The sequence below is a fragment of the Mesoplodon densirostris genome, chromosome 2, assembly GCF_025265405.1.
Source record: "Mesoplodon densirostris isolate mMesDen1 chromosome 2, mMesDen1 primary haplotype, whole genome shotgun sequence".
Taxonomy (NCBI): Eukaryota; Metazoa; Chordata; class Mammalia; order Artiodactyla; family Ziphiidae; genus Mesoplodon; species Mesoplodon densirostris.
Window position 1 is genome coordinate 20,933,086 of NC_082662.1, and position 210,672 is coordinate 21,143,757.

Genomic DNA, 210,672 nt, shown 5'->3' on the forward strand with positions numbered 1-210,672 from the left:
ATTTGGGATTCAGAAATAAATCAGAAAAACTTATTGCCCTTGAAGGACACAAAGTCTGGTGGAAGCAAATAGAGTAGAAATGGGCACCTGCAATACTGCTGAAAGCTCAGGCCTGTGGCATCCCACAAGGAGAAGCCTGACGGATGGTAGTCGGGAAAGCTTCCTGGAGGAGGCAAGTTTATAGGTGAGTTCTTCTTAAGGAGAAGACTCAGACTTTCCAGCTCATGTTATTTATTACAGACAGCCCTGTGGAATAGGTGTTGTTGCCCCTTATACAAATGAGGCTCAGAAAGGTGAATTCACAACCACCAAAAGGAGGAAAGCTGAGTTCAGACTCCTGGCATTCTACTCTAGCCTAAGGCACTGGGTTTGAGTTCCATCCTGGACTCTGACTTGCAGAGACCTGCAGTGAGTGCTTCTCTCCCAGGCCTTGGGCTCTTATCTGTAAAGTGGGTCTACTGATGGCTGCAGTGTTGCTGAAGCAAAGGACAGAATGGCCGAAAAAGCGCTTAGCTTATAGAGGAATGTCAGCCTCCCTGTCCCGCTGGTGACAGCACAGTCCTGTTTTTCCCCCAACATGGGAACAGGACTCCTGCCTTCTGAGCCAGAAGCAATCCCAGAGCTGGAAGGTCACCTTACTGATGCAACATGCCCACCCCCCAGCAGCCAGGCTGTGGCCTGGATATATGTGCTCTCCTTTTGACTCCCTTTGGTAAAGCCTGACAGGAAGGTACAGGATTCTAGAGAGAATTCTAAATCCTGGACTTAGAACATCCGTGCTTGAGGAATTCTAGAATCCAGACTCCTCTTGAAGTGCCTCCTATCAAGCAGGGCAGGCTCTGGGTCAAGGTCTGGTAGATTGGAAGGATCACTAGAGACAGGATCTCATCTCACTTTACAGATAAAGATTAAGACCCAGAGAGGGGAAGGATTTGCCTGAGGTCAGTCACACTGAAAGTCAGTGCTAGAGCTAAGACTCCTTTCCCCACCCCTCAGAGCATAACACCAAGGCCACACCACCTCTGAGGCTACTTGGGGAGTAGGGTGGGCAGGGGGCAGCCCAGAGTGCCCAGGTGGTGCCAGGGAGCAGGCTGAGTCTGTTGGGCGAGTAAAGTGCCCAACGGGTCTTGCTAAGGCAAACTTTATACTCCGGCCCTGTTCCCAGCAAAGTTCTACCACCGTCAGCTCTCTTTCCAAGCCTCCCACTGCAATGGGCATCACCTTCCTCTTGGACAAGCCCATTCTCTCCCACCCTCAGTCTCCCCATCTGTAAAATGGTCTCCAAGTAACTTTCAGCTGTCTAGAAATCCTAGGCCAGCGCCTCCCGCGGCGGGAGAAGCGGCTCTCGGACCCTCAGCCTCCTACCTGGTGGGAAATAAGGGGTTTGGGGAGATAGAGGGAAAGAGGGGGCGTCGACGGCTTTCGGCTCGCTGCCTCAGGGGTACCCTTTGTCTGGACAGCCTTGGGGAAATAGGGCAGAGACCGGGCGGGGCGGGGCCGGGGGCGGAGCCTGGCCGGCCCTCGCCCCGCCCCGGCGGACGTCGGCGCGGAGCTCGCGCCGGGGAGGGGAGGAGCGCGGAGCCCGTGAGCCGCCTGGCCCCGGCGGAAAGTTTTCCCTGACGGAGTTTTGGCGGCGGCGGCGGCGGCGGCCCGAGCGGCCATGGACGCACTTAAGTCCGCCGGGCGGGCGCTGATCAGGAGCCCCAGCCTCGCCAAGCAGAGCTGGGGGGGCGGCGGCCGGCACCGGAGTGAGTGCGTGCGCGACCACTGGGGCCCGGCGGGGGCCGGGCGGGTGTCGGGGCGCACGGACGCTCCTCCTCAGAGCCCCGCGGCGGGGAGAGGCAGGGCCTGAGTCGCGCCCTGCGGTCCGGAGCGACCTTACCCGGCCCTGCGGGATTCGGGGTCGCCGAGGGTCAAGCTGCGTTCCTACTCCCGTCCCCATTCTGTGCGGCTGGGGAGGAAGGGCAGAAGCTGGGGGAAGAAACCGGAGCTCGGTGTCCCCAGGTGCGGGCTGCAGTCGGAGGGAGGTTGCAGGTCAGAGGAAGAGACTTTCGCGACCCCAGCACGTCCCCTCTTTGGACAGCCAGGGGAGGCAGGAGCTCAGCGTCGGTACCCGGGGGAGGGAGCAGGGGCTTGGGAAGATACCCCCATCCCGCACCCCAGCACTCTGGCCCCGAGGTCAGCGGCCGGCGGGAGCCCCCTTGCCCCCTTCCCCTAGTCCAACCCACGAGGTTACCTTTTGACTCCCGGGCGCCCAGAAGCCGACTCAGTGTGAGCCCGGGTTTGCAGGTACCTACTTGAAGTTGGGGGCGAGGCTTAACCTGGCGTCTCGGGAGGTACCTACCACACACCGGCCCATCTAGACCCCGTTGTCCCCTCCTCTGGCTGGGTCCAGGTGCCACAGCCGGCCTCCTGGCTATTTTTGAAACCTGTTTCTTTCTCGCACCTCTCCGCTTGAACTTCCGATGTCCCTGGGCGCCTGGTCGAATGGCAGACTCTGCCGCCACCTCTCCCAGGGGCGTCTGGGAGCCTGGGAGGAACCTCACCCGGCTCCCCCTCCTCTCCCTGTCTCCAGTTACTCTCAGGGAACCCGTCACCTGGCACCCTCCCCTGAGGCCTGAGAAACCCAGCTCTTTTCACGAGGAGAAACGGAGGGGCTTGTCTGGGGTCACTCAAGCCTTCCTGGTAGATATGGAGCCAAAGCCAGGACTCCTGCACACGGCCCCCCATGCCCCAACCGCCTGGGACCCTGGCCTCTCCAGGCACCAGGAAGCCGCTGTCAGTACAATCACACCCCACCCCCTTCCCTCTTGGCCTTCCAGGGCTCCGCCAGGGGAGCCCTAGTTCGCTAGGCCCAGAAGAGGCCCAGGAGTGCCAGCGTGTCTGGGCCTAGGGAGCCTGCCCTGCCCCGCCTCTTGCCCGGCTCTGTGGTTCCAGCTGTGCCTGCCTCCTAAACCAAGACAAGACAGGCACTGGGAACGTGGGCTGGTGTCTACTGGTGGGGGTGGGGTCAGAGACCATTAGGACTGGACTAGGCCAGGGATGCACCCATCTCCCACATGTATTGACTCCCAAAATAGCTCCTTTAAATATTTGTGGGATTTGATCAGGACTGAGAATGACAGCCTGTTCCAGTGGGGGAACCCTGCAGTTTTCTCTAGGGATAAGGGAGGGGGGCGGAGCTCTGGGCAAGGGAAGGAAACTTAGGAGCCCCCCTTCCCTTGGTATCCCTCACTCAGTATGGGGAAGGGTGAGAGTTAGCTACCTTGGATGGTGGAAAAGAGTGTCTCCTGCCTGCTCTGATGTTGGACAAGTCACTTGTCCTTTCTGAACCTCAGTTTCCTCATCCGCAAAATGGGCATAACAATTCTAACCCGGTAGGGATGTTGAGAAGGTTGTTGACAATAACACTTCCTTCTGGCACCTAACTGGTGGTTTCCTTCTCCCTCATTCCCCTTCCCGCTGCCTGTCATGTGGACCTTCAGCATGATACTTAATGTGGTGGAAAGCGTTTTGGGGGATCAGAGCCTGTCTCCGTCTGTGGAGGAAAGAAGAGGAGAGCCCTCTTCCTATTAGTCAGACCCCAGTAAGCCCAGAGTGCCATCCTGGAGCCTTCTGGACCCAGAATAAGCGAGGGCGAATCCCCACCTGTCCCTGGTTATTAAGTCCGTTTTCTGATCTGTACATTGTTAATAACAGGAGTACCCACCACAGATTTTTTTTGGGGGGTGCAGGTTAACTGAAATCATGTTTTGCCTGGCATAGAGAAAGAGTTCAATAAATGGTAACTACTGCTTTGGGCCCTCTACCTTTTACATAGTGTTTTTGCTTCCATTACTGCATTTGCTCCTCCGAGGTGACAGAGCAGGGATTCTCATCAGATTCATTTCTCAGATAAAGGAGCCTGAGGCTCAGGGAAGTGGAGTCACTGGCCCAGACTTGGCCACAAGTAGAGAGGGAAGCCATGGGGTGTGTCTGGGGTGGAAGTGCTGGGGCAGCCTGGCCTGGGGTGGTGTCCCAGCCAGGCCTTGGACCCAACCCTCAAGAAGGTCTGAGCCCTGTGCTTGAGTTTTGGGGCCAGACTGAAGCCACTGGAGTTAAGGTTAGATTTTTTTTTTATGTTTATTATTATTATTATTATTTTTCTTATTAGTCATCCATTTTATACACACCAGTGTCTACAAGGTTAGATTTGACACCCGCTGGCGGCTGTGACTTGCCCCTCACCCCTCAAGGTCCTAAGCTGGGATTAGCGTGATCATTGTTTTATTTGCAGAGAAACTGGAGCCCAGAGAAGGACTTGCCTGAGGCCCCGGAGCAAAGGCAGCAGCAGACAGCTTTCTTTGCCCTGAACCTCATGGCCCCCTGTCTCCCGGTTAGTGCTGACTTTGAAGGAGGGCTCTCTCCTTCTCCCGCACATGGCTTTTCCCCCACCTCTTTGGGAGCCATAAACATTCTGTCTCAGTCCCTGGCCTGGGTTTTCCTTTCTTCCAGCTGCCTGGAAGGGTGGTTCACCCTGGCCCCTCAGTACCCTTATTTCCAAGAGGAGTCCCTCTGACCCTCGGGCTCCTCCACGGGTTGTCAGAGAACTCCATGAGAATGGGTAAAAAATCTGAGGTGCAGGTTTCAACAGAGCTGGTTCATGGTGGTAGGCGGGGGACAGAAGATCTATTCATCCTTATTTATAATGTTTATAATGGAAAATATAAATAAACCCCAAACCATAATATGTATTGAGCACTGACTGTATGTCGGGCACTGTTAGAGGTGCCGGCGAGGCTGGGGAATGCGTCCATCTGTCTTCGGATAGTGCCAGCCCTCTGGGGGAGGATGTAGACAGCATGACCCGGGTGCAGATGAGTGGGGTGCTTGTGGGTAGTGGTGACGCCAAGAGGAGAAAGATAAAGCGGGTGAGGAAATGATGGGTGGTGTCTTTGTTTGGGTTCTTCTAGAAGCAGATGCTGAGATAGGGATCTGAGTAAAGTCACTTATTTGGGAAGAGATCCCAGGAAATGTTCTTAGGAGAAGCAAGAAGGGAAAGGAGTCCAAAGAGTGGACAACATGAAGCCAGTTTCCATTGTGGGCGGCTGGGACGCCACCTGTGGGGAGCTCTGGAGCAGTTACTCCATTTGAGAGGCAGTTCCTGTCAGTGATGGGAGGGGGCTGCTGGGAACAGGAGCTCTTACTGCCCCAGCCCCCATGGGCAAATGAGTCTCTGGCAGCCAGAGAGTGGCGTGTCAGGTGGCGTGTGTGGAAATGGTTCCCACCGAGGAGATAAAGATGGGGCACTGAGAGTGTCAGTGCAGGGGGTCAAGGAAGGCCTCTCGGAGAAGGTGTGGAACACACATATGAATACAGTACAAGGAGGGAGGAATCTGGGAACAGCATTCCAGCCAGAGGGAACAGCAAGTGCAAGGGACATTTAACTGGAGGCTGGGACGCTGCTTCTCACAGGTCTGGTGGCTGAGGGAGGGGTGTGTGGCTTGAAGGAGTCAGGTCACCCACTGCCCACTGAAAGTGAGCCAGACGCTCCTTTCGGGCAGCCTCCAGGACAGGATACCCATTCTTCTTGGATGATCCCGAGCCTGGCCCTGCTCATGGGAAGGGGCTTGGCGGGCTGCAGGAGAGGGCAACGAGCACAGCTATGGATTCAAGGCCCAGCACTGTGGATTATGAGTCATGGCCAGACACCTCTGAGCATCTTCATCTGTGAAATGGGAGTCCTAATGTATCCTTGACTCTTCTCATAAAGTACTGCAAATGGCTATGTACACATTAAAGCTCTTTGCACTTGACCCTTGGTAGTGACACAACACTCACACTTGATATCTACCAGGTACCGTTCTAAGCCCACTTCATGTGTATACTAATTTCATCCTCACAGCAACCCCATAGGGTGGGTACAGTTGTTGTCCCCATTTTTAAATGAGGGAACCAAGGACCAGGGAGGTAGAGTGACTATGAACCCTACAGCCCGTCTCCAGACCTCATCATTTTAACCTTGACAGCATATTTTTTTCTTACAGTATAAGTAGGTACTTAGGAATGGTAGCTGTTGCTATTATCTTTTTTTTTTTTTTTTTTTTTTTGGCCTTGCCCCACAGCTTGCAGGATCTTATTTCCCCGACCAGGGATTGAACCCGGGCCCCTGCAGTGAAAGCGCCGAGTCCTAAACACTGGACCGCAGGGAATTACCTTTTTAAAATTATTATTTTCTTTTGATAGTCTTAACAGCTTCTCAAATTTGCCTAGCACTTTTCACATGCTGAACCTTTTTCTGATGACGCTCCTGCCGGCCTGAGCCCATTTGTCAGATAAGGAGACTGCCGCCTAGAGAAGCAGCCACACTCCAGGTCACAGCAGAGCTTGGGTCCTCTTTTGAGATGTCACTCTGTGGCTCCTGATGCCATCTCCCCACCAGGCTGGAGGAGGCTGGAGGCCAGGACCCCTGCTGGAGGTTCCCCCCTGGCCCATGGGTTTGGCTGCAGCTCTGATGTTCTAGGCACCAGCCAAGCTGGGTCTCCCAGGGCAGCAGAAGGGGCACAAGGGCACAAGAGCTCTGACTCCTGGGCAGGGGCTCGCTTAATAAGAAAAGAGTACATGTTTGCAGCTACAACTTAGACTGGGCATATGGTCCATCTATCCCCAGCTAATTCTGACTGCAGGTCATCTGTAAAATCATAAAGTTAAAATAGTGCAGTCATTACCCACTACAGGGCCAAAAATAACCAGGACCGGAACAGCGCTGTGGACTCGGGCCTGTATTTGCCTGGGGGCCTCCGGGAGTTCTTCCTGAAACCCTGGGCTCCTCCTGGGAAGGAGCATGTGGCCTCCAGCCTGAGGTGGCTGGATGGTGACCAGGCCAGTGTGGCAGTGAACCCTACCTCTGTCTTTATTGAGTGCTATTTGGTTCTGGTTTCTTCAGGGAGGGAGTGGGGTGTGAGAGACCTTAAACCTCACTGAAGAGATGAATCATGCCCAGAAGTATAGGCGCGGAGGCAGGGTTCCCTGGAGGGGCAGGAGGATCTCTGCTGGGCCTGGGAGGGGCAGGGAGGAGCAGAATGAGACAGAGCAGCAACAGGGAGCAGGGATGCCCCGTCTCCATACGAGCTCCTGGGGGAGGCAGACGTGCACGGCAGTCCTTCAAGAGGAAAACACGCAGCGGGCAGCTGCTTGGTGGTGGTGATATGGCTGTGGGAGGAAGAGAAGGAGATCCATACTGAGGAAGAGGGGCAGAGAAACCCCTGACAGGAGCGACAGGCCCCAGGAGGCAAAACCATGGGTGGGGCCCTGTGCTAAGCACATTACATTTTATTGTCTCATTATTACTGTGTGTTATTATCTCATCAAAGGCTCACCACAGCCCTGTGAGCTGGAGACTTTTGCTTCTCCCACTTTATAGAAGAGACAGCTGAGGCTCAGGGAAAGTAATTAACTTGCTCAGGCTCACTCCGTGGATTCTAGGATTAAGGCCCTTGCTCTTAACCACTAGGCTATACTGCCTCAAACAAGGCCTTCCTGGAGGAGGCTGGGTGCGAGGGGTTTCAATCAAGCAAAGGGAAGGGCATTTCTGGTAGAGGGAGCTCCTTGAGCAAAGGCAGAGAAGTGGGAAAGTACATGTAACGTCATGGGAGGAAGCTGTGTCTGATGGGAACCTCTGCTGTGTGCGTGCCTGCATGTGTGTGCATGTGCTCGCGTGCAGGGATATTGTGGGGGAGACGAGGCTGGGCAACCTATAACTTCGCAACAGTCCTTGTGGGAGTTGCCTGTAGTGCTTTGGGAGCTGGGGTCCCTCTGATTGCTGTGTGACCTTGCAGAAGTCCCATCCTTCTCTGGGCCTCAGTTTTATCATGTGTCAAGTGAGGAGGTTGGGCAGAGGGTCTCTGAGGCTGATGAGTGGCAGCCAGTCTACCAGGGCTCTCTTCCAGGAGGCCAGAGAAGAGGGGAAGGGTCAGGCCAGGGAAGGAGGATTGCAGAAAAATGCCGAGCATTTCAGAGGTCAGGGGGGACTGGGGAATGTTTTGACAGCAAAGAGGTCGTCTGTGACCTTGGCAAGCTTTGGCCCTTTTGGAATGGAGGGAGCGGAAGTGGCTTTGGAGAGGGGCCAGGAAAGGGCTGAGCTGGTGGAAATGGGAGAGAGAAGACATGAAAATGGGGAGAGGAAGGATGTTTGCTGTGGGGCAGGGATGGGTAATGAGATGAACAAGGCCACCCCTGATGGATTGGTAATGCCAGCCAGGAGCCTTTTATTGAGAAACAGTTCAAAGCCTTTAAATCAGAGAGAATAGGGCTGCAGTTGATTAGCAATGTCTGCCAAGGACACAGGCGACAGGCATTGGCAGCACATAGTCTGCCATCCTTGCTTAGATGAATATCGGGTTGAAAGTGGTGGTCTAGGCATCTCCCTACAGAGAGGAAGCCTCAGGAATTAAGAATTATGGGGGGAAATACCTCTGGCTCTAGGAACTTCTCCATGACCTTTTGCTAAACTGAGGGTAGTCTGCCTCATGGCAAGATAGCGTTTGCCTAATGGTTAGGAACTTGGGCTTTAAGTGTCAAATAGACAACTAATTTGGCAAATTACTTGTCCTTTGAGCCTCAGTTTCCTCCTCTGTGAAATGGGAATGAAAGAATGCCAGCTTGCAAGGTAGCTGTGAGTGTTAGACGTAATGGTAAGAGCTGCTGCTTTGTTGTTACTGTAGCTCTGTTTTGCCCTGATGGTGGCAATATGCTTGGTTTCTTTGAGAGCAAGGCCCATGTCTGAGTTGCTCCAGGGTTCCTGTCACCAAACCCAGGACTGGGACACCTCGGGGACTTCCTGATTTTCTTTGAAGGATCAAATGAAATAGACTCATGGTTGATGGGACAGAGGATGGGGTCACTTTGGGGTCTTCTCAGGGGGGGCTGGCTTCATGTGGGGTGGAGGCCTAAGGGCAGAGGCTGGAGGGCAGTGGTCCAGGGTCCAGAGCTGAGGATGGGGTTGGAGGCATTGCAGGCCTGAAAGCCTTGGGGTTGTCTGGGTTCCTTCACTCAGGAATGCCAGCTTCATGCCAGGCTCTGGATGACAGGTTAACAAATTCCTGCTCACCTGGGTCTCAGTTTAGGGGACGAGGTACTCCTGTGAATTCTTGTATGACCCCTCCCACAGTGAAGACCACACTTCCCCTCCTGTCCCTCTGCCTGCTCAGGGCCCTCTCTCACGTGGGTGGGGTGAAATGGAGGCCTCTTTCCAACTCTCCCTCCTGGTCTGTTTCACCACCCAGTGAGCCAGGCTCATCCCCTCATTTCCCAACCTTCCTGACCTCTGTCGTGATCAGAACTTTCAGAGGATCCTTCCCATGTGTCTTGCTGTGTGCCCTTGCTGTAGCCCGGGCATTGTTAGTCTCAAAGAGGAGAGGGGCCTTCCCCAAGACCATGCAGGTTGGGGGAAGCAGAGCTGGGATTTGAACCCAGGTCTTCCGGATTCAGTGGCCTTCATATGATGTTTTTTGAGCAGTCACCTCCCCCTTTCCCCACTAAGCCTTACCCCACGCCCACCCTCCATGGGCTGCTGTCTTGTTCCTGGTCCCCCTCCTCCCTACCTTTTGGTCTCTGTGGCTGTGCAGATGGAGGAAAGCAGGCCAGGCTGGGGCCATGGGAACCACCCAGTTTTGAATTCTGACTCCAACCCTTTACTCATTGTATGTGGCCTTTGTCTGACGACTTCACCTCTCTGAGCCTCAGTTTCCTAATCCGTAAAGTGGGAATAATACCCATCTCACCGGATTGCATTGAAGATTCAATAAGAAAATGGCATGGTTTGCCCTCAGCAAGTGTTAACGTTGAAGTTAAGAGTTTGGGCTTTGGACTTGAAAATAAGAGGTTGATTCTTGGCTATTGCACTCGCTGGCTCTGTGGACTTGGTCATGTGATTTCGCCTCCCTGGGCCTCAGTGTCTTTGTCTGTAAATGGGTATGATAAAAGTGTCTGCCTCATAGGTTCTCATGAGGGTCAATGAGAAGATTCTGTGTAACACTTCCTACCATGGTGCCTGGTACGTACTAGAAAATGTTATTCCTTTATTAAAGATAAAAGTAATGATAGATGGGGGGACCCCAGTGTCCCTGCTGGGTCTTCCTAGGAGACGGGGGCTGCAGACGTTGTCGCTGTGGTGGGCCCTGCTCAGCGGGGTCTGAGCGCCTATCCTCCTCTGCGCAGAGCTGCCCGAGAACTGGACAGACACTCGGGAGACACTGCTCGAGGGCATGCTCTTCAGCCTCAAGTACCTGGGCATGACGCTGGTGGAGCAGCCCAAGGGTGAGGAACTGTCGGCCGCCGCCGTCAAGAGGATCGTGGCCACGGTGAGCGCAGTCAGGGTGGGATGTGGGAGCACGAGGAAGGGGTAGCTCCTTCTGGGGCTTGGGGGGACAGCACTCATCGCCTGCACATCACCCTGACTGAATGTGTTGCAGCTGCCCTGCCCCTGCGTCCCCCTGCTTCCAGCTTAGATACTCGAGAGGGCAGCTGTTGGGCTGGCAGGGTCCGGTCAGTGTCCTCCTCTCCAGCTGCTGTGGCCGTGGCCTCTCTAAGCCTCCCCTCCCTCAGCTCAGGCCACCGGCCTAGGGTTGGTAACTTAGTGCCAGGGAGGGATAGTGGGAGGGTTGCTGGTGCCCAGCCACTTGCCCTGTGGCCTGAGGGACTGGATTTCCTCCCCAGCTCTGAGTGAGCATGTGCCCTGTGAGTCCACCTCTCTTGGTGGTCTCGGTCCCCTCTGCTCAGGCCCTGGCAGGTACAGTGGGTGGAGCGTGGAGTCCCCATCCTGCTGGGCTGTGATAGCGCGTTCAGCCCTCAGAGTCTGAGGTCCCTCCTAGCTGTGTGTCCTTGGGCAACTCCCTTAACCCCTCTGAGTCCGTTTTCTCCTGAGGCAAAGCCCTGCTGCCTGTGAAGATGACTCGAGGTCCCGTGCTTGGCAGACAGCAGGTGCTCAGTGAGTGACACTTGTCCCTATTTTTATTAGAAGAAGGTGTGGGCTGAATTGTCTTCCCCATCATGTCTGCCAGTCACCTAAGGTGAGGCCTCCTGTGGGCCTCGCGTCTGGGGCTCAGAGCAGCTGGGTGTAGCCCACGAGGGTGGGTGCCAAGTGAGGCAGGTAGGCTCCTCTGATCCACGTTTGCCCCAAGGCCAAGGCCAGTGGGAAGAAGCTGCAGAAGGTGACTCTCAAGGTGTCGCCACGGGGGATCATCCTGACCGACAACGTCACCAACCAGCTCATTGAGAACGTGTCCATTTACAGGTACGCTCGGCATTGTCCGCATTCAGTCTGCTGCTCGGGACAGTGGATGGAGTGCTTTGTCTGAATCCAGACTCTACCACTTCCTATCTGGGTGACCTTGGGGCCTCAGTTCCCTCATCTGTGTGTGGGGTTGGAAACAGATCCCGCCCGGTGTGCGGTTACGAAGCCCTGGATGCCCAGTGCCTGGCTCACAATGAACATGTGGCTAAATGGCAGTTGCTGCTGCCATTATCACTAGTTGCAGCTGGCCTGGGACACCCCTGCCCCCCACTCCACCCCTCAAGTGTGCTGCTGAGTCAGGCTTGGAACAGAGAGCTGCACAGTCACTGCCTTTTTCGCTGGGAATGCAGCAGCTCAGCTCTGGACATCTGGCTAGGCGTCCAGGGAGGCCTCAGGCAGAGTCTGAGGCCAGAGCGCTGTTCACAGGGCAACAGGCCCGGCCCTTGGAGCCTCAGGCTGTCCTCGCCTCTCTCGTAGCTGGTCAGTTGTAGAATTTCAGAGCTGGAAGAGACAGGCAGCTCAGGTCCATTTTCCAGGTTGGGTAGCTGAGACCCAGAGAGGGAATTGCCCAAGGCCACGTGGTGAGATAGAGGCCGAGCTTCGCCCAGGACACCGAGGCCAGAGTTCTGTCAAGCCTCTCGTCCCTGCAGTCTCTTGCCTTGTCTCCGAGCAGGTGGCTCAGCTGGAGCAAAGCCAGTACTGGGGTTGGGGGTGAGGGGGTGGGGGGATGTGTGTTGAGGACGTGGTTTTAGAGCTTCTAGCTGGTGTCCAAGTACCTGCTCTGCTGAGGCCTGTGCCGGGTGAGGAATCAGACCCAGCCCCTGCCTTCAAGGAGCTTCCAGTCGAGGAGGGGATGGAGCAGAGGACATGGGAGATAGAGTATAAGTGTCTCCCAAGAGGGCAGAGAAGGAGAGGCCTGCCTGGGGAAACTTGGGAGGGCCTCTCACGGGAGGTGGCGCCTTGCTGGGGCTTGAAAAATAGCAGGATCTCGTTGATTGATACCGAAGACCCAGGGCATTGAGGACAGGAGGCTGGATCCCCTGGGCTGGAGAAGAGGCAGCTGGGAACCTGGCACCCCCTCCCTCTGCCCACCTGGCGATTTTAAGTGGTGCTGATCCCTTTGTCAATGCCTGTGATCGAAACTGGGGCCGCATGAGGTGAGGAGTCTGCTGAGCTCCTGTCCCACCTCTGGGCTACCAGCTCCTCTTCTGATTGGGATTCCCAGGACGACTGGAGACAGTGGGAAGGGATCAGACGAGGCGGGAGAGGGTGTTTCAAGAGGAGGGAGCTGCTGTGTCTCCCTCCTAGGCCCCCGCCCTACCCCCAGCTCCTTTTCCCCTGGCCACAGCTCCCAGAGAAGCTGTCAGTAGTCTCAGTCACCCTGGGAGAGATGGGCCTGTAACTCATCTGACCTGTGCGCAGGGGTGTGATCAAAGGGAGGGCAGGTGGGGGACACTCAGGTGAAGGGCATTGTGAGCAGGGTAGTGTCCTGCCCCCTTTTCCAGCTGGTTAGCATAAACTCTTAAAGAGGCAGCATGGCAGTGGTTACGGCCTCCGGAAACTAGTAGCCTGGTGGTCTGAGACTCTTAGCCTTAGTTTTCTCACCTGAAAAGTGGGGATAGTACTAGAACCCATCTCAGAGGGCAGTTCTGAAAATTCAGTGAGGTGATGTCTAGAACGTTGCCTGGTGTACAGTAAGGTGTACTACTATTTGAGGATGTGGCTCAGTAGAGGGGGGATGTGCCCTTCCTCCAGTCTTTTTTTTTTTTTTTAATTTATTTATTTTTGGCTGTGTTGGGCCTTCATTGCTGCACGTGGGCTTTCTCTCGTTGCAGTGAGTGGGGGCTACTCTTCGTTGTGGTGCGCGGGCTTCCCATTGCGGTGGCTTCTCTTGTTGCGGAGCACAGGCTTCCCATTGCGGTGGCTTCTCTTGTTGCGAAGCACAGGCTCTAGGCACGCGGGCTCAGTAGTTGTGGCTCGTGGGCTCTAGAGCGCAGGCTCAGTTGTTTTGGCGCACGGGCTTCGTTGCTCCGTGGCATGTGGGATCTTCCCGGACCAGGGCTCGAACCTGTGTCCCCTGCATTGGCAGGCAGATTCTTAACCACTGTGCCACCAGGGAAGCCCTTCCTCCCATCTTTACCACCACTCCTTCTTGCCTAGCCTGGGTTTCCCCACTCTCCCGCACCCCATGGATGGCCCAGGATGCTAGGCCCAGAGTCCCACCCTGGTGGAGTGGGATGGCAGGCTTTCTGGAACTCAGGGGAGATGCTCTAAGGGGCTTTCGGGATGCGGTCAGGCCCCTGTGCCGGAGCCTGGTGGTGACACTTGCCACTTGCCTTTCAGAATCTCCTACTGCACAGCAGACAAGATGCATGACAAGGTGTTTGCGTACATCGCACAGAGCCAGCACAACGAGAATCTTGAGTGCCACGCTTTCCTCTGCACCAAGCGGAAGATGGTCAGTGGGGAGAGGCTGGGCTTGGGCAGGCTCTAGCCTCGCCTTGGCAGCCCTGCCTTGGGGGCCCTGACTGGGGGGAAGGCAGGACCCAAAGGTGACATCAGTTAAAGAAAGTCTGAAGTCCCTGGGAACCTCAGGTGGGTGCTGAGAGCTGAGGGCACTGTGTAGGGCTACAGTCAGGTGGGCCACCTGTCAGGATGGGCTGCCCTCGGCTGGCCTGTGGGCCGCGACAAGCCCTCATTCCCAGTGAGTGCCCTGAGCCGCTTCCTCTCTATAATGTGATTTGATGCATTTGCGATCTGGGGCGGGGCGGTCTCCTGTCACTATAAGGTGCAGGGCCTTATAGGGATTAGTCTATAGAGACTGGTGATCAGAGGTGCGCAGTGTGAAAGGCAAAGGTGAAGGCCCTCAGAGAACCTGGCTTGTTGTGGCCAGAGAAGGGAGGGAAATGGCCATATCTTGGTACCTACTCTGTGCCTGTTTCAGTGGTAATCTTTAAGGTACCGTCTCATTTACTTCTTGGAACAACTCTGCAAGGTGAGCGCTGTAACTGCGTTCATTGTTTTTATTTTTATTTTTAATGAGGAAACAGCCACACAGAGGTCAGCTCTCTTGCTGAAGATGATGTAGCTAGCTGTCATCTAGCAGAGGGTGCCGTTAGCTAGCAGAGGGTCTAAACCCACGTTTCTTCTCTCCCTGCATGGCTGTGAGGAGCCAGGAGTCCCTCACCCCATTTCCAGGCCGCCCTGACACATCTAGCTGGGACGAGCTGGACCTCAGTGGTCTCTGGGCTTTTGTCTTGAACTTCGTGGCAAGCAGCTGGAGGGAGTCAGCCTTTGGCATTGAAGTTTTTGTTTCTGAGGCCCCCGAGGTCTGAGCATCCGCCCTGTAAGGAGGTTCCCGACATTTATTTAGTATTGGCCTCTGTTAACCTCTGTGTACGAAGCCCAGAGCCCCAGTTCCTGTGCCCTATGGTCCTTGTAGCCAAGGAGACAGGATCTCTTCCCCTCCCCATGTCATCAAGGACATATCCAGGACATCACAGTCTTAAAGTGACCCCCGCCCCACCCAGGCTTTCTGCTACACCTCAGGGCCCTGTTCTCCAACTTCAGAGCCAGTAGTGGAGCATCTTCCAGTCTCCCTCTCTGCTCTGTCATCACATTGCTATTTCTGGCTCTCACCCTCCTGCCTCCCTCTCATAAGGCCCTTTGTGATTGGGCCCGCTGGGTAATCCAGGATAATCCCCCATCTCAAAGTCCTTAACTTAATCACATCTGCAAAGTTCCTTTTGACATGTATGGTAACCTTCACAGGTTCTAGGGATCAGAATGTGGACATCTCACCGGGGGTGGGCTGGGGTGGAGGGAATACCATGCAGCCTACCACAGGCCTTGTGGAAGGAACACTGTAGGAGGAGACAGACCAGGGGCCTGATCCTGTGTGATAAGACCCTGACCTTCTTTGGGCTGCATGCCATCAACAGAATGAGGAGGTCACCTCAGTGACCTCCAGGATTGTTCTGAAAGGTCTCAGTTTCTTTTGTGCACCTTGTTTCTTTCCTGTAGACTCGGTGTCGCCAGCCACTCACCCGGGGCCTCACGATGCCCTAGGTCCCTGAGCTGCGGTGGCTTCTCCCGTGACAGCCTTGTTCCCACAGAACAAGCTCATTATGTCCCCATTGTTTGTCTCTTCCTCCCCACTGACCAGAGAAGGCACTGGTCAGGGGCAGCTGGCCCTCAGCCACTGCTGCAGTGCAGGGGCTCCCAACATGTAGAGGCTTCCTCTGGGATGGGGAGGTCGGGGGTAAAAGAAAGTGGATGCTGGCCCAGCGGCTAAGGGAGCCTGGCCTTGGGCCAGAGGACTTTAGACAGGCTTGAACAAAACCAGTCTGCCCCAGGCCAAGAGGTCAGGTCCTGGGGAAAACAGCCAGCCACTGCTTGGTGCTGACAGCAGAGCCATCGGGCAGAGGGACGGGCTCCTGCTGGACACCCAGGGCCCAGACTCTTCGCTTTTCTTGGCCCATTCTCATCTGCATCAGGAGCGGCTGGATATTGGCTTGTCCATCTGCAGCCTTTCCCGCCTGGCCTCCCCATTTCAAGGAGCCCTGGGGAGGCCCCTTGGAGAGACAGCCCAGCCCAGGGCAGTGTCAGTAGACCACCTGATGCATGTGGTGTCCTTGTGGCTCCCAAGGCCTCAGCTGAGCCCAAGCTGCCAGTGTGTTACGGCCTCGTGGTCTGGCCACGTTGGAGACCCTGAGACTCTCAGGGCAGAGCGCACGTTTCTGAGGAGGAGGCAGGAGGTGAAGTGGGTGCCTCAGTCCGCATCCTGCCTGCTGGCAGGTCTCTCCACATGCTTGCTGCTGCCTGTCCCAGGCTGAGCTCTGCGTCGGGCACTGGGGACCCAGGGTGGCCGTGAAGATGCGAACGAGGCAATGGGAGAGAAGAGCTGGGATTCAGTAACGGGCATACAGGGAGCTTGGTTCTCAGGCAGAGGTTATTAAGTCACTCTGGAGGTGGCACATGAAGAGTTCTCAGAGAAGGAGACATTTTGAGGTGGGCTTTGAAGGATGAGTAGTAAGTAGGAGTTTGCCAGGCCAAGAAAAGTGGGGCAGGATGGTGAGAGGGTGGGTGCACTCCAGCACAGGAATCAGCACATGCAAAGACACAGAGGTGCAAAATGAAGTGGTATGATTGGGGATTGGGGATTCACATGTCACCAGAGCCTGGGTGGATGGCTAAGTAGAGTCAGCCTCAGGGGAGCCTTGAATTTGGACGCTGACGTAGCCCTCAGTCATTTTGGCCAAGGGCCCAGAGTCTCCACATCCTCACCCTTCCTTGCTGGGCTGCCTGAATGAGCAAGAAGCCTAGGACCCACCCAAATTGAGGGGCAAATGGGTCCCTTTCTGGGTCACCCACCAGTTCAGCTCAGCTTAGGCAGCCCAACCACCTGGCCTCTCTTTCCCTGTGGCTTCTATTGGGCATGGCCAGGATAAGGTTCTGTACAAAGAAATGTTTCCATCTGCCCACCTGGGAGGCCTCAGCCAGCACTTCAGCCTCTGGGCTCTGAAATGAAGGTGCCATTGCTGGCATCGGTGGGGAGCCCAGGGTTGCAGTACAGGTGGACTCCCTAATTCTACCTGGGGTCGGGTGCGGCAGGGCTGTTCTCCCTCCCAGGCCACTGGCATTCCTCAGGTCATCCTTTTGTGCAGTGATTTATGCTTCTGGGCAGCAGGGCTGTACAGGGCACCTGGCCCGACTTGGTTTGAGAACCTGGTTGGGGTCCTGGATTCCAGGGTCCTGGCCCAAGTCTGCAGCCCTAAGCTAGACCTGGTCCCCGTGAGAAGCTAACAGTCTGGTTACCCAGAACAAGACAGGGACGTCAAAAACTGGGCAAGGCAGTACCTGGTCAGGGTAATAAGACAGATCCACAGCCAGAGGCACTCAGGAGGGGCAGGCTCCTGGCCTGCGGAGTCAAGGAGGGCTTTTCAGTGGGCAGGCCTGAGCAGACCTTCCATCGCTAGTGCCCAGATTCCTGCAGTCGCCCAGGAAAACGGGGCCCACCCCCTCCCAGTCTCTGCCCAGCCTGGGCTTTCAGCCACCTGCATGCATCTGCATCTTGAGTTATATTTGGTTTAACTTGCAGCTCGGGACTTCAGGGTGAAAGGGCGGGGTGTATGCAAATGAACAAGCAGATTTATGCAAAAACAGTGTCAGGCTTGTGTCCTCAGATTTCCTGGAGGCAAAAATAATGGCGTTCCCATCTCCCTGCCACACTGGGTGACCAGCCCTTGCTTGGGTGTATAGTGATCTGACTCTGGCTGGTAATTAGCCCATATTTTTATTTCATGGGCAATTCTCAATGGTAACTGGGTCTATTAAACATGATCCAGACGTGACAGCTTAAATTGTAAACAGCTGTGAAGAGTTTCATACTTAATTACCATATTTAAGTTTTGCCATAAAGCGCCAGTACTTCCATCAAAAATGTAAATGACAGAGACATTCAAATGAGATTTTATACTTCGTGAAATTTAATTGGCATGGATCAGTCAGCTTGTTTAGGGATTTTAAATTTAAAAAAATTTTAAAGGCAGTAGCCACAGATTCATTTCTCAATTAAATTGAGTTGTCTGGCGGAGGCGAAGGGAGTGGGGCCGAGGCTGGTTAGGCCTGAACTTGTTGTACACTTGAAAGAGTCTGCGCTTTCTTCCCCAGGCCGAGCTTGCAGAGGAGGCTACATGTCGCTTCTGGCTACAGTTGTGAGCTCTGGGACTTCCACTCCCGGAAGCTGAGCTGAGTAACCCTGAACTGGAATCAGAGAGGAAAGGGCTGAGTTGAAGGTGGGCTAAGGGTAGGTCCTGGCTGGAGTGTAAGGCCTCAGGAGACCTGCCCCCGGGCAAATGCAATTCAGCCACCGTCCTAGACACCCCTGGAGGGCTCTGGGAATCAGGGGTGTTCATAGTCGATGCTTGCCTTCAGGGAGCACCCAGGTGGGGTGACACAGGCATGTGAGCTGGTGACACTTTCATATGCGTGACACCAGAGAGAGGTAGGCAGGGCTGTGGGAGCCCAGTGCCTGTGACGCGACGTGACGTGACGTGAGAGAGATGGTGACATTTGAGTTGGGTTTGAAGGAGTAGACGGGAGTCCCCCAGGGGTTGAGGGACAAGGTGTGGCCCTTCTTTACAGGTGGGTTATGGCACTGGATGGTTTTAGTCTTCTGCCCTGGGCCCTCATTGACATATTGCTCCTGCCAGGAAATGTAGAAGCCTCCTGCTACCTTTCTGGCATTCAGTTATACGCCCCTCTGACCCAGCATAGTAGTAACCAGAGTCTAACCTTTGCCTCTCCAGCTGTGGCTCGTTCAGGCAGTGGCGGGGCCCTTTCCAACTCTGGCTTTTCTGTTCTCTCATTTTAAGGACTAAGTTACTGTGTGCAGTCCTCAGGTAATTAGGGAGGACTTCTCAGAGGAAATAAGCCTCACAGTTAATTGCATTTAGGGGAACTCAAAGGTGAAGGAAAAAAGTAGAGGTGAATAACCATTGCCAAGGTGAGGATTGGAGTACCTGTGGGAATCTTGGCTGGGCTCCAGGTAGTGAAGATGGGGCCCAGCTGCCTGAGGAAGGTGTGGCCTCATTGCATCGGCTTTGGCGATGTGGGAGGGGCCAGGACTCTGCCTCCGCCCATCAGGCATTCCAGAGCCTGGGACAGCCAGGGTGGGCCTGGCCTGGAGTCCCTGGGCCTCCAGTTGAGACTTGCTTTTACCTGCTTAACACTGTATCCCTCCCCCGACCCCACTTCTGTTTTTCAGGCCCAGGCTGTCACCCTCACAGTAGCCCAGGCCTTCAAAGTCGCCTTTGAGTTTTGGCAGGTATCCAAGGAGGGTGAGTCTTGTTTGTGGACACAGTGGGTGGGGTGTACAGGGGCATTGAAGAAGACCAGCAGAGCAGTAGGGGCGGGGAGGATGGTAAAGGCTCTGGAGTCAGGCCTGGACTGATCGTCAACTTCATCGCCTATCTGGTTTGTGGCTTTGCACAGGCCCCTTCACCTCCGAGTCTCAGTTTCCCCATCTGAAGAATTGGGAGCAGTTGTCTCCCTCCCCCAGGGTCCTTGTGAGGCTTAAATGAAACATGCAAAGTTTCTTTTCTCGGTTCTGGAGACCTCACACCTGCCCCCTGAGATTGGCCACAACCTACCCCTGCCCAGTGATGGCTAGGGATGGAGTGCTGGGGTCGGGGGCTCCAACGCGCTGTGCCTTGGTCCCACAGAGAAAGAGAAGAGGGAGAAAACCAGCCAAGACGGAGGGGACATCCTGGGTGGGGGCCGCCGAGACAGCACCCCTTCGCTGAAGAGCCGTGAGTCTCGGGCGGGGGGTGGCGCTGCATGGCATGGGGCCCTTCATCCAGAGGGCCCCCCTCCCTGCTGGGCTGGGGTAAAGTCCTGGGTTTTTATCTTTGTTTTGTCGTTAAATAAATGATGCTTGTTTATTATAGAGAAATTAGCAAATGCAGGTAAAGGGGGAAAATGACTTGTTTTGGTGCATGTTCCTCCAGATATGTCCCTATACAGGTATATAAATCTGTGTATACATCTCTCCCTATACACTTGACATCTTGTTGTGTGATCTCTTTAAAAACTTAATACCTGTTGTGAATATGGGTTTCAGCCTAAACCATGAGTGGGAGAGAGCTTCCCACCCTGTGGGCAGCTGTCCAGCTGCTTCGGGAGGTGCAAGGGTGGGGCTCTGGGTGGTCTGGGTGATAGGCCTGGAAAGGCCATGTCCAAGGAGGGAGTCAGGACCAGGGTAGCCCAGGAGGCTCCAGGCTGGGGCCAAGAGATGGGGCTGGGAGGCAGGAACCTCCTCTCCTCCTGACGCACCTGACCCCTCATAGTGGTCGCCACTGGGAACCTGCTGGACTTGGAAGAGACAGCCAAGGCCCCGCTGTCCACGGTCAGCGCCAACACCACTAACGTGGACGAGGCACTGCGACCTCAAGCCTTAAACAGCAGCAGCGTTGTCTGGGTGAGTGGTCGTGTGGCCTGGGGACCCCCCAGGATCCAGTGAGCCTTGGCCTGATCCCTGGATGAGGCCTAAGGCAGCTCCAGGGTGCAGACCCTGTCGCCCGTGACTTGCAGGCCTCTAGGAGGGCCTGACCCAGCCCAGCAGCCAGACCCAGGGTAGGGGATGAACAATGTCCCCTTTGAACCTAGGGCTGCGTCCCCAACAGGCTTGGCTCCCGGCACAGCTGTCTCCTCACAATGCCTGGCCTCTTGGCCTGAGCATCCGTGGCTCTGCCCACTGCAGGACCAACCAAAGGCCCCCTTGTTCTCGGCATGGGCACTTCGCTCCTGAGGCCTCTCCCCCTCGGCCCCCTGAACGAGGAGCCTGAGACTCAGGCAGGCAGCCTGGCCCGCAACGCCCTCTGTGACCCGGGCCAGGCACCCTGACCTCTCTCCGTCTCAGCCTTTTCACTTCCTCAGTGACGATGATGGCCTCTGCCTGCAGAATCTCCCAGAGGAACATAATTTTTTTATTTAAAAAATTAGAAATGTTTTTCATTTGGAAATAATTTTAGACTGATAAAAAAATTACAGAAATGGTACAAAGAATTCCTGTTCCTCTTCACACAGATTCCTCAATTGTTAACATCTTACATAACCACGTTACAAAGATCAAAATTGTTAACATTTATGCAACACTTATATAATCTACAGACCTGATTCACATTTCTCCACCTGTCCCTCCAATGTCCTTTTTCTAGTCCGGGATCTATTGCAGAATGACATGTTACTTTACTTGTCATGTCTCTTTTTTTTTTTTTTTTACGTTTTTGCAAAATCTTTTTTTTTTTTTCTATATTGGAGTATAATTGCTTTACACTGTTGTGTTAGTTTCTGCTGTACAACAAAGTGAATCAGCCACATGTATACATATATCCCCATATCCCCTCTTGAGCCTCCCTCCCACCCTCCCTATCCCACCCCTCTAGGTTGTCACAAAGCATCAAGCTGATCTCCCTGTGCTACGCACGTCTCTTTAATTTTAAAAATCTGGAACACTGATGGACTTGAAAACCTATCAAATCCCATTGCCTGTTGGGGGCCACCCGGTGTCCCCCAAGCAGGCACTGTGAGCCCGTTCTCCAGCCTTGCCACCTGCCCGTCCTCCCGGAGGCTGTGGAGGGAGCCTTGCCCATTGTTTTCCCACCTAGGCTGTGGCATTCCTGCCATCAGCTATCCCTTGTGAGCTTGGAATTTGGGCTCAGCTTCTGAAAGTGGGTGAAAGCAAGAAAACCTTCTTCCCATCCTCCCTCTTGGAATTTGAAAGCTGTAGAGATCGACCGGTCCAACCCCTTAATTTTGTGGAAGGAAAAGCTGAGTCTCAAAGAGAAGCAGTGACTTGCCTAAGGTGTTGCTGAGTCATGGCAGAGCTGGGAATTGAACCCCCAGGTCTTTAGGCACCTAGGTGCCCTTTCTCCTGTCCCACATCCCAGGTTTGGGTCCCTGTGCTGAGATGCTGGTGGCAGTAGCCAGGTGGAAGGCCTGCCTGTGCCTGTTCCTCTAGGCGCCCACCAGACTCCTACGCTTGTGTGCCACATCCCTATAGCTTACCCAGGGCTGGGACAAGCCCCGGCTGTGAGCACGGGCTCCCCCTCTGAGGGTTCTTATCTCCTGCTTTGTTTTCCCCAAGGAGCTGGATGATGGCCTGGATGAAGCATTTTCAAGGTAACATTAGGTGGACTCCTGGTGCTGGGGGAGGAGGCCTGGCACTTGGGGGTTGGTCTCCAGGGCCCTTTGCCATGTCTGAGAATGTGAACTCTGACCTTCCCCAGAGCAAAAATCTCAACTCAGATACCTCCAGGAGTGGGGAGCTCACTATCTGGCTAGGTCTGCCAGAAAGTTCTTGCTGTTGAATCAAAAGCTATTCCTTGTGACCGCTCTACCACAGGTTGAGCTGAACTGAACACACTACAGCTCAGGTTGGCTTCCTCTTCCTACACCTGGTGTAGCCTTCAAAAATGGGCTTTTTTGCAGGCTTTGTTCCTTTCAGAGGTTTTGCATTTATGGAAAGGGGCAGGGAGAAGGCAGTGTTTAATTAAGCCCGTGGAGCATTACGTAGAGGAGGGATGTGTGGCCCATTAGGAGATATTTGGTCTAACCAGAGGCTGGTGGCACTTCCCCTTTTCCCAGGGGCCATCTCTGTCCATGGCTGCCTTCAGCTGGGGGACACGCTACCAAGAAGGCTGGCTGAGGAGAGGCCCGGGCAGCTCAGGCTTCCGAGCACTGGGCCCTGGTCAGCCAGGCCTTCCTTTCTCCCTTGGGACCCTCAGCAGCCCCCTACAGCCCTCCCCCGCTTCCCCATCCCCTTCCTGCCAGAGCCAGTGGAAACCTCTCGACGCAGCCCAGGTCGCGGGAGCGGCGTGGGTGGCCCCTTCATGATTCTTTTTACCATCTTCCCAGCTTCTCTGGCTGACTACAACCCCCTGGTTTGAAGGAAATCTTTCATTCACTTTTTCCAGATTACTAAAGTGTCTTGTGCCCGTAATGAACAACTTGGAAAATCAGCAAAGCGTTAAACAGGAAATAACACCATCCCATAATCCCACAGCCCTGACTTTGGGGCTTAATTCACGCTAATCCTATACATATACATTTTTTTGCATTGATCAGCTCGTCATATTTGCATTTGGGGATCCTGATTTTCACTTACTGCTGGTGTATCAGGAGCATTTCTCCAGGCTGTTAAAAACTCCTTGTAAACACCTCATTCACTGACTGCCTCGTGTTCTTTTAAGGACATGGGCCGTAATTTATTTAAGTCTCCCTATCCTTGGTGCGTTCCGCTGTGCCCCTTTCTGAGTTTACTTTGTGAGCAGCACTGTGTTGAACACAGTTAGGGCCGGTGGTCTTCCATGGTTGACCCAGGCGCTCTCCCACGCATGCCCCTCTCTGCGCCGGCAGCGCTGCCCTTTCTCCTCTTTCCTGGCATTTCCTGATGGAGCTGTGGACGGTGTGGGTGCCCCAGCCTCTCCGTGGTGGGAACGCCACTGCCTGCCCCACAGTTTTCTGAGCCCCTTGACCCTCAAGGGTAGGCTCTCTGGTGAGAGGCTCCACCTCTCCTGACATCCGGGTCTTGCTTCCTCGGCCATGTGTCCTGCCGTTTTCCCACCCACGTCCTCTCACTTCTGACCCTGGTGCTGGCCGGGCTGGACCGGCTCCTCGGGGCCCCACCAGCCCCTTGCCTGGGCCCCCGGCTCACACAGCTCTGCCTTCCAGGCTTGCCCAATCTCGGACGAACCCTCAGGTCCTGGACACTGGACTGACAGCGCAGGACATTCATTACGCCCAGTGCCTCTCGCCTGTCGACTGGGACAAGGCTGACAGCAGTGGCGCCGAGCCGGACGACCTCTTCACCTTCTGAGGCCTGGGGCTGGCAGGACATGTGACAAACCAAAGCCACCCACGTCGGGGGCGGGGGCCAGCTCCAGGACCCCCAGCCACTGTCCTTCAGTCGGCAGCGCCGTCTGCAGATCAGAGCTGCAGCCAGTCAAGCAGAGGGAAGGAGAGATTCTTTTTTAACCCCGTTCTTTCTCTAAGAACTGAAAGATGCCTTGAATATTTATTCAGTGACTCCTGGTTCAACTCAGAAGCGGGTTTGGGTTTTGCATCGGGCACGAGCGCAGTGTTACAACCAGCTTTCCGCGCTCTCCTGAGCGAGCTCTGCTCCACCGTGGGTGTCAGGATGGTGGCCAAAGCGTTTCTTGTCCCTTCTCTCAAGGGCCCAGATTTCCCCGGAGGCGCCTTCGCTCCTTACTGAAAGTAGTCGGATCGTTCATTTCTGTCATCCTCTGAGCACAGGAGGGCAACACGGCCGCGGGAGAAGACTGTGACATCCAGCCCGCCTTCCGTGGGGGGCCCAGCGGGCCGGGGCTTGGGTTCCTGGCCCTGGGGGCTCTCAGAGGCAGAGGGGCAGCCCCTGACCAAAGACAACACGTGGCAGGCACTTTAAAGCACACACAGCAGGTGTGGCCCCCAGCTCCTCGATGGTGCTTCGTCGCGTAGAGCTTTCTTTCTGCCCTTCTTCCGAGAGACGAGGCCCAAAGTCCCCGTCAGTGCTTGGAACCGGTGTAACTGGCTGCCCTGGACTCCCAGAGTCTGCCTGCGACCGTGGGGTCATCTGTGTGACCGCCTCCTGCAGAGCTCCCATCCTGCCCTTCCCCCTCCCGCTGCTGTTTGGTCTGAGCCCCACCTCCCCATACTCCCTGAGATCGTGCGTGAAACCTAACACCTAGATTTGTTTGCGGATGTTTGGTTGCCAGTTCCTAGATGAGGAAACTGAGACCACACGCGTGGACGGGGTAGAGTCAAGAGTAGAACCCAGATCTGGTGCCAAAGCTGCCTTCTCACCCACACCTCTCACAACTCACACCTCCTTTTTTCTAGCTCTGTTGTCCTCCCAGGAACCAAAAAGCCCCAGCTATTTTCTGACCAAAATGTGTTTCATAACAAACCATCTGGTGCCTTTACTCACATAACTGGCATGAGCCTGTGTGCCCTGCTAGCTGTCTCGCTGTTGATTTCCGTGGAAATGGAAGTGTTTGAAGTCTGCTAATTCAGAGGGTGAAACAGAACCAAACTTCATAAGCATCACGCTGTTCCTTCCTGATGCTCCGACCCCAGATCGGGGACATACCAGCAGCAGCCTGTCTTCAGAGTCTCCCTTCCTCCCCTTTCACCCCCATGGGGCTCCCAGCAAAGCCGCCAGCACATTCTTCATCTTCAGGTACCTCCCAGGCCTGGCTTTACCGAGCTTAAGTCTCTGGTGATAGTTGGAGCAGGTTTCACCAGCCCAGGAAACACACCGTTTCTTAGAATCTACGTATCTAACTAAGCATCTGAATCAACACACAGAGACGGGAGTGCCTGGGTGAGAGGTGGGGTGGGACTGCCTTTATCAAAATGTGAGGATACCTTCCTTTCCCTGGCCCAGCTCCTGCACCCCCACCGCCCACCCCAGATCTCCTTGGTATCAGCCCCTGTGTTTGTTGTGCGGCAGCAGGGCTTGGGCCTGACACGGGCCGCCCTTGGCACGAGGGTCCGGGAGCCCTGAGAAAGGCTGTGCTGTGTTTGTGGGAGTCTCCACGGGGCCTTCATCTGGTCTCTGGCCAACAGTGGTCAGTGTGCTCCCCTTGTGTCTACAGATAAGTTTTGTTGTGCTTTACTTTGTGTTGCTGTAAAGGAAGTTCTAATGAGGAAAAAAATAAGTAATAAATGTTCTCTTTTTGAAATACAAAGAGCACTTGCATGGAGTGTCGTGGTGGCCACGTAGCAGCGTGGCCTTGGGCAGCCCCTGCCCTGGGTGGTTGGAGCAGCGGTGGCCACAGACCCAGACATGGGGGATAATGGTCTGTGATCCCCTAGATGGAGCCCGAGGGCCCCCTTTCCACCAGGCCGATGGGTTGTGCGATGAGGTCATCTCTGGATAGCTTAGTGAGCTCAGCACTGGAGAGGCCTCTGAAAACCTAGGTCAAGGCCTCCTAACCAAGGTCTGTGACCCCTTGAAATGTACATTATGCGTGTGGCCACACATACATTTTTCTTGGGGTTGGTGTCTCTCATTTCCATCACATTCTCAAATGAGTCCGTGACGTTTATTCATTTGACAGACTTTGTGCTAAACACAAACCAGTCCTGGGATTCAGTGCTGGGGACAGCAGTCCAGACACCCTCCCTGTCCATGTGGACTCAAAACGTGTGGCTTGGGTGTGACTGGGGACTAGGGTGGGGGATGAAGGAAAGTGTGTTTTCGTGACTTGGGAGACCCAAGGTCTAGCTCTGGCTCTGCCACCTGGGGCTGTGACACTGGATCAGTCACTTCTTTCCTTGAGCCTCAGTTTCCCCATCTGGGAAAAGGGTACAACAATCACCACCCTTTCTGCCCCCCTGGGTTTTGTGAGATTTGGGTGACAATTATATTGTTGGTGATGTACTTAGATGGCTCAAAGCTTATCTCAGAGCAAAAGGCAATTTGGACCAAATACATTTAAGGCAGTCAAAGTAAAATTGATAATAATGGGGGCTACTGTTAACTGAGCTCTTCGTCTGTGCCCAGGGCCGTGCCGGGCTCTCAATTCCAGCTCATCGCGGCACTCCTGTCGAGCCCCATGGTACTAGCTCCCTTTCCTGCTGCAGGCACCGAGGCTGCAGGCGCTGCTGCCAGTGCTTGACAGACCACAGCCCAGACTCAGATCTCTGTGGCCCTTGACTCTGCCACGTTCTGATCCCCCGGGAGTCACATCTGCAGTCATGCTGCCTGTGGCCTCCTGTAGAGCCGCACAGAAGGGCCGCTCTCTTCAAGCTCTAGTGGGGGTCTTCTCGGACATTTATCTCTTTGTTCCTTTCAAACAGTGATCATAAAAATATCCGGAACCCAGGGTGGAGACCTCTGATATCAGCCGTTGGGCAGACTGGCTGTGAATTCTGAGTGGATGGTAGATGACTAAGAAATTCTCTCCTTTCTTCTTCTCCCATAATCTGAGAAGACACTCAACAAGTCCGTCTTTCGGTTTAAATTTGGCCAATGCCTTCAGTCTCCGGATGTCTCAAATTATGAATCCTGAGCACTCGCCATCTGCTCTTTCATGCATAACGGATGAAGCTGCAGAGAACAAAGTCGCCTTTCAGATTTGATGTGACCTTCAGCTTCACTGGGTGGATGTTGGGCTCTCCTCTCCCAGGGGGAGAGCCCATCCCAGTTTATCTCTCCAAGGACTTTCTGACAAGCCCGGAGAGCGAATCTGGGCGAATTCTGGGCCCTCGGTGCTTGTCTGGGGTCTGTTCTTCACCTGGCCTTCTTCCCTCTACCGCTCCCTGTGCACGGAGTACAGAGGTGGCCTCTTTGTTATCAGGGAGTGAGCTTTTCCCCAGGGCGTACATGCCAGGCCCTGTGAGTCCTTTACACCTAACATCAGAGACACTAGTCTAACAACCATGCCAGGAGGTGGGTGGTCCTAGTACCATTTTCAAGATGGGACAACTGAGGGTCAAGGAGGATAAGTGAATTGACCAAAATCTCACAGCCAGTAAGGAATGGACCTTGGATTTGAACCCCAGTCTGCCTGACGCCAGAGCTCGTGTATTTCCACGGCACTACCTACCCTGTAGAGTGAAGGGCAAACCCAAGCAGAGCTGCCCATGTCCTGTTCTGGGGAGCCTCTGCCATGGCACAGCATGGGAGCGGCAGGGCCCAGGCCAGGCTAGGTACCTGGGGCAGGGGCCGTCTTCACAGACTGGTGGAAACAGATCTTTCCCACTGCTAGGGGGTGCCCTTGGGGCTGCTTCTCTGGACATGACCAGTTGAGGACTCGGCAGGGCGTGTCTCATCACATCAGGGCCCTGTCTTGCCCCCAGCCAGCATTGCCCAGCCTATGTTTGTGTGGGGTGGGCGGAGGCCCAGAGTGAGCCTTGGTGTTCCTCCGAGGGGGAAGGTGTCCTCTGGGAGCAGACTCAGTGTGTCGGGGTGGTGAATGCCAGCCCCAGAGGGCCCGGGAAGGAGGGGAACACATCTCTGGAACACTGGCAGCATCTGAACCCGTTAACTAGTTTAAGCTGCCACACAGTGACTGTGCTAGGAGGCATTATTAGCCCATTTTAGAGGCGATGACACTGAGGCCCACAGAGTTTATGTGACCTGCCAGCCCCACACAGCTGGGAAGAGGCAGGCCTGGGATGCAGAGCCCCTGTGTTCTCCACGGTCACAAGGTGACCCTGCCCCTCTGCAGATTACTTGGAACATTTGGACAACACAATGTCCTCGCTTACTTAGGAGCTTCTGAGCCCAACACATGGGTGCTGGGTCAAATTGGTGCCTTTGCTTCCAGCCAGGACAGATGAGAGCTGTGTCATAAGTCCTTATTGCCAAGTGACAATTCTGACCACAACTCCTGAGCCCCAGCACGGGGTAGGGCTGCGGGGACCTGTCTTGACCTTTTCACAGTCCAGGGTTTGTGGGTCCTGGTGCCCTGGAAAGTTCCTGGGCGTGGGCTAGGTTTATACTACACCAGGGGGACATTAGAAGTCAGAGCTGGAAGCCAGGGAGAATTCCTGGAAGAGGGGTGTTCCAGCTGGGCCTTGAAGGAGGGGAGAAAGGTTGGGAGCTCTGAGATGCCAGGGCCTGGGTCCGATTCACCTGAACCTCAGTGCACAGCATAGCACCTGGCACAGAGTGACCATCAGTGACTCGAGTCAGCTCATCAATAGGGGGACAACGAGCCCAGCTTCCTGTGAGAACCTGCTGAGAGCAGGGGCAGCCTCAGATTGGCAGGCAAGGCTGGAGTCTCTGCAGCCCAAAGATCCACTTTGCAGGTTATCTGTTCTGAAGGCAAAGCCACTCGATGGTCAGCTTCCCCATGCACACTGGGCTTTGGTTCTCTGGGTCTCCATCACGCAGCCAGCAGCCAAGCACTCCCATCCCAGCCCGGTTTAGTAAAATGTGTGGTCCACTTCTCTGCCCTGACCAAAGATCTTGGTTTTCAAAATGTCTTCAAAGCAGGAGTCTAGAATTTCCAGAGCTAGAAGAGCCATAATGGTCCTCCAGCCCACCCTCTTTGCTTACAGTCGGGGACTGGCGCCCACGGAGGGACGGGCCATGTGGGCAGTTGAGAAGCAGAGCTGAGATGGGAGTGTTATTCTTTTCCAGGGACCCCATGCCCTGTCCCCCATCCACCCCATAGAGAAGAGAGAGAGGTCCCTTCCCCACGTGTGCTGGGAGGGCCAATGTGCTTGAGAGGTCTGCAGGGCTTGTGGGGAAGTGGAAATGATTATGATAAGAAGAGGCTGGAGAAAGGGCATTGGTGAATTCTCAAGCATGTAATAAGCATCAGCTCATCACCCGTCTCTTCACTGCGCCTCCTCAAGGACCCCAAGGTCTCATCTGCTGCTCGAGCTGCTGGCACAGACACCTGGAAGAGAGACCAGAGAGCTGTGATTATGAGCATGGCCCCTAGAGCCAGGCTGGGTTTGAATCTCAGGTTTGCCACTTATTAGGCATGTAAATGACTGAAGAGCAACTGACTTAATAGTCTGGGTCTCAGTTTACTCCTGTATAAAATAGGATGATAACAGCACCATCCACACAGGGACGTTTTGAGGAGCTAATGAATGAGTTGGTACTTGTGAGGTGCTGAGAACTCTGCCCACTGTGGCTGTAAGTTGCTGTGAGGGCTGCTGGGGGAGGGGGACATGCAGGACCAGTGTCACCGCAGGGCTGTGGCCCCACCCAAGATGGCAAAGGCGGGCACTTCTCTGGCAGTCCAGTGGTTAAGACTCACCTCCACTGCAGGGGACACGGGTTCGATCCCTGGTCGGGGAACTAAGGTCCCTCATGCTGCACGACACGACCCGAAAAATAAAAAAGATGGCAAAGGGGGAGGAGACATGTCCCACCAGCTTCCACCCTGATGCCACCCAAGTGCACGCTCTGGCTCTTCCCTACCATCAAAGTGTACCCCAGGAAAAACTCCAGAAACTTCAATATCCAGTCAGGATTCATGCAAGAATACCTTCCACTCTAGCTGTTTCAAGTAGGAAATAAATCTCTTAATAGATTCATCTCACGAAACCACTGGGAGGGCTGGGGGTGTGAAGGAGGCCTCGCAAGGGTTCAGGGAATCAGGAAAGGCTGGAGCCGAGGGAGCTGCAGCCAGTGGCCTGGTGGCTCTCTGCTCCTAAGGTTGGTTCTGTGAGATCTGATCTCACTGGCAGAAGCCGATGTGAAGCCTGCTGGCCAAGGGAGGTGCGAAAAGTGGTTCACAGGTGTCCAGCCTCCGAGAGGGCACGTAGAAAGGAAGGAAGAAGGCGCTGAGGCCACCGGGCACCCCATCCACCCCTGACACTCCTATGGGAGGTGGGGGACAGGGAAACCAGGGTGCTGGGCCAGAGGAAACCTCACCACCATGGGGACTGCAGGTGCTGTGTTGAGAGCTGACACATGTTATCTTCGATCCTCACGACAGCCGTGTGAGAGACAAGACTGACAGGTGAAGTGACAGGACCAGGGCTGGACCCCAGGTCTGTCTGCACATCAGCTTGGGCCCTGCCTCTGGATGCTCCCTGAGCCAGGCTGGCGGTCAGGAGTGATTCATTCAGCACCCATTGATTGAGCACCAACCCTACACACCAGGCTGGGTGCCGGGTGCTTGGAGCATGGCAACAAACAAAACAACAAAAATCCCATCCCACGGAGTTGCATTCCACTGGGGGAGGGGGATACTGACCCTCCCTGCTCCCCAAATATGTAGAAGTAATCTGTGTGGTGCTCAGTACTGGGAAGAAAAAAAAAGCCAGGGCTGGGGATAGAGGGGGAGGCGGGCAGTGCTGCTTTATACAGAGGTGGGAGGTCAGGGAGTTTTGAGCAAAGGACCTAACGGAAGTGGGAGGAACGAGCACTTGAGACAGAAGATACAGCAGTGTACCCCCTCCTCGGCCCCGCCCCAGGCAGCGGGGAGAGTGAGATGTGAGAGAACAGAAGGGGCGAGGAGGTCAGTGTGGCCGGAAGGAGAGAGCTGGGAGATGAGGTCAGAGAGCAGGTGGGCACCGGGGACCTGGGGCAGGGACGGGGGCTTCTGACTTGCTTGAGATGGAGTGGGAGGTCTGTGCAGAGAGAGACAAGGTCACAGAGGCTGCAGAGACCCCCGGGGGCTGGGGCAGTCGTCCAGGGTCAGGCCCAAGAGAAAGCGGGCTCAGGGCTAGCAAAGGGGCGGGTGGGAGCTTGACAACGGGATGCACTTCCTCCTCTGTTTCCGACAGAGGCCCGGGTTTGAGGTGTCCCCGAGTCTGTGGGTCTGTGTCCCGGGCTTGTGCATCCTTGTGTGATGTGGAGGGCTGGCGTCTCCAGGTCCCTGCCGGCGTCAGGCTGTGGTGCAAGTGTCCCCGGGCACGTGTGTCATTCCTCTGGGAGTGTGGAGTGAGCATGTGTCAGCTCTGTGGTCTGTGTTGTGCTGCAGGCGTGCGTATCTGAACGTGAGCATGTGGACGTCTGGTCTGGTGGGGAGCAGGCCTGTGTATTTCTTTGTGCATGTGTGGGTGCCTGCTTGTCTGTAGGGGGCAGCAATGGGGAATGTCTTTGATTTTGGCCCCTTCACTACTATCTAGTTCCCCTGCTTTCTTGACGTTCTGCAGAGCTCAGCTCTAATTTTTACAGCAAATCAGAACAGATGTCCCTGGGACCCAGGGGGGTTGGCATATGCTTCTTGGGGACTTGGCTTGAAGGTCTGTCCCGTGGGGTTATCCGACAGCTGAAGTAGGGAGGACGCCCAGCCCCTGGTTCCCGCACTGGCAGTGTTTTAAACCCAGAGGCCCCCTCCCTCCCCAGGGACCAAGTTGGACCAGGGCTTTCACCACCCAGTTAGGAAGACTGTCTGAAGTTTGGGCCCTGCCAGCCCTCAGTAAGAGTCAGATTCCTAAGCCTGGAGGCCTTCAGGAGAAACCAGGACTTCAGCACTGTGGAAAGAGCACAGAATTAGGAGTCAGAGGGACCTGGGTTCAAATCCCACTTCTGTCACTTACTAGACATAGTAACTAGTTCATAACCGTGGTCAAATGCTGGCTTGGTTTCCTCTCTGTAGAGTGTGGACCCACCTCATGATGTCATTATATGAGGATTAAATGAGAACTTGCTATGTGCCAGGCCCTGTGCTAAGGGCTTTGCATGAATCACCTCATTAAATCTCACCATGACCCTCTAGAGTGGATGCTGCCCCCATTTTACTGAAGAAGAAACTGAGGCCCAGAGAGGTGAAGTTACTGGCCCAGTGTCACTCAGGGGGAATGGGAGAGCCTGGGTTTGAAATAGGCAGTGTGACTTCAAAAGTAGCAGCGTGGGGCTTCCCTGGTGGTGCAGTGGTTGAGAGTCCGCCTGCCGATGCAGGGGACACAGGTTCATGCCCCGGTCCGGGAAGATCCCACGTGCTGCAGAGCGGCTGGGCCCGTGAGCCATGGCCGCTGAGCCTGCGTGTCCGGAGCCTGTGCTCTGCAAAGGGAGAGGCCACAACAGTGAGAGGCCCACGTACCGCAATAAATAAATAAATAAATAAATAGCAGCGTGACACAGTGAATATAAAGCTGAGTGCCTGACTTCTGGTAGGAGTTTGGTCAGTGGTGGTTGTTATTACTGATGCCACATGGCTATCAAATTCTTGACCCCCAAAGGATAGCTCTGGACTCTCTTTTCTCCTTTTAAATTTTAAAGAGGGCAGTGGAAAAGCACCAGACTCGGGAGACTGAAGTTCAGACTCTGTCTCTGTGACTCATTCACTGTGTGACCTTGTACTAGTCACCTCCCCTCCCGGAGCTCCATTTTTCCTCATCTGTACAGTGAGGACACTCATTTCTGGCCTGCCTGTAAGGATCAGGTGTGTGCAAAAGAGCCTGCAGCCTAAGTTGACTGTGTCCTCCCCAAAAGACTTGTCCAAACCCCCAGTACGTCAGAATGTGAACTTCTTTGGAAACAGGGCCTTTACAGAGGGGATCAATTAAAACAAGGTTATCAGGGTGGTGTCCTTATAAAAAGGGGAAATTTGGACACAGGGCCAGCCAGGCACAGAGCGAAGGCTGTGTGAAGAGACACAGGGAGAAGGCCATGTGAAGGCCAGGGTTATGCTGCCACAAGCCAAGGAACATCCGGGGCAATCAGAAGGTGGAAGAGGCGAAGCAGGATCTTCCCCTACAGGTGAAGGGAGGGACACGGCCCTGCTAGCACTTTGATTTTGGTCTTCTGGCCTCCAGAGCTGTGAGACAACACATTTCTGTTGTTCTAAGCCACCCACTTTGCGGTATAGGTTTCCCCGTTATCCCAAAGTTCCTATGAAACCTTTTGTAAGCTGAAATGGTATAAAGCGAAGAAGCAGTTACTTAGGACACATCTTGCTAACGGATGCAAGACCTAAATCCAGTTAAAGCACAGATGCTCTCAGAGACAGTTCAAAGCTAAAGTGGCTTGAGATGCTTTGATGCTGAGATGCCGAGGGTAGTTTCCCGGGAAGGAGCTTGGCGGTGCCACTCTCACCCCTCGGGGTGCACGCTGCCTCTATGACGGCTGCTGCAAAACAAACACTGAACGCTATTCTCGCTTTTTCGTAAATGCTAAAATCCTCTTTATTTATTTTATTCATCTTTTTTGGCCGCGTCAGGACTTAGTTGCGGCATGCAGGGTCTTCGTTGAAGCATGCGGGATCTTTCGTTGTGGCGCAGGCTCTTTGCTGTGGCGCAGGGGCTTCTCTCTTGTTGCGGTGCTCGGGCTTCTCTCTAGTTGTGGCGTGCGTGTATTCTCTCTCTAGTTGTGGCACGGGGACCCCAGGGCATGTGGGCTCTGTAGTTTGCAACACGCAGGCTCTCTGGTTGAGGCGCACAAGCTCAGTAGTTGTAGTGCACGGGCTTAGTTACCCTGTGGCATGTGGGATCTTAGTTCCCTGACCAGGGATCGAACCCCTGTCCCCTGCATTGGAAGGCGGATTCTTTACCACTGGACCACCAGAGAAGTCCCCCAAAATTCTCTTTGGATGTCTTTCAGTTAGGGAAAACAGGAACTAACATAGGTCTTTCGTAAACACGAAGTGGCATAAAGCATACTTTTGAAAAGCGGGGGATACATGTTCCTTGTTACAGCAGCCCCAGGAAACTAAAACAGGCCTGTGACATAAGATCCATAATGCCCACCATTTTTTTCTGGGGATACAAGCAAGCACCCCATTGACGCTGTGAAGGGACTGAGGCTTAGAGAGGTGAGGTCATCAGCCCATCATACAACAGGTGAACACAGTGCCAGGACCGAACCAGGGTCCTCCTGACCCCAAAGTCAGTGCTACTCTGCCAAGGAACAGAGCCTGAGGCTGGAGACCAGGTGACCAGGTAAGCCTGGGGCAGCCCAGGAACGGGGGCCCGGCTCTTCAGCTTTGCTCTGCAGCCTTTCCCCATCCTCCTCTGAACTCTGGGATAGTCGCCCTGCCCTGCCTGCCTCCAGGGCTATTGGGTCTCACGACCTGGGTCACTAGGACACACAGAGTATCCCCGGCCACCTGGCACTTGCACTGGGAGGTGGCAGTTAGTGGCTCCCTGGTGTCAGAGCCAGAGAGCCAGGTTCAAGTCCTGACTCCACCACTGCCTGATTGACTTGAGTTTGTCACCAACCCCCTCTCTGAGCCTCAGTTTCTCTGTCTGTGAAATGGGACCATGAACGAAAGTCTGCCTTCCCTGAAGGGTGGTCTAAAGGTACAGTGAGGTCAGGTGTGGGTAGAGGCTCAGAGACTGCTATGACGGTGCTGTTGCCTAGGCAGGGCCTGTGAATGGAGGATATAAAGTCCTGCCTGGGGTCCCCAGGGCACTGTGTCCCCAGTGCTGGCTGGTGGGTCTGGTTTAAGGCAGAGTGGGAAGGAAGGTGAGCCAGGTTTGGGAAGATTCTAAAAGTTCTGCCTCCCCCCTTCAGCTCCCATGACCTGGGTCCTCTCTCAGCCCCCTAGGGTTGCTGTGGCAAAGGGGAGATGGATTAGGATGATTCATGGTTATAATTTATCAAACACTTAGTCTGTGCCTAATTTTTGTTTTAAGGTAATTTTAAACAGCTCTCTGCAGAGTAGGTGATGTTGGTCCCATTTTACAGATGAGGAAACTGAGGCTCAGAGAGGCAACGTGACTTGCCTCAGGTAACACAGCCAAGAAGGGGCAGGGCCAGGATTTGAGGCCAGGCCTCACTCAACACACCCTGTCAGCCTGACATTTGGTGGAAAATGGGGTGGGGCCCAGAGAGGGGATGGACCTTGACTAAGGCCACATGGAAGGGCAGGGGTCGGACCTCAGGCCCAGGCCTTTCTTCCTCTTCAGAGAGCAGGGCTGAAGGGAGAGGCGGACACCCACGTGTTTAGCAAACCCCAGTTATAAGTCTGGAGCCTTTGCCTGCCCCTCCTGGTGTGGAGGAGGCCATGTGTTATCAGGCGGAGGCATCAGGCTGGCCTGAGGCACAGACCGGAAGAGGGCCAGTGTGGCCAGGCCAGTATTTGGGCTCTAAGGACAGACTGACTTCTGCCTAAAGCATGGCTGCAGGGTGCCTCAGTCAGGGGAGGCCTAAGCTGGGCCGTGGGTGTCCTGCCAGTGGCTCAGGCCCATGGCGATGTCCTGTGAGCATGGCATTCAGTCCCAGCCCTGCTGAGTCACCCCCAGGCAGAAAAGGCCCAACGTCATCTCAATTCCACTGCCCAGGAAAGATTGGGAGAGGATGTCTTGAATGCTGCAGCTTTATTGCAGTAAGTTTGTCGATTCAGCTCATTACATTTAATTAGAATTATTTAATTAGAATCTTAATAAAAGAGTAAAACAGGAAGGAGGCTGAGAAGCAGAGGTAAGCAAATCTGTGCTGAGTGTATGAAGTAGACCCAGCTGGGCAGTGGAGTGGCGGAGGGGCTGCCAGGACATTTGCCTGGAAGGTTGGGGATAGGGGTCTGCATGTTCTGGGACCACCAGGGCCCAGGGATCTGGCAGTGGGGAGAAGGGAGCTGAGGGCCTGGGGCCAGGCTCTCACCCACCCATTCCATGTGCCGGCTCCTGGCCTGAGGACACTGGGCCTGTGGAGATGAGTAGGACCTGTTTCTTGCCCTCAAGGGAAATAGACAAGAAGCCAGACAGTTACAGTGCCCAGTGCCCCCCAGGGGGGCAGAGTTCACTGCAGCAGCCGTAGACGGGTGTCTCACCTGGGCTGGGGGTGGAAATCTTTCTAGAACATTGATGCCTGCCTGTGGTGACACCTGAACATTGAATTGCAGTTACGATGAGGAAGAGAAGAGCTTCAAGCAGGCTTGGGGGGAGGCTCCTGTGGGGGGCAGGGGAGAGTGGAGGTTCAGAGTGAGGACCTGGATCCAGGGGGCTGGTTCCCCATCCCAGAGCCACCTCTGTGGGCTCTAGCAAGTTACCCCACCCCTCGGAGCCTCATTTTCCTCACCTGTGAATGAGATCCACAGCGGAACCTGTCTCCTAGGGCTCTTGTGTAGGTAGATGAGCTGATACACGGACAGCATTGGACCAGCAGCTGGTACATGGTCAATGCTATGTGCACGAGCTCTTAGGATTCTTCTTCTTCTCCTCCAAGGTGAGATGTTCAGGGGTGGTCAGTTACACATGTCTGGGCAGGGGTCTAGCTCTGATGGTCATCAGTGAAGCCACTGGTGTGGGTGGGCACCTCAAGAGAGAATGGCGGGCACTGCTGCCACCCATCACCCCCACTTCCTCTTTCCTCATTCCCTGAAGGACCCAGCTTGTTCAGAGATCTGCCCCCAACAGAGCCCTTGCTCTTCATGGCAGCTGATCCCATGCCCCAGCTCCAGAGGGGCTCTGGTGAGACTCAGCCAGGCATGGTCATGGCATTCCCCTGCTGCTGGTTCTCAGCGAGGCTGGAGAGCCGGCCTGGTTCCAGAGTCAGGGGAGATTCTCCCTCCCCCCACCTCCCTCCTCCTGCCTCTCCCATCTCCCCCCTCCCCCTCCCCTCTCCCTCCCTGTCTCCTCATACTCTCCCTCTTCCTCTCCCTCCTGGGAGCCTACACAAGCAGGTGGCTCCATTGCCACCCCTTAGGGAATGAGAGCTAGGATAAAGCCAGTGATGTGCTGGTGTTTTTTCCTCTCCAACTGAAGAAAAAAAAAAAAAAAAAAACCCTGATTTGTAGCGCTTGCTGATTTCCATGGTGTAAATATCTCCTCCGCAGCCAATTTCAAACTGCCAACATGATGCCACTGAACACAGAGTTAGGATACACACAATCACCCCTTGCAAGCCAGCATGAACCAGCTCCAGCACCGCTAGGTGTAGTCAACCGGGAGGATGGCAGAGCTGAGAGAGAAAAGCATGAGCACCTCTGACAGCCCTGGGAGCTGTGCATTCCAGGAGCCTGCTTTCCCCGGGCCTCCTCTGTCGCAGAGCTTTCTGTTGCTTGCAGCCAAATGCATCCCATGTGCTGTGGGGATGCAGGGTAAGAAGAGAAGAGGACGGGGCCTCCCTGGTGGCGCAGTGGTTGAGAGTCCGCCTGCCGATGCAGGGGACGCGGGTTCGTGCCCCGGTCTGGGAGGATCCCATATGCCGCGGAGCGGCTGGGCCCGTGAGCCATGGCCGTTGGGCCTGCGCGTCCGGAGCCTGTGCTCCGCAACGGGAGAGGCCACAACGGTGAGAGGCCCGCATACCACAAAAAAAAAAAAAAAAAAAAAGAAGAGAAGAGGACCCAGGCTCAGCCTCAAGGAACCACCGGCATGAAGGCAGCGGGCAGAGGAAGAAGAGGCTGTGAACTCAGCTGCCACTGTAGTCTGACAATGCAAAGGATCATGCTTTGCATCTGGTTTTCCACAGACTTAATCCTACTGCAGTAAAAGATAAGAGAATTTTTAGTCCAGTTATAGAAAGTTCCTAGGCTCCAGTTTATGCCTTGAGTCAAGAATTTAGGCATTGACGTTTGTTATTCTTTTTCTTTTAATTGTGTCACAGAATTATGAAATTTCTTTTCTAATGTCATAGAAGCAGCCACCCCATCTTTGAAATCGTGCCATTCTTGTGTTCAGTGGCCGTGGCCACTGAGGCCCTCACAGCTTTGCATTCAATGGCACTTTTTTCCAGATGGCCACAGGCCATAATTTAATTAATTAATTTAACTTAATTAGCTGTTTCACCACTACATACCACAGGCTGCTAGATTCTCATCCTGGATACTAACTGGATTTTCGCCACCTTCAGCCCCAACTAGAATAGATGAGTATTTCCTTCCTTTCCCTGAGGGTGTCTTGTCTGAAACCCGCCCCTTCAGAGCAATTTCCAAACCAGTCAAGTTTCTTGGTTGAAAACAATGGAAACTGACGCTCATTAATTTAAGCAGAACAGGAATTTATTGGAAGGACACCAAGGAGCTCACAGAATCGACTGCGAGCGAGGCTCAGGGAAAGGGCGGATGTGAAGGAGGCTGGCAGCTCGGGACACAGGCAAGGGGCCCGCGTAGGCAGCGTCTGGTTCTGGTGCTGCTGCCAGGGCCGCCTTCGCTGGGCATCACGGCCTGGGCACGGCCTCTGGTCCCCAGGAATGACCCCCGCCCCGACTGTCCTCTGTAGCACCGTAGTGGTCCCTGAATTCAGGGTGGGCTCCTGACTGACGGACGGAGTCTGGTCACGTGCCTGGTCCTACTGACCCGGGGGCATGTCAGCCTCTGAAATGGGAGGGCAGAGCTGCCTTCCTCTAAGACTCACCCCACAGGGGAGTCCCCCAGACAAGAAAGGAGTTTGAATGCTGAGCAGGAGAAAAAACACAATCATAAAACAGCAAATATTCACCTTGGCTAGGCACCGTGCTAACATTTTGCCTGAATTATCTCTTAATCTTCACAATTATTTTCTGAGCGGTATTACTTCTATCAACCTCACTTTACAGTTAGGGAAACAAGCTCTGAGCTTCTTTATCGGTAATAACCCCAGACTTTTGGGGTACTGTGAAGACCAGCCTGGATGCCTCAGAGCCAGGCTTCTGGAGGGGTTGCCCTAAATGGGGCATCACAGAGGTGGGAGGAACCTGTCCAGTCTGAGCACTGCCTAATTCTAGATGCTACTGCTGTTGGCCTGCCTGGAACAGGTCCTGGACCAAGGGGGCACCATCCTGGGGACGGTGGCAGACACAGCTGAGCCACCAAAAGCAAACGGTGTGTCAGGAACGTGTGTTTTCTGGGGGACCTCAGCACATGGGCCGTCTGTCACGAAGCTGGCTGCAGCCAACAGCCTGAGGTGGTGCCCACTGCTATGTAAACAGAGATGCTGGGTTCTGAGAAACAGAGGCGTGAGCCCCCTCGCCCCACGACTAGGAAGAGGAGCAGGCATCTGAAAGGGAGAGAGAAGCCAGCCAAAGCCCAAGCATTGACCCAGGAGCCTCCTGCTGGTGGCCCAGGTCTCCCCCATCAGACCAGGAGTTTCTGAACCTGAGTCGGGGCGGGGAGTCTCCCTCCTTAGACGAGGCTCCTGCGAGTGGAGTGTTATCTCTTCCAACATATCAGGAGGTCCTGTGTGCAGGGCTATGTCCCCCATCTCCGACTGGAGCTTCTAAGGGAGGAGTGTCTCTTCCTTCAGACTAGGGGCACCTGAAGGCAGGGCTGAGGGTTCTAAGAAGTCTGTGTCAGAGAGAGCCATGCAGTTTGGAGGAGCAGGACCAGCAGAGCTGGATGGAACCTGATTACACTGAAGGGGAATTGAGACCCAGAGAGGGGCAGGGGCCTGCGGAGTTCATCCCCCAGTGGGTAGCTGTCCAAGGCAATAGCCTAGGACTCTTGCCTCCCAGCCAGGAGGAATTGGGATGACAGGGGAAGTGTGGCCTTAGGAATGCAGCTCCCAGAGCCAGGCAGGAGGGGGCAGCTCTGTGGGGACCAAGGCTTGGCCCTGGGCTGCCGACCCCACCCCTTGGAAACGCCTCCGGTTGTTCTGTCCTGGATGTTTGCATCCTTGGCCAGGTTCCTGGGCAATTGCCTCATCCCATGGAGGCCGACAGATGTGCACAGCTGGAGGAGGGGCTCTGGGTGGAATCCAGTCCTGCCCGGTGCCGGCCTGGGCCAGGGAGCTGGGAATCTGGGTCCTGGTCCCCGCCTCCACCTCTACCTGGTTGTGTGGCCCTGGCTAGGGCCGTGGCCTCCCGGGGCCTCAGTTTCTTCTCTGTCTCACGGGGGAGACTCTTCCTTCTTTCATCAGATGTTGACTGAGGACCCGGGCACGATGTGCCCGGCTCTGTGTGGAGCCCCGAGCACAAACCAGACCCAGCGGTCCCCGGCCTTCAAGTAGTTTATGCTCCTTGGAGAGCTGACATCGAGCATCTGTAGCAGTTTGTGGAGCTCTCGGCATACAGGGGGCTTCACAGGAAGCGGTTCCATTTTTCTCCAATCTCTGGCCCCAGCTGTGCGGTGGCAGATCCCAGGGTGCTGTGGTCACTTTGTTATTACAAGGCCATCTGTTTGAAATCCCAGTCCCAGAGGCAATTCAAAGCTTTTCCTTCCTTTGTCCCCAGCCACCAGGCTTATGGGACTTGGAGAGTAGTGTGTATGTGTGTGGGTGTGCGTGCATGCACGCGCAAGTGTGTGTGTGTGTTACCCCGCATGGGGGGCTGGCAGCAGGGATGCTCGTTTTTTCCTGGTGTGCTGAGTCTAGTATCTTAGAGTATTTGGGGCTCCATGGTCTTCTTCTGGTATACTTCCCCCCCATCTTTTTAAAATGAAATTTTTTATTTTTAAGAAATTGTGGTAAAATATACATAACATAAAATCTACCATCTTACCCATTTTTAAGTGTACAGCTCAGTGGCATTAAGTACATTCACACGGTTGTGCAACCACCACTACTGTCCATCTCCAGAACTTCTTTATCATCCCAGGGTAAATCCCCCTCATTTTAAAATGATAGCTGTATTGAGACATGATTCACATAACATACAATTCACCCATTTAAAGTGTACACGTTAGTGGTTTTGAGTCCAGTCACAGGGTTGTACAACCAGTATTACAATCAAATTGAAAACATTCCATCATCCAAAAAGACATTCCCTTCCATGAAACACCTCAACCCCATCCTCCGCCACCAGCCCCGCACCTTAGCCAACTACTGATCTATGTTCTGTCTCCATGGATTTGCCTGTTCTGGACGTTCCCTACAAATGGAATCACACACCATGTGGCCTTCTGTGTCTGGCTTTTTTCACTTAGCATAATGGCTTCAATGTCCGTCTATGTGGTAGCAGGTGTCGGTGTTTCATTCCTCCCTCTCCATTCTTAAGGTGTAGCCTCTCTGGTGTAGGGGCTGAGGGAATCAGGGCTCAGCAGGCAACAGCTCCGTGTTACCACCCACGGCCGGGCTCCTCTCTGTGGATTGATGCTTCTGGCAGCCGGTGCCCTCAGCGTGGCAGGTGTCTGAATGCTGGCTCACCGCCTTGCATGTGTGTGCATTCTTAGTGGGTCCTGAGGGGTCAGCCCCTCCCCTCTCTGATTGTCAGTTTCCTCATTTGTCAAATACCTTTCTTAATTTATTTTATTCCCATTTTACAGATGGCCCAGAGAGGGGAGGCAAGGCAGTGGCGCCCGGGCCCCCAACACCCAGCCCAGGGCTCTTTCCTCTACCCCTGGCCATTGTCCTCTCAGGGGTCTGGGCTGGGCCAGTCCCAGGGGACTCACAGTGGGCAGTTGATGGGGAGGTCCAGCTTTCTGAAGATGAGTGGCACTGGGGTTCCCATGATAGTCATGCTGGAGGGACCGCAGCCTGAGCCACCTCCCCTCTCTGCACCCATCTCTGGGCCTGTCTGGGAGCTGACTCCGATTGCCCTGGGGCCGCACCCATGTGTGCAGACCGTTCCCCACAGACACCAGGCCCCAGCAGTGCCACAGCGTTCCCAAAGGCCTCATACCCAGATCGCTGCATCCCATACACCACGTGGTGGAATCTGGGGCCCAGCATGGCAGTGGCGTTGCAGTTTGGGCTGTGTCTGGGCTTGCTGGGCCTCTCGTGCCCACTCCTGGGCAGGGCTCTGCCTCCAGGCCTCAGGGGCTGGGAAGACAGAGACCTGACGGTCCTTAATCCAGTCTCAGATGCAGATTCACATCCCTGAGCCCCAGCCCAAGGCTTAACCTTGACTCAGGTTCCAGGCTAAGATCCCAAACTGTCCCTAGACTGAGACTTGCCCCCAGCTCCATTCCAAGCCCTGATCACAGTCCCAGACTGAGCCCTGCCCCTGGTTCCAGGTTGAGCACTTACCAAAGATTAAGCTCTAAACCTAGCCCCCAATCAACTTGACTCTGGTCAGAAATTCAATCATGAGCCAGCTCTAATTTCAGTCCTGACCTCAGTCCTTGACTGAACTGTGACCATGGCCACAGACTGATCTCTACTTTCCAAACAACAAACTAACCCTTGACCTGAAATGTAACCCAAGTGGGAGCCTGGGAGCCCTTCACAGGGCAGAATTAGTGCTGGACCTAGAAGGAACGTTAGTGCTTCACTGGGCAGAGCTGTGGGGACTATGTGCACGGAGGCTGGAGGGGGAGAGTGGAGAAGGAGGTGGCATCTTAAAGAGGAGAAGGGAGTGGCCAGGGGAGTACTGCTGTCCAAATGGGGAGAGGGTGGAAGGGCTCCGGACTCAGAATCCATAGCTGTGGATCTAAGCTAGGCTCCCTCATCTATTTTAACCTAATTTTGGAGGAAGCCGCTGGCCTCTCTGTTGTTGCTTCTTCATCTTAAAATGGATCCACCTGGGCTTCCCTGGTGGCGCAGTGGTTAAGAACCCGCCTGCCAATGCAGGGGACAGGGGTTCAAGCCCTGGTCCAGGAAGATCCCACATGCCACGGAGCAACTAAGCCTGTGTTCCACAACGACTGAGCCTGCGCTCTAGAGCCCGCAAGCCACAACTACTGAAGCCCGCGTGCCTAGAGCCCATGCTCCGCAACAAGAGAAGCCACCGCAATGAGAAGCCCACACACCGCAAAGAAGAGTAGGCCCTGCTCACCGCAACTAGAGAAAGCCCGCGCACAGCAACCGACCCAATGCAACCAAAAGTAAATAATAAATAAATTAATTAATTTTTTAAAAAATCATTAAAAAACAAATAAGGATCCACCTGCTTTCCTCTTGGGTCATGTAGTTCCCTGAGAGTGTAGTGTCTATCTTGCCTTTAGGTCTTCTTACATATACTGACCCTTTGCCTGGACCACTCTTCTTTCCTTGCTCACTCCTGCATCCCCACAGCGAAATGCCCCTTCCTCTAGGCAGCCTTCCTGAAGTGCTTTGTGGTGGACATAACATGAGCCCTGATCACCCTTCAGTGAAAGATCTGGTGCCCTGGGTCTGGAGCGCTGTCTGCAGGCAGCCTTCACATTTCAGCGGTCACCCGCTTCAGGGCTGCCCACATCCAGTGACTGATGCGGCACTGATGGCAGGAGGAGAACCAAAGACCTTGCGGCCCGTCTCCGACCAACTCCAGGCAACTCCCTTCCTGCCCCTCCCTTCCTGCCCCTCCCTTCCTGCCCCTCCCTTCCTCAGGTGTGGCTCTCAGCACACTCCCCGCTAAGCACCTACATGCTGACCTCCATCTCAGATGCTGCCTCCAGAGAACACAGCCTGTGACACCCCCAGGCCAAGTCCTAAATTACACCCATGGCACTTGGTCATCTCCTTTAGAACACCTATGAGAATGTAGAGTCCTTCCTTTTTCCCGTCTCCTTGTACTGGAATTGTCTGTCATGCAGAGGGCATGGACGCAGCGCTAGCAGCACACGGTGCATATGGAGATCGCAGGGGAAAACGCAGAGGCAGAGACGTAGTAGGGTCTGCAGTGCCCTGAGCTCTCATCATCCCCCTCATGGGTTCTCAGCATGGCAGGCATGTCCTCCACAGGGCCAGTGCTCCTGCAGAGGGGCCTGCCCCAGCCAGCCAGCTGGACATGCAACCGTCACCAAGAGAAAAGACCCACTCCGGACTGTTGGCCAAAGAGGTAAGAGGGAATGTGTAATTTCTCCAAGTAGCAAGAAATATAACAAGGGATGTCTGGGTGTTAGTGACAGTAGGGAGTATGCTTGCCAAGGCCCAGGGCTGCACCCCAAGGGCGCGGAAGAGTCTTGAAGAGTGTCAGCAGGCAGGAACACGGATACACACCAAAGCTGGGGTTGGCTGTTGCCTGCAGACTAGTCTGGTGCAGCCGAGCCAGCTCTCTGCTAAGCTACCAAAGGTGGGAAGAAAATGAGCCTCCAAGGCTCTTCAGACTTGTCTCTCATCAAAAATATATGCTTTGTGAGGGTAAGAGCTGAGTCTGTCTTGTTCCCTGCTCAATAAATTGGATGTGTGTTATGGATGAATAAATAAATAGATCAAGAGATAAGGGATGGAAAAGCAATTTACACTTCTGAAGCATTATGCGAGGCAGGGGATAACTGGGGAGAAAGGCTTCTTCTAGAAGTTATTCCTTAGGAGAGGCCAAAAAAAAAAAGTCTATTAATAGATTCAATTAATAAACATCAGCCAAGGTAAATGTTAACAGGAAACACCTCTGCAAATGTTGGCGGTCTCTCAGGCAGGGCTCCGGGTTGGCTGGCACGCAGGCAAAGAAGGCATCCTCCCTCCTGTTTGCTCAGAGCTCGGTCTCAGCCCTGGGGGAGCCTCATCCCTACATCCTGAGTGGGGGCCACAGCCCAGATGCTTCCTGGAAGCTCACCCCACTCCAGCCCCTCTGGCCCCTTCTGTGTTCCGTAAACACACCAAGCTACAAGCCTGTTTGTACCTCGGGGTCTTCCCCCTTGCTGTTCCTATTGTCCCTCTTCCCCTCACTTCCTTCAGGTTTCTGTGCAAACATCACCTCCTCAGAGAGGCACTTTCTGACCCCAATCTAAAAGAGCAGCCACTGCCCCCATCACTGCCCATCTTTAAAAACAAATTCCCTAACTCTGTTTTAATTTATTAAGAGGACTTGTTACAACCTGAAATTGTGTATAGAATATATATGCCTTTTAAAACATTATTTGTTTTGTATTTTTGTCCAACTCCCCCCTCTAGAATGAAGACAGGGAATTTTTCTGTCCTGTTTACTGCTATATCTCCTAGAACAGCACCTGGCCCTTAAGTAGGCACTCAGCAAACTGCTGAATGAATAAGTGGGGGGTGAACTGGACAGAGTCCCTGTCCTCAAGGGGCTCCCCTTCTAATAGGCAGCGCTGGCAGCTAACTGGGCAGTTTCTCTGTCACGCGCTGAGTGATGTGATGAAGGCATGGGGGATGCTGGGGGGGAGGGACAGCGAGGAAAGGCATAGAACCGTGCTGGGAGGATGAGGGATGGCTTCTTGGATGAGGCCACATCTAAACCAAGACCTGAGTACCGGGTCAGAATTCCCCAACTAGGAGGGAGGAGGAGAGCATTCTAGAAGAGGGAAGTAAAGGTTTAAAGGCAAGAGAGAGCCTGGAAAGTTGATAGAATGTAAACAAGTTTTGTGTGTCTGGATCAGAGTGGGGAGGGGGAAGAGGCACAGAAGAGACTGGATGGTGGGCGGGGGTCGGCTCTCAAAGCATCTAGAGCAGACGACAAGGCAGGAAGTAACACGACCAGATCATGTTTCTGCTTACCAGTGTTTTCTAAACATTCATAATCTTTGGGAACTTTGCCATGTCTGGCATCTCTTAACCCAATGATAAATACTATTCACTTAATACTTTACATGTAACCGACTCATTTTACTTAAATACATTCATTTAAAAGGGAAACCCTTTGTAAACTATCCTAACTTGTGTCATATACACAAACTAACAGTAAAACTAAGCCTAATGAAAATGAAATAATGTTCCATTTCACCACCTGCTAAGGTTCTGATTCCGAAGTCTACCTTCTCCTGTTAAAAAAAGAGATTAACATGTCGGCAACGTGCTAAAGATGAGATAGCACCATCGGGACTTCCTCCTTGACTAGATCATCAGAAAGATTCAAAGAGGAGTCAAAGGAATTACTAATATCTTTCTTATTGTGTGAGGCAGTGTTACTTCAGCTGTATCTGGGTTTCTTCTAAGATTATTTCATAATGACATAAAGTAATCTTATACACGACCAGTGGTACGATTTCCACAGAGACTCGCTGTAAACCTTTCAGATGTCTTTGACTGAACAGAAGTAGGGTATGGAAGACAAAATGGGGTAGATGGCCAAGAAAATGGAAAAAGCCCATCAATCAAATTGTATCCCCTCACTCCTCTTACATTGTAAAACCTATCCATCCACCCACCCACCACCTGGACATCCACCAGCCTGCCCATATGCCCACCCACCTTTTTGTTTATCTGCTTGCCCAACCACAAATCCATTTACTTACCCACTTGTTCACCTGTTTGCCCATATACCTGAGTATCTTCTCACCTGCCAAATACATGCACCCATTCCCTCCATACAACTGCTTTCCTGAACATTGCCCATCCACTCCCCTGTCTACCTATCTACTTATTATCCATCCATCCATCCATCCATCCATCCATCTATCCATCCATCCATCCTTCCATCCATCCCATACATTACATTCTACACTTAGCGTCTTGACCCCTAGTTCTCCTATTCCTTCTAAAATAGAAACTGTGGCTATGACCCCTTTAGCTGAGTTCTGATTTGGGTGTTCATTGCCTCTTACAAGCTTCAGTCCTCCCTGAGCTTCCCTTTGGGTTGTTCCCAAATGGAATCTCTGAAAATCACCTTATTCTTGCTGCCCTTGACCTCTTCCCCTCATACACTCCTCCTCACCAGGGGTCTTATTTTCCTATAACCTTACCAGGGCAGAGTCCTAGATTGTCAAAGATGAAAGGGACAGCAGAGACCACTGAGCCCAAAGCTTTCAGTTTCTAGATGGGAAAGCAGAGTGGGCAGGTCACCGGATGAGCCAGTCACAGTATTAGGAACCTTTTTATTTCTCAAGATAAATCCTCCGGTGCCCATAAACTACTCCTGCATTTCTAAAATGTCAGGGCTCAGGGGCTTCCCTGGTGGCACAGTGGTTGAGAGTCTGCCTGCCGATGCAGGGGACACGGGTTCGTGCCCCGGTCTGGGAAGATCCTACATGCCGTGGAGCGGCCGGGCCCGTGAGCCATGGCCGCTGAGCCTGCGCGTCCGGAGCCTGTGCTCCGCGGCGGGAGAGGCCACAACAGTGAGAGGCCCGCGTACTGCAAAAAAAAAAAAAAAAAAGGCTCAAAGCAACCTTAGACATCATCTCTGAGTGGTTTTCCAGATGGGCCTCGCAGGGTGGGTGTTGTGAGTGGTCTAGTCTCCGATTCCCTACAGCCCTACTTAACTAGAGGATGGGAGTATGTGGGGTTTTTTTGGTTTGTTTGTTTTTTTTTTTTGAGCAAAGGGTTTTGCTGCTAAGAGGAAAAAAATGTTTAAACCCTTTGTTCTCAACCAGTGCCCTCATTTTATGGACAAGGAAGTAGGTTCAGAGAGGAGAAGGTTCCTGCTCAAGGTCACACAGCAGGTAAGTTGCAGAGCAAGTGTGCTAACCCAGGTTTCCTGGCCTTGTCTTTTTCCTTTGCTGAGCATCTGCTGGCTTTAGAGGGACCTGAGTTGTGGCAGCCAGGGAAGAAGGAATACTATTCTTCTAGCCCAGGAATTCCTAGGGAGGGCAAATGATCCCAATCACTACTTATAGACTGAGGACATATTATATTTTAAAAATTAACTGTGGTCCTCTGGATTCCTTGGCTCCCTTCACTGGAAACTGGCTGCCAAGAGGAGGCGAGCAGGGGCACCAGTTTTACCCCCAACCTCTCTTTTATGATGACCCCCTCTCCTCAGCAGCATCTCTTTGCTCTACCAAATTCTGCCTGTTAAGCTTATGGGCACAGAGCACACTTTGTCCACCGTGACTGTGGACTTTGCCACTGAAACGGATAATCCCTCTTGGGAGAGACACGAGATGTTTTCCTCCCCTGACACACAGCGTGTGCTGCTCTCCGCTCCCTAGTGGATGGCGGCAGTGGCAGGGCTCTGTGGACTCCTCTAGCTCAGCCGTATTTGAAATGCCACCTATCGACGTTCTCTAGGGGCGGGGCCAAGCTCCACAGCGCCGACCTTGTCCTGAGACCCTCCACCTGCGCCTCCTGTCACTCTCAGAGTCTTCCGGGCTCGTCAACATTTGCTGAAGTGTCATCCTTGCTTATTTGCATGTCAGCTTTATGCCCTGCCCCTGGCCTTTTCACGCAGGTAAACTCTCTTTGCATAACAGAATCATCTGTTAAGAGCAGGCTCTGGAATCAGGCCACCTGAGTGCAAATTCCACCTGCATTTCTTACTGGTTATGGTGCTCTTTGGCAAATTATTTAATCTCTCTGGGCCTCAGCTTCCTCATCTGCAAAAATGGAGAGATAAAATAATAGGAAGCTCCTTGGGCTGGGCTCTGAGGAAGAGGGGGAGAAGGGGAGAGGGAAAAGAATTGTGGGCAGAAGGGAACAGCATGTACAAAGGCCCTGTGGCAAGAGGAAACAGTGCACTTTACCTGGGACTGAAAGAAGGCCCAGGACTGTGGAGACGCCCTAGCTTGGCTTACTCAGCATCTTTCGTAGTGTGCCTTCCTGTACTAGACAGACCTAGAAGCTAGACTTCTGAAGCCAAGCATGCAGATGCGGTTTAGGTTCTATCAACCATGGACGTTAACACTGGAAGGCTGAGGTCATACTTTTCTGATTTTCAGTCAAGCGGAGTACTGGGTTGTTTTTTTTCTGCAGCTGCTGTTGCAGAGGGTTCAGTGTCTAGCCCCTTGTTTGTGATTGCAGAAGAAGAGCTGGGGGCACCCCTCCTGCTGGCGGGGATCGGGGCAGAGTATAGTCCTGCAGCCAGCAGTGGTGGCAGCAGCATCCAGATTCCCGGCTTCCCAGTCATGACAGAGGCTGCAGTGTTACTCTGGGGATCATTTCTGGAAGCTCAGCCTAGGACCAACCTCTCCAGCCCTCCCAGTAGTGGGTGAGCACTGTTTCCCTGTATTACATTCCTTTCTGCTTAAATGAACTGCAGTGGTTTCTGTGATCTGAAGCTGAGCTGGACTGTGGTGGACAAAAGAAGGCCACACATTCTTCCCATCAAGAAATGGAGCTTGTTTACCCTCCCCTTCAGCGTGGGCTGGCTTGTGACTTCTTTACCAAAAGAAAGTGGTGGAAGTGATACTCTATCAATTCCAGGCCAAGCCTTGAAGATAAGAGGGGGAAGTTTTTGTTTTTTTCCCTGTGGAAAGTTCACTCTTGAGAGACTCTCTCCAAATCCAGCTGGCATGCAGTGAGAATCCCAGGCGACATGGAGAGGCCCTGTGTGGCCTCTATTGGACAGTTCTAGTTGAACTCCCAGGCAACAGCCAGCATCACCCACCAGACATGTGAATGATCACCTTGGAAGCCCAGCCCGGTCATGCCTCCAGATGGTTCCAGACCCAGAAGAACCACACAGCTGAGCCTAGTCAAACCCAAGAATCATGAGAAAACTAAGATGTGGGGTGATTTTTAGGGCACCCAAATACTGACGTGTACAGGCAGATGGAGTAAGAGGAAGTGGGATGAAGCTGGAGAAGATTATGTGGAGCCTGGTAAGCCATGGTTAGGAGTTTTGTTATTATTCTAAAAGCAGTGGGAAACTGTGGAAAGATTTTAGGTGGAAAGGTGACACTATGGCATTTACCTTTCATATGCATCACCTTGCCTGCTGTGTGGGGAACAGACTGGAGGGGGAGCCAGAGAGGTGATCCAGCCTGGAGATGAATGCAGGTGTTGAGGCAAGAGCTGAAGGTGGTTTGGACGGGGAAGTGGGGTGGGGCTGGGGGTTAATGATTGAAAGGGAGCAAAGTGGATGATCAGTGATATTTAGGAGATAAAATTATAATGACTCGGGGACTGCTGGTAATCTATGTGGGCTTTACCCAACTAGTTCCTTCTAGTCTCTGTGCCCCATACCTCTACAGAGTTGACAGTGGAGAGAGCAAGGACTCAGGTATCAGACACATTAATCCCAGTTTACTACTTAGCTGCTGTGTTACCTTGGGCAAGTCACCTAACTTCTCTGGACTGCAGTTTTCCTCTGCAATCAAACGGGGGCAATACGAGGCATGATCATAGTAGGTCCACTTGTTTACTGAACAGTGCCTGGCACATAGCAGGCACACAATAAATCTTTGTTGAATGAATGAATTTAGTGGGTTGGAATTAATGAGCTACAAAGAAGAAATGACCTTATTTTTCTCCTCCTCCTGAAAACTTCTGTCAAGGAGGGCTTTCCCTTCCTGCATGTCTCCGAGCAAAGGCTGAAAAGAAACCTCCTGGAGCAGGACCTGGAGGAGGCCACTGTCTGGCTGGGTGGAGAAAGGGGAGGCACAGAGAGAACGGGGGCCAGGAAGTTGACAGGAACAGGCTAAAGGGTATGGGTTTGGGGCCACGTCCTGTCCTCTCGGGCCTCAGAGCCCCCATCTTAGCCTGGGTGGTTGAAGCAAATGTTCTGCCCACCAGCCCTTCCTGCTCCAGGCCCCTTGCTCATTCTTTCTAACTCTCCATGGCAGCCTGGCCTTTCTGCTTCCCCTTGCAGAGTCCCCCTCCTGGGAGAGACCGCTTCTGCTGGGTTTCTGTGTCCACCACCCTCCCCCAACACAGACACCTGGGGCCTGGCACCAAGCGGGCTGTGCCTGCCCATGCGAGGGACGGCCTCTCTCCCCTCCCCCCATCCTCAGGCCCTCAGGAGCAGTAACTGGGTGCAGGGGAAGACAAGTCAGAGAAGGGGCCCACTCTCCTGTTTTGAGCCCCTCCTGCCCTTGGCCCCTGTAGGTAATCACTGAGCCTTTTGGGGGTTCTGTAGTATAAGTTGGGTTACCTCTAGCTTTCTCTGTTGGCAGTTTAGGGTTCAGGTTCTTGGTTGCCCTAAGTTACAACCCACTGATCTGCTTTTCTGCCTTCCAAATTCTGTTAATGTTATCTCCCCTTCTGGGCTGATTATCCTTGTGGTTTTACGCCTTAAAAAAAAAATCCCTTTTGCCTTCATGTTAGTGGAGGGTCAGGAGGGAGCGGAGTTATGTGTGTGTGCTCGATCTCTCTTATTTAGCCAGAATTCATAGTCAGTCTAATTTAATCTTCACAACAATACCAAGGGGCCGTATTATTATTCTCATCCTCAGAGGCTCGGAGAAGAGGTCCACAGAACTGATAAGTGGTGGAACCTGGTGCCACCCACAGCCCTTGGTCTCCAACACTCTTTTCACCTCACACAGCTCTCCTGGCAGTGCCCAGAGAAGGCTGTGTCCTCCTCACGTCCACAGAAGTTGGCACCGTATGTGGTAAAATCTCAGTTTGCCTGAAGGACACCGTGGGGTGATCATACCTTCCTCCATCTAAACGTGTCCTCTGACCATGCCTTCTGTAGGAGCCGAGGCATTGTAAGAGTGGTAAATGCAATTAAGAATGGGAATGACCCAGGGCTTCCCTGGTGGCGCAGTGGTTGAGAGTCCACCTGCCGATGCAGGGGACACGGGTTCGTGCCCCGGTCCGGGAAGATCCCACATGCCGTGGAGCGGCTGGGCCCGTGAGCCATGGCCACTGAGCCTGCGGGTCCGGAGCCTGTGCTCCGCAACGGGAGAGGCCAAAACAGTGGGAGGCCCGCATACCGAAAAAAAAACCACAAAGAATGGGAGTGACCTTAATGTCCAACAGCAGTGGATTGGGAAAACAAATTTTGGTCTACCCGTTTAAAATATTCTTTCTGGCTGTCAGAATGATGAGGCAGAAGAATATTTAACTTCATGGAAAAATGCTCCTGACGTATTGGGAAATTGAAGGACACTTTCTAAGCAGTGGGTGCTGTATAGCAACAATAACACATACATAATAACAAATTAATAAAAGAGGAACTAACATTTACCTGAAACCCTTGATCCTGAGTATAGCCAACATCCAAAGTCAAAAGGGATCCTGTCTACCCCAGGGTATGAAATCAAATTCACCCTCCTCCCACCCTTACCCCCTACTCTGCCCCCAGCACCCCATAATTCCTCATGACCTTGAAGTCTACAGTTCATATCCTGTGGAGGGAAAGTGCATCGGCTGTTCCCCTACCCTCACCTCCACCTGGGGTTTTGTGAATCTACTCCTGGAATACTGTGGGCATTGAGAACATTCTAAATAATCATAGCTTTTTTCTTTACTTGTAACCTGGGCCACTGGAAAGCCCCTCCCCCTTTTTTTTCTTGGAGGAAGAGTAGGGGTGAGTGAATTAGCTAAAGGGTGGGAAATGGCAGCCATTTGTTATCCTGGAAGAAGAAGTCCCCCCACTGCAGACGAAATGAGGAAAAATAGAACTAAAATCTAGCCACAACCTATGTTACAAGACACTGGACTTCCTTTTCTAAAGATCCTCTGAAATGGGATAAAGATTTATGTATTCAGCCACCTTACAATAGTGTGCTTCAAAATGAGGGTCATTAGCCATCATAGCTGTGCTGTCCAGTCCAGTAGCTACCAGCCACACGGGGCTTATGGCACACTTGAAATGTGGCTAGTCTGGATTGAGATGTGCTATAAATGTAAAATACACACTGGATCATGAAGACCTGGCATGTAAAAAAAAAAAATGTAGCCGATCTCATTACTGATTTTTAAAATAATAATCGAAATGATAATATTTTGGATATATTGGATTAAATAAAATATATTATTAAATTTAATTTAACCTTAAACATTTCCTTAAGTTAAAAACTTTTTTAAAGCCCCGTGGTCTCAGTGCCTCAACACAACACCTAATAATTTCTCATTTAAGCTCCGTGCCAGTGCAGCCAAAGCAGATGTGCAGAAGGTCCTGCCCGTCATAGTCACACAGGGACTCTGGCTGATGGAGCAGCTGCCATCTAGATCACTGTCAGTCACCTTGCTAGAGGGAAAGCCAGAGCTCTGGAGGATATGGCACTGGCAATTAAATGTTCTGGCCTAGAAGTGACACCCGTTGTTTCTGCTCACAGCTCATTGGCTGGAACTAGTCACATGGCTCTACTTAACCACAAGGGGGCAGGGCGATCCTACCCTGTGCCCCAAAGGCAGAGATCCAGAAATACTTGGTGGACATGACTAGCTTGGTTTCTAACGGCTTTTTTTAAAATTTCTTTAGAATATATAGAATTGAATAATAGTAAAAAGTAAAATGGAATAAAATAGGAAATATCCGAGGGCATCACAAAATTTTAAAGTTATGATTGAGGCTCAATAAATATTTGTGAGACGGGGAAAATTCTTTCTGAAAAGGGCTCATAGCCACAACGAACATGTCTTTTTTGCTTTATCGCTAACAAAGTGTTTGCCCACTGGTTACCTCATGTGGGGCATTATGGGCCCCCTTTATGGATGACGAAACTGGCTCAGAGAGGTGAGTGATCTGCCCAGGTCATGCAGTCAAATGGCAGAGCTGGGACTTGGGACTAGTAAGATAACTAATGGAACACTCCCTCATCAAACCCCAGTCTTTTTTCTCTTTCATTTATCAACCCCGATAACTTGCTATTCTTTACTTCTTTTAATAATACTAACATTTAACATATACTGAGTTTAGTACTATTATCATTGCTATTTTATAGCCAAGGAAACTGAGGCTCAAACAGATGAGATGACCACCCAAGGTTCCATAGCCCCTGGTAAGCTCGGCAGGACTTGGGTTCATATGCAGGTCTATGAGAGTCAAGGCTGTGGTTGTAATGCTCTTTTGCCACTCTGGCTTTTTGAGCTGGTTCTGGAAATCACTTGAATGGCATAATGGATAAGTTTTGAGGGAACTTCCCATGATTGTTTGGTTCATGTGTTCCCAGCAACTCCTGCCTATTACCTTGGGCCCTTCTTACATTCCTAATCCCAGAGAAGCAGATAGTTTGAGATCCTGCACAGAATCTGGAGCCTCAATAACCCATGGACGTTAAGAAACACACACACACACGCACACTAAACAAAAGATAAAGACTCCCTGATATTATGCCAGGGTTACATTTTAAAGATCCTGTTTCATTTCTAGCTTTATGGGGCTTGATGTAAGCTTTTGGAAATGTACTTTTATGAGATTCAAAGATATTTATTTTACATGTCCTTTAAAAGTGCCCGTACCATAAATAATAATAACTAACATTTTTTCCTGCTATATGCCAGGCACTGTGCTAAGACATTAACGTGGATGATTTCATTTAACCCTCAATGACATCAGTGAGGTAAATGTAACCCAGGGCTGTGAAAGTGAGAAGAACCCTTATGATACGTGTGGAAGTGGCCTTAGCTGGGATTCTCAAGTACTGATGAGATCCAGCCTCTGCTCTGCCTCTAACTGCAAATTACTTGCGGGCACTTTGATCCTTAGATTTCACATCTGCAACATTCTACCTTTGAGCTGGATGATCTAGAAACTCCTGGAGAGGAAGGGCTTATCTGAGCAGTGCTTAGCACAGTGCTTAGCACAAGAGGACTGCATAAACAGCACAAGTATTATAATCCAGATAGAGACCATATTTTCTGAAATGAAAATCGGTGTGTACAGTCTGGCAAATGAAAGCCCTCACAGGGACCATGAACAGAGTATTTGAAATTGGAACTTCCCTGGAAACCCTGAGTTACAAAGTTTCAGTTTGGTTGCTAGCTTGTTTGCCACTGGGAAATGAAGCAGCACTAATTCTTATCTTTTATAACATTGGTTCACACTTATCCACCGCTCACGATGCACCAGACTCTGTGCTAAGACATTTACAACGGTTAGCTCCTTTTGTCCTCACAACCACCCTATGTGATCATCTCCATTTCACAGATGAGGAAGCTAGGGCTTCAAGAGATGAGCAATTTTCCCAGGGTCTCGCTACTGGTAGGAGATGGAGTCCAGACTGGTGCTCTGACTCCAGGGTCCTCATTCTTACCATCCTACTTTCCCTTCTCCAGCACACTGAGGACTTAGCTGTGGGAGGTAGATCAAAAACAAGTCCAACCCAGGCTCTGCTCACATGGAGGGTGAGCAGAACATTTGCTTCGGGCTCTTTGTAGCCAGTTATCTCATGTATTCCTCACGTCATCTTTCTGAGGTATGCATTGCTATTGACCCCATTTGACAGATGGAGAACTTGAGGCTCAGAGAATCCAGACAAGTTGCCCAAGATGAAGTAGCCAATGTGTGGCAAAGCCAAGATTCAAACCCAGGCCTCTCTGACTTCAAAGCCTTGGCTTGAAGCCAGGGTTTCTCACCCTTGGCACAGCTGACATTTGGGGCTGGACAGTTGGGAAGGGGGGGCTATCCTGTTCATTGGAAAATGTCTGATAGCATCCTTGACTTCTATCCACTAGATGCCAGTAGAACACTCCTCCCCCAGTTGTGACAACCACAATTATCTCCAGACATTGTCAAATGTTCCCTGGGTGCAGAATTGCTCCCTGCTGAGAACTCTTGCTTCTGGCTGGCTGACTGGGCCACCTCAGGACTGGGGACTCAGGCAAAGTGTTGAAAAGAAACTTTCATGATCTTCTTTTAAGAGACTGAGAGCAGGTGTTCTGGCTCTGTGACCCTGAAATTGGCCACCCCCTGCACAGCAAGGTACCGACCGGGACCTGCAGCCTGCTGGAGAGAGTCAGGGACACCTGCGGGAACTTTTGTCTCGAGCCCAGCCTGGTGTGCTGTCACCCAGCAGGCCCCGTCATCAGTGCCTCTCTTGCCCAGGTTGAATTTGTCTGGAGGCCATTAAGGAAGCTGCCTGATGATTGTCTCTTGGCTCAGTTTAGCTTTATCTCTAGTTTTTTATTTTAGATGGGACTAATGACCATTTGAGATTCAGATTCCGCACCAGCTGCCCAGAACCTTCTCAATGAGCAGACTGGAAGCCCCGTACAGCCTAATTCACTGCTCCCACCTCAATACATGCCCCTGCCTCTGGCAAGTTAGACACCTGGAATCCTTGCAGGCATCTCCCTCTCTATCAACGTCAAATCTCAAGCCATCACCAAGTCCTCTCAGTTTGGGATTCTAAGTATGATTTGGATCCTGTGGTCTTGTGCATCTCCCATTTCCCCAATCCAAGCCACCATAGGCTACTGCAGTATCCTCTGAAAGACACCCACATCATTTACTCCTGCCTTCCATTCTGTTTTCACACTGTAGCTAGAGTAGCCTTTTAAAAATGTTAATCTGAATCCACCCACCCACCTACCCCTTCACACACATTCCTACTCCTGTCCTAACTAAATCATTCAGTGATGCTTCCTGTCTTTCCCCTTCACTCTCTCTACTCCACACATACCGGCTTGTCTGTTCTCAAAAGTATCATATTCTCTCCACTGCAGGATTTTTGCATATGCTGTCCCCTCAGCCTGGGTGTTCTCACAATTCCTCTTTGCTTAGGTAACTGCACTCATCCTTAGAGGACGTCTTCCCTGACCACTTCTCACTCAACCCGAGTCTAGGTCCATATCTGTCGTTACATGTTCTTAGAGCAGCATCTCTCTCTTTCTTCACTTTTATCTCAGCTTGCAGGGTTATTTGGGGGTTGTTTATTTGTTTAGACTCCTCTTCCCCATAAGACTGTAAGCTCCACAATGGGAACAATGTGTCTATTTTTGCTCATCATTGTATCACCAAAGCATAGTATGTTGCCTGGAATATAGCAGGTGCTCTTTACATACTTATTGAATGGCTGAATGAGCTCATATAATCCTCCCAACAAGCCTGTGAAAATTCTGCCCGAGTCCAGTGCTCTTTCCCTGCTCTGACTTCCTACAGCACCTGCTCTCTTGGCATTATATGATGGGGAGCAATAGACTCTGAAAGACATGAAGGGTTCTGGAGCCTGACCAACTGCATTCAAATCCCCCCTCTGCCACTTCCCAGCTGTGTGACATTGGGTAAGATCCTTAACATCTCTGTGCTTTAGTTTCCTCTTCTATAAAATGCCAGTAATAATAGTACCTGTCTCATGGGATGTTTGTAAGGATTAAATAAGTGAGCTTCTATAAAATTCTGTTACAAGGGTTTGGCACATAGTGTGTGCCCCATTAATCTTAGTTACTATTTGTATTATTAACAGAAAGAGCATTGATTCTGGGATTAGATGGGTCTGGTTTTCTCTCATATTTGCAAATTATTCCCTGGGTGGACGAGTCACATCACACCCCTGAGCCTGAGTTTCCCCATCTGTTAAGTTGGGATATCAAAGCCTACTTCAGAGAAGGCCACTGTGAGAGTAGATAGGATGAGAACAAAGCACTCAGCACAGTGCCCAGTGCAGGTAGTTCCCTTCCAGATGCGTTGAATTGGTCCCCGTTGCCTCTTAGACAAGAAGCTCCCTAAAGTTAGGCTTCAAATCTGCCTTATTCAGGGCTGTTTTCCCCAGCCCCTCTGTACCTGGCACATAGTAGGTGTTCAACAAGTAGTTCTTTACTGAGTGAATGAATCAATAATGACAGGGACCATGCTTTGCTCATCTTTGACCAACCCGAGACTAGTGCAATACCTAGTATCTAATTTCAATAAATGTTTGTTGACAGAATAGATTTTTAAAATGCTATTCATTTCTGTTCCCAGTCCCACTTAAGTGTCTGAACTGAACTGAGAAAGATACTTGTTAACTTATCCTGAATCTCTCTAGCCTTAGTATTTTTATCTGTAAAATGAGGCTATTAATAATATCTACCTCATAAGAGTGTTCTGAAAAGTAAATGAAGCAATATGTGTTCAGCACATTGAAAATGTTGATTCACTATTATTCCCTTCCCTGAGCCTTGGTTTCCTCATCTGTGAAATGGGCATCCACTCCCACATTTATTCATTCATTACTCAACAAACACAGCGCCCATATGTGAGGCATTGTAGTTAAGACCTAGGGCAGTTAGAAAAGTGAACGAGCCATGGTCCCTGCCGTGAGCATCTGAGTTTGCTGTGGGACAGTATATGAATAATAAAAATCCAGTGAGAGGGCTTCCCTGGAGGCACAGTGGTTGAGAGTCCGCCTGCCGATGCAGGGGACACAGGTTCATGCCCCGGTCCGGGAAGATCCCACGTGGCGGAGCGGCTGGGCCCGTGAGCCATGGCTGCTGAGCTTGCGCGTCCGGAGCCTGTGCTCCGCAACGGGAGAGGCCACAACAGTGAGAAGCCCGCATACTGCAAAAAAAAAAAAAAAAAAAAAAATCCAGTGAGAGAAGAGCCATAATGTGTGTGAAGCCTATGGGGGTTAGGGGTATGGGGGTGGGATGGGAGCTCCAGAGTTTCAGCGAGCTTGCTAGGGAGATTATAAAAGGTATGGTATCACCAGCTTGGTGTAATCACCAACATGACATCAGTTTGAAATGGAGTTGTCCCCTCTGGGCTCTGGTTTTTGTAGGCTGAATCTGTGGAATCCTGATGCAGTCTCACTTTCTACCCTGGCTCACCAGCAATCCAGAGACTGGTCTAGGTGTCACAATCACAGTGAGGATCCAGTTCAAACAGATACAGCCTTCTGAGACTCTGCCTTGCCTTCCTCCCCTTCTCCTGGCTCCTCCCTTCTCAGGGGACTGAACAGTGATTCCCCTACACTCTCCATGTGGAATGATGTGCGGTGCCTCCACTGCCTGCTGGGTTCCTGCCTAGTTCTCCAAAGACAAGCCTCCCCCTTCCCAAGGTGGGTTCCGGTAGGGAGATTCTTGGGCATTGGAGATTGGAAGAAGCCAGACCAGGTCTCTGGGCTCCTGCACCCAAGTGGACCACATGCTTGCCTCTGATGTTCACAGCTGGTTTCAGGGAACTGAGTGCTGCCAATCAAACTCGGGAGAGACTGAAACATGTAAATTAGAATTTTACATTTAAGCCAGGTGTGCTTGTGGGGTTGGAAGGGACTAGTCATCTCCAGTGACCAAAATATTTGCACCTGTTACCCAGAGCTATATTTTATTCTCAACTGAAAGAAATTTACTTGCCAAGGGTATTTAAACATCAGGGGAGGGTCTGCTGTCAGTGGCCTGGCCAGAGGCAGAAGGATGTCTGAGTCCCAACGGCCAAGGATAACAGGCCTCAGGGAATAAGCAAGATTTATGAGAGTCCGCCTGGGCCGCTTCTTCTGTCGGAAAGGCCTCCCTGCAGTATTTTCTGTCGCATCAACGCTGCATTTCATTTTAAATTGCAGCTGAAAGCAGATATTTTCCCTCTTGCCTATTACACCTCTTAATTTGTCTCCCCCTCTGCTGTTATTTGTCTCTATAAAGTGTTTTGCGTGAAAGACCCACACAGCACAATGTTTCTTTGCCTTGGGTTTAATAGGAGGGGTAGGCACAGAGAGACTTGGAGTCTGAGGAGGAAAGTGTGAGGGCCTTGAGGTCGAGACACATCTGTGTCTGGGAATATACGCCTGGCAGTGTGTACGTGTGTGTTTGGACCTATCTGTTGTGTGAGTGTCTGTGGGTATGTGTGTACATGTCAATATTTGTACTAATATGTATTACATGTGCTTTGGTATAATCACTTATACCTAAATTAAGTGCTTTGGTATAATCACATACCTAAATTAAGTGTATGTTTGTGTGCAGGTACACACCCACATGCAGTCTCTGAGTGCACCTGGAGCTACGCATAGAAGCACACATGTGCACATAAACACACAGGCATCTGGGTACGCATGTCACATGCTGTGTGTGGTCTTCTCCTTCCTTGCACTCGCACCGCTGTGCTTAGCATCCCTCCCTGCCCCACCCAGGGGCCCCGGCCTGGTTTGGGGCCCGTAGGCAAAGGAAGGCAGAGCTGTGGTCTGCGGGGGGGTGCAGCCAGGCCCAGCCCGTCCTCACAGCGTGCCACAGCAGCACCACCGCGGCTCCCGCGGAAGCTCTCGGGACCCCTGGGCAGGCCCCCGCCCCCTGCCAATCCTGGCCTGTTACTGAGGGGTAAGTGAGGTTACCGAACGACCGCCAGAGCCCTCCAGACCAGCTGGATCTCCTGCCCCCTCCAGGGGACCAACAACCGGAGCGGCGAGGGTTGGGGGTACAGGGAGCGTCTCGGGCGCTCCCAGTCCAGCGAATGCTGGGCACTAACCAATGGGCGACTGCGGCCCAACGGGGATCCCTCCGAGGCAGCCAATGACCTCGCTCCTCTCTCCACCCCCGCCAACCCCGCGCAGCTGGACCATTGGTGCTGGTGGGATGGGGGGGAGTGTGCGCGGCGCTGGCCCTTCGAAGGAGGGGGCGTGGCTTGGAGTCCCAGCTCCTCTCCCCACCCGGGCTTAGGCCCCCGCACTCCCTACCCGAGCCGCGAGGCCATTGGCCTGGCTACGGCGCCGCGGCGGAGGTGGACCGCGGGGCGCGCAGTGGGCGTGTCCCGAGGGCGTGGCCCGGCGGGAGGCGGGGCCGCGGGTGCTGTCTCAGTGAAAACCCGAGCTGCCGCGGCAGCGGTGGGGGCGTCCGGGTGGTGTGCGCGCCTGTGGGGCGCAGGCTCGGCAGCGGCGGCGGCGCGGCGGCTCAGTCTACGGCAGCAGCGGCCCGTCTGGAGCGGCCGCGGTGAGGACGCCAGCTGCGGCGGGGGAGGCGCAGTCGGGACTGCGCGCTCCGCGGAGCCGGCGGGGACCGGGAACAGGTGATCCCAGCAGGAACCCGGAGCCCTACCGAGTTGGCTGGGCGGGAGCCCGCACTCCCGGGCGCAGCTGCAACCGCCCCGCCGTTGCGGGTCGCGAAAGGCGCCGGGCTCCAGACAGGGGGCCCGTCATCCCTCCGCTCCCTGGGGCCCGGGAAGACCCTGCTCCGCAAGCTCAGAAGTACCTGCCCTCTCTCCCCGGCGCCCGCTCTGCGACGGAGCAAAGTTGTAGACGTGTCCCTATAGCCAAGCCCCGGCACTGTCGCGACCCGGCCGGGCCGGCGCGCTCTCGGAGCGCAGCTGACACGCCGGCCCCGCCGCCACCTCTCCCCCGGAGCCGACCCGCCTCTGGAAACTACTTCTGAGGCTAAAACTTTGGGCCGAGGGGCTGAGGGCGGCTCGGCGCGGGGACGAGGCCTGCGTGCGCCCCTCCCCGCCGACAGCCTGGGCGCCGCGGACGGCATGTGACAGCCCCGGCGGCCGCCGCAGCGCGGGAAAGCGCGGGCTCCGGCCGCTGCGAGGAGGGGCCGCGCGGCGGCCGGAGGGAAAGCTGCGGCGCGCGGTCGACCCTTGCGGGCCCGGGCCCCGAGCCGTGCCGCCTCGCTCGCCCGGGCCCCGCCGAGGCTGCTGCTCCCTCGTCCCGGCGCGGGAGGACTCGCTCCAAACTCCCTGAACTTCAGGAGCAGCTCCCGCAGGGCGAAACCCTCAGGGACCCCCACCCCGGGCGGCGCCCCTCGACGACCTCTCTTCGCCGAGCCCCCTGCTGACAAGTGCCTGGACTCCCAGGGCCTCAGGGGCCCGGCCGGATCTGACTGTCCCCAGCCCCGTGCCCTGCAACGATGCTCATGAGGAAAGTGCCTGGCTTCGTCCCGGCTTCCCCGTGGGGGCTGCGGCTGCCGCAGAAGTTCCTCTTCCTTCTCTTCCTCTCCGGCCTCGTCACCCTGTGCTTCGGGGCCCTGTTCCTGCTGCCAAACTCCTCTCGCCTCAAGCGCCTCTTCCTGGCCCCCCGGACCCAGCAGCCCGGCCTGGAGGCAGTGGCCCAAGTCGGCGGCCACCCCCTGACCCGCGAGCAGGAGTCGCCTCCGAACCCGGCCCCAGCGGCTCCAGCCCCAGGTGAGGACGACCCCAGGAGCCAAGCCAGTCCCCGCCGCAGGAAAGGGTGGCTGCGGCGCACCCGCCCCACCGGGCCGCGGGAGGAGGCCACAGCGGCCCGGGGCAGCGGCGCCACGGCCCTCAGACCGCAGGAGGGGAGCATCTCCTCTAGCTTTGACTTCAACGCCTTTCGGAGCCGCCTCCGCCACCCGGTCCTGGGCACTAGGGCCGACAAGAGTAAGGAGCCCCAGAGCCTAGTTCAAAGCCAGCGGGAGAAAATCAAGGAGGTAAGGACTCTTCTCCCCGCACAAAAGAAAAGACCCTCTTGTGCTTCCATCCATTTCCCCTGGGCCCAGTCACTCCCGGGCTCCCTGGTCTACTCTGGGTCCTCCAGGCACACTCTATACCCTCCTCCCTCCACCCAAACTTCCCACCTTCACTCCTGCGTGCACAATTTTCCACTACCAGGTTCAGTTAATCATCCCCAGCCCTGATGGTAGCTGAACCACTGGACCAACTTTCCCCCACCCCCAGACTCTGGTCTTTCCAGGCCAGTCCTCAGCCCAGGTGGGCCCTGCTCCCTCCCTTTGTGGAGATGTTAATAAGATTTTTGTGGGGTTGCTAATTAGGCTCATTAATGGACACCCTTTCTGTTTGAAGGGGCCAAGAGCCATGTTCTTTCTCACTGTGTGTCTTTAAATCGTGACATCTCCCAACCCCCTTTAGGATCTGCTACCTAGAAAGCCAGGATTTGGGGGGTATTTGGTGACCTGCAAGTATTTTGTAGTCTAGCCAGCAACCTACAAGCCAGAGGATGTTGTGCATTCTTGCTAACTGTTTCTGTTGAGCTTTGGAACAACTGTACGTAATTGCATGTGATGCAAGGAGCAATGATCACTAAGGCGGTGGTAGTGTTACAGAAGCTCTGAGGTTATTGGCTTAGCATACATAGCAGGTCTTGGATTTGTTCCCTGTAGGGATTGTACCAGAGAGGGGTTAGAAGGATCACTTTGAGTCTGAATCTTAGTCTTAATTTAAGAAACCAAAAGCAAACGCAGCCTCACCGTGGCTTGAAGACAGTTGCCAAGCCACCACTGATAACTAAGTGTTCTGCTCAACCCCTGTTAGAGCTGCCTACTGTTGGAGCCGCCTGCGCGAGGTTTTTGCCCAGCACTGCAGAGGGGGCTGCAGTGACACCCCCGGGCCACGAGGGGGCTGTGGGCAAGCAGTGGGCCAGGGTCTCCTCCCTAGAAAGGAAAGGATGCTCCCCCCATCCCCGTGGACCCAGAATGAAAGGACTGCTTCTGTCTGGACTTCTTGGTTTGCTGCAGAGCAGTCAGCAAGTCTGCCCTGATTTCCAGGGAGAGCAGGCAGCAAGAGTCAGGACTTGCCCTGTCAAAACCTGCTCAGAGCCAGTGGAGAGCTTAGCTGTCCTCCTCTCCTTGTCCAGTGTATCCTGTCTCCCAACGCCCACCTCTCTCTACTTATCTCTGCTGTTGTTACTCAGCCTTTTATGCTAAGCCCTGTGGAGACTCTATCTTAACTAGCAATCACTGGACATTTTGTGATGTCTGTATAGGAAACCACAAAGCCGAGTCCTTGTTTCCTGTGTGCAAGCGCACACTCTCAGTTTCCAAATTCTTATTGAAATCCCAAAGGTTAATTGAAACCTGGAACTTGCAGTGGCTAAGAAAGGGGCATCATTTCTCCCCCACTGGTTAAGGAGCTGTGTTGTTGAATACTCACCTGAACCACCCCAGATCCCTTTCCTAAAGCTGCCTCTGAAAACATTAACCCTTTCAGACTTCCTTGGAGGGCAGTAACCCGCAGTGAAATTACATATAAACTATATGCATGCAGTTTTTCACGGGGTGTAGAGCTGCCATCAGATATTTAAAAGGATGCCCCAAAGGATTAAGAGTTACCTACTGCCCTCTTCAAAAGGTGCTTTCTGCATTTGCATCTAGATATGGGACCCATTTCTGAGAGCCTGCGGTTGGGAGCCATGATGGGAAGGAGGGTGGGCTGGCTAGCGGGGGACCAGGTTCTGCCCCTCTATACAAAGAGAACCTCCCTTGTGGGCAGAGGCTGGGGGTGGTGGGAGGTGTGGAGACTCTGCTTTGCAGATGGATGTAAAGTAACACAATGAGTGGAGGTCTGTGTTGGTTGCCAGATGTCTGGATCTTTCTATCTGGCATCGCTGTACACCCCTGTCAGTAGCTGGAAGCCCGCTTGTCTATACCTGCAGTTGTTCAATGAACCCCCTCTTACTATCTTGAAGACCTTAAGCTCCTCAGAATGGAGGGGACGGGACTATGTACACTATTATATTTTGAAGCCCATTTTCTCTTCAGGCTTCTTGAGTTTGGACCTCCCCCGGTCCCCAAACAACCTGAAAAAATGTGGGGCAGAGTGTTTGTTTTAGCTGTTAACACAGAGTTAACTTCCCTGGTGTCCCACCTGATGAGGAATGCATTTGACAATTGCTGGAGGATGTCTTTATTTCCTTCTCATTTAAATTTCTATCTGTGTCATGCCCACGGGTAGATCATTTTAAAAAGGTGCCTGTTTTCATAAAAGGGGCTGTTGCTTTCCTCTCTGGCTTGTTTCTTTCCGGACATGGATTGATTAGACCCCAGGAGCAGAGGGACAGCTAGCATCAGATAAAAAGGGCTCTGTTCTTATAAGATGAGGTTTTTAAAGCAAAAGTAAACTTCAGGAGAGATTCAGAGAGGGTGATAAATGAGAGTGAATAAAGACTGGACACTTGGGCTCTAGATCAATGAAGTATACTTATGAACCTTCTAGTTTGAGAGATGGTCATGGGCTCAAGGTCTCTGCTGATAAGATGGGTTGAAGCTGCATGTTCTGGGTGTAGACACATCAGGAAACAATCTGTCACTAGAACCAACATTTTCTCCTCAGTTCGCAATTTTGGAACCTTGGAGGAGGCAGTGTGGTGGAAAGGGGAACCCAGAGGACATTGATTCGAGTCTCAGCTCAACTGTCTGACTTTGGACAAGCCGCCTCCTCTCCGTCCTGGACCTTATTTTTCCTTCTGTAAAATGGGATGAGAGAGGGGGGAAGAGGCTGGTCACAAAACTCTTGCTTCCAGACCTGGCCCCTAAGTAGACTGCCAGTCTGGCCAGGGACTCCTTAGCAGCTGGGCTTTTCCCAGCTCTGTTTTCGGCATGTCTTAGTTCCATGAAGTCAGGGAAAATGTTGTGTTGTTGTTGGTGATGGTGATGGTGTTCACTGTTGTATCCCTAGCACCTAGTCAAGAGTAGATATTTACATAGTTGATTAAGTTAAGTATTCCTCTCACCCATATTGAACTTTAGAGATGGGATTGAACAGTGACAGATCCTCCTCTTGGGATCATGGAGAGTAAAGGGGTTGGTGAGAATGAGAAACGGCTTGCTAGCAGCCTTTCCTTTCAGATCTGATGATAATATAGGAAATTATTGTTATAATTATTTTAGGGGACCTTGGTCATAGGTGGGTTTCTCTTCAAGTTCAATAGACTTTTCTCACACATGACAAGAGTTGGGAGTGAATAGCTTGTCAGGGTTACATCCCAGTGAAAGGTTTCAAACCATGTTGTGTCCTACTAATGATGGTTGGTTGCTGATCTGGAGCACCTCAGTTGTCCCTTCAATGAAGGGAGCTTTTGTTAAAGGGAATTGGGCGGAGTAGGGCTGTGAGAACATAACACTGGAGTGGGGCTGCCCCTAGCCCATAGGAAGAACGTGGATTGAATTTTACCCCCATCCCCGTCCCCTCTGCCCAGTGCCCTTATGCACCACTGTATGTGGCAGTCGCCCTGAGTGTCCAACCTGGGTTCAAGTCCTAGCCATGCCATCAACCTTGGCCTCAGGGGAAAATTTCTGTTTATCACTGGGCCTCAGTTTTCGTGGTAAAATGAAGAGACTGGCATTTAGGGGAGCCTTTTCTGTCCCTCGCTCCCACCAGTTTACTGTTTTGTTTATGGATCTGCCCAAGCACCTAGAATAGGATATGACACTTAGTTGGAGCCCAGAGTGGCTACAGGAAAGATCTATAAACTAACAGTTAAGGTTACTGGTGGCAGAAGCTGGGTCTTCTTCCTGAGGGTACAGGGAATTCTAAGAGTCATAGAGTAGGGGCCACAGCAAGGTTTGGGGGCTTGGCTCTGTGACCCGAGAAGCCTTTTAGAAGTTGCAGTCATTTTCCAAGTGCAAGTCTAACTTAAAGGGACTGGAGAGGTGGCAGCCGTGAGTAAAATCTTTCATGCCTGGACAGCAGGCATCTGGAGGATGCCCGAGTCGCCCCGGAGTCTCTGAGACTTGGCAGGGAGTGCCCCAGCTCTTGCCTTCCATGTCTGCTGTGTTAAGCCTCCAGGATATTGCTCGTTGTGATATGTGACTATGTCTGAATAAGTCATCTTGGCAAATGATCTTTGCTCCCCATTAATGGGCTGGTTCGTTAGTCATGTGTGGTTTCTCTGTATATCTGATTTATCACTGCTAGTCCCAGGGACAGGTAGAAAAATTAAAAGGCTTTGTGTTCTTTGTAGCATGTGAATCTGAGGCTGTGAGATGTTCAGGATAATTAATATTAGGAGCACCTCAGATTTAAATAGCTTTCCTTCGAAGAGCTCTGTTTCAGTTGAAAATCCTCTGAAGATTTTTCCTCCTTGTCCTTCAGTTTCTTTCTTGTCCTGCTCTATGATACATTTAATATAGACAGGAAGATTGCCCTATATTAACCGGACAGGTCCCTTGGGAGACCCTTACATCATAAACCCAGCTATTCACTTCATTCTTCTTCCTTAGAACTGAGCACTGCATGTAGACCAAAGCTTAGACCTTGTCCCCACCAGGTGTATGACTTAACACCCACAGGTTAGGTGGATCTCTGCTTTCATTGTGAGCTGCACCATTATTTTAGGGACTTGGTGCAGGCATTCCAAGAGCAATTGCTTCTCAGGCCTCACCTCCTTAGCTCTGTCTTTAGTGTTAGCTTTAGAAACAAATAGTACAATGACTTTTAAAAGTCAGCTGCTTATTTCACACTTAGCAAGGGGGTAAGAACATAGATTCCCCTGCAGTTTTCAGAGTGACTGATTTACATCTGAGCTCAAGAATTGCCTTTTCTCTAGCTTTTCCCGAAGACTGATCCATTACTCCACGAAAAAATAAATATTGTGATATATATCAGGCATACTTTGCTCAAAGGGACTTACATCTTTTCTCTTACTGAAGAAAATAAATCAGGCTCGCAGATTGGAAAGCCCCATGCAGGGAAGCTGTTTGGTAATCTAGGTGGGCAACCAGCCTGTGGGTACTGTCTCTGGCATGGGGAAGGTGCCTGAATCTGCATCCTAAATCAAGTCTGCACTAAGGGAGGTGGTGGGGACTTCAGGAAATTCTCTCGCTGCCTTGCTTTCTTTAGACAGGTCAGGAAAGACTTAACAAGGGTATTATGGACAGGATTCAGGAGAGCATAATGGGCATTTATTACATTAACTTTAAAAGAGGGGCCATACTTGGAGCAGGGATGAGTGTCATGAACCAAGGATTATTATTATTCCAGTTCTGTGCATCTGCAGTCCAAAAAGACCAGGCTCGTTCAAATAAGCTCTGGTTCTTGATTTCCCACTAACCTGGGGCCAAGGCCTTATGCACAAGTATTTGCATAATTTGGGGAAAACAACAGACTCCTTAAACTCTGTATTCTCATGCCAGATGATGGTAAGAAAAAAACTGGAGATTCCTTAAGGACTTCTGAGGACTCAGGGACCTCAATCCCACTCCCCTTCCCTCTTTCACCCCACCTAGGCTCTGGGGGCTAGTTAATAGCCAAGGCAGTGTGGTTTTGTTTCTCTTAAAGGCAGGGTGTGGCTGAGATCGCTGTCAGACCTGTTTTCTGGTGTCTCCATCCCCAAAGAGAACTGAAGCCACGGAGACCATAGCTGCAGTCTGTGGCCTCAGTGTGGTGGTCCAGTTGTAGGTATTTCTTCCCTTGAGAAGGCTGTTTTCTAAGATTTGGGTTGAGGGCTCTCCAAACTCAATAGGCAGGTGGTCAGAACAGCTGTTACTCACAAGGGGGTCTGAGTATGTCTCTTAACTCTGAATTTTCATTAATTAAAGGCTAAGACTAGGGCGGTTGTCCATCTGTTTTAGTGCAGTACCAGAGTGGTAACTTTTACAGAAGAAACTTGGGCGTACTGATTAGTGTCCTAAATAGATAAGCAATAATTATGCTTTCACCTGGCATGCTCTGGGAGTCAGCTGCTCTACAGACGAAACTTCTAGGCAAATACCTTTCACTAAATAACAACCATTTTCAGTGGCTGAATAATAGTAGATTCTTCTCCCTTCGTTCCACCTCTGCCATGACTTGGGGTCACTATAAAATCCACTGTGCAATACCACATGTCCCATAGGGCCTGATGAGTCATTTAGGTAAGACTGCCGGCCTCTCAATGCCTGTGTTTTGTGTTCTCATCTTATTTTTTTACAACAACCCTGTGATGCAGGTGCTACCTATTTATCTCAGGATAACTTACATATGGGGAAATGCACAGATCTTAAATACAAAGTTTGCTCAGTTTTAACAATTGCAGAAAACCATATAAACCACACCCCTATGAAGATACAGAACATTACCATCATCTGAGAAAGTTCCCTCTGCTTCTTCCCAAGCAGTCTCCCATCATCCACCCCCAACCACTGTTTTGATTTGTTGCCAGAGATTAGTTTCACCTGTTCTAGAACTTCAACTAAATGGAGTAGTACAATATATGCCATTCTGCGCAAGGCTTCTTTCACTGAGGCTAATGTTTTTGAAATTCATTCATGTTGTGTGTATCAGTGTTTCATTCCTTTTCATTGTTGAGATGTATTCTGTTGTATGAATATCCCACAATTTGTTTATCCATTCACCTGTGGTTGGACTTTTTGGTTGTTTCCAGTGTTTGGCTATCAAGCTGTTATGAACATTTTATGTACAATTCTTTAGGTATATTTTCATTTCTTTTGTGGCAATATCTAGGCATATAATTGCTGGTTCATAGAGTAAATGTATGTTTAACTTTATGAGAAACTGGAAACACTTTTCCCAAGTAGTTAGACCCACCAGCAAAGTGTTGAGAGTTCTGCATTTCCACCAACACTTGGTATTGTCCACCTTTTTAGGTTTAGCCATGATATTTGATGTGTAGTGATATTTAATTGTGGTGTTTTTTAAAACATATTTATTTATTTATACATTCATTCATTTATTTTGGCTGGGCTAGGTCTTAGCTGAGGCATGCCGGATCTTCGTTGTGGCGTGCAGGATCTTTAGTTGTGGCATGAGGACTTCTTAGGTGTGGCATGCAGACTCTTAGTTGCGACATGCATGCGGGATCTAGTTCCCTGACCAGGGATCAAACCCAGAACCCCTGCATTGGGAATGCAGAGTCTTACCCACTGGACCACCATGGAAGTCCCTTAATTGTGTGGGTTTTTTTTTTTAATTAATTAATTAATTTTTATATTTGGCTGTGTTGGGTCTTCATTGCTGCATGCAGGCTTTCTCTAGTTGTGGCAAGCAGGGGCTACTCTTCGTTGTGGTGCGTGGGCTTCTCTTGTTGCGGAGCATGGGCTCTAGGCGCGTGGGCTTCAGTAGTTGTGGCACACGGGCTCAGTAGTTGTGGCGTGCAGGCTCAGTAGTTGTGGTGCACAGGCTTAGTTGCTCTGCGGCATGTGGGATCTTCCTGGACCAGGGCTTGAACCCATGTCCCCTGCATTGGCAGGGAGCTTCTTAACCACTGTGCCACCAGAAAAGTCCCCTTAATTGTGGTTTTAATTTTTGTTTCCCTTTTAACTATTGATATTGAACATCTTTTCATATGTTTATCTGCCATTTCTTTATCTTCCTTTTAAGTCTGTATTCAGATCTTTTGCCCCCCCTTTTTAAATTAAAAAAAAATGAGTGTTTATTATCTTATTGAACTTTAGAAATCTTTTGCTCATTTTGGATATGTCCTTTGTCAGATGTATATACTCATACTCTATGGTTTGTCTTTTCATTTTCTTAATAGTGTCAGTCAAAGAGCAGAAGTTTTAAATTTTGATGAAGTCCAGTGTATCAATGTTTTCTTTTATGGTTAGTGCTTTTGTGTGTACTTAAAAAAAAAAATTCTTTGTCTACCCCAAGGTCATGAGATAGTCTCCTTTTAATTCCAGAAGTTTGATCATTTTAGTTTTTACATTTAGGTCTCTCATCTGCTTCAAATTATTTTTGTATATGGTGTGAGGTAGGGGTTGAGGTTCTTTATTTTCATTTAAATGTCCAGTTGTTTAGCACCATTTATTGAAAAAGCTTTCTTTTCCCCATTGAATTGCTTTGATGCCATGTTAGCTTAATTTACTATATGTATGTAGCTGTATTTCTGGACACTTCTGTTGTATTGATTTGTCTTTATGCCAATTCATACTATCTTTTTTTTAGTGTAATTATTAGTATGAGTGTGTTTAAGCTAACCATCTTTTTTTTTTAGAGTTCTTGTTCATTTTTTTCTATCATTAATTTTTTATTTTTGTATTTTTAATTAAAAAATTTTTTATTGGAGTATAGTTGATTTACAATGTTGTGTTACTTTCAGGTGTACAGCAAAGTGAATCAGTTATACATATACATATTTCCACTCTTTTTTTAGATTCTTTCCCATATAGGCCATTATAGAGTATTGAGTAGAGTTCCCTGTGCTATACAGTAGGTTCTTATTAGTTATCTATGTTGTATATAGTAGTGTGTATATGTCAATTCCAATCTCCCAGTTTATCCTCCGCCCCCCCCCCCCCCCCCCCCCCCGCCTAATCCCCTGATAAGCATAAGTTTGTTTTCTAGATCTGTGACTCTACTCCTGTTTTGTAAATAAGTTCATTTGTACCCTTTTTTCAGATTCCACATATAAGTGATATCATATGATATTTGTCTTTCTGTGTCTGACTTACTTCACTCAGTATGACAATCCCTAGGTCCATCCATGTTGCTGCAATTGGCATTATTTTGTTCTTTTTTATGGCTGAGTAATAAGCCAACCATCTTGCTATTTGTTTCCTGGGGTTTTTTGGGTTTTGTGGGGTTTTTTTAAGTTTTTTATTGAAGTATAGTTGATTTACAATGTTGTGTTAGTTTCAGGTGTACAGCAAAGTGATTCAGATATATATATAACCTTTTTCAGATTCTTTTCCATTATAGGTTATTATAAGATATTGAATATAGTTCCCTGTGCTATACAGTAGGTCCTTGTTTCAATTCATACTGTCTTGATGCTGGGGCTTTATAGTAAGTCTTAAAAACAGATAGCATGATTTCTCCATCTTTGAACTTCTTTTTCAAAATGGCTTTAGTTATTATAAGTCCTTTGCATTTCTGCCTACATTTGAGAACAAGCATGTCAGTTTCTATGAAAACTCCTGCTGGGATTCTGATTGGATTTGCCTTGAATCTATAAATTGAATTCCTCTGAACATTTATTTTAGTGTAGGTCTACTGGTGACAAATGCTTGCAGCTTTTGTTTTCTGAAAGTCTCTCTATTTTGCCCTCCTTTTAAAAGGATATTTTTGCTTGATATAGAATTTTAAGTTGACATTTCCTCCCTTTTTTTACATGAAAGACCCATTGTCTTGTAACTTGCATTGTTTCTGATAAGAGATTAGAGTATATTCCCCTGCATGTAATGTCTTTCCCTTCCCGTTGGATGCTATTAAGATTTTCTCTTTATTTTTAAGTCATTTGACTATGCTGTGCCTAAATGTGGATGTGATTGTTTGTCCTTCTTGGGGCTTGTTGAGCTTCTTGTGTCTATAGGTTGATATTTTTCTTCAAGTTTGGAAAATTTTTGGCCCATATTTTTTCAATATTTTTCCTACCCTAATCTGTCTTTCTTTTAGAACTCAAATTGCATAAAAGTTAATTTGCTTGATATTTTCCTAGAAGTCACTGAGTCCGTGTTCATTTTCTTTTCAGTCTTTATCTCTGTGCTTTGGTGTGGATAATTTATATTAACCCATCTTCAATTTCACTGAACTTTTCCTCTGTAGTATCTAATCTGTTGTTAAGCCCACCCAGTGAATTTTTAATTTTCAGTTATTTTTTTACTTCTAGAATTTCCATTTGGACCTTTTTCATTGTTTTGGGCTCTCCAATGTTTCACATCTGTTCACTCATTGTTTCCAGATTTTCTTTTAAGTCCTAAGGCATATTTGTAGTAGCTTTTCAAAAAGTCTTTTTTTGCCAACATCTTTGTCATCATTGGGTCTGTCCCTGTTGACTGTTTTCTCTCGTGGTTATGGGTCATATTTTCCTACATCTTCATGTAACACTAGTCATTTTAAAAAATGTTATGCCAAACATTGTGAATGCTCCTTTTTTGAGATTCTAGATTCATCTGCTTTTTTTTCTCTTTTGCGGTATGGGGGCCTCTCACTGTTGTGGCCTCTCCCGTTGCGGAGCACAGGCTCTGGACGCGCAGGCTCAGCAGCCATGGCTCACGGGCCCAGCCGCTCCGCGGCATGCGGGATCTTCCCGGATCGGGGCACGAACCCATGTCCCCTGCATCGGCAGGCGGACTCTCAACCACTGCGCCACCAGGGAAGCCCCCATCTGCTTTTAAGCAGTTTTTCTCCCCTCTTTCTGTTAGGCTGTCAGCTGTCACTTCTTTTGGCTGTCAGGATACCTGCCTCTGGCTGCTTTATTCGCTACTCTTCCTATTTTGCTATTTTCTAACTGCAGACGGCTAGGAAACCATTCAATCTAGCTTGTTAGCATTATATGTAAAGTACAAATAAGTAGAACTTGAGTAAGTCTCTGAAGACTCCTGAATCAAGTGCACAAACTTTAATGTGTATATTTTGGTATAGATTCGATATTTAAAGATTCCTATTTATTTTTGGTAATTGGTATTGGATGCATGAAATATAATTTTTTGTTGAAATTATATCCTGAATAGATACAGTAATTCTCAAAGGGTATCTAATTTCTGGTTGATGTCATCTTAAACTATTTGTGCATTTTTTGCTCATCTGCTTTTAGGTGTTAGAAGAAATATTTGCTGATACCTGTGATGTTCCAGCAGTCTCCATTAGTGCAGCTTTCCTCTCAGGATTTTTTAACCTGTCAAATATTTTCTCTGGTCTCCATACCTTAAGGGTAATGATTACTTTTTAAAACTTTGTTTGTAAATCCCCACATTAAAAAAAAAAAAACTATTTGTATAGTCCAAATTGCTGATTACTGGTCAGACAGAAGCTAAATATATATGGCTGAAGGATTTCCAAGGACTGTTCTGTGGGATCTGATCGCCTATCTTCCCTCACTCAGGAAAGTTCAATATGAAGTAAATGTAGTGTTTCATTGCAAAGGCTACCTTTAATTTCACTTGTCTCACTTGGGGTGGGTGGGAGTGTTGAATTAAAGTTACAAATCTCTTATTTAAGATCCCTCTCCCCCATTTTCATTCCTGGAATGAGCTTTTAAGAGGTTAAACCTAAACTTTGCCAAGTAAATGCTGATCTCCTGGGAAGACATTTTGGCACCTTTTTTGTTTTTCTGTACTTGTGTTCTTGACGAAAATCAGCAAATCTTCCTCCTTTCCAACTCTCCCAGAAGCCATTCTCCATGCCTGTCACATACTTTACACAGCTCTGGAGTAGCCTTGGTTTTTAATTCTTAGGATCAGTGGGAAAAGAAGACTAAGTTTCTTGCTTTCAGAACTGGACCTTTTAGAGAACAACCGATAAATATAATCAATTTTGCTACTTTAGAGTATAAGGAAACCCGTTATAGAGAAAGTATCATGTTTTGACAGAAAAATAGCAGCTCAGTTTAGAGACTTCTCGAGCAGTTTCAGATACAGGCCTTTTGGGATGTATAACTACGTAAAGGGCAGAGACTTCACACTGATGTAGTCTCAGAGGTGGTCTTGTATAATAGCCACCCTGTAATCATGGTAGGAGCTCTGTGTCTGATTACTGATCCTTGAGTAACTAAGAATGGTAGCAGAGTGGTGTCCATCCAGATGGGACTGAGGGAGACAAACAACATTAGACATTTTCTGTGATTAGGCACTGGATTAGATTAAGGCATAATTAGATTCTCTGTGCTCTGAGTAAAGGGCTCTTCAACTTGGCACCAGTGGGAGCAAAATTCTGGTTTGTCAGCCCTGGAATTAAAGTGTTCTTGCATGTTAGAAAAGAGGTTTCTGACTCTCTGGCCCCTGTACCATCCATTGTCTTTTAAATTCTCCCAGGGAGAATTTCCAGGGGGCCTGCTTGGAGGGGAGTGGGGCCTGGACTGGGCTAATACCTACCCGCTCGTGGACAGATCAGATCAGAGATTCCTTGTGTGTATTCTTAGTAGAGCCCTAGCATCCCGTTAAGAGTTTCGCTGATCCCCACAGCAGCCTTGTGGCATACACAGCATGGACCATAATCCCATTTTATAGCTCAGAGAATGCACACCCTGCAAAGGCAGTGACCAACTCCAGGCCCCGCCAATTTAAATTGTGATGCACTGACTCAGACCTCCCCTCCTGACTCTTTGGTTGACGTTCTTTCTATTATGTTATCTGAGGGCTCAAGGGTGACAATTTAGAAGAAGAGTTTTCACTTTGGGATGAAATAATGTAGAAATTGTCATAGTCTTGGTAGACATTCAAAAGAACTGGTCTCATGAATCTTTAGAACAGGGATTCCAACCTTGATTGCAGTCTGGAATCACCTGGGGGAACTTAGTAAACACTGATGCCTGAGTTCCTATCCCAGAGGTTCTGATTTAATTGGTCCAGAGTACAGCCTGAGCGTTGGGATTTTTTTTTGCGGTACGTGGGCCTCTCACTGCTGTGGCCTCTCCCGTTGCGGAGCACAGGCTCCAGACGCGCAGGCTCAGCGGCCACGGCTCACGGGCCCAGCCGCTCCGCGGCATGTGGGACCTTCCCAGACCGGGGCACGAACCCATGTCCCCTGCATCGGCAGGCGGACTCTCAACCACTGCGCCACCAGGGAAGCCCGAGCGTTGGGATTTTTAAACACTTCCCAGATGATTCTAATGTACAGCTATGCTTTAGAACTCGCCTATTGTAGTTTTGTCTTCAGCGAAGCTCTATCTCCTTTCTGGCTATATTTCCCTTTTACCCACTTATGGAAGAGGTTGGAAATTTTCTATATTTATTAAGACCTAAACCAGGATCAGGTAAGAAAAAAAAAAATGAGCTAGAGAAAAGACTCAATTAAAACAGTTTTCCAGTGTTAAGAACATATAACGTTAACATCAAGAGAAGTCATACGTTTATTAAAATTTTAAGAAAAAAGTCTTGGAAACACTATCTATTGAGCCTCAGTTATTCACTGAAAGCTATGTGAGCTAAAGGAAAAGTAGAGATGAGTCTCTGGCTTTAAGAAAGTTTATAGCTTGATAGTGTCATGCGTCAGAATCACTTCCCACTACATATGGATGCATAGAGGAAGGGAAGCATTGGTTAGCTGCATAAATATTTGCCTGTCCCACCTAGATTTTTGGGGGGGGAAGCAGGCAGAACATAAACATCTGGAATGAAAATATTTGCTTGTCCAGAAGTTGATTTCCCAAAAGGCCATCAACCTCCCTCCTATGGCTGCCTCTGCCCCTTTCCAGTTAACAGAGTAGCCTTTCACATGGCTGCTTGGGCCCTAAAATCAAGTAACAGATGCTCAGGCAACAGATATTGAAGAAGTGAAAGAACTGAACCCAGTCCCAGGTGTTCAGATGCAGGGCAGCAATGCTGCAGTTTCATAGCATCACTGCCTTGGCAGGTGCTGGATGTTACTGAACCTGAGAAGTGCTGTTCTGGGTGGATCAGATCAAATCTACCCAGGCCACCTCCGCGTGGAAGCTGCAGGAGGTGAGACTATGCCATAAATGAGTGTGAGCATCCTTCCCACGGCTTAGTGACGGTCGCCCCCGAGAGCTCTGTTTCCATGCAAGAAACCTCTGAATTCTCAACCTGTGTCAAGTTGCCCCAACTATTTCTAGCAAATTGTGTGTGGCTGACATGGCATATAGAACAAGTCCTATTCCTGCCAAACTTATTTCATTCCAGTTTCAAGCAGTGGGCATTTAGTGTAGGAGCATTAATGGAGAGGCAGACTTCAGAGAAGAAATTTCCTTCTGTTGCTAAATCTTATGTTAAACCATGCTTACTCAGAGGCCTCTGGCTGCAGGAAGCAGTGACGAGGGTGGAACTTGGCAGATGGCTGTAGCTGTGGCTTCCTGGAGGCCTGTGCGGGGAGACGATTGTTTGTATATTGGTTTTCATTTATGTATTGGTCTTATTTTCATCTTCCTGAGGTGCCCAGATGCCATGGTGATAGATTGGTTGGAAACGACTCATTTATCAGGGTTCCGTGGGGGACGTAGTTTTCTTTCTCGTGTGCAGTAGAGTCTAAAATGTTTAATTAGATGCTGAGGCATTTCTGCATGGGTCCCTCTCTTCTGGCCCTCCCAGGTGGATGCCATTCCTTAGTTTGGAGAGGGTCTGGGGCTTTCCTGGGCCCAATGTCCTCTCCCTTCATTTTCTCTTGATGCAATCCTCAGTCCTCCTCCTTTTAGCTGCTGTTTTTTTCCCCTGTCATTTTTGTTCTAGAAACCGCCTTCATGTGATTGCTGGAATTTGCAGAGCAGATTTGTGTTGGAAATCTAGTTGTCAAACAGGTCCAAACCAGACCTTATGAAAGAATGTAGTTGAGCTGATACACAGCGAGAGGAATATTAACTACTTGCTGCTTGTGTGTTTTATTCCAGCTCAACTTTTCCAGAGAACTCACCTTGTTCTTACCGCCTGCCAGGCAATGCCCTAGATGCTGAGGATGCAAAGATGAGGCTTCTGTCTCCTGAGTACCACATCTAGGCAGGGTGCGACAGGTGTGTGTGTGTACACAATTGTGACACCATGGAGGTGCCCAAATCAAGGGGTGAACAAAGGGCTGGGAGTCACATCAACTAGAGGTGAGCTTGGGGGAAAGGTTGGTGTTTCAGGCAAATGTGGAGAATACCAGGCGTAGTGGGCTCCTCAGAGAGCAAGAGGCTCCATGTGCTGGATCTGGGGGGGGTGTTCCAGGTGTGGATGTGGAAGGCGAAGTTTGGAATGGCCAAGGTTTCTACCTGGGGTCAATGGGGACATCAGGAAGTGGGGACAGTGAGAAATCCTGGGAGGGGGAGATGAGTTGAATTCCAGACAAAATAAAAATGATACGCCTGTGAAATCCAGGTGGTTGGAAATACTGGTTTGGGACTGGTTGGGGTGATGGCACAGGAGATGGGGATTTAGAAGGATGGAGTGCTGGGGGTGAAGACTTGAGCGCAAAGCCATTCGAGGAAAGCCTGGACAGAGAGGCACAAGGGTCAGAGCATCCAGGAGCATAAGTGTTTTAGAGAAGGAACAGAGATTTGGGGAGCAGATAGGGGCAGGTGGCCGAGGGACCAAGAGAGCTTCCTTTTTCCTTTCACCAATGGTTCTGCCACGCCTGGCTGCCCGCTGAGCCCTGTACGCAGCTCCTGGGCTGATGTGGGCTAGCAGCCCGGTGCCCTTTCCTGAGAGGCCTGCCTTTAGTTTCCTCTCTTCCTCAACCACCTCCTGGCTTCAGAGCACTGCCTTCACTGGTCACAGACCCCTCGGCTTTCCTTCCTTGCTGGCATCGAAGATTAGAGAGTCTGTCTCTCCCCTTTGTTTTCTGATTGTATATCAGGGCCTCTGCTAAAAAGAACCGGTGTTCTGAGCTATCTGCTCTTTGATTTCCAATTGAGAGCCCAAGAGCCAAGGTGAGGATGGTGTGTGACTCTTTCCCGGCCTGATGCCGAGTGAGCTCAGCCTTATAGCAGGACATGGGGAGCCGTTCCTTCATCTCCTTTCTAGAAATAGGGTGTGTGCATCCTCTGGCCTGACCACACACTAAAGATTCACAGGCCAGCTCCTTCCTCAGTGAAGGAGGAGGCCACGTGTTGGGGGAGGAGGCACGATTTAATCTTCACTGCTGTGGAGGAAAGGAAGACATTGTGGAGTGGTGACAATGCATTTTGTCTTTTCCCTGTGACCATAAGTGGTGACCAGATCCCACCACGTTCTTCTCAGCCTGTGGCCAGCATCTCTGCTCCAATGGGAGTGTTCTCTTGAAACGAAGCCCCTGACCACTAAAGGGAGGGTCATTTGCCAAAGTCCCTGCTGAAACTGCCATCTAAGGCATGTCTAAGTGGCATTCTCACCCAGGCCACCCTTCCAGACTTTCTCCTGAGAGCTGAGCCCCACCAGTGCTGTATAAGATGCCCTGTGTCCTGGCCTCAGCCTGGGATTGAAAATAGGCTGGACCGTACATCTAGAAGAAATCCTGAAAGCTCTGGTTCAAAGCAGTCCCTGTCTGGTTGCAACCTGGTAGTCCTGGCTTTTTCCGCCTTGGCCAAATCATTCTGACTTTTCCTGTGGTGGTTTGAGCATCTTACAGTCTGAATATTTAGGTCTGCTCATCCTCCTAGGATAACAGGTGCGATGCGGCCAGTGCTGGCTAATGCAGGTTTATAGTTATCGTCGCAGGACTGAAAGGTGTGTGATGTCTTTCTCCCTCGTGGTCACCGTGTTTTCAACAGCAGCCTGGGTTGGGTTGTTCAGCCTCCTCAGAGAGGCTCTGAAAGCTGAAGTGAGTTCCTGTTCCTTCGTCTGTGCCCGTCCTCATAGAGTGTTTATGTTGGTTGTAGCAGCCCCACCAGCTAAGGTGAAAGTGTCCAACTCCCTGACTCAGTGCACATTTGCAGTGCTGCCCCCTGGGGGGCCCAATCCAGCACCCCCTCTCCAGTCCTGGAGCTCCGGAGACCCCAAAGTCTTAGCAAGGCTGCAGAGGCTGCTGGGGGCACCAAGGAACTGCATGCACTGCTCTGTGAGGTGGTGACATTTTTTTTTAATTACAGGTAGAATACACATAACATTTATCATTTTAACCGTTTTAAAGCTTACAATTCCGAAGCATTACGTACATTCACAGTGTTGTGTGATCATCACCACTATCTCATTCTGGAACTTTTTCATCCCTCCAAGTGGAAACCCTATACCCACTGAGCAGCCACTTCCCATCTCCCACCCCCACCTCAGCCCCTGGCAACCACCAATCTGCTTTCTGTTTCTATGCATTTTTCTATTCTGGACCTTTTACATAAATGGAATCATACAATATGTGGCCTTTATGAGGTTTTCAAGGCTCATCCATGTTGTAGCATGTGTCAATTTTATTTCTTTTTCTGTCCGAATAATATTCCATTGAATGGATATACCGCATTTTGTTTATCCATTCACCTGTTGGTGGCCATTTGGGATACTTCTACCTCTTGGCGATTATGAATAACGCTGCTATGAACATTCATGTACTCTTTTTTGGGTGGACATGTGTTTTCAATCCTTTTAAGAGTGGAATACTGGGTATATGATAATTCTATGTTTAACTTATTGAGGAATCGCCAGTTTTCCACAGCAGAAAACTGTGGAAATGTTTATGTTCTCATCAGCAGTATGAGGGGAGGTGGTGACTTTTGGAGCCAAGTGTGCTAGCCCCTCTGGCATAAACCAAAGTAGTTATCTGGGGTGAGCCTCAGTGTAGGGGAGCTGGGACCAGGGGCGTCAGAAGTGAGCAGGGAGGGGCCGCAAGGCCTGGGAACTCAGACAGAGTTCACAAGTGCAGCTGGGCAGGCCAGGGCCTGGCCCTCACAGGTGGTTGCGCCTCTCCAGTGTGGTGGACGTGTGTGACGGGAAGTGTACGGGGCAGTGCCATGGGCAGTGGAAGGACCACGTGGTGGGCTCAGGAGGGCTGATCCGGGTGGTGTCTGTGAGTGGAAAGTGTTAGACCCTGAGCCTGGGATGGTGGCAGAGTGTGTCCTCACCTCAGGGAGGACAGGTTACAAGTAGAACAAGGAGGCAGGCCCAAGCCCGGCTCATAGATTAGGCTGATGGGAGGGAGGTGAGGGTGGCAGGAAAGGAGTGCTGTGATGGGGGAAAGGGGCACTTCATGGGGCTCCAGTATGGAGGTGCTATCTCTTACCCTGAAGCAATGCTGCTCTCCTAAGGCAGAGGCATCTGGGGTTGAGTTCTGAATCAAGCATGTGAAGTGAATCACATGCGGTCAAAACTATTCTTGAAAACTTCTCATTGCCAGGACCCATGCCCTTGGAAACTCAAAAGGCAAAATTTAGCTTCTCTTGTTTGCTTTCCAGTGGTGGCTTCTCTTTCCTTGAAACATGGAGGCCAAGGTCTAGTTTGAGTGGGAAGGAGTAATGGGGAGAATAAGGAGGTTGGGGGAGGGGTGGCAGGTAGGTAGAATTGAATATTTGAGGCCTTCTGACTGCTGTACTGACTGTCTTAGGACCTAGGGTAGGTGTGCAGCCAGGGAGGACCAGAAAGGCCAACATCAGAGCCTCTGGGGCTGGGGAGGTGTTGCGGGGCTGTACTCTCACCCTTGCTGTACCAGCTCCTGGAGAGACTTGGAGTCAGGCCACCATAAACCCACAGCAGCCCCAATGGGCACAAACAGAGTTGGGGTAGCCCCTTCTACATAACCACGCTCTGGGAGCCCAGGCTGCATCTGGCAGAGGTCCCCTTAGGGGTACATGGGCCAAGCCAGTGCCAACTATAAACAGTGTTATAGCTTATCAGCATTACAGTTTTATAGTGATGCTTCTACATCCGCTGCCTCCTTGAAGCATCTGGTAATCAGGAAGCATATTCCCCATTTACAAATTGAGGTTTAGAAAAAGAATGGTTTTCGAATTTCCATGATTAGGAAGACACAGAACTAGGACACCCACCTGGGACTTCTGGCTCTAGATTCAGCATTCTTTTTATTTTGTTCTTCTTAGGGAAGCTGTCTGATACTGGTGCTAATCTTTTCCTGTACTCTCTTTGGTAGAACAGATGATAGTCTAGGGGTCATGAGGTGCTGGGGAAGGATCAGGGTGGTGTCTGATTCTCATGCAGGTAGCTCTCCCTCTCTTCAGGCTCTCGTCAAAAGTGAGATGGGGGCTTCTCTGGTGGCGCAGTGGTTGAGAGTCCACCTGCCGATGCAGGGGACACGGGTTCGTGCCCCGGTCCGGGAAGATCCCACATGCCGCGGAGCAACTGGGCCCGTGAGCCATGGCCGCTGAGCCTGTGCGTCCGGAGCCTGTGCTCCGCAACGGGAGAGGCCACAACAGTGAGAGGCCCGCGTACCACAAAAAAAAAAAAAAAGTGAGATGGATCTGTTTTCCCTGCCTCTGCCAAGGCCATCCTGGCCCCCCAGCTCTGTGCCCCATCTGTCTAGGCCCCTTTCTGGGCAGCAGCCTCTCAGACAGCCCTCATCTAAAGCTGAGATTTTGGGGTCGAGCCTCCATTCTGACGAGGCAGAGTTAGCATCTCTGGCTGCAGCCTCAGCTTTCAGCAAATGGTAAACTCTACTTGAGGGCGACATTCAATTATGAAAATCTATTTCTCTTGCCACATTCAAAAAGTCTCCTAATGTGCCTTTGTGCACTCACAAATTTAGTGACACATCACTAAATGTGTATGTGGTTGCCATGGAAATATCTCTCTTCTAACATGGCATTCCAAGAGCAAAGAGAAGGGAAGTTTTCTTTGTAAAGACAAGCAGCGCAGAACTTGGCTAATTGTCATCATACGAATCCCCAAACTGTCATTCTTCCCTGACTACCAGTCTCCTGCTTCCTGTCAACGACATAATGGTGGAAACCAAATCAGCCTGCTGCGTTTCGTTAGGAATTTCACGAGCACTGTTCTTAACCTTTATGCCAAGCATGCACCAGGAAGGACCCCAGGACTCTTGATTTGAGTTTTCACCTAGCTTAGAAATGGTACCTTCCTGCACCACCTAGCACTCGCCGCTCGTAAGCACTTGAGTCTCAGAAGGACTCTTGGCACCAGTTTCTTTGCAGAACGTGCAGGCTGAGCAGGTCTTCTGAAGATGCTTTGTGTTTTCCACCAGAGACTCTGAGCTTCAGTTTTTGTCGTTGTGACCAATGCATCATACAATGACATATAGAGTACGCTAATACTAAGGCGCCTTTTGAATGTCAGAAATCCCAAATATTTTCCTAGCAGCAGTGTGAATCCACAGAGTGTGGGGAGAAATGGAGAAGGAGACCTAAGAGAGACCTAAGTCTGGCTGATGCCTTCCTGTCTCTCTGGCTCACCCTGACCCTGTTTTCACCTCTGTCCTGTAGACTTTATCTTGACCGAGCCTCTCTGCGGCCAAAGAAGTCCTCATATTTCTGGACTTTACCAGCAACTTCTGAGGGGATCCTTGGTCCATATTGGCTGAGCCTTTGATTGCACCTGCTTTCCCAGTCTTGGGGCTGGGTAGCTGTTCTTAATGGTTTTGAAGTTCAAGCTGTTGGCCTTTTTGCTGTTATGGTTTGCCAGTGGTGAGCTCTGAGATGGGAACCTCTGCCTCTTGCCCTGAATACCTGCCTAGGAACCTAGCTGTTCTTTCCATTCTCAGCTGCTCCGTATTTCTCTGCGGGACCCCTTGTCCTGTGAGGCTCTGCTGTCATTTCCCAAGCAGGAGGTGCTTTCAGGGCTTCAGAGGCCATCTGCCCATACACGTGTTTCTGTTCCTGGCATCAAGTACACATGCGGCTTCTGGGCTGGAGGGACCAAGAGTGCTGGACTCCCTGCCTCCAAGGGGACCTCAGGGTTCCTGGGGTTCTGAGAGCCTGCCTGATGCTCTTCTCCAGCTTCCCTGCCTCTGATGGAAGGATCTGGCTCCTGTCCAACGTCACAGGGTGAACCAAGAGGTTGAGCATATTCCAGCCTTGTTGCTTTTCATGTTGAAAATGCCAGGGTGCTCCATCTTGCCCATAGCTCTACTGGCTCCTAAGAAGACCTTTAGCCACTGGCCATGCTGAGTTGCCAAATTGATGGGACAGAACCAGCTTCTGACTCAAAAAGCAGAGGGTATAGATGCTGGCAGCCCCCGTGTACACAGATCTGCAATCCCCAATGCAGTCGGGGTCCTGTGGGTCTCCAATTACCCTGGGCATGAGGCAGGTCTTTCCTGCCACAAGACAGATTGTCCTTTTTGCTTTTATAAATTAGGTCCTCAGCGTTGTTTCTTACCCAACATTTATTTCTCCTACCCTCAAGGGATGGATGAGGAGGTATCTGGTTCATTGCTGGGCTGTGACCTTGGTAAACATGTGTAAGTTTGACCAAGAGCTGAAGAATCTAATGAGAAACTCTGTAGGAGTTTGGAGCCTTTTGTTGACAAATCAGTGCCTGGTGCTTACCATGCCAAGGGCTCTGAGAGACTGGTCAGCCTTTGCGGCAACCACGGCTCCAGGCTGCTTCCGTGTAGTTGCTTCTGAGCTTGTTTGGGGGCCTGTATTGGGAGTTCCTGAGAGAGACCGGGTCAGCCATTGTCCCCTTGACTCTGTGGCCTCTCTATGACTTAACTAAATCTCCCTTCCAGCAAGGGACAGGGGCTTCTAACCATAGGACACTCTCTTTGGGACAACACAGAACTTATCTCTGACATATCACATCCTGAGTTCTCTTCCTGCCATTTTAGACTCTGATAAATCTACCACATTTGGAAGTATAAATGGCTGTTAGGAGAGCTGGCTGCCCTTTTTTGCCTTTGGCTTGTGCAAGTAAATATCAATTTAGTCCTTACAGAATAAAAATAAAGGAGGCTTGGTTGTCTCCGTAATCCACAAACCCTGTAATTCTCACCTGGAAAACCTGGCTCTCCTATTTCAAATCAGTTTTAGGACAAAGGCTAAAGGAAGGCTTTATTGCTCTTATGTGAGCTTATTTTTTCATTTGTCCATTTAGAAAATAAGCACCCCTCCAAGGACAACTGGAGGGGATTGGCTTGGGAGAAAGGGAGTATATGACCACAGTAAGAGTCAGGGAGGGAAGCTTGGTTCTGGAGAGATTTCCACCTGCTGGACACTTGGAATGGGGTCCACCGACTAACAAGCAAACATTCTAGAAATCAATGGATGCTGAGACTCAGGGGCAGCCACCGCTGAGTTCTGGAGTGCCAACTGGAAACCCTCTCCCACCCTTTCTTCTGTCCCAGAGGGGATGTGCAGACCCACCCTTGCTGAGACTCCTGTTGTAACCAGGCCCAGCTGGGCAGAAAGACAAACTGTCCAGCTTGAGAGGTGAGTGGGTTCTTGGTTGTTCTGGCCCGGGACCCTGAGCTTGCTTGGCTCTTCAGCTGTACTTTAAGCCTCTGTCCCAGCTCACAGTCTTGTTCTGGGGCTGGGAGTGTTGCTCCTGGCTTCTTGTTGCCCTGCAAGTAGTTGGAGTGGGACAGATTCCCGTCCCCTCTCTGCCCTTGTCATCTGTGGGCAGCTTCCCAGCAGGTAGCAAGAGTACCCCACACCCAGCCCTGTGACCAGGACCCCTCAGCATCGGGCAGTGTCCATCTTTTCTATGTCTGCGGGGCCGTGACCCAAGTTGAGAGAAACACCATTTCTTCAAGGAAGATGCTCTCTGCAGGGAGAGGCTAATGTGTGTTCCTCTGACTCTTGTCACTGAGCAGGTCACACAGAATTAACCTGCTCATTCTTTAACCACAGACAGGTCCTTCTGGCCTGTTAGAGGGCATTCTAATTGCTACCCTGGCCGGGGCTGAGGTCAGCTGTCAGAAAGAAGGAAGGATATTCCCCCTGGGGAAAATCTGTACTTTGGGAGGAAGAGGAGGCTTATCTCAGGTGTCCTCCCGCTCCTGGGTTGTGGGATTTAGAAAAGCGATTAAGTCTTGTTCCATCTGAGGCATGTTAGCACCAGGACCCACGTCAGGGCTGCAGTGGGTCCCGAGGGGCAGGGCGACCCTGCTACCTGCCGGCGGTGGCAGAGGCTGGCCTGGGCAGGGATTGCTGAATGCTCTGGGGACCCAGAGGGCCTGTCCTACTTCCCAGCAATGACCACCCAAAGCCAAGTGCTTTATTCTTCCGATGAGCCCCTTCACAGCAGCTCCTGACCCCTAAGAGTCTGCCCGGCTGACCCTGAGGCCTCCAGTCCCTTCCCGAGGACACGGGAGACACTCTGCTCCCGGCTCAGCGCTGAGGAGCCTGCGCCCCGTGTGGGGGCTGGAAGGCCTGTGTGGTTCCCATCGAGGCCCCCCGACTCCTGCCTCACGACCGCTGCCACCTTCCGGGTTGCTGTTGGGAAACAAAGGGCTTCTCTGAGTGGCCCTGGGACTCTTGCGAGTCCTCCTTGCTGCCAAAGAAGTTTGCTCAGTGCAGCGGAGTGGCGTTCTCCTGGAAAGTGAGACTCTGCTAATGTGTTCTCAAGTTCTGTTCCAGCTGGCATCCGCCATTCCCGCTCCATGGGCTGGAAGGCCCCCAGCACCCCGCTCAGGCATGGGGCTGAGCCGCTGGCAGCACTTGGCACGAGGCTGTTTAGCAAACACCAAAGCCTGCTGCCGGCCTCAAGTCAGGCCATCTTTTCCTCTGGCTCGATGGGTCTTGCAAGCTGGGACCAGAGCCTCACAAGGCACTATCGTGAGGGTGCTTCGTCCCGAAGAGAGCTTGGGTGTCCTCCTACCAACATGCAAGATGAACAGGGGGCCTTAAACTTAACCACTGCCCCAGTTTCCTTTCCTGGACAATGGGACCATCCTCAGGGTTGGAGTCTGCATCAAGTGCTTGGCCGAGTTCCTGGCACAAAATAGGTGTTTAATCAATATTAGCTTCCATTGTAATGTCTCTGCTGAGACCCCTGAAAATTCCCCATCACTGCTGGTCATAAGCCTCAGCTCTGCAAGGGGCTTATAGGAAACCATCTTTTCGTGCCGTGATGTGGCTACTCTGCATGGCTCATTCAGATGCCTTCTTATTAGATGTCCTGTCACCCTGCCCTGGATGAGGGCCTCTGGCTTCTCAGGTGAGGAGCTCCACAGACTCCCTGATTTTCCTGAACCCTCTTGGATCCAGTAGGTGTCAATGTCCTGAGCTGAGGGGCCATGTCAGAGTGGGTATTGGTCTTCAGCTGCTTTCCCCAGAACTGGGCTGTTGTGGCTGCCCTCAGCTTCCCTCTAGTCTGGCTCCTGGGGGAAATTTGCTGAGTGGCCCAGCTCTTTTCTAGGGGACAAGGGGTGAGGCATGTTTGGGAGGACAGTACTGGGGGACTGCTCTGTCTCTGAAACTTGCTGTGTATCTATTCCAGTGCTTTTCAACTGGGGTAACATTTGGCGATGTCTGGAGACATTTTTAGATGTCACAACTGAGGATGCTGTTAGCATCCAGTGGGTAGAGGCCAGGGATGCTGATAAACATTGACATTGTACAAGACAACCTCCCACGACAAAGAATTATCCAGCCCCAAATGTCAGTAGTGCCAAGGTGGAAAAACTCTGATCTATTTCCGGCTGGACAGAGAGAGGACTTCGGCAACTCTGAGGATTGTAGAGCAGCAGCATCCAGATAGATCAGCCTGAGTCCTTCATCCCTTCCTATCCCCCAGTCCAAGAACCTAGAATCACTTTTCCCTTACTCATGTGCTGTGCAACTGTGGACAAATTGAACCCTGTGAGCCTTAGTTTTTATTCCTGAACGCAGGGATACTGGGGGTTGCCTTTCCAGATGAAGATCTGTCAAAGACTTCAGATCTGGAGTAGAGATTGTTGTCTTAGGGGACCCCAGGCTGCTATACTGATTCATGAGGCACCTGACTCCTTCCAGAGGGCAAGCCTTTGTAAAAGGAAAGCTGTTCTGACTTATATTTTGAGGGGACTGCTGAGCCAGATCCAGGCTCTGAGTTAAGGAAGCACCGTCCCAGGGGGTGGGTGGGTGCTCACCCCCGAGCTCTCCCAGGTCCCAGGACTGTGCTGTTGCCAAAGCAGTTTTTCTCTCCTCCAAATAATTGTCCCTTTTTTATGCTTAGCGAGCTTCTACTTTAATCTGTGTGGCTGCATTGGGAAGCCTGACTTGACGGCAGATGCCGTGGGATGTAATCTTCTCACGTTTAGGCTGTAAATTTTCCGTGGTTCCAGAGTGCTGTGGAGTTCACCCGAACATGTGCTGTCCTCTGATAATTGAAGTGGCTTAAAACAAAGCAAGGCCTATTGGTTTGAAATAAACCATCTTGTGAGCTAAGCTATTTTAAAGCGAAAAGAAAACTTAGAGCATGTCTCCGATTGAGGGCTCCAACCTGTTTCATCCCCAAAGGTCATGGATTAAGGAATTGATTTACTCTGTGATCTTGAGCAAGCCTTTTAACTTCTCCAGGTCCGAGTTTCATCTCTGAAAGGTGGGGCCCAAACTAGGTCTCTGAGTCTCCTTCCTGCCGCAGCCTCTCTCTCAGGTCCTGGATTTCCTGGCACTTAGGGCGGGAACGTGTGGTTGATTACTCCTCCTCCAGGGCTAAAATTGCCCCTTCTGAAAGGTGACGCCAGGCTGTAGAAATGACCCTCTCTCCTCGCCTCATAGTTACGATTCTCAGACACTCTCAAAATACCATATGACAGGGCTTCCCAGGTGGCGCAGTGGTTGAGAGTCCGCCTGCCGATGCAGGGGACACGGGTTCGTGCCCCGGTCCGGGAAGATCCCACATGCCACGGAGCGGCTGGGCCCGTGAGCCATGGTCGCTGAGCCTGCGCGTCCGGAGCCTGTGCTCCGCAACGGGAGAGGCCACAGCAGTGAGAGGCCTGCGTACCGCAAAAAATAAAAATAACCAGATGACAGGTTTAGTTACACAGAACTGGCCGACACTCGTAGTTTAAATCTCTCTTCTTGGCTCCAAGGGAGTGAGCGGAGTTTGGTGAATAACGAGTGGAAAACTCTTCTCTGGTCTGTCCCCGGCCCTTGGGCAGGAGACGATGGATGTGTGGGGCAGAGGGAGCCTGGTTAGAGGCAGCGGGCAGTGTTCCCCCAAGCATTGCTCTGCAACTCCTGGTTTCTCGCCTCGTCTCTGTTGTCAGCCTCAGATCAGGGGTACTGACTTCCATGTCTCTTGGTTGAAATCTCTTCCTTTTTAAAACCCTCTGGAAAATGCCAGTTGTCCCTCAGGGACTTGTGCCAGGAGTTACTAGGACAACATAAAGAAATTCACTCTTGCCAAAACCTCAGTTCTCCTGTTGCAGTTTGACCTAAAGAAAAACGTCTTATCCTTGAACCTCTTCCTCTTCCTCTTCCTCTTCTGGCGTCGGGAGGTGGGGTGGGGTGGGGTGTCTCCAGTAGGCTACAAAGCCTATGTGGGTCGTAGGTTGGAATGATTGTGTCCTTTTATTTTATTTGTTTTTGTTTGTTTGTTTGTTTGTTTGTTTTTTGCGGTACGCGGGCCTCTCACTGTTGTGGCCTCTCCTGTTGCGGAGCACAGGCTCCGGACACGCAGGCTCAGCGGCCATGGCTCATGGGCCTAGCCACTCCACGGCACGTGGGATCCTCCCAGACTGGGGCACGAACCAGTGTCCCCTGCATTGGCAGGCGGACTCTCAACCACTGCGCCACCAGGGAAGCCCCCTTATTTTTTAAAGATTTAATTTTATTTATTTTTGACTGCGCCAGGTCTTTGTTCCTGTGCGCAGGCGTTCTCTAGTTGCGGCGAACGGGGGCTACTCTTCATTGCAGTGCACAGGCTTCTCATGCAGGTGGCTTCTCTTGTTGCGGAGCATGGACTCTAAGCTCGCGGGCTTCAGTAGTTGTGGTACGCGGGCTCAGTAACTGTGGCTTGCGGGCTCTAGAGCACAGGCTCAGTAGTTGTGGTGCACAGGCTTAGTTGCTCCGCGGCATGTGGGATCTTCCCGGACCAGGGCTCGAACCCGTGTTCCCTGCATTGGCGGGCGGATCCTTATCCACCGCGCCACCAGGGAAGTGCCAATCATGTCCTTTTAAAAGACATCATTTCATGCTACAGCTACAGGTACATCTGGCACCTCCTCCAGGACAAGCTATTTGCAGGTTTTAGTAGTGCTTTGCCAAAGTGTTAGCTGAAACACTTTCCTCAGTTCTATAGGTCAACTTCATATTTGGAATAAATAAGCCATGTGTTAAATTCCTTCTGGGTCTCTACCTCATGCAGGTAATTCCATGTGTGTTTCTCTGCTGTATGTCAGGCTCTGCTTATGTTTGCTTAATTGCAGTGGTTCATTTGAAAAGTGCTGTTAGAAGTGGAAAATGAAAGAAGACCCTTGTTTGGTCATGACCACACTGGCATCTTGCTGTTTAGGTTCATTGATCAGGGAGAAGTCAAAGAGGAGAGAGACAGGGATGGATAGACCAACCTGGGTCATAACCAGGTAGAGGAAAGGTCTCGTGTGTGGGATCCAGTCAGTAAATGGGTCCCAGGGGCTTCAACCCTCAAAACACGAGTCTGTCATGGCCACGCTCACCATTACCCAGTGGACAGTTCTGTGTCCTGAAACCCTTTCCTAGGAGTGAAGGAACCTTCAGACCGAGAAAGCCGCTCTCAACCTGTGCCTTTTTCCAGAGGCTGGGGAGAAGGAGGGGCAAGGGTTATGAGGCAGGGGTGGAGGTGAGTGGGGTGCTTGAAGTGGAGGAACAAAGCCGTGAAGCAGGGCCCTGAGGCTTGAAGGGGTGGCACCTTTCTTTTTCAGTGGGAGATGCTTACCTTCTAGTGAAGCATCCTTATACACAGCAATTACGGTCTTCATTATTCTTTAGCGAGAAGGAATTTCCTGGTCATCTGTCACTTTAAGACTAAGGGCCTTCCACTCCCTCTGCTGAGCGTATAGTAGCTTGTTGTACATCAGTTCTATTTACGTCCCATTTGGGAGTTCGGAGGGCTGCCCTTTGACAAACACACAAAAAAGAGATTGATACAGCAAGAGCCATAGAGGAATGAGAAGGCAGGACTGGGGAGCTCGGTAACCTTGTGTTAAGCCCTGTTACCCACGGGGGCCTTGGCCTCAGTAAGTAATCAGCGGCTACCACTGCCTTCCTTTCATATGTCATCCTTACTATAGAATAAAAACACTCATGTAACTTGCACTGCGAGTCACCCATCCTGTAGTGTGGTTGGGGGACTTGAACTCGAGGCTGCGGCCTGCCTCTGGATGGAAGGGCCTGGCCTGCCACCTGGACACCTGCCCGCTTTGAGGGCTCACCCACTTAAGAAGCATTTACAGCCAGGCCCCTGTTGTGCTCCTCCCCGTTCCCCATGCCCACTTCCCTGCCCCCCAGGCCTTGAATGGTCTAAACAAGACCACATCTCCTGTTCTACAAGAACACCTGGTCTCGCTCTGGATGGCCTAGCAGATGTCAGTCATTCAAAGCCAAAACTCAGTAACCACTACCAGGGAGTAGGCCTTTCCCATAGGTTATTAATCTTCACCATGGTTCTAGCCAACAGAGGTGGCTCTCCTTGAGTTTCAGTTGAGGCAGCTGAGGCTCAGAGATGTTAAGCAGCCTGCACAGAGTCACACAGCTAGAAAGTGGCAGAGCCAGAGTGGGAGCCTTGGTTATCCCATTCCGCCCATGATCATAAGATGCACAAACTATAGACTCGAAGAGCTGGCATGAGTGCAGAGGGGGCTGGAGGCTTCCTGGGAACAAAGGGCAGTGGCCCAGAGATCAGAATGAGCCTGGTAAGGAGACAGCCTGCTCCTCCCCCAACCTGCCTCCTGATGTCCTTTATCTTCTCTGAGGTCCCTCCCATTTGCGTAGCCCATTACCTCTTACATCGCCTTTCTTCCTTCTCTCTTGTGGTCTTTAAAATAGTCCTCAAAAGTGACCTTTTCTTTCCAGATGAGGAAACTGAGGCTCATGGGGAGGGCCTTGTCCAAGATGGTGTAGCGAACCATAGTGTTAGCAGGACTTTGGGGTTCTGAGTCGTGTTTTCTCCATTTTCTGTTCCCCACCCCACCCCAGTCCCCCAACTCCACCCCCACCATTGCTGGTGTTTTCCTGTGTCTCCTAAATCTCAGCTTGACTGTTGTTTTTTTTTTTTTTTTTTTTTTTTTTAAGATGTTGGGGGTAGGAGTTTATTAATTTATTTATTTATTTTTGCTGTATTGGGTCTTTGCCTCTGTGCAAGGGCTTTCTCCAGTTGTGGCAAGTGGGGGCCACTCTTCATCGCGGTGCGCGGGCCTCTCACCATCGTGGCCTCTCCCGTTGCGGAGCACAGGCTCCAGATGCGCAGGCTCAGTAGTTGTGGCTCACGGGCCCAGTCGCTCCGTGGCATGTGGGATCTTCCCAGACCAGGGCTCGAACCCGTGTCCCCTGCATTAGCAGGCAGACTCTCAACCACTGCACCACCAGGGAAGCCCCAGCTTGACTGTTGTTTGAGAGGGACCCTGGGCTGGGTCCTGGGATAACCAAGACTCACTCAGCCCATTCCCTCCCCCCTCCCACCCACAGGCCCTCTGAGGCCCTCCCCGAAACACCTCTCATTTCCCTGGGTCTCCCCGATCCATCAAACTGAATCTGCACACACCGTGAAGATGCCAAGAGAGGTGGGCCTCTTCCTGGTGTTACCTGCACGTTCAGTCCTGGCCGCGGCGGCGGCAGCAGCAACGCTGGCCCTGCCTGCCTCTGCCCCAGGTGACCTCCCTCGTTCCTGAGCCCGTGGCTCAGGGGAGAGGCATTAGGAAGGGCGAGAGTCGTCACAGGGCTGAGGGCGCTCATTCATTCCCAGCACCTGACAGAAGACTTAGGTGTAGAGTCACTGCTTGCCTGGATGTTCCTGGTGTCACACGACTGCACCCAGCTGGGTCTCGGGAGTGACTTGATGAGCCTCTGAATCTGCAGGGTTTGGGGGTTTGTCTTGTTGCTGAGATGGCACCTGGGCAGCCTGCAGAGTCAGGGCCTCTTTGTTCTAGATCACTGTCTCCTGGGCCATTTTCCCACTCCCCACGCCCCATGGAGTCAACCCGGCTTGTGGTTCTACCTCTGTAGTTCCCCTGACTCTGTCCTCCCACCTCCGCCTCCGACCTCTTACCTGGCTGACTTGCGGAAGCTTCTGATATGGCCCCCAGGCCACAGTTTTCTACAACATGTGCTTCATGACCTAGAAAGCACAGTGCTGGCTGTGTCCTTCTCAAGCCCTCCAAGAGGCAGTGCCAGTCCCTCCCCTTCCTCCAGTGAACTGAGCAGGCCTGGGGGCGGGGGGTACTGGGGCACGGCTTTTAGAAACCCTAAATCCCAAAATGTAGTTCATAAGAAATCCTTTTCTTTAATCACAAAAGTTACATGTTGTACAAACACTGATATAGCAGCTTTCTAGCTTTTCTAATTGCACGGTCCTGGGTGAATCCATTGACGCTGCATCTCCTGTGATCCCAAAGCAGGGTTGGGTCTGCCTGTGGAATGCGCCCAGTGATGTGCTAGAGCTGAGTTGTGAGAGCCATTGTTAAATTTTCAGAAATTTGGTGAGCTGATTGTTAAAAACAGCCATATTTTTAAATTAATTATATAAATTTACAATTAAATAAATTATACTAAAAGCAATGGTAGAAAATACTCAAATCTCATTACTTCCTAAGTAATTTACTACACTTTATTATTTATCTATGCTCCTTTTTTGGGGGGGGGCAGTGTGGGGCATGCTGTGTGGCTTGTGGGATCTTAGTTCCCTGAACAGGGATCGAACCTGGGCCTTCAGCAGTAAAAGCACAGAGTCCTAACCACAGAACCACCAGGGAATTCCATACCTATGCTCTTGAGGTTACCTACGTCTACTGTATCTGTACTTAATGGTATGCTACTGTGTGTCTCTACCCAACATCATTTTGGTATGGGAATATTTACACCACGAGAAATTGGCCAACACTATAAATCAGGATTTTATTTATTGTTTTGATAATTATCTAGACTTAGGAAAGTGGTGGAGAAAATCTTAATTAATAGTGCAGTGTAAACTTTAAAATGTATCATTGTAAATAAAAAGCGCAAAAAATTGAAAATAACATTTTTCTGGTTTTCAAAAACTACCATCCAATTCAGCAAAGGTTCCACTCATATCACTGACAAACAAATGAAATCTGGTGTGTTTTCATTATTTCATTTTTGTCTTACTATTTAAGGTCAACAAAAATATTGACCAGTGCTTGTGTGGGAACTACACATCTGTCAGCACATCACAGGGTTTGCTGCAGGTCCCACGTATTTGACCACTTCCATGCCTTTGACTGGCGTGCCCAAGTCCCCTTTCATTCACTGACATTTATTTAACAAATACATATTGAGTGTATACTATGTGCCAGGCACCAGAGACACAGGAACGAACAAAACAGACAATAACAGAATAAACACGTCGACTCCATTTTCAGACCCTTCCCTCCTTAAAGGCACAAGTGCTCCCTCTCTGCATCTTGATCTCTCCACCCAGGGTGAGCTCTGCCTCCATCCTGGTCCCGTCTTTCAGCTTTTCACTGCTGGGGATGAGCCTCAGCTCGAGGAGGATAGAGTCTGAGCAGAGTCATGCGTGAAGGGCTTGGAACTTGAATGAAGGCCCAGGATTGCATATTGAAGCAGCTTTTGGGACAAAGCCAGTAAGAGAAATCAGTTTCTTTAGAGTTTGTGAAAATGGGATGCATCCTTCCAACCTAAAGAATGCTTAGCTGTTCTCTGTACTGCGGGGCGGAAGGAGATCTAAAATGAGACCTTTGCACTTGAAAGGGCTTCACAATATTTAATATAAGAAATATCACAGGATAGCCTACTGATTCACTCATCTGTTTGTTCAGCGAATACAAGTGCCTACCCAGCCAGGTGCTTGCAAGCTCTGTGAACTGCCAAGCCTGATGATCCGCGGTCTCTCCTTGAGGGATTTTCAAACTTGTGGGGCAGTTGATAATCCAGATTGCTGGCCAGTGAGCACAGCGGTCAGCATACCCCCAGCACCCCCGGAAGCCTTCCTCCTCTCTGTGGAATCAGGCCCCCATGGGCATCCAGTCTCCTCTTTCTCTCTTCTCCCTCTACTTAGCATCGATCTCAGTTTGTAGTAATTATATACCTGAGTGTGTGTTTGATGGATGTCTGTCTCTCTTACAAGAATGTCAGCTCCAGGAGGGCAGGCAGGGATCCATGTCTGTCTTGCTCACAGGGCCCGGCATCAGTAGGCAATCAGGAAAAACTTGTTAAATGAGTGAATGAAGGACAGAGCAAGTTTGGAGGAGGGAGATTGATGCGGGTGAGAAGCCCAGAGGGCATCTGGAGGGAGAAGCTTTTGAGCTGGAAGAATGAAGCCTTCATTCTTCCACTTACACGGCAGGTGAAGCCAAACTCTTGCATTTGTCAAGGTCCCGCCCAAACCTTACCTCCATTACATAGCTCTTTCTTACCCCTTCTCTCAGGAGAGGTATTTATGACAGAACACAGCACTTTGCATTATAGCTTTTATGTGATTCTTAACCTTTCTTAGGTCACAGAATCTATGCTAATCTGATAAAAACTATAAACCTTCCTCTCCAGAATAATGCTTACGGCATGCAAATGCACACGCACAAACACGCAGTTTTAAGTTCCGTTTCCAGGGGTTCACAGGCTCCCATTCCATCCATAAACCCCACATTAAGAACCCTGCTTTAAAAAATGTGATTCCCCACAGCAGGCACATCCTGTCCCTCTGTAGCCCCCATATCTAGCACAGTTCTTGGCATATAGACCTTAATGTGGAATATTGGGTGGATAAATAGAAGGATTGAATGGGTAGGTGGGCATGTTAAAAAGTGTCCTGATTTGCCACGACCTGTGTAGAGTCAAGCTAAAAATTCCATTGACATCATCGGGGAGAGGGTCAGCTTGAGCAGAGAATGGTAGCATTCCTTATACCACCAACCTGTCCTGGCCCTAGGAGTGTGGTTCTGCCCATACCTGGGAAGCCCACCAACTCCATAAGACCATTTTCCAAATAAAAACTTAGAACATGGTGTCTGACACGTTGTCTGATAATGGCATAGAATATTTGAAATTGGGCACGTCTCAGAAAATTAGGGGTTGTGTGATTTCAAGGGAACATAACTTAGTCCTGAGGCTGATCAGGTTGCTCTTAGAGTTTCTGTAAATCCCAGAAGGGGATGATCCGGGTCTAGGCTGCGCTCCCCATGGTGACTAGGTTAGTCCTCCCATCTTAGGTAGTGGGACCCAGCACAGTAGCCCATTTGTCCTCCACATTCTTCTCTATGGTCAGCTGTGTCGCTAATTCCTAGTGTGGTACCACTAAATGCTGCCCATCTTCTGCTCATTACCACCCCTTCCTCCACAAAAGGGTGGTGTATATGAATCCCTACCTTTTAAACTGTTCAACTCTAGAATCTTAAAAAAAAATTTTTTTTTTTGCTTCTATTTAAATCCCTATTTTTTACATTGGGGCGTTTGACAGTGTTGATTTTTAGACACCAGAATAGTTCAAAACCATGGGGGGAAAAACCCTACAGTACTAGCTTTTGCTTGGAAAACAGTTGTCAAGGAAATAGATTTTGCAAAACATTTCCTCCCAGGAGAGCTCTCTCTTTCCGTGTATCTCCACACTGAGCATTATTCTCCTGTGCGATGTGGTAGGCAAAGGTACCATTGGCAAGTAATTTGTCTAGCCAACATCTGATTATGAATTAAAGCCCTTGCTGGCACATTCTCAGGTCGGCAGCCGATGGTGGACCAAGTTCCAGTTCAGTTTATAGTGCATCTGAAACGTTCTTGGACTTACAGGAAGATTTTTTGGCCCTGGCTATAGACCGGGGAATAGAATTCTGTAAACTCTATTAGCAGACAGTGGAAGTGCCTGATATAGATGGAGCTGAAATTGCAGAACGTTGTTCGATTAAAAGAAAAGGTGAAGGCTCATGGGGCAGAGGCTGTGACTCAAGGCATTCACATAAGGAGATACTTATCTCATGATTAGAGTGCTGGCGGCCCAGACACCAGCCAGTGGTACTTGGAAAATCTGTCACTGTTAGACATGGCAACACATGTATGAACTGCTCAGTTGTGAGCAGACCTCATAAGTGAGGCTGGTGGATTTAATTATCACTTGCGAGAACTTAGTCAAGAAAGTGCTGGCCCGGTTAGAGTTGTGGCCAGTGACACTGGCAGGTGGTTAATTACAGACTTCTCCAGTCCATGGAAGTGCAGGTCCATGTGTAGACAGGAGGAGAGTTGGTGACAAAGAAGCAAAGAAATGATCGTGTCTCCATTATTCTCGTTTGTGTTGGGATCTGTTGTACTTGCGGTAATCTTTAATTATAAAAACTAATACTATGGGATGGTTATCAATGTTATCATTTTTTGTTATGTTGCCTGGTAATGTCCATTTGTGCCCAAGACATGCATGTTTCTATAGTTACAGGGTAAAGAAGTGAAACCTTCCTTGCTCTTAGCCATTTTGTCATCACAATATTCTAAAAGGCTATTTTGAGAGGTGGTCGAGCCCAGTCTGTGGGGTGAAAAATGGAGCCATTGTGACAAGAGCCTGAGTCTTTGAAAAGACTTCATTTTAACCAGAGTAGTTCACGATGTAGCGTTCCCCAGTAGCAAGACAGAAAAACGCTCCTAAACAGCTAACTGCATTCTCCTCTCCTCTTTCAGGTAACAATCTGTCCCATTACAGGGCAATCTCTAGTGCAGGACCCATTTCGCACGTCCCTATGGACTGCATGAGAAGCCAGAAGTTGTGAATCTTTAGGTTTTTGACAATTTCCATCCTAAGGAGTGATCACTAATGGAGAAAATGGTGCATTAGGTATTGCAGGTAGACTCTGTTTGCACCTCCGTGAAGTCAGGTTATCTCCATCACCCTGCTGCTTTTGAAAATGCCCCAGGGCTTCCCTGGTGGCACAGTGGTTAAGAATCCGCCTGCCAATGCAGGGGACAGGGGTTCAAGCCCTGGTCTGGGAAGATCCCACATACCACGGAGCAACTAAGCCCATGAGCCACAACTACTGAGTCTGCGCTCTAGAGCCCACAAGGCACAACTACTGAGGCCTGTGCGCTCCTAGAGCCCGTGCTCCGCAACAAGAGAAGCCACCGCAATGAGAAGCCTGTGCACCGCAACAAAGAGTAGCCCCCGCTCGCGGCAACTAAAGAAAGCCAACGCAGCCATAAATAAATAAATAATTTAAAAAGAAAATGCCCCATTAGTGGAAGAAATGGTGGCAGAATTATCATCAGAAGTACTCAAAATCATTCTATTTAAAGGTCACACTGGTAGAATTTTCAGATAACACTTGGCATTGCTTTTTTTTAAGTGGGAAAGCGGCTGCTCTGGGCATCGGGAGAGGACATCTTTTGGGTTTCAGATCTCTGGTTAAGGCTGTAACCCCACCAAGGTGGTGATCACTTAAAGATAATTACCTTCCACATTGTTCATGCTAAACTCTTGAGATGGACTGATTGGCATATTTAAATCTCATCTCCCAGGCATTTGCTAATTATCATAGCCTAGTTGGAGAAAAACCTAATCAAATAGCTGTTTGGAGATGCTTTGCATTTTAAAATTGCTCTGGGTTTATCCTAGAGAGGAAATGTGCCTCTGATTTTCCACTGGTTCTTTCCCTGCCCGGAAGAGGGTTTAAACTTTTAATGGCTTAAATAGCCACAGCTAATCACTCAGGAAACGTTGTGCATTTACATTTTCTCTTTTGCGTCATTTCCATCCTTGACCCCCTTTCATCACCTTGAATGAAGCTTTCTCACTTGGTGACTTCTCATCCATGAGGGGGGCCGTTGAATTCCAGCTAATGAGGCTCATCTCTTTTATTCATTTTAAGTGGTACCAGCCAGGCCTGGAGTCAGATCTGAGAGTGAATGGTTATCACATGTTTCTCAGGTCCATAAATGGAATACCAAGTCCATGGTGAAAGTAAGAAGAATTTCTTCCTCTTCTTGCTCAGAAAAAGAAAGACAAAAAGAGCAGCTTCTTGGGTCAGCAGGTTGAGTAGAAGCCACCCTCCTTAGAAAAGGCACCCAAGGGCTTCCCTGGTGGCGCAGTGGTTGAGAGTCCGCCTGCCGATGCAGGGGACACGGGTTCGTGCCCCGATCCCGGAAGATCCCACATGCTGCGGAGCGGCTGGGCCCGCGAGCCATGGCCGCGGAGCCTGTGTGTCCGGAGCCTGTGCTCCGCAACGGGAAAGGCCACAGCAGTGAGAGGCCCGCGTACAGCAAAAAAAAAAAAAAAGAAAAGGCACCCAAGACTGGGTGCTATTTTCTTAGCAGCAGCTGGAGAAGACCCTCACCCTGCCCCCACCCCTGCCAGCTGAACTGAGATCCTTTTATGCAATGTTTTTTTCCAGCCACTGTGCTCAAAATTGGGAAAACACGACGGTTTTCTCCTTTATACAGCATATACGGCTGTTGGTGACAGAAATCTCACCAAGGCCTTTCTTTTGTAGGCAGTGGCTAAAACGGCCTGTCTTTGAGATTTATGTCTTTCAAGACCCTGTGAGCCACTGTCACCCATAGTTGTACCTCAAAAGCAAATAAAGGGAAGAGGAATTTTGTGAAGGTTTTTCTCAAATCACTGTCACTGGCCGTCAGTCCATTTGTCTCCCTTCTGTGAAAGGGTCTGTTTTGCGGGCTTGGCAGGAGCGGCCACCTTCCTGCAGCAGGTTTACAGGCCCCAGCAGGAAGCCAGATCTGGAGGCAGCTGAGAAAGAGAAAACTCTGCTCTGTCTTATCAGAAGCCAGAGCTTCGGAGCTGGGGCAGGTGCATTCGGTTACTTGGGAGTGGGGAGTGGGGATTCGAGGAAGGTTCTGAGGTAGGAGCACCTCAGAATCAAGCCAGCCGAAGCCCTGTGTGAGCTTTGATTTTGATCATTCAAACGGTACAAAACTCTGTGAAACTTGAAGATCTGAGTTTTCTCTCTCTCTTTCCTAGTCTGTCCCATTAGCTCATCAAGATTAGAGCCTTTTGGTTTTCATAGTTAATTATTCTTTGGTATTCTATTTCAGGGTTTTGAAATCAAATTGCTTATGTTGGGCTTCCCTGGTGGTGCAGTGGTTGAGAGTCCGCCTGCCGATGCAGGGGACGCGGGTTCGTGCCCCGGTCCGGGAGGATCCCACATGCCGCGGAGCGGCTGGGCCCGTGAGCCATGGCCGCTGAGCCTGTGCGTCCGGAGCCTGTGCTCCGCAACGGGAGAGGCCACAACAGTGAGAGGCCCGCGTACCAAAATAAAAAAAAAGTTGCTTATGTTTTACCCTCTCCCGTGTGATTAGGTTATCTTTTATAATAAGACTGCAATAATCCTTTCAAGAACACAGCACTTTAGCTCGGCACTCTCAAGGAAGATGTCCTAAATGTCCCATGAAGTTTAGTCTTGTAGGAGTGAGAAAACACCACCGGTTCCCATTATTATGAATCCAGAAGTGCCACTGCACATCATCCATCATCACAGACCTAGAAAAATGAAAAGAAAACCTATGTTGAGCTGTCTGATTAATGCAAACTGAAGGAGTGCTTATGGGGTGGCAGCTCTTTGGCTTCGTAGGATGAATGAGCTCCAGGACCTGAGGAGTCTTTTATATGGTGTTTGTAAGGCTGAACAGGTCTGTTTACTGCTTTGAAATTCTTTCTCCTGGTGTGAACGGGTAACCTTATCAGTGGGTTGTACAAGGCTTTCTAGCCAAAAAAGAAAATATGTACTTTGGAATCTCCGCTGATGGGGCCCCAGGGGGAATAAAGAGAAAAGTCAAATGCATGTCTCAGGCTACACGTGGGAAACAGGAGGAGTTGTTTTTTTTTTTTCAGATACTCATTAAGATCTCAGCTCAGTTATCAACTTGGAGGCCTTCCTTGGCCACCTCCACCCACTCAGTCATCTTCTCCCCCTCTTGCTTGATTTTTCTTCAAAGTGCTTATCACTATTCAAAATTACCCTGCTTATTTCTTATTGTCCATCTCCCCACACTATACGAGCCATGAAGGCAGGAACCTTGCCTGTCTTGTTTACTGCTGCATGTACCAGAACATGGGGTACCTAGTAGATGCTCAACACACTTTTTAAAAATGGATGTCAGGTGAGGGGAAGTTGAGAAAAGAACAGGAAGAGGCAAAGGTTGGAATCAGACCTAGGTTTGAATCCAAATCCTTCACTTATTGGCTGTGTGCCTTTGGAATAATTATTGAACCTCTCTGAGTCTCAGTTTTCTTATCTATAAAATGGGCTACTTCCCAGAGGAGCAATGGAGGATTAAATGAGACAAAGTAACGGTAACATCTGGCACAGGGGCTGGTACATGGAGGTGCTCAATAAATACTAGCTCATTCTCCAATCCTTAACAGTAACAATTGTACAGGGCGAGAAACAGGGCCCTTCACTGCCCACACATGTCCAGAGGTTTTCAGGCCTCCTTCTTGGGTCCAGGAATGGTATCTCTGAGGAAAGTAGTACTAATCCTTTTTCGGCTCCAAGGAGAATATAGACAGTTTCACGTAGTTCTACATGCATGAGTTAAATATAGGGTCCCAAGGATTCTGTACCCAGAGCTGGCTCTTCAAGAGATGGCAACACTGGGCTTCCCTGGTGGCGCAGTGGTTGGGAGTCCACCTGCCAATGCAGGGGACACGGGTTCGTGCCCCAGTCTGGGAAGATCCCACATGCCGCGGAGCGGCTGGGCCCGTGAGCCATGGCCACTGAGCCTGCGCGTCCGGAGCCTGTGCTCCGCAACGGGAGAGGCCACAACAGTGAGAGGCCCGCATACCGCAAAAAAAAAAAAAAAAAAAAAGAGATGGTAACACTGCCTAGAAGACAAGACTCCTGCCCTTCTGAAGCCTTTTGTTCTCATCCTCAGCTGAGGGCCTCCATGAGAACCCCAAAGGCCTTGAGACAGGTCACCTAGGCCCCTTGCTCTCACAGATGCCACTAACACCCTTTAGAAAGTGTTTATCAAGGCTGATCTTCCAGATTTCCAATGGTGTTACCTCTCTAGGCAACCTGGCAACAGAGATTACTTCTCTCCATGGCCCAGTTAATGTCTCCCTGCCACTCACTTTGGTATTTTCCTTTTTTTCACGTAAACATGGTTTTTTTTTCCTTTCTTTTAAAAAAATTCTTAACATTCAGGCGAAAGAACTGGTTCTGCCTCTTTTGTGTTTCCAGAGACCCCAGCCTCTGCTGGGGCAGCTTTAAAGCAGGTCATCCCTCCCTTCTAGCGAACTGAGCCTTCGGGAACTGGAAATTTGGACGGTTCTCGTTTTCAAAAAGAAGCAGGCCTCAGGATGGGCCACATGGCAGTTGGCAGCAGCCAGTCCTCATTTTGATTCTGTGTGCCACGTGCCGTCCAGAGGTGCTGGGTTGATGTTTTGTTCATTCATTCAGTGGACAGTGGAGCGGCCTAGTGAGATGGAAGGGACACAGCCTTTTGAATCAGTCAGACCCCAGCTTCAAACACTGGCTCTGCCACTTGCCAGCTGCCTGGCCCCAAATGTTGGGAAAAGGAGACACTAATCTTACCTCGTAGGGTTGTGGAGTGGGAAACAGTGTGCTGTCATGGTTAAGCATTCAGACCCCCAAGTTGCCCTCTTGCATCCATTGCCTGGCTCTGCCACTATTTGTTCTGCATCTTTGGAAAAGTTACTTAACCCTCCAGGACTCAACTGCTTCATCCTGTAAGATAGGGTTAACAACGGTAACCCATCCTAACAGGGTTGTGGTGCAGGATGAAATGCTTCTGAAAGGCTTGGCCCAGTGCTCAGCACATGCTGGGTGTGCAGTACATGTCCACTACTGGATAATAGAGGTAACACATGTAGCCATTATTATTACTAATGTGCTATGTTAATTTCCTCTGTTGGGCCAGCCTCATGCCAGGGATTGGGGATGCATTGGGTCACAGAGCTCAAGGGCAGGAGAAGAGACATGAAAGAAATTATTATCCTGCAGAAGTCTTAAGTACTGTCATTGATGGATAGCAAGGGGCTGTGGAACAGTGAATTCCAGAATGCTGGTACCTCTGCTCCAGAGTATCAGAATTCCTTATGTAGAAAAAGGGCTACGGTGGAGTGAAAGTGCATTGGAAGTTTGGTGGGTTTTGTTCATTCAGTTTTTCACTGGGAAATGCTAAGGCCCTGAAGTAGTATATTAGTTTGCTATTGCTGTACTCACAAATCACACAAACTTAGTGACTTAAAACAACACAAATTTATTCTTTTACAAGTCTGGAGATCAGAAGTCTAAAATGAGTCTTCCTGGGCTAAAATCAAGATGTTAGCTAGGCTGCCTTCCTTTCTGGAGGCTCTAGGGGAAAATCCATTCCCTTGCCTTTTCCAGCTTCTTGAGTCCCCCTGGATTCCTTAGTTTATGGTCCCTTCCTCCATCTTCAAAGCCAACAATGGCCAGTGGAGTCTTTTTCACATCTCACCACTTTGACTCTCCTGCCTCTTCCCTCTCTCACTTCTAAGGACCCTTGTGATTACATTGGGCCCACCTGGATAATCCAGGCTAATCTCCCCACCTCAAGATCAGCTGATTAGTAATCTTAATTCCATCTGAAACCGTAATTCCATTTTACCACACATACTCACAAGTTCCAGGGATTAGGACATGGGCACCTTTGGGGGCCGTTATTCTGCCGACCCCAGGTGGGAAGGTGCTGTGTGAGTTTGAGGTATTGTCCAGAGGCCCCTGTGGCTAAAGCGTGGAGAGTGGGAAGGGGCCTGGGGAGAGGTCAGAGGCAGGCCTTTCAGGCATGGTGCCTTGGGGAGTTCTTGGATGCTCTTACACAGAGGAATGACATTTGATGGCTTGCATTTTTAAAGGGCTTAGTCTGTTGGTTGTATAGAGAAGGGATGTGGCGAGGGGTGCCTGAGAGGAAGCGGCGAGCCCATACTGAGGTCCAGGGACAGTGGTGGACTGGGAGGGGGATGGGAAAGGGGTGAATCAGAGATGTTGTCGACAGGATTGCTGGAGAGTGAACGTGAGGTGTGGAATAGAAGGAGACTCCAGAGGGCTCTGAGGTTTCAGGTGGATGGTGCTGATGTTTCTGGACATGGGAAGATGATGTGGATCTCAGGGCCACAGACCACAAGTGCTAATACTTACGACAGAGTTTTCTATGTGCCGGGAGCTGTGCCGAATGCCTTGCATTGTAATTACAAACAGCCCTCCGTATCCATGCGTTCTGCATCCACGGATTCAACCAACCGAAATTCAATCTGAGGTTGGTGGATCCACAGATGCAGAACCCAAGGATAAGGAGGACCAACGGTACCAAGCCATTTTACATAAGGGACTTGAGCATCCATGGTTTTTGATATCAGTGGGGGGTCCTGGATACCAAGGGATGACTGCAATCCTTGCAGCCCCATTGGAGGCAGGCATGGTAATTGCTCCATTCTATGAGAAGCATAGAGTATTCTGACAAGAGCATAGACTGCCCGGGTTCAAATCCTGGCTCTGCCACTTGCTTGCTGTGACACTTGGGCACGTGCCTCAGTTTCCTCATATGAGAATGGGAGCAATGATAGACTAATCTTATAAAATTAGTGTGACAATTAAAGAGTTAACATATATGGAACACACTGATGACTCATGGAAAACACTGGTTAAGCATAATATAACAGTATCCTTATCTTTAAACAAATGAGATAATCGAGGCACAGAGAGGTCAAGTATCTTGCCTAAGGACACACAGCTGTGGAAAGCTGGGATCCAAAGCCAGGCTCTTAACTACCATGCCTTACCTCCTCCTTGAGAGGACCTCTCAGAGCTGTGGTGAAAACTGCACGTGCTAATACATATAAAAGCCCTCTTCATGGTGTTTGTCACATGCTATACATTCCATAAGTGTATGTATGTGGAAGTGCAGTTTCTTTTTCTGTAAAATGGGAGTGATGATGACACCCACCCTGCCTCACTCACAGGACCATAAGGCTCAAATCAGGAAGGCAAAGCACTTTGGAAATAGTAGAGCTACCTACACATAGGCTATTTTTATACTCAGTTTCTTCAAAATGGCCTTGTTGAACCATTTCCCCTTGGAATTTCACTCACGGATGTGCTGAGGTCTTTCATACTGTTGTTCATCTTTGTCCACAACTCCCCATCTCCCCGCCTCCACCCTGATGCCCAGGCTTTGACAGAAGAGAGTGGGGAGGACCCTTCACTTTGCAGTCAGGGAACCAATCTCAGTGCAGTGGCAGAGCTCAATTTGCTTGTGACCTTCTCCATCAGCTCCCTTTGTTCATCTGCAGACTCTGCACCAAGGTCATAAAGTGTCCCATGGGAATGTGTCTCACCCGTTCTTGCTATCCCTGTGGCCTCACAGTTGGAGCTGTTCCCTTACTGGGCCTTCTAAGACCCTTGTTGAGGCAACTCCACCAGGCAGTAGGTGTTTCTGTCCCAGGCATCCCCCTTTCCCCTTGGTTCTCACAGCACTAGCAGCCCCAGGAAGCTCCCCCTCTGTTGTCACCATCCTCAGATATTTATTCAACATACTTTTATGGAGGACCTCTATGTGCTGGGCAATATGTTAGGTGCTGGGGAGCAATCGTGAGCAAATGGAGCCTGTGTTCTGGGTGTGGGAGGAATAGATACTAATTAACCAATCACGCAATGAATGTAAAATTCTGACTTTAATAATCCTCTATAATAGGAAGATTCAACGCAGTCCAGGAGGTCAGGCTTCTCTAGGACATGGAAACTAAGCCGAGATCTGAAAGATGAGTAGAATTTACCAGGAAAAATGTAGAGCGAGGAGTGGTCCAAGGAGAGGGACTATCGTGTGCAAAGGCCCCATGGCAGGAGGAGGCATTGCTCTTTGAGGAACTGAGAAAGAAAGCTAGTACGGCTGGGCAGAGATGGGGAGGAGAAGCTGACACTGGAAGCATGAATGGGTGGACTCTACAAGGCTTGATGGGCCTTACTGAGTTTGATCTTTATATCTGATGGAACTGTTTAAGTGTGTGTTGGGTGTGGGGTAAAGATATGAATAAATTTGTCCTTGGAATAATCACCATGGCTGCAGTGTGGTTGAACCATGTAGGAGGCCAGAGAGAACTCCTCTAGGCCAGTTAGGAGGCTGCTGCAGGAGTCCCATGAAGAGATGGGAGTGGTATGGATTAGAGTGGTGGTGCAGAGAGAAATGGATGAAGAGATACTTAGTAGATAAATTAATAGTGTAGCAGTCATCCTATGGCTGCTTTTTACTGAGCACATACTATGTTCCAGCTGCTGTGCTAAGCACTCGGCAAGTGTTATCTTATTTAATCTCAGGGTTATTATAAGGATTAAATATTCCTGTCCTTTTACAGATGAGGAAACTGAGACGCAGAGAGGTTAAGTCACTCACTCAAGGCTGCACAGCCAGTAGGTAGCAGAGCCCTAGAGCAGCTTCTCAAACTTTAATGTGCATTTGGATAACTTGAGGATCTTGTTAAAATGCTGGCTTTGATTCAGCAGGTCTGGGGTGGGGCCCAGGATGCTGCATTCCTAACATGTTCCCTGGGTATGCCCAGCTGCTGGTCCCTGGACCACACTGAATAGCAAGGGTCTGTCTGCCTCCAGGTCCCACACTCTCAGCCATGGTGCCTTAGAACAGCTGCAGATGGGGTGAGATTTCTGAGACTGCTCAAATCTGAATCCCATCCTGGGTAGGATGTGGGCGTGCTCTCTGGACCTCAGGTAGGTCAGAAGTCATATCACATTTGCACTTCCTACATTTGTCCTTCAGTAGCTCAAGCAAACCCAGAAGTGAAAGGGTTAGAGGCAGCACCTCCCTGTCTACTCCCCACCCACCCCTCCACCCCTCAGCACAACCAAACCCCATCCTGCATCCGCTTCTGAACTATAGGCCAGGGGTTATGTGCATTCACAGATGTCTCATCAGCAGTTGTCAGTCAGATCATTTTGTGGGGCACCCATAGAAGGGGGTGGACTGAGGAATCTAATGTGGATGGTTTTAGGTACCAAGCTGTCAGCTGTTTCCCTGGGCTGTGCTGAAAGTGAAGGAGAAAAAAATCACTGTAACATTCTAATCTCTTTATCTGTGTGGTCATTAGATCCTGGGATCATTAGAGACCAAGCCCTTTCCCACTCAGCCCCTGCAGACGGGCCAGGTGTCACTGCTGGGAGACACCAATAAGGCTGCAAGTCACTGTGTGAGCACTTGTCTTTAATGACTGGGAAAATCCATTTCCCTTCCTGGCAGCTTTGAGATGTTGCAACTGTGTTTCTGGGTCATTGCCGGACCTGATCCTGTCTGTGTGCATGTTTTATTTTTTATTTTTTTGGTTTATTTACCTATTTATTTATTTATTTATGGCTGCGTTGGGTCTTCATTGCTGCGCGCGGGCTTTCTCTAGTTGCAGCGGTGAGCGGGGGCTACTCTTCGTTGCGGAAGGCAGGCTTTTCATTGTGGTGGCTTCTCTTGTTGCGGAGCATGGGCTCTAGGCGCGCGGGCTTCAGTAGTTGTGGCACGTGGGCTCAGTAGTTGTGGCTCGCCGGCTCTAGAGCATAGGCTCAGTAGTTGTGGCACACGGGCTTAGGTGCTCCACGGCATGTGGGATCTTCCCAGGCCAGGGCTCAAACCTGTGTCCCCTGCATTGGCAGGCGAATTCTTAGCCACTGCGCCACCAGGGAAGTCCGCGTGTTTTATTTTTAAAAGGGGAGAATGTCTCACTCTTTCAATGATCGCTCCTTTCTCCCTAGCTGCTGCCAAAGAACTTTCCAATGCAAACTTTCTATTCAGTTTCCCACTCTCAAGGCGGTCCACCAGTATTCCTATTTCTTCCTCTTCTCAAACGCATCATTTCTTGGCTCCATCATTCTGAGGCTCCTCAGGCTGGGGTGGGTGTCTTTGTCCCCCTGGGGTGGGCAATGCAGTGGATTCTAGTCACTTTTCTGCAGGAGAGGGTTCTAGAGCTCTGAGACAGGTAGAAAGAACATCTTAAACAAAATAATGTCTGCCTCAAATTAGTAAATATTTTTCATTTTAAGAGTTCATGTCATTGCAATTTGTTCAGGTGGACAAGAACAGCTTTTGTTTGAGAAAGAACTGAAGAGGTGTCTTAGGCTTCTGCTCTGATTGCTCTGCCTCTCACTGGAGCTTTGTTTCCTGCCTCTGCAGAGCTCGGTGAAGGGAAGGCTTTGTGATCTATTGTTAGATATTCTTTGAATCTATAAAGCATAGACTGCTGGAAGGGAGGGGCTTCCAGCCCATCCAGAGCTCCTGTCTCTAGCATGGACACGCATGCATGCACACACACATGTGCACACACACAGAAAATGATGACTGCCTGGTGTGTATTTCTAGAACCCAGTGGGGGCAGAGGTGTTTAGTTCTCGTGTCTCTTGATTCTTAGAGCCACCTTCTTGATTTCTCTTTCTGTAGCTCAGGCTGCCCCAACCCCCATCAGCTGCTTCACTTCTCTTGCTGGTTGGCCCCCTTTCTGACTCCTGGCTGAAAAGGCCTTCTCCTCTATCAAAACTCCCTCCCTCCCATCCACCCCAAGGCCGACCACCTACACAATCCCTTCAGGCTTTAGAAGTAGCACTATAACATTTCTTCCTTATGTTTTTCATTTTAACAATCTTTCATTTTCACCTTACAAACATTTCTAGATATTCATTATAGAAAATCCAGAAAATATAAGTCAATAATAAGAAAAAAATAACCATTAAACCTCTCAGTATCTGACATAACCACTGTCAGCATTTTTGTGCATTTCCTTCCAGTTTTTTTTTTCCTTTAAAACACTCATACATAGTCCAGTGATCTTCATACCATATAACTTGGTATTCTGCTTTTCCAACTAATATTATATAATGAACATCTTTGTGTGTCTCTCCCTATATAGTGATATTTAGTTTATATCACTAAACGTTCGGAAACACAATTTTTAATACCCGTTTCATACTTTACATTTCATACTTTAGCCCTTGCATGATTATTTTTAATTGGGAACAATACCTATCCTGTCAAGCCCACTGAACTGCCTGATCAAATGAGAGAAAGTGTGCAGAGAGCTGCACAAATATGCACAATGATCATTCATGATGTTAGTTTTATCTTCCCAAGTGAACTACTTTATGTGTTGTCACGAAATTGTTATATGCTTTCCTATTCAAGTTTTGCACAGCAGTGGGCAAAACTAGCTGTCTGGGTTTAATCCTTAAAAGGGAACGTACTTATTAATAACTTTTAATTTTTTTCCTAGCAATTTCTTAGAGGCTCTGGCCTAAGGAACTTACCTGAAATATAGAAAAGGGAGTGTGCACAAAGATGTCCATTATGGCATTATTTACAATAGCCCCAAAATAGAAACCACTGACATGTACAATTATATGGGAGGAAGGTTGAGTAAATGATACTGAACCTACTTGCGAAGTTATTATATAGCTATCTAAAATGATGTTTACAAAGCCTTTGTAATAAAATGGAAGATGTTTATGTCATCATCACTGGAAGAAGCAAAGATAAATGAAAAAGAGTGGAAAGAAAGACACCAAAGTGGCAACAGTGGTTATAATACTTAAATGATAGATGATTATTTTCTTTCTCTCTGTTTTTCTGCAATGCGCTTGTATACCTTGGATGCATTAAACGATAGGTAGGTAGGTAGGTAGGTAGGTAGATGGATGGATAGATAGATAGATAGACAGATCAACCTTATTTTTTTAAACTATCGGAAAGGATGTAAGCAGAAGAGGCAAGTACAGGGCACAGAACTGAGTTCAAGTGAAAGCAGTGACCCAGAGGTGGGAGAAAAGGGCATGGGGGGCTGAGCCCAGACTGGGCTGGAACTTCTGGAAAATGCTTAGAACCACAAAAGGTGCCTTTTAGTTTATTTTTGGAGCAGGAAGAACAGAGTAAGGATGGGCACCTCATTTGAACATGGTAATATAATTATAAAAGGAGAAACCAAAATTGTTGGTTCCTCATTTGCTCCATCTTCTGACCAGCGTGGGCGGGACAGGCTTGGTGAGGGGAATGTGAAAGCCCAATAGGGCTTTTGAGGAACCGAGGGGTAAGAGGAGCCACAAAGAGACTGGCAACAAGCACATTCTATCATAATTTATACAAGTGGGGAAAACAGAATTCTGTCATGTATAAATCTGGGTGAAAATGACATCAACATCCTGTAACGTTCCCTAATATTTTTTTAAAAAGAATTCAGACTTTTAAAAAAGTTGCAAAAAATACTACAAAGATTCACATTTACCCTTCACCCAGATTCCTCAAATGTTAGTGTTTTACCCTGTTTGCTTTGTGTACACTCTTCTCTCTCTCTTTCTACACACACACACACACACACACACACACACACACACACACACACACACACACGAGGTTTCTGAACTATTTGGGAGTAAGTTGCAAGCATGATGCCTCTTACCCCTAAATACTTCATTGTGTGTTTCCAAAAGGTTGGTTCTACTTTTCTGCGTTACCATAGTAAAACCAGAAAATTAACATTGACACAATACTGCCTGATCCCTATACCCCATTCACATTTTGTCAATTATCTTGATGATTGTCCTTTATAGTAATAATAATAATAGTAGTTGTTATTATTTCTGCTCCAGGATCGCATCCAAGATCATGTATTACATTTAGTTCATGTCTCTTTAGTCTCCTTCAGGCTGAACAGTTCCTTAGTCTTTTCTTTCACGACCTTGATGTTTTTGAAAAGCAAAGGCCATTCATGTTGTAGGTTGTCTCTCAATTTGGGTTTGTCTGATCTTTCCTCATGATTCGGTTCAGGTTTGCATTTTTGGCAGGATTACCACTGAAACGACATGTGGTCTTCTTAGTGTGTCATATCAAATGGCATGTGCTATCTATTTGTCCCCATTAATAGTTTTTAAAAATATAAATTAATAACAGCTTTACTGAGTTATAATTCACATATGATAAAATTCACCATTTTAAAGTGTAAAATCCAGGGCTTCCCTGGTGGCGCGGTGGTTGAGGGTCCGCCTGCCGATGTAGGGGACACGGGTTCATGCCCCGGTCCGGGAGGATCCCACATGCCGCGGGGCGGCTGGGCCCCTGAGCTGTGGCCGCTGAGCCTGCGCCTCCAGAGCCTGTGCTCCGCAACAGGAGAGGCCACGGCGGTGAGAGGCCCGCGTACCGCCAAAAAAAAAGTGTAAAATCCAGTGGATTTTAGTATATTCCCAGAGTTGTACAGTCATTATCACAATCAATTTAGAACATTTTCATCATCCCCAAAGGCCCCATACCTATTAGCCGTCATTCTCCGTGTCTTTTTCCCTCACCCCTGGTGACTACTAACCTACTTTCTGTCTATAGGTGTGCCTATTCTGGACATTACATATACATGGAATCATATGCTGTATGGCCTTTAGTGTCTGGTTTCTTTCACTAAGCACAGTGTTTTCAAGGTTCATCCACATTGGAGCATGTATCAGCACTGCATTCCTTGCTATGGCCAAATAATATTCCATTGTATCTATATACACATTTTGTTGGTTCATTCATCAGTCAATGGACATTTGGGTTGCTTCCACTTTTGGGCTGTTACAAATAGTGCTGCTATGCACATCTGTGTACAACTTTCTGTATGGACATATGTTTTTAATCTTCTAGGGTGTATGTCAGGGTACCCAATACCACCGCTAGGTTCAGTGATTCACCAGGAGGGCCCATAGTCCTACTCCTGGCTGATTTACTGCAGTGAAAGGACACAAAGAAAAATCATCAAAGGGGAAATGTGCATACAGGGAAGCCCTGGGGAAACGAGACCCAGCATGCAAAAGTCCTCTCTGGGTGGAGTCCCCCAGAACACACTTCAGTCCTTCAGCACTGAGCTGTGATGACACGTGTGAGACGCCATCCACCAGGAAGTTCATTAGAGACTCAGTGCCCAAGGTTTTTACTGGGGGCTGGTCATGTAAGTACCCTTGGCCTAACATGTTCCAAAATTCCAGACTCCCAGAAGGAAGGCAGGTGTTCAGCATACACCACATTGTTTGTACAGTCTCGGTGCAGTAAACCACCCTTACCCATCAGAGAATGGTGGGAACACTCACTAAATCCAAGTTCCCAGGCACCAGCCAAGGGCCAAATTTGCAAGCAGAGCCTTTCTAGGGATAGAAGTCTCAGGCCTACTGTGTTAACTCCGTTCTGCACAGGTCTGCACCCAGGAGTGGAATTGCTGGGTCACATCGTAACTCCATATTTAACTTTTTATGCCAAACTGTTTTCCAAAGCAACTGCACCATTTTCATTTCCACCAGCAATTGATGAGGTTTCCACTTCTCCACAGCCTGGCCCACACTTGTTATTTTCCATCTTGTCGATTATAGCCATCCTAGTGTGACTGATAGGTTTTTGAGTTAGTGATTTGCAGGCATTTAGAACCAAAAATGAGGATCCATAGGAGCCAAAATGCGTTCTCTAAGAACAAATCATACCAGTCTAACCACTGATTTTTCTTAAAAGAAAAAAAAAAGCCATCTGTTTTCTCTGTACTAGCTGTACTGGGGCAGAGTGCTTTTGTATTTCAGTCCTGTCCTTCATAATATCTTCGTATACAAAAATGGAGACACAGGGCTTGGACTGATTATCTGGAAGATTCCTCACTTGTTGACAGATGACACTCAAAGAGCAGTGCTGGAGCCAGGTGAGGGGCCCCTGCTGCTGTTGCCCCAACTCTGTTCTCAGCCCAGCCATTTAATGTTTCTCTCTAAAACTTGGGGGAGACACAGATGGCGGTCCCATGAAAGCAGGCAGGATACCCAGAACACGCAGACACACACACTCGCTGAGTGGTAAGATCTGGGTCTGGAAAGATCCTGACAGCATGGAATGAGTACAGAGAGTCCAGTGAGATGCAGTTGTTAGGGACAAATGGCAAGTCCACACCCACAGGATCTGGTCCAGATATAACCAGGGAGAGTTTGCACTTCGGTTTCTGCTTGTTACCAAAACCCAACCATAACAAATGGGTGATGAAGTCTGGGCACCCTGGAAAAACGTTGTGATGTGTATCTGCAGTTTCAGGGGATTTAGAGCTCTGCCATCAGGCAATCTGTTGAAGGAGCTGGGCCGTTCAGCCGGCCAACAGGCAGCCTAAGGTGACTTGAGAGTTGGCTCCCCCTGGATGAAGATCTGTGCTGGGAGCATATGAGCTGTCTTCCCCAAGGCCCGCAGGGAAAAGCAGATTTAGATCGATTAAGAAGAAAGAACTTTGTGAAACTCTGCAATTGAATGAGCTGCCTGGTAAAGAGGTAAGCACCCTTTCACTGGGGGTGTTCAAAGAGAGATTACTTAGTCTTTTTAAGGAACTTGCATGGGGCAGGAGGTGGCCTGAGTTCTTTGAAGCCTTAGAACTGCCTAAACATGAAGCCAGGGACTGTCCGTCTCTAAAGCCAAGTCCAGGGGTTGCCCAAGGCACATATCACCAGTTCCAGAGTGAGATTAGCCTTTCTTTCTGTAGGTCATCCTCTTCTTGTGCCCCTCACAATCCTACTTGTCCATCGGACACTTGGGTGCCTGTGAAGCTCCCCTTGAGACACACGCTTGCCTTCTTCTGAGCACCTCTGTTACTTAGAAGCCCCCCCACCCCATCGCCCCGACCCATTACCTATTTTACCTGTGATGTGTGTGGTCCACACGTCAAGTCTCCCAGCCATGTGTTAAGCTCCAGAGCCAATTTTCTTGTTTGTTCTTACTTTCATTGAGCAAATATTTAATGAGCACCTATTATGTGTCAGTCCCTTGGTGAGTTGCCAGGCACGCAGCAGTGACTAGGGGATGGGGGCACTGACCAAATAGTTGCGGGTATAAAAGCTTAACTGCAGGCTGCTGTGGGACCTGACATCAGGAATGTGAGGAGGTCGTGGGGGCCTGGCTGGGGAGGAGGACTCCCTGCAAAAGTGTCCTTTCAGCTGAGAGTTGAAGGAAGATAAGCAGTTGGCAGGAAAGTGGAGGGAGGGGTCCGGGGGAGCACAGGCTAGGACAACTGGTAGGTTGGGGCGCATTAGGAAGAGAAGTGAGGACCACCTGGCTGGGGACTTTCTCCGTCATCCCCGCTTATCCAGCGCCTGGGCTTGCGACCCGAGGTGGGAGACACAAGGATTAGCGTTCGAGGGTCTGTGTGGCCTTGTGCACGTGTGTGTGTGAGAGCAGCTCTAATTGCCTCTGAATCCTGTCCCAAGTGACACAGGGATTATTTGTGCCTTCCTTCCTCTCCATTGATGTGGATGACTGCGAGAACGGGCCATGTTCCAACATCCCCACGTCCCTGCAGTGACAGCTCCTTTGAGAACATGTAGATACCCATGGTTCTCTTAATTACTCCTGCACACCCACTTCTCTCTCTCAAGCAGGTGGGGTTTGGGGGTAAGGTGCAGTCCTCGCCCTCCAGACCTCTGCTCCTGCTTTCCTGCTGTCATTTCTGTTTTAACAGCCTCCTGCTGCTCCCCTACCCATCCCCCATCCCTCCCTCCCCTCACACTGACTTAATCGAGCCCCCCCCCCCCCCCGCAGAATAAGAGAGACTGAGGGAGGAGGCCAGTCTCCCTTAAGCGCTCATACCCGGCAATTAGTTTCCCTTATTGCCAATTCAAGATAAGTAGAAAATAACCAAGGAATGGAACCAGGGCTCAAAGCCTGTGTCGAGTGCTTGGCATGCAGTACCGTGACATTTGCATGTGTGTCTCCTGGGAAGCCACACATCAGGCCAAGCATGGGGGTGGGGTCTGCTGGCCTGGGAGTTGAAAGAGCTGTATTCCAGCCCTGCTGGCTGTGCCACCCTGACCACCTTCCATCTCTGAGCCTCAGTTTTATCATCTATGGAGAGATGGTACTAGATTATTCTGCCATTTCGCAGAGAGCCCAGGCCACAGACCTGTCAGGTCTGCCCTCCTGGTCTGTGTGTTTTGGCCCCAGTGGTGAGCATGGCAATGGTTACTGTCCAGGTGTGCCTGGAAGAGATGGCTGCTAGACCTTGGCACCAGGAGTGGCAGAGCATGGAGAACGCAGGTGGCGATGTCCAGAAAGACAGTGCCGAGGCAGGAAGGTGGGCTGGGAGATGGAAGGAGAAAGCAGAAGGGTGCCAGACAGTGTCTGGAAGTGAGCTGAGAAATATAAATAAACACACATAGTAGACTGCTGGTTCTCAGATGTGGCCTATGGACCACGTGAGAATGTGTTAGAAAGACAGAGTCTCAGGCCCCACCCCAGACCTGCTGGATCAGACACTCAAGGATGGGGCCCAACAGCCTGTTTTAACAAGCTCTCCAGGTGATTCTGATGCACGCCAAAGTCTGAGAACTAATAAGGTGGATGAAAGGAGGGGTGGATGGATGAGGCTTGGAGAACCAGATGGGTATTTTAAAGGCCGAGCAGGAAAGAGGACTCGTGTTTGTTGATCACTTGCTATGTGAAGTCGAAAACTGGGCATTTCCAGCTACTTGCTTTCAGTTAAACCTTTCAGGATTGTGGCAAAGCAGCCCTTGTTATTCCCATCTCAAAGATGAGGCAGCTGAGGCTTGGAGACATTTAGTTGCTTGCCAAAGGCAAAGAGATAGTGGCAGAGGTAGGATTAGAACCCGGGGCCTCCCGGCCCCGAAGCCTGAGTTCTTTCCACAACACCAGGCTGCCTCCCACCTGCCTGTCCTTCAGCTGTGCCTCCGCCGCCTCGGCTGGCTCCCTTCTCAGCCCCATGGTCACCGCAGAGGCCTGCTCTGCTGTCCTTCTTCTGCAGCCTGCCATCGAAGGCAAAAGGGAGACCCTGGGGCGGGGCGGAGGAGCAGGGCTGGGGACAGATTGTCGCCTTGCGTTCCTCCAGCCTCCAGTGCTAAGTGCAGTTAGGGGACAAAGGTGCTTGTGTGCTTGTGATGCTGCCAAGGGGCTAACAAAGTTGCCTTAATGTAGTGAGAACTCATGCATGCACCGGGTGACAAAGCTGACAGATACTCATTGCCAAGCCCTGTGCAGGGTACTTTGGGGGAACTGAGGCAAAGAAAATGTAGTTCCTGGCTTCAAAGAGTTTGTGGTCCAGAACCAGTAAGACAAAAACTAACAGTGACCAGCCGGGGTGCTAGGAGGCCTGGGAGAGCCAGCCTGGGTCAAGCCAAGTGCAGGAGGAGTTCAAAGAGACTCAGGCAGTGACTTTAGGGGACAGACCTAAGGCTTCGGAGCCAGAGGGCATGGGTTCAATTCCCAGCATGCTCACTCACTCACTCACTCACTGGGTAATCCTGGGCGAGTTACCTCATGTCTTGACCTGTCTCCTTATCTACAAAATGGAGTTAACAACCCCTAGCTCAAGGAACGGTTCTATTAGATCCTAACAGGCATCCCTCGGTGAGTTTTGTTTCCTTCCCTTCAGAGGGCCACTTTATGTCCGGGAAGGCTTCATGGAAGAGGTGGCTTTTCACTTTGGCCCTGACGGATGGCTAGAGTGTATTTAGTGCCTTTTGTGCCTTCTCTGAGGCATCTATGGGTAGACGCAGGACATGTGGGGCTGTCGGAGGAGAACAGCCTTCCAGGCATAGCTATGAATAAAACAGTGGTGAGAGGAAGTCATCTTTCTCAATGTGGAAGATTGTTTTTATAATGTGGTTTCAAATCCTGTTGCAAAGGGCAAGGCCAGGTGGCCAGCCCACGCTGTTGGGAATCTCCACGCTCAGGGTCTGTTTCTGGTCCTTCTTAACAGATGATGCAGTTCGCCTGGCAGAGCTACAAGCGCTATGCAATGGGGAAAAACGAGCTCCGGCCCCTCACAAGAGACGGCTACGAGGGCAACATGTTCGGTGAGCTGACATCGAAAGACCCCCTGCCCCTGGGGGCCGAGCAGAATTTCATTTTTGACTTTTTGCCTCCTGAGCTATGTCCCTGTTTCTCCAGAGCTGGGGGCTCCCAAGTCTGACTTCCTGCAGGGTTGTCTAGGCTTGTGAGCCTTCTAGGTTTGGGGGAAACCCACATGCTTCTCCCTCACCTCACACACTTCTTTATATGCAGCTGTTGTTAATTTTCAGAGCAGACAAACTTGGAAATGTGAGTGGGGGCAGTGAGTGACGGACACTAGTTGCCATGGAGAAGGTGGGCAGATCTGAAGGACACAGAGGATTGGGTTTAAATTGGCTCCTCCAGGTGGCTGTAAAATGATCTTGGGTGTTTTCCTAGAGAAACCAAACATGTATCTGATAAGCTGGGCACACGCGCTGCCTTTAGGGTCTTGGGTGTGTGTCTCTCGCCGGGTGGCTTGGTGGACAAATAGTCACAGTTAGGGAGCAGCGTGGGTGCTGCTGTGTGTTGGCAGCTTGAGTTTGACCTGCAGCCACACTTGCCAACATCTCTGTCCTTTGCAGCCGTGAGATCCTCCTCACCCAGAGCCTCGAAAGCCCTTCTCACCTGGAGAGACTGCAAAGTGCCTCACTGTGGGCACGGCTTTAGATATCAAATGTAATTCCCGGACAAATCACCAGCGCCCCTCTCTGCAGGCCTTTCACGTGAAAAGATGCTGGAGGCACCTGGCTTCCTTCTTCCCTGCGAGACAGCAGCTATCTGGGGAGCTGGAAACAGAAATTCATCACCTGTATTCCCCACCCCTTAGAGACACAGGCTCCTGACATCAAGAACCAAAGAGCTAAGTCAGATGAAAATCCCCAGAAAAATTTCAAAAGCAGGTTTACAAGGCCCCCCATGCATATGGCAGAGTATTTGTGTTACGGGAAAAGGGACACAGGACCTACCTTCCTCCATGTCACCAGGCAGCATCCCAACCCTTCTGGCTGTTCAGACAGTTCACTCCCCTTGGGTAGGGGGGTGTGATTTGGGGTAGCTGCTGCTGCTTCTTTTTCCCCCTGATTATCATAGGCTGTAGGGGAAAAGAGAAGGTATCAAAAAGTGTAAATCAGGCCAAAAATAACTCGTTCTACCATGTAGACGCAGCCTCTGTGGACATCTTGTCTTATTTCCTTTCAGTCTTTTCTTCAGTACACTTCCCCCACCCATATACAATATTATGCTCTTCCTTTTCTTTTTTTTTTAACTGAATGTTACATCATATGTGTTTCCCTAACTCGTGTAAATTTTTTCATAAAGAGTATTTTTAATGGTTGCAGTTATTGCATGGATGTGCCATAATTCATTTAACCATCCCGCTAAAGGTACTTTCCAATTTTTCGCTATTAAAATAACACGGGGGCTTCCCTGGTGGCGCAGTAGTTGAGAGTCCGCCTGCCGATGCAGGGGACACGGGTTCGTGCCCTGGTCCGGGAGGATCCCACATGCCGCGGAGCCCGTGAGCCATGGCCGCTGAGCCTGCGCGTCCGGAGCCTGTGCTCCACAACGGGAGAGGCCGCAACGGTGAGAGGCCCGCGTACCGCAAAAGAAAAAAATAAAAAATAAAAAAAAATAACACGGCAGTTATCATCTTTGTGCATAAAACGTTGTCTTAGGATAGGTTCTGAGAGAGGACTCTGAGTCGTGGGGAGGAAGACAAGTGTTTCCTTAACCTCAGATATGAAATGTGTGGATTCTAGTTTCAGAGGCTCGCTGCCTGACCTGTCCAGATCATAGACTTCCCCAACACCCACATCAGCCCTGGGGAAAGATGGCTGGTGTGGCTCTCATCAAGGTTGTTGGAGCTTTGGCTACTAGTATAAATGAGGGACATAATCCTCTCCTCTCTACACAGTGTGCAGATATTCATGGAATTGGTGGAGGTTGGGGGGAGGCTGTTGATCTCTGAAACTGCAGAGCATGGGCTTAGCTATTGCTGCGACCATCCACGGGGATAGAGGGAGCACCATGGGGAGCACCACTGGGAGGAACTGGGCTAAACCAAGTCCCATTTTCTGAAATTCCTCAGGGCCTGTGATTTAAATCTCAACCCTTTGGCCCCTTTCCCGTCACTGAGCCTCAGGAAGAGTGGGCAGCTTGAAATGATGCAAAGGAACCTGATAAGCTGGGCACACGCGCTGCCTTTAGGGTCTTGGGTGTGTGTCTCTGGGAGACACAGAACCAGAAGACCTGGGAGCGAGTCCTCACTCTGCCCTGAACTATCTGTGTGGCCAAGTCACTTGACCTCTCTGGGCCCCTGTTCGTTCATCTTGCACACTCAGGTTGCTATGAGAGCGTGCAGGAACGTGGAAAGGGCCAAGTATATATGAGTGATATAGGATTTCCACAGTAATAAGTGTGGTTGGCAGTTGCCCAGGTGAGCCCATGGAGGGTTCTGAGGTCCCCTGTCTCCCAAGAGCAGCCTTGGCTAAGGCCCTGGGTACCCGATCATCCTGTGCCTGCAGCAGTCCTGGCAGTGAGACAGGGCCTTCCTTCTGCAGCCAGCCACTGAGCTGCAGTGGGAGGCTGGCTCCTGGGAGAAGAGGATATGTAGGGCCCCAGGCACTGGGCAGGGAGAAGCTAGTCTTGACTTTCTTACACTTTCATTCAGCAGCTGCTTGTTTAGTGCCATGCCTGGTGCTGACGGCTGGGGATGCAGGGATAAATGACACAGTGAAAACTCCACCAGCTCTGCAGAGATGTACACTGGCAACCCTTCCTCGGAGCCTCTCTGGGGTCTGTCTAGGTGCTCTCAGAATGAGGGACACGTAGAAGGGATCATGATCAATGATGTGACCAGTCCTTCACTGGCTTGTGGTTCTAGGTCCCTGGAGCCCAACAAGTTCAAAATGACTTCACTTCTTCCTGGTTGAGTGACCTTGAATGTTCTCTGAGCCTGAGTTTTCTGTAAAGTGGAACTAATGAAAACATCATACCCCCAGCCCAAGGCCTGCCTGACACACAGAACCATCTTACTACCTGGTAGTTATGCTTATCGTCGCCACAAATGGATCTGATGATACAGAGGCTTATGGGAACACCCCCAGAGGAGGAGAGTTTAGAGGCATTCGAGGAACCTGGAGGAGGTTCTAGTTTGGGTTGGACCCATGAGGGGCTTGGAGGCCAGACTATTCTGGATGATGGGAGATGAACTGGCCTGAATGAAGCTGCTTCTCATGCCACTGGCTTCTTTTGCTGGACTCATACTGGCTTGTGGGTGGCCTCGTTCCTGGGCTCTGGCAGCCGCTGTCATCAGTCACCTCACTGTAGGCTGGGCCCTGCAGGGCATGTTCAGATGGCAGCTGTCCCCACCCTACCCTGCCTGGCTGAGTGGATGTTCAGGGTCCCTGAGCAGCCTCCTGCATCCTGGTGCATATCAGTCTGCCACGGGCTCTTGCAGGCTCCTTCCTGGGCCTGTGGGGCCAAGAGAGCTGCATATGGGGTAGAGTAACGAGCTCACACTGGTGCCTGGCTTTGCAGGATTTACGCGGGATGCAGCGAAGACATCGGCTGCAGAGCCTGGTCTCCCCGTGTGGCAGTTCACCAAATTGAATTTACCCTCCCCACCACCCGTGCGCCCCTCCCTGAATCTGTTCTCACTTTGAAAGTAAGACCTCTGGGTGAGGCACCTCTCAAGCCAATTTTTGTGTCCTGAGCAATTCAGTGTTAAAGTCTCTTCCTATTTACCACAATCTGGCTCAGCAGGTCCTGCCAGAAAATGCCCCCAAGCCCCTAGCGGCTGCCAGCAAAGTGGACACGGCCTGTTCCTCACGGGCACAGGGCCGGCACTCATGGTGATGCTCTCATCACTGTGAAGTCACAGAGGTGAGTCTGCCACTTGAAGAACACATTCGAGGAGGGGAGTGTAGAGGAACCAGCCGTAAAGCAGCAGCGGGTGATGCCGTAAAGCACAGTGGCTCAGCACTCAGAGTTCCAGCTTCCTTACCTGTAAAAGGGGCTGCTCCTAGGACCTGGGGGAAGCCAGCTGAAGAGCATGGACTCTGAGGCCAGATGGCTTGGATTTGCATGCTGCTTTGCCACTTCCCATCTGTGTGACCTTAGGCAAGTTTCTTAACCTTTCTAGGCCTCAGTTTCCAGCCTTAAATTGGGGACAACAGTAATACCTACTCACAGGATTGTTTTGAGAACTAAATGAGTTAATATGTGAGAAGTGCTTATATTCATGCCTGGCACATAGGAAGCATTCTTCAAGTTCAGCTGCTATGAGGTTGACATAAGGCCCTTAGGACAGTGTGTGCTTCTCCCATTTTGACTGGGCTATGACCGAGTCTCCTGGACCCAGGGACCCACGTGAGGACTCCAGGGCTTTCCCAGCCCTGATCCCTCCTGCCCTATTCCCCTCAGCCCTCAAGCACCCGTGGCAGAGATCACGGATGGGCAGCCCACTGGTAGTCAGTGTACCTCTCACCCTTTCATTTAAGCAGCTTACAATGGAATTTTTAAGAGGGAAGAGTCAGGGGAAAGTTAGGGTTCAAGGCTGTGGAATAAATCGGCCTCCTGACAGCAGGAGGGTTTCCAGGAGAATAGTGGGACCTCATACTCAATGCCAACTGCCAGCCTTAAAGCACTTAATGAGCATTAATCCTCCCAAGAACTCAGAGCGATCATAAGAACTCCATTCTCCCTTGGCATTGGGGAAATCAGTACTGGGCACAGAGTCTTGAGAGCTCCCCAGCAGAGAGGCCCTTTGGTGGCAAGTCCAACTCCCTCATCTTAGAGTTGGGGAAACCAAGCTCAGAGAGGGGAAGGGACTCAACCGGGGTGACACAGCATGTTAATTGTAGGTCTGGAATTTGAATCCTGGTGGCCTAGTCCCAGCCCAGTGCTCTTTGCACCACCCACTCTAAGATTAGCCAAATTGTCCAAGGCCAGATTGTCAAAGCACAGGCCTCTGGTCCTGGCCAGATCACCACCAGGAACTAGACATTCTCAGAACTCTAGCAAGAGCAAATTGTCTTTCAGAAGGTGTATGATTTGGGAGTCAAGAGCCCACCTGCTTCCTGTACATGCATCATACCAGGCACCGTAGCTGTATTCTCTCATGTCCTCCTCACAGCCCTGCTAAGGTATAAATTACCCCCTTATCCCCATTTCACAGATGAGGAAACTGAGACTTGGCAAGGTTTAGGACCTGCTTAGTCGCACAGTTATCAAGCAGAGACTTAATCACAGGTCTGCTGGATTCCAAAGCCCAATCCACAAACCACCATGCTGCCCTGTCCTCCAGTGACCACATTTGTGGCTGTAGAGAAGGGAGCAGGGGTAGAGAGATGGTCTCAGGGTTGGTGGTATTGCATCTTCTACTCCAGCGCCCTCACAGAAACCCAGAAAGACATGTATTTCAGGTCAGGGTCTGCGGCCACCCATCTGAAGGCATCATGAGTTATTGGACATCAGCTGACTATTCAGGGCCTGGGAAAAAGATTCAGATTTCCCTCTTTTCTCCCACCAGAGGAAAATATTTAATCTCTGCCATTAACCTAAAAACAGCTACTTACAAGACATGCCGTTGGCTGTCAGCATAATGAGCTGAGAAGAGCATGGATTTGAGAATCAGACCAGCCTGAGTCTGAATTCCGGCTCTGCCACTTACTAGTCATGTGACCTTGGGCGAGTTTCTTAAACTCTCTGCACCTCAGTTTCTCCATCTGTACAATGAGGACAGTGGTGAGGAGTAGATAAAGTTGATGTTTGTAAAACCTGCCCATATGCTTAAATATACTTGCCCATGTGCACTCATTAACTATAAGCTACTGCTGTTATTATTATATCAGTTATAAAATAATTGTGAGAATAATTATATCCTGAGACAAAAAAAAAAAAAAAACAACAGTGTGTGGCACACAGTAGGCTCTGGATAAATATTGTCAGGTGAATGAATTGCCCCCTGCAGTCTCTGCCTGCCCTGTTTTCCCTTAAGCCCTTCCTCCTGGTCCTGCTGTGCTCAGTTCCTCTCATCCTCTGCAGCTGCTTTGACCTCCTCCGTCACAAAGTGCATTAGGAATCAGCAAACTGACCCTGAAAGAGCAGCAGTCCTGCTTAGTCAGCAGCTCTGATCTTGGGCATCTTCTCTGTGGAGGATAGAGGTGCTTGTATAGCCAGAAGCGACGTCCCTCTGCTCCAAGCTGGCCCAGGGTGACCGTGAGAGCCCCAAATTGGATTCTGCCTCTGCCTGGTGAATCCCTGATAGAACTGCCCAACCAAATCCGCATTTAAAGGGATGATTATGGCCTTGGGTGAGTTAAGAGGGAAAATGAACACAGCACGATTTTCAGATCACAGGCTGGGAATGTTCAGCCTTGGAAGAGAAAAAAATCATCTTTGCCTTGTAAACAGAGCAAATATGATGTTGAAGAGGGAATAAATCCAGGCCCCAAGATGTCATTTTTACAATTGCATTTTGGCATGTGACTTAGTGCCTCCTGCAAAACGTTCACAGTCTCCTACACAGACACACACACACCAATCTTACAGGGTCTTTATGTGGGCGGAGAGCTGCACTGCAGTGTGGCTGCCTGGAGAACTGCATACTTTGCAGATAGACAGTTTGTGAAAACCACTTGCTTCCCAGTTTCCACAGGTCTCCATGCTGTTTCCACGGTTCTCTGTGTTTGTTTCTGGGTGGCAGCGGTTTTGACTTTGGAGTTACGCCTGGGTTCAAATCCCTGGCGTTTACCAGCTGAATTAAATTGGACAAGTCACAGAGTTCTCTGAACCTCAGTTTACTCACCTGTAACAGGAGGCGGGCAGAGCTAGGTAGCCCCAGTACAGTGCCTGGCACCCAGTAAGTCCTCATAAAACATTAGGTTGTTTCTTCCCCAAGTGCAGATACACCCTTCCCAGTCCCTTTCCTATCTCCTCTCTTATCGGGTAACAGGGCACTTGGACTTATCTGGCTGAAAATACTATATCTGCTCTTATAAGTTTTGTTTTTCCGAGGTTTTTTTTTTTCTTTTCTGAGAAACAAAACACCAAGTATCCATAGTTCTTAGAAAATCGATGTCAGGCTGTGTCGCTCCCTGATTTTGGCAGGCCGTGGTGCACATCCCTGACCCAGGCTCTGAGTTTGATTTGAGAAAGAGCTGTCATCAGCCTCCTCGGAGGTGGCGATGTTGCAATTCCTTGGGTAGAATGGGTCAGGCTTAAGGGCAACGAGCAGACCTTCCGGGCAGTCACATGTCTTGGGAGCCCAGGCTGCTCCATCTGCAGGCCAGAGGCTGTCAAAGCACAGGGGAAGTGGATTAGAAGCACCAGTCACTGGCAAATGGCCTTTAGCACAAGGAGGGAAATAGCATAAAAATATTGACCCCACGCATGTGAAGGACAGATAGGACTGGCCGTTGCTGGTCAGATGCTGCAGCTCCATGGGGGCCTCCCTGTGGCCTTGAATGACACATCCAGGGTTCCTCAGCCACCTTCTGAAGACCAGGATGTCCCTCAGGTCACACTGGGTGGTTAGCAAAGCCGAGCGCTCACCTCTAACGTAGCCCGCTGGACTTTCACGCTCTCAGGCCGCTGACCATTCAGGGTGCGCTGCTCTGCACTCTCCTCCCGAAAATATTTGGTTTTTTCCCAAGCAGTTTCTAATTAAGATGCATCTTAGCTGTTTTCTTTTTCTTTTTGTTTAAAAGGCTTCCCACCAGCACAGAGCATAATTTATTTCTCTAGAAAATATAGCAGCAGGTTGTTGTAAAAAGAAAACTCGAGGCTCGGAGCCTAGGGTCCCCATCCCAGCCGTGGCGCCAGCAGCCATGGGAACCGGCGACCTCCACTGGGCCCCGTCTCGGCTTCAGTACAAAGAGGTTTGCACCCTGGCCCCTCGCTGTCCTCTCTGTGATTCTCAGTTGGTTACTAGGCTGATTTCTTTCTTTCTCTTTTTTTTTTCCGCCTCTGAGTGGCTATTTGGACTATGCCGATTCTCTTGAAATCTGAAATTTTAGTAGCAAGTTTTGCTTCTGTTGGGGAGTGAGTCAGGGTATCTATTCCCAGAGCAAGTTGCTAGGGATGCATAAGATGATTCATATTGAAACTGACATTCCCTCCTGGGGGTGACGTGTTCCAGCCCAATTTACAAAGACCTTTCCTTCCTTGGAAACAAGGCAGAGCCCACAGCAGACAGCCAGCTCTCTTTTCTTCGCACCGCACTGATGGCAAGCACTTGCCAGATTTCCCAGCAAACTCAGTGACAAATAGGTATGTGAATTCGCAAAATCTCAGACTGTCTGTGCCAGTTGGATTTTTTGAAACCATCTGGTCCAGTGTCTAAGGCTGGGGAAAGAGGCACAAGGGGGACAGGGACTCAGGAAGGCCTAATAACCAGGACTTGAACTCTGGTACTTTGACTTGAGCCTCTTTTTTTTCTTTTTAATTACTTTTTAAAAACTGAGATGTAACTTATAACTTACATACAGTAAAATGCACAAATCTTAAGTGCACAGCTCAATGAGTTTTACATGTGGATGCACCCCTTGATCTGCACCCACAGATCAAGATAGAGAGCACTTCTGTTACCCTCCAGAAGGTTCCCCCAGACCCTTCCTGGTCCCCAAGGGCCATTGCTGTTCTGACTTCTATCACCTTAGATTCGTGTTGTCTGCCTTAAAATTTCGTATCATACTGTATGTACTTTTATGGTTTACTTTTCTTTCACTCATAATTATGTCATGAAGGGTTCATTCTTTTTCAAGTGTATCCATTCTACTGTTCCTGGACATTTTCGTTCCCAGCATTTGGTAATTATGAGTAAAGCTGCTGTAAACAGTTTTTGTTTGTCTCTTTGTTTAACATTTAGTGACCGCTTCAGCCCTGCTCTGGAGAGGGCCCCTCCTCTTCCTGCCTTGACTTACAGGTGAATCGGGGCTCTCAGGCCAGCTGCCTCAAGTGCCCCTTGCAGCAGAAGGAACAGTCAGCCGAGGCTTCCTTCACTACCCCCTCCCCACACTGTCTCACCAGCCCACCCAGCTGTGACACACGGACACAGATGGTGTGAACTGGAGCTTCTTTAGTTCAGCTACTAGGCTAGGAAAGGAGTCTTAATAGAGAAAATGTTGACCTTGGAGTCAGAAGACTTGAGTTGTCCAAACCCTGGCTCCACCACTAACCGACTGGGTAGGTGTCCCGTTTCCTTTTCTGAGCCTCAATTTTCTCTCCTGTGGAATGGGGATGATGACACCTTCTCACAGATTGTCACTGGGATCACAGGAGACCATTTCTTTATCTGTCAGTGACCATTCAGTGCCTACTGTGTGCCACTAGACCCTGCTCGAGACACAGGGGAAACAGCGGGGACCAAGATGGACACCCACGTGGATGTCCCAGGCTAGTGAGGAAATGTAGGCATGAACTTGTAGTTTCAATTAAGGCAGTATGAATGCCATGAGGTACAAGCTTACACCAAGGGCTCCTTAACTCATCCTTGGAGGGATGGGCTTCAGAAAGGTTTCCTGGGGGAGATGGCCTCAACTGAGGCCTGAAGCATGAATGAAGAAGCATAAGAGAGGGATCACGGGCACAGAAACACATGTGCAAAGGCCTCGAAGGGGAGATTGAGCACAACTGTGGTTCCTTGGGGTCTAAAAGGTGTTCAGTGTGACTAGAGAGGATGAGGGCATAGTGAGAGACCATCTGTGAGCAGCTGGCATATTAAGGGGATCTATGAATGCTCCCCAGTGTTTTCTCCCCACCCCAGACTCCAAGAGCCAGGAGACCTGGCTTCTAAGGGCTTCTGCTCTGTGACCCAGGCAAGGACCGTTCCATCTGTGAGCTCATTTCCCCACCATACAGCGTGGGCGTCTGGCATATGTGCTCTCATGTTACTTCTAGGCCCTAAAGAGTAGGTGATTGGGCCACTTTGGGGTGTGTTTCACCCTGACTGATGAAAGCCTGGTGCAGCCGAGTGGGCCACTGGCTCAGCGATGGAGGCAGAGGTGCTGCACTGGCTGTGGTGGCCACTCCTCTGGAAGGTGGGGGCCAGGACTTCACATGCCCCTGCCAGGGGCTTCTGAGGCAGGCAGCTCGGTTCTCTGCTCCACAGACGGCTGCTCTCACAAGCATAAATGGTCGGCATGAGAACCATGCAGCGATCAATAGGAATTGTTGAAAAATTCTGAAGAGAGCCTGGAGGAAGACAAAGAGACCCGGAAGTGTGTTGTCAGCACAATTTGGGGCTAATACTCAAGTCTGTTTTTTCATCAAGTCTGAAAGGCGGTTTAAAATCCACTGCTCTTGTTTTGTTTTGTTTTGTTTTGTTTTGTTTTAATGGCTGGATAAAGCACAATTGCATTTTCTCCCCCAATAACTTTGAATTCTGGGAATAGACCATGTGGGGATAATTGCTGTTGTCTAATCCCACCGAAGGCCAAGCCAATGATTAGGACAGGGAGGGAGGGAGCTGCCGTGCCGGAGGCCCTCCGCCGGCTTCTTACTTCCAGCAGCCAGGGCTCGACTCCCCAGATGACCCCGTTCCCGAAATAGCAGTTGCCCAGAAATGCATCTACATGTTGTTTTGCAACAAGTAACTGATAGCACATGGGGACATGGAGAGTTTTCATTCAATCCTGCAACTTCGCCTTGAGTACTTACTATGTGGCAGGTTCTGAGCTGGATCTGGAGCAGGGAAAGAGGGTGCAGAGAAGAACAAGACACGGTGAGCTCATTGGAGAGAAGACGAGTGAAGTCTGCCTGTGGGTCGGACAGAACGTGTGCCTGAGCGGCACGGCTGCAAGAGAGAGCGTCAGCATCTACGTAAAGTTCCCCACGTTTCATTGCTGGGGAATCACAAAGACGGTGGCATTGGAAAGGAGTCCTATGGGAGGGGCTGGATCCTACCCCAGAGATGCTCAGGGGGTAGGTTTTGACAGACACCCATGAAATCTCTGTTACAGACAGGGGAACAGCTCAGACCAAGCTTAGGTGGTCCTGCTGGGTGGAGTGCTGGTGCTCAGAGAGAGGAGGGTGGTTGGTGGCAGGTGGCGGGGGAGGGGAGGTGAGGGCTGCAGCCTTGAAGGGAAGAAACCTAGTCTGAGCAGCCAGCAGCCAGCCAGGCACTCCCGCACAGGGCTGAACCTCTCCCTTACACACAGTACCTAGGGCTCACAAAAGTATTTTATTTTACTTATTTATTTTTGGCCACACCACGCGGCATGCAGGATCTTAATTCCCCAACCAGGGATTGAACCCTGACCCCCCTGGCAGTGAAAGCGCCGAGTCCTACCACTGGATGGCCAGGGAATTCCCTCACAAAAGTATTTTACTTTTGATTTCTTTTAAAATCAGAAGAAAAATATGAATATAATAACAAATATAAAATAATGAATCCAGGGCTTCCCTGGTGGCGCAGTGGTTGAGAATCTGCCTGCTAATGCAGGGGACACGGGTTCGAGCCCTGGTCTGGGAGGATCCCACATGCCGCGGAGCAACTAGGCCCATGAGCCACAACTACTGAGCCTGCGCGTCTGGAGCCTGTGCTCCGCAATAAGAGAGGCCGCGATAGTGAGAGGCCCGCGCACCGCGATGAAGAGTGGCCCCCGCTTGCCACAACTGGAGAAAGCCCTCGCACAGAAACGAAGACCCAACACAGCAAAAATAAATAAATAAGTTAATAAACTCCTACCCCCAACATCTAAATAAATAAGTAAATAAATAATGAATCCAGCTTCTTTATACCAATGCAATTGTAAAGGAGCGTTTTTAATATTTTTTACAAAGGTAGGACCCATGAAAGTCATAAGCAGCCCTGCATCCTTGTCTTCCTCACCAGGTGAGGGTTCCGAAAGCCTGCAACTGCTGACTCGACGGGAAGGATCCCCTTCCTTCTCATTGTTGTCAGGAAAGCTGGCAGTAACCCCACCAACAACTTGGGTTTTCTGTCTCTTGTTACAGCTGGGCCGGCAGGGCCTTGCTGCAGGTGCCCACCTGCAGCACAGGCACCTTCTTGGGAGTTTCGTTTTTCCTTACGGTGCCTCTTTGAAGTGGTGTTGGTGTGATGAGGAAACTGAGGCTCTGAGAGGAGTAACTAACCCAAGCCTGCAAGGAGGCAGAGCGGCGGTCCCAACGCAGGCTTGTCTGCCTCCGAAGACCCCACATCCTGTTTCCTCTGCCCCAGGGACTGTGAACCCCCCACAGGCCAGGAGTCCCTGCGTCACCTGCCTTGTGTGATACCAGCGTGTCATCAGGCCCAGATGGCCCTTTGGGGTGTCCAGAGGTAACAGTGAAGGGCAAAGAAGGCTCTGTGTGTGTTTATTGATTAAAAGGAGGTTGTGACGTTCTGTTGACACGGCTCGGCCCTGGTCCACTGCATCCCTCTTCCCTGCATTAGGCTGTAAAAGTGCAGCCAAAGTAGTTACTTGTCTTCCCCAAACCAAGGAGGACAAAATCCCAAACACCTCGGAGGAGGCTATTGCAGGACACTCGCCACCGTCTGAGAAAATGTCACACGGGCTACACTGGGGAAAGCGCCTCTCCCGCTCTTGCCCAAATCCACAGCGGGGTCCTTCTTTCCACGGGGGATGTGGCTTCATCTGAAGGGCCTCGAATTCCTGGGACATGAGGCACACCCAGCCCCAGATGTAAGTGCAGAAGCAAGTCCCTTGGCGAGCGAGACAGCCTCTCTGGGCTCCCCCACATTCCCGGGGTGGGGGATGTGACTGTGCCTCCCCCTTCAGGGTGCAAAGCTGGGCAGCTCCACAGAGACCGGGCCCCAAAACATCCCAGAGCCTGAAGCTCAACATAATGGCTGGGGAGGAAGCAAAACCTGAGAAAGGATCCTGATGATTTAAGGCAGTTGCACCAACTGGTTAGGAGCACAGGTTTGGCACCAGGCTGCCTGGTCACCATTTTCTGGCTGTGTGACCTTGGGTGATTAAATGAACCTCTCTGTGCCACAGTTTTCTCTCCTAGAAAAAACAAGAATAATAGCGTGTACCTCACAGAGTGGTGGTTGTGAGAATTCTGTTAGTTAATACGCGTGAAGGGCTCAGAGCAGGACAAATAAAGAGTAGCTGCTGTTATCATCATCATCATCCTCTTTACCATTAATATGGTCAGAGCTGCCCAGGGAAGCAGGAGAGTTGGGTCCTCTCCCTGCTCTGCCAGTGATTGTCTGTGCGACCTTGGACAACACACTTTCTCCCCTCTCCCTGGCAGTCTTGCTAGCTATGAAATGAGTAGTGTGGGCCAATTTGTAGCTCTTAACCAGGGAGAAGCATCAGAATTACCCGTAGGCTTTTGCAAACATAGACTTCTGGGCTCTATCCCCAGAAATTCTGATTCAGTGGGTCTGGAGTTGGCCCAGGGACCTGTGTTAAGAGTAGAATCTCCACTGGTGGTCCTGATACACGAGCCGGGTTAGGAACCACAGGACCTTCCTGGGCCTAAAGGACATTGTTCCTGAAGTGATCAGTCCCCCTCCTGCGGACCCATTAGCCCAGGTGGTGCCATTGGCAAGGGCGAGCCCCCTGTGCCACTGTGAATGCTGAGTCTGTCACCTGGGTGGGGGGTCTCGCTTTATTGGATGTGGCAGGCCAGCCCCCCGTTCAAACAGGAAGGCTGTGGTGGCCTGGAGAGCAGCCATATGGTGTGAGCGGGTCTAGCACGTCTAGGGGTTTCATGCAGCAGATGTTTGGTGAGCATGGCATTTGCAAATGGTAGGCAAAGCAGTTGTGAAAAGGGGGTGCCTTCTGGCCACATGGTACTTGGGAACTAATCCTACCCCCAGGTAACAGGATATTCTCAGTGTAACTCTGAACTGTTTCTGAAGTGTGGTTGAGAAGGGGCTGTGGGTGTGGATGTATGTCAGCCCCACATTCCTGTGGAGCCAGGGAGAGGATTTTGGCTGCTTTTGATAAGAAAAACCTCAAAGGAGCTTTATCATCACAAAGAGTCCATCTCCTTGGGCACTGGTGGGGCCCCATCTTCCCCCACTGGAGTTCATCCCACTGCCCAGCCCCCCGCAGACCCCTGCCTGGCACACTGACCCGGCTCCTTGCCCCTTCAGCACATCTGCACTCCCTTCTCTGATGGTCGGAACCAGCCAGGACACTAGGAGACCTTGGCCCCTGTCTCTCTCCCAGGGCTGAGTAGCAGGACAGCCTCTCTCCATCCATCCCCTTTATCTTCCTTCTTGCCTCCAACCCGGGATGTTCCCTTTGTGAAATAAATTGGATTTGTGTTTTTCTCTTTGAAGAACACGCTCTGTAGTATAACCTGCTTCCCTCAAGGTAGGCACAGCTTCTGACTGACCCTTACATCCAGTGCCAGCACCGGGCCGCAATCCAGATGCTGGAAATGGGCAGGTGAGCAAACCAGTTGCTCCTGTCCTGAGACCCAATCATGGGCAGTGACACTGTGCAGCCCCCCAGTGTGGAGAGCAGAGGCCGGCAGGCTGCTGGGCACGGGCTTGCTAAAGAATCTCCGTGGTTATTATAGCTTATGCATTTAACCACTTCAATTTGGCGTATGACTTGAGGTGCTGGGTAAGCATCTTGTCAACTTCAACACAGCTGACAAAGTTATGACACGAATGTTTAGACTTTGCAGTTTTCCCCGACCTCCAGCTGATCCTGTGAAAATGTCTCCTCCTTCCAGAGAGCTGATTTGTGCCCCAGATTTTCCCATCTCAGCGGGAAGCATCTCTTTGCAAGGTAAAATAGAAATTCGTTGTCATTCTGATACTCTGATTTTGTGTTCCTGGCGAGGGAGACATATTCTGTGTCTGGTTTGTTGCTGACTTTCAAGGTTGGTGTCCCAAGGGACGGAGCGATGGGGAAGGATGTATAAGGATGGCTGGAGACACTCTCATTTTTAAGCTACTCTTCTCAGACACTAAACCTTGAAACGTGGGATTTTCTCTCTTAAGGCTGCCATTCTTCATGCCTCTTCTCAGTTGGAGAGTGATGAAGTTTGAACAAATCCTTTTATCTGTGTTGGAATTATCTGAGTATGAAAATCCTTTTCTACCCTTAAAATTACTCCATCTCTTTTTTCCTTTAAAAAAAAAAAAGATAAATGTAGTATATGCCCATTGTAGGGAAATTAGAAATTCCAAATAAGAACCGGAAAGAAAGGCTCCCGAAGTTCCATTACTCAGAGGTGACCCATAGTTTTGTGTGTCTCTCCAGTTGTGTCCCCATATAAATGAATAGAGATAAATATGTATTTTTAAGTAAATGGAATCATATGATAAATACTGTCTTGTGACCCGCTTGTTCACTTAACAGCATTTTGTGATCACCTTTTCAAGTTGTTAAACACTAAACAACTATATTGTCGTATTTAATGGCTACGTTGTAGTCTATTGTATGGACAGACTATATGTGTATATATATACATATACACATGTATATGTATGTATATATATATATATATATATATATAAAATGTGTATGTTCACACACATTATATATATACACATACATTTTGTATATTTTTTTCTTATCCTATTACTTTACATTTAGGTTATTTCTGATTTTTTTTTTTTTTTTGCCATTCTAGAATCTTTCTAATTCAGTTCCCTAATCTTTGCATACTTGTCCTAATGTTTTCTTAGGATAAGTTTTTAGAACAGGACTAGCTAACATGTTCAAGTATTTATCACATGCCACTCTACTGAGTGCTTTAAATATGTTATTTATTGAGTCCTACAAATAATTCTATACAGAAATATCTACATTTTACAGATGAGGATACTGAGGCCCAGAGTGGTTATGTACTTTGGCCAGGGTCACACAGCTGGCAAACTGCAGAGCCAGGATTGGAACCCAAGCTCTTTGATCCTTTTCCTTTTGATGGAAAAGTTGAAGTCTGTATAGCCTTCCACTGAATGGTTTAAACATACCTGTTCCCTACTTTGTCTCCTCCAGCTCTTTACTCTGTGACTGCCATACTTGAGGCCTGGCCTCTCAGAGTCCTGTCACACCCACAATTGCATAATAGGAACAGGAAAGGAAGAATTGATGGTGTCTGTGTCATGCCACTATGACGTAGATGTGGTCCTCAGTCCCTGGGAGGTACCTTCTTGGGAGCCATCCAGAGCAAGGAAGATGAGGTGACTGGTGGCCCACTTTAAGGAAGCTGTGAGATCTCTGCACAACTCAGCAGGGTTGGTCAGCCTGCAGGCTAGGCTGAGGTATGGGACTGAGCATGCGCTGTGCTTAGAGGCTCTGTGCTCCTCCTGGAGCAGGTTCCATGTGGGACCCAGGCTCTGGCTGGGGGAATCCTTGGAGGCCACTCTGGGAGAGTCGGGCATGCGCAAGGGATATGGAGATTTGCTTGATGAGAATGCTGCTGGACTAGGCAAATCCAAGGCCAGAGCCTAGAAGGTAAGGCCTGTTTTGCAGGAACTCACCAGTGAGCATTAGGAGGACAGGCTTCTGGGCCCAGGGTGAGGCCAGGGCCCTCTTCTCATGACCCTCACTGGGGCTGGCTCATCGTCAGTGGATCTGCCCTTTGGGAATAATCAGAGGTCCAGCTGCCTCGGAACTTGAAGCTCCGCCTTGGAGCTGGGGCTTGGGGTGTGGCTGGGCCTGGTACATAAGCAGAACAAGGCAGAGCGTCTCTGAGGAGCAGAGGCTCAAGGATTCCCACCTTGGCCACCTCGCAGGGCAAGTGTGTCTTGGCCCAGCAGAAGAGACTGATGGGGAGGGCTTGCCCTCCACTGGGCCCAGTTATCTCTTCCTGATTTATCCATAGATTGAGCTTGATGATCTGACTCATATTCATTCAACTAATCACGCGAGTTATTTCTGCAATTTAGGTCTCCGAATAAGTGTATTTGGTTGATGAATATGTGATCAGCCACAGATTTCTCATTCTTTAAAACCCAGGGAGCGGAAATGCCAACGTAGAAAGCCATCACACGCAGCAGAGATTTCTGAAGCGCTAAAATCAGCCCATTCAAAGCTCTGCCCTCTGGACCTCGCATCACATAGCCAGTTGGCCTATCAGTGCTCCATGCAGAGTCCAGGTAGGGGGTCTTTATCCGTAAAACCTGGGAGGATGACAATCAATAGATAATCTGCTCACATTCATTTTACTTGACCAGAGAATTGTTTTACCTCTGCAATAACTTGATCTGGGGAAGAAAATGCATTTGGGGGCTTCAAAAGGGTGTAGGCCAACTGGGAAAAGCTACTGCAGTCTTTGAGGTTGGGAAGGTCAGAGTCTGTTCTCCCTGCCCAGAACTTGGCTATAACCTTGAACGACAACTTCGCCTCTTCCTCCTTATCATTATCATCACAGTCATCATCACCAGCCAGGCCCCTGGTACAGGGAAGCAGTCACAGGACAGGACTTATCACTCATTCATTCATTGGTTTATTCAACGAGCCATTGTGGAACTCCTACAGAGCTCCAAGTATTAGAGCTGGAGATTTCAGAGAAAAACCAGCCCTGGGTCCTGGTCTGACATGGCTCGTATCTCACAGGGAAGATAGCAACAAACTGATAAGAGGCAGATGTTGGAAAACAAGCGCTGGGAGCAGAAAGGGAGAGACCTCCAGTCCCTGCCCTGGTGCACGCTCTCAGCTTCTGCTTCCTATCTGCGGGTGACTGGGATGGACCACGTCAGAAGTCTCAGACCAAGTATTGAGAAGAAGCTGTTTTTGTTCATTTCTCTGTGAAGCATTAGATGCTGTAAACAGGTGGGCCAGAGCTTGGTTGATGGAAAAGGTGTCCCGGGGGTTGGTGACAGCTGTGCTGCAGACCTCAGAATCTTCCTGTTTCCCAAAACCAGTAACACGAATTTTACCCAGAGCACAGAAGAGGTGAAGGTCTCCAGTCGAAATAAGTATTTTGGGGCAGAACCCAAAGACCATGGCCTGAGATAACAAGACATGCTGGAACCGTAATTCTGGGCAGCCTTTCATCCCTCCAGACTGACAGTCTCATTTTATTTGACCTCAAAACGCATATGTTTTTTAAAAAACAAACCTACTGGAATAGCATAAGTGGTTCATTTCTTTCCAGGTGGTTCCTTTGAGAGACTAGCTCACATTCCCCGATGCTGCCCAGCCTCAAGCAGCTCTAGCCTCCCATCTGAAACCTGCTTTTAGGAGTCGGAGCCTGAACCATGCATTGTCATATCCTGCTAATTTGTTGTCACTCACCAGACTGGGATCCCAATAAACTCTGTTTCTAGAAAGTAGGTCTCTGCCTACTGCTGTGGAGATTCAAAACCTGGGTTTGAATTTTGCTTTGCCATTTGTTATTATCATCACATTGGGCAAATCATTCAGCTTCCCTGAATTTGTTTCCTCATGTGTAACCTGGGCATAATACCATCTCACCTGGTTGTGGTGATAGCACACAAAAGCACCTAACTTAGTGCCAGGAGCACTGTAGTAATAATCCCTTCTCTCCCCATCTCTCTGTTCCCCACCCCACCTTATTTATGAGATATATAGTAGACAGAGCACTGGATTGAGTCAGGCAGGAGGACTGTGTGATCCTAGGACAGAAATTTACCTCTCAGACCTCAGTGTCCTCATCTGTAAAATGGGGATACTATTTCCTAACTCTGGCCAGCCTCAAAGGGTTAGGGTTAGAAGGATTAAACAAGAAGAATCATATGACAGTATTTTTTAAATGTAAAATGTTGGACAACTGCATATGTGATCTTAGAACTGGGGTGGTGGGGAGTTCAATCCCCAGACAGTACCAAAGAGCCACTGTCTTGGAAAGTATCTAAGAAAGTCCCTGGTGAATTTCTTACTCATTTAGCATCACCTGGGGCTTAGACACTTGCATGTTCCTGAGCCCAGGAACATGGGAATCTGAAGCCCATGCACTTCACCAGGGCTCTGTAAGTCTCTTTAGTTGTGTCAGTCAATCAGACATGGTTGCTGCCCTGCCCTCTTGGTTACAGTAAATGTCCTTTCAAGTACGAGAGCCTGAGATTGGGGGTGGGGGAGGACAGTGCATGAGAGTTCCAGTTGTTCCACATCCTCACTGGTGCTTAATATTGTCAGATTGTCAGTCTTTTTAATTTCAGCCCTACTTGGGGTGGGGCAGGGAGACACTATCTTCTTTGAATTCTTGAAATGTATTTATTCACTCTGTACTTTTGTTCAGTCCTCACTCTAGGCTAAGCATGAGAGAGAACAGAGATGAATAATCATAGTGTGTGCTGCCCCAGGCTTGCATCAGACAGCTAGGGTATGAATCTAGCCACTTCCCAGCTTTACTAACCTTGGACAAATTCATCTCACTGAGCCTTGGTTTCCTCATCTGTAAGATGGGGTTGGTACCTCAAAGAAATGTGACGGTTAACTTCAATGACTTATGTAGAAGGCCTGGCCTGCACAGGTGCTCAATGAATGTTAGCTGTGACTTGTTATCCATATGTTTTGCCTGATGACTAACACATGGTATGAGGCGCCAAAGGTTTAAGAAAAAAGTGTGAGAGGAGAATTTAACAATAATAGTAACTTACATTTATTGAACACTTACTGTGTGCCAAGTGCTGTTCTAAGTGCCTTTTATAAATTACTATTAATATTAAAAGTCCTATTGATTTCCATAATTTTTTACAAATTTGGAAAAGACCACTGTGGCTTGATTCTCATGGCAGAACAGATGGTTACAATGTGTGGGAACCCAATGGCTTCCTAGGAGCATGATTCTAGAACCTCAGAGGTAGTGAGCTGGAAACTAATGATATGTACCTTGCCTCTTTATGGTTGCTCAGTGACCATCACATACCTGCCCCTGCCCTTTGTTCAGAACCTGAGCACTGATGATTTAGAAAGATGAAAAGAAATGGGTACTTAAAGAAAGATCAGTGTTTGGTATAGTTGGAAGGGCCCTGAGTGAGTGGTTCCCATATGTGGATTCTTGTCACTGGCAGATGTGGTTTTAGGCAAGTTCTCTCCCCCTCTGGGCTTCAGGGTACCCACTTGTTTGGAATGCTGAGCTCTATGTATCAGTTAGCTATTGCTGTGTAACAAACCATCCTGAAACTTAGTGACTTAAAACAAAACCATGTATTATTTCTCATGAGTCTGTGGGTTTTGACTAGGCTAACTCATGCATCTGTAGTCAGCTGATAAGTCACCCGGGAGCCCTTAGGTCTAGGATGGCCTTGGTTGGATGACCTAGCTTTGCTACCTGTGGACCTGGACTTCTTCTCATAGCAGAGACAAGGGTCTAAAAGAACAAGTGGAAGCATGCGTATCCTCTTAAGACCAAGGCTCAGAAGGCACATTGTTACTTCCTTCACATTCTGTTGGCCAAGCAAGTTAAAAGGCCAGCCAGGATACAAGGGGTGAGGAGAAGGACTCCATCTCTTGATGAAAGCAGCTGCTGAGTCACATTGCCAAAGGCATGGATTCAGGGAAGGGTGGAGAATCAAGATGTTTTTGCAGTCCACCACGCTCAGATTCCTCCCTGCTCTAAAATCTCTAAAATCAAATAGTTCATGGATCAGAGTGAAAGAAGGAAGTTGAATTCCCATCGTCTCAGGCCAAGGCTAGATATGCCTTTCCTGGATTTGGGATAAATTGCCCAAGTACCCAGTCAGTGTTGGTACTGAGCTCAGCTCCAAACGGACGAACTAAAGGACATGTTTTTACTCACTCTGCATTTATTGAGCACCACTGTGTGCCAGATACTGAGCTAAGCTCTGAGGAGGTAGACTAGCCCATGCTCTCAAAGCACCCTCAGTCCTTCAGGATAACAGACGCATGAGGCATTATAACACAGCACACCGGTGTTCGTGGGGTCATGGAGAAGGCACCCCTGGGCTTGTTTTATCACCAGTGACCTCCCTATGGTTTGGGCTTCCTTCAGCAGATCCATGGGCCTCTTTTCAAACCACATATGAATCAGGAAGCCTTAGGGCCTGACAGTTCCATTTAAACTCCGTGGCTCCAGAGTTAGACAGCCCCGTCCAAACCCCTCCGGCACTGGGCAGCCAGGAAGTGGAAAAATAGAACTAGGTGTCCACAGCCGGCGTGTGAATTTGATTAGTCTCCTCCTGTGCTCTAGGATTATCTCTGTCTGCTATTTGTAGCCACAAAACAAAGCTACAGGTTACCCACGCACTTGCAAGCAACTGGGGCTTCAGAGGGAGTTATATAAACCTTCTCGTTTCCCGCAGCCCCTCCTCAAATAGACACCCAGCTGGCATTTTTTCTTAAACATCACTCATTTTTTAAAGGGGAAAAATGTTGGTGGCATTGAAATAGATCACACTTTAAAATGCAGAGTAGCAGAGAGACCGTTCAAATTATTCTCTTAATAGAGTTCTTCAGAGTGAGGAAGTGACGAGGGAACATAATCACTTCTTTTGTCATCTGAGCAAAATCTAAGGACTGCAATCCATTTGTCTGCAAATGTGTGTCTTCGGTACAAATTGCAGCAAGCAATCCATTCCCAGGGTAAATGGTCTTTAATTAAAGTCAGTCTCAGTGGTGAGGGAAGATGAGGGTTGTTTGAAGCCCAAACTAATATAAATCTCTTCCCCTTGAAAAATAAAAAACTATATATATATTTTTTAATTACATATTTTCCTTGATTTGATAATTAGGGAAAAGCTTTGTTTATAAGTGAGACTGTTCTGGCTCTTATTCATGAATAAAAATTTTGGTAGCGAGGCCTCTGAAAAGCAATGGGAAAATTTTCTGTAGCAGTCCTGGTAAAAACATATCCTCAAGCACTGATTTTTGTAGCTGAAGTGCATTATGTGTTTTGCATGAGCTTGTGAAAGCTTAGACAAATGAGGTGGCTCAGAAAGCAGATAAAAAACCTGGGAGGAAATTATACCGATCCAAAAGAAGATAAATGTCCACTAATTCCCAGATTAACATTTTAGACTCCTGTGTTTTTATAGGGGAATTTTTGCAATGCTGATAATGTGAGATTGGTTTACAATGTCACATACCAGGAAGAATCAACAAGACCTTGTTTAAGTTCTCAGAGTCAGCTACAGTTGAAAGGAAATGGAGTTAATGCAGTAACTTGATAGTGCCCTGGTCCCTGTATTAGATGGCAGCACTGCTCCCAAGATGACATATTTTAAGGGTGACATTGACCTTAAGGTCAATTGTGTTAGCGTGTACTCTCTGGGTTGCAAGAGACAAAGACTCAAGCCCATTTGGTTTAGCCCCCCAAAACATTAATTAGATCACTTAGTTGAAATCACTAGGATTGGACTTCAGGCACAGCTTGATCCAGGCATCAAGTTGAAGTCACCAAGACTCAATTCCTCCTTCTCTGTCTCTGTGCTGTACTCTCTCTCAGTGGGCTTCATTCTCAGATCGGCTGTTCCTTGATGATAGCAATTTGGCTACAGCTACTTTATCTTCCATCCACTCAATTTGTGTGTGGTATAAAAGAGCTAGTGCCACTTTCTTGATTGTTTCTAGATTGTTCACTTGAAGTCCCAAGATTAGCTCTGACAAGCTTTAATTGGGCCTGTGGCTCTGTCTGTCCCTAACATATCCTTATGTCCAGAGGGATGAAAGGTATGGACTGGCTGAGGTCTAGATCACTCATCCCCACTGCAGGGCATCTAGACAGTCCCACCCCAAGAAGAACATAGACTAGAAGTGAGGGAGGAGGGGAGGTGCCCCAGAAAGCAGTTTGGGGACCTGTTAACCAAAAGGATAGGCAAATGCTGGCCTGTGAAACCTCGGACTTCTGTTACATCAGTCTTTCATTCTTTCCTTCAGCAAATACCTGAGACCCCACAACAAGCCTTCTGGAGCTAGGTGCAAGGATTATGGGGGTGAACAGGAGGGCTTAGGCATTGCCCTCAGAGAGCAAACACATAGTCTATCTTGTGTGTATTAGTCTGCTCAAGGGCCATAATAAAATGCCACAGACCAGGTGGCTTAAACAACGGAAATTTATTTCTCACAGCTCTGGAAGCTGGGAAGTCCTACATCAAGGTGCTGGCAAGGTGGGTTTCATCCTAAGGCCTCTTCTCTTGGTTTGTAGGCAGTCACCATCTTGCTGTGTGCTCACATCTTGAGCGACTTCTTTGTGTACTTGTGGAGCAAGAGCGAGGGAGTGGAGGAGGAGGAGAGAGAGAGAGAATGCACCAGCTCTCTGGTGTCTCTTCGTATAAGGGCACTAATCCCATCAGAGGGCCCCACCCTCATGACCTCATCTAACTCTAATTATTTCCTAAAAACCCCATCTCCAAATACTATTGCATTGGGGGGTTAGGGTTTCAACATATGAATTTTGGGGACACACAAACATTCATTCCGTAACATCATTCTAGGCCTTCAGCCATGCCATGGTCTTCCAGCCAACTCAGTGCTTTTCCTGAGCACCTGCTGAGTTCCAAGCCCTGGAAACAGAAAAACGAGGAACACCAGGGCCCTGCCCTCAAGCACTACAGTCAAATCATGATGGTCGTGTCCAGGAGTCTGTGACACTGGGGACATGTTCATGTCACCTCTCTTTGCCTTTGCCCAATTTATTACTTAGGATTGGATGCTATTGGAGCTAATAGAAAATCCAAAATAGCAATAGCTTAAACAAAAGAGAAGGTTATTCCTTTCTCACTTACAAGTCCAGGTAGTTAGTCTAGGACTGGTGTGGTGACTCCACTTCATTAGGGACTCAGGGTCCACCCTTCATTCTCAGCAGTGGCTTCTGCCTTGTGGTCCAAGGTGGCTGCTCTGGCTCTGGTCATCATGTCCACATTTCAGCCAGCAGAAAGGGAAAAGGGGGAAGAGAAGGAATGTCCCTTCACTTTAAACATACTCTCCAGAAGTTGCACACCCCACTTCCACTTACATCCCCTTGGCCAGTACTTGTGCACATGCCTACTGCTAGCTGCAAGAGAGGCTGGGAAATGTAGTCTTTATTCTCATGGCCATGTGCTCAGATAGAATTATGGCTTCTGTTTCTATAGATATCAAGAGAGAATGGATATTAGGGGGCAACTAGCAGTCTCAACCATACTTATACTGTTTGCTCTGCTTGACAGGTCCCTGCCTTTTCTTCCATATGTCTCTCAAGTTCATTTTTAAAAACCAAGCTTACACACTGCCTCCTCCATGAAACCTCCTTGATTTTAACCCCAGTTGAATCAATAGCACTATCTTTTTTTTTCACTTTCAAATCAACTGTATTGATGTATAATTTCTTACAATAAAAGGCACCCAGTTTTAAGTGTACCTTTCAATGCATTTTGAGAAATTAACCACCACCAAAATCAAGATACAGAATATTTTTACCTCTGAAAGTTCCCTCACGCCCCTTGACAGTTCATCCTTCTTCAACTGCTGGCCCAGACCATCACTGAGCTGCCTCCTATCACTCTAGATTAGTTTGAACCTTCTAGAGTCTCTTATAAATAGAATCACACAGTGTGTACTCTTGTGTCAGGTTCTTTCACTTAACATAATGTTTTTAAAGTTCATCCACATTGTCATATGTATAATAGTTTGTGCCTTTTTATTGCTGAGTAGTATTCCATTGTATAGCCATTCCACAGTTATTTTTTTTCCATTTACCAGTTGATGGACATTTGGGTTGTTTCCAGTTTGGGGCTATTACAAATAATGCTGTTTTGTATATCATGTACAAGTTTTTGTGTGGATGTATGTTTTCATTTCTCTTGTGTGTACACCCAGGAGTGAAACTGTTGGGTCATGTGTTAAGTGTATGGTTAACTTTGTAAGAAACTGCCAAACTGTCTTTTTCAAAGTGGATACACCATTCTCCATCCCCAGCAGCAGTGTTTGAGAGTTCCAGTTGCTCCACATCCTCATCTCTCTCTCTTTGGTTCTACTCTGGGAAATTTCCTCAAATTTATCATCCAGCTCTTCTGTAGGGTTTTTTGGGGTTTTTTTTTTTTCTGTCAGACTGTGTATTAATTAACAAGAGTTCTGTTTTACTTTGTGAATGTTCTTTTTTGAGCATCCTGATCTTATCTCATGGGTGCAACACATTTTCTTTTGTCTCTCTGAGGATATTTTTTTGTAGTTTCCTTCTTCCTTCAGAGCCTCTGTGTCCTCTAAATATACTTTTCCTGATTGTTTGGGTATATGTATGCCTATTGCACATGTGAGTTTTCCCTCAAATGACTGTGTGCATGTTAAATGGGGGCCAGAAAAGAAGATGGTTGGGGCTCCAGTGTGCCCCACACCCACTCACCCCACCCCCCAATGTGGTGAGTGGATTTTGTTGGCTGATGCCTCACTGAGGGGTGATGCAACAGGGAACTCTGGATATATGCTGGTTTTTGCTTTCTACAGCTGGTCAGAGTCTGCATTGAAGATGTTTCCATTCTCCTATCTGAAAGTGAATTCCTGGCCTCTGCTTGCTGAGAGCCAGGTGGGCAGAGGGCTGGAGGACAATGTGGGGCAGTCCAGAAACCTTCCCCTAACCCCCACGCTCTCGGGATGGTGCCCCTGCCTCTGCCAGGTCCCCCACAGTCCAGAGGCCTTCTGTCTTATTCCCTTCCAAGTCTCAACCCCTAGTTTTCTGCTGGGACGAGAGGGAGACATTTTCGTGGCTGGGTAGACGTAAAAGAAAAGGGGTCTTACTGCCTTTAAGGCTGACTTTCAATAAATCCTTCCAGAGATGTCTGGTGTTGCCACCAATTCCAGACCCTGTGAGGTTCTCTGGTGTAGACCCGAATGCATATGCTTTCAGCATCTTGGCTTAGATTCTGCTTTCCTGGCTTTGCTAAGTCAGTGCTACATGTCTCTCTCCTTAATAGAGGCCAAGACTGTTGCTCTTGCCTCTCCTCTGTTTGTTTTGTCCTTCTGAATTGATGCTTTAAAAAAATCTCATACTGTTGTTTCAGTGGAGTTTCGGGGTGGGGGGTAGAAATAGAGGCTACTGCATTCATCTAACTCACTCTCCTTAACCATAATCTCTTGCTCTTCTAATTGCTTGGTTCCCTGAGCCTTAGCATCATCATCTATAAAATGGGGCAAGTGATCCCTTTCCTGACAGCTGCCCAGGAGCCTTTGTGAGGATTAGATGCATTTTTTTACTCATCTAATATTTACTGTTCAAATACCAGGGTTCTAAGTGATGCTTGGCTGAGGGTAGAGGGTACCTTCTAGAGGCTGGGGCTGGAGAATTGGCCAACCCAGGCTGAGGGATACTTTATCAGTTATCTATTGCCACAATGATACAGCATAACACATACCCACAAACCTCACTGGCATGTAACACTAAGTTTTTATTTAGCCTGGGAGTCTTCAGGGTTTAGCAGCTCCAGGCTGGGTCGGCTAAGTGACTTTGCTGATCTTGACTGGGGATGGCTGACTGTGAGCTGACCTAGGAGACCCTTGGACAACTGGTCAGTTCAGCTGTGCTCCACATGTCTCTCGTTTTCAGTGGTCTAGTCCCAGGATGTTCTCATGTTGATGGCAAAGGGGTAAGAAAGCCAGCCTCTGCTTACATCACATTTGCTGTCACTGGCTAAAGTTAGCCACATGGCTGAGCCCAGAGTAAGCAGACAGGGCAGGAAACCCTGCTCAGAGGGGCAGAGGGCATGGACACAGGGAGAAGTGAGAAACCAGGGCCGTCAATGCAACCTCTGTGCCGTGGGTGTGCAGGTGTGGCTCTGGAACAGAGCACGCCCCACCTTCAAGCTTTCTTCTACGAAACCCACAATACTTTGCCTAAACCAGGAAGCTGGGGTCCTGCTACCCTGATTTGTATTCAGGTGAAAGAGTCAGTCCTTTACTTACTACTCAGAGGAAATGCTCTCCATCTTTAAAACAATCAGAAATGATCTCTCCGATAGAGAAATGCACTCCCCAGGCTTGGACTGGGCTGTAGATCACAGGCAACTGATTTAATCTGCTTAATTATTTGATTCAATCAGGAGTTAGCTTAATTATTTTCTTGCTTCTCACCTCTTTTGAATCCATTCTGGAAACTGATTATGTCTTTAACACCAGCCCAGAGATAAGCATTTCAATTGGGAAATGTAATTAGCCAAGGAAGATGAATGTGGGTGCTGCCCTTTGTCAAAGCACCATTAAAATCCAACTCTGGTCGGTACCAACGTGGTGGAAGACAAAGGGTGCAGTTTGCATCTCTCGGGACTGGAGAGGAACGCCCAGCAGGAAGTGGTGACTTAGGCGTCTTGGCATCTTAGAGACGGAGGCTCATTCATTCATTCAGGAGGCATTTCTAGGCCAGTTCTGGGCTGATGCCAGAGATGCAAAGGTGAATTGACCATGTCCCTTGGCCCAAAGAGTTCTCCTCCTAGAGGAAAGTATCCACGTGTAATTGTGAGACACGCGGTGCTGGAAATACAAGGGACGGAGCAGCTGACTCGACTCTGGAGCTTCACAGAGCAGGTGGTGTCCAGCTGGGCCTTGAAGGATGAGCTGGAGCTGCCCAGGCAGAGAAGAGTAGAACTGCCTTCTAGGTGGAGGGCACAGCATGTGCAAGGGCACGGTGGAGTGAGAGCCCGGGAACTGTTGTAGAGGCAGATTAGGCCGCCCGGGGCCTCCTAGGCCATCCTGCGGCCCCCCAGAGCACAGGTATGCAGTGTGTCCTCAGGCCATCCCATCTCACCTTCCAGTGCCCCTCTCCCCTGCTGATCCTCCTTCTCCACCCCACTCTGCCTTTTAGAAGGAGTTCTAGAAGAATTCTCCTGAAGTGTTTGTTTTTTGTTTCTGGGTTTTTTTGCGGTACGCGGGCCTCTCACTGTCGTGGCCTCTCCCGTTGCGGAGCACAGGCTCCGGACGCGCAGGCTCAGCGGCCATGGCTCACGGGCCCAGCCGCTCCGTGGCATGTGGGATCCTCCCGGACCGGGGCATGAACCCGTGTCCCCTGAATCGGCAGGCGGACTCCCAACCACTGCGCCACCAGGGAAGCCCTGAAGTGTTTGTTTTAACAGAAGTTTAAGATACATGACTTTGGTGGGAGACTATGAACAGTCTGAAAGCTGGGGGGTGGATTCAGGACAACTAAGAACAACAGACTTGGGTTCTAGAGCTGAAGAATAGTCAGGCGGAACGGGAGGGCCGACAGCCTGGGCAGAGGTATGGCGTTGGAGTATGCTGAACTGAGTGTGATGATAGCATGAAAGGAGAAGTGGCTACTGAGCTGCCCAGGAGGGCAGGGGCTACGTCACAAAGGGCCTTTTAGAGGGTAGCTGGAAACCAGCTCCTTGGCGTTGGCCTCTGTGGTGGGAGGACTGCAGGCATGGGGGCCTCTCTAACACTGCCTGGGCTATAGCTGCTGCTGCAGTCCCTCTCCTGCAAGTCCTCACTATTTCAAAAGCTGTACCTGCTCAGGGCAGTGGTCGCTGGTTTGCTTGGATCTCTGCCTGAGACTGAAGGCTGTCTGGAATGCGGTGGGGTGGAGAGGTTACCTGGCCAGGTGGCTCCTACACCTGGAAGAGGGAGGGAGGACCCCGTGCTGCCAGGGCCAAGGAAACGATGAACCACCACACCTGTGCCCACTTGGCTCCTATACACCTTTACCCTCAGCCATCGTTACAAGGAAAAATACAGCCAAGGAAGACCATGAACTAACAGAAGTTGCCAGGCCCCGCCTCACTCTGAGACACCACCCAGCTGTCTACCAGATCCCATCCCATCTGATTCATGCACACTTGAGTTTTTAATGGAGTGGTGACCAGCATATGTGCAATTTTATCTGCTTCCTTTTCACTTGATAGGATCTGGTAGCCTCTTTCCCTGCCCTCCCTAAGTGGGACCCTTGTTGCTGGTGAGGCAACTGGTATAGGGAGAGAGCACCAACACTGTAGGCATTAAGGCTATGGTTACTGCTTACTTGCTGTGTGACCTTGGGCAAGTTGCTTAACCTCTCTGAGCCTCCAGACGTCATCTGAAAATGGAAATACTATAACCTCTGCTGGAGAGTTGACAAAATGCTCAGTTTGGTGCTTGGTATGTAGGACCTACTAAACAAGTGACCGTGATTATTATGGGACGTTTATAGGGTGCAGCTCAGATTACTGCCTAGTGCACTAGCTGGGTTACCTTGAGCACCAATGGTTTAATCTCCATGAGCTTTAGTTTCCTCCTCAGTGGAATAAGGGTAATGGCACCCCTCAGGGTGGGTGTAAGGCTCAGACAAGTTAATTATTGTGAGAAAGGCTGTGGAAATTGATGCTTTTTGTCCTTGTTGTTTTTGATTCTTCTCTGTCTCTCCATAGAGCCTGGCCCAGGGCGTTGATGGTTTTTACTGTCAGGTGATTTGAGAGCCCCTCTCATGTCCCCAGCTAGTGCTGGCAAGTGGACATTGGGCAAAGGTTAGAGCACAGGAGACAGGAGGTTGGTGTCTGCAACCACCTGCCTGAGAACAGGGCGGCGGGACCATGTGTACAGGATGAGGTGGCCCTGCCCCTGAATCCAGGCTCCAGAGGCTGAGGGTGGGGCATTCTCCATCCCTACCTCTAAGCTATGGGTGAGGAAACCCTCTCAGCAGAAGGACATGTAATGACCAGGATCCTGTTAAAGTTGTCATTGCTCAGATCCAGCTCAGCACTTCACATACCACTCAGGCCTTCCTCCTGTCTTTTTACGGGGTCTCAGCACCAGTCCTGGGCTGGGAGTGCAGGACTGCTTAGGGGTGGGGTGCAGGGTGAGCCTCAGCTACCAATGCGGGCTTCCATCCTGAACCCCTGCTCCCTGCCAGACTGGCTGGCGGAACGCTAAACCACACGAGGTTCTCAAATCTCCAGAGAGAGCAAGCGTGTGCCCCGAGCACAGAACCTGGCAGGAGAACCCCAAAGCAGGAGGATGTGGGGCTATGCAGAGAAATGACAAGGTTTTGATAATAGTGTCTACCTGACATGTCTGAAAAATCAGACGTGCATCTTCCCGGCAGGGCATGCAATTTCCTGTTAATGAGTTGTGAGAGGCTGGAACAAGGTATCAGGGAGGCAGGGCCAACTCCTTCCCAGGGGAGCCACCAGGAGACAGAAGCCAGTCCCCAGTCCCTCCCCCAGGGGGCTCAGCCCTTTGGGGAGCATCTCTGCCAAGGGGCAGAACTAAAGTCTGGATTGAGGGTCTCCAATCTGGGTCAGGATCTGATGATAGATCTGGACCCCTTGCATGGAGCTTCTCCAAGACCTTGGCGGCACTCCCCCTGCCTGATCAGGGGCTGTACAAAGTCCCCTCCCCTTCGGGCTCTCGGAGAGACCAAAGCCACAACACCAGCAGTGAATGGCATCTCTGTAGCCTTCCCTGCTTGCAAAGCACCACTCACATTTGTCATCTTATTAGCCCTTCACAAAAATCTGCATTAGAGAAACTGAGACCCAGAGGGGTGAAATAACATGCCCGAGGTCATTCTGTATAATGGGTGTATTTATTTAAGGTAATGCTAGATGCTATAACAGATAAACCCAGAGACCTTTTTTTTTTTTTTTTTTTTTTTTTTTCTTTTTGCGGTATGTGGGCCTCTCACTGTTGTGGCCTCTCCCGTTGCGGAGCACAGGCTCCGGACGCGCAGGCCCAGCGGCCATGGCTCACGGGCCCAGCCGCTCCGCGGCATATGGGATCCTCCCAGACCGGGGCACGAACCCATATCCCCTGCATCGGCAGGCGGACTCTTAACCACTTGCGCCACCAGGGAGGCCCGAGACCTTTTTATGGATTGAGAACAGACATTTACTTCTTGCTCATGTAAAGTCAAATTGATGGGAGGAGGAGGGACCTGTGCTCATCACAGTCACTCAGGGACCCAGGGTGATGGAGCTTCCATCATCTTCAGCTTGTGACTACCAAGGTCACCTCAGCCTTGAAGGGTCCCACAGGGGGTTTCATGGACCAGGCCTCAATATGTATGTAAATTATACCCATATTCCATTGGCCAGAACTTGGTCATAGGGCCCCACCTAAATGCAAGGAGGGTGGGAAATGCAGTTCCTGACTAGGTATAGAAGTTTCCCCACAACGGCTCTGCCTTCCTTAGAAGGGGAACATGATCTTTGCTGGACCTAATAGAGGGTGTTTTCCTTAAACAAAGGCTGGGGACCCTGGATCAGAGTTTGATGGGAGGTGGTCACTTAGAAGTCAACAAGTGATCAACATGGACTAAGACCTGGAAGAAGACACAGGATGTTCCTGACCCTTTGAGGTCAGAAACACTGCCCCAGCCTTCAATAAAGTCCAAACTCCTCAGCCTGGCATTCACTGACCTTCACAGGAGGACTCCAGCTTAGCTCGCAGCATTCCCTCCCTCGTCCCCCTCCCCACGTACCCTGTGCTCCTCCCTGACCAACCCCTCACCTCAGGGCCTTTGCACGTGCTGTGCCCTCTGCCTGGAATGTCCTTCCTCCAACTCTCCACCCTGCAGACTCCTGCTTGTCCTTCTTGATCCCAATCAGAGGTCATCTGTGAGGCTTCCTTCAGCAGAATTAGCTGCTTAGCCAGCATTGACTGAGAGCTCAATGTGTACCAGGCACTACGTGAAAGGCTTTATAGGAATGAACTCATACATAACCCCCCAAGCCTATGAGCTGGCCATCCCACTTTATAGATGAGGAACCCAAGCCTCTGAGAGGTTCAGAAACCTGCGTGAGGTCACACAGTGGGTGGCAAAGACAAATTCCAAACCCAGGTCTGTATGCTCACAGCTGAGACTTAATCACGGGGTAAACTTCCACATTTTATTAGCACCTCTCACAATACATCACAATTATTTGCTTACTTAATAGTGTGCTCTGAATTTGCTGTCATTCTGAGAAAGCAGCTGCAGACTCCCTGAGGGCAGAAGTCACAGCTGATCCGTCCTGGAATTTCCCTCACCATTGCCACCATGCGGAGGTCTGGGTGGCAGTTTTCTCTCAAATAAACTCCTTATCCTCCAAGAACCAGAACCAGAAATTCCTCAGATTATCATCTATCATAATCCCCTCCCTGCTTGCCTGTCAGTTTTTGAAAGTTAACCTGAAACCCTTTGAAAATGATCTGAGAGGCATAGCCCAGCCTTCTCCATGCATGATTAAGTGCGATGGCTTTTTAATGATTTGAGCTGTGCCTTCCGTGGATTGACAAAAGTGGATTACCATATATTTCTGAAAACTGCTGCTGAAATCAGATTTTTTTTCATTTTCTCAGTCATCCTTACAAACCTTTGCTGAGAATGACAAATACTTGGGCTTTAATTGTTTAGTCGCATGAGGGTGGCACCTCCCAAGTTCTGAGAACTGCTCTCGCTAGGAAAGAAGTGAAAGGCTTCCTGGGGGTCGATCTTTAGGAAATTGAAATGTGTGTTTTCTCTGAAGCAGAGGGAGCTGTCTTCTGGGCCGCAGCACGTTTGCTACATTTGTGAATTGCATAGGCCCCCAGATCTAAAACAGAGGCAGTTCTCACCCAGGAAACGTGCTCAGAGCTGTCATGCTAGGGATGAGGAGTGGGTAGACGTGGGAAGGTGGGTGAGAGGCCTCTCCCTGTTCAGCCCATGCACAGACCCTTCCCTTCCTGCTCCCTCTTTCTGCCAGACTCTGTGCCACTTCCAAGCCACCCACACCTTCAGGCGGGGTGTTATTAGTCCCTTTTGAGAGATGCAGACTCATGGCTCAGAGAGCTTAAGCAACGTGGTTGTGACCACACAACTGGTAATGTGTAGAGCCAACAGTCAAACATTTTGACTAGAAGCCTGTGCTTTTTCCACTATCATGTCTGCCTATAAAAAAAATCAAATAAAATTAAATGAAAGGTGACTCAGAGGCACCTCCTGCGACCCATTTACATTTAAAGAAAAAAAAAACACCTTCCCTATTCACCTATTATTGCATCTCTCTAGTAATATGCATTACCTGACATTATCCCCATTTCACAGATGAGGATGTTGAGGCTTATGTGGGTAAAGTAGCTAACCAGAGATCACACAGCTAGGAACAGTAAGGTAGGATTTTGTTCTACATCTCCCTGACTCCAAAATAAATTCCTCACCTCATCCTTTGTAGGAAATAAAAATCTGCCCAGAGGTCCCCCATCTAAGTTAGGTTGTCAACACAGGTAGGTCTGCCAGTGGGAAGCCTGTGTTAGTTTCTGTGTAAAATGCATGCACGTGTCCTTTCAGTTAAGGGGAGGGTCGGGGTGACTTCTATCAGTTTCTGGAAGAGGCCTATGCATTAAGGAAAGGGGAGGTCCCTGGTCTGTAGAGGAGGGCAAGTCACCCTCCTGCTCTTCCCTGCATTCCTAGGGTGAATCAGGTGGGGCCATCGTGGGCCTGATGGGGAGAGGGCCAGAGCTGGTCTGGCCTCTGCTCATGCTTGCTCAGGCTCCTTCTCAGTTCTCTCTCCAGATTAATTCCACCTACGTTTACTCAGACCCTACTGAGCGCCCAGCAACGTAGATGATTCCAAGATGAATACGACAGGATCTCTACCTTCCAGGCTCCTGCCTGTGAGAGAGACAGAGCAACGCAGACCCTCCTGTGAGTCGGCCTGGCCAAGTGACCAGCAGTGGGACCCAGAGTGGTGCAGGCAGGAAGCGTCACTCCTTTAAGGGGATCTGGGAAGAAGGCTTCCTGGAGGCTGAGCATCACGGGCGGGGCTCCTGTCGGGAGAGGCACCAGCTCCTCTCACATAGGTGGTACCTGCTATAGAGGGGCACTGCTCCAGCCCACAGGTGGGAGGTGCTGCCAGGCCCTGAGGAGATGGCCTGGGGGTCTTGTGGATGTGGCCACCTCCCTGGGGCCCTCTCAGACCCTCTGAACCTGGCCAAGTTCCCAGAAATTGCACAGGAGCAGGATGGCACAGCAGTGAAATGTGGAGCCTCCGAGGCAGCCGGCCTGAGTTGAATCCTGGCTCCCCCATTCATCACCTTGGGAAATTTGCATGACCTCCCTCAGCCTCAGTTTCCCCATCTGGAAAAAAGCAACACAAATTGCACCCTCCTTATAGGGTTGTTGGGAAGCTTTTTAAAGAGGTGCCTCCATCTGCCTCCACACAGGCTCAATTGAGGCTGGCCTTGGAATGGCTGCTGCATCCACTGTGTGATCCCTAACCCTCAGGATGGGGTATGGTTGTCCCCATTGTACAGATAAGGAAACTGAGGTAGCTAGTAAGTGTGGCTCCAGGGCTCCACCCTTTCTGCTGGCCCATTCCCTGCAGCTCAGCCATCCCAGCGACTAGAAGGATCTTCCGCCGGGGCGCAGCTCTGTACCAGGCTCTCCCGGCACTGCCTCTGCCATCAATTTTTGTTTCTTGGGGTGAATAGGGCCTCTTTGATTTCCTTGCTTTTCCCCTTTCCAGTAATCATCAGTCATCTTGTTATCACAGCCACGCATCTGTGCCTCTTGGCTCTGGTCCACAGGCTCTGTTTGCCATGATCAATGCATAGCTCTGTGTGGCCACCACGTATATCCAAGATGACACTGTGACCTTGCATCCGTGGGCCTGGGAGGCCCTGGTGGTTCCAGAGGGCAGCTGGAGGCTCCCCCAACGGGGCTGAAGTGAGGTGACTGGCTGATGGTGCCCTGTGCTCTTGGTTAATTCTTCTTGCCCCTGGACTGGTAACCAGCTCCCCACCAGCTAGGGGCGCCTCCAGCCACCTTCAGGGGACCCCAAAGCACAGGCCCAGGTGCTCCCTGCCTCCCTCCTACCCATCCTAAGTGACTAGTGGGTGCTCACCAACCCAGATGTGTAGCTCCCTGAATTACTCTACATGGGGTCTCCCTCCAGGACAGTTCACACAGCAGCTTGAGTATCACTTTAAAACACCAGGCAGGGCCTCCCTGGTGGCGCAGTGGTTGAGAGTCCGCCTGCCGATGCAGGGGACACGGGTTCGTGCCCCGATCCCGGAGGATCCCACATGCCGCGGAGCGGCTGGGCCCGCGAGCCATGGCCGCGGGGCCTGTGTGTCCGGAGCCTGTGCTCCGCAACGGGAGAGGCCACAGCAGTGAGAGGCCCGCGTACAGCAAAAAAAAAAAAAAAAAAAAAAAAAAAAAAAAAAAATAAAACACCAGGCAGGGCTTCCCTGGTGGCACAGTGGTTGAGAGTCCGCCTGCCGATGCAGGGGACATGGGTTTGTGCCCCGGTTCAGGAAGATCCCACGTGCTGCGGAGCGGCTGGGCCCGTGAGCCATGGCCGCTGAGCCTGCGTGTCCGGAGTCTGTGCTCCACAATGGGAGAGGCCACAACAGTGAGAGGCCTGCGTACCGCAAAAAAAAAAAAAAAAAAAAAAAACCAGGCAGATGGGGATCTCCCTAAGCCCTCCACACAAGCCTCCCCGAGCCGCCAAGGCCCTGTGTGGTCTGCCTCCATACCCCGTCACCACCCACCATGTTCCCTCTTTCTCACCACCCCACACCACCTCTCTGCTCCACAAACAGGCCAAGACTTCCCCACTCCATTCCATTTGCTGTGCATCTGCCTGGCCCGACCCCCTCTTTCCTCCTGTGCTTCCTTCAGGCCTCAGCTCAAATGCCGTCCTCTACTGACCGTACACCCGCTCTCTTTCCCTTTATCACATTTGGTCCTTTGTAACTAGGTGTCATCCGTGTGACACCTGGTTGGTGTCTTTCTCCCCCACCAGACCTTCCGCTCCTTGAGGGTGGGGACCAGGACTGTCCATTCTCCAGCATCAGGCACATCCTGAGCACTCCAAAATATTTTTTTGGGTAAATGAATAAATATTGAGCAAGTGACTTAATTCCTTGAAATTTCAATCTTCATCTGTAAACGAGGGACAATGATAGCGTTTTCACGAGGTTTAAAAAAGGTGTGTACGGGCTTCCCTGGTGGCGCAGTGGTTGAGAGTCCGCCTGCCGATGCAGGGGACACGGGTTCGTGCCCCGGTCCGGGAAGATCCCACATGCCGCGGAGCGGCTGGGCCCGTGAGCCATGGCTGCTGAGCCTGCGCGTCTGGAGCCTGTGCTCCGCAACGGGAGAGGCCACAACAGTGAGAGGCCCGCGTAACGCAAAAAAGAAAAAAAAAAAAAAAGATGTGTATAAGACTGTGCCAGGCACAAAGCGCTATCTGCAGCTGTTCTTATTAACCTCTGTGGTTTGCATCTAGGAGAACCTCACATTCCACAAGTGAACTTCGGTTGGGTGTCTGCCCTGGGCCAGGATTTCAGAGCACCATGGAGTTGGTCTCTGCCCCCCTACACCCCACCCACACCTCACACCACATTAGGAACAGCCTCTGGTGAGGTCACTGGCTCCTTGGAGGCTTCCTCGTGTAGGTGTGAGGCAGTGGGCGGAGGGCATCGTTCAGTAGATCTCAACGATGCCTTTGCTCTTCAGGCTTCGATTAAACAGGCTTAGATTCAGCCCAGAAGACACTCACTGCCTGGGATGGACTTGAGAAAAGGACACAGATGACACAGGTTACTATAATGAAAGTTGAAAGCAAGTCTTTTTTTTTTTTTTTTTTTTTTTGCGTTACGCGGGTCTCTCACTGTTATGGCCTCTCCCGTTGCGGAGCACAGGCTCCGGACGTGCAGGCTCAGCGGCCATGGCTCACGGACCTAGTCGCTCCGCGGCATGTGGGATCTTCCCGGACCGGGGCACGAACCCGCGTCCCCTGCATCGGCAGGCGGACTCTCAACCACTGCGCCACCAGGGAAGCCCAGCAATTCTTTTAATAAATGTTCAGAGGAGGGCAACCTCAGGTCCAGGTGGGGCGATCAGGGATGTCGTCATGGAGGAAGCAGCATTTTCTCCAAGACTTAAAGTAGACATTGGATTTGGACATTTGTGGAGACATTTTGGGTTAGAGGAAGGCCTTCCAAGCAGAAGGAACAGCTTGAATAAAGGGCTGGAAGGCGAGAAAGAGTGGACCTCATAGAATCTGTAGTCCAGCTAGAGTATGGAAAACGTGACAAGACCATTAAGAAATAGGGCTGGGGGGCTTCCCTGGCAGTCCAGTGGTTAAGACTCCATGCTTCCACTGCAGGGGGCACAGGTTCAATCCCTGGTCGGGGAACTAAGATCCCACATGCCACACAGCCAGTGAGTGAGTGAGTGAGTGAGTGAGTGAGTGAATAAATAAATAAATAAATAAATAAGTGCTTTTGGATGAAAAAAGAAATAGGGCTGGAAGGGCATTATATCAGTCAGCTATTTCCTAAAATAATGCCATGTAACAAATTATTCCACAGTGAGTGGCAGGCAACAGTGAGCATTTATTTCTCATTCATGTAGCTGCAGATAGGCTGGGGTTTGGTTTATCTAGGCTGTGCTCAGCTGGTCCAGGTCTGCTCCACCTATCTCTCATCCTTCATGGACCTTCATGGCTATCTTAGACTTGCTCTTCTCCAGGTGAAAGGTGGACACACAGGAGGGCAAACCCCCCCATGCAAGCTATTTCAAACCTCTGTTGAAGTCACATCCACTAATCCCATTGGCAAGTCTCATGGCTAAGCCTAAAGTCAGAGCCAGTTTTAATTCCCTACCCACCATGAGGCCAAAGCAGGTTACATGGACAAGACCAAGGTTGATGGAACAGGGATGTTTACCCTCCCCATGGAAGTAGAGGGATAGTACTGGGCAATTATCTAATTTGCAGGTAGAAGCCAGAGTATGGACGGACTCTGGGTCTGCCCTCAGGAGCTTCCCATAGCAGCGGTTGGATTTAGTGTCTCTTGGGGCGAGCAGCCAGGGCTTCGGCTTTTGCTCTTCTTCCCACTGAGGCAAGAAGTGTGTTAAAAATATCACAGTGCCTGCCCAGCTTGGTCCCGACTTGCTGAGAGCCCATACCTCCTGCCCGCCTAATCTGCAAGGGATCCTAGCTTTGCCTTCCTCTGCTGGAACTGAGCCTTATGTTAACAGCCCCGTGCATTGAGCACCTACTCTGTGCTGGGTGTATCGAATTCTCTTGTACTGAGTGCCTGCTGAGTGCTCTTTGTATACATTCATCTGAACTGGCCACGCCGTTCTGAAAAGGAGACCCCATTGTCCAGTTTTTCTGAGGCCCAGAGATGTCAAGTCAGTTGCCCAAGATCACACAGCTGGGAAGGGACGAAGCTGGGATAACCAAAACCCATAAGGTCAAATGGTCTGGAAGGTGGTGTCTGGTTACAGCTCTGCCCTGGGCTGCTGTGCGACTTGGGAGGATCCTGGGTACTAATTTCTCCATCTGCCTTTTCTTCTCTCAGAGATGCTCTGAGATAAAAGCACTTCAGAGCTTGCTACACAGCGCTGTCGCAGGGAATTTTTTTGAATACCAGTTTCCAGGTCCGACTGCACCCTCAGCTCTTATTTAAAAACAAACAAAACGTTAACATTTTAAAAGATACCTGGTTTTCCATCAAGGAACCCTGTCCAGTAGACTGCTTCAGTGAACCGTATCTGGCCATTCGTCACAATGGACCTCATCCAGTGGTCGGCCACAACAAACATTCTCCATCCGGCTGTGGCAGCAAAGCGTGGCATCTGTTTGGGAAGAGTGGAGGAAGCCATTAGTTCCACCAGGGCCCTGACGTCTGCCGCTGTCCATCTTATTCCTCTGACAGTGTTTTCCTTGGATAGCTGGCCACTGCTCTGAGTGGTATGTTTTCTCCGAGGCCAAGCGGCCTTGTAAAGTGTTTGGAAATCCCTAAGAAAGCGCTGTGGGCATTTCCACCAGCCGTTTATTCATTCAACAGCCATTTGTCCTTGCCTTCTCAGTGCCTGGCCTGGGGATGGATGCTACGGCTCCTGGGAAGAGTCCGAGCCAGCCACTGCCCTTTGGGATTCACAGGCAAAGATGTACGGTGTAGTGCGAACAGTGCTATGAACGGAACACCTGCAGCAGAGCAGGGCAGGCTTGCAGAGGAGGGAGTGGTCAGCTCTGCCTGTGGCTCTGGAACATTTGAGAGAAGACACAATGCTGTTGCATCAGCAGACACTGCAGGGTGTTTAGGGACCTGCTAGTGATCTGCTCTGCGTAGAGCATTGCATGCAAAGAGAGCAGGAGGGAGGTGAGACTAGAGAGGTTGCCAAGGCCTGGACCACAGGCACCCTGCATACTGTGCCCAGGACTTTGAACTTGGAGAACAGGAGGCTTTGAGGGCTTTTTTTAAGGGCAGTGACATGGTCAGACCTGATCACCTTTTATTAATCAGCCTCTAGTAAGAGCATTCTGTTGGGTTCCAAGAATAGTTTGTAAAAAATATCTTTAGTCCTTCTGGAGGCACCAAGAAACCTTTTTCTGGAAACACTCAGCCCCTGAACACAACTTTATGTGATCCAGGAAATAACCACCTTGGAAAGATTCAAGGAAAATATTCCTATTGGAGGAAAACAAACAAACAGATAACCCAGACCTGATAAAAATGGAGAGGTCCTAATCCCTAAAAAGATTTTATGCAGCCAGAAGACCTGATGTGGTTTTAAACAATGTACTTTGGGGTAGTGGGGATATCGCTTTAATTCATCTTCATAGAAACCCATGTGGCAGAACATTCCAGCTGCTACTGCTGCATAACAAATTACTCCAAAATTTACTGGCTTAAAACAATTATTTTATTATACTCACAGATCCAGTGGGCTAGGAATTCAGAAAGGTCACAATGGGGACAGCTTCCCTCTCTGCCAGGATATATGGGCCCTGACCTGGGAAGGCTTGAAGGCTGAGGGTGACTTGACAGCTGGAAACTTCTGGAAGCTTTTTCATTCACATGTCTGGAATTGTTGCAGACTGTTGGCTGGAACCTCAGATGGGCTGTCAGTCAGAAAACATATGTATGGCTTCTCCATCTATTCTCTCCTTGTGGGCTACCTTGGGCTTCCTCACAATATGGTGGCTGGTCCCAAGAGCCAGCATTCCAAGAGACAGGAAGTAGAAACTGCCTGTTTCTTAAGGTCTGGGCCTGGGAACTAGCAAATCATCCATTTTGCTTTATTTTGTTATTCCAGGTAGTCACAAATTTCCACCCAGGTTCAAGGAGAGGAGAGTGGGAAGAGGTCCTCTTGTGGGATGGGATATCCTGCGGCATCCGTCTTTGGGAACTGTGACCTGCCCCACAGCCATATTGGTTTCTTTGGAAGCTGAAAAAAACATTTGTGTTGTTTTCTTTACAGATTAAGAAAAGTCTCTGTGGATTACATCATCAAATTAAATGCAACCATTAGTGTTTGGCTCTGGAGATACTGTGGTACTAGGCTACGCCTTGGGTGATTTTTGTTTCTATCTAAATGTTCTTCCTGGAGCTTATGTTTTCCAGCCTGACCCATTTCTCTTTGCTAATATAATGTCACATAAAAACCTCATCATCATTAATATGGCAGAGTCAGGAGAGGGGATACAAGCCACAGTCCAGCAGGGCAGGGTGGTTTCTGGCCAGGCAGCCCCCAGGAAAGGAGGTTATAGGAGCCTGGGGTCCATTCCCTTGTAGAGCCCGACGCGCGTGACAGATAGCTCTGTGCAGGGCACTGGTGTGGACACACTCAGCCACCCTGGCCGATGTGACCGCAGCCTGCTGGGAGGGTCTCCTCTGTCTACTGGCACCAGCCCCTAGAGCAGACAGTTGAGCTGCCCTGGTGACCTGGGTGGTCACAGAAGATGCCCGGGCAGTAGGTTCAGTCTGTTCAACTGACACGTTGACCTTTAATGCCTCTGGGTGCCAGACTATAGCCAGGCACTGAGAGATATGAATGAGCCACGGTCTCCTCGAAGCCTTCCCTGCCCAGGAGGAGGGGGCCCTTTATTCCCAAACACTTGTCGGGCACCTGTGATGGGCAGGAAAGTGTTCTAGGCAGTGGAGGGCAGCAGTGCACAAAACAGAGCTCTCCCAGCCCGGAGTTTTACGCTCCATCAGGGAAGACAGTAAATAGGGAAGCAGACCCATGTGGAACGTTGCTAGGGATAAAGGCACTGGGAAAAAATAAAGAGGGAAGAGGAAGAGTGATGGGGGTGCTATTTCCGCAGAGCGATCGCAAGTGCCAAGGCCAAGACTCTAAGGCTTGGAGGGCGCCAGGAGCAGCAAGGAACTGGAGTGGAGGGAGAGAAGCCAGGCAGGGAGAGGAGGCCAGGGCCAAATCACAGCCTCCGAGACAGGGGGGAGCCCTGAGAGGGTTCTGAGCAGAGGAACGGCATGATAGGACTTGCATTTCTGAAGGCGGTAGCCCAGCGGAGGTGAGGAGTGAGCAGAGGCTGGAACCCTTGTGAAGACAGAGCCGCCAGGATTTGCTATGGGACCAGATGTGGGGGCGAGAGACGCAAAGTCAAGGGCTTGGGGCCACAGCTCTTGGGAGGAGTGGGCTGGCGTTCGCCGAGGTGGGAAGACTGCGGGAGGGACAGGTTTGGAGGGAGGCGCAGGATTTGCTTTCAGATGAGTTAAAGGTGAGATGTGTGTGGACCTCCGAAATGTGAGTAAGGAGTTATTGGATAGTGAGTCTGGGCTCCGAGGTCAAGGTCCTGGCTGGAAATTTAAATCTGGGAACCATCAGCATGTGGATGGTATTTAAGCTGTTAGAGCAGATTGAATCACTAAAGGAAGGAAGGTGGACAGAGAAGGGGCCCAAAGATGGAGCCCCAGGCGCCCCGGTCTTTAGAGGCCTGGTAATGAGGAAGAACCAGCAAAGGAGACTGGGAAGAAGCAACCACAGGGTGAAAAGGAGAAGCAAGAGGAAGAGCGGCATCCTGAAGGCCAAGATCCAGCACAGAGTGAGCGTGGTGCCAAGGTGTCGGTACAGGTGCCGGAGACGGGCCAGCCTGGTCTCCTGCCCTCCAGCCTGCCCACCCCCACTGGCAGCCGTCTCTTGAGTGTGGAGACAACTCTGCTGCAGACTGTGCCCCTACTATTTCGGAGGACAGGGCAGTAAATTGACGAACCCTTTAGAGTGATGAGAAAGGAGCACTTGTCGTGGCGATGGGGGTACACAGAGTAGGGGCATGGAGGGTGGGCCCTGAAGGGCTGGGGAAGACTTCTCAGGGAGGGTGAGACTTCATGCAGACTGTGGGGTGAGGATCACAGTGGCTTCCTGGGTGAGGAGGCACTGGGCAGGCTCTGGACCCCTCAGGAGCAGGTGGAATGGGGAAGGCAACTCCTAGCAAAGTTTGTAGAAGAGTCACAGAAGTCGGGGAATGTGCTGAAGCTGCAGGGAATAGGGAGGGGCCCATTAGGGTTGGGAGCTCTGGCCTTTGGGGCTGCTTGGAGACAAGGCAGGGAAGGGGTGTGAGAGAAGCATGAGCCTCAAGGATCTCATGGTCTAGTTCAGGGGCGAGACAGAGCCCCACAGTGCAGGGCAGGAATGGAGGGTACTTGAGTGGGAAGCCCAAGAAAGTGCTACGGGAGGTCTCTGGGCGGGAGGAGGTTGTCTGGGTGCAGTCAGGGAAGGCTGCCAGTGGGAAGTGACCTTGAAGAAAGTGCAGGCTTTGCCCAGAGGCACAGAAAAGCTTTCTTGTCAGAGGAGACCACACATGCAAAGGTAGGAAAGCCAGAGGATGCAGCCTGTGTCCAGGAAGCAGAGCTTGATGCGAGATATTAGCCAGATCCTTTAGATTCAGACCCAAAAGACTTTACGCGCGCGCGCGCGCACACACACACACACACACACACACACACGCACAACTCTTTATTGTATGGTTGTACTGTGAAGCCACTGCAGGTTCCTGAGCTGGGGATGGACACAATGGATCTGGTTTTCGGGAGACAGATCAGGCGACAAGATACAGGGTGAATCAGAGGGGAAGGAAGGGGTCCGGGAGGTAGGTAGACCCTTTTGGAGGCAGGTGCACACCCAGGTCAGGGGTGGGAAGCAGCAGACACAGGTGGGACCCATATGACACTTTTCCTTTAAGTTGGGTCAAGGCTTTTGCAAGCCACATCTTGTGCCTACACTGCCCAACAGGGTGGTGAGAGGCCAGTAATGCAGGAGAGTCACAAGGCCTCAGTGACCCCAGAAGACTTTGTGGCGGGGCTGCGCAGGGCCAGCTGGGGACAAGGAGGGCCACACTTCTGTTTGTGGGGACAAGCACATGTGTACTCAACATCATGCCAACTCCTTTCCATCCACCCCCCCCCCACTTAACCCTCCCAGCAGCCTTACGAGGTTGGTCCTACTGTAATCTCCATTTTTTCAGATGAGAAAAATGAGGCTCAGTGAGGTACGGTGACTTGCCCTGCACACAGCTAGTACATAGTGGAGCCAGGATTTGAACCCACATCTCCCTGGCCAGGCCAATGTTTCAAGGTGAGCTAAGGGACCCCAGAAATAAGAACAATGAACTGATTTGTCAAGCCCTTACACCGTGCCAGGCATGTACAGATGTCTTTATCAGGTGTATCTAGGCTGAGCAGTATATGATACCTCTGTCCCAGCTCAGGAACCTTCAGTGGCTCCTCGGTACCCCAGCCCAGTGGTCTTCACCTCATTTTACAGATGAGAACTTTGACACTTAGAGCAGATGTGTTGCTGGCCCAGGCTGGGATGTGAACCCAGAGCTGTGTCCTTTTAACAGAAGAACACAGGAAGGGGAGACAGCAGGGGCCTTGTGAGCAGCAACAGTTCAGAGCTAGAGCCGGGAGGGTGGGCCGCCCAGGAGGGTGGGCTGCCCAGGCCCAGGGAAGCTTCCAAGCTGGCCACCTGACTCTTTGTGCCCCGCTGGCTCTTTACATACAAGTTGTGGGCCTGCTGACTGAATAGGCGGCTGTCTTTTTCCCTGGAGAGCTGCCCCAGGTCGGCTGCAGGTGCAGATAGAGTTGAATTCGGGATAGGGCCTTCTCTCTTGCCCGGCCTGGCCGCCAGGTAACCTCTGGCCTGAAACGGAAAGCTTTCCAATAAGTGCCTTGCTGGCCTGCAGCCCAGCTGTGTGGTAGGTGGGAGCGGAGGGGGAGGAGGACTGGGACACCCGAGAGCAGGGGCGGAACCTTGCCAACAAATCTCTTAGTGAGTCGCCTCTTCAGCCGGCTGCCTCGGGAGTGTTCGGGAAGGACAGCTGGTCACGAGGAGCCCTGGCTGCCCTCCCGGCCCAGCCAAGGCCCCGGGGCCTTGGGACTCAGGGTTGGCCCAGGAGACGGAGGCCCTCTGGGGTGAAAACACCAGGCAGCCCGGGGCAGGATCCAGAAATCGGGTACCCTGGGACGCCTCTCCCTTGACCTTGAAGGACACACAGCTTGGGCCTCTCTTCTCTTCACACGTCAGAGCAGCCTGCTGCCCCCGCAGGGGAGGGGGACTTAGCAAGCAGATCCGAAATTGTTTTCCCAGGGAATTGAGAGGCCCTCTCATGGAAAACACACTGCACGTGGCCCGGCCTGGGGCACCACTCCTCCCTTGGGCTAATCTTGGGCGAGACCTCTCTGGGGTCCTCATCTATGAAATCTAGGGGTGAGGCAGCCGCATCTCAAAAATCCCTCCAGGCCCTTAAGAAGTCAGGTTTGAGGCCCTGTGGTTAACAGGAAGGGACCCAGGCATCAGAGCCAGGAGTGTGGACCCCAGGCCTGTGCCCTTTGGCCTGGGCATGTCTCAGTCCCTCTCTGTCCATGTGTGGCCCATCTGTGTCCCAAGGCCTGAGCACCTCAGGAGGGTAAAGAGTTCCCACGAACGAATCGTGCTCAGCCTTGGACACCTACAGGGGAAGCAGCCAGGATAAACCAGAAAAAGATCAACTTTGTTTGGCTTTGAGTATGTTTTCCTACTAATCCTTAAGTGTAGGAGGGGTTGACATTCTGGAAATTCCCTTCAACTCAAATGCCGTCCCAGGACACGTGTCTCTGGATTGGGAAACGCCTGCATCCCCCAGCCCTCCCCTCCCTCCACTCTTCCTTGCAAACCCTCCCTTCTGGAAATGTGTCTTTAACCTCCAGACTTAACTTTCTCCCAACTTCTCCCAGATCTCCCTCCCATCCTTTTCCAAGCCGTGCCCTTTATCTGACCTTGCCCAGCCTAGAGAGGTGGTTAAGTGTTTGAGTTTCACAAGGATTCTCTGCCTGCGAAGTCAACACAAGTGAGCAGTTAAGGAAGCACTAATTAAGGAGATTAGACGCTAGCTCTGAATGCAGGAGTGCCCGCAAAGCCGTGCTTCAGACTCAAGTGGGGCTCAGCACCTGTCAGCGAGCTCTAGTGTCCGCTAGGGGAAGGTGGAGTCTGTGAGTCTCAGTGCTTTGAGCCTCTGCAAGGAGGATATTGAAGGAACAATTACTCCTCTGAAGTTACCCTCTAGTCCCTAAAGGAAAATGCTGCTGCCTGCGATGACTAAAGTTGTAAGGAGCTGATGGGAGGCCACCATCTCTTCCAGGAAGCCCTCCAGATGGCCCCAGGCACATCTCTTTCTCCCTCCTTTCGGCCTTTACCGTCCTCTAGAAGGCAGGCTCTGGTTGTCCCATGTGGGAAGTTCTTCCTCATCGCTCTGCTGTCCAGTCTGTGATGTGGAAAACTGCACAATTTTCTTAGCCTTTACTCCCAGGACAAGAGTCTAAGGCCCAGTGGCAGGGGCCAGGCCTCAAAGCTCACGCTTTGTGTACCCACTGGCCTAGAGCAAAAGTGGCCACGGAATCTTTGGTTTGTGCACTTGTTTAGTTTCTTTGTCCAAACTGTCTTTCCGGTTTTTTTTTAAACAGAAATAAATTTCTGGTTATAAAAATAATCCATGAGCTGAAGAAATCAAAAAGCACCTGTAATCCCAGCACTCAGCAATAAGCACTGAATCACTTCCTGCCAGACTTAATTCTCTTCAGGCTCATCCACATTGGCAAACAGTAAAGAAATTATATTGTGCTTTTTTTTTTCGCAATCTACTATTTTTTAGCTTAACAGATCCCATGCGTATCTCCCCAACTATCATAGGTCTTTCTCAGTTGTGTGAATGTCTGCATAGTGTCCTATTTTATACATGAGCCACAATTTGTATAACTACCCTCCTATTATTGGACTTGGAGGGTTTTTTCCCAACTTTTACCCATTATATATTATACGGCAATAAATACCTTCCTGGATAAATATTTATGAACATGGTTTTGTTCTTAGAATAAAATAAAGAATGGCATTGAAGAGTCAGCGGACTGGCACATTTGTTAAGATTTTGTGGACCAAATGGCAGTTCACCCACCCACCCGCCACCCCCAGCATGACAGAGAAGTGGTGGGCGCTCAACTGGCCCTGATGGTTGATTTGCTGGCAGATGTAAGAGTGGACCAAGGTCTGGGAAGCAGCTCATCCCTTGAACTCAGTCTTTCCAACCCCCCACCCACTCTCTGCTGCCCTGAGGAAGAAGCAGCCCATGGGGGGACTCTGGGTCCTGGATGTGGCTTCAAAGGCTGGTCGCCCTGGAGTCTCCCTGGATCATGCCTGGGAGCCTGCCCAGGCATTTAGAGGAGGCCCGAGGAATGGTGGCTTGTGTGATTGGGGTGGAAAGGACGAGACTGACCCATCCTCTGTGCCTGCAGGAGGCCTCAGCGGGGCAACGGTCATTGATTCCCTCGACACCCTCTACCTCATGGAGCTGAAGGAGGAGTTCCAGGAGGCCAAGGCCTGGGTGGAAGAGAGCTTCCACCTGAACGTGGTGAGTCAAAGACCTCCGGGGTATTAGAGCCAGAAGGGGCCCGAGAGGTCAGTGTCCCACTCCTCCCAGGCTGCCCAGCAGAGCATTCTTGGAAGCAGGGTTCCATGCACCCTGTGCCAAGGCCCCTCTCCTCAGACCAGCCTTGAGGTGGGGGATATCCCCCCATCCCTGGCCGGCCCATGAGTATTTACCAGCCGGAACTCCCTAGGGTGGAAGACAGCCATTCTTGCCCTCCGTAGGGTGCCAGGCACATTGCTTCCACCCAGGAAGCCCCTCCTGGGACTGAATCTGTCAGACAGAACAGCAGCAACAGGGGAAGCGACTCTGGGAAGGGAGAAGTGGTTATCTGCTCGGAGCTGCCCTCACCTAGAGGTCCTCATCCACCCCCGTGCTGCCCTCTTGAGAGTGAGAGGGGCAGGGGGAGCTGTCTGGTTTGAGGCCATGACCAGGTTTGGGACCCTCTTGGTTTCCAGTCTTGCAGGCATCCCTGGTCAGAGACCAGGGCCTTGGGGCGGGGATGCTCATGTATATGGATGGTACAAAAGCCTTAAATACCAGATGCCTCTCCCTCTGATATCTCAGCCCAGACTAAAGTAACAGATCCATCCTGGAGGTCTCAGCTCCCCACAGGGAGGCTGTTTAGGTGGTTTGGGGGAGCAAGACATGGAGACAGATGGGTAGGGGGAAGGGTCACATCAAAACACACTGTCGGGCTCCATCTGGGGCTCCACAAGTGACAGATCCTGCTATGAACCGGGACAGCTCCTGGCAGAATGGAGGCCTCTGCTTCTGGAGAGGCCCATGTCAGAGAAGAGCAGGGCAGAGAGACAAAGTGGGGAAAGTCCGGGAAGGCAACGCTACAGGAGAGCCTCTGGCTCAGCTCGCAGCCTGGGAAAAGTCATTTAACCTTCCTGGGCCTTACTTTCCCAACCAATAGATGGTACAATGATAGTGCCTAATTCACAGGCTTGTGAGGATTAACCACCACGGAGGGTTGTAAAAAGCATTTTATGACACTATAAAGTCCAATACAGATAAAGTGGTGCCATCATCACTGTGATGATTTTGAGGCTTGTTATGACTTCTGCTAGTCCGTGTGAGGCGAGGAAGTTCAGAATCCTCCCATTTCCTACAGTATCAGAGGCAGGAGAAGGAAGGAGTGTCTCCATAGCCCACCTTGACCCCTCTGCAGATGGTGGGTAGACAGCGGGCCTCAGGCAGCTGCCTGAGGAGCCAGGTGGTGGCAGGGCTGGGCAAGCCTAGGGACATTCACACAGGCTGGGACACACTGGGAGTGTCCCTGGAAGAAAGCAAGATGGGGTCTCTCCACCTCTCTGAGCCTGGGCTTTCTCATCTGAAAAGTGGGAATGATGACTTCACCAAGGACTGTAAGGCAAAAGAGAGTAGCTTTGCAAGTGCCCTGTTAATGGAAAAGCTCTCCCAGATAAAAAGGTGACCACTGTTGTCATCAATAACAAAAGCCCGTGATGTGGGAAGTATGCCAAGGGGAGCCCTTGGGGGGCAGGGGGGTTATAACAGGCACCTTTATGAAGCCATGCCCAGCACTGGGAAGGCACCGTGCAGGCATCTCACCTGCCCCACTCAGGATCTCATATCCACCCTGCTCGGGATGAAGAAACTCAGGCAGGGAAAAGCGAAATATCTTGCCCAAAGTTCGAAAGCCCATTGAGTGACTCAGGTGGGATTTTAACCCAGATCTGGTCCTTGGCATGATGCCTCAGTACCCCTGCTTTGCAGTCCACACTTCAGAAAGAAAACAACCATGATTAAGGCAAGTGTGGGTGTGCCCTGAGGGCTACAGAGCTGAGGCTGAGAAACTGCTGGTTTCCTACTAGGATCTGCCTGGCACCCCTCCTTTCTGCCTCAGAACCTCCTGTGAGAACCTTCCACTTGCCCTGTCACCCCAAAGAAGGACCACACCATCCTCCTGCTAAGCCAGGAGGCTCTCTCGGGGAGGAGGGGGCCAGACAGGAGCAGGATTTGCCTCTCCTCAGGCTAAGCTTCAGCCAGCAGCTCCCCACACTAGTTCCTGAGCTCCTTGGAGAGCAGCCAGGCATAACTTTGCTCCGATGGCCTCCAGCAAAGGCTGGGGAAGGAAGCCAAACCCAGTGTTTATTTGGAACTCTGTAAATGTTCAGTAGCTGCCCGCCAGGCAGGTGCTGATCCCTCTCACCTTTTGCTCTGAAAACCACCACCAAAGGTAGCCTGGCCCGCTGGGCAAGGGCTTGGGGCCCGGTGCAGGTGTGGCCAGGTCAGTGGCGCAGGGGCAGTGGCAGGTGTGACCTGTCTCAAGGGCTTGGCTGCCTCAGGAAGCCCTGTGGCCATCTCACGAATGTCCCCACTGCCCTCCCTGTCTTTCTGCCCCGCAGAGTGGAGAAGCATCCTTGTTCGAAGTGAACATCCGGTACATCGGAGGACTTCTCTCGGCCTTCTACCTGACGGGAGAGGAGGTAAGCTGGCCTTTCAAAGCCCCTGGACCATCCAGGCTGGAAAGGGCTCAGGAGAACATCCAATCCCACCCCCTCATTTTACCAATGAGGAAACAGGGATTCGAGGGGATCTGAATCCCATCTCCATGGTGCCACCCACAGATTCTTCCTTCGATTTTGCTGCCCAGGGGAGCCCAGGTGGCTCCCACAGTTGCTAGTAAATTCTCCAAGGGCAGCAGTTGGGGCTGCCCACCATCCTCACAGCTCCCCATAGGGCACCTGCGATATCTGTGCTCCGTCCAGGCTTGTGCTGCTGCTGGACTGGTTTTCGCACATGTTGGTTCTCAGGACTGATAAAGCCAAGACCGTTGTTTCACCCTTTCCTCCTCGGGCCCCTTGGCCTTGGCCTGCTCCACAGCCATCCCCTTGCCCTCTACTCCCGGGCCAGACACCAGCCAAACCCCAGCTCCAGGTCTCAAGGGGGCGACCGGGGAGGTGGGCAGCCTCTGCCGGCCACTCGGCCCAGGAGAACTGCGCTGGCTTCCAGAAGGAGGGCCGTGAAGGGCGGCGAGAATGCAGAGCCCTGGACACAGAGTCAGAAAACCTGCGTCTCATCCCTACGCGGCACCTGCCTGTGGCCTTGAGCAAGTCCCTTCTCTCGCCCCTAGACCTCATGCCTTCCCCACAGTGGGGTGGTCCTAACCCCCGGGGGTCAGAGAGCTCTTGTGAAATGGGACGAGTGGGAAAGGGTTTGGCCCCAGGGCTGAAGGGCTCCAAAGCCCATGTTCTCTGCACTGCAAGGAATCCTGAGAACCACAGAAATGGGAGACTTCATCCCTCGTGAGCGCCTGGGAAAGCACAGCCTGAGGATCTGGGGGGGGAGGCTGGCAGAATCCCCAGCGCATGGGGCACCCGTCAGTTGTGTGGCCCCTACTTAGAGCGGCTGCACTGCTCGGCACAGCCGCTGCTCTGTCCGCTTGGAGACATAATTATCCTGCCCCCTGCTGGTGGGGAGCCTCTGCCGCTGCTGTCAGAGAAAGCCCTGCCGCTTCCCTTCCAGCAAGTGGCGCGGACGGGCGGAGGCCACGTGGGCGGAGGCAGTGGGCGGCGAGCACTTGATCTCTCCGGCCACTCGGGGCCCCTCTCCATCAAGCCTAATCTCCTCAGCAGAGATTACCGCTTGTACCAATTTGTCCCCAAATGATTGTCCATGGGAACCCTGCGAGCCCTGCGAGCCACCCAAGGCCTGAATTTCATTTGAAAACCCCAGGACAGGAAAATGATGTGGAGCAGAAAAAGGCGCCATGCTCTGCACGGGCACCGGCCAGCCTCCCGTCCAGGATGGGGGTGGAGCCATGCAGCTCAGGGCTCACAGGGGTGGGTGTGGGGCCAGCGATTTCTGGGGGGCAGACCAGGCAGTGGGGTGTAGTAGGAGTACCTGTGTCCAGAAGGCCCAAGGGGAGCCCGAGTGGTTCAGAACCCCTGGGCAGGCAGGCTTCGGGGTTATGGGCGCAGCCCCGTCCTCCAGCCACGCCTCCCTGACCCCCTCCGTGCCCAGCACCTCCCCGCGCGGAGACCGGCGTACATGCAGCCGCGGAGACTGAGATTTAGGAAAGGGAGCCGGTGCGGGTCACACAGGCTCCTGTGTCTTTCCACCGTGGGCCTGGGTTCTAGCCCTTGTTCAGCCTGGCCCAGCATCACTGCTTGTCACCGGGACTCGGCCACACCAGACTGAGGCCTCCCTCCTCTCTCCATCCTCCGTCTCGCATACAGGGGGTGCCTGTGGAGTGGGTCTTTCCCACGGTGTTTGTGGAATGAACGGTGAAGGAGATCCCACACCCCTTCCTGGGCTGAGGCCTTTCTTGCTTCAGAGGGAACCTGCAGGAGGTGGATCCCCTGCTGGGTAGGGCGGGAGGTTGGGGGCCCCACAGAGACTCCGCTTCCATGAGAATATTCCACGAGAATAACAGGAACAACCACAGCCGCACCAGGTGACATTTGCAAAGCACTTTACAGTTTTGTGTGTGTGTGTGTGTGGTACGCGGGCCTCTCACTGTCGTGGCCTCTCCCATTGTGGAGCACAGGCTCCGGACACGCAGGCTCAGCGGCCATGGCTCACGGGCCCAGCCGCTCCACAGCATGTGGGATCCTCCCGGACTGGGGCACGAACCCGTGTCCCCTGCATCAGCAGGCAGACTCTCAACCACTGCGCCACCAGGGAAGCCCACTTTACAGTTTTTATAGCATATTCATTTATGTACATCCTCTCATCTGATTTCTAGAAGACCCCTTTGAAGAAGCCAGGGCACACGTCACTGTTCCTTTGTGCACATGAGGCTCAGAGACAGTACCTGGCTCACACAGGGTCGCACAGCTGCTGAGTGGGGAGATCTGAACCTGGGCTCTGACTCCCAGTCAAGAGCCCTTTCCACTCTACAGGATGTAATTTTTGCTGGTCTCTCTCACCTCTGTTCTGGAAGCACTAGGCCACCTCCCATTGCATGCCATAGCTGTGTGAGGCCATATCTCTCTGTGTTGGTGAGGCGGCTTGGTATCCTGGAAAAGAACCACTTAATAGCTCCATAACCTTGGACAACTTGCTTCTCTGAGACTCAGTTTTGTTTTCCTCAAAGTGGGTCAACACCTTCCCCACAAGCCTGTTGCAAGGATCAAAGGTGACGTAGATAAGACACATCATTTCCAAATGATAAGGAGGACAGGTGTTCTGTTCCGCATGGTACCACTCCTGTCCAGTCACACCTGCAGTGTCCTCCCTGGGATGGTTGAGGCTCTGCCATGCCAGCCTGCATCAGGGCCTTCCAAAGGAGGAGACGTGGTTTGCTGGCAGAGAGGAGCATTTCAGAGGAGTTAGCTTGGCGTCCTCAGGCAGAGGGCAGGCTGGAGCCCCAGCCCTGGGTCAGGTTCCCTTGGGTTCCTGCGTTCCTTCGTGCCTCTGTGCTCAGCCTCCCCGGGGGGCAAATGAAGAGATCAGGACCTTCAAACAACAGCCCCTTGTTGTTGCTAAACCAGTAGCTTCTGGGGTGACTCGAGGCTTTGGTGTTTGAATTCTAGACAAGCTCCCTCAGGATTCTGCTGTGGCTGCCCCAGTGCCCACTTCTAGGACCCACTGTCTGGCACTGGTCGTTATCATCTTCTGTCACCCATCACTACCAGGCCCCAGGTGCAATTCTTCCTTCTCCCTCCCACCCTCCCTCCTTCCTAAACAAGAACTGCACCCGCCCCACAGAGGCCTCCAATCCACAGCCCAGGTAGTGTTCACGAACTCCTCTACACTGCAGTCCCCAGACAGCTGCCTCAGAGCCTTTAAATTGCACATGTTAGAAGGAGAGACCTCAAGAAGACTTCATTTTGCAACAACACACGGGCGGTCAGCACACTGAGTCTCCCTGGAGCCCCAGAAGTGAAAGGAAACGCTTGTTGTCCCACCAGGAGTGGTTGCTTAGGGACTTGCTTCTCAGCTTTTCAAAAATAAATAAGGTTATTGTGGGTTTGCTTTTATTGTAAAAATAGCACAGAAAATAGAGTTAAGCCAAAAGAAGGAAATAAAAATCTTCCATGAGCCTAGTCCTCTGAGAAGACCATGGTTAATAGTTCAGTGTATTCCCAACCTTTCCTCAGGCATCCACTTGTATATAATTTTTACAAAAGTTGAATTGCACCATTGTGAAATATTTTCTCTTAATAGATTATAAACCGTTTTTTGCTATGGAATAAACTTCTCCAACATCACTTCAGTGGCTGCATGGTATTCCATTGCACGGATAAGCCATAATTTTTTAATTTTTATTTATTTATTTATTTTTTGCGTTACACGGGCCTCTCACTGTTGTGGCCTCTCCCGTTGCGGAGCACAGGCTCCGGACCCGCAGGCTCAGCAGCCATGGCTCACAGGCCCAGCCGCTCCGCGGCACGTGGGATCTTCCCGGACCGGGGCACGAACCAGTGTCCCCTGCATCAGCAGGCGGACTCTCAATCACTGCGCCAACAGGGAAGCCCTAATGTATGTTTTTTTTTGTTTTTTTTTTTTGTTTTTTTTTAAGTTTGTTTATTTATTTTTGGCTGCGTTGTGTCTTCGTTGCTGTGCGTGGGCTTTCTCTGCGGGCCTCTCATTGTGGTGGCCTCTCCTGTGGCGGAGCATGGGCTCTAGGTGCAAGGGATTCAGTAGTTGTGGCACACGGGCTTAGTTGCTCCGCAGCCTGTGGGATCCTCCCGGATCAGGGCTCTAACCCATGTCCCCTGCATTGGCAGGCAGATTCTTAACCACTGCACCACCAGGGAAGTGATAAGCCATAACTTCACCACTTCCCTGTGGCTTGATATTTAGAGTATTTCCAGTTTTTCTATACTATTCTAAACAACACTGGAATAAATAGCCATAAAGTTAAGTCTTTGCAACATCCTTGATGATTTATTCCCTTAGAATAAATTCCTAGGAGCCAGAAGGTCACAGGTGCTTTTGAATTACCCAGAAGAACAGTTTGAGGGGCTGAGAGCCTTGTGCAAGGGCCCTGACACCTGGGACCTCCCTGTGGCTCCCCGACCATCACATCACCGGTTTAGCCATTCACCTTTGCCGCTGTAAAATAGGAACAATGGGCAGAATCAGAATGTCAGAGGGGAAAGGCCCTTCCCCTGGGTTTACAGGTGGGAAGGCAGAGGTTTGCTGAGAAGCAAACGGAAGCCAGGTTGGGAAGCAAGGCCGGAAGCTCCCCATTCCGTGCTCGTTACACTCTATCCGAATGTGTTTCTCACGCACTCAGCTTGGGGTGCACTGGTCCCGCCGTGCAGGCAGGCACTGACCATTGGTGACCCGCTGCCCTGACCGCTCCGTCTTCCCAGCACAGCATAATCACTGAGCCTTCATCCTAGTCCTGACCCTGCAGTAAGGGCTTTACAACTATTATCTAATTTTCATTCCTCCAGCAACCCTCTGAGGAAGGCAATATTGCCCTGGATTTATAAACAAGGGAGGAAATTGAGCCAGGAATTCATGGACTCAGGTTCACGTCCAGGCCTGTCTGACCCCAGAGCCTAATGCACCTCCCACTCTGGGCCCAGCAGCCTTGGCAGGTTTATCCGCCAAGATTCAAAGTGCCCTTTGACCCTTCCTTGCAGGTGTTCCGAATAAAGGCCATCAAGCTGGGAGAGAAACTCCTGCCGGCCTTCGATACCCCCACGGGAATCCCAAAAGGCGTGGTGAACTTCAAAAGGTAGGATGCCGTCTGGTTTCCCACTTGTGGCTTCGGCTGCATCTGCGTGGAAATTGAGACACAGGGTGGGATGATGCCGCCACAGGAATCATGGGGGTCAGTGGCACAGTGACACCTAGCCTCAGCCAGGGGCTCTCCTGAGCTGGCTTTGGTCACTAAACCTGGTTCTCGGGTTTAGGCCACGCAAGACCTGATCTTTCTGGCATGGAGATGGGGCCGCCGTTCCTCTGTGATCATCTCGTAACACTGCCATGACTCACAGCCCCGCTGCTGTGCCCCAACTGCCCTCCCTTCCCAGCTGGGATCCCGGGCTGGGAGGCACATCACACCTCCCACCACGAGCAGGAACCCAAAGCTGCTGGGGAGTCAGGACCCTGGGCAGAGGGACCCTGGTTTGCTGACCCCTCAACCCCCATCAGGGCTGGGTCTCAGGAGCCCAGAGGGGCTGTCAGAACCCAGAGGGGCTTCTGGGAGCATCAGGCCCATGGAGGCTCAGACTCCGAGGAGGAAAGACCCTGGCCGAGGTCACATAAGCCAGTAACGGACCATCCAGGACATGAGCCCAGGACTTCCAACTCCATTTTCAATAATATTTATTATGATTCCTCCCTATAAAAATAAATCCTCATTGCAAAAAAAATGTGGATTATACCAGAAGTGTTGGATAAGACCCAGAAAATCACCTGTGCCTCTACTAATCAAGAAACCGCTGGTATGTTTCTTTCTACCGACTGTTTTAAAACATTGGTTTTTATTGGCCACTTGCATCGTTTCCCCTCCTGATAGGTTGCGTAATTCGGCGTGTGAACTAGAGTCTTTCTGGACATTCACCAAGTCACAGAGCCAGAGCAGAAGGGACCCGGGGTGACACAGCTAGAGCAGGTGGGGCCAGGGCCACAGCTCCGTCCCACTCCAAAGCCCCCAGGGACTTACCTGCCCCGCTGCTTCCCTCTGTGAGGGTGGGAGCCAGATGTGGCACTGAGACCCAGAGAGGAAAGGACGGGCTCAAAGTCAGGGGAATAGTGGCCAGCCAGCTTTAGGATCCACTGAGGAGCATGAATCTTGCTCCTGGAGACCCCGGTGCACCCCACTGTCTTGCCTCCCCTCGCCCTCTTCCTCCCCTGGGCTGCCATTTGTCACCATTTCCCTAGCTATCAGAGCTCAGCTCAGATGCCACCTTCTCCAGAAGCCAAAGGTGTCCTTGCCTCTCCTGGCCTCCAGGCACTTTTTCTGCCTCCTGTGGCCCTTGTCACACTCAGTCTTCATGTTCCCCCACCGGCCCCGGAGCTTCCTGAGGGCAGGACCCATGTCCCCGTCTTTCTTTGTTCATTCCTTCAACAAATGTTCACGTGAGGCCGTGTGTGCAGCATGAGAGACCGCCTCTGATGACTGCTGACCTTACCATTTACTGAGCGATCCCTCTGCGCCTGGCATTATGCTAAGGGTTTCGCTCAACGCCTCAGAACACACTCCTCACAGCAGGCCTTTAGGGTGGGTATTATATGGTGCCCATTGCCCAAGGTCTTCTAGCTCACAGGCAGTGGGGCCAAGTTTTAACCCATTTTGTTAGAGATCAAAAGCTCTGCTCCCAGCACCCACCTGGCCCTCCCTCAGGCAGGAACCCTGCCACCCTCGCGATGCATGGAGCAGACCTGGAGACCTGGTAGAAGGCACGTGCCGGTCCCCAGGCACCCAGGGAGCCCTCTGGGGCCATTCTTGAGACCATCCTACAACCTGAGCCTGGGGGGAGGGCTGTAATATGTCCATCACACTGGACTTTCTGTTCCATCTCCTGAAGCGATTTCTTATCTCAGGGATCTCAGTCCAACAGGGGAGGGGAGGCAGGGGCCCTGGGCTCGGGTGGAGTGCCCAAGGCCCCCTTTCTTCCTGGGGAGGTCACACCCTCTAGGGCCTTGCAAAGAAGGGAGGACTCGGCCTGCTCAGCATCTTCACCTTCTTCATCTTCATCTCCGTGGTCAGAAAGGATTCCTGGGGTGTGATGTCACTTAAATCTCACTGCAGGCCAGGGAGGGGCCCTCAGGGCCCATCCAACCCCCATCTCGGTGCCAGGGTTGATTCCTCAGACCCTGACACTTTGATCCCTGCTCAGATTCCTTTCCCACCAACACTGATCTTGGAGAAACACAGCCAGACGTCTTGGAGCCAAGACACAAACACCCCCTCTTTCTGGATCCCTGTCCCGGGTCCAGCTTCTCAGGCCTCACTGCCTGGGGTCTGGGATAAAACCTTAGCTCAGGCACCCCTCCCTCCTCCATGCGTGGCACCCCCTGATTCCAAGCAAGCCCCACAAGCTGCAGCCCTGGTTGCCTGCCTTACCCGTGTCCTGTAGATCCCCCGCAGATCCTGACATTTCTGATTAAGAAAGCGCATTTATTTTTAGGCTGTTTGCATGCTGCCAGTGCTGTATACATATGTATGTGTATGCATATTTCCTGGCAACACCTCCCTCTCATTTTCTGGGTAAGAGAGTCTATTGCTAAAAATGCCTCCCCATTCCACCAGAGAAAACGTCAGGGATGTATACAGCCCGCGTGGCGCTGAGTGTTCCCTTTGGAGAGGGCCTGCTGGTGGGAGCTGGGTCCACACTGCTGCCCCTGCTCAGAGCAGGGCTGGCTGTGAGCAGCTCGGACCTGGGCCCTAGTAGGAGGGGCAATAACTAGGCCCTGTCCCCAAACTGCCCGGTGAGGAGGACCCTGAAGGGAGGTGGTCTCCAAGTGAGTGTGACCACTCCCCCTCCCTGGTGGCAGGCCTGGGAGGCAGAGGCAGGGGCAACCATGACCTGTGACCTGCAGGACCACTGAACTCTGGGAGAGGGGAGGTGGCCAGTCCAAGGGCCTCTGCAGCTGATCAGTCTCACTGGCTCTCTCACACACCCAGCCTCACACACACCTATGCACCCAACTGCCACTCACCCAAATCATGAGGACTCAGATATGCAAGCTCACCTTTGTCACACGCACTCTCCCACCTCTATATATGTGCACAGATTCACACACAAAGATGCGTTTACATGTGCACGTTTCTGCTACACACTTACATACACATCGTAATAATTGTGCATGTTTTTGAATGTTCACCGTGTCCCAGGCACAATGACGTGGGTTCTCTCTTTTCAGCACACAACAACCACTTGGACCCCATTTTAACAGTGAAGAAACAGACTCAGAGAGGTGAGGTAACTTACCCAGGTGACACAGCAGCAAAGCAAAGTCAGAATTAGAATCGTGGTCTGTCTGGCTCCAGAGTTAACGATTTCACCATACACATGTGTGCACACACAGGCACACACATGTAGAAGCTTCCACCAGGCTGGGGAGGGGCATTGTGGAGCAGCCCCTCCCACCAGGGGAGAGTCCACTTGGAGACTTAAAAGGCAAAGATGGGAGCAGAGGGCAGAGCTTCCATCAGCCCATTGCCTCATGAGGCTGATCAGAAGACCTCCTGGTCTCTGGATGCTGCCCAGAACAGATGCATTTGGGGCACAAAGTACCTAGGATTTGGATTTGAGATCAGCTCTACCAGCACTGTCACTTACTGTGTGACCTTGGAAAAGTGTCTTCCCCTCTCTGAGTCTGAGTATCCTAACCTATGAAATAAGAATCTTGGTATCTACGTCTGAAGTTGGATGTGAAGGTAAAATAAGATACCACTGCTGCCTGGCACATATTAGGAACTTAACTCTAACAAACAACACATAATTTAGATTGCGTAATTACATAACGTTAACAATGACAGTCATCTCGTGCATAATTTATACCTCACAATGGCTCTATGAGGTGTGGGTACTGTCATTAAACAGATGAGGAGACTGGGGTCTAGAGAATTCACTGACCCTTCACTGACCCGCCTGAGGTCTCCTAAGCTGGGAACTGGGGGAGCCAGCATTTGAAGCCAGGCAGGAGAGAAGAAGGTACCTGGCCTACCGCCCGCCTCTGCCCAGGGCGGCTCAACCACAGGAGGCCCACTTGGGAGGGTGAGCATTGAGAGGGAGGGGAGAGGAGGGAGAGGCTCCTGTGGGGGAAAATGAGAGCAAAAGATGGCTGGTGGCTGGGGGGGGGGGTGCGGTTGGTGGCTGGGTGGGGGTTACCTTGAATTTCTCTGCGAGGGCGGGAAGCATCCATTATTCAGGAAGCCCTCTGTGGGTACCTGCAGCTCCCACTGAGATCACAGGCTGGAGAGAGAGGTCTCTTGGCGTGGGGAGAAGAGGGACAGAGAAGGGTCAGCTTCCCCTTCCCTCGAGGTGGATATGGGGCCGTCTGGGGGACCCCTTAGGGAAGTGCCCTCTGAGGTTTGAATCCTGCCTCCACCACCTACCAGCTCTGAGCTTCTGAAGGCAACTCACTTCCCTTTCTGAGCCTATTTCCTCAGGGTTTAATGATGCTTTGCCTTGTGGGCTTTAAATGAGGTCATGATGCAAACGCCTGCCCCCAGTGCCTGCATCTGGAAGCTGTTTTATTTACCATCTAGGAGCCAAGTTTCCCCTCTCTGTGCAACCCATCCCTCCCCACCTGCCCCCAAGTCAGGAACATACCCAAGGAAGCAGGGATGTTTACTGAGATCACCTGCTCCAGAAGATCCTAAAACTCAATTCCATCTGTTTCTGGAAGCTGGAAGAGTTTCCTGACTTTCCTGAAACCACATCAGAGAGGAGAAGAGCAGCCTTAGGGGAGCCCCAGCCCACCCCAGATAAAGCGGTGCCCCTCAGCTGGCAAACTGTGCCCTCCCAGACCCACGCCTGCCTTCCTAGGTCCTGTCCCTGGGAGACAGGGGGATGACAGAGGCAGTTCCCAGGGAGCCAGAGCTACCACAGCAAGGAAGCAGAGGGGCTTCCAGAGGCCCCGGCAGAGCCAGCCCCCCAGCCTGCCACACACTGACCGCACCTTGGAGGCCCTGCAGAGAGGGGGCACTCACTCCACCCCGCTCTGTGCCCACCCACTGTCCCCCGCAACCTCCCTGCAGAAGGAGGTTGACCCTTGTCTCCCTGGTTGTCCTAAATGTCCCACAGGAAAGAGCATCACGATACACATGAGGACTCAGATCAGGGAGAGGAAGCAGCTTACCCAAGGCCACCCCCATTCTGCATCTTCCTCTTCTCTCTCAATCCCCGCAAAGCCCTAGGAGCAGAGATGGGGACGCATTATCCTTACTCAGTCTGACGGATGCAGAAACTAAGGTACACGGGAAGAAATGGTTTGCCCAAGACCTCGCTGCTAACAGACTTGAACCTGTGCCTCCTGGCTGCAGGTCCCAGGGAGATTTTAAGTGACAGCTCCTGGAAAGGCAGCGTCCTGGCCTCTTATCATGTAATGAGACGACAGGCCAGCAGCTGCACAGTGACTGGGACAAGCTCTGGCGTCAGAGCAGCCTTGGGTTCCCACTGTTCCATTTACTGTGTGATCTCGGGCAGTGATTTCACTGTCCTGTGCCTTGTTTTCCTCATCTGTGAAAGGGGCAGATGGGAGGATTACTCGAGGCCCTGCCCCTGCACTCTTCCTCCTTGAAAGCACCCAGTACCTTCAAGGAAAGGGAGGAAGCGGTTAGTTGACAGCCTTCTCCGGCGGGGTCGCAGGGTCATGCTTGTGATCCATCTAAGGTGTCCGTGAGACATATACATGCTCAGCGAGTGAGGAGACCTTTGCTCCGAGATCCCCTGCTGCTTTCATCCCTAACCTCGGACTTCCCAGGGTCCAGCAGCCCCAGGTGTGTGGTCTTAGCAGGGCCACCCAGCCTTCAGGTGTGGGTTCCACGAAGTTCCAGGCGGGGGCCATTGTGTGTCCATGAGCAGCACTGGCTGAGAGGGGAGGGAGGGGGCCAGATGGGATCCCTGCTCTCTTCATCTGCCCCCTTCGGACCCCAGCCATGCACCGTTTACCCTCCACAAACAGCAACAATGATTATGAGTCATTGACAAGTGGATAGAAATAGAGTGTTCTGTGTGTGTGTGGGGGGGGTCTTTGTGGCCCCTGACGGCATTATTGGTATCACCTGTAAATTTGACATCATGTGTGTGCCAGGTCTTGGCCACCAAGGCAGCTCTGCTAATATTCTTCTGGAGCCTACAGGTCTTGCAGAAGCTGCTTGACCATAGAAACAAAGCATATTACCTGTCAGACAGGCCTGGGTGATCTTCGGCAAGTTTCTTACCAACCTCGGTGTCCTCATCAGCTAAATGGGGCTATGAATAGCACCGACCCCCAGGGAGGGTTAACTGGGATTGCATGGCGAAGCTCCTAGTCCAGTGCCTGGCACATAGTAGGTGCTCCCCAACGGACAGAGGAGCCAGCCCTGCTGGCAGAGGGTGACCGAAGCCACTTCTGTCTTTCAGCGGCTCCAACAGGAGCTGGGGCTGGGCCGTGGCAGGGAGCAGCAGCATCCTGGCGGAGTTTGGATCCCTGCACTTGGAGTTCTTACACCTCACCCAGCTCTCTGGCAACCAGGTCTTCGCAGAAAAGGCAAGTCTTCTCCCCTGCTCCCTCTTCTCCACATGGAGAGCGAAGGGTGGGCACTCGGCCCGTGACAGGGAAATGGACCACGGGCCAGCTGGAGGGTGTGTGGGGTGCCCGACGGCCTCCAGCCCACTGCCAGCATAGCAGATAGTTGCCTAATCGTAACCGATGCCAGGCGCCAGGGAAGGTGAGTGCAGGGAGTCAGCAGCATTCTACAGAGGGCACGGCAGAGACATAGCTGCCAGCGAGAAGGTTTTCCCTGGTACATGTGCGCTCGCTGGCAACCACACATGTGTGAAATCTGGAGAAAGTGCAACAACGGAAATCCAGGCACCAGTTTGCGTTGGCAGGAATTGGCCACCCGGCACAAAAGTCTCCTTTCCAGAGACATTTAACTTCTTTGTGTGAGATCTGCCTGCCTTTCCCCTTCCAGATGCCCATCTAGCTCATGCTGTCAGCAGGCTGGCAAAGCAATTTCACTCCACAGCAGAGGCTCACGTCTGTTCCTTCTCATCGTTACCAGGCTGGCGAAGGCCACAGGGGGTTCAGAGTGCTAGCACCCAGGCCTTCGTCCATCCTGACACCTGCCCATCCCTGCCCCGCTGTGAAGCCCTCCAGAAGGAGCAGTTCCTCAATGTCACAGCCCTTGGCAGTCCTACTGTCTGGAAGTGTCTCCGTAGGTCTAACCCTCAACCCAAGGAAGAGAAGTGGACATACACCACCCTCAGATGGTGCTTGTCCCTTCCTGAGTCATGCCCCTATAGGGAGATGAAGCCCTGCCCTCCAGGAAGAAGGAGACCCCCACTCCCAAAGCCCTCTCTTCCCCCCAAATGTTAGTCTCTTGGAATGCCAAGGGAGCTGGGAGGTCACAGAGTCACATCTCTACCCAGTGGCTCTCAGTCTTTTGTCAGCCAACCAGCCCCAAAGCACCATCTAGCATGCTGGTGAAGAAGCAGATTTCTGAGTGTCACCCCAGGCCCAGGAGTCTGCATTTTAAATAAGCACCCATGTGCTTTTTGATGCCAGGTTTAGGACCACTGCTTGCTCAGTGTGGGAATCCACCCGAGCTTTCTTGAGAAGCTCAAAGAAGAGCTTTCAACCCCTTGATTGCTTCCTCTGCACTGGGGCTCACTACCAGCCTCAAACAGCCCCTCATGTTGTCAGACCTCCCTTCAGAAGCTTTTCCTTATATTGAGGGGACTCTGCCTCCCTGGGATACCCCACCTCAAGAGCTCCTGGAATAAATTCAATCCCACTTCCGATGGGTCTTCTCCTCCGGTCTTTTTTCCTGCCTCCAGGCCCTCCCTGCCTCCAGCCTCCCTATTTCCACTGCTCTTGAGCCAGACCCCTCTAGGAACACCACGGCCGGCTCAGAGCAGAGTGAGATGAGCAGCTTGTTCTAGTTCCTGCTAGTCTGGAGATACCACTGCCTGAGCACCTACGATGTGCTGGGTACCGTATAGTAGCTCTGGTTTTCCCACCAACCCTATGAGGTGTGTCTTCTGTCATCCCCATTCTACAGAGGAGGAAACTGAGACTCAGAGAGGTTAAATCACTTGTCCTGGGTCATCCAGCTGGTAAGTGATAAAGCTGAGACTCAAACCCAGGACTTTCTGGCTCTGAAACCCATGCTCTTCAAGACCAGATCAATTCAGCAGGCTTCCAGATTTTTCTCAAGTGTCCATCCACCTCATTGTCTCTCTGTGTCTCTTTACATTTACATTCTCCAGCTACTTTCATCCGCCAGTCATGCCTCCCACAGAGGCGATTATTGGCAGTCAACAAATTGGCCCAAATTCTAGAAGCGCCCGCACCCTCCGGGGGAGCTAATTTAGCCCGTTTCACTGCTCACCACCAGGACAGTCGAGAATAACTCAGGTACAAGCACATTCCTGTCCCCCATAATGGGCTCCGTTAACATAAATGGATATGAGATCTGATGTGGCAAAGCAAAGTGCCTTCCCCCGGAAAGAAAGGTCTGACAGCTAAAAAGGCTGCTTTCCCTGCTCCTTACCTGGTAGATAAATCTGCGAGCATGCTACAGCTCCATCCCCGAGGGCCCTTCTGTCCTGCAGAGTCTGTACTGGGAGGATTTCATGTACCGCCAGACAGCAGACCCTGATGGATCAAGCCTTCCTGAATCCCGCATGGTGCCCTTTGTAGCCCAAATGGTTGCAGATCCAGCCTCCTGATCCAGCGGGTGTGGCCTCTGCTACTCGTTTGCTGCGTGGTCCCTGCCCTGATCCATGTTGGAGCCGGGGCTGCTCCCTGTGGTCAGAGAGGCCTGACTCACGTCCTGGCTCTGCCACTTACAAATCCCATGACCATGGGCAAGTGACTGACGCTCTCTCTGAGATCCGGTTTTCTCGTCTGTTAGACTGAGATAATAATACCGTATAGGTTGTTATGAGGGTTGGAGGTAATGTATCTAATGGGTCTGGCTCACAGCAACTGAGAAACGTTGACAGCGTTGTAGCGTTGTAGCTGTTGTTACTAAAACCCCGAGATGCCTATTAGGGCACAGGGATGTTGAGGGGCGCAGGCCTCCCCTCTGGAACGGTTCCCACAGTATCTGATAACATAACATGTTACCAAGCTGAACCGTGTGAAATTGCCAATATAACCGTTTCTGACCTGTTAAACAGACAGTCCTGTCGAGCACTTACAAATGAGCTACTGTCACTTATACGAACGCCCTCCTAAAAAGACCCGTCCCCAAAATCCACACGCAATGAGGAAGGGGGGAGGTGGGGGAGGGAAAACTGGCAGGGCCCCGGGCAGAGCAGTCAGCGCAGAGGGGGAGGGCCAGGCCCCACTGTGGCCGCACCCCGCTCTGGAACACAGGGGCAGGACCGACTCACACCTCCGGGTTGGAGCCGGCTGCTAGTTACGCAGCTCTGCCTTCCTGCCTCGTCGGAATGGTTTCCTCTCTGGACCCGAACCAGCTGCCTCAGTGCTCAGTGGGCTGGGACTCGGCTGGCTTCTTGGAGAAAATGAAGACGTGCCCGGTGTCCATCTCTTGGCAGGTCAGGAACATCCGAAAGGTCCTTAGGGATATTGACAAGCCATTCGGCCTCTACCCCAACTTCCTCAGCCCGGTGAGCGGGAACTGGATGCAACGTGAGTACAGGGGCGCCGCTGCCCCTCCTCCAGCGGATTCCTGCCCAGCTTCCCCGCCTGGCTGGGCCGAGGCACCCGGCCGAGTGAGGAGCGATGCACTTATTGGAGCCACGTACCAGCAAGGCATTGGCTCGGAGCTCCTGGATACCACCCTCCTGCCACCCTCCTCCACCCTCGGGGCATCGTGGGGAGTGTTCATTTCTGTTGCCATTGCCATTGTGACGGATGTGATGGCTGCTGGCTAATGAGGCCCTGCCCTGTGCATCCCCCGCATGCTAGCTGTCTCCAGCCTCCATCTCTTACAGTGCCCACCGAAGCCTCCTTCATCCTCCCCCAAACTTGCAGGGGTGCTCCCGTTAGAAGTTTACTCCAAAAGCGGCTCTAAGAAAGGCCATGCATCCTCTCCCAGCCCCTTTCATCTGGTTCCCTACCTCCAAGTTTAATTTCTTAAAAAATGTGTAAGCAGGGCTTCCCTGGTGGCGCAGTGGTTGAGAGTCCGCCTGCTGATGCAGGGGATGCAGGTTCGTGCCCCGGTCCGGGAGGATCCCACATGCCACGGAGCGGCTGGGCCCGTGAGCCATGGCCGCTGGGCCTGTGCGTCTGGAGCCTGTACTCCGCAACAGGAGAGGCCACAGCAGTGAGAGGCCCGCATACAGAAAAAAAAAAAAAAAAAAAAAAAATTGTGTAAGCAGATCCTAACTGTACAGCAATATAAAAATCATGAGCTCATCACTGGTATCTTACACCTGTTAGAATTGGCCCTAGGATTTCCTGCTGTTTATGTTCAGAGGTTTTTTTTTTTCAGCCAGACAGTTGTGGGTCACCTGTGGAGCCTCATTCACAGCCCCCAGCTCCACCCACTGAAACAATGGGATTTGAAGGTCTCTCAGGCAGGGGAGTGTTAAAGTCTTCCAGCTCCCGGGCTTGCACCCCTATCGAGAAGCACCTCTCTGCCTTGCCCTTCTGTCCAAGGCCCTGGTCGTGTGATCACAGTCAGCACAAATTGGGGGCAACAGGTTCCATGGGCCCTGCCTCTAGGGGCTTCCCACGACTTGCCCAGAGCCCCTACCTCTACTGCCTCTACCCAAACAAGGACCCCTCTCCCTTTCCCTGCCTCCAGCCCCAATTGTTATGGCATTAGCAAGGGCTCAGCGACAAAGTAGACCTGAGTCTAATTACTGCATGCCTGCGGGGAATTCACTTCATCCCTTTGAGCTTTGGTTTCCTCTCCTGCAAAATGGGAGAAGAGCTGGAGATGTGTTCTTTGTGCACCGTGGAGGGGCATGGGAGCAATGGTCAGAAGCTGCAGGAAACAGACTTCAGTTCATCTTCCAAAGATGACATGGGTTGTCCCAAATGGTCATAAGCGCCCATCACCAAAAGTATGCAAGCAGGGCCTGGAGGGCCAGCTGGCCAGCCGGCAGGGATACTGTGAGGAAACTGCAGAGGCCTGTCCTTCCATCCCAGAGCCTCCATGATCCACATCCAGGAGACCCAGAAAATTCGACCCAGGAATTTTCCTTGGGGATGACCTCACTCCCAAGGAGCCTCCTGCAAAAACCACTTATAGAAATGCAAAGTATTTTTAACCAAAACACACTGCCAAGTTCAAAAGTGCCGGGAGAAAATGAAGGTTTGAATTACAGATTATGACCATGGGAAGAGACAGTTCAATAACCGTTACTGCCTTTAATTGCAAGGCCTGACTGTGTAAAGAGAGAAACTAAGCAGCTGCCCGCCTTAGCTGCTCCAGGACAATGCAGCAAAACCCATAAAAAGGAGAGGGGCGTGGCTTCCCAGCCTGAACAGCTACCTTGGCAAATTACAGGGGAGCCGCCCCCCTCTTCCCCTGCCCCGCTGAGAAGCATAATTTTCTTTTCAGGCTGCCCCTGGGGTCGCAAGGCTGGGCAGAGTCAGTCACATATGGAAAATTGTCTCATATTAATAAAACATGAATCCAAGGCCTGCCAAATTTCAGAGGGAAGGTTATAAAGAAAGCCCTGATCATGGGGTTCCTGCTTTCCTCCTCCCCTGGCTTTGGCACCTGGGGTCATCCCAGGTTTTCTGTGGTTTTCTTGGGTGTTTTGGTCCGTCTTTGTCTTTTTAGGTTTTTCTTCTTGTTTTTTGATGATTGTGTAATTTTCCAGCAAATGATAACATTCCCAACTTGCATAAGCTAAGTTCACATTATTTTCTCTCCTTGAATCCTCTGCGTAACCCATTGCAACCAGAGAAATTGCAGCTTAAAGAGACAAAGGGCTAATTAGGGCTGCATCCCAGTCCCAGACCTCTGCTCTTGCCTGCTCCCCACTCCTGCCTGAAGATGAGCTTCAGGGTAGCAGGGGAGGCTGAGACCCTCCTGCCGCTAGGACTTCACAGCCAGGATAGGTCCAGCAGGCTCCTGCTGGCACCAAGCACAGAAGAGACCAGTCCTAGCAGAGCCGCTGAGAGCTCGAAGAGCTGCCAGCCCTTTGGCTTGGCCCCTGGGGTGGCTTGTCTTCCTTGTCCACTGCCTGAATCCCACAGTTTCCTCAGTGGGAGGGAAGTGGCAAGTCCAGGTTCTCTCCCGTGGCTGTGGGAGTGTGAGCTGCCCGCCAGCTCCAGCCCGGCCACCTCCCCCAGCTTCATACCACTTTCCCGCCAGCGATTCCTAGGCGTATAGGGTGGCTGCCTCCTGCTGCCAAGTGTGATGGGAGCGTTGCTGACACGATCAGGAAGCAGCAGAGCCCACCTCTGCTCACGCACACCAACTCTCCCTTCTACATTTTACAGATCAGGAGACAGGCCCAGGGGCGTCTGGCTTGCCCTGAGCTAATGGTGGAGCCACGTCTCTAATTCCCACTCCTGCACTTCTCCCCACGTGCCCCTCGGTGCGGGGAAGACATCCCCCACCTGTGCACTGCAGCTGAGGCCCCGGGAGACTATACACATGTCCCCAAGAGGGTGTCCTATCTCAAACACCTGTGGAACTCCTGCTGACCTGGCTCCCCTCTCCCGCGCACACCTGCCAGGTGAAACCCTTGACCTTGTCCCCCCCACACACTCTGCAATCACATGGTGAAGTCCAGCCTCTTTGGCTTTGACGTTCAAGGCTCTTCTGAGCACAGCCCCCACATGCCTGCCTTTCTCTCATTCAGGACTTACTGGGCACCTGCAGTGTGCCACACAGGTATTGGGCATAGATGCGAGTCATACAGGGCTCCTCCCCACACAGCCCACAGCCTAGCGGGGCAGGTAGACCCACAGACAGGTACCGATGACACAGCGCTGGGAGCAGCCGAGGGCAAGGCTCGCACCTAGCGACGGTGGGACGGCTACACCAAGCACTTCCCGCAGGAGGGCGCCGGGCCAGAGGGTGCAGGTGCCTTATTCCCCTCACTCCTCACATCACCCTGCGGGGACCTCAGTGTTATGGGGACACGGAGGAAAGCCCTTCTGAGCTGAGGTGAAGCAGTGAAGGGGTGTCAGCCGCATGAGGTGGGGAAGGGTATTCCTGGCAGAGGGATCATCACAAGTGACACAGAGTGGGCAGGGGGCTAGCAGTGTTTGGGGTGGCAGAAGAACCGTGAGAGGAGGTAAGCCCAGGAGACGAGCGTGGAGGTGCCCGTGCCCCCAGCTGACTGCCGTGAGCGGGGGCCCCTTCTGTACAGGCTGACCTGGTCTGACTTCCGGCCTCCCCACCCCTGCCTTGCGCAGACCTCGCGCCCCGGCCGTGGACACGCCATCCACATGCCGGGCCTGGCACAGCCCCGCCCTCCCTCTGGGCTTGCCCAGCTGTGTCCTCCCCCTGGGAACAGGGGCAAGGGGGACGCTGTGCTGGTTCCGTCTTTTCAGGTAACAAAGTCCAGCTCACGCTGGCCGCCCCCACCCCCAACGCCTCCCGAAGCCTCAGGCTTTACCTGGTCTGTTCGCATTTTCACAAGTGCTCCTTCCTTTCCTGAAACCTTGCTGGGCCAGGGTTTGTTTACGGAGGGGGCTGGACGGGGCCCCTGTTTACTGTGGGAGCCTCCTGTCAGCCCCCTTTCCTGGCTCCCAGCTGTCTGACCCTCCGATTTTTTATCTGACCCTCCCTCTTCCCACTTGCCCTTTCTTTCTCTCTGCGTCTTTGTTTTCATTCTCTGGTTGACTGTGTAAATCTGCAGAAAGTGAGAGCTCTTCCAGCTCGGCGGCTTTGGCCAAGCTATTTAGGCTCACTCTCAGTTTTCCCATCTGGGAAATGGGGTTCGTAGTGCTTACCTTACAGGGTTCTTGGGAAGATTGTTATAAATGATACAGTAAAGCTCCCGGCCCACGGTAGACTCTCGATAAAGGGTGGCTGTTGCTGTATTCTCTATTTCTTTCTCTCTCCCTCCACCCACTTCCCCTCCCCTCTCTTTTTCTAACCCCTCTTTCTCCAGAGGAGCTGAAAACCCTCTTCCCATTCCCCCCTACCCCACCTTCATCCACCCCCTTCCCTTCTTCACTGTCTTGCTGCTTAACAGGGAACCGCAGTTTCCTCCTTGTTTTATCTATTAAACGCCTTTATGTTTCCCTGTTGTTAATTGTGAGTGAAGCATTGCCGTGTCTTGCTTCTGTAATTAAGTGCTCCTCTGTCAGCCATCCCTCTCCTGGGGTAGCCCTGGGTGCAGACCCCCGCCCGCTCAGCCGCACCTGGAGTTCCTGCTCCACCAGGGCGGACGGAGGGGTCCTCAAACCCGGTTTTCCTTCCCTCTGCTCCTTTGAACCCCATTTATCCCAATTTGCTAAATTTAAACTTGGCTTTCCCAGAACAGCTTTGTGCTCTGACCAACTAAATTAAGCCTCTCATTGCTCCTTTCCGTGGACTTTTATGAGCCTGCCCAGCATTAATTACCATGTTTGTCACCAGGTAATAAAAATCTCTGAACTCCCTGCCACCAGATGATCTTTTTCAAGAAATGCAACTCATTTACGGTTAATAACCAGAGGCCCTGCCCCGTCCTCCGCCTGCAAAAGCAACACGATGACATGATTTATAGCAGCCGAAGGAGCCCCTGCATTTCCATGAGGGACGATGGTGCTCAAGCTGGCCCTGGTTCCCCCGGTCGCAGGCCATGCCTTCCTCCCAGCCCCCATTCTGTTGGGGGCTCCGAGGCCGCGGATTAAATGCTCTCTCCCCACCGAGTCGCGGTGGCCTCGGCAGGTGGAGATAATGTTCCTGTCCTCTCTCCCCTCACAGACCATGTCTCGGTTGGAGGACTCGGGGACAGTTTTTACGAATATTTGATCAAATCCTGGCTGATGTCGGCCAAGACAGATATGGAGGCTAAAGATATGTACTACGAAGCCTTGGAGGTAAGACAGGCGCCTGATTCTTCATGGGTGGTCAGTCACTCGCCACCAGTTCCCACGCGGGTCCCTGAGAGCCGGAGGGCTTGCTCCCCACCCCACCCCTACAGTGAACTGGCCAGAGGGAGGACAAGACAGTCCCCTCCCCAGCCTGTTGCTTGACACTTCTCAAACACCTTGAAATTAGGGCCATGTGAGCATCCTCATTTCACAAATGCAAAACCCAAGCTCAAGGAGGTGAAGTCATTTGTCCGAGGTCTCACAGGAAGCAGCAGGCAGTCTGATTCAGAAACCACAGTGTCTGTGTTTCTGTTGATGTGTCAGAGCCCAGAACACAGCCAGACTAGGAGCCCCCAAGTGAGGCTGCCAAAGCAAGACCCTCGGCCATCTTCCTGTGGAACCAGAGGTGACATACTTAGCACATCCCGGCTGGGAGGGGCCTCCCTCAGTGGAGCATCCACTTCTCTTCCTTCTCTTTATGTGGATGGAAACCAAGGCCCAGAGAGGGGAAGGCACTTGCTCAAAGCCACACAGCGCAGAACTGGCAGAGCTGGAGCTAGAGCCAGGTCTCCAAAGCCAGCCTCCAGGTTCTTCCCACTGTCCCTCAGCTCTGCCGGTCTGTCCACAGGGCATGGAATGAACAGGGTTGCTAAGCTCAGATGGATCCCTCCAAAGAGGCGGAGACTGTAGGACAGAGGGGGAGTCGGTTAGCCTGGGCTCTTGGGAAGGGGGTTAAGGAATCCCAGCAGCCCCATCGACAGATACCTTTGAGCCCAACTAAAGAAAAGGCACTGGGCAGGCTCCGGGCCTCAGTTTCCTCATCAAGTACGTTGAGCAGGCTGGATCTATTCTGCTGCCACCGTGGTCTAAGCTAACTGGATTCCTTGCTCCACCCCTCCCCACTCTAAGTCAGTTCTTCCGCAGCAGCCAGAATAGCTGTAAACGCATGTCCCTCCGCTCAGGACTCCCTTAGTGCTCGGAATAAACCAGACTCCTCACCTTTGCCCACAGTCCCTGATCTGGGACTGCCGGTCACTCTGAGCTCTCTCCCCTTTGCCCTCTGAGCTCTCGTTCCCAACCTTCCTCAGATACACCAGACTCGTTCCCACCTCAGGGCTTTTGTACCTGCTGTTCCTTCTACCTGGAATATCATCCAGGTGGCTGGGTCCTGCTTATTGGTCAACTCAGATGCCCCTGAATTAGCCTTCCCCAGCTTCTCTTTCTCTCACATACCTGAGGCTTATTATTATTAGTCATCTTCACCTTTATCAGCATCTAAAATGATCACATGTGTGTATTTGTTTACTTGTTTATTGTCTATCTTCCTGAGCTGTCTAGAGCAAGGATCTTGTCTACTCATTCACTGTATACTTCACTCCCAAAACAGTGCTTGGTACCTGGGAGGCATACAGTCACTATTTTGTGAACAAATAAATGGATGAGGGGAAGGCAGGAAGGAAGGGAGGGAGGGAGGGAGGGAGGGAGGGAGGGAGAAGGGAAGGAAAGATGAGTGGGTGGGTGAACAGATGGATGATTGGATGGATGGGTGGGTGGGTGGAAGGATGGATGGGTAGGTGGATGTGGGTGGATAGGTGGGTAGATATGGGTAGATGGATGGGTGTGGGCAGCAGACTGGATGATGGAGGAATGATATCTAGCTACACTCTGATCACATGAATCCGGCCAGGAATGGTAGTCCTTAAAGGAAGCACATTGGAACAAGCCTCCAGAGCCATGGATCCTTTAAACTGTGGGCTCAGTGATGAGTTTTCCCTGCCCAGCTCCCTGGCACCAAGACCTGAGTCATGAAGCAGGTCCCAGGATTCCAGTCCCAGCTCAGTCTGGCTCAGCCCCGTCCACTCCAGGCTTCTGAGCTGAGCTTCCGCTGCAGCCTGCAGCTCCTGTCAGGGATTAGCGGTCAGGTTCAGCGATGGCCATGTGTGCTGCCTGGAGAGGCCCTTTCTGCCCTTTCTGCCTTCCTTGCAGAGTAAACATAAAGTTCACAAGCAGCCCAGTTCCCAGCCCTCAGGGAACACTGTAGTTGAGGGTTCAAGGGAAGAAATGGCCATAAATTATTTAAGCAAACGGGGAGTTTTGTAGAAGTACTCGATTGAACAGGCTAGAACTCAGCTTTGCTCCCACGTTTGATCTCCCCAGTGAAGAGCCTGAAGTGTCTCTGACCCTGGGTAAAGGCTGGACCTCTGGCGAGTTTGGGGCTTTGAAGAATGTTCTGGTGGTTGTCCGCCTTGTTGGCATGTTAAAAATCACCTGGGGAGCTGTAAAACCCCAATGCCCAGGCTGCACCCCAACAAGGTGACAGCAGAACCTCTGGGCTGGGGCCCAGGCAATAGCCTTGAAAGCTGCCCTGGGGGCTCCAGTATGTGGGTTAGACCAGTGTCCAGCTAGGGTGGGTGTGAGGGCTTCAGACAGATCAGCTGGACACATCCCGGGGTCACAGAGGAGGGGCAGCAAGAAGAACAGGGAGCTTCTGTCCCTGTGGCCTCCTCCAGGCAGGTGCGCTGGGTGCCTGGCCTTATTTAGCCCCTTCTTGCAGATGATGAAACTGAGGCTCAGAAAGGCCCAAGGTCACCCAGCAACATGGCAGAGCCAGGACACAAACACGGGTCTTGCTGACTCCGGATCCAGGGCTCCTGCCTCTACTCACCAGCTGCCGAATTGCAGGGGAGCCTGGCTGGCCTGAAGGCCCTCTCAGAAGTGCGCAGATGGGGTGCCCTCCAGGAGGCAGAGGAAGGAACCGTCAGTGCCAGGCGCTAAGCCAGCATCTTTGAGTAGCTTCATAACCATCCCAGGAATTATCATTCCCATTTTACAGTTGAGGAAAGGGAGTCTTCAGCAAAGGGAAGTAACTTGCCCAAAGTCACCCAACTCTCAAATTGAAGAACTGGGATTCAAACTCAGCTCTCTACTATGTCTCTTGCTATGATTTTAGCCTTTTTACCAGTCGGTGGCCCGACTGTGCTATCTTGTGTTTTGCTGAGGGTTTTAGAAAGCCTTGGGGTTTTTATTTTTTACCTTTGCATTTGCTTGTCTAAATTATATCCTCAAAGAGAGACTGGCCTATCATTTCCTCTTTACCACAACTACTTAGCTTGGGGTTAACCCCAAATAGAAATAACCAGTGGGAGACAGTCTTGAACGTACAGATTTCCAGCTACAGTGTGAAGCTTCCTGGGATCTCCCCGGATGTCTGTGTCCTCTCCCCAGTGCTGGCAGTGATAACTGAACCAGGTTTCTGTGCCCGGGACTAGCCCTGCCACCCCTCCCGCACCAGCACCCTTAGCGACGCAGAGCAGCTACTGTGGACCCAGCTCTGCCCAGGAGCCAGGGCCCGGCCCGGACGCGGCAGCCCTCCAGGCTGCCTCGGTGCTTCTCCCCACAGGGAGCAGGTGCCCTGGCGCGCCAGTCGCTTCATCAGAGCTTCCCCATCTGCTGCTCAGTGAGGGTCCTGCAGGCAGCCCACCGGCCTGGGCCTTACAGCAGAGGGCAAAGGACAAGACAGATCGAGGGACGAATGTTGTTTGAGCACCTCCCACCTGCCAGGCACTGGCTGGAGGATGGTAGTGGTGGCTTCTGCCGTCACCTGGCACTCAGAGTCCTGGCAGAAAGGCAGACGTTCCACAGAAATGTATACAAATAGGCGCACACACGTGGGAATAGCACCTCATAGAAAGATAACAGGGTAGTAGCGTAATGGGGCCACAGTGGTTTAGACTCTGGGGTATTTTCACCAAGGAAGAGGCATCCTGGAGGGGCCCAAACGCAGAGCTAGAGGTAGTAGAGCTGGAATGGGAGCTTGGGGGAGAAGCAGTGGTTGCCGCAAAGCACCTGAGGCAGGAAGAAAAGGTCTTCGTGGAGGTCACCAGCGCAGAGACCTTCTCTGGCCTCACTCCGCAAAGTAGGACCTCCTCCCCGAGCCTTTTTCTGCCTCGTCCCCTTAATTTGTTTCATTCAGAATGTTGATCACAAATTGGGATTCTCGGGTGTATTTGCTTTTGTTGGGATGTCTCTGTGCCCATGGGTGAGCTCCCTGAGTCCAGGTCCAGATCCATCTCCAGGGCTGTATTCCCTGCACGGAGCACAGCGCTGGCACCGAGAGGCGCTCAGGAAATGTTCCCTGGGGAAGGGGGCACAGGAATGAAATGAGGCCTGCAGCGTGACTGGAGCGGGGACGGCGGGGGGGCAGGCTGGAGAGGAATCATAATAGCCAGCACTTACTGAGGCCTCTCTGTGCGAAGAAATATATGCTAAGCTCTGCAGACGCAGCCCATTGAATCCTCACAACCCTGTGAAGTGGTTCATGCTCTCATCCCCATATTATACATGAGGAAATTGAGGCACAGAGAGAATATAGAACCTGCGCAATGTCACACAGCTCGGAACTGGTGGAGGTGGGGTTTGAAACAGAGTCTACACCCGGGAGCCGTGTCCGTGGCATCAGGTTAAACCTCAGGGTGTACATCAGGGAGTCTCAGAGGCCCTGCTGGACTTTCGTCTGAGGGCACTTGGAAACCATGAGAGAGCATTAAACAGGCCCAAGACGCAGTCAGGTCCACTACATACAGAGTGCACCCCACCGCCCGCCCACCCCAGAGAATAGACAGGAGGGCAAGAGTGGAGGCAGAGGCCTGGCCAGGGCCCCAGAGGCTCCGCCCTGGATTAGGACCCATCGAGTCCAGCCTTGCAGCTGTGTGGGTGGCTGCCGCCATCGCCTCAGTCTCCAGGGCTCCCAAGGGGCTAAAGGCAGGCAGTCAGGGGCACGATGGCCTGACACCTACACCCCCCAACACCCTGGGAGTCTTTCCCAACAGCACCACCTATTGGGGGACCAGGGGAGGGCTCTGAAAGCCCCTTGCCACCAAAAGGAACAGCCACTGGGTAATGGAAGGAGCCGGGCTTGGGCATCTGGGGGTCCTTGTCCTGATCATGGTGTGGTGGGTGACCTGGGACACGTCACTCAACCCCTGTGTCTAGAGAGGGCACTACAGCCCATGTGCCTGGCTTTTTGTGAGCATTAAATGTGGAAGCCTGTGATGAGGGCCTGTAGAGGGCAGCTGTTATTTTCTGTGGTCCTTTTTGAGAGTCTGATCAAATATTACTGACCCTCTTCCCATGAAAATGCCCTAAAGTGTCACATACAAGTTTAGGGGCATTCTGGACCCCTTCCAGCCCATCCACAGGCCAACTGGGCTTCAGGTTAAGATTCCCTAACAGAGGATATAATGGAGATTGATAATAATTTTTAAAGGTATTTTTTCCAAAAATTTTTGAATGTAGAAGTTTTTAAAAAGTCTGTATAAGAGACTGGCCCTGGGGAGCTGCCTTGTGTCCAAGCCCCCCAGCAAGCACCAGGCCTCAGCTGAGTGAGTGGCAGAACCTCCCACCAGCCCCATCAGGGACCGCCCCCAGCCAAGGTCAGCAGGCCTCCTTTGTCTGGGATGGAGGGCTCGACAGAGCTGCACTTGCTGCCGTCTCCAAAATGTTCATTTTCCGTCCTCTCCCTTCCCTTCCCTGTACCCTCCCATGCCCTTCCTCCCTGCCCAATTCCCACCTTGCTCCCAGGCAATAGAGACCCACTTGCTGAATGTCTCTCCCGGGGGGCTGACCTACATTGCTGAGTGGCGAGGGGGGATTCTGGACCACAAGATGGGGCACCTGGCCTGTTTCTCCGGGGGCATGATCGCCCTCGGCGCTGAGGATGCCAAGGAAGAAAAGAGGGCCCACTACCGAGAGCTCGCAGCCCAGATCACCAAGACGTGCCACGAATCGTACGCCCGCTCAGGTAACCCTGCAAGGGGAAGGGGCAGCAGGAAAGACTGAGGCTAGACACCAGGAAGAAATGGAAAGACCAGGAGAGGGGCAGTGAGTGAAGGGAACACGTGGACTTAGGGAAGCCTCACCTTGGAGGTTACCCGGAATTTGAATGAGGGGTGTGCTATCCACACACAGAGATTGTGCCCTGAGTTAAAGGGAACACGGTGCTGTGTTAGCACTTTGTGTGTGCCGGGTGTCCTTCAGCACTTGACATACATCATCGCTGACCCTCACAACACAGATGAGGAAACTGAGGCTCAGAGATGACCCGGCCAAGTTCCCCTGTGAGGGGCTCAGAGCAGAGGGTCCTCCAGCCCCTGAGGCAGAAACATTGGCTTCCTGAGCCTTTAGCAAATTCCTTCTCCCTGAGCCCCTACCCCTAAACGTATCTCTGCCTTTCCTCCCTGGAGTGCTCCCATTCAGAGGGTCTCACCACCTCCTGGCACCACCCCATAATCACCCTCTGATCCAAGACCCCCGGAAAGCTTGAGAGCTTCTGCACCATCCCCGCCAGCACTCACCGCAGAACTGTCAACACTAGACTCAGAAGCCACATGAGAGAATGTGAACCCAACTCCTCATTTTACACGCAGGGAAACTGAGTCAGCCCAGAGCGGGGACCTGGCTTAGCCAAAGCCACACCATGTATGAGTAGCTAAGCCGGGGCTAGAACCCAGGTCTCCTGATGCCCAGCCCCATCTTGTGTGCTACCTTTCTAAACAACACCCCTCAGAAAAAGCCCCAGGCCCCCCGTGACCCCAGAAGGGGCCCACTGCTCTGAGTTGTAAGCCCAGCCTTGGTTGGAGGAGAGGACCTAAGATCTGCAGTAAAAGATCCTGGCTCAAATGCCACTCTGCCGCTCAGCAGCTGGTGGCCTCTGTTTTCTCATCTGTTCAATGGGAACAATAACACAGGTCTCCTGGGCCCCACAGGAAGTACTTGGCCCGCGCCTTCAGCCAGCAGCATGGGAGGCGTTCGTTAGCAGTCCACCGAAAACGTGTCTGTGAGCGCGCCGGTGGAATCCACAGCTCCTGGAGCTGTTTTCAGGAAGCCAGCCATTCGCAGTGGGTCCTTAAAACTGGTCTTCAATTCCCTTCAAAGAGCTACCTCTGCCAGCACCATAAACAAATAGGAAATCTCAGGAATAATAAAAAGCTTGCTATTTGTCGGGGACAATCAGCCCAGACCATAAAAGACAGTCCGCTTAGTAGAGCATGTGGTTACAACCAGCCCGGCTGGTCCATGGATGGCTACAGCAGTCGCTCTTGCCCTCACCCCGTTAGCAGCTTGGTGGAACGGCTGTGTTCTGATGGCCAAGAGAAGCTGTGCCATCTGAGAGGATCAGAGGAGCCAGGATCTGCCTAATTCCTTCCTCTTCCATGAAGCCCTCCGTGAATGAGCAGGATGTCCTGCAAAGCTCCAATATGTCTCTGAGAAAAAGCAGCCCAGGGCCTCTTGGGGTCCTGAGCCCTAATGGGAGGTGGGGGCCCACATTAGGACCAGAGCTGGGCCCTCTGCTGACAGACAGGATATGCAGGCATTAAAGGGAGGATGATCTGACCCACATACCATAAATTTTGGACCTAGAGAGTCAGACCCAGGGGAGAAAGAGAGAGAGGACAGCCTGGGGAAAGGGCATCAGACAGATCCAGGGTCACATCCCAGCTCGGCCACAACTTGCTGTGTTACCTTGGACAAATTACATAGCCTCTCTGATCCTCAGTTTCCACATGCGCGAGTGGCAGATAATAGTATCTGCCTTACCAAAACAACATTTTTTTTAAGGATTGAAATAAGTGTATGTAAAGCACCCAGCACAGCCCTTGAACTCATAAATGGTGACTGCAGTGGTGGTTATAATGGTGGTCATCGAGAAAACAGGAACAGCAACAAACTGACCAAAACCAAACAATGACAACAAAACCCAGACCTCATCAGACTTTCTTTATTCAGCTCCCTCTGCCTGAATATGTGCCTGCTGGGCGAATCTTCCCTCATCTCCACCTCAGCAGTGTCCCAAACTGTCAGCTCTGGAAGGCTGGCTCTGGGAAGTGTCAAAAGCAGTTCCCAGAGAAAGGGGGTCTGTGGAGAAGCATCATTGCATATTAGCAAATTAAAGGGTCTGGTAAGTCCTGTAGACAGGAGGCTTTCACTTTGTTTAACCCGCTGTTCCCCGAATGTGCTTAAACCTACAACCCTTTCTTGGCCGAGCACTGGTTAACATCCTGCAGGGCTAATGTCTCAAAATACACAGTTGGGGAGCACCACCCAAACTTTTGTCTCCCCGGACTGCTGGGAAGTTCATTTGGATTCTCAGGGTCTAAACTGCAAATGTTTCGAGGCCTAAGGGCGTTGCTTTGGCCAGCCCATGCCAGCCCATCACCAGCCGGCCCCGGCCAGGGCTACCACGCCACTTCCGTCTCTCCTGGGGCACTGGGATCCTGAAGAGCAGGAGGTGGGAAGTCTGACCCAGGCACCCTGGTTGGTCATTCCTGCAGATACCAAACTGGGGCCCGAAGCCTTCTGGTTTAACTCAGGCAGAGAAGCTGTGGCCACACAGACGAGCGAGAGCTACTACATCCTGCGGCCCGAGGTGGTGGAGAGTTACATGTACCTGTGGCGGCAGACCCACGACCCCATCTACAGGGAGTGGGGCTGGGAGGTGGTGATGGTGAGTGGCGGGGCGCAGGGGGAGGGTGGAGAACTGGTGGCAGGTGCCCTTGAGAATTCACAGTCAGGGTCCAAACCCAAGAGGAAGGGCAAGCCAGGCTGGCATCTGGCTAAAGTTGAGAGTGCAAAGGGTCGGGGTCTGGTTGCAGAGCCCAGAGTCCCCAGCTGGCCAGGAACTTGTGAAGAGTGTTCTGAGTGCCCAATAATGTCAGCAAACGGAGAGGGGCGAACGCAGGGCAGCAGTCAGAGGTGGCCCAGCACACGCGTGGTCACTGCCCTCTGATGCTGAAGCCTGGACAGGTGACTTTAGATTTCTACTCTCAAACAGGAGCGGGCAGCCAGCTCACCTCCCTCCTCTGCCCGAAGCTAGCCCAGCCCTGGGCAGCCCCCTCTCTGGGCTCTGCTTCCCCAATCCCCTTCCTTCTTTGGGGCAGGTATCAAAGGCAGGGGTGGGGATTCCAGAAGGTTCTTGGATGGATGCCAAGCTTTCTCTGCTGTTCTCCCCCAGGCCCACTGCTCTCGGAGGCACAGACTTGGTGGGGAGAGCCACACTCCCAGAGCACATGCTCAGCTGGGGCGTAGGCCCTGCTCAGGCTCCCTGACATGCTTCATTGGCCAGAGTGCCCCTGCTTTCCTGAAGACCCTGGTTCTTGACCTTTGAAAGCCAAGTGTTTTGTGCTCCTGGGCCCCACCCACAGACCCTCAGTGGGTAAAACTTGCATTTCTGTACAAAAGGCAGGCACAGCCTCTGGCCCAGGGACTACATCTCTACAGGGAATCCCTGGGGTGTGCCAAGTCCAGTCCCCAAATCCCAGCCCGAAAACACCACCAGCCCCTTCCCTGGCCTCTGTCCACCACTGTGGGTGAGTCTGTCAGGTCAGTCTAGTTCCCCGAGAGGCAGAGAAGCTTCCTCTAAGTTCACAGCAGGTGAAGCGCTCAGGCCGGGCAGGGACGAAGTTCTCCGCGTGGGCCCAGGCAGCGTGCCCCCACCAATGCTGGGGTCCCCAACCAAGGGGTGGGAGGGCCTGCCTGTTCGAGAGCTGGGCAGGCGTGAGTCTTGGGGGGGGCTCTCCTCTCCCCACACCAAGGCTGCCTTCCTTTCCTTCAGGCCTTGGAGAAATACTGTCGGACGGAAGCCGGGTTCTCTGGGATCCAAGACGTATACAGTAAGGTTCCCAACCACGACAACAAGCAGCAGACTTTCTTTCTAGCGGAGACACTAAAGTGAGTTGGGGGCTCGGCCAGTGTTCTTCCCAGAGGGCAACTCGGGCTTTTCTTAGGGAAGGGGGAGGGGGCAGAGAGGAGGGGCGGGGGCAGCAGTCCCTTCCTTCACCATCAGTCAAGTTCTGCCGTCCCAGGAGGGGGGCCCGAGAGGGATGGAGGCTTGGGATCCAGGGGCGGGCCTTGGGCCAGGCTAGTTTCTCCACGCAGAGTGAGGCTGGGCTGGACTCCACCCCCCTAAGCATTAGCTATGTGAGAAGTTAACTTCTTTAACCTGTCTCCTCAAGTGACGTAAGTTCTCTGAAACTGTGCCCTTCTGTAAAATGGGCAGAATAATAACCATGATGGTGTCAGTCCTGGTCACTGCTGCAGTTCTGCTGCTGTGCTGTTCCCCTCCTTTCTTGGGGCTAAAGTTGGCCTCCTCGTTTCCTCGCTGTTCCCTAAAGCAGTCCCCTTGTGCTTTAGCTGTTTAGGACGGATTGGATGGTCTGTTCCTTCCATTAAAAACCCCCATGGCGGGCCTCCCTGGTGGCGCAAGTGGTTGAGAGTCCGCCTGCCGATGCAGGGGATACGGGTTCGTGCCCCGGTCTGGGAGGATCCCATATGCCGCGGAGCGGCTGGGCCCGTGAGCCATGGCCGCTGAGCCTGCGCGTCCGGAGCCTGCGCGTCCGGAGCCTGTGCTCCGCAACGGGGGAGGCCACAGCAGTGAGAGGCCCGCATACCGCAAAAAAAAAAAAAAAAAAAAAAAAAAAAAAACCCCATGGCTTGGAAACCTGCAGTTCTGGAGTCACGACTGCCTGTGCGTTTTAGCGCCCGGACATCTACTTGAGTGTCGAGTCTCCTGGTACATAAGGAAGCAGGCTGAGTCCTGGGGTAGCCCTCAGGCCTCCCTGCAAAAAAAAAGAGAATCTAGGCCACACGGGGTCCTAAGAGGGCCAGGTGGGGAAAGCAGCTGCGGGAAGCTGGTTGCGGGGGGAGGTACACGGCGGGGGCTGGACCAGAGCCAGGATGAACCGGCTCTGCCTGACCTAAAGCTCAGGGCTCCCCTCCGCGTCCACAGCTCCTTCCCGGGGACGAGCCCTCCGGGCAGATTTGGGGTCTCCGACCTCCCTGCGCCCTTGGGCACAGGCCTGTCTCAGAGGCCCCTGAGATTCCTTCCCAGTGGGTGCCCCCTTCCCCAGAGCGCTGACAGGCTGTGTCTTGTTCCCCTCCCTGCCGGGGCACAGGTATCTCTATCTTCTGTTCTCTGAAGATGACATGCTCTCCCTGGAAGACTGGGTGTTCAACACGGAGGCCCACCCGCTCCCCGTGAACCACTCAGACAGCTCCAGCGGGGGCGGGGCCTGACTCCCACCCGTCGCCCTGCGGCTCCGGGACCACCTCTACGGGATCTGGGGCTGTGCTCAAACGGATTGGAGATGTGGGCCCCTGCCTGGCGGACCCGGCAGATGTGTTGGACGAGCAACTTCTTTTCCTCTGTGAGGAGACAGGACTCGGAGACACAGCGATGTCACACCAGGCCCAGACGTTCCTTTCCACGGAGAATGTCTGTGAAACCTGCTCACTTGCCATTTCAGGGCCAAAGCACCGGAGGTTTGCATTGCAGCCTCGTGTATTTGATTCACTTCCTTTCGTTTTGGAGGTTTTTTGGTTTTTGCTTGATTTTGCCTTTTCTCTACAGTTGTGTTTTCTCACAGATTTTAAGTATAGTTTTCAAAATCATGTGCTTTCAAAAATGGTGTCCTCCCAATAAAATAAACCTTAAAGTGTTTGCACACACACACACAAAATCTTGACCCCATTTTCTATATTTTGAATTCCTTTTGCCCAACGTTTACTATATGTTCAATTATGTGTCATTTACCTTATAATTTGAGGAGGGGTTCCCCTTTGATTTGGGCCTAAGTGTTACGAATCACTAGTGCTGTTTTCAGTATTGTAATGGAAAAATCTGTAAAGTTACAATAAAGGAGTTTATTGAATAAGAAATACAATTGGGTTCATCGCACATCAGTGACTCCTGGGGAGACCATTGCAATGCTATCATCAGAAAGAATAACCAACCAGCAGTTGATTTAAGGTATAAAGATGCCAACTTCTATTACCTTCCCTTGAATTGGTCCTAATATATTCAGGAAAGGTGAGGGCAACCCTTTAAATGAAGTTGGATATTTATACTTATATCAAGGCTTGGAAGAGGCCCAGAGAGGAGCAGCAACTTGCCTGAGGTCCCACAGCCAGTAAAGGCAGAGGTGAAACCCCTAGGGTTTGCTCACCACCCCAGTCCAGGGTTCATCTATTCCATCATTCAGCAGATACTTGGTAAGTGCCTCCAGGGGACCAGACATGGGGACACAGCTGTGAGCGGGACAGTCATAAGCCCCTCCCTCAGGGAGCATACAGCCAAGCAGGGACACACAGACCATGCAGGAGAATGACTGCAAGTTACGTGAAGTGCTCCAAAGGAGACAAGCAGGCTGAGGCACTAGTGTCTGGACCTGCCTTAGAGGGTCAAGGGGAGGCTCTCTGAGCAGATGACCTTCAAGCTGAGACCTGGAAGGTAAGACTATCCCACAGATCCACTCTCCTCCTGACTGTCACCCGTGGGAGGAGGCCGTTCTGCAGGGCAAGGAGGTCAGGCCCCAACACTGAGCAGAGAGCTTCCCCTCCCTCACCCTCACCCGTTAGCAGCGTGTCCACACAGCTGACTTCGCAGGACAATCCCGAGTCCTTCCCCAGGCTCAGCCACTTCATTTTGGCTGTTAGTGAACTTGAGTAGCCCCTGGGGTGTTGGGGCCCTGGGCCAGGTGACCTGGCTTTAAACCCTCACTGTGGGAACCTGGGCAGGTCACCTGTCTCCCTGAGCCACTCTTTTCCACCAGGCAGAGAGCAGACCCTCCACCTCACAAGGTTCTCATAAGAGGGATGCCGTTGGTGCCCTGGAGCTGTGGGAAGTGCTGCTCCCTTGTTCTGGAGACTCAGATGCTTCCGGCATGTTCTTAAGCAGTAGTTAGAGCTACAGGGAAGCTGCGGCTATAGCAGGAGCCCGGGCATTTGGTAAATAAGTTGCTGCCTGAACCCAGAAAATCACTTCACTCTTGACAGGCACCAAGATAGTATGGCTCCAGTGGCCCATTTTTTAAAAAGCAAAACAAAAAATTGGTGACACAGATATTATAGAAAGGTTAGAAAGCTTATCTTTATGATAAGCTGAAAGAAAAATCATTCACCTTCCTACCCTCCAGAATACATACTGTTACGTTTTCTTCTAGATCTTTTTCTATGCAGGTACAGAGTCTATTTTGCAAACATGGTGTCATACTGAGGTGTCATCCTGTGTTGTTACAATCTGCTCTGCACCAAATGCTATATTATGAACATCTTTCCACGTCAACATACATTTATCTCATTGCTGTACCTGATTGTGTAGTATTCCATCATGGGCTGTATCACACTGTCTGGATCTGAGCCCCAATTGTTGGGCATTTGGGTTTGTGTCAGTTTGGATTCTTAGCTACAAATAACAGAAACCAACTCTAACTTAAGCAAAAAAAAAAAAAAAAAAAAAAGAATTAAAATGCCTTGGAATGGCTCATGGAATCTCAGGAGAGTGAACAGTCAGACATCAAGGAGGACTAGGCAGGGCTTCCCTGGTGGCGCAGTGGTTGAGAGTCCGCCTGCCAATTCAGGGGACACGGGTTCGTGCCCCGGTCTGGGAAGATCCCACATGCTGCGGAACGGCTGGGACCGTGAGCCATGGCTGCTGAGCCTGCGCGTCCGGAGCCTGTGCTCTGCAACGGGAGAGGCCACAACAGTGAGAGGCCCACATACCAAAAAAAAAAAACAAAACAAAAAAACAAAGAAGGACGAGGAAGAGGATTTGATTTGGCCACGGATCCAGTCTGCAAGAACCAGGAGGCAGCCTCCCCAGGCACCACCACCAGGACGGGTGAATCCAGATGTTCGCTCCAGATGCTACTGTGTCTTTTCAAGGACGTGAGCTTCCAAATGGTCTGGCCTGGGTCACGTGCCTCCAGCCAAAGGGAGGGTGAGGCATCTTGACTGACAGGCGCACGGAGACCCCATGTAATGGGCAAAAGCCTGTTCCCTGGAGAAAAAAAATGAGGCTTGCTACCAAAATAACAGACCTGCCTGCTGGCAGAGCAAAAACAGCAGGACTGTTCTCAGGCGTGACTTTAATTTTTTTCAGCATTATAAGAGAGTTATGAAGGCATACTGGACCCGTCCCATTTTCCCTGGTCCAAGTCCTTGGAGTCAGTCCCTGGGATGTCTCTCCAGGGCAGAGCCACTTAGCAGTTCCCCAAGACCCCAGGCTTCCCCGCTGGGCCTGTGTCGCTGTCCCCGTCCCTCCCCACAGCATTCTTGTCTTCTGCATTATCGCTGGGAGCAAGCTGTAAAAATGAATATTTTAAAATTCATCCTCCAGGAAAGCCCTTGCAGGTGGAGAAATATCATCCTTTGGGCAACTTAACTCCATTCTGGGGATAAAAAAAAGTAAGACCCAAGGTAGACTGAGAGAGGAATTAAGGGATGAGTCATCCTCACTGAAGGAGGAATCGAAGCTCAGGAACCATTCCCAAAGCAGACCCCTCCATCCCCAGTCGGGGTAGGGTGGGGAGGCCAGCGTGCTGCCAGTCTCATTTTAAGCCTCGTCTTTGCCCTTGCTGCAGATGGAACCACCTTTTTCACCTGTTTTCTTCATGGATGGACTTGATGCTGGTTCCTTCCCAGAAAGCTTCACTAGCACCTGGTTTTAGGCACTGGGGCCTGTGGGGCATCACGTCCCTGGGAAGGGGGGACACAGCCCTTTGCAAGATGCCTCCCTTTAAAGGACTGTGTGTTTGTTCAGACTGGCTTTATACACTGCATTGTGTCTTTGGCAATTTGCAAAGTTCAAAAGCCAAACCCGTTGGTAAGTAAGGCAAAAATAGAAAGTCTGTTTTAAAAGCAGCATCCCTGAGATCCAGGATGTGAGTCTTAGTTCTGTTCTCTTTACTTTGGAGCGGTGACCCCATCATGGTTTAAGAAGGTGCTAGCTGTGGGGAATGGGCCAGCTCCTCCATAGGGAGCTAACCTTGGAAGTATGCTGATTGATCACGTGGCACAGAGATGCTCAGCCCTCTGTGACTCATGCTTAATCACGCACTACTGGGGGGACAGTTTGCAGATGCTATATTTTGTATCTAAAAATATCTGATTGGTTTCCTATATTTGGGACAATATTTTGATCCCGCTCAGCCTGTCTCTTAAGTCAGAGCTTCTCAAATTTGAATGTGCACCTGAATCACCTGGGGGTCTTATTAAAATGCAGGTTCTTATTCAGTGGGTCTGGCATGGAGTGTTTCTAACAAGCTCCCAGGAGATGCTGCTGCTGCCGGTCCTTGAACCACACTTTGAGTAGCACGGCCTCAACGAATGGCCACTCCTTTAGTTTCTGCCCTTTATGTGCATCCCTGGAGTTGTAGCTTCTCCAGAAAAAAGTAGAAGGGCTTGTGTGCTGGGATGGCATCTGTCGGTACCTTGGCTACAGAGGGACCTACCTCAGAACAGGTGTCTATCACCTACGCCAGTGGTTCCCGCTCCTCCAGGACAGTCAAGATAAGATAGGAGCAGGCTCACGGAGGGCTTAGAACAATGCTGCCCAGTAGAACGTTCTGTGACGATGGAAATGTTCAAAAGGGTGAACATTTGAACTGCTGTCCAAAAGGGTGGCCACATGTGGATATTGAGCACTTAAAATGTGGCAAATGCAACTGAAGAACTAAGTTTTTAATTTTATTTCATTTTGATTAAATTTAAATCGCCACGTGTGGTTACCGGCCGCCATTTGGACACTGCAGCCTCAGAGCTCAGAGAGCCAGTCCTCTGCTCGCTGACTCCCTGCCCCACTGGAGCCTCCACCACCTGCATCGTTACAGAAAGAATCTTAGCACAAAACATATTGTTTGGGGACCGGACGATTCCCTTGACCATACGTGGCTATTTTTATATGCATTCCAGCCTCTGTTTTCTGCAAAAACCCCTGGTTTTTGCTTTGTTTTGTGTTTTTTTCTCACTCACTGTTTATCTGCAGATTGGCGTGCATTCGGTCTGGTTGAAGATAAGAAAGGCAGAATGGCAGGCCAGGAGAGGAGGAACACAGGCCCAAACCTAATGGACCAGGGCTTCCCTGGTGGCGCAGTGGTTGAGAGTCCGCCTGCTGATGCAGAGGACGAGGGTTCTTGCCCCGGTCCGGGAGGATCCCACATGCTGCGGAGCGGCTGGGCCCGTGAGCCATGGCTGCTGAGCCTGCGCGTCCGGAGCCTGTGCTCCGCAACGGGAGAGGCCACAACAGTGAGAGGCCCGCATACGGCAAAAAAAAAAAAAAAAAAAAAAAAAAAAACCTAATGGACCTGGGTTCAGCTTCACCCTGCCCTTTCTCTGGGCTGTGTGACCTTGGGCAAGCCCCTTAACCTCCCTGAGCCTCTGCTTTTCCATCTGTGGAAAGAGAGGGTGGTTTCAAGGGTGAATTGAGCTCCTTAGTGTAGGAACTCAATACATATAGTGATGATTGTTATTGTTATTATGTGAACACTCTTCTTAAACTATAAACCTTGTGTAAATGTGAGGCAAAACACTGCTGTCAAAAATTATTATTATTTTTTAACAAAATGCTATGAAACTTGGAGGAAACCACATCAACCAGGCCCAAGAGACAGACCAAACTCTCAAAGCAATAAATCTGAACATTTTCTGTTTTTCGCATAGAACAAGCACATTGCCGTTAGCCCTAAATCTGGGAAATTGGGAAATTGGGATGAAGATTTGTAGGCTGTCCAAGGGCTTTCAGGGACCAGCCTGCTTGTGAAGGATGCTCAGGCAGGGGTGGAGGGCTGGAGGAAGATGCTGAGAGCTTGCCCAGGATGCTGGCAGAGTGGTGTCTCTGCTTTGGAGGGTGTTTGAGGTCCTTTTCGTCTTTCCTCTTCATGGAGACCCTGAATCCTTCCTACAGCTTTGGAAGGGAGGCGAGGCCTGCAGCTATTTACGGAGGAGGAAACTGATTTGATTAGTCCACCTCTCGTCCCATGGAGAGAGTGGGGAGACAGGCCAGAGCTGCTTATCACTCTCCACGTGGGGATGTCCCCAGTCTGGGGGCTGAGCTGAGAGCATGCCGAGTAGAGGGAAAGGTTTCACACACACATGCTCACATACACACATACGTACGCATGCATTCGCATGCACACACATACACACTCACACACGTACACCCTCACATGCAAACACACACACATTCACACATATACACTTGCATAAACACACAATCACACCCACTCACGTGCACACACACACACAAACACACCCCTTGACTTCCCTCTCCTGAGCCTTAGGATTTATTGGCCAACGTGGCAGTCATCAGGGGTTGGCTGTCTCCCGGTGGGGGTGTGTGTGGGGGGAGATGACCCAGATTGTCCCAGCTCCATCAGGAGCCCCTCACCGCCAGTCCCCTGAGACCTGGAAGGTGGGGTGGGGGAGGGGGGTGCGGATTCTGCGCTGGCCCACAGAGCGATTCAGAACTGGACAGTCATTAGATCCATGGCTCCCAGAGTGTGGAACTGGGTCGCAGCATCAGCAGCACCTGGCAGCTTGTTAGAAATGCACATTCTCAGGCCCCGCCCCAGACCCGCTGAATCAGCAGCTCTGGGGGCGCCTAGCACCCTGTTTGTAACAAGCCCTCTGGTGACTCTCACTCAGGCAGAGGTGGGAGAACCGATGCTGGCTGAACTCCAAGGCCACCCGACACCCCAGAGCAAAACCTATGCCTGGTCAGTCTCCATCCCATATCACTCCTGCCTCAATTCTGCATGTGTGGCTTATCAGAGGTTCTGCCATAAACCAAAGGAGAAGAAGCCTGCCCCCACTTTGAACAACAGGAACACCCTCCGATCACTTAATTCTCTCCTCAAAAAAATAAATAAAATAAAATTCACAATGAAATCTCTTTGTCACTGAAACTGAAATCCAAGGAAATTGAAGACCAAGCACCTCCTTCTCCAATTTTTATTCTGCATAGTCTTGACCAGAATAAAAATTCTGCTCTCAGTTTTTTTCCTTAGATGTCAGGCCCTCTCAGATGTTGGGGTTCCTACAGCTGCAGCTGAGGAACCATCCCCTACATCACTGGGGGTGGCCCTGTCACCTCCTCCAATGTTGAATTAACCTGACCATGAGTTTCTGGTGCATCTTGCTTTTCTGGGGTCAGACTCAGTAGGACGTGAAGAATCCCAGCAACAGCCAGAGGTTAGAATCTACAAGCAAACTCCTCTTTCTCTGACTATCATCCCTGCGAGATGATGCTCCAGAGCCCTGCTAATCCAGACCCATGATGCCCTCATCATGCAGGGGCTGGAACAGTGACAGAGAGTCCCAGGTGGAGAAAAGCCTCAGCCCTTCCAGGGGCCAGGTGGTGTACCATTGGGGGCCACTTCCTCTAACCTGGAGGAGAAACCCTGTACATGCTTGGCCTCCTCCCAAGGACGGAGGCATTAGGGATGCTTCCATCTTCTGAAATTCTTTAGAGAATTTCCACTGTGGCAGTCCTAGACCTTAGGGCCTGCCTGGGACCCTCTCCAGGCACGATTCTGCATATTTTTAATGACTAGGTACCTTTGCTCCTGGTTGCTGGCGCCCAGTGCTGATTGGAGTGTGGGCTCTGCCCGGGTCACATTCTCCACCCTTCCTATGCGCAGGGGACCCCACATTTGTAACAGGTCCATTCCCTACCAGGCCATCTGTGCTTTTCTCTCTGCATTTCTCTATCCAGTAAGTTCTTAAGGTTGGGTTATGGGGCTCATTGCTGCTGTGCTGAGCACGGTTCTGGAATGCTCCAGGCTTTGTAATTCAACCAATAACCATTAACCATCTCTGCTGCGAAATGAGCAAGGTGCTAAAACTGCAGCTGAGAACAAGACAGACAAGGTGGCTCTTTCCACGGGGCTTCTAGACTAGTGACTGAGATGTAAACATATCTGTAAGGTGAGTGCAGGTGGAGGCCACAGACAGGGGACATGTGAGAGTAACGGGGGGGGGACACAGATGGGGAGGTCAGGGACGCCCCGGGGAGCTGACACGTGCGACAGAGCATCTCAGGCAGAGGGAACAGCGAGTGCAAAGGCTCAGGGGTGGGAAGTTCTAGTGCGTCTGAGGAGCGGGAAGCCAGCAAGCCAGCGGGAGGCGCTGTGCTACCGGCTGGAAGAGGTCGGACAGACCAGGCTCCACCCTGCAGGCCTCTAGAACTGGGCGGAGTTTGATTTTAACCTGAGAGCAGCAAGAAGCTAGGAAGGGTTTGAAGCTGGGGCGTGAGATGACCTACTTTCCGTTTTGAAAGTTTCCTCTCACTTCTGAGTAGAGAGGCCTAAGAATTCTTTTTTCCCCCTTACATCTGTCTCAGTGGAAAACCATTCTTGGGTTCCTAAGCAGAAGCTTCTGGAACCAGGGCCCCCAGGAGCGCAAAGAGAGGCCAGTGCCCTCTGCCATGTGTTCCTGCGGCCCGTCCTCAGCCTCTGGACTCTTCCGACCTCGAGCCTGGGAGACTGCAAGCCACCAGAGCCGTCCTTTGACTTTCATTCCTGCAGCTTCCACTCCGCTCTGTTCCCCCACCCCCACCCCACCGCTCCTTTCAAACAAGCCCAGATTTTTAAAAATAGAAGCCTCTTCCTAAGATGGCTCTTCTCCTTCCCTTGTACATGCGGAACCAAGGCTGTTTGTGGGGTCCAATGCCTTCCTCTCTTTTCTCTTTGGAACCTTCTGCGTTTGTGGCAGGTACCAAGTCAAGCTGGGTTCTGGGTCTCAAACATAATACTCTGTCTGCCTTCACCCCCTCCCCGTGGGGAATGCCGGCCAGGAGACGGCCTGTCATGGGCGTCCCCCACAGGCCTGGATTCCACCCACCTGCCCACACCATCCCCCGACCCCACTCTGCCTTGGAGTCCTCCCAGCACTTCCCGGAGGGTCCTGACTCCGCACATTTCCAGGGCTTTCCCTCTGCCACATGGCTCCCCACCTACAGTCACCGTGTGGCCTCCACACCTTCTCTGCCCAATGCTCACCTGCTGGCCAAGGGGTCCACCCTGACTGCTGCCGCGCACCGTGGCTTTAAGGGCCCGCGGAGGGGTGCCTTGCCCCCGGCTCTCCGGGGAACACCTGACAGCGCTCTCTGAGATCCTGCCTCTGTCTCTGTTAAATCTCTCCAGGATCCCTCCCGTTGGGGAGCACTTCCAATGCCTCCAACCCCTTGCTCCCATCTTGAGAGACTGGCAGCCACCTCTTCCCTTTTCATCTTTGTCTCTGCGCTCACCCTGCCCTTGAGGAAATCCCTCCCTTGCTCCATCTCAGTCACCATGTCTTCCTTCATTTTACTTTCATTTTTCTGCTTTAAACCAGTCCTGTTTCTCCTTGAGTTTTTAAATGAAACTTTTTTTTAAAAAACTTTTTTTTGGGGGGGGTGGTAATTTCTTATTTTTTATTTAGCCCCCCCAAACTGAAAATAGAGTGAAAAACAGTTGAAAATTGAAAATCGCCTAATGTCATAGGAATGTTTACTAAAATAAAAATAATAAAACCTTTTCGATTGAGGTTTAATGTAATCCAGTAACACGTGTAAAGGACAGTAATTTTAAATTCACAGCTCAGGAAATGTTGACCCATGTACAGCTCTTATGACCACCTCCCCCATCAAGACAGAACATTCCCAGCCCCCGGAAAACTCCCTCCTGCTGCTTTCTGTCAATACCTGCCATCCCCAGAGTGAATCCTATGCTGACCTCGTCCACCTCTAATTTCAGCACAAAATCTTTTAATTCCTTTCTTGGTCTTTGAATTATAAAAATTCCACTGAGTTTTCCTCTGTCTCAATTTGTAAGAGACAATGCATAACGATCTATCTCCTATATAATAAGGGCCCTCACACTTCTTGTCTGGCCATCATAAAGCCCTTTTCTATCCTTTGTGGTTAAAACCTCTGAAGTACACAACTAAGATCAGAGCTTATGAAATAAAGCATCCTGGAGGCACCTAAGATATGTCCGTCCCTTGTAGGGCGGCCGGCTCAACCCAGCTGGCCTGGGACTTTGCAGCTGTTCAGAGTGAGTGACCCTCAGTCCTGGGCAAACCGGGAGGTTGACCCCAACCCCTAGCTCTCTCCGTGGCCACAGTTCAAAACAGACACGAGGAGCAAAGCGTGGGGCTGTTAACCCTGCACCATCTTCCTGTGCCTGACGCTGTTTAAAGGCCCCCAAATGTCAGATTCATTGTTCGTAGCTTGTGTGGAACTTGGCTGTCTTTGCATTTGAAACTCTCAGCTTCCATTCCTGAATGAGCAACAGGATCGCGGGGAGGGTGGTTTTATAAAAAGGAAAAATTCTTCTGGATTTGGCATTCAATGCTTAGCACTCCGAAAATCCCACAGAGGAAAACTCAGCTAATGCTCGCTGCAGCCCAGTGATTCTCAACCCTGACTGTGCATCAGAATCGCTGGTGCACTTGGGAAAACGCTCCAAACCCACTGGGGTGGGGGTCAGGCTGGGCTCTTGTCTCTATTCAAAGGCCCCAGGCGACGCTGGTGGCAGCCAGGCTAGTGATGCTGAGAATAAAGCAGTGCATGTGGGCAGAGTCCCAGGGGCCGTTCTGACCCCAGGAAACAAATCTCTCTCTGCCTGGACAGCATGAGAGTCTAGCCAAAGGCTGTCGTGACCCCTACAATCAATCTATTTTCTGGCTAATCACAGCCTCAGCCCCGCGCCTGTGAGTCCAGCCAAAGCCACTCAGCATTCCAAGACTCGGCCACATTTGTGGCCACATACAGCTGCTGTGGCCACACAGGCCAAAGGCCTCTTCTCTCTCCTTTGAGATCTCATTGAATCTGGTGGCTTTAGATGTCATCCAGAGGCTGGGGACTCCCAAGTCTCTAGCCCAGGCATTGCCCCCCTGCAGCTCCAGACTCCCTGACAGCTTCATGCTTTGCTCCACACGGGCAGCTCAGGCATCTCCACACTGCAGCCCCGACCCAGCTCCCCCCAGCCCGGGCCTCTCAGGCTTGCCCGCCTCGGGAATGGCACCACCATCTACCCGAGCTCAAGCCCAAACCGTTGCTTGTCTTTGCTCTCACTGCCCTCCTCTGACCCATCAGCAAGCCCTGTCTCTCATCAGCTGCCACATCGTTGGCTGCATCCTCCCACCTCTCTCCAGGAGCCCAGGCCCTGACATCTAAGGGCTGGGAGCTGAATGAGCCTCCTGTCTCCCTCTTTCCACTCTTGCTCCCCTCAGTCTATCCTTTACCCAGAAACCAGAAAGGTCTTTTTAAAAATGCTTTACCGGGGACTTCCCTGGTGGCGCAGTGGCTAAGAATCCGCCTGCCAATGCAGCGAACACAGGTTCTGAGGCCTGGTCCGGGAAGATCTCACATGCCGCAGAGCAACTAAGCCTGTGTGCCACAACTACTGAGCCTGCACACCACAACAACTGAAGCCCATGTGCCTAGAGCCCGTGCTCCACAACAAGAGAAGCCACCGCAGTGAGAAGCACGGGCACCGCAACGAAGAGTAGCCCCCGCTCACCGCAACTAGAGAAAGCCCGCGCGCAGCAGCGAAGACCCAACGCAGCCAAAAATAAATTAATTAAATAAATAAAATTTTTTAAAATGCTCTATATTGGTTTATAATTTATATGCCATAAACTTCACCCATTTAGAGTAGACAATTCATGTGTTTTAGTATATTCACAGAGTTGTACAACCATCACCATGATCTAATTTTAGAACATTTCATACCCCCGAAGAAGCCTTGTAACCCTCAGCTGACACTCCCCGTCCTCTCCTCCCCCTCCCCCCTCCAGCCCCAGGCAACCACTAATGTACTTTCTGTCTCTGTAGATCTACCCATTCTGGACATTTCACATAAATGGAATCGTACAGTATGTGGTCCCTGGCCACATACTTCTGGCTTCTTTCACTCAGTTCTTTTGTTCAGTGTAATGTTTTTGAGGTTTGTTCACACTGTAACACACATCAGCGCTTCAGTTCTTTTCATTGAATAATACCCATTATATGGCTATACCACATTGTGTTTATCCACTCATGAATCGAAATCTGGGTTGTTTCTCTTTTTTGGCTACTAGAAAGGTCTTTTTAAAAACAAGTCACATGTCACTCCCCTGCTTAAAACCTTATGATGGTCTCCCATCAAATCTAAGTGAAACTTGTTGCCACGGCCTGCAAGCTCCTTGATGACATGGCCCCAGCCTCTGTCACCAAGCTTTTCTCCTGTCACTCTCCCAATAACTCACTCTGCCTTCTTCATGTTTCTTGAACACACCAAGCTTGTTTCTACCCCTGGGCTTTTGCCCAGAAGAGGAAGGGGGCATCCCAGGCAGGAGGAGGGAACTTGTTTCCTCTTCCCTCTGCCTGGGATGCCCTTTCCTCCATTCTCCACCGAGCTGGCCTCTTCTTTTCACTCAGGTTGCAATGTAAGTGTTACCTCCTAGCTGAAGTCACCTACCCCAACCTGTGTCACTCTGTAGCACCTTGTTTTACCCCTTCGTGCTCACCAGTATCTGAAATTATCTTCTCTGTATGTTCATCACCTCTCTCCTCCTACTAGAATATTTAGCTCCAAGGGAGGAAGTACCCTGTCTGTCTTCTTCGCTACTGTGCTCCTGGGATGTGCTTGCATAGCTGCCAGCACAGAGTAGATACTGAGTTTGTTGAGAGGCCCATGGGGTCCAGACAGGTAAAGCCACTCCTGCAATGGCACCAGAAGCCTCAGTTTTCCCAAGTGACACTTTGCTCCCATTTGGAATGCCGGTCCTACTACTGACTGCCAAGATGTTAGTGTTGGGTCTGAGGCGAATCACCCCTCTGACTCTCCAAGGACTCAGACGACAGGGGAGAAACACGGAGCCACAAGGCTCTCGCTACCCCCAACCTCACTCCCACCCCCACCGGTTTATTATCTCAGTAGAGCTAGTGTAGAAAATCCTAATTTCGTCTTACTGCCTGGAGAGTGGCAGAGCCTCCTGCCGGAGAGAGACCCGTTCCTGGCGAGCTAACCCCGGGAGACAGGAAGCAGAAAAAAAGAGGATGCTTCCAGAAGGCAGGCAGGTGTGGTTGTGTGTGTGAGAGACAAAGAACCACGGCCAGGGTTTGAGGCAGTGACCCTGCCACCAAGGCTACAGCAAGGCCCGGCCCTCCCTCCTCTTGCAGTGGGCGGGTGGAGTTTGGGGAGTATTTACACCGACCCCCCGCTCGTGGAAACGGAACTCCTGTGCCTCGAGGCTGAAGCAGGGACACCGTGGGCAGGGAGCCGCCCTCAGCAGTCTGAAGGTGCCTGGTGGTGCAACGTTCCTCCCTTCTGGTGACTGCATTGTCTCCAGGATGAAGTCCAAGATTGCCACACGCTGGGTGGAGCCCAGCCTGTCTTTCCTGCATCCTCTCCCTTCACACCACCCTCAGTCCCTCTGCCCGGAACCACTGGACTACGTCCTCACAATCCCATGGACGTGCCCCCAGGCCTTTGCCTCTGTTCTTCCAGTCCCTGGAATGCTCTTCCCAGGGCTCCGGCTGGTGACCTCCTGAACTCAGGCCCGCCTGGACTTCTGCTCCGTGAAGCCTCTCCTGACCCCTCCCGACAGGCAGGGGGACCCTCCCCTGCGTACATCCCTCTTGCCGAGCACTCACCTCCAGGGAGTCAGCGTATCCCTGGAGGATACTTGTCTAGAAGACCAGACTCCACTTTCTCCTCCGATGGATCCCCAGTGCCAGAACAGAGCACAGAAGACCCTCAATAACTATGTGTTGAATGGGTGAATGAGTGATGCCCCTGCTAACCGGCGAGCTCCTCAAGGACATGGCCAATGTGCCACTTACCTTGGTGCAGTTTCCAATTGCTGCTACTACCAAATACCACCCTTGCCCTCTCGGGGGCCAGAGACAAGGTGCCAAAGAGCTCCTGTAGGGCGCTGGCCACAACTGCCCCGCTGGCCCAATCTTTCAAGGCTCTGCCCTGCTGTGCCCTGGCCCTTGGTTTGGAGGCAAGCCCTCCTGGGAACAGAAGAACACCCAGCCCTGCTCCAGTGCCAAGGCCCAGAGCTGACATCTCCCCAGAGCTGGCTCCCAAGATTGACCCTTTTCCCAGAGGCTCACTGACCTGATTCAAATCCTGCAAGCCCACCCCTCCCCTCCTGAAACCCCTTGAGCTTTGAGACACACGCCCCTCCCAAGCTCAGCTGCATCTCTCCAGCCCTGGGCCACCGAGACCAGTGGGGTGTCTGTGTCTTTAACAAAAAGCAAGTGTAACAAGTAAAAGTAGCCTGGCAAAGAAAACTTCCCTCATTTATTTTCCAGGGGCCTTGGCTCATCAATCTTCCCGCCTAACCTGCTCTGTGCTCTGTTAGCTTTGCTTCCTGATAGAATGGAATTTGGTTTTCTAATAGCATCTGTCATATGCAAGGTGTCCCCAAACATTAGCGGTAATGAGTTGGAAGTGGCACAGTTGGACGCCTTCGGAAGCCAACACTAGATGTCAGGCCCTCAATGGGTCCCTTCGAGGATATGGGGCCAGAGCTGGGCCCAGGGCCCACAACTCTTGGTCCCTGGGAGGCAAATCACCCAAAAGACATGGGAGTGCCCATGATGTGCTGGGTCACGCATGGGCACTGGGAAGGCAGGGCTCTGCCCACATGGCGCTGTCATGGCTGTTTGCCCATGAAGGATAGAAGTGGTGGTAGAGATCAGCCCCTCCCCACACTCAGTCGTTTGGACCATCCCCTGGGAGGCAGCATGGCAAGAGATTTGGACTCAGATAAACCTGAGTGCCAGGGCTAAGGCTCCTCAATTTTATTTTATTATGATGATGATGATGGTGATGATGATGATGATGTCCTTGCCTCACAGCTTGCAGGATCTTAGTTCCCCGATCAGGGATCGAACCTGGGCCCCAGCAGTGAAAACGCGGAGTCCTAACCACTGGACCGCCAGAGAATTCCCAGGCTCCTCAATTTTAAAATGAGACAAACAAACCTCACGTCACTGTGTGGCTTCAGGACAAAATGAGATGGCATGAATCTCCCAGCACCAAGTCCAGCACATAGTGGGTGCTCAGTACCTTTTAAATCCCCCCTGACATCCCAGACCTGGGAGGTGCACGTGCAGCACCGCGGCTCCCCTAGGCTCGGGGTTCTTGTCTAGAGGCTTTGGCAGCTGCTGCCCTCTTGTGGGAAATGCAGGCAAAGCCATCCCCGGCCTCCTGGGCCCTTGATATAACGGAAGAGAGGCCCAGTGGAACCAAGGTTTCTGGGGACTTGAAAGAACTTCCTCAGACTCCACTCGCCTCTATTCCCAAGGCCCTCCTCCAAGTGTTGTTCTCCGGAAAAACCACTCCTGTGGCCAGGGCAGGTCCAGCAGGGGAGAGCGGGTAACTCACAGCCGGTCTTGCCTTGCGCCTGGGAATTACCACCCCTGCCAACCTGGGTATTTCATCTTCACCACAACCCACAGAAGGGCCTCTTTGAATCCTCCTTATAGGCGAGGAAACTTTGGCCCCGCGGGTGAGGTTTCAGGGCTGCACCACCTGTGTTGGCCTTCATCAGGTAGTTCCCATCCCTGATGAACTGGCAGCGGTGGCCTTCCAGCCGGACCATGAAGAGAACAGGGAGGGTTGAACTTCGGAGCTTTTCTGTTTCTAGATGACTGAAGACCTTTTAGCAAGCAGGTGGGATAAGGGTGGAGAGTGGGGTGCCCGGCGGCCGCTGGAGGACTGCAGTGCCCTTCTCTGGCCTCCCTCACATCTGCCAAGAAAGGTGGACACAGGCCTGGCGGCCCCTGAGCCCCCTCCCAGGGAAAGCTTCGGCTG

At 51.1% G+C, this 210,672-nt stretch overlaps 2 protein-coding genes across 4 annotated transcripts; both read left to right on the top strand.

Moving 5' to 3' along the window:
• Positions 1-1,554: 1,554 nt before the first annotated feature.
• On the top strand, positions 1,555-25,524 carry LDLRAP1 (low density lipoprotein receptor adaptor protein 1). Of its 2 annotated transcripts, none has more exons than XM_060089180.1 (9): positions 1,555-1,748; positions 10,198-10,340; positions 11,160-11,272; positions 13,616-13,730; positions 19,041-19,113; positions 19,498-19,584; positions 20,122-20,252; positions 21,921-21,955; positions 23,507-25,524. In XM_060089180.1, the coding sequence occupies exons 1-9, from the start codon at positions 1,661-1,663 to the stop codon at positions 23,649-23,651; spliced, it is 930 nt and encodes a 309-aa protein (XP_059945163.1). In that variant the 5' UTR covers positions 1,555-1,660; the 3' UTR covers positions 23,652-25,524. The 2 variants fall into 2 exon arrangements, with proteins under 2 accessions (XP_059945163.1, XP_059945164.1); XM_060089181.1 differs by having other exon boundaries at positions 21,924-21,955.
• Positions 25,525-60,153: 34,629 nt separating this feature from the next.
• Positions 60,154-195,731, top strand: MAN1C1 (mannosidase alpha class 1C member 1). 2 transcript variants are annotated; one of them, XM_060089183.1, is made up of 12 exons: positions 60,154-61,705; positions 114,983-115,079; positions 161,358-161,473; positions 163,864-163,944; positions 169,060-169,154; positions 175,501-175,627; positions 178,648-178,741; positions 183,939-184,054; positions 189,629-189,848; positions 192,379-192,551; positions 193,659-193,774; positions 194,998-195,728. In XM_060089183.1, exons 1-12 carry the CDS (start codon positions 61,166-61,168, stop codon positions 195,116-195,118), a joined length of 1,896 nt encoding a protein of 631 aa, XP_059945166.1. In that variant the 5' UTR covers positions 60,154-61,165; the 3' UTR covers positions 195,119-195,728. The 2 variants fall into 2 exon arrangements, with proteins under 2 accessions (XP_059945166.1, XP_059945167.1); XM_060089184.1 differs by lacking the exon at positions 114,983-115,079 and having other exon boundaries at positions 61,619-61,705; positions 194,998-195,731.
• Positions 195,732-210,672: the final 14,941 nt, after the last annotated feature.

Excerpts from the sequence above, each read along its gene's own strand:
- LDLRAP1 (XM_060089180.1), top strand. The coding sequence starts at position 1,661 with ATGGACGCACTTAAGTCCGCCGGGCGGGCGCTGATCAGGAGCCCCAGC. Across the intron at positions 11,273-13,615 it reads GAGAACGTGTCCATTTACAG|AATCTCCTACTGCACAGCAG; the intron begins GTACGCTCGGCA and ends CTTGCCTTTCAG. Across the intron at positions 19,114-19,497 it reads TTGGCAGGTATCCAAGGAGG|AGAAAGAGAAGAGGGAGAAA; the intron begins GTGAGTCTTGTT and ends TTGGTCCCACAG.
- MAN1C1 (XM_060089183.1), top strand. The coding sequence starts at position 61,166 with ATGCTCATGAGGAAAGTGCCTGGCTTCGTCCCGGCTTCCCCGTGGGGG. Across the intron at positions 192,552-193,658 it reads GGGGCTGGGAGGTGGTGATG|GCCTTGGAGAAATACTGTCG; the intron begins GTGAGTGGCGGG and ends CCTTTCCTTCAG. Across the intron at positions 193,775-194,997 it reads TTTCTAGCGGAGACACTAAA|GTATCTCTATCTTCTGTTCT; the intron begins GTGAGTTGGGGG and ends GCCGGGGCACAG.